At 32.7% G+C, this 288,358-nt stretch overlaps 1 protein-coding gene across 1 annotated transcript; it reads left to right on the forward strand.

Annotated features, from left to right (window-relative positions):
* Positions 1-4,403: 4,403 nt before the first annotated feature.
* On the forward strand, positions 4,404-221,778 carry LOC142332633 (autophagy-related protein 16-1-like). Its single transcript, XM_075379236.1, has 6 exons — positions 4,404-4,484; positions 183,385-183,505; positions 185,158-185,337; positions 189,269-189,353; positions 207,079-207,228; positions 217,268-221,778. Exons 2-6 carry the CDS (start codon positions 183,415-183,417, stop codon positions 217,359-217,361), a joined length of 600 nt encoding a protein of 199 aa, XP_075235351.1. The 5' UTR covers positions 4,404-4,484; positions 183,385-183,414; the 3' UTR covers positions 217,362-221,778.
* Positions 221,779-288,358: the final 66,580 nt, after the last annotated feature.

Genomic DNA, 288,358 nt, shown 5'->3' on the forward strand with positions numbered 1-288,358 from the left:
TAAATAAAAAATTGAAGTTTTTTACTCTGTTATGTAAGTGACCATCATTTTCGTTAATCCGATCAGTGTAATCCAAAAAGTAAAGAACTTAAATAAAAAGAAACTGTATTCAAATGTTAAGGATAACATTTCTTAATTCATGAAACACTGAATTACTGTTAAGAATCATGCGATTATAGTCGTACTGAAAGTTTTCTGTAGATTCTCAAGAACAAGCTTCGTCATAAGTGACACCTTTATTTTGTTCTTCGTAGGATATAGCGGGCGGCATATTGTTGTGCACATTAGTTGACGGCTGGATTACCGCGCTTGTTAACTATCCTGAAAATATCTTATCTCCAGAAAATGTCTACTGCTTACTATGTAAGTATACGGACGGAGCTATACGAGATGTTTTCCTAAAGGAATGACTATCTAACTGTTCCACCCGTCCTATCAATCTATATCTCTCGCACGCAATGTGCACAGCTATACGCCGTCTGGTATAGCTTTTGGTGAAAACTATTCCTATCACTGGAGGGGGAGAATAGTTCTGTCTATTGTCTCTTATTATGGAATTACTTTTCATATGTTTCACTTACAAAAAACTGCTGTAGACACTAACTTACTTGCGTTTTTCGTCCACAAAAAAAAAAAACTACATTTACTGTAGCTGCAGAATATCCCTTTCTGTGTGCAAAATAAGCGTAAATTTCTTACGTAATAATAATGGGAATGAGTAATGTGTGAATAATAATAAACCGAATGAATTTTAAATTATAGGCATGTTTCAGTAACAGATTTCTAATGTTCTATTTGCATTTCCACCAATATGTTTATTAAATTTCTCAGTACTGCTATTCATATATTAGTTATTAATCGTACTTCGCCAACGGTTTACCAAAACAAACAATTCGTGTTATTTTAATTTATACATTATCTTCTCTTATTAAAAAAAATGTTAAAAAATTTTATGCAGATATTTTTTCAAATAAAAATCGCTTTATAGTATCCATTTTTAACAGTTACTAATTTATTCAGAATATAAACATCAACGATTTGTTACTTGTCACCCGTTTTGTTATTACAGTTTACACTAGCAAAACTTAGTTGTTTTATTTAAGAGGGTATTTTATTATAAATTACGGTTAATGTTTCCTGACCTTGTAGTAACAACAGTGCAGAGTGCAGACTTGTGTGTGCACGTGCTTCATCAAACCGTCGTTATCAACGGACCAAATGATATTCTATTATTTGTAGTTCTGTGTAAGGTCTCGGTTACATTCTGTTGTGTTGATGCTTACGTTTTCAGCCTGATCGTCGGAAGATTAGTTCATTGTTTAGTTATTAAGTATATCCCGTTAATGTTTTGAATAGCTCGCTACTTTAAACTCACGTAGCATTCTAACATCAGTGTTTCTTGACGTTACTGAGTAGTTCTGTATTTTTTAGCTTTACTTGTATAAAAAAAGTAAAATCAACAATGAATCCATTCGTATAACTGTATGTTAATTAACTGTTTTGTTTTGTATGATTACGAATTATTATTGTTCTGGAAAGTTCTATTTATTAATCCTTTGTATTGTTCATAGAAAACAACTTATAAAATTTATTCACTCCTTTTTTCTTGGGAGGGGGAATGCCAGCGTCTACACGGTTCGGCTTTTCGTAGGAGTAATTTTAAAAATTAAGCATGCTTTCAGAGTAAGAAAAACAGATATATTTGAACTGAATGCTTTCAAATTGTATAAATATGTAGTGATAGTGATATACATACGTAGTGAATGGTGATATATAGGAGTTTAAATATTTCTTGCTGAAATAAATAACTATATTAAAAGTTGTTCATCACATGAGCTCAACAAATGTTTTAATTGTTTTAATATGGTAATTTTAGTTACGATCGTATTTGATTGTTCTAGTTGTTTTTTGTTTCTTTTTTTGAAGGCAAAGTTCCGTTATATTGAAAATGCTGTTCTTGTTAGTATCTCAGTTATTCCAAAACATTTTGCGTAGGTGTTATAGAATTGTCTTAAAACTTACAGAAAAATAATTGTTAAAAGTTATTAGTTCAGTCCTTATACACGGGTTAGGGGGAGATAGTTGAACGACGCTCATTTACAGGTTTTTAAAATTTTTTTCTCCTAGAATCGTAAATAAAATACTCGGATGGAAAAAGTTGAAAAAATAAGTTGTTACACTGGAATTGTCGGTTACGAGCTGGGAATCCTTACGATTGAGTTATGTACTTTTTCTTGAAGATAATGCGTTTCAGTGTTTCATAACAATAGCTGTTGGTTACGTCGTATTTTTTACTAATAAAGATTTAAGTTAATTTCATGTAACGACTTGCAACTTATGTACCCAATACCTTTAATGAAATAGTTCAAGAGGTTACTGGCTTTTCCTTTAGCCGCACGTGTGGGTCACACGTGTTTGTTGTTTGGTGATTTGGCAGATCGCTGGATTATACAATAATTGAAGTAGTTTTGATTTCAAGATGTTCATTTTATTGTTGATGTTTTCTTTTACGCGTGGAATGCCTCTGAGCAGCTATCTAACAGTACGCCGGTCGGACACGTTCTTCTTAGACGGTCGATTTCGATTCTCTTGTTACACCTGTCATGCTCCTCACTTAACCCGGAAAACGGTAATCCGTTGTGTTTTTACTTCTATTTTTTATTTAGACTGAATACGGTAGTTACCGCAATTAATGGCTTAATAAAATTACGGTCTCACTAACCGATTAAATATTTCAGCGGCTCTTAAAAAAACTTACTGCACCTTATGCGGTTAAGTTGATCAACAAGAAAAGTAATTTTACTGATGGATTAGAAAATCGACTTATTCTCAAATTTAATCATTCTATAATATATATTTAACTTATGTCGGAGATATATTTCGTGAAGTTGAAGTTCTGAATCGAGTTTCTCCCATTCTGAGTTATGAAACTGGAGGTTGCAGGATGTCATTCCATAACCCTTGTGGTAATTTTTTTTTGTTAGAGTAGATATTATTATTACTTTAGAGATGGTTACTCAGCTCTTGTTGTTTCTCCGTAATAATAATAATAATAATAATAATAATAATAATAAACGCTTGTGAATAAAAAAGAACGGTTATAATTTAACGTAGTTAATATGATCTGTAAGTTATACATGTTATAAAGAACAGCAATCTAAAACAGTTTTTTGTGAAAAGAAGTATTATTTAAAATTTAAAACGAACCCGGTTCATCAAAATAGATTTTCACACCTTTTTTATTTGACGGAAAAATCAACTTTTTCGTTCATTTGACTGAAATTGATCATTAGCAAAGTGAAATTCTATTTAATATCTCGATTTCAGGTTATCTTAATCTATCTTTAACAGTTTTATTAACTCGTAATTTTCTGTTTTGGATTAATATCTCTATTAAGAGACCAGAATTTGAGATACGTCTCGAACAGTATAGGGAACGGAAATGTATTTTTTTTTTGTACTCCTGAACGTTTTTTGTAGAAAGCTAGGACTCTCTTGAGATGCTACAAATGTATTCAAAAATGTATCCTCCGAAGAGAAATTTTTTATATTAAAAATTACATCTGGTACACAATCTTGAAAACGATTTTTTTGAAAAAATTGATAAGAAAATTAAAAAATAGATTACAAGTTTTTTTTTGTATTAATACTCAGCTATTTAACATTTTCAAATAACTTTTTATAAATTTTTTATTGCTTTATAAAAAAATCAGGTATTAAAACAAACAAGTTTCAATTTTTACGATTACAATTTAAGTGTTTAAAACACAAGCTCTGCTTTCGTTGTGGAAAGTATAGACTTTTAATTTAGATGACGTAGATAAATTACTTAAGTGTCCTCCTCAAAGCTTCTTCTGTATAATAACACAATATTCATTAGTTATTATATTTATAAATATAGCTTTTACTAAAGAATTAGGATACTTGTTAAACGTTTTTCGTGGTTTCAAATTAAATTCTCATTTCGGAATAAGTCTTTTTTACTTCGATCGTCTAACAAAAAATATTTCATTAGTTTTCATTAGAGAGGGTGATCTAATCAAAAGTTTTACGATGATCAATTAAAACGTAAATAAAATTCTTATAATTTGCGTAATATTATTTTACAATTTCATCATATTTTACAAGAAAAATAAAGAGTCAATGAACATTGTACTACTTTCCGATTAAAAGGAAAATATTCAGGAGTTATTTGCGTATGAACCAGGTTATTTTAATCATATTTTACTGTGAATTTTAAAATTGTTATAGTTTTAATCGCAGTCAGTGACCCTTAAGATAATACAGAACTGTGGTTAATATGTCTATGTAATACCATATTTTAAGAGTTTATGCGTGGACATTGTACCAAAATTAATCTCATGTGGAACTGTAATCTAAAAATGTTTGAACAATGACCTCCCATTAATTCCTCCTGAATTATTGTGTGCGTATTATGTAAGCGATTTACTCGTATTTGTGCCGGTCTGTTGCGACTGTGTAAGGTAAATTATTTTAGTAGATTATTTACTTTATCTGATACAATTTAAATACGTTTTCGTTATAATTAGGTAAACTGCAGTATGCTCGGTTATTACGTGAAATTAATATCGTTCGCTGTTGTTTATAAACACTGTAATTGTATACATCTGTTGTAGTCGTTGATTTTACGATAGTTTTGGGTGACTCAACGTCAGTTCGTGTGGGACAGGTTGACCCTTGGACCTAGAGCTCGGCAGAACTCATCATCGAGTGACGGAGCGCGAGATAAGAGAAACCAGTCGACGATCACCCGCCTCCACGAACTTCCAAAGTTCAATATAGTGTTAGTATAGCTTTACAGATTGCACCGACTAGAACGAAGACTAACCGTTATTGGACCTTCTCATCAAACTTATGTTAAAATTGTCCACCGATGACCTACCTTTATATTTAATTTTGTTTAAGTCGGTCGTGGTTCCTAAACACAGTCCCCTTCCTTTTGGTAAATATGCAAAAATTATTCGGTTAACTATACGATAAACGTTTTTTAAACCTTGAGCCCTCTATAATTATCTAATTGTGTATTATTACGCCCATTATTACTGAGTAAATGAATACTGTACGTAAAATTGACACGCATTAAAGTAGTCCTGCACGTTTTATTTCATTAGAAGATTAATCTGACAGAAATGAATAACGTAAAATATTGAAGTAATTGTCTTTTACATCTATTCACTAATTTCAAAAGATTTTTAATTATTATATTATTTTTAAAAATTGTGTATTCTAGTAGTATTTCTATTAATTTCTTAAAATATTTAACGTTAAAGTAAGAGTAAATAAAAATTTACAAAAAAAATATATGTATTTATTAATATAGTTAATATATTAATTGTATATTTTAATTTACATACTTATTTACTTGATTAAACTTACAAATTTCTGCAGCAGAAATTTGTACGTTTCATTCCGTACTGAAGAATGGAATTAACTAAACCGGAATAAAATAGTTTTAAAACGGAGATGGATACTAAAAACGCAAATAATAAAATAATTTTACATTTTTAAAGTATGAATTTTTTTGTTTTAAATATAACCGATATAGGTTAGTTTCTGATCTATTTGTGTACAGATAAACATAAGTATTTAGTAGTTCAAATTTGTTCTATGTTTATACAAATATTTAAAAACCTGATTTTTTCAGAATACAATTACGGCAGCTGTAATATAAAGGTTTTATTTGCTTTCTTCGATTAAATGTAATAAATTCGTCTTGCTACTTAAAATCACACAATTTGTAATAAATCAGAATTTAAATTTATCTACTCTTTTTCCGTTTGTCATTAGGTAATTAACCGAGCGGCTTCATATCATAATGCGATTTTGTCTCCAAGTGTCATTAGGATGTCTTAAAATTTCCCTGCCCCAAATCATTAACATAAGTTGAAAATTATCGCTTTCTATACCAACCCCTGTGAGTTACGGACCCCACAAGCCACAGGCATAAACCGACTGACACTTAGCGAACTTTCACCCTCTTGAGTCCTTTCATACAGATAATTACCACCCATGAGCAATTCCTCTTATTCCTGCATCAAATAGATATTGAAGTACGTTATAATGTTCGACTGTATCAAACCCCTCATTATATTAACGAACATTTCTCCAACAATTTTGTATCAATCTTATAAATAAACGTTGAAAATTCTAAAAAGAGCATCCTCGATAGATCTCCAGACTCAAACCTGTACTTCTGACCAGTAAAAAAAGGTTGGTATTAAGAAAGAATAATAATTTTAATTTTATGCATTTCTCAATGACAAAAAAACTGGGAGATTTATGTTACTGATATCTCGATTTTTTTTTTTGTAAGCATAACACAAATTTAATTGTATCTGGGAAATATTTATTTTCTGTACTAAAATTTATTATACATATAGTGATATAATTTATTTCCAGATAGTTTAAATATTTTTCGCAAAAATTCTTTCATAACCTGTAGCTTTATTTATTTTTAATTCACTTATGTCACGGGCAATCTCAATTTCCGTTACGGCTGCAGTAGTCACGGAATCAGCCCGAAAGGTTCTCGGGGAAAAAAGGACTATAATTATCAAAACTGCTCTCAGAATCCACATCAGAATGTTCTCTATCTATGATTCTGAAAAAAAGAGTAAATTTCATTAAGATCAGCCGACGCTTATTTTGATGCCGCAGGCATCGTGTGTTAATACAAAGACAATCCAATCTATGGAAAGTTATTTTAATTTTTCATCGACCAGCAGCGCTATTATCATACTCATGGAGAAGATTTAAATAATTTGATTCCTTAGTTTACATAAGCTGTTAATAGCTAGATGAATTTTTTAACGATCTTTACATTACGGGTTGTTTTTTTAACTTTTTTAAAACTCACTTTTTTCACAATACTTTAAAAAAGAGTTACGGAGATCCATGGTTTCTTGGGCAGTAATTCTTTAGTCTGTTTACTGCAGTATTATTTATTCAGTAACTATATAAGAATCTAACGTATTTCTTGTAAATGCAATATATATGTCAGCGGTACATCTGCTTGCTTATATTATCCCCTTTCTCGACCTTCATGACTACAATATTCATATGCTTTGCTTAAATCAGTTTTATTTCTATATGTATACACTTTATTTATGCGACTGATTTACCAAAATTTTGGATATAATTAAATTATGTTCAGTAATATCTCTATCAAAAATTTCTATCGTGCATAATAAACCATTCCTACTTCTAAAAAATGCACGAGTAGGAATTATTGTAAATATCATATGTAGTAGGTTTATCAATTAGTTTTCAAGACTATTATAAGATAAAATTTCTGAATAAGAATCCGTGCCGGCCTCCATAGCGCGAGTGGTAGCGTTTCGGCCTTTCATCCGGATGTCCTGGGTCTGAATCCCGGTCAGGCATAGCATTTTACACGCTTCAAAAATTGTCATTCATCTCATCCTCTGAAGTAATATTTAACGGTATTCCCGGCAGGTGGAGGTAAATTTCACTGGTGCTAAGTAGGGGATAAAAAAGATTTCCACCTTAAAGTTAAGAAAAACTTCAAATTTACTCAATCCGACAATGGTTGCAAAAACGTTTCACATGTTTAGCATACGACAAGCCCCGTCTTACAACTCTAGCAAAATTTTGGTCATACCTTGCCGTAAGGGTTGGTCATATAATGAAAAATTGTTCTAGACGAAAGTTTTAGGTAATGTTTAGAGGACTAACGACCACTTTAAACCGATTCGATACTGTGTCTGTTAAGAAAGGTATGATTTTTTGTCTTCAAAACCCAATTTTTTCCATCCCCTGAGCCAGTGGTTGGTGATATCAAAAACCTTTCCTTACGTATGTTTTAGGCCCTTATCCAAAGAATAGTAAGAACTTTAAACAAATTCGTTATGTTATTTAATAAGAAAGTTATAGCGATATTTTGATTTTCGAAAAAGCCCCCCCATTTCCATCCCCCATGATGATCCGATTTTGGCCGTTAACGAATTCGACCGAGATTTTGGGACGAGTTATTTTTAAGGAACAATTTGAAAGTAATGGCGCAAAATTACGGCAGTTATCGTGTCCACAAGAAAGTGAAATATATATATATATATATATATATATATATATATATATATATATATGTATAAATGTATATATAAACCTTTCAGCTGGTTTTGGGGTCTGGGGGATGTGAAACGGAAAGATATGTCGAAATTTTCCGGAAGTCCAATCATGGTACCCATTACAACAGGTAGCTTTCTTATGAAATCTACCTAAAAGGAAACCGTAGTACTGGATTATTTTAATAAATATATTTTTTTCTTCTCAATTAAAAGCTAAATTTTTATGTCTACAGTACCAGTTTATGATAAAATTTACAGAAATCCTTTGATTTTCGAAAGCGGTTAAATTCTACAGAAATTAACAAAGAATAAAATAAGAAAGGGATAAAATGCTCGTTACAACGGCTAGTATTATTACATATAACGACGTTGGATGTCGGCTGTGTCGTGTTTTGCTAGTCACTTGAAAGATTTTTACGATACAGGAATTCTATAGACTACATATGGGCACTGTACATCGGAGCTAATATTTCAGTGTCATACAGAGAATAAGTTTCTCATCCGAACCGGAGTGATGTATTGTCATGTTGAAATTATTAGTTCTGATTTTTGCAGTTAAGTGGCCTACTGATTCGTATAAAGCGCTTTGTTTTGTCGACTTTTTTTAATGTAATTAGACTTGTACTTTGCCAAGTAGGCTGTTCGATTATATGCACTGAAGTAGTTTAAAGCGATTAGGTTTGATATGAATTCAAAATATTTTAACATTATGTTATTTTATTGTAATATAAATATCTTATTAACTGCAACCTGCATTATGAAGTAGAATTGGGTTTTTTCATTTCGTATTTAAAAATACGTTCATATATTTTCGTTAATGTTAGCGATATGTATGAATAAAATAATGGTAATAATAACGTAATAACGGACCCTTGTGACCGTTAGCGTCGTTATTACTAGTTCTGTACGGCTCGTGAGTTCAAAATCGAGATTATTAAATTCGGTTGATGGTCATTCTTTTTAAATAACCTTCAGTAATGCCGGTCAAATTATTTACCATCAGATATTGTGCATTATTATTTATTTTTCTTGAAAACATTCATTAAATAATATAGGGTGGTATGTTATCGACTGAAATTTTTGTGTTATTACAGCTTTGTATCAGAAAATTTACTGTCCTTATAAATTAGACGCATACCCATTTTGTTATCCGCTACTGGATTAGAACCGTTAAAAATAAGATTCTCCTTGTTCTAATAACAACATCGTTCCCTATTTCGGTTTAATAACACGGAGGATCGGCTAGTTTAAGCTTCGGTATTTACATGAAGCAGACGTAACCCATAAAATACCGATAAAAATTTTCACTTCATTCAAGCAAAATGAAGTAACTTTATCGTTCATTAACTCCAATATCATAGGTTCTTCAATGTTATCGTAATCGTTACCAAAAAATCAGAACACTGAAAATCCAGTCCACTGTTCTCCTACAACATGCCTATCAATATTATTCAAATTAGTGCGGCCATAGTAGATAAAAAAGTTTTTATTCTATATTAAACATATTTGTATTTATCATTATTGATATAAAACTGATAAAACACACTGTAAATTTATCATACAACATTATTTATATGTAAATCAATCTTAAAGTAACGCTATAAGAGAAGAATAAATGGATGTGAGAAAAACTGTAAAAAATGAAAAAAAAAACAGCTAATCATAAAGCTATTTTAATTAAAAACGCTAAATAAGAACTTGCGACTTATTATTACAAGAAACGGTTTCGATTTGGTACCACTAAGCTCTCGGCACACTTAAAGATCTGCAAAATTCGGTCATCGAACTTGCTTTTTTAAAAAAAAACCATTATTTCTTTGAAAAAAAAATTAATTACATTACCGATTCACTAATAGAAAAATTAGATGAAATAAAAAGGGACGTATTCCAAAGATTCCTTCAGTGATGTTGATTGCGTTTCCATTTCGACCTTCTGTCAAGTACCTTAAATGACAACAAATTCGCATTCCTGCTTGAAGAGACCAAAACTATATTTCGCGCAGTAAACTACATCTTCTATGTGGATGATTTATAGTTGTGTGGATCGACCGAATGCTGAATTCACCGGCTTGTAAACTTCAACGTATCAACCGATAGTGACAATCACGCGATCTTCGGTTGAGATAAACGTAAAACGTTACAAATAGAGAAGGGAATACGGTCTGATAATGGAAACATCAAACCATATAGCGAGAACATAGTATAAGTTCTCGCTATATGGTTTGATGAAAGGTTTGATGGTTCAGACGATGAAAGTTAAAAGACATCTGAAAGAAACGTTTACAAACAAATTTGTTGAAATTTTCCAAAAAAAACTCGGCTCCAAGATCTCAGCTACATCAATAACAGACGCAGTTACAGTATTTTCTTTCTTATTTTTTATTGTATGCTGGACTGACACAAACCTAGATAACTTTAATCTTATTATATAGGCACTTAAGATTAAATACTGTAAACCGTTTGAAAGGTATTTGCTGGAATGACGCTATCAGGACAGTTATGAGGAAGAGTTTTGTTGATATCAGTGATCTCTATAATTCCAGAACAACAATACTTCTGTAATAAACACGGTAGTCCTGTACGTAACGAAGTACATGCAATTGACCAAGAGTATACTGCATTCAAAAACACTAAGAGCCCGCGGTAGAGCCAAATAATGATGAAAAAAGGTAGTGAGAGAGAAGTAAATTATTGCACGGAAGACTTTCCAACACAGGTCTTCACTTACAAATATACTAGAACACGTAACACGTTTTTACGGTTGCAGCCGAAAATTGGACTCCAAAATTTTATTTGACTGCTGTCATTGCCGTCGAGGATCAGATATTGCAAGCCGAGATCAACGAGTATTATGTATCCTAAAGGAAATAGTTTAAGAATTTGATGAATATCAAATTATTATTATTTTTTTTTTATTCTCATTGACGGCTGAGGACGTCATATCTAGATGCCTTGCTGATAAAGATTACATTGACAGGTGCAGCAGCATCGCAGCTATCATCATCTACTTGTAACTGGTTAAATTACACAAACAGGCAAAAAAAATACCGATTCCTTTAAACTCCAGAAAAACCATTTAAAAAAAACTATTATTATATGTTTAAAAAAAATAAACCGATTATTAATAAAATAATTATATTGATTAATTTAATTAAAAATTAATCAAGAGTTAAATTTTAAAACTATTAATTATCCAACCTTCCAAAGCTAATCATAGAATTGGCGCTGTACAAAACATTTATGGACACATCATGACTAACTACGATGATAATAAACAGACTAGACAGCATTAACACTCGAATGCGGTGGTGAGATAAAACATTTTCCATTACATTGAAAAAAATATTTAAAGAAAAAGTTGAAATTATCTGCCGATAGCAGATGAAATCAGACGAATTTGGATTTTCAAGAAAATTTATAATTAATCCACTCATCATAGAGGTCGTAGGAACTTATAAAACCCTCGAATATACTCGCACCTTACCTCTAACCGAATATTCCCTCGGTAGTACTGAAAAAGAGACAAACCTGAAAACATGTGATAGTCCGAAAATTCCTCAGCTCAGAATATTTCTGTAGCTTTCTCATCCTAAAGATTGTTTGAGTTTCGAAACACCCGTGTACCGGAATTAACTAAACTGTATTAAAGCCGTTTGAGTTTCTTTGAGATTAAATGAACTCGCTTATTGTCTATTCAAAATCTAAAAAAGACTGATTAGAATATCGTGGTTGGCAAACGCTTACTGATCTTGATGTTTACCAACTTACTTAATGTGTACTAACTAACCAGAAGTCAGAAGTCATAACGAAATCAAAAGGCAATTCAGAAAAGGAATTCCTTCTTCGAATTTAATTAAACGACATGAACACTTAAGTGAGCACTTCAACATGTAAACAGTTCTGTGTGCCACTTAGGTTTTCAAAAAATTTCTTTAAAGCGTACTAAATTTTTGCGGCTTGTTAACATTCAGTTTAGCTAAATGTAGCTGTGTTTTTTTTTTTAAAAGTACGACATAAAAATCAATTGCTACTTAAGGCGCAATATTAAAGTGAAATAATTTTAGTTGTCTGCATGACATCATGTGTGTATCGGCTACTTTTTTGTGGGTATTTGTAGATTTGAGGGATCGCATGGATTTAAAAGAGAGAAGAGTAGTAGAAGGAAAAGAAAATAACAAAGAGAGCAAAGAGCAAAGTAAGGTCACCGCCGATAAGCGGCTCGTTTGTTTAATTGTTTGTCTCGCGCGCGTCTTGTCTCTTCGTGAGATAGCCAGGGCAAGCACGGCATTGTTTCGGCTCACAAGACAGTTCACGTAACTCCATACATAACGCTAATCTCATGCCACGTGACCCGGCCATCCAATAATTTACACTGATGAGACTGCAATTACAAAACAAATATTACCATAACTGCTGTTGTGACCTGCTCAAGATCACGAGGCCCAGACCGACTTACTTCATGTTCATGTGGCTTACGGTACGTTTTCTCATTAGAACACAATGCGCGTGCAAAAATGTTGCTAATTCCATTCGACCGATAAAATCGATGCCGCACTCATTTCGTTGCACGACGCGACCAGAAAGTCGTTTATGAGAATTCCAATTTTTTTAAATGTACTAAAAACGACTTCCAGTAATATACTTGATTTACTCATTCTTTACTTTAACTATTCACGAATAACAAATTTTTGTTATTCGTCAATAAACAACGACGAATATTTCGTAAGGATTTGAACAGAAGCAGTGAGAAAATGCATTAATTGACTACAGTTAGGAAAGCCTCATCATTTTCCGTAGTTCTACTATACTTCAAAGAAGATAAGATCTTAGGGAATTTGCAAGGTGTGACTTTTTGCTTTGTAAACCTAATAAATTTAAATGTTGGATGAACTATATTTTCCGTTGTGACAAGTACTATAAATTTAAAAGATGTACCTAGTTTTTGTATTTTTTATTTTTATTTTATTTTTGTAGATTTTATCGTAAATTAAAATCCTGTTTTACTTGTTCTTTAAAAAACATATTTCAATGTAATAAAAGTTTTATTTACAGTACGTATAAGTACTTTTCATATATGCCTATGCGCGCGCGAATTTGTGATTCTTTTTAAACATTTTAATTTAGGATCTCTTAGCCTTTTCTGCAGTTTTAAGTTTAATAATTCATTTCATAGTAGTGTTAAAAATGAGCTGAGTTGTATTCTAAATTATTTTTATAATTTTCTTATTATGAAGAATTTCATTAAATTGTTTGCATTGTAAAAAAACACATGAAAATTTGCTTTTTAAACTTCTAACAGTTTTACTTCCTTGTACGAAGTAAAGAAAGTATTGTGATCGCGGAAAATTTCGGTTTTCAGATTTCAACGGAAATATCCATTTTGACCATCCCTGAATCCATTTTAACTAGTTTCGGCGTGACGTCTGTATGTACGTACGTATGTATCTCGCATAACTTAAATACGATTAGCCGTAGGATGTTGAAATTTTGTATTTAGGACTCTTGTAACATCTAGTTATGCACCTTCCCTTTTCATTGTAATCGACTTGACCAAAAATGTCCAAAAAAGCTCAAAATTAAAAAAAGTTGGATTTTGGACTTTTTCTTAACTGAATTAATAAGGCTTCATTGAGAGCTTTTCAACAATATATCATAAGTGGTAGGTACTTCATTAGTTCCAGAGTTATAGGCAAATAAAATTTTAATTAATAAAATAATTTGATTTTACAAGTGGAAGGCACATCGGTTCGAATTCGACTATGTAAATTAATAGGCGTACAAGGAAGTCATGTGGTGTCCACATCAGATTTTTTAGGTTCATGGAAAATTGTGCTACCCGTTTAATAATAACTTTTTTATTGTCCTTGCTCGATTTTGTACGTTTTTTTGCTAGCTCACTCAGTATTTTATTTTGTTTTGTATTTTATATAACTAATATTCTGGATTTTTTTTTAGAAATATTTAAGGTAAGTTAGAATTATTTGCCTTAAAATAATAAATAGCATAGTCAAAGCACAGTGATAATACTATTCGAAGTACTTTTTTGTGCTACAAATGCTCTTTATCAATTGTGATTTCAGTTGGGTAAATGGTCTAAAAATTGATTCACAGAGACCCAGGTCAAAAAATTGAGTACACTTTTATCACAGCTGTCACTGTGGTTGTAAATCGTTACGATAAAAATTAAACGGTTGTTTAAACGTGTGTAATTACATCCTTCGGATAAAAAAATAATAATAAACCATTCTTTTAAGTTATTTTAAGATTATTTACAAGTAATTAAGCATGATGGGCCTTATTTCACAATTTGGTGCTACATCTTCAATATGCACTAGCCCTTTGATAAAAATTTTTAATATAACATAAAATCGTTCGATATCTGTAAATCAGTATCAGAATATTAACTACTTCGTCGCGCAGTTCTTCAGAGTTTGCTATATTTATCTACGAATTGAAAACTACATTTATTTAGCTCTGCAGCAATTAAATTCATAATGATGATAAAATTTAAGAGTGTAGTTTCATAAAATTTTACAATACGTTTTTTGTAGTAGGTTTATCCAATAAATATGAGCGTTTACGTAGTCAGTATGAAACTGATTAAGGTGAAATGGATGTATGCTACCAGAAGTATTTTCGCGTAACTAGTGATTTTATTTTAAACACGTAGAATATCTGCTCTGCACAGAGCATCGGTCACGAAGAACACGGTGGCCTGAGTGTACCTTCTCTACTTCCTAGTAACTAGTATCAAAATTGCACGGCATATTTTGGTTTATTTTATTGTATATTACAGTTATTTCAATATTTTACTGTTGCGACTGAAATAGGCAAAATGTTGAAATAGGTTTGTTATTGACCGATCGTTATTAGGATCCCGCTGATTATTGTTAGCGAACGAGCGAATCCGAGTTAGCTATTGTTTTATTTGATGCTTGTCATTCATTTATTTACCTTACACGTGAAGTAGCAACGCGGTTACTATTTGCTCAGTGATGCTCATCTTAACAAGATTTACAGCTTTACCATCACTCTCCGAGCACACCATTACGAAAAAAAAGACAAAAAAAAAACATCCTGTCCGGCTATTAGACATTTACGTATCGGTAAGTAAATGTATAAATTACAATGGATTACGTCCCTAATATGATGTTATTTTCATTAATTTTACTCGTCAAATTATAGCTTTTGCTTTTTCATCACAAACCTGTTTTTGTTATTAATAGCTCGGACTGCTGTTTCATGTCTGTTCTCCATTAAAACAGATCTCACGTGGCCTTATAGTGTGACGTATATAATTTGTTGGTTTTGTACACTGAGGAGGTAATAGTATATCGTAATGATTATCTCGATTTAAAAAAAATAATAGGTATGAAATTAATAGAATATCGAGACGAGTGGTACTAGGTATAGCCGTTTTAAAAATAGCCGAAAGGGCTGATACTTGATGGCAATTTTTTCCTAGCCGATAAAACAAAATGGTTTGCGAACTTACCGTTACGGTTATCAAATAAAACTACTTGAAAATGTGGATTTAATAAATTTCTAAGTGAATTATAGAATATATCGTAACGTTACGACTACAGAAAATTTATTAAAAAAAAACAAAAATGGAAACAAAAAACTTGTAAACATTATATTAATTAAACTTCGCGTAAATTTTAAGATCATTTAAATAATTTTAATGTGAATATTAATTTGAAGATGTGATTTTAATAATTTAAGATTGATAATTGTTTCAAATAAAATTAAACATTTTTAATGAAAAAAAGAAAACTAAACGTAATTAAAAACTTTTTTTCTATATTTTATACTTTAGACATATGACACAAATCAGGTGTTTTAACGAGGGATGAGCTGGATAAAGTGATGGAAACAGTCGAGTCCTTTATTCGAACCGTAATAAAATATTTATGTAATAATTGAAATTAACAGTAATTAGTAATTTTTGTGAATCGGGTGTCAAATTTCACTCTTGCGACAAAATTTTCTACTTGCCGATTGCAAAACATAATAGTATGGGATACAATAATAATACAGTATTACGGGAATTAGCCGTAGCAGGTTTATTTTTTTAAATTTTTTGCGTTCTATTTGTTTGATTCATTTACTTCATTGTTCATTTCAAATAATATTGTTTGAATGTACTCAAATACATATTGCAAAGAAAAGTAAATAAGTAGGATATTTTTTAATACTTATATCTGTGCTTTATCTTTCTTTGACAGCTGTAATTTAAAAACCTTATGCAATACATCGATAAAATACCTAAAAGATTTTTGTTTTCAGATTGTTTATAATCTCTTAAAAAGAAAATAATAAAAATGTAATATTAGAACGTAAATTTTTTTTTTTCTACTTTTTTTATATCAAACTCAGTAAAGTTGCAAATAGAAAAGAAATCTAACAAACTGAACATTTACATTTAAAAAAAGGCAGAGAGTAATTTGCGTCAGTTGTGGAAGTAAATTTGATACACCCACAATTCATCCAGTTTGTGTAGGATATGAACAAGGGCCTTTGTTTGACCCTGCTTCGTGTCCGGCGAGTGACCCTATAATTTATCTTACTGTTCGTAGACTATCAACCCCTTTAAACTCTTATATACAGGCTTGCACTTATGAATGTGTGTGTGTGCGTGCGTGAGTGCGAGCGTGCGCCTGTTTGCTTGCCACTCTTCCGGAACTGGACTTGTAATGTAATGTTTACCGCCCAGTCATGACAATCTTTTACCTCATATTATACTTCTGCTTTGAGACATAAGTCACATTATTCTTGCAGGATATTGCACAGTTAATTCATTTCAGACATTTCTTACAGAGTTCACTTTACTTAGGGTCTTTGTTGAACGTTATAAAACTGTAAATCTTTATAAAGTCTGCTTATTTCTTGCCGGTTTTTATTGGAGTTTTTGATTATTTTATATTATCGACAGGAGTTTATATTGTTTCTTGCATTTTATACGTATCGCTACGTGTGTATGAGTGTGTGAGCGTACGGATATGCTCACTCAAACGTGAGTGTGCAAACATATGGGTTTGCATATACCAATAGAAAATGATCTAATTATGAGCAGATACTATAAATCACTATCCCGACGCAGTTCCATAAACTATGTTGTTAAAAATATACGGTTGAAAAAAGAAAATAATGTTCAAGCGATAAAATGATTTATTACGCCTATGAAGTATTCTTAATTTAAACAGAACAACAAATTGCAATTCGTATTGGAAGTACGAACTAGTAAACCTTTCAAGAAACAATATTCAACTTTTTTTACAGAGATATTTTAGCGCAGTTACTTTAAAAAAAAATAAAGTTTTATTTTGTTAAAACTTTTATGTGTTACTCAAATTCACAGAATTTGATAAGTAATATTTTGGAGTCACGGATCGTGAAAATTTTCAATTAATAAATGAAATCCGTACTAAATAGTAAAATTATTATTAGTTAGTGTAATTAAAAAAAAAAATCTTTTCATTTGGGACTTTTGACAGAAAAGTTAAATTGATGTAAAGTTATACTGGACTTTTTACTTACTAAATTGTATGATTTATTTATTTCATATTGCAAATGTAAGAAACAAATAGATTGAATTGATCGTGTACATTTTAAAAATAATAAAAAAAATACAGTTTTACTTACTGCAGTAAAGTTGTTGTACTGTTGGTAAAATCCTTCGTAATTCAAAATAAAACGTTTTAAAGTAATACGCTGCAATCACTTCTTAACAGTTTTACAAACTGGTTTGATATTCTAGCTTTATGAGAGGTTATACAGGTAAACTTAATAGTCTAGAAATCAGCGACAAATGAAATTATTATTTGATATTGTGTTAAAGTTTGAAAAAGTAATTCATTTTTTTAAAAAGCTACTTTAATAAACTGAATCGCTGAATCTTCAATATTTTTGTTTGTACATTAAAATTATATTTTAAAAACCTTATAGATAAAAAGTAGAAATATTTATTAGTAATCGGCTTTAGGTGTGTTTATTGTTTTTTTTTTTTAAATTAAAGAGTTCAATCTTTTAATGCAGAATTTGAAAAGTTTAACAAAAGGGTAAGGGACGATATTCAAACACCATATTAACATCACATTCATTGCTTAACAAAATCATTACAAAACAAGTGCATTACATAACCAAATATCAAAATACATGTTACGTTTAAAATACCTTAAATCATAAATCTGAGTATAATATAATCTAAGATAGGTAGTATACATTAAATGTTTACAAATTTATTTGTTTATAGTTTGCCTAATCTTATAAGTGTTCTTTAAGAAAGTATCCTTATCTAACTTAAAGAAAGTGAATATTATGAGAGAAATTAATCAAATAACCAGTCTTGATATTGATAAATTATCGATTATATTTGTTTTGTAGCTAGGTATGGGTAAAAAGGGACATACTGTATTTCTGAACATCCTATTATGAACATAGAAGCCAGTATCGATCAGTAGTGAAGGAGCATCAACTTTTCCATTTAGTATCTTATACAAAAATAATACGTAAAAGCACAGTTTTTTATCTCCAAAGTGTTTTAGACAAAATTAGGGCTAAACTATAATCATTATAAGTCATCGGTTAACTCTTGGAATAGATGTGTTGTTTTAAGAAACGGCGCTGAATTCTTTCAATTAGTATAATATTTCATAAATATAATCATTATTATAATATGGCTCATCATTATGGAATAATGATGAGCCATATTCTAAGGTAGGTCTATCTAGGGGGGTATAAGAGTATTTGATGATATTAGGATTATTAAAATTGCTAGAACATCTCATAACAAAGCCAATTGTACGACTAGCTAGCTTTTGGTGATAGATAGATAATATTCTTTAAAACTTAATTTACAATCCAGTATAACACTTAAATGACGAAAAATATCTTCAGAAACTAATATCGCATCGTTTATACTATAATTGCATCGAAGAGGAAACCTCTTTATTGACAAAGTAATGGAGTAACATTTATTTACATTAAGTTATAAGAGACTACATCATCGATACGTTCTTTTTATATCTTGTAACGCGCAGGAACTCAAAAGAATTAATTTACATAAACAATTTCATGTAATCTACGTATACAGTATTCGAGAAAAAATTACTACTTCACATTTATCATTAATAAAGATATCAGACAGCAGTGGCCCGATGTAAGATCTGCCGGACACCTGATATAAGTAAGAATAAAGGACTTAGAATAAAAACCTTTGACTTTCACGTATTGGGGCATATTACATAAATAACTACTACCTGCTCCTAATTTACATGATTTTGATAAAAGAATATCGTAATTGACTTTGTCAAAGGCTTTACTGAAGACAGTTTATATGGCGCCTACTGGCCACCATTATCTAGATAGCATTATAGATATTGAATTTGCGTACTAAGATTAGTAACCGTAGGTTTCTTCTGAACGAAACCACGCTGAAATTGAGTGATATTATTTTTAATCGCATCGTATAGTTTGGTTGTTATGAGATCATCCTGAATCTTAGACAGAGGGTTCTGAATTGATATCGGTCTGCAGTTACATTGGCTTTATTGCTCGTTTACATTGTGGGGTGATAGAAGAAGCCTTCTGTTAGGAAAAGCTCCTTGTTTCAACGATAGATTAAATATGAAGATTAATGTAGCGGAAAGAATAAAGGAGCAATTCTTTATTGTAAATGGGGGTATTTGATCCGGGCCAGATACTATATTCGATTTTAATTCATGAGATTTTGAAAATACTTCGTATTGTGTAAAACATATATATCACTTGTGATACAGTTTGAGTTCCCGTCGACGAGTATTTTGGAATTGGTTACATTGTTAGCGTGTACCTAAGAAAAATATTCAGTCATTTGATACGCATCAGATGAAGATCTTCCATTGTAGTGGAAAACAGATGGAATGCCATTATTTTTCCTTATAGAATTCACATATTCTTGAAGGTTTTGATATCTATTAGTATACCCGATTCGATATTTTACATAAAGCTGTTTTAGCATTGACATGTTAAGATTAATTGTAAAATCTTAAAATTATTTTCTAATAAATACAATTTATTAGACAATAAATTGCATTTATCTTTAAAGAAAATGGATTTATATATTGCATGAGCCTTTTTCTTTTCTTTAATAAGATTAATAAGCTCCATAGAAAACGATGTAGGATAAGAACTCTTTACCGCACGCTTGATTGGCACATACAAATTGATGGCCACATATGATTTATTGTATAAAAAATGTATAGCTTCATTATTGTGCGTGTGTATGATATAAGTTTATTTTTTCACTCGTCTTATTTACAGTCTCACAAACTTGGATATGTATAATTATTTTTTGTTAACTTAACGTTCACTGTCTTTTTCTATGGAACTCAATATTACCGCCGATATACTTAATTATAATTATAAAATTAAAGCCTATATCGATTCTGTATAGTAAAAATTTATAGCTTACATTTTTCTTCTCTGTTTTTCCTCTATCCGTATACTCCCGGAGTTTAAAAAAAAATTATTCTAGGTTTTAGTAAACTTGTTTCAAAGAAAAAATTTAATTAAATATTGAACGTTCTGAAATATTTCTTACGTTTTATCTAATATTTCTACTTATTATAAACGAATAAATAAAGTGATAGATAAAGTGATAGTAATTACCAATTAGGTAAAAATATTATTGCTTGTTAAAAGTAGGACACGAGGCGACCGGGTCCCGAGCCACCTCCGATGCTTCCGCAGGATCTAGTTTGTTTAGGGTTAACGGAGTTAGTTATACGATGGATCTGCAGACTCGGCTAGAGTATCCGGGAAACACTTTATTCCCTAGTTAAATTATTATATAAGTGTGTACTATATATACGAATAGTGTGTTTGTTTTGACTGTTTGGAATCTAAAGTTATGGAATAACGGTCGTTCTAGTAGCAAGAATGAAAAATGACCGTTTGCTATTGCCTGTAAATGGTAAATAACAGACCAGTTTTAATATAATTTGGAACAGATCTATAAATTATTGAATTTAATTAGTTATTCGATTTATGTAAAACATACAACTAATATGATATGCTTTCCTATTTTGTCATGATATTAAGTATCGGTATAACTATCTTTTAATTATACAGAATTATTTTAAAAATGATGCCTGATCGTTAGGAAGGGAAAGATTTGTTATTATATTTTTCTATTACTATTTATGGAAATTGCACGTTAATTTTGTATTTGTTGAACATATAAACGCCCGCGTGCATAATTATACACAATCTATAGCTTTGTAAAAATAAAAATGTATATGTGTGAAAAATTCTCAAGCTCTAATAAAAAATTCGTTAAGAAATAAATAAAGAAGTTCGTTTAAGAAAGATGTGAAATAAATGATTATGAGCGAACTGTAACATTTTTTACAATCTGTAGATCAGTCAATATTACTATAAATATGCGGACTACATAGCTTGACCTTATGTTTAAAGTTATTTTATTTTATTTTAATTAACTGTTAATAATTACATCACTGTTTAACAAGATATTGTTATAAGTTCTTTTATTTTAACGTTTCTGTCAATTTTCTTTGCAAAGAAAACAAATTTAACGATGACAATTTCACGGGATCAGATTTTTTCTTTCCCGTCTAGTGCTATAGCTGTAGAAGGGAAAGTATTGTAATCGGTCCAATTTGGGCACATGCGGTTTTCACCGGATCTTGACATTTTGACACTTAAGGAATCCAAAAAAACCGGATGAAAATTCTCCGGATGTTCGTATGTACCACGCGCGCGTATGTTCGTTTTCGATGGCTCACTCCTTATATCTGCAAAACTACCAGTCCGATTTTGACCAAACTTTGTTAGATTACTTCTGTATATGGTGCATTGGTGCCATTAAGTTTTCAACTTAAAAGGGTGAAGTTGTAGAGCAAGGTTACCCTCAATATTTCGAGATTTCGCTTAATTATTTATATTATTTTTCTTAGGCACATTTTTTAAGAATTAAAAAGTAATAATATCTGCAAAAAAACTTTTTCAAAATCGTACGTCCACCCAAAAAATTCTCTAAACTAGTGGCTAAGTGGGTATACTGCGTCAGTAGTACCCCCTGTCACCACAATGAGCGCTAGTGTAGCACTAACGTACAGCTGTTGTAGAAAAATGTTATATTAAATAAAATTATAAATATTTTAAATTAAGTTTTGTGTGTATGTGTTTTTGTGTGTGTGTGTGTCTCTCTCTCTCTCTCTCTCTCTCTCTCTGTGTGTGTGTGTGTGTGTGTGTGTGTGTGTGTGTGTGTGTGTGTGTGTGTGTGTGTGTGTGTGTGTTAGCCGTGCATCAGAAATAGCCCGCGTGACGGGAAAATCCTACAACTCTGTTAGCTTTCTTTCTGTATTGTTCATCTGATCCTTTAAAGTTAGGTTTGCAATTTAAATAAATTACTTGTAGAAAAATAATCAGATTCTATTTTAGGTTATTTTTGGTTATGTATCTACGGTTTCAATTTCCACAGAGAGGATTGTTGTCAACAATTTATTTAGTAATAATATATATAATTGTAGATTGTGATTTTTTATTTTACTCATCAACATTTTCTATTACTCATCGGCAGGCCTATCAAAAGTGACGTATCATTCGAGGTTCCTTCGAATGTCCGAGCGGGCATCCTTTTATTAATTTAAGGAAGACTTAAAAAATTATGCGATTAGTGTCAACATAACTTCAGTTTGAAATTTTTTATAATCTGTTATTTCACGACACAACACTTACGATAATAAACATAAAACGAATTAATCGACTGATTTTTTTATTCAAATTTTAGCTTAAGATAAATATATAAAAAATTGAGTATTCACAGCAATGTACTGACAAAATTGGACATATCAAAATATACATAAACACGTCTTGTTAGGCCAAATATAGTTATTTTTATAATTATTATTCATACTGCAGTAATTAAAATAGAACATAGTAAGCACATGTTATATTAATAATATTCATAATCATATTAATTATACGAAAAAGTTAATTTTAACCGTCGATAAAAAAATCTAGTTTTAATTAAATTTATTTCTGTACGTATATTATTCGTATAAAATTGTTGTTAAATGAAAATTATTCATAACGTTAAATACAGAATTTATTATATTGTTGTACACAGATATGTAAATAATATAAATGGATGTTGATAACCGGAAATGCTATAAGCGTGAAAAACAGACCTCTCTTGGTAAGCATCGGATGGGCCCTTCACCGTGGCCCACGACAACGGTGATTATGTTTTTTTTGGATTGCATTCTTATAAGCAAACTACTAACTCCTTCCTCACTTCTCCGATCGACCGCTGTGCAAACCAAGAGCGGTCGACTGGTGTAGTTTTAGAATTTCATATTGAATTTTTGGTTTGTAATCTGCAAAGCATTATTTATTATTGATTAATTTTGTGCAATGATGTTTCTTCCGACCTCATGATTTTTGTGTAGTTATTTTAAAGTAGTTCCAAATCAATCTTTTATCTATTTATTCCCTTCGTAATTACAAACAATTTTAATACAGTCTATTGTTTTGCGAGAGTACTTATTAGTAATATTTTGTTGTTTTTTAAGTACACTTTCGTGACCGACACACCTGACGCTGTACAATCTCATAAAAATAATTAATACAAATTTTTTTAATCTATTTTTTTGACCGTGTTGTTATAAAAGAGAAAAGATTTTACTGTTCTTTGTACGTATTAAAACGTCAAGGATTATTCATATATAATCTGACGCGCTTTAGGCAAGGGCTTTCGTCTGTTTTCAATTATATAAACTTTACCTTTTTTATTTTAAGGAATCATTCAGCGGATGCACAGTTCCGAACGGGATCATTTTAATAATAATAATTATCAAAGAAAGAAAAGATATAATCCCAAATAAAATTTACGATTACTTTTTTTTTAAATTTATTTTATTCAAACAAAAACTTCCGTATATACATGTAGATAAAATCATACAAATGTTAACTTATTGATTTAGTAACTGTCCAAGATCTGCATTTTGTGTTATTAGTTCCATCGACTGGAATAGTTTTGTTAAACAACTGAATAATCGGCTTATATCATATGTGTATTTTGATTATAGACTCTAATTTAGATACTTACTCCTTTAACTATTTATGTTAAAAGTAGTATTACATATGTAAAATGTAGTATTACAATTCTGCTGCGATATAATGCTCTTAAAATTTTAGGGATATGCATCATTGTGGTGCATCATTAGTTAGTGTATACGGTTAATGCTGTACTAATCTGTTAATTTTTCTAACGGATCGTTATAATTATATCTATGTATTATATTATATATGTATTATTTTGCGCATTTATTGGAAATATATTTTTATTTTTGATATTGTTTTTTACTCCTCCTATTCCTACAAACACGTTTTTATCCCTTCATCATAAAGATTGCGATTGATAATCATTCTTCCACTAATCGAAGATATTTTTATAATGCTTTTTATTTTATTGAATCAGTCTGATTGTTAAATAATATTTTTTTAAAAACATTATTTTCTAATTTTATAAAATACCTATTTCTGAATGAATTCGTTGAAAATCAGCTTACATCGTAAAATTGTTGGTCGTAAAAGGCTCACGTTAGGCAAGGAAATTGATGAAAAAAAGCCAATAACGTGTATTTTTAAAAATAAATTTTAGCGATTCACAATCTTGTAAAACTGAGTAAAAATAGACAAGTAGAAAAAAGACGCTTTTCTTTTTGATTTTTTTAAGAAAGCTGTCAGTAATGTGATCAGATTGCATCGGTCTGAATAAAAATAAAAATTCACGTGATTGGTTAGAAATTAGATATCTTTACATGTACTGTTATTATAAAGTTAGTTAAAGTTTAAAGTAATCGATAAAGATGAGGTTCGATTATTGTGTTTATTTCTTAGAGATTCCAGAATCAGCTTGTTTTAAAATATGTAGTTGTTTTTTTTTTTAAGTTTTTATTAAACAAGCAGTTCTTTTTATAAAATTGCCCCCAAAAAATATATAATTACACAATAGTGTAATGTATTTAGGTCGTATGTATGTACGAGTACGAATGTTCCACCGTAGCAGCTCAATTTCTGAACCGATTTATATGTATGATCCCGCGTTGGAATCCTTACGTTACCGGGAGTGTCATAGGCTACATAAATATGTATATGCAGGTGATTCAAAAGGAAAAAAATGCGGAAACTGATTCTACAGCTTGAAATAAGGAAAACGTTCATACAAACGTATGTCCGAAAACGCTTTGTTTTCGAGTTACGGCTGGCGAAAAATTTCGTGCGGATTTCAGTTCCTCCGGTAAAATGAAGGTCATACTGAAATTTTTAAGGCGTTATATATGAGTACAAGCTTGATGGTTTCTTATGTGTTTTAACCTGAAAAAATCGAATAAAACAGTCGGTAGTTATTTCCCGTAGTTTTCATGATATCCAACGTAAAACAGTAAAATTCAGTGACGAAAAACACGTTTTATTAGGTTTTAAGTACAACAATTTTATTAATGACTAATGAATGCGTAAATATTTTATCAGAACATGTAGATAATTTAATTCTGAGAAATTAAAAAATTCAGCGAAATTTCCTCTTAGCCGTAACGTGACACAAAGCGTTTTTGAATATATGTTTGTGTGAACTTTTTCCTTTATTTCCAGTTCTAAAATCAGTGCCGAAATCATTTTCTTTTTCCCTGAATCAGTCTGTATGTATATATATATATATATATATATATATATATGTATGCATGCAGTTTACTTTTAAATAACTGGAATTTTAAATAAAACAAAAATGTATCAGTACGGGGTTTTCATTTCTTGCACTACATGCTCAGTAATAAAGTAAAATCGTCATTTAGTTTTCCCTTAATAGACTATTAATTTCTTTTTTTTTAATAGAGTAATGAACCAAAGAAATTTTTATTTATTATTAATTTGTGTTGGTGATCTTTCACATAACTTATTATTTAAGTAAAAAATATAGTGGTATCCGATTCTGTTGAAATTAATTCACCGGTTAGTAATAAAGTAGTGACCAGTGTGAAGGGTGATATTACCTACCGCTTATAAGTTTGATACTGTATTTACCTTTCTCGACGATGAAATTACTATAAATTACAGGATAAGAGAATCACGATTTGAACTGCAGGACAATTTAAATAAAATGATTTGGCGTCAGCCGGTGTACCGTTATATGAGCCCTTTATCAACCCTCAGATGAACATTCCCATAATTAAACATTGTGTGCAATTTAAATATTTGACATGAGATTGTTTTATCTTTATCCTAAACACCAACGAGTTGATGGTAAAGACACACGTATTCAGTCTGTAAATATGAATCATTCCTGTTTAGCAATAATTACGTTGTTAGATAATAGCGTAAAAGAATTCTCAAGAAGCATACGAGTAGGTAGATAAGCAATTTATTCGTTACTTTATTACCTTTCTATAAAATGAGCTGTTTGAAAAAACCAAATGCAATTATATTTTTTCTGTTATTTTAATCGAACAGTTTCATGTAGATTAAACAAGCTGATTACTGTTAAAAAAAAATCCTGTACTGTTGTATTTAAATAAGACTTAGAAAAAATTCTATTAAGAAAATTAGAAAAAATATATATGTAGACCTAAGATATTAGTTTTAAGCCTTTGGCAATGACTTGCAAATATTAAAAATATAGTCGAATTTACCTTCTTAAAGGTTTGTTGAACTGACTATCATTGCTTTCATGACCTATTATACAAAGCGTATGCAGCTGAAGAGCACTCTGTTCGATGTTTTACTACTTTAACCGCATGCAGATTGTTACTAAGAAATAATAATCCATACGACTTACAACGATTGATAGTTATTATTCATAATGATTATAGAAGATCAAATTTTTAATGAAAAAAACATATTCTGATTTATTAAAAAAACAATCATTGCATAAATAATTTTGCCTTCGAGCGTTTCAGAACCGTTAATCGATATAAAAAATTTTGCTCGGGTTTATACGCCTGTCTTGCAAATTTTATGGACTGTAATTGATTTTTTCCCGTAATTTTATCTTTAAGAAGCATTTTTATTGGGGAAACCTATTAACCAGTATTTCTATATTTTAGTATCCTCTCTTAGCGATAAGATAAAGTTAAGGTTTACAGTTTAGCTAAGATCGAGAAAAAGAAATTATATTTTCATCGGAAATTTTTGGCGTATTTTTAATTTTCCTGGCATTATAGCTGTAGAGCTATTAACCAGGAACCCCAGAAATCAAGACAGGGGGTAATATTTGTACGTAAGTACGTACGTATATTGGCGTGTTTGATGCTTAATAACCAATTAACTGAATAAACCGATTTTGATGAAATTTTTAGAACTCGTGTATGTGGGGATAGAGAGGTTTTGGAATTAGTATTTCCAGACGGCAAGGTTTTTTTAAGGTTCAGTTTTCTCAAAATTTTGCAAACATAACCCCAATTTATAAATGTGTGCATGCTTATCTTACCATTTTTTAAAAATCTACTTCCTCCTTCTCTAAAATCCTTCTTCCTACTTCCTCCTTCCTCTAAAATAGAAAAGAGCTATCTTTTTATTTATTACCTATTTTTCAACCGACTTTTTTAAATGTCTTTCTAGTCATAGTACAAGCGACCCCAAAAAAAAGAAGCATTTGAGGGCATTGCGTAAGTGGGAGAGCTGATTAGGGTTTAAAAACATTGATATTTTTTAAATTTTCAGAACTTAATTTTAAACTTTTAATAATATTAAAAGTTTAAATATTTTAAATTTATTTCATTTAACATAGTAAACGTAGAAGAATCAAAAATCTTTCTTGGAAGGTGATTTTGTTGTTGGGGAGGCAGAAAAAAATAACGATTTTTTGAAATTTTAATATTTTTTTTATATATTTAAATATATAATGATAATTTTACAATAAAACTTCATCATAAATTATCCCTAAGTCAAGAAAGAAATTTTAGGTAACTTTTTTCATTTATAATTATTTCTCCACTATATAAGAATAGATTACCAGTGCCAGAAAAGTATAACAAGTTTTGTTGTCAGATTTTTTATGTTTCATTTTCGCTTAATCAAAACCAAAAGAGATAAAACAATTTCAAAACGATTTTTTGTTTGTTTTCAAAAAGAGCCGATAAAATGTCAAAAAAACTGAAAATACAGTTGTAGGATTTTTCCCGTCACGCGGCTTACATGCGCATACACACACAACTTAATTTAGCACGTCAGTGCTATACTAGCGCCCATTGTGGTGACAGGGGACACTATTGACGCAGAATAACCACTTAACCACTAGTTTAGAGCATTTTTGGGAGTTCGGGTTCAATTTTGCAAAAAAGCTGTTTTTGCAAATATTATTATTTTTAACCGTTAACAAATGTGCCTAAGAAAAATAAAACCTTAATTAGGTGAAATCTCGAGGTACTGTGGGTGAACTTGCTCTACAGCCTCACCCCCTTGAACTTTTAAATAGAAAATTTAGTGGCATCGATGCCCTATGCATAGAAGTTTTGACCAAGTTTGGTCAAAATCGGATAAGTAGTTCTGGAGATATAATGTTATTTAGAGTGCGACACCGAACACATACACATATATACGAACATCGGGAAAATTCCCATCCGGTTTTTTGGTTTTTGGGTTCCTTAGGTGTCAAAACGGCAAGATCCGGTGAAAACCGCACGTGTCCAAATTGGACTGATAACAATACTTTCCCTCTACAGCTGTAGCACTAGACGGAAAAGTAAAAATGACATCTTAAAACTGATGTTCGTAGTAAGTGTATATCCCTAACAGGGATGACCGAGTTCGTATAGAAAATATAGTTTCAATATTACAAAAAATTGTTCGATACAGGCGAACAATTTAAAATCTTATTTTACATGTTACTTGCAATATATATGACGCATATTACATTTTATTGTAATTAGTGTAGTGCTGATATATACGAAGTTTCAACCGGTGACATTCAACCACTACTGCGTAAAAAACATTTTGAACTTGACGATTGTCAAAAGTGATATTTTTGGAGTAGCGTTTGAATCATTAAGAATTTATAGCGCGGAATATAAAAGTTTTTTGTTACTTTTTTATAATTACGGAAGAAAAAAAATTCTACGGATATTTAAATATGTACATATATACATTACACCACTAACAGAAGCCAAGGTAATCGTTAAAATCTTATGTAGTTAAATTATGAACTAAATTAATTAATTAATTAACTAATTATTTCATTGTATTGTTAGAATATTATTCTTAGGAAATTAATAATTTCAAATAAAGATTTTTTTTATTATGAAAAATTATACTTGTCATAGAGAATAAGGAAATGTTAAATTTTGTGTGCTATTTATTTTCTGTTTGACATAAATGTAAAGGTCGCTATACTATACATAATTATATAGGTGAAGTTATACGTATGTTGGATGTATTATTTATTTTAGTTTACATCCCATAAAACAACGCACCTGAATAATATTTGTCAATAATAGCAAATACGTTAATTTCTTTTTCGGAATAAACAAGTTTAAATTCTGCATTTTAATTGCGGATTATCTTTAGTAATATAAATTATGCTGGTGTTGTCATATTTTTTAACATAATTGTAGTTCAGTATTTATTAAAACATCTGATGTGGACACTACGTGACTTCCTTGTACGCCTCTTAAATTACATATACACAATTTACAACTTTATTTAAACTAAAAATCTGAAAGTTTTGTTAATCAGCAACTCACGAAGATACAAATAATACTGATCTAGATTAGTATATTATGCAAGAGTTGTAAGAAGCATATTACGCACAAGTAAGAAATGTTACGTATTCTCACTAGTGCGTAATATGTGTTAACAAATTGAGTTCTGTACTATACTTTTTCTACGACCAGAATCACTTCCCCATTTTTTTTTTTGTCTTCAGTCATTTGACTGGTTTGATGCAGCTCTCCAAGATTCCCTATCTAGTGCTAGTCGTTTCATTTCAGTATACCCTCTACATCCTACATCCCCAACAATTTGTTTTATATACTCCAAACGTGGCCTGCCTACACAATTTTTCCCTTCTACCTGTCCTTCCAATATTAAAGCGACTATTCCAGGATGCCTTAGTATGTGGCCTATAAGTCTGTCTCTTCTTTTAACTATATTTTTCCAAATGCTTCTTTCTTCATCTATTTGCCGCAATACCTATTCATTTGTCACTTTATCCACCCATTGATTTTTAACATTCTCCTATAGCACTACATTTCAAAAGCTTCTAATATTTTCTTCTCAGATACTCCGATTGTCCAAGTTTCACTTCCATATAAAGCGACACTCCAAACATACACTTTCAAATATCTTTTCCTGACATTTAAATTAATTTTTGCAGTAAACAAATTATATTTCTTACTGAAGGCTCGTTTAGCTTGTGCTATTCGGCATTTTATATCGCTCCTGCTTCGTCCATCTTTAGTAATTTTACTTCCCAAATAACAAAATTCTTCTACCTCCATAATCTTTTCTCCTCCTATTTTCACATTCAGCGGTCCATCTTTGTTATTTCTACTACATTTCATTACTTTTGTTTTGTTCTTTATTTTCATGCGATAGTTCTTGCGTAGGACTTCATCTATGCCGTTCATTGTTTCTTCTAAATCCTTTTTACTCTCAGCTAGAATTACTATATCATCAGCAAATCGTAGCATCTTTATCTTTTCACCTTGTACTGTTACTCCGAATCTAAATTGTTCTTTAACATCATTAACTGCTAGTTCCATGTAAAGATTAAAAAGTAACGGAGATAGGGAACATCCTTGTCGGACTCCCTTTCTTATTAGGGCTTCTTTCTTATGTTCTTCAATTGTTATTGTTGCTGTTTGGTTTCTGTACATGTTAGCAATTGTTCTTCTATCTCTGTATTTGAACCCTAATTTTTTTAAAATGCTGAACATTTTATTCCAATCTACGTTATCGAAAGTCTTTTCTAGGTCTATAAACGCCAAGTATGTTGGTTTGTTTTTCTTTAATCTTCCTTCTACTATTAATCTGAGGCCTAAAATTGCTTCCCTTGTCCCTATACTTTTCCTGAAACCAAATTGGTCTTCTCCTAACACTTCTTCCACTCTCCTCTCAATTCTTCTGTATAAAATTCTAGTTAAGATTTTTGATGCATGACTAGTTAAACTAATTGTTCTGTATTCTTCACATTTTTCTGCCCCTGCTTTCTTTGGTATCATAACTATAACACTTTTTTTGAAGTCTGATGGAAATTCCCCATTTTCATAAATATTACACACCAGTTTGTATAATCTATCAATCGCTTCCTCACCTGCACTGCGCAGTAATTCTACAGGTATTCCGTCTATTCCAGGAGCCTTTCTGCCATTTAAATCTTTTAATGCTCTCTTAAATTCAGATCTCAGTATTGTTTCTCCCATTTCATCCTCCTCAACTTCCTCTTCTTCCTCTATAACACCATTTTCTAATTCATTTCCTCCGTATAACTCTTCAATATATTCCACCCATCTATCGACTTTACCTTTCGTATTATATATTGGTGTACCATCTTTGTTTAACACATTATTAGATTTTAATTTATGTACCCCAAAATTTTCCTTAACTTTCCTGTATGCTCCGTCTATTTTACCAATGTTCATTTCTCTTTCCACTTCTGAACACTTTTCTTTAATCCACTCTTCTTTCGCCAGTTTGCACTTCCTGTTTATAGCATTTCTTAATTTCCGATAGTTCCTTTTACTTTCTTCATCACTAGCATTCTTATATTTTCTACGTTCATCCATCAGCTGCAATATATCGTCTGAAACCCAAGGTTTTCTACCGGTTCTCTTTATTCCGCCTAAGTTTGCTTCTGCTGATTTAAGAATTTCCTTTTTAACATTCTCCCATTCTTCTTCTACATTTTCTACCTTATCTTTTTTACTCAGACCTCTTGCGATGTCCTCCTCAAAAATCTTCTTTACCTCCTCTTTCTCAAGCTTCTCTAAATTCCACCGATTCATCTGACACCTTTTCTTCAGGTTTTTAAACCCCAATCTACATTTCATTATCACCAAATTATGATCGCTATCAATGTCTGCTCCAGGGTAAGTTTTGCAGTCAACGAGTTGATTTCTAAATCTTTGCTTAACCATGATATAATCTATCTGATACCTTCCAGTATCGCCTGGCTTTTTCCAAGTGTATATTCTTCTATTATGATTTTTAAATTGGGTGTTGGCAATTACTAAATTATACTTCGTGCAAAATTCTATAAGTCGGTCCCCTCTTTCATTCCTTTTGCCCAGCCCGTATTCACCCACTATATTTCCTTCCTTGCCTTTTCCAATGCTTGCATTCCAATCTCCAACTATTATTAAATTTTCATCTCCTTTTACGTGTTTAATTGCTTCATCAATCTCTTCGTATACACACTCTACCTCATCATCATCATGGGCGCTTGTAGGCATATAGACGTTACAATCGTTGTCGGTTTAGGTTTTGATCTTATCCTTATTACAATGATTCTATCGCTATGCGTTTTGAAATACTCCACTCTCCTCCCTATCTTCTTGTTCATCACGAAACCTACTCCTGCCTGCCCATTATTTGACGCTGAGTTAATTACTCTAAAATCACCTGACCAAAAGTCGCCTTCCTCTTCCCACCGAACCTCACTAATTCCTACTATATCCACATTTGTCCTACCCATTTCCCTTTTTAAATTTTCTAGCCTACCAACCTTTTTCAAGCTTCTAACATTCCACGCTCCGACTCGTAGAATGTTATTTTTTAATTTTCTGGTGACCCCTTCCTTAGTAGTCCCCACCCGGAGATCCGAACGGGGGACTATTTTACCTCCGGAATATTTTACCAAGGAAGGCGCCTCCATTATTGCTATGTGAAAATGCAGAGAGCCACATTTTCTTGGAAAAAAAGCAGCTGTAGTTTTCCATTGCTTTCAGCTGCGCAGTACTCAGAGGACTGAGTGATGTTGATACGGCCGTTTAAGTCGTCCTGACTCACGCCCCTAACAACTACTGAAAGAGCTGCTGCCCTCTTTCAGGAATCATTCCTTAGTCTGGCTCTCAACAGATACCTCTCCGATATGGTTGCACCTTCGGTTCAGCTACTCTGTATCCCTGAGCACTCAAGCCCCCTCACCAACGGCAAGGTCTCATGATTCATAGAGGAGGACTTCCCCATAACAAAAAGAAAAAGATTTCATTTGAAAGATACTTACATTTTTATTAAATAGAAATATAAATTTGAAGGATAGAGTAAGTATTTTAAAATTAATAATTTACAAATCATTCTTATTATAAATGAAAATAAATTTTCTAGTAAATACAAATATTTAAAAAAAAAATTGAATTTAAATGTCAACTGTAATTATTAAAATAACTTTCAACAATCATTTTAAATTGAATACAATTAAAAATGTACAATTAGTACCAACTTAAGATTGCATTTTATTGTTGTCAAATAATTAAATAAAATGTTTTTTTTTAAAAAAGTACACAATTTTTAGAAGATTTTGATAAGAAAATCCAAAATATACGAGTCTAAATTATAATTTTCAATTAATATTAAATAATCAGATATAATATACATGGTTATTGTCAACATAACATTCAATTATTCTAAATGTCGATTGCTATCAGAAAGGAAGTTGCACAAATAGATTTTACAACAGTCCTAAATACAAAATTTCAATATTCTACGGCTAATCGTTTTTTGAGAATGTGTAAAAGATAAAACAAGATAGGCTTTGGAAATAAAATTATTCTAACATACTAAGATCATGCTTAATGTTAAAAAAAAATTGTTTTTCATAAGCAGATCAATTCTAATTCTAAAAAAAAGAAAATAACTATTGTGACTTTTTTCTATAAAAAATTAAATCAGTATAAAACCCTAAGATCCGTATTACTGTAGCTAACCAGGGGAAATCACGGGTTTCGGGACACCGATTTGAACCACATTGCGTAGTGTGAATAGTACACTGTTTACGTGTATTCATCACAAAGTACTAGTACGCAATATTCAATTATACTCAAGAAAAATTGCCCAAATATTTCCTTAGAATTTTATATTAGTTTTTACTCGTATATTAATTTTGTTTGACATCGCTCAAGTAGATATGTGATGTAAGTGAGAACGTATCGGATCCGTAACCATGCACACATCGGTTCGAATCCGACTTCATATACATGTATATATATTATATTCTTTAAATATATTGATTTTACAAATGTTCTTTGTGATGTTTGTTTGTGTATTGTACCTAAAAGTTATTTGTGTTATTTTTCGTTTTGTTTTATATCTGCGGTTGCGTTTTGGAAGTTAATTCTCATTAGTTATTAAGTTTTATTATTTTTTCTTTCCAATTATAATCTTGGAGGATCTTTTCGTTCCACCGCTACGTTGTTAAGGAGTGTTCTTTGTTTGTGTAATTTTTTGCTTTCTTTGTTTACTTTTTATCGTTTCTAGTTTCGTTTATGTTTATGTACGCTTAGTTGCACGATATAGTACATTGTCTTCGGCAGATAAGGTATATGAGGGGCCATCTGATATTGGAGGTTGTCATGTACCGTCCAGGAAACGTGGTCCGCTGCCGTCGCTGAATAGGGACCCGAGGAGGGCTGCGCGCAGGAAGTTTATTAGAGACGATTTGACGAACAATTTGTCAGTTACTTCGAGTCATAAGGAAACTATAACCATGCAGTCCCAGCCTACTACTAGTCAGTGGAGGACGATTCCTATGCCGAGGAGACTAGCAGTGAATCGTAGTCCTAGCAATGGCGACTTACCAGTATCGAATAGGCTTAGTGGCCTTCCACTAGAGGATACGGAAGTTGTGAACAACTTGAGCCAGTCAAGCCTCCTCCGATTGTGCTTTACGGAATAAATGACGTGCTGAAGCTGTACGAACAGCTGGAAGCGGTCGTGTGTAAGATTGATTATAGTATTCGACCGGTTAGAGGTAAGGAGCTGAGAATTATTTCTAGGAACATCGAGGCGTAGAAGAAAATTATACATGTTGTTCAGGAGCATGATCTGATAGGTCATACTTTCACACAGAAGGATCAACGAGCCTTTCGTGTTGTAATCAGAAACCTGAACCACTCGATTCCACTGGGGATGATAAAGAACGAAATCGAAAGCCACGGGCATCGGGTGAAGGACTTGATAAATGTATGCACAAGGTAACTAAGGAGCTCACATCGACTTTGTTCGTGAACCTGGAGCCATAGGAGAACAATAAGACAATCATTGAATTGGAGTACCTTGCCAAATGCAAAGTGTCATTCGAGACGCCACGGAAGCTTATAGGCAGTGCATGAGGTGTCAGCAATAAGGGCACACTATGAACAATTGTATGAGACCTTTCCGCTGAGTGAAATGTGGAGAGGGACATCGGACAACTGACTGTCCCAGAAAGGACGGGATCACTCATGCAACCTGCGCGTTGTGTCAGTCCGACCATCCGACAAACTACGAGGTTGCAGAGTATGTCAAAAGATATTGGAGAGGAAGCGTAGGTGGAAGGCGAATTGGAACTCACAGCTTGCTCCGAGAGTCGAACCCGCTAGCCGCAGGGTGGCCGGCCTCACGTTTGATGATAAAAACATCCCTTTGTTGGATTGTGCAGTGTCGAGGACAGTTGACGCGAAGCCTGAATTTTTTCATAAAACGTATGCTGCGGCAACTGGGCGTGTTAGTGAGGACAGTAGAGACAAGTTAGACAGGCTTTCATCAGATATAAACTTCCTGGTTCAATACATTGGGAGTCTGATAGCCTTGCTCACCGAGGTACTTTCCAAAATCGTTTAATGTCCAGATATCTACGAATCGCTTTATGGAACATTAACGGCCTACTTTATGAGCGTGAGAAACTAGAGGTTATGTGAGTTCCCAATCCCTGGATGTAATATAGATATGGAAACGCACTTTACCGATCAGAACTACCTCAGGCTGTAAGGTTATTTTGGGTATGTGAATCACCCAGATGGGATGATGAGGGCCCATGGAGGAACCGCGATTCTGGTCCGGAGTTTTCTGCGGCATCACCAACTTCCGGGCTTTTGCATTGACCAGATTCAGATAACCACGGTTGAAATTACATACCGGTTGGGGGCCTATAAGGCTGTCCGCGGGGTACTGCCCTCCGCGACATACTGTAAATGACGATTGTTTTTCGATTACTTTTCAATTCCGGGTTCTAGATTTATTGCCGGAGGAGACTGAAACGCGAAGACCCATTCTGGTGTTCCAGGTTGACAACCAGCAGGGTTAGTTTGCTGAGGAGGTGTGTCCAGAATCTGCGCCTGGACATAGTATTGGAATTCCAGCCGACATACTGGCCTACGGACCTGAAGAAGATCTCGGATTTGCTTGACTTCTTGTCACTTCGAGTATATCATCTCCATATACTGTGGTGGAAAACAACAATGATTCATCGTTGGACCACTCGCCCATTCTACTTACATTGAGTACGATAATGCTGAGGGGGAAAGGGGACCTATTCTTTATATGAGACGAACTGATCTAGATAGGACTGGATCTAGAAGAAACTGATTGACCCGTTTCCACTCGACACCCGTGGGATACTGATTACGGGACGTACCTTTTGACGTCTGTCATGCAGGAGGGAGTATGGCGGTCTACACCTCATGATTTGCACTCAGTCAAAGACAATACCTATCCGAGGGAAGTGACAGAATTAATTGTCTCGAAGCGACGTCTTCGGCGAAATTAGCATGTTTCAGAAGGCCAGAAGACAGGATTCTTCTTAATAGGACGCCGTGGATGCTGAGGAGGTTGTTGAGGACTATCAGGGATGAGATATTCAAGGAGTAGATAGGAAATCTCACCTGAATGGGGAGGATGCTCCTTTTGGAAGGCTACGAAGGGACCGCAACGATCCCCAGGAATACTCCCCGCCCTACAGTGGCGTACTGGCTCCTGGGCAAGGATTGACAAAAAAAAGGCCGATCTGTTTGCTTTACACCTAGAGATAAAGTTCCGACCTCGCGATGAGGAGAGCCCCGGTGATGTGGATGTTAATGATTTCCTTGAGACCCGATGCCAATCAGCTTCCCAATTAAACCGATCTCTGCAAGAGAGATACTGAAATTAGTCAACCAAGGAAGGCGACTAAGGAAGGCTCCGGGCTTTGACTTAGTGACGCACATAATGCTTGTCATGCTACCCTTTAAAGATATCGAGTACATTAGGAATCTGTTTAACGCTGTTCTGCGGACGTTTTACTTCCCAGCGGAATGGAAGATGTGGCAGGTGGTGATGATCTTGAAACCAGGGAATCTTGCACAGGAAGTTTCTTCTTACAGACCAGTTAGCCTATTACCAGTCTTATCTAAATTGTTTGAGAAGCTACTACTGCACAGGCTTCGGCCAGTGTTGGAGTGGAAGGAGATAATTCCGTACCACCAGTTTAGGTTCAGGTGTGGCCATTCCACAATTGAACAATCCCATAGTCACCATTGTTTTTTGGAGGAGAGGATTCTGCTCGGCGGCGTTCTTAGACATCGAACAAGCCGTTGATAAGGTATGGATGCTTGGCTTGCTCTACAAGTTAAAGCTACAACTTCCTCAACCCTATTTCCTAGTCTTTCAGAATTATCTTGAGGGACGTTTCGCTCAGGTGAAATGTAATGACGAGTTTTCAAGATATTTTGAGATTGGGTTGGGTGTTCCTCAGGGCTCTGTGCTGGACCCTGTGTTCTATTCCATATTCGCTGCGGGCATTCCGACCCTGTATGATTGCATCGTCGTCACGTTTGCCGATGACACTGCTATCCTGGCCGTTAATGAAGACCCTGGCCTAGCCTCGCAGGACCTACAAATTGCAGGTCCGACCGTGTCTGCGCCTGATAGAAAAAATGGAGCATTAAAGTTAATCAAAGTAAGTCGAGGCTCGTCACATTTGCCATGCGGCGGAGTGACTGTCCCGTTGTGTACTTCGATGGTGTTTTGACCAGTCCCGCAAACGGAGACTGTGCGATACTTGGGACTTCGCCTGGATCGGCGTTTGACCTGGAAGAAGAGGAAACAGCTGAACGCAACGTATAAGGAACTTCATTGGCTGCTACGGAGGAACTCAGGCCTCACGTTATACAACGAGATCTTAATTTATAAGGCTATTCTGCGCCCAATCTGGACGTACAGTGTATAATTTGGGGAACGGCTTGTACTAATAATGTGGAGATTATATAACGATTCCAGAACAAAGTAGCGAGGGCGATTACCGAAGCGCCATGGTTCACGCGAAATGATGAGATTCACGATTATCTGGAGCTCCCGTCGGTTCGTGAGATTGCACAGCAGCGCAGTGTCAAATACCTGCAGAAGCTTGAGAATCATGTAAAACACTTTGCAATTAATCTACTCGATAACAGCAGGGACGTCCGATGGTTGAGACGCGATCATGTACTCAACTTAGTATCTGCGTAACAGTTTGAAATCTAACACCGTCAAGTTTAGTGGTGTCGTATCTAATTTCTTTTTTACTTCACTTTATTTTTATTCTTTTTTCTTTTTCTTTTATTTTTTGTTATCAATGTTTGTTCTTGTGGACTATGTGGTGCTGAAATTAATGATTGTGATTTATCACTGAGCTTGAAATTTGATATTGTACTTTAAGTTTACTTTCAACTATTTATTATGCATTTCTTATTTTGGGGGTTCCTTAAGGAACCCCTTCTCTCGTGCTTTTAGCAGGAAACTTACTTATGGCTCCGCAGGAGAGCTGATTGTAATTATATTTGTTATTGAGCAAAAAAAAAAATACATTATATATATATATATATATATATATATATATAAATGTATTTATTTATTTATATATATTGATTTATTAATAAATTATTAACCTCTGATTGTAACAATTTTTGAATTAAAATGAAACTTATTACAATGTTATATCTTGCTATTAATATTAATCATAAAGAAATTTATGTTAATAATTAATTTGTTCGCCTTTTGTTTCGAATTCAACGGCATTATAAACATTTACGTAAATGTTTTGCTTTTTTTACTTACTGTACCTGTACCTGTACTGTGCCTTATTGTAAATATTTTTATAATCATAAAAATTTATGTGATAATGATTCAGTTCAGTTTCTTCTGCTGTAAATGGATGTATTTTTATTATACATTAAAACTGTTTCATTGTGGGAAACGATTATTCTCTTTATACAAATTTTACGTTTACCTTTTAATAGTAGGCTAATTGCTTATATTTTTTAACGTATAAACCGGATTTATTAACGTTATATAGTAAAAATCGACATGCTTTACATTTAATTAGCGTTTGTATTGAAGAGGTTTATTTTATATTTGATTTTGATCATATACGGAATTAATTATTTATGAATGAGGAGTTAACTGTAAGTTTTTTCGTTTTCCTGGGAAGTTATTCTATTAAAATTGTCATCTATCGGGAGTTTAGTTAATTATTTTTTCTTCAGTATTGTTTTTTACATTTAAACGGTTATGGTTTTGTGAACTTATAACACCTTTATAGCAGCGATTGAATCTCGAACTCTGTGAATTTCATCGATTCTTCCCAATCATTTTTTAAAGCTGTTTTTGTTAAACTATTATTTTTGTTAAACTATCCGTTACCCGGTGTGATCTGTTTTTTTAATCTACATATTTTATTAATTTTTATTTTATTTAAAATAATTTACATATTTTATTAAGAAAAGAAATTAATAAATAAAAATTAGAAATTTACTCTCGATCGATCTAATGAATATAATAATTTTTCTTATTTTAAAATCTTCGTGTGAAATATTAGCCTGTATTTAATTTTCTGTATTTAAAAAAAAAATATTAATGGACGTTGTCTTTTTTTGTTCGGTAACACCACACAATTTTTTAGTTTATGCTTGGTAATAGTATAAATTACGTAGCCTCTGAGAAATTCAAAGCCTTACCGGGATTCAAAGTCAAAATTTTACAAAATAAATATTGCCTATTGCTCAACTACGGGTATCAATAGATATTCATTTTCTTCCCATCTCCAGAAGAAATAAAGAAGAAGATTGAAAAAAGCGAATTTCTCACCTTCCATTTTATTGAAATATCCTATTTTACTGTGGAATTAACAAAACTTATTTTCTTAGCGTAGATTACTAAACATATTCGTAAACGGAATGGCATTTAGTTAATGTATGTGTTTTCCCTAAGAAGATTAAGTATTTTCATCTCAAAATAATAATAATTATCACAAATAAAAAATAATGTAGTGTCGTCAGATTTAATAAAGTAAAATCATGAATCGGATTTTATTTTATTCTAGGTTAAAATCTTACGTAATACTAATAAAGTTAATACACGACAAAAACAATACACGCGCGTGTCTGTGCATGTTTATAAAGCATATTTTTTCTATATTTGGATTCGTAGCAAAAATTTGTTTTTACGGTGAAATCAAGATTGTTGTGAAGGAGCGAAAGGATGACAGTAATTCATACGAAAAAGAAAAATTGTGGTTATTAATTGAATTTTTAATTCCCAAACATTTTTCTATTTGTTTTGTAGGCATTGTAACTTGTAACTACATATTTTACTTTCTCGATACTGTCGCCCGACCTAATTATAGAGTTCTAATAAAACAACACCTACTGGTAAAACACGGATGTAAATTTCACAGATACGCAACTGTCTACAGTATCCTGATCAAAAAAGCTTCTCTAAATATCTTTCTTTTTTTTGTCGTAGAAGGAGGAAAAAACTCTCCTAGCCACCGTCCGCCTGCAGCAGATGGTAGTGTCGGGCTCTCATTGACTAAAAAAGGTCTCACTTCTTCACATAAGAACTGGACCTGGCCGCGAGACATGAACACGGCTCCCATACTGTTATTACGGGCACCTAGGATTTATCCGGCCTCCGAGCAGAAGGATCCGGTGTTCTCCGTGAGTCATTGGCAGAAAGCGACCGAAGGGAGCACCTGCTCCCCACCCGCGAGGACTGACCATCCCCCACTACTCATCCACCAGCCTCCCATTGATGATGCCCTCTATCAAGGCCAGTTAAAGGTCTATGATGACCGTTTGATGACGTCACCGTGCCCTCTATCAAGGCAAAGTTCCTTCTGGACTCAAGCATCCGGCCGATATTGTCACAGCATACAACAATCTTACATACCGATAACAATCAACTCGTTCACGCTCCCGTTTCAGACATTGAAAAGCTGCGTGTTCCGCATCATCAAACTGATTACAACACATGAAGCGATCCGACTCTGCTCGCGTAAATCTTTTCAGATATTCTCAGAAACAGCCATACCGGGTCAGGAACTGGGTCAGTTCATACCGAACTTCCCCAAGTTCTTTCTCGATCTACGGCCGTATTTGGAGATTAACCTTCTTGTCCAAGCTCCTCCTCTAGGGGACTCCATCCATCTCTGTTGCCATCCCTCTTATCAGTTTGGTACAGGCCTCTTCCCTTTCCAGCCTCTCTCTCATCTCTATACGTTGTCTCGCAATAAGATCTATCGGCGGAATAGTCGCGACCACCAGCACTGCGTCCGTAGATATTGTAACCACAACAGATTCGCAGTACCAGCCTCCTTTGGACACTGGCCAGCTTAGCCCGCGCACGCTTTACCGTCAAACCACGCGACCAGACTAATACGAACCGACTGTAAGGACGACCGAATGTAAAACGAACGCATAAAGTTTTTTTTTGAGATAACGTGGGCCAATGGTGTTAGCAAAAATGACGACAGTATCTTGACCACCCGCTCCGCCTTAGAGACCGTTTCTTGTATATGGGATTGGAAAGACTTTGGCCGGTCGAGCCCAAATATTTAACCGTTTAGGAGGAGAAAATTTCCTTTCCATCAAGGACAATGGAAATTTCCCTGATTCTCATCCTACCCGCCATTATCAGGGCTTTGGTCTTTTCCACCGCTATCTCAAGACCTTCATCCGCCATCCACATCCTGACCTTAGCGAGAGGCTCATTAGTAGCCGCCATGACCTCATCCTCCGTCTTCTTGAAGACCACAAACACCAAGTCGTCAGCGAAGGCAATTGGTGTTACGCTCACAGGATAATCCAGCCCCCATCATACAAAATCATTATCCCCCATCATTATCCAGGACAGACCCCTGGATATCTTTTCCAGGTATCTCGTTGCTTCAGAAGTATCATAGGATTTAATCAATCATTTTCGTAAAACTATTTAATTCCATAAATACCCGTATCTTGTTTAATGTGTCACTTAAAAATAATAGGTTATTTAGCATTAGGTATTAGGGAATATAGTAGGCAGCAACAATTTTTAAGAGATACTAAAGACGCGCATTCTTTATTGTCATTTATTTATACTACATATAAGTTAAATAAATAAAATTTGTTTTATTGTATTTTATTATCGTATTTGTACCTAGTACAAAGTTTGGTGTTACAGTATTCTGGTAAATAATCGGGAGATAGAATTAAAAAAAGTATATTTTATTTTAACAGAATGTGTAATTGTGATTCATGCTTTTAATTTAAGCTGCAGTTTGAGCTCCCGCCTTATAGAGGAAGGCTTGATAATAGCCTTGTTGGATATTCTTGTCTCAGATTCTCAACATGTACTATTTGTAATATGCTAATTCATGACATGCACATATATTATTATCTTTACACGCACGAATGCGTTCAGCAGTGTTTACCAAATATGCTATGAAGCCTTGTTTAACGAAAAGTCGACTAATTACAGCGGATTTGTTTGTAGTCATACGATGTCGCATAAATTTTAATCAGAATTATGCATGACTCGTGCATTCCAATCTTGCATTTTAGTACGCGATGGAAATAGGTTCTTTTCAATTGAAAAATTGTTTGTTTTGTCAGAGTTGCAAGTCACGAAGCGAAAAAAATGTTTTTGATATTTATAAGAGCGTTTTGTTTTATAATTATAATTGTATACTTATGGAAAAAAACAAGTGAACTTTCAGAAACTTGTATAAACGGTTAGTGTTTTTTCAGTAGATGACGTTTTGTTTAATTCTTGAAATTGAGCACTACTAACAGATTTATCTCTTAGAGAATGTGAAGATTTACTAGTTAGTCATACAATTTTTAATTTTACTTTATTATGAATTAATGTATTCCTGATACGTCTTTTTGGTAATTATAGCCGTAACACACCGTTCATACCTCTGAATTAATATACATGGAAAAAACTTAACTTCTTGGATAAAGCAGATGTGTGTATTTGATAAAAAACCTTTAATATGTAGTTAACTGGTTTGTAATTAATTCCTAATGTTTAATGTAATAACTTTCAAATAAACTTACGTTTTTTTCTCCGGCTGATTTTATTTTTTTAGGTTTAATTTAAATGTAAAGAAATTACAATACAAATAAATTAATTTAAAATACATGATTAAAAAACACAAAACACATGAATTTAGTAGATACATATTAAACAACACAGTAGTGTTGTATTCGAAACCGATTCGATATGTTATATTAAAGTGTGATAAGCTATAAAACTGTTGTCAGATGTTTTTTGTGTTGTTTATCATTTTTAATTAATAAAGAAAGTTTTCCTTACGTTTACACATTTTTCTTTTATTTCGGCTGCAATATTTTCTTGCTTATTATTCCGATTTTAACTAGTGTAATATTAATATTTATATTACATTAAATGTTACTTGGAATTAAGCGGGATTGTTAACTAGTCACGATGGCAAAACAAAAATGTTTCTGATATTTATAAGTCCGTTTTTTTTAGTTTTTTTTTGTTTGTAATTTCAATTATATATTTATGGGGAAAAGCAAGTAAATGGTCTGAAACTTGTATAGTCATTATTATTCAGTCGTGTTACTAACGCATTAAGTTCAAAAAAAGGCTGTAGTGAAATAATATTCGCATTGGTTCTTGCTTGAAGGTACACTTTTCATCAGCGTTAAAATCTACGGCAATGGTTATGGTTTTGTGAAATAATTTTATTAATACTTGAGTAATTTCGGTATCGCTTAACTGTTAATAGTGATGAAACGTAATCGCTGTCATATTATGAAACTGGAGTTACTATTTTACTTCAACCAAAATGTAAACGTATGTCTGTCATCCATTTTTTCCATCTGCAATGGTGAATTAGTTTCTGTGATAAGAAACTTATGTTTCGGAGTATTTGACACTTCTTCCATTTACTTTCGTATAGAAAAGAGTCGGCCGATTCTTGATCCTAGTAACGTAACCTGAGGAACGTCAAAAAAGATTCTGATCTGTAGCCTTTTACTCGTCAACAAGACATCTTCAGATCTTGTGGTCCGGTTAAAGGAGGCGTCTGTGAAAACCTCATTTTTTTTAAACAAGCCTCCTCGAGGAAAATCATCTCGAGTCCTTATTTGATAAAGTGGATGAAAATAAAGTTACTGTTTTAAAATCTGTTTCAGGAACTTTATTATTTAATATTATTCCTAATCTGTGCGTTGGAATCTGTTCAACTAGTGAACAATAAACAATCCCCTTCCCGTGACCCAGTGAGATGAGGATGATATATATATCACATGTAAATGATGTGTAGTTTTATACAGACTCAGGCTGACCATGACAAGTAGCCTTGAGACGTGTGGTTAATTGAATCCCAACCACCAAAGTACACCGGTATTTATTCAAATACGTATAAAAGTAAATCATTTTTACTGGAATTTGAACATCAGAACCTTCGACTTCGAGAATCAATTGTTAAGTGATTTTCGACGGCGAGCTTACCGCTACATCAGCCCGGTGGCTTGAGACGTGTGGTTAATTGAATCCCAACCACCAAAGTACACCGGTATTTATTCAAATACGTATAAAAGTAAATCATTTTTACTGGAATTTGAACATCAGAACCTTCGACTTCGAGAATCAATTGTTAAGTGATTTTCGACGGCGAGCTTACCGCTACATCAGCCCGGTGGCTAGTTTCAGTGGGCTTGTTTCAGAAATTGAACAGAATTTTTTTCATTTTAATAATAAAAAATACGTTTTTTCAAGTGTAGTAAAATCAGCGAGATATAGTTACTAATAGTAGATCGGTTTCTTTGTCGATTTGACTCTAGCCCGCATCCGTGAAGTCCGTGTAGTATTTCTGTAACCTTGGTATTTTTCTATTTTTCAAAGTTTTTTTTTATATTTCAATTTTTAACTTATAGTCGTTTGTTTTCGATCTTAGTCAACGAATAAAGTGTTTAACTCTCTTTTTCCTTTACTCATATTCAAAGGAAAGAATTGATTTTTTTTACATTTTTTTTTAACCTCCGGGACCACCGTTAGGTATTGCTTCAGAGGATGAGATAAATGATAAATAGCGTGTGAAAATGCCATGCCTGACCGGGATTCGAACCCGGGACCTCCGGATGGAAGGAAAGATTTAGGATAGCTATAACACACGCTCGTTGCATATACTTTACTTTTATTGTTTATAATGAAGGAAGAGTATAAAAAAAAAATTTTTATTTTCAAATGGTGTCGAGGTACCTATTAAAGAATAAAGAGTTACATATAAAGAATTAACGGATTTTTGAAAAACGTTTTGAATCGTTATTTGGACTTATTCCGTAAGAAAGTAATTTCGTTTTAGGGTTCGTAGTAGCGGTTTCATACCGTATCGAAAATCAACACCAAATTACTGAAGGCCAAATGTTAACCGATTCCTTCAAATATTTATTATTTACAAGATTTTTTCGTAACCGTTTGAAAGTCATCATGACAAATTATTTTTCGTACGGTATCATATCAAATTCTGTAGATTCCTAAGAACTAGTCATGATTATTACGTCAGTTTGTAACGTAATCGTTGTTTTATTTTCGTGTAATTATTTTTTCATCATTCTGTTTGTTAGTGTATTAATGCTGTATGAAAATTGTTATTTCTTGTTAAATATTTATATTTGCGTTAAGTAGGATTGACGATATTTTGCGTCGATATTCAAAGTCGTATTAATGGGCTATTGTTTAATAATTTAACGTTTTATACTTTTTTGCATTGTATTGTATATAATATTTATTTTTATTGTTTCTCTTTCATTTGTTTTAATAGTTTTCTATCTGGTAATTGACACTTAGGAACTAAACTTTAGTTTCAATTTTTGCTTTTTTCTGCTCAGAAAGTTTCTTTACGTAAAGGAATCCTTTTGAAGGCTTAAGGTTATTTTTATACTTTGTGGTTGTGGTAATTAGTTTATTGCTCGTGTGTATACTGAAGGAGGATTTTATGTTCGAGTTAACAATTTTTCCCGATTAACGTTATTCCATTTAGCGTTTATTTGTTACGTTCTAATACTTACTGTCCATTTAAGTAGTTTATTTTTAAGGTATTGACCTCATTTTACAAGAAAGATGATACAAGTTACGAATTTCTTAATGGGTGTATGTTGATGTTAAAATCTCATAACTTTGAAATAGAAAAAAAAATTATTTTATTTTTATTTATGAGTGTTAAGTACGCTGCAATAAAGGACAGAAATTAATAATTACTCTTATCTGTTTGTTAATTTAAAATGTGTCGTTTTGTTTCGATGTAATTATTTTGTAAGGATGTTGATCGTACTCCTTCATTATTTCTTGTTTTATGCTCGTTCATTACCGTAGTCAGGAAGATGTTATCACGCTGTGGTGTTTGAGAAAGCAATAGTATAAAGAAACAGTATTTCCGTAAAACAAGTTGATAAGTCTTCTCTCATCTCTGTCTCTTATTAAAAAGTACTACAGGAAGCGCTAACTCCGGTTTCTCAGGTAATAATAAGGTATGCATATCTTATTATTCTCTGCACAAAATTGCAAAAATAACAAAATTGGCCGTATTACAGTACATTGTTTCAAAAGGAAAATAAGTCTTTCTTACAGCGTATCACGGATCTAAGTTGCTACCTAATATAAAGATAATCGATCGTAGCTTAAATTTTCACTACTGATTTGTTTACCGCCCTAAAGCACATACGAGAGTTTATATTCATCAAGTCATGAATAAATTACGGTAAATAGTTAATTTAAATTTTAATGATTAAATATTTATTAGTTTTGTAAACATTAGGCTTATAAGATTACTTGGCTGCTTTAGTATTATTAAATATTTACTAATCTCAAATTTCTTTTGTAATCTACAGCTACCCAGTATTCTTTAAAAAAATATATACACATATATGTATATATATATTTTAAATAAAAATTTATGACTCGTTACCAATTACTAGTTTGTATCTAAATTATTAAACCGAATAACAGTAACAAACCTACAAATGAGATTATTATTTCAATATTTAATTAAAATATTATTAATATTAATTAATTCAATTCACTTAATTACTACTGAAAGTGTAATTAAAATTATTAATAGTAATAATAATATTATTATCCAATAAATAATAATTAAATCCAACAACCAATTTTTTCTCTTTGTAAAATTATGCGCGTCAGTAATTTGGCTCAAATACGAATACACGAGAATCACAAGTTGAAGACGCTGTGATTTTTAAATATTCTTCTTTGTTTGCTTGTTCAACCGATTGTTGCAAAATTTTATAAAGAAGTTTTAACTTGCTCTACAAATCATCACTCTTGGTCCCAATTGAGCTCGTGGATTTTCATTCGCAGTAGTCAATTGTTATTCAATTGATCGAGTCTTCAAACATTTTTTATACAGCGGTCATTGCAAAATTTTCACTTATGTATAGTATCCTGGTTATTTATTTCGTTTTATACCAAAGGAAGGCGTTGATTTATTTTACGTTGGATTATTCTCACGTTATCGTTAATAATAATACGGTTAAACAGCGGATTCAATTTTAAATATGAATTTAAGTAGGATATCTGTAATAAATATGACATTGAGAGATGAAAATCTAATTGTTAAAATGTTAAAAATTACCTAAATATAATTTTACGTTAAATAATGTTCATCTTTTACATGGGAAAGTGGATGTTTTCGGACGTGCAACTACAGTAAAGTGGTGAGTTATTTAGTGTATGAAACAAATGAAAAACATCTACTTCACGGCACACTATTATTGGTTCCTCGCTACGGGCAATCACATTACAGCTACAGAAAACAATAACTAGTTAAAAGTAATGGAACGGGATGAATGTGCGATGATTAAAGTTGTCACAATTTCCATGAGATTAACGCTGAAGATGATGAAAACAGTTACTCTTACTTCAGTTAGGTACTTTATTCCCTCTGAATTAAATCTGATGAGGATACAGTTCCATAGCATTACGATAAAAGTAAAAATTCAGATGCTAACCGAAGTATTAGGTCTTTTATAAGAATAGAGGTATTGTAGCACTGGAAAAGTGATTGTAACATCCAGTTACAGGATTTTATAGAGAATTTCACAAGGCGTGGACTCGGCATAAATGGAGACATAGTTCTAAATTAATTAATAAAATATAGTACTTATGAATTCGCTCGTGAAAATCAACTGTAACAAGTGACTCTACATGATAACTTTTGACTTCACTTTATGCTCTCGGGAGATTTTAAACGTTCATATTCTGACTGTACTATAAATGCTGGTCGTTTAATCATGCACCGTGACAGTAAATCAGCAGGTGCAATTATGTCAGACAAGTTAATATAATTTAATTTATATCTAGTTGAAATTAGAAGAGGATATCATATTAATATCCGGTTGTTATAAAAAGTTGATTGATCGAATGATGGAGGTTTCTTGAGTCACGTAATTTCAGCATTGTCACGAATTAATTAATTAGTAGCATTATGTCGGAAAATAGAGACTTGATAAAAAAAAGACAGTTCTTGTGTACTTGGCTGCAAATATCTGAATACGTTACCTAAAGGCATTCAAACTTACAAGGGAACAAATTCGAAAGACAACTTAACGAGTAGCATTTATAAAGTGATAATTAAGTTTTATCTGAGTGTACTTGTATAGTATAAAAATGTGTATTAAATTAATTTTTTATATTTTGTTAATTATTTGATGGATGGTGTTATAGATTATTTCATTGTTGTTTTTTTTTTGGTAATTGAATTTTTTTTGATTTTACTTTTTATTCAATTCCGTTTTTAATCTTTATTTGAAGTTTAAAACATTAAGACTTATAAGCATTGTAATAACCTTCTTCTGAGTTTAATTGTAGTATGTGTTTGTTTTTTATATTTGCTTTGTAATGCTCAATTTTATTTATTGTAAATGTAGTTTGTGGATGATTTTTGCCTAAATGTTTCATTAATATACCTTTGGAATAAGAAATTTTTTTGTTGTCATTCTTACTATTCTAATTATTATGATTAGTTTAAAAGAAATTAACTGCATTAAACGCTAACGATGTTGGAAGAATGTAAATTCATTCGAGTCTTTAAAATTATGAAATTTGACCAATTTGAATATTATTGAATTTCATAATGTTTGATTTTTTTATTTAAAATTTAAAAAATATTTATTTGGGCATTTTTTTGTATGAAATTAATATTTTTATGTTCTATTTTACTATCCATAATTTTTAATTTTTAACATTTTTCACTTTCAGTGATTTATATTAGAATGCTTTTACAAAATACTTTTCTTTAGGTACTAAAACTTCAATTTGATTTTTTTTTTCTTTTGTCTTCAGTCATTTGACTGGTTTGATGCAGCTCTCCAAGATTCCCTATCTAGTGCTAATCGTTTCATTTCAGTATACCCCCTACATCCTACATCCCTAACAATTTGTTTTACATATTCCAAACGTGGCCTGCCTACACAAATTTTTCCTTCTACCTGTCCTTCCAATATTAAAGCGACTATTCCAGGAGGCCTTAGTATGTGGCCTATAAGTCTGTCTCTTCTTTTAACTATATTTTTCCAAATGCTTCTTTCTTCATCTATTTGCCGCAATACCTATTCATTTGTCACTTTATCCACCCATTGATTTCTAACATTCTCCTATAGCACTACATTTCAAAAACTTCTAATCTTTTCTTCTCAGATACTGCGATTGTCCAAGTTTCACTTCCATATGAAGCGACACTCCAAACATATACTTTCAAAAATTTTTTCCTGACATTTAAATTAATTTTTTATGTTAACAAATTATATTTCTGACTGAAGGCTCGTTTCGCTTGTGCTATTCGGCATTTTATATCGCTCCTGCTTCGTCCATCTTTAGTAATTCTACTTCCCAAATAACAAAATTCTTCTACCTCCATAATCTTTTCTCCTCCTATTTTCACATTCATTGGTCCATCTTTGTTATTTCTAATACATTTCATTACTTTTGTTTTGTATTTGTTTATTTTCATGCGATAGTTCTTGCGTAGGACTTCATCTATGCCATTCATTGTTTCTACTAAATCCTTTTTACTCTCGGATAGAATTACTATATCATCAGCAAATCGTAGCATCTTTATCTTTTCACCTTGTACTGTTACTCCGAATCTAAATTGTTCTTTAACATCATTAACTGCTAGTTCCATGTAAAGATTAAAAAGTAACGGGTATAGGGAACATCCTTGTCGGACTCCCTTTCTTATTACGGCTTCTTTCTTATGTTCTTCGATTATTACTGTTGCTGTTTGGTTCCTGTACATGTTAGCAATTGTTCTTCTATCTCTGTAGTTGAACCCTAATTTTTTTTTAAAATGCTGAACATTTTATTCCAGTCTACGTTATCGAATGCCTTTTCTAGGTCTATAAACACCAAGTATGTTGGTTTGTTTTTCTTTAATCATTCTTCTACTATTAATCTGAGGCCTAAAATTGCTTCCCTTTTCCCTATACTATTCCTGAAACCAAATTGGTCTTCTCCTAACACTTCTTCCATTCTCCTCAATTTTTCTGTATAGAATTCTAGTTAAGATTTTTGATACATGACTAGTTAAACTAATTGTTCTGTATTCTTCACATTTATCTGCCCCTGCTTTCTTTGGTATCATGACTATAACACTTTTTTTGAAGTCTGACGGAACTTCCCCTTTTTCATAAATATTACACACCAGCTTGTATAATCTATCAATCGCTTCCTCATCTACACTGCGCAGTAATTCTACAGATATTCCGTCTATTCCAGGAGCCTATCTGCCATTTAAATCTTTTAATGCTCTCTTAAATTCAGATCTCAGTATTGTTTCTCCCATTTCATCCTCTTCAACTTCCTCTTCTTCCTCTATAACACCATTTTCTAATTCATTTCCTCCGTATAACTCTTCAATATATTCCACCCATCTATCGACGTTACCTTTCGTATTATATATTGGTGTACCATCTTTGTTTAACACATTATTAGATTTTAATTTATGTACCCCAAAATTTTCCTTAACTTTCCTGTATGCTCCTTCTATTTTACCAATGTTCATTTCTCTTTGCACTTCTGAACACTTTTCTTTAATCCACTCTTGTTTCGCCAGTTTGCACTTCCTGTTTATAGCATTTCTTAATTGCCGATAGTTCCTTTTACTTTCTTCATCACTAGCATTATTATATTTTCTACGTCTGAAACCCAAGGTTTTCTACCAGTTCTCTTTGTTCCGCCTAAGTTCGCTTCTGTTGATTTAATAATTTCTTTTTTAACATTCTCCCATTCTTCTTCTACATTTTCTACCTTATCTTTTTTACTCAGACATATTGCGATGTCCTCCTCAAAAATCTTCTTTACCTCCTCTTCCTCAAGCTTCTCTAAATTCCACCGATTCATCTGACACCTTTTCTTCAGGTTTTTAAATCCCAATTTACATTTCATTATCACCAAATTATGGTCGCTATCAATGTCTGCTCCAGGGTAAGTTTTGCAGTCAACGAGTTGATTCCTAAATCTTTGCTTAACCATGATATAATCTATCTGATACCTTGCAGTATCGCCCGGCTTTTTCCAAGTGTATATTCTTCTATTATGATTTTTAAATTGGGTGTTGGCATTTACTAAATTATACTTTGTGCAAAACTCTATAAGTCTGTCCCCTCTTTCATTCCTTTTGCCCAGCCCGTATTCACCAACTATATTTCCTTCCTTGCCCTTTCCAATGCTTGCATTCCAATCTCCAACTATTATTAAATTTTCATCTCCTTTTACGTGTTTAATTGCTTCATTAATCTCTTCGTATACACACTCTACCTCATCATCATCATGGGCGTTTGTAGGCATATAGACGTTAACAATCGTTGTCGGTTTAGGTTTTGATTTTATCCTTATTACAATGATTCTATTGCTATGCGTTTTGAAATATTCTACTCTCTTCCCTATCTTCTTGTTCATTATGAAACCTACTCCTGCCTGCCCATTATTTGAAGCTGAGTTTATTATTTTAAAATCACCTGATCAAAAGTCGCCTTCCTCTTCCCACCGAATCAATTTGATTATTTAACTTAATTACTCGTAGTTTTTACTCATAATTTTCTGATGTGAATATTTGGATACACTAGACATTCAAATTTTTAGGGTCGAACATGTTTTGTTTAGTCCTTTCAATTAGTTACTTACAGTTTTGTTGTCGTGGATGTAAATAATTCTATTATATTATGCTGCTACATTAATACTCTACATATTCATTTACAATAGCTAAAAATTATAATTTTACCATGTACATGTAAAACAACACTGTTAACAGGTAACAATGGGTTATGTATAACTTTTACCTTTGTTTTTTCTAAGCCTAAATATTTTCTTATTTTGTCGTATTCGGCTTTCGTTAGGAGATCTTTTGTAGAAACGATTAAACTTTTGTCACGTGTATTCTGTTTCATTTAATTTCGTTTTGCGGAATGTGCGGACGAGAATTCTCTGCATTTATTTTCCAACTTATCGGTTATTATGAAGTAGTAAATACAATACGATTTAGTGGAAAATTCTCGTTTTTAGTCCGTCATATCAGACGAGTAAGTTTTTACTGGTTTCAGACATATCCAAAGCGACTGTAATATTTATTAGGTTATGATTAAAAAAAACCTGTCATGATTCTTAGCCTGGACAAAAAACAACTAGGTGGTTACCTATACTCCAATAAGGTTTGTTGCTGACAGAAGTGTTCGAAAACCTTTTTTTTTAAATTACTTCTAAAGGATGTAAAATTCATTGAAAATTTATCGATTCGGATTCCTGGAAAAACATTACTAGAACAAATCCACAGACTAGTCAAGAACTTCTGCAGTGCGTTCGATAATAAACTTACTGTTTTGTAGTATACACATATGTTAGATGTTACCCGATCGTTTGGTAAGTGTTGAGATTCAGGTCGATCGACTTTGGAGTTCAGAGAGAAGTGTTGTTCTTAGGCCGTGTTGTACAGTTTATCACCGGTTATTAATCGATTTAAAGAACTGTTGCTAGGTTTGCTAATGATACTCCTATTCTCACTACCATCGAGTTAACGTTGTCGCTACAACAATCTTACAGAATTTTTGTCGCTCTGCAGGTATTATCGACAGGGTCCTTCGGACCTGGTTTAGTAATCCGAGGAAGTGTGTGGGCTGCGAGAAGGATGCCCATGGACTGGAAGCTTGTCCTGATCATTTGTGAGGTTTTGGTTTTATTGAGGTGCTGTGAATTATTCAGATCCAGAAGAGTTTGCAGCAATGTCGGCGGAGAAGATGTGTTCCTGTGATGGACAGTCCCGTCCGGGAGGTTTTGGAGGGTTCCGGCGTCTCACCATCAATGATCGGGCGGGGACTTCATTGCAGGGACACTTGGGGGAAAGTAAGACCATAGTCGCAGTCGGCGGATCCCTTCTGGGGTTCCTCATTTGAGTTGGGGCATCAAGACCGAGACCCGGTAAGGGGATCTCTTTGGGGTCCACTCATTAGAGACAAGCCATCAAAAGACCGAGACCCGGCTGTCTGGGTGATGCCCTGGGCGCGGCTTAGCCGCGGCTAGTGGCGTTTTCGAGGCAGTTTGAGGCTCTGGCACCCTCTGGAGTTGAGTTTATGCTTAATTGTGGGTCCGGCTTCAGGGAGGAGGGAAAAATACAGAGAGAAGAAAATAAAAAAAAAAGGTATAGTCGACAAAGCATAGAGTAGAAATCAACGAAAGAAATCCAACGCATAATATATTCACCTTTTGACAATATTGCTGTCCTGAAGTATTTATGAATGAGAGAACGGTTACATTACGAAAATTATAAGCATACGTTAAGTATCTCGAAATGCATCCAGATTATCAGAAATAGAAATTTCTTGAACAGTTCAATCAAAGATTATTAAATAATCTTCAAAATTCTGATTCTCAGCGATAAATACCTCTCTCCAGATCTCATATTTGGAGAATAAAACAATAAATATGTCACGGTTCAGTAAGATATAGGGAGGTTTCGTCATCATCCGACAAATTTATTGGAATTAAACTTGATATGTAGTAGATGTATAAGGATTAACAGACTTAAGCTTTACAACAGTGGAAGTTAAGACACCCAGATACATAAAAGTGTATGTGTGTCCGCGCGCTACAAATTTTAACTTAACCCGGTATATAACTTTTACTCAACTGTTTTAATTTTTCGGTTTAATTTCAAACCGAGTTAATTTTTTTAAATTAAAATAAAAGTTTCTGATAAAAATATTTTTTAATCGTATTTGATTTTTATTCTGATGACGTTTACGTATTGAAAAAAATTGAAATGTGAGGGCGAAATTTTTTTGAAAATTGGATGAGTTCTATTTTAAAAGTACGGATAGTTTATTCTTTAAATATAATAATAATAACGTTAATAAATTACAAACATTGAAATATTAAGTATACCTCAAAAGTTAATAAGTGAATTCTAGCTCGAATAAGTTATGTTTTAGTTTAATTTGGTGAGTGACTAGCAGATACTATCTATCTTTTTTAGTGAAAGAATATTGAAGTCAAAATTCTGAATATTGAAGTAAGATGAGGCTGACGAAGTGGTGCACAGTTGATATTTCGAACTATTCCCGGGTGTAGGATTCAATAAAAATAATGCAGTAGCTTTTCTTTTACAGAAACATTTTTCTCAAAATAGGCTTGACTTATAAGAGTAATAGTGTACCGTAGCATAAGCTGAAAGGTCAAAGCAGATTCGGACACACAGTTGCTGGATCCAAAAATAAATAAATGAATATCATACTCTTGTTGACAACTTTTTTCTTAGTAGTAATGATAATTATATTAAAATTTTTTTAAAAAATGTACGAGGTCTGTAAATAAAGTAATGAGACTAGATTTTTGGCAGCCAAAGTGGCAACACTGTAAAGTTACTAGTAAACATATGGTTATATGTACAGCGATTTTTATTAAGTATTAATATTTTTAGTCTATTGTTGCCACGTTAGAAGTAAACAAACGTTTCGTAAAACGAGTTTTTGTTGTGCGTTCCAAAAATGAGTGGCTAATTATGAGCAAAGTTGTGCAATTAATTTTTGTGTTAAACTCGGTGAGAATGCTACTGAAACATTTTAAAAATTGAAAAAGGGGTATGGAAATGACGCTCTGTCATGACCCCAAGGTGGTTTAAAGCATTTTCAGATGGTCGGAAATAAGTTGCGGATGATCCACGCTCTGGAAGACCGTTAACATCAAAAGTGACGACAATGTTGAGTGAGCAGACTTCGTACGGTACGACCGGCGATTAACTGTCAGAATGATTGCAAAACAATTAAATTTGAATCATACCATAGTCTATCAAATTTTGAGAAACGAATTGAACATGAAAAAGTTTGTGCAAAATTGGTCCCAAAAAACCTCACTGTTGAATAGAAAAACAACAAGGTGGAAGTGTATCGCGATCTTCTTGGGAGAATTGAAACTGATCCTGATTTTCTAAAAAAATGTTATTACTGGTGATGAATCTTGGGTATTGAGTACGACCCAGAAACAAAACGCCAGAGCAAGGATTGGTACACTTCAAACTCAGCACGTTTTAAAAAAGCAAAAATGAGCAAATCAAAAATTAATCCATGGTAATTTGTTTCTTCGATAGTAATGACATTGCCCATAAGGTGTTTTTGCCTACAGAACAGACTGTAAGTCAACATGTTTACCGAGAAATTCTTGAAAGATTGCGGAAAAGAGTTGCAAAGACAACTGGATGTTACATCATGACAAAGCACCTTGTCACACTGCACTCTCAAATAATGATTTTTTGCAAAGAAAACATTCCTGTAGTTCCTCAACCACCTTATTCACCTGACTTGAATCCCTGCGACTTTTTCCTTATCCCGCCTTTAGAAAAACACCTCAAAGGACAGCATTTTGGAACAATAGAAAACGTATTAAAAAAATGTAACCGACCATCGAAAGGATATTCCGGTTTTTCAGTTCCAACACTGCAATGAAGAGTGGGAAAACCGTTGAAGCGTTGTGTGGCTTCCCAAGGTGATAGAGTCCATGTATAATTGGATTGTAAATAAAAGGCTTTTCTGAAACAGTCTCATTACTTTATATACAGACATTACTTTATAAATATACAACATTTAATTCAACAACAATTAAAAAAAAATTATTCACTTGCTATTACGAACTTTTTATAACACCAGCTCAAACTGAGTGATATATATGTATATGTGTATTATATGCGTATCTATATATATATATATATACACACAAGTGTGTGTATGCGCTAATTATGTCTTTCATCCGGGGGTCCCGCGTTCGAATCCCCGTCATGCATGGCATTTTCACACGCTATAAATCATTCATCTCATCCTCTGGAGCAATACCTGACGGTGGTATCCCGGAGGTAATAAAAAAAATTGTTTACATTATTTTAATTACGACTGCTTGTTTTAATTACGTGTGAAAATAAAATTGCAAAAGTAATTTGAATTAGAATATTCAACAATTAAGCTGTTAATTTGAATCTAAATTCATCTTAAGGCTTTCCAAATTCACAAAACTATCTTCGGTGCTACGCAAATAATAATATTACAGATTAAACTTGTAATAGTTGACTCCACGGCTTTCGACATTGCATTGTTATATAAATACTCTTTTGACAACATGATTGATATATTTATACATTTAAAAAAGTATAATCAGTCGACCAAATTACAGGTTTATTCAGTAAACTCAAACTAAAATTTATTAATGAATCGTTATTAAAAATAAATGTTAAGTATATTAAAAATCGTTGAATCGTATTTGTTATTATGAATAAACTTGCAGTGCAAGTTTAATTTTTAAATGTTGAAAAACGATAATAAATGAATTACATTGTATTAATAGCGTTATAAAATTATATTATTATTTTGGTTTAAGTATCACTTATGATAAGATAGCAAATATATGCAGGAAAAATGCCTGTCCGTTCTCAGTGAAGTAGGAAAGCACCTACTGACCGACAGGTGGAACAATGCGCAACAGTCTATAATAGGTATTTAAATTATTTGTCATTTAACATATTACATATCACTTAACCTCTTCCCGGTTCATCTTTTTTCACACAAAATTTTTCTCAATTTGTCTACTTTAAAAAAAAAGCTACATTCTATATCGTAATTGAATGCAGTCATCTTTCATCATGCTAATAAAACGAAATAAAAGATAAATATTAAATACGACTGCCGAAAAGAACACTGCGGGTAAGCATTGCTCTTTTTGTTCTGTTTTTTTTTTTTATGTTGGTATTGATACTAGTTTGATATTGTTCTGGTTTGATTTTGTATTATACTGGCATATACACCGTTTGAATTTTGAAAATCGGAATATTGATGGCGAAGATGTAACAATATTTCCGAATAACAGTGATCTGTTAGATCGAGAGTGTACCTGATGCATACAAAAGTTAGCCTTCAACCTACTAACAAATATCCCGTTTGAACTTTCAAAATAGAACGATTGTTTGCAGAGATATTATAAGAGAACCCCATTACACCTCCCAAAATATCGCTGCAGGGGCACCCGTTTGTTACCAATTGATGGTGATGATTGGTGTAGCTTCGCACGAGGTGCTCGTATCGCCTCACTGTTCTAGCCTCACACGTAGTTCCCACGTAGTGGAAAGCCTCACACGCGGGTAATTCCCACTACGTGGGAACTACTTGTGAGGCTATGTTGAATAATAATGGAAGCCCATTATTATTCAACAGAAATCTTTATTAAACAAAGATTTTTTTAATTTATTTCATACTATTTTATTTTATTTAACATATATTTATTTAATTCTATTATTTTTGTAATGTTCTTCATTCAATTGATTCGGATCATTCAGTTCAAAATCGCAGTTCACACAATGATAGAGGATTACAGTTCACAGTTCATTAATTCATTTCATTAAAGTTTATTCTTCAACCGGAAAATCTCATATATATACTCACATATTTGTGTAGCCTATGGCACTCCCGCTAACGTAAGGTTTTCAACGCGGGGTCATAAATTGAGAAATTTTAATACAAAATGTAATGAAAAGAAATTAACATATTTATGATGTTTGTATATAATAGCTGTTTTAATAGTTTCAAAAATTATCATTCCATAAAGACTTTTTTCTTTTATTTATTCTAATTATTCATGTTAAGAATTTTTTTTAAATGAATGTGCATTTTTTTATTTTTTGACCAATTTAAAAAAAAAAATATGATAGTTCTTTCGTTATGCAATCCGTTTCATTAAAAAATAATTAAAAATAAATTGTTGTAGATATTAAATTAGCGTTGATACGCCATGAAATGACAAATAATAAAATAAGTTGGATGGTAGGAAGTAATTATTTTCTAGTGCGAGAAAAAAGTTTGATATGTCAACAAAATAAAAGCGGTGGTAGGAGACGAAGATAAGTCTCGTTGTCTACCACAGCCGAAACGGGAGTGTCTTTGTAAAAATTGCTACAACAGATTCTTTGTTCTTGTTTCCTATTGCCGTAACTTATTTTACGAACGTTAAGTTTTCTGTAATTGATAGTGCTTTCATTTTTGTTTTCAAAATAACGAACGGATAAGAAGGGATGGTTTACAAAATGTGTAATAATAGAGATAAATAATATTATTTCTTTATTCTTCTAATGGTGCTGCTAATATTTCAGTATACCACGATTATATACAGAATTATTTTTTTTTTAAGTTCTGTTAAAATTTAAACTACACATATCATAATGTAACTTTCTTAGCGTCACGTTTAACGTGACTTGTCACATTTATATAAGTTTGTAAGTATTCACCTCGTTTGGAATTATTTATCTACGCGTGTAAATGTTGCGTAATTGTAATATATGTTCCTTGTGGTGTTAAGTTTCTTCTTTATAATGAGATCGGTAAAGTTTATGCAGTTTGCAGAGTTGATATGTTATGCTCGTTGCGGATTGACGACTAGCAGGTGTCGTGATTAGCTGTTACGTGATCGTACTTTTTTATGTATTAGCTGGAAGCGTGATTTTATTTTATGTTTGTAATTTAACAGCGTGTACTCCATTAAACCTTTGAAGACATTTTGCCCGATTATCAAATACAGTTAAATATATTTTAAAGCGTTAAATTTATAAAAGTCATTGAGCTAATTAAATTTCTTTAAACGAATAAAACAAAATTATTTTAAGTAAATTTATCTGAGTAAACTATAAATAAAATTATATAATTGTTAAAAACCGGCGCCACTCGTGCGGTGTTTTACTACCAATTTCTTTCAGTTTGCTTACTTTTCCCTACGTGAGTGTTTACAGATTCCCTATAGATTTCCTATACAGATTTCCCTACTCCCATAAATTAGTTTATTGGTGATAAAATTAATCACATCATGTTACTTAAATATTAGTCATTTACGCTTTATTTCTTCAAATATTTTTAAAAACGGTTTCAAGTAAAAAAATAGAATCGACTAATAAACTGATGTACGGCTGAAACAAAAATTAAATACAAATGTTTATTTTAAATCTGATTTACCTAAAGGAAATAAAGATACTAAGTCCATTAAGTCTCAGTATGTTTTAATTAAGCTTAAAAATGACTGATAATGAATTTATTACAAAAAAAAAGATAATGATTTATTATTCAAGAGCAAATTTAAGTGGTTTTTATTTGAAAATAGCTTGTATCTAACTTAAAATATATCATTTCAGCAAAAAAGAAAAACGTATCCTTTTAGCTATATATATATGTATATGTTGATTCTCACACAGAAAAAATACGCACATTCAAAAAAATGGCCGAGTAGTAAATATAATGTTTAAGTTATTTTACTCTGCGATTTCTTTGTTGTTCGTTTTGCTATTTGAATCGCTAGCCACTTCTGACAGAATTTTATTCGATGTTTAGCTCACTTTTTCGCTCGCGCGCGGTAAGTATACGATATTAAAGATTCGCTGTTATTTTCGTTATGAAAATTAGCTAAATGATAATTTAGCTAATTTATCTCAGTAATTATACGTGTGTTTTAATTTATTATGATAATCTGAAAAAAAGAATCATTCTAAAATTTAAATCATGAAAACAGTTTGTAAGTAAATTTAATTCGATTTCCAAGTATTATTAAAGGCTAGTAGTTTTTGTAATCTTTATCAGCTATCGTCAAAGTCAATAACATCGCAAATTTCAGTAGTATATATGAATAATATATTTATATATATATATAATACACACACACACACACACACGCATATATATATATATATGGGCTAACCAGAATATATATATTCTGGTATATTCTGGTTAGTGGTCATTTCAATATTTAACTTATATTTTACTTTTTTATTTCTTCGTCCCGCTTACAGTTGAGGTGTAGTACCAGAAGTCTGTTTGCTATATGCCTTATGACATATTGCACACATTGTAATTCTGAAGTCGTTCACACAATTTACTTTTCATTTGTAATTTATTGAAGAAGTGGAATAACGTTTGTTTAGTATGTCAAAGCGTGCGGGAGAGGAAGCCTAAGTAAAAGTATGTACTGACACAATTGTTGGGCACAAAATAAATTACGATGTTACATAGTGTTGACAAAAACATTAATAAAAAAAGCTGACTGCGTTGTTGCATTATATACGAGTATGTATGAAATATTATGAATCATTAATATGAAACGATTTATGTATATGTACGTATGTATGTATTATATACACTTATTTTGTTATTTATCAAAAATGGAAAGCTTTACGCTTATGTGATTTGGATGTGAGTTGGTCATTAAAAAAAATTGTAAAGTTCTTTAACGTTCCGATGAAAAACGGTATTGCTCAAAATAATATTAAAAATAATAAAATATTATGAAATATATTTTTTTTAATTTTTATGAATGCAGTGTGGGAGTTTATGTATGTAATATATATATATATATATATAGCGATTCAGAAATTCATTATTATACTTTTATTTTATTTACTTAAATTAATGGTTGAATTTGTGATTAGAGTGTATACTGTTGGAAGTGATTTATTGAAATATTTTAACACTATGAATACAATTAGAAGTCTCTATTAACTTTGAAATTTCATACAAAAAGTGATTGCGGCATAAGATATTTCACATCTCAGTTAAAATGTGGAACTTAGATAATCCCTAAATTGACTAAAGATCTTTGAAATTATGCAAAGATGTTAAATATGATTGAGTTCAGTAAAAATGATCAAACAGCTATTATGTAGCAGTATCAACTGTCAAAAAAACATTTTTTAGGTTTTGATCTCGTCGAACTCGGTTGTCATATGTATATATTTACATAAAAATTCTAAATAATAATTCTCTAAACAGTAGACCTCATTCATTTTGTGTTGAATTTAAAAAATTGAGCTTTAAAACGAAATTGAATTAATAGACTGAAAATTTAAAAATACAAAACGGAATTGTCAATCGTAATTGATTGTCAAAATTTTTCTAATTTCCAAAATAAGCTTAGTGTATTAGTCAGATCGTAAGCACTGTTTCCAGGTACATCGGACATCTCCGTCTTATGCTGTTGAGGATATACGTATTTTCATTAACTATATCTCAGTGTTTATTTTTAATATTTTTTGTAAGGGGAATCCGAAGGGAAAACGATAAAATTTAATTTATCGAAAAACGTTTAAGAATGAAGTAAATAATGCGCAACCGCTAAGAGACTGGCTGTGAATGGTGTGACGTCAGGAGTAGGTCGTGTCACAAATGGACCGTGCGATTGGATGCAGCGGTGGCTTGATGAAGGAAACTTCTCCGGAATCGCAGCTTTCTACTGCAGCCAAAGAAATAAAGCAGCCAACGTTTGAAATGAAAAATTGTTTTATATACTGAAAGGAACAGGCAATCATCGGTGAACTGTCTACAACTTAATTACGGGCTACATGAAAATTTATAATAAATTTAATTATTTTTTAATTCTTTACTCGTTTACTTAAATCTAATAAACTAATAAATCTAATAAAATCTAATAAATCTAATAAACTGTAAAAATGAACGATGCAAAATAAAATTAAAAATTATAATTAAGATAGTGTCGTGAAGGTCCCAGGGAATCGGGAAACTTTAAAACGAATTGGTATTGTATAGCATCAAATGAAAGATATAAAACCCAAAAATTTAGTTTGTAGAAGTTACTTAATAGTCATTCAAATTAATTGTTAATTATTAAGCTTTGTTTTAAATATAAATTTTAGGAAGAAGATTAAGTTTCCAAATTATAGGTATTGGTTTTGTATTAATGTACAAGCATATTTTAACGATTAATTCTAAGGCCAGTTTTTGAAAAATCAGCAGTGTAGTTATACATAAAGTGATTGGATTTAGGGGTAAAAAGAAAAATGTAAGAGCTACATGAACTATGACAGATTCTACATTTCCAGCATACAGTTTATTATACTGGTAATAGTTTATTTTTTAATCTTCGTATTACGACTTACTTTTTTCTGTGCAAGTATTAATTTTAAAATAATATATTTTTTAACAACAAACCTTGCAAATGTATTAAAACGATTTTAATATCTTACTTCAAAACCTTCAGTGACTAATGCTAATGTTCTCTCTCCAGTTTCAGCCGAAATTAACTGCTGGTGGCTTTTTTGAATCGGCAGAAGTGTATTAAGAATGCAGTTGAAATCGTAGCTCACAACACTACCATTTTTGTGGGTTTTGTGTGTTTTTATATGTGTCGGTTGACGGCAGGTTGAAAGTAGCAAGGCGACCGAAAACGTATCCTCATATAGCATTAAAAGCGTTTTAGTGTAAAAATTTAATTCGGTTTGTCCTTACAAAAGACTATTTTTTTAAAATTATTACAATCGTCGACCGTCATGGAGGAAAACATAGCAGTTATAGGTGTTTGGATAGAATAGCTTACGTAAACGAATTGTGTAGATTTCATTGAACATTTTAGAGAAAAACAAGAGGTTTTCCTAGCCTAATAAAACTTTGAAACAGTCCGTTCAGTGGCTGTGTAAAATTAATTGGACATTGATCATCGCTAAACTTTATAGACGTCTGTTAATTATTGTAACTTATTTTTTAAAGCGATTATGATAAACGTCTATGTTCTATGATTTCTATTATTCATGTGACATTAAATATGAAATTTATAAAATTTAATCATTTTAGCTACTTTGTAAAATATACTTGTCTACATTATTGTTTTTTAATCAACGGGTGAAATTTACGCCACTACAAAATGTGCGGTGGGATATCTTTGTGTTAAGTAACCACCTATGTTTTTTCGGTTACAAAAGAGCACGATTTTAAATACCACCAATCAGCACCCCTAAAGGTTTGAAAGTATTTAGTCTTCAGTGCGTAGATTTCACGGTAAGAATACGCACAGAATTGTTTTGTATATTAAGAATGCTCATTCTTAGTGGAATTTGTTTTTTTCTTTTAATAGTAGACTAGTTTGGTGGACTTCTTCCATTTTCTATTCTGTATTAAAGTTTTGATTTCAAAGCATTTGTTATTTGTTACAACGTAAATCATTTGCTTCATATATTTTAATTTTTTTTTTCAAACAGTTTTTACTATCATCTACCCTTCGTTTCAATACTAAATTAAGTTATCTTGGAAGCCTTAAACCGAAATAAAAACCGGTTATGGTTAACCGGTTAACGGTTATGTTAAACCGAAATAATTATAATAAGAAATTGTTACCGCAGACGTTTTCTTAAAAACACTGTTGTAACTTTTTCACTTCAAAACTTATTAAACCGCTTAATTTTAAACGTTATTTTACACTATATTTCAAAAGATCTCTTCTTTGTTTTCATATTATCCTTTTCAGCATTGTAAAGCACTAGTTATAAACAAATATTTAAAAAAAATTCTTTGCAATAATAATCCAGAGAAGAATTTAATACCAGTAATTTTTTTTTAATGTAAAGTGTTCTTGCCTGTGCTAGGTACCTTTAATACCATTCTTATAGCAGCCACGTATGTATTTTTACTGCCTAAATAAAAAAATTCTGTCACTTCTCGTCATACATAATGTTCGTTCGATATCTTTGTTGTACTCTTTATTTTTTTTAAATTAATTTTCTCTCCTGTCACAAATCTGTACTATTTCGTATTGCTTTATAATTTTAGTCTAGAACTATAAACAACTAGAACATATTAACTAGAACAATAAAATTCGCAAATCCTGACATCTTTTTTTCCTTTGCCTTGCTTGTTATTTGTATTTCAAATTTGTTCATTTTCTTTCAAATCGGTTATTACCTTTTTACTTCCTTGTACGAAGTAAAGGAAGTATTGTAATCGCGAAAAATCTCGGTTTTCAGATTTCAACGGAAATATCCATTTTGACCATCCCTAAATCCATTTTGTCTAGTTTCGGCGTGACGTCTGAACGTACGTATGTATCTCGCATAACTGAAAAACGGTTAGCCGTTGGATGTTGAACTTTTGGTTTTAGGACTGTTGTAACATCTAGTTTTGCACCTCCCCTTTTGATTGCAATCGAGTGGACCAAAAGTGTTCAAAAAAGTCCAAAATCCAAATGTTTTGGATTTTGGACTTTTTCTTAACTGCAGTAATAAGCCGTCATTGATTGCTCTTCAACGATATATGATAAGTGGTACTTATTTTCATTGGTTCCAGAGTTATACAGGTTAAAATTTTAATTAATGAAGTATTTGGAACTTACAAGGGGAAAGCACATCGGTTCGAATCCGATTTCATTTCCTTTTTTTTCTTTTTTTAATTTAAATATATTAATCCATTAATAATTATTAAGTTCTGACAGTAAAAAAAAAATTATAATAAATAATTCAATAATAACAATAAAAAAAATATCAGAAGTTATTAATGAAATAAAATTTTATGTACTTTTCATTTTAAAAAAAAAAGTTAAATATAATTTAGTAGGCGTGCAAGGAAGTCATGTGTTGGTCAGCATCAGATTTTTATATTCAACATACTGCTGTCTCACTTATTTCCTCACAGCGGCTTGACTTACTCGATCTTTTATTCTATCACGCAATCTGATTTTCATACAAGTTTAGGCAAACCAATTTATATTTTTCACAGTAGGCTGTAATTTATATTTGTAACACTGGTAAGTTTGTTAAAAATCATCAAATTTTCAATATTGTAATAGTAGGTTATTATTATGGTTATTAATAAATGGACGTAAATCTGTTGCTATTATCGGATCTAAATTAATGTGAACAAGAAATCGTTTATTTTCTTGAATTATTTTCAACTCATCTGGTAGTTATATACAGTAAAAAAAACTACATAAAATTTAGAGTCTAATCTATGTCTTACGTTTTAACAACGCATTGAAGGAAAAACGATCAAAAAAAATTCTTATCGAGATCGTTTAAATAATGTCAGGATTCTTCGGCAAATAATTTGAAGATGTTTTGCTTTTGATGATGATGATGGCTGGAAATAATGGATTGAATTATTTAAAATCACAACTAATTTAAATTAATTATTATAACGTAGTCTAATACTAATTTTGCGATATATATGTATATACCGTCGTAGGTCTGCATGAATAATGCCTGTTAATGAGGTAAAAACAAATTCGAGGCGTGAGTTACTAATCTCATGAGTTTAAGTCCTGCTGTCACATTGTGATTGATAATCCATTAATTTAAGTTGTGGATCTTTTGTCTGTAGATATGGTCTATAAAAAACATTTTATTGTATCGATACGACAGCTTTATATACTTTTATCAAACATTAAACATTTGTTTGATATATATTTGAGAAAAAATGTTATCGAGCTGATGAGTTCACTCGGCTGAAACGAATACGTAATTCATTGCATCGCCACGGGGTGGCCTAACGGTACTGCGTACCCAATTAAAATCTTTATTTGTCAACTTATACGGAATGAAGTGGTTATATTTTTATCTGCTGTAGGCAAATAACGAAGAAGAACAAAACAATTCACTTCGCCTCATTCACTTCATTTATGATTAATTATTATAAACTACTTTGTCGGTGTATTTTCTTGATCGATTGCGGCAGATGACCCGTGCTTCCCAATAGTTAAGCTTTGCGCTTTTTAAGTTGTTATATGCACATATTTATTTCATGTATTTATTTTCTTTTGTAATTGTCTGAAATACACATTTTGTAATTGTTTTTAACGAATGTCTTTATTTTACTGTAAATGTATAAATTTTCATTACGCATAAGGTATATCACCACAGTCATAGTCTTTGAATACCTTAACGTGGATAATATAATTTCTAAATCAGGGACTGAATTGTATGAATAAATAAGCGGTTATAAACAAAAGCTGATATAATTTAGTTATCGAGGAGAAAATTTCTGATTATGGTGAAATGATTTTCTACTCCGGAATTTAGAATTGCACTACTTTGAATAGAACAATTTTTTTGCAGTTCGCTGAATTTAAGGGGTGTCCGTTTGTGCATTTATTGGAATACACAAACCTTACTGCATTGAATTTTTAAATCTTAGTATTTTCGAAAGGTCGGTCATAGGCTATATATTAATAACGAAATTATTTGAATACCCGGAAATCTCGGCTCTTGGTAGCCGAGATTTTCTTGGGTAAGAAGATCATTATGCGTAAAATAAGAAATAAAATTGATAGAATAACTGTTTATTACCACATTCACCTGACTTAGGAATCTGATTCTGCGGAACCAGAAGCATGCCATAACTAAGATCAATAACATTTTAAAAGCCCTTTCCACGGATTTATTCCTGTAAAAAATTGATGTGTTACGATACAGTCTTCCCCCTTCAAAGTGCCTACGTATCCGTATTATCCCTTAATTTAAAAATAAAAAAACTTGAAATATTTCCATATTTAGATCGCTACTTTTAAAAATATGTTCCATCTTCTAAGAAAATTAAAAAACAAAATGTTCTAAAGTTCAGTCCTTGCCCCCAATGTGGCTAAATTCCCACTCCCTATAAATTAACGAAAAATCAGTATTACGATATTTGAATCTTCAATTTCGAGATGTGCTGTGCTTTAAGAAATCATGTTTTTTTAAAATAGAAGAAAATGTGCAGGTCTTCTTTCCTTCCGATGGTTTTATGCCCTCTATCCCTCTAACCCCTTCAATTGATAAAAATTTAAATCGGTTGTATTTGAACTTATCTACGTTCAGAAAAAAAAAATCAAACAAAAGAATAGGACGGGGTTCAAACTTTCTCACCCTGTAAAGCGCTTATTTCCTTAGTTTTCTCAGTTCTTAAATTTTTTCTTTCAAAATGAGTTTTACCTTTTCCAAAAAAAGATTTAAATAATCATGTCGGAGACGTTCTGATCCCATTCCCACCTAAAAGCCTAGACTCTCCAGGCCCCCCTTAAATAATGAAATTGAATTATTGATCGGTTTGAACCGTTAATTTTCAAATTGTGTTTTACCATTAGAAAAAAAAATTGAAAGTGTATAATGATGTCAAAGGGGTCTGAACGTTTTACTTCCTTATGGATCTCAGCTCACCAACCCTCCTAAATTAACAAACATTAAAGTATTGTAACAATTTATCCATTATTTTTAAACTTATTTTCTAGTTTGAGAAATAAATTTAAAATAAAGTAGGAAGAAGTTCATGGCTTCTTGCTCCCTCAAGAGACAGAAATTTAAATATTATGTAATTAGAAACGTCTATTTTTTAATAATTTTTTATAATACAAATAATGATACGTGTTGAAATCTACACGAATAAAATAAAAATTCATGTGCATATTTTCATGAAAGTTTTTCATACCCTAACTTCCGTGCAATCAAATCTATTATTAAACTATCCTTGAGTGTTTCTATCATTTAATATTTTTCTTAACACGTATCAGGATACCAATTTTAATAACATTTCCAAGGGAAGTTTGTAAAAAACTATCATTGAAATATATTCTATCTTTTAACATGAAATATTTATAGCGCGTATTTCCTTATCTACAAATGTTCATATGATTTCTCCTGCTTAATAAAAATTAAAAAAAAGTTGTATTTTGTATCTGGTCTTATAAATCTTTCTGAGAACAATATTTATCGGTTTTAAGAGCGGTGGAAAAATTAACTAATAAGTCTTAACTAATTAGGCTTTGTTTGAATATTTCAAAAACTTAATATAATATTGTCTTATAAAGATATTATGTTCGGATTACATCACGAATGACATTTTAAATGTTCCTTTAACTTTTGCGTTGAGGCAGTTTTGGAATTTCAGTACGACGATGTATTTTTCAGTTTCGATGTTAATGGATTTTTTTTTACACTTCCATCAATCTGTAGGTAATACGAAAAAATAAGAAATAAAAAAATTGGACATATTTCTTTCGTGATATGTTTGTAAATTCTGTACGGGAACTTTGAAGTTTTTATAAGCGATTGTTCTTTAAAAAAATTAATTTAAAAACCACCCACCTATCGTTTTTTTTCCATTCACCCAATCTTTCCTTTCGTAATCAAACTTGGATTGCTAAGGTGTTGCGGTAAGTTTGTTCTCACCTACCTACTTTTGTTGCCCGCCGTTCAAATAGTGTAACAGTATAGTGGCGTAGATATTTTGTTGTTATAAGGGTTGGGAGCCAATTTAGATCCTCTTTCCTAGATATGTGACTGTCGTAAATTTTACTAAGAGCATTGATAAAATATAATAAAAGCAGCAAATAATCAATTAATGGATTTTGATTTTTTTCATTTTTTTTTATAATTTTTTATTTTAATTGTTATAAGATGTTATATATCCCTAGGATTGTCTAAATCAAACGAAATATTTCTTTTTGAAAAATAAAAGAAAAATGTTTTCCTTAAAAAAAACAGAACTGACTGAAGTTGAAAGAGCATTTAAGTGTTTTTAATTGAACTATTTAACATTTAAGTTAATGGAAAAATGATTGGGAATAAGAACACTGTTGTTTACGGTCCATATCATTGTATAGCTCACAACTAGGCGTTTTTTCTACTGTCTTTTTACTCGTGTTATTTTAAAATAATTTTCTTGAATATCAATCTTATATGGATGCCTTCGTGTGGGAAATTCATCAGTCGTTCTTTTCTTGAAATGGAATTTGTGAAGATGCAATTTACCTTAAATTTTTTGTACGAATTGTTTTATTGTCGATTAATCACTAATTCATTATATAAGATTGATCCTTGTGCGTGGGAATATGAAATTGAAATTTTGTACCGCATGAAAAATGCCCCGCACTTAAGTTTTATACAAAGGCGACTCACCTTTAATCCGGTCGTTTCTCATGCCTCATTTTATGATTATTCATTTACTTGATCAAGATTGAAATCCCAGGTCTTTCGGAATGGATAGTTGATTATGCAGTAATTTAATTAATATAATAAATAATAATATATTAAATAAATAATATAATAATTAATTAATATAGTAAATTAATATAATTAATTCAGTGAGGGGAAAATCGTGAAGCGTAATATTTTTAGAACTCTAATTGAATATGCATGTTTTATGGTATGAATTGAATTTTATGTCGATGTATGTGTATAACAAAGGCAGAGAATAATAGTTGATCTATATTAATTTTAAATGGATTTACTTACTTTGTTTTAACCTAAACAGTTATTGTTTGTACGAAATGAATTTGAAAACGCTTAACGTTGTGATTTCAGTGATGAAAGTTTTTCTTACTTCAGGAGCAAATATTTTACATTTTCTAATAGTCGTTACATTAGTTATCGCAAGTAAAATTATAGGTACTGAGATGAAAAATTGTAATATCTGTCAGTAACGTAAGAATGAATCGGTCATAGACGGCTGATCATCGTTTGTAGGAGCTCTGTGCGATTCGAGGAGAGAATCCTGTCGATGTAACAGACCGAGTAGGTTGTAAGAAGGTCTGTAGGCCAACGGTGCCCGCGCTGCTTCGAACCGTGTGTCTCACCTTTGACCTGATCGTTTCTCACGCCTCATTTTATGACCGTTCAAGTCTCTTGCCGTTATCGTTAACCGTCCTAAATATTTCCATATATCTTTTCTTAGTACTCTTAACGTTTACAGTTTACTATTCTTACCGATGTATAGTTACTGAATTTTTAAGGTAAATTCTTTAATTGCACTTCTCTTTTACTATCTTCTTTGGTCATTGATTTCCAGTTTTTTAAATATTGAATCGTTAATTTATTTTTAAACGTATAGTTTTGCTAATCATTTGTTTATGTGCTGTTAAGAAATGATATAGACGAGGGTAAAGTCTTCAAGGGTACTATCATTCAGGCATACTACTATTTCACATGTAATTGATTTCATAGACAAAATTATTAATGCAAGGGCTGAACAGAAAGTAGCAGATGTTCAATTTTCAGATGTAATTGCAGTTGCCCTACTTACAAAAAAAAAATTATAACATTTTTTTACACGCGCATATTAGCGTGTAATATTTTACTTCTCTTCACTTCACTTCTTAAAAAACGGACTAATTTTATTCAGTAACCGCAATGTCACATACAGTGTTGTCGCATACATGGTTTGTAGAAAATTGCGGTGAGGTTATTGAGAAAAGCCCCTACCACCAATTTGTTAGGTCTACCTAAGTAAACAAGGGAAAAATAACGAAATTGGCAACTTTCTCAGAATAATGTATAAAGCAATGTGTAAAAAATCTTTTTTTTATTTGCAGTAAATTTGAAAAGTGCTCCCATCCGTACCCATTTCGTCAAACTTTTTTTCTTTCCTATTAAAAAGGTGTCATGTAATGAATTTCTGATTGATTTTTAAATGACTACGGCATACTTCACCAAATTTCAAATTTATTTTATAAATTTTCCAGCATCCGCAAACATTTGATTTATCTGAAGGAAAAAAATAATAATAGGAGAATCAGATAATCTGTTTGATGTATGAGACACTGCTACAGCAGATTGAGTTTGCAGTACCGTTTTAAAATATCCTTTCTGGATAACACATTTTAACATTTTATGATCACCATCTGGGTTCTGTCTTTAGCAGGTCCTTTATGCCACAGCTGCTACCATCCATTTCTCTCAAGGCTTCTCCTTCGTCCCATTGGTTTCCAAGGTTCACCTCATCTGTTAACTTCATCCTTCTTCCTCACTTCTTTTTTTCTTCTACTCATCCTACCGATCCAGCTGTCAAAATTCCACTTCTTCTTACCTGACAACCTAACCGATTTCTTTCTGTGTATTTCCCGCATAATTATTCTTTTTTCTTTAATCCTGTTCATCATTCCTCATGTTATTCGTTCAACTTTCTTTCTCCACGCCTACGCCCATTCCAATTCCTTTTCTTCTTCCTCATCGTCGTTGCTTTACTTCCATACAACCGGACATCGCGGACGTAATATTTTGCTAACATCTTCCTTAATTGTAAGTCCACAGTTGTACAACATAATCATTTTCTCTTCTTACTGAAGGCTTCCTTTGCCATCAATATCCTTCCTTTTATTTCTATTGTGCTCTTTGAGCCTTATGTCATCGTAATCTCCAAATAACTGTATTCTTTTTTTTACTTTTTCTATTCGTAAAAGTAAAGAGTTGTTCTGTACAGTTGAAAATTTCATACCGAAGAAAATATTTTTATGCCCATATTATACAAATTTAATATTTTGTTTTAATGTGTTTATAATCTGTATATACTTTTTTATAATAATTACAACAGCCCGTTTTGAACAGATCTCTTTACCGTTTTACGTTTTCACTTTTTACTTATTTGCTTTGTTTAAAAAACACTTGTTTCAAGACTCACTTGTCCTTTCCTGTAAATCCCCTTCTTAGTTTTATCATGTGTAACTATAATTATTTGTTGTAATTAATATAAAAATATTAATAATAATTTAAAAAATCATCCCTTAAAATATAAACCGTAGGTTCATTAAAACAATTAAGAATTAGTCAAAATATAAAATCATAGGAAACGTTTAGATGTGTTTTTATCGGAATACTTAAAAATCCCTTCTTTTGAGTCTATGTTTTTGTTAAATTTTTTCAAAGTATTTTTATGCAAATCAACAGAGAAATTATTTATAGAATATGACTACACAATGTAATCTCTCTTTCTTAAAGTTGTGAAAAGCTTTTTTGCATTTTTACATTTCATGAACGCCAGCAGTACTCAGTTTCCAGATCTCTTTGAGCGTTTGGGAAAAGGCAATCGCTGAAGAAAAAATAACTGTTATACTGTGAATTTCTAAAAGTTCCTTTATAATTAAAGAATAAGTCTTAAAAGAAAGCTTTCTATCGAGTTTGAAATCGTTTTATTTCACGGGTTATCGATATAAGGTCGTCAGTGTGTGATTTACAAGTATTCTATTTATGTACATACAATACGTGCTTATAATTACGTAATTATCGTTATTGTTATTCGTGATTATTTAATTATTTAATGAACAAAAATATGATTAAGACTAGATATCTTGTTTCATTATTAATTGTTCTTGTAAAATTACTAGACCAGTTTGAATATTTATAAATATAATCAGAGTGATAGTAATAATAAATTTCATTATTAACTTCGTTTCAAATATTTTTTTTAAACGTTACTGACAAATAGCGTCAAATGTATCTTGGTACATTTACATCCAGTTTTGTGTATTATGAAATAAGAATACCATCCGCGAACGCGCGGTCTGGAGATTGCTTTTGTTTTAGAGTAGATAATATTACAAAAAATTGAAGTGCGCCCTTATAAAATAAAGTGTAATAAAAGGTAACCCGGTACCAGAAGATATATCGTGATACTGTTTCTAAAACATTTCAGTTTACGTACGGAGTCGCCTAAAGTCCATTTGAAAATTACAAAATTCACTGTGCTGGTTGAATTTACATTTTTTTTTAAATTTATATACCCTAAATTTATTTTCGACTAAATAACTGAGAAATAGGTGAGTTTGTTTATTCATAAACAAACTCACCTATGTTTATCCATAAACAAAATAATGTGTTCTTATCAAATATTATAAAAATTTAAATTAGAAAAACATTTTATTTAAACCGTTTCGTTTTGTTTCTTTATTCTTACTGTTATAAACGTAAATGATCGTTATTTTCTAGTCTTTTTCTTTTAGTAACCGATTCATACAACGCCTAAATGCCCTAATAACCGCGTTTCTAACAAACTAAATGACATAAAGAATAAAATAATGTTTTTTTTTTGTGTTTTTCATGATCATTTACTTAAAGAATTACTTTTCTTTCACTTTTTTTTGTAGATATTCAGTTAAATTGTATTTAAGATCGTGTGTATTCCAGCATCGGCATGCTTGTGTTTTATGATCGTATTTTTTTAGAGCTGTTCTGTACACTTGAGAATTTCAAACCGAAGAAAATATTTTTATGCCCGTATTATAAAAATTTAATATTTTGTTTTAATGCGTTTATAATCTGTGTGTACTTTTTTATAATAATTTCAACAGCCCGTTTTGAACAGATCTTTACCGTTTTACGTTTTCACTTTTTACTTATTTGCTTTGTTTAGAAAACACTTGTTCCAAGAATAAAAGTTACACAAAATAGGCGTTGGCTTTCTTTGTTTGTCTATCGAATAAATTTACATCAATACTAGACTTGCTCGGTTATTATTAAACTTGAACGGTTATTTATTCGCAAAAGCTTACTCATTTAGGTGTGTGTATAAAATACTTGTGTCGGTATTATCGTAACGGGTAGGACAGTACGGTGGAGTGGCCAGATTAACAGTTTCTGAAAGCGGGTAGCATCTCTTTCGGTATTTGGTATTGCTCCAATTAACAAATTATTGACACGAACAGTAGCAAAATAACGTTTTGTGTGGTTACCTACGTTTCGAATAATGTGAGCTGTGGGGAAGTATCACCATTGTTGTAGAAAACAGTAACAGCAACAGCCTTTAATAATAGTTATGATTTATGAGAAAGTGTTTTCTTCATTCCTTTCTTCTTATAAAAATAAACGGCGTCCCCATGATTAAAATATTCAAGAGGTAAATATTCCAGAGCCGAGGACTGCCCTAGAGGAAATAAAAAAAAACACAAAAATATTAGAACTGCGACATTCATGAGTCGGTACAATTGATGTCAGGATTTTAAACAAAAATATAAGATCGGATCATTTAAAAAGTGTTGGATGTTTGCTCAGGAAATCGAAGGATCTAAACTTAAAATTAAATAACAGAAACACGAGGAACAACGGTGTAATATTAAATATTCTATGACGATAATATAATATATATATTATATGTAATATATATAATATTAAATATTCTATGTGCTGATGTTCAGCACAATTTAGAGACCAGGGTTAATAAATGAAATATACAAGATATCCAAGAATAGACATCAATAGTGTTTATAATTTAGAGATTTAAGAAGTAATAACACTTTGGAAAAAGAGATAAATACCCGGCAGATCAGAAATTATTGTGTAAAGGCGAAGTCTGAAAAATTGTAGGAATAAGTTTAGAAATTAATTTTAAAAAAAGAAGTTGTTATAGAAAATGAATGAATCAATGAAAAATAAAATGATCGAGCTAATTAAAGAGTCTTTGGGTAGAAAGACGGCAAATAGTACATAACATCGGATAACATAATAATAGAAAATTATTTGCTGATGGTTTGAATAGAAGCTACGAAAGTTCAAAAATGGGGCGACGGCAACAAAACTTATCGGATTTTATAAGCCGACTGTATTTTAACAGACATCGTAAATTTGGAAAAGAAGATAAGTTGTGATGTATAAAAAGATTCTAAATTGAGAAATGTTGAATGAATATTAAGAGAATAGAGAGAGTACGTTGGAGAAAGGAAATCAAAAGTATTCTTGTCAGAAATACGAGTAGAAAACCATCGTTAGGTAATAATACATATAGTTATTCGAAAGGTGGCAAGATCTCTTAGGACTAAACAGAGCGGAAAAATTAGATGGTTTTTTGGAGAAAGGAAAGGGTTGTAGCAGGAATACTTGAGGGATTAAACGAAAGAGAAAATATAAAGCAAATAACTAAAGACGTAGTGTGTAACGAACGTGCTGAAATTAAATGATTTACGCAAAATGGAATGGATTAAAGAATTATATGAAATGTATCTAGTGACGTGATGACGGAATCATCTGACAATATGTAGTCTTATTCTTTGTTTATTAATATAAGTGATTTTTTTTAGAGATAATAGATGTAGTATTTATTAATACCAGTGCCTCTTTGACAGAAAAGATAAATTTAAACAACGAAAACAGCATAATTTCTGATTTTCGGATCTTTCGAAAGCGTTTGACTACATAGAATTTTATTTTATTTACTATACATGTAATAATAATTTTTTTTTTTTTTAACTGTTGTTACAAATTTTTAACTTAGTAATTGGAAAACTGACTTGGCTCACTCGGTGCAATCTGTTAAGTTTTAAAATCTTACTCATAAAAAAAAAAGGAAATTCGTCTAATATGACTAGTAAAAGTCTCTCAATAAACTAGTAAAACTCTCTCTAAAAATAATTATATAAAGTTATTTTGAAATATTTCTGAACACGAGTGATATATTCGTAAAAAAACTTCAAGTAGATTAAAATATTGTTGGGATGAAAAACCATTTAAAAGATCATTAATTTTTTTCATTTTTGTGATAATGTGTTATATTAACAGTCCTTTTTCCCTAAAACTGTATTTACTCTGTTACATTATTTATATTTCATTATTTTACGCATCTGTATTGTAATCGGTATGTGATAATTAAAAGCACGATTATTATTATGAATAAAACGAAGTAATTTTATCACTGTGTTGCTCGGTTGGGATTTCCGCTGATCGCTCCCAGGCGATGGCATTTGTTAATAATACGCTTTACTTTCTGCTTATTCCGATTGTTCCGGAAAGAGATGTCGGAAAAGATTGTGGTATTCTATTATCTTGGTAGAGTTCAGTTAAATTTAAGACTATAAAGTTATAAATTACGTTTTATTGAGTTTGTCTGCGCTGTACATTAAATATCAACCGGTAACCGAATGGCAATCGTTATTATGCTGTTATTCATGTACCGTGTGATGGCTTTTGTCTTTAGTTGTTTTGCATTAAATGCAGCTACTTACTGTAAAATCTTTCGTACTGCTTGAAACAAAAAATGTAAAAAGGTGTAATTCTTTTTAGATATCGAGAATTATATCATTGCAATCGTAAAGTTTCTCTTCGATTACTTTTATGGAGAATTTATTTTAATTACTCGAATTTTTTACATTTAAATTAGAGAGTATTCATTATATTTTACACAATTATCGTATATTTTATGATAAAGTTTTGAATAATCTTATTCATTATCGAAGGATTATTTCGTACAAAATGATACAAAAAATGATCAATAATATGTTGAAAATATTGTAAAGGTATTGTGCTGTTGTTCTAATAACGTTGGACTACAGTGAATATCCATCCTGTAATGTAAACCCTATTTTCAGCTGTTCAATCGCTGCAATATTTCTCAGCGTTTAACTTCCTCCTATATATATATATATATATATATATATATATATAAAATAGGTTTTTTTTTGTTTTAGCTAAAAGTTTAATTCTAGGATAAATTTTACGAGATCTTCCCCATTTTATCGAACTTCTTTTTCATAATATAAAATTATGGAGTATTCATAATACATAATTATAAAGCATTCATTATACTTTTTTAAGTGCTATCGATCTACATCTGCTATCAGACGATTCCGCCATTTTCGTACTGATTTAACAGTTTGGCTATCAGTATCACAAATATTGAGACAAATACCGTCGGATACAAATGAGATCGATCTGAAGAGTTCATCCTGCGAAGAATCGCTACATAAAACCACTTTCGCCCATAAATTAGTCGCATATTATTGTGGTGTGGAGAACTCGGTTTCGAATATAAAATTTGCCGTTCAATGAATTTACTTAAAGAAGAATAAAGTATATAATAAATTTGTTTTATAGCGCTATCGTAAATTATACACGATAAAAAAAGTTGTTGAGTAGCTTATGAGCTGGTATTTTTAAATCGCTTGTCAGAATGTGTCATACGATTATAAGCTTTTACAGTTTGATTTTGCTGTCTATTTTACACAGAAATCCCTCCCGAGTTGATCGTATTATTTTTCCTTTAAATTAAGTATTACACGCGAGTTACAAAGTTTAAGGAACAAAAAGAAAACTAGTGCATTATGCCTGTATTTTTAAATTGTTAATTTTAGAAAAATGGAAACTACCGTATTATTTAAAATTAACACAGTTTATAATGTTTTTTCATTCAATTTAAATTTAATTATAAGGGGAATTAAAAATATTTGTAGAATTAAAATAGTAAAAATTGTTATTTCTGTTCCGTCTGGAACGGTCGATTTCACATTATTTTAGTTACGAAAGATATTTAAATATATTTATCTAAGTATTTCCTTCTACTCGAGAAAATAATAAGTAATATAGAGAAATATACAGCAATCGGTCGGAATCGTATAGTAAAGTTTTCTTAAAAATAGAAATCATTTGTTTTCAGTGAATACTACTTTATCAGCCACTGATGTCGTCATGTAATGGAATCCTTTTAAAGTCAGGTTTGTTTGTACTGAAAAAACTATCCGTTTTATATATTTTTTTTTTATAGAATAATTAATTTTTTTAATAAAATCTTTTTATTTAAAGTTTTTTTAATAATTATAAAATAATATATATATATAAATGTGTGTGTGTGTGTGTGTGTGTGTGTGTGTGTGTGTGTGTGTGTGTGTGTGTGTGTGTGTGTGTGTGTGTGTGTGTGTGTGTGTGTGTGTGTGTGTGTAAATTTAAGACAGCAAAAGTTAACACTCTGACGTCGCTAATTTTCAGTTCGATGAATAATCAAAAATATGAATACAGGTGACCTAAATTCATCGATACTAGTTTAAGAAATTTTGAATTAATGAAGACAGGTAAGATCTCAATAACCTCTGCCTGTAAACAATCTCTGAGTAAGTCATGACGGTGTTTGCCGGGGACGTTGGTCATAACCGAGTTCACACGGGTCGTGTTATCAGAAATTTTACTGTTAGAATTAACGAGTTTGATGAAATACTGTACGGCGGAGAAGCCGAATGATTCTTGCTGTTATCAGATCGCAGAGATTATCAAGAGCAGGACACATTGCGACAAGTGTCATGCAAATGCGGCAGTACACGATTCCGCATCACGCTCCTGGACTCCCGCCGATCCTTCGTCACGAGGAAGAAGAGACCGAAAGATACTCGCTGTTCGATTCGCACGCCATGATAGTCCGCTTTATACGGTATCCTCGCACATTAGTAAATAAGAATACTGCAACAAAGTAACCGAACTCTTTTTACATCCGACCACAGAGGAATAAATAAACGAGTGGAGAGCTTTATTATTATTTTATCGTGTAGCTTGCATTCGTTTAAATAATTATTATTATATACCAAAGAAATGAACGTGTTATCCCTTTTTTAGTGTTATAAATTATTTGTGTGATTTCCCACAGTTTTATGTGTTTTTTTTTAAGATTATACGATTTACAATTTAAAATGAAGAGTTGGGGTACTTGTCCTTTAGTATCACTTGTTTAACTTCAGATCTAAGATTCAGTTTATTTAGTGTGATACAATTATACACTATCCCGGTTTCTTAAGCGCACTTGTAAATCATCACTCTGCCCTTCTACCTCGTGTTAGCCAGATCGATAGAACAGCTATTTTTTATAACTTCCGTTGCCTTCAATTTTTATTACTAAGGTAAAATAATTAGAAAAACTCATTTGAAAGGAAAAAATATTTTTCTTACGTTATTTTTAGCTTTGTTTTAATTTTTTAATTTTAGTATCCTCTAAGTACAGGGGACCCCCCTGGAACCCGTGACTCAAAATCTTATCAAAACAAAATTTATATCTGAAAACAAAAGCTCTTCTTTTTCAGATTCAAAAATTACGCTCGTAGTTCTACGGTGCACATATTACACGATTAGAGAAAGACCAAAGCATTGACAACAGCAGAGTTTAGCTGTTATCAACTGGTAACGTATTATTCTTACAAATCTCTACGACAGATTTGAGGTAATTGTTAAATTAACATCTACACTACTGATAAATTCATTTCAAGAAATAATTTGTTAATTAAAATTACATTAAAATTCCCAGTAAGTTTTATAATTACGTAAGTTACATAATCTTTTATTTATTAAGTTTTAATACTTGATACATTAAATTATATCGATGTTGTATTGTAACAAGACCGGTATAGCGTACCTGAGTAACGGATTTCTATCAATTAAGAAGAAAGTAGTAGAAAATATAATAATGGGAGAATCCAGAAAGTGGCTAAAAGAAACTATTTTAGTAATTTTAACAGGTCCGTTTAATAATCGTCTTTTGTAATACTGCCCGCTGACACTCCTAAACAGATGTTCTTCCTTGAGAAGAGTTAACGGACAGGTTAGAAATGCATGGGAACGAAAGGGCTCGGTCGATCGTTCTTACGCTCAACTGGGGGTCTGGTCCGGCAGGCAAAGAAGATAGCAGTATAAATACTCCGGGGAAGACCAGTTGAAATGAATTCTGCGAAATCAGTCTTAAGACGTTATGATGTCAGTCTGCGAGATGTGAGTTCTGCGAAATGTCAGTCAGCGAGAGTATTCTGCAAGGAGGTCAGTGAAGAAGCGAATTTCTAGGCGTACGCGTTCGAAGCGATTAGGTTGACGTTACAAGTAATTCCAGCACATGAAAACAAGAATAGGTGAGTTACTGTTAAACTATAAGTGAAAGAGGTAATGTACTAAATTTCATTCATAAATTGTTAGGGTAGTTTTATTTGTGAATAGCAAAGGTATTAGTTGTCAAAGAACTTTATACTTGTCATATATTTTACTATTGTTGATAATGCAAGACTAGTGGTTAAAGGTGTTAAGACTAACGGTTATGCTAATGTCTTGTCAATGGGACTGATTTGGTTTTCATTGTTTATCTATGTGTGAATAAATCCTGACAGTTACTGTAAATCTGTTTTGTATGTAATCACTGTTAGTTGACATTTATTATTATTGTTGTGGTTATTATTACTATGATTAATATTTGTTTATTACGTTCATTTATTATTATTATTTGCTGTTGTCATCTTTATTCTGATTATTATTGTGGTTGTGATTACTATTTTTATTGTTTGTTTTATTATTGTCACTATTTTTTGTTTTATTGTTACTATTGTCATTATTATTATTGATTTGTCTTGTTTTACTTATCTTTTTAAACCGATAAATTGTAATTATATAATTATTTTCATTTGTCAATCTTTCAATATCCTGATCGAGCCGCGAACACGCGAAAATATTTTGTATTAACACGTATAAACAATAAATGTTTCCATTTATTTGTAATGATGATTTCGAACCACTTTTTTGTGGTTTTCTACTTTTACGTATTTTTGTTTACTTTCTTCGAAAAAATATGCTTACTAGTTAGTATAGTTTTTCACAAAATTAAAAAAAAATACGTAAAGCCAAGTAAAAAATAGAAATGGAAAATTATAACCGCATTCTATAACCGTCCTCTTGCACGCTTCTCTCCTCTTTTTTTTCCTTCTGTGTGCAATGAATGCAGCATAAAAACGATTTTATTTATCTGAAGTTTGTATTATCTTCTGAGTGAAGCAATTTTTTGACGCTTACGGTCAAAGTATTTTTTGTTCTTTATGAAATTTTGCGATAAAAATTCTTTGCTGTTAGATGGAACAACTCGTTATGAAATTTTCGTTTAAAAAAAATTGGCTAGCTCTATCTTTTTTTTTAAAGCCAGGGTTGAAAGGTAAGAGCGGCGTGAAGAGAAATTTCTGTCTCCAAATCACTTTTGCTGAGAGCAGAATACCTTTTCTCACATGAAGCGAAGTCGGCTACTACACAGCTTCCTTGAGCATTATGTGCGGCATTCAGCGCTGTTTCGCAACTAAACATAAATCTCTTGGTGGCTGAGCGGTTACCGGCTCTAACCGCTAAGCCAACAAGCTTCTAAAAAAATAAAAACCTGCCAGATGAATAGTAAGACCCAGCAGCAATGGACTATTGTCCAAGCTCTGTAATGAATAGGGGATAAAACATCTACCGACATCCATGCGTTGCGCTCCGTTCCAAAGTATATAACATTGTTCCTACTTTGAGGTATAGAGAGCGCTAGGTATCTAGCGCCAGTTTAAGACTAAACTTTCGGTAATTAATTACATTCGACGATTCGTTTGGTACTTATATTCACTTTATTATTAATTTAGTGTTATTTTAGCGCTAGATTTCTTATATTCAGTACAAAGTAAAGCGAGGTTTACAGTTAACAGAATTACTAGTAATTTTGTGTGCGATATCCGTTCTTTCAAAACGACGGACGGTATCCTACACGTCTGAAAAAAGGATAAGTTACTCTGATGTTAGACTTTAATATTATACATACAAAATTACTGTAATTTAATAATTATAATAATAATAATATTGTACAATTAAGCGAATTTCTAATGTTAATTGTCTTCTTTTGTTTATTTGTTATGTATAAAAAGTCGTATTATAACGTTTTGGAACTAAGATTAAACCTTATTAAATTCTTTTAATTTTAAATAGAAAATATGAAGTATAAACAAAAACCTCTTTATCTTTAAATTAAAAAACATTTTCGCGACCAAATATGGTTTATAATGAATCAGAACTCATGTGGGCCGATAGACTGACATCGTGTTCATTTTTTGTTGTAGCTCCCGATCATTTACGTAAATTATTATTAACCCGGTGTAACTACAGGCTACAGTCGAATCTTTTTCCTCTATTAAGAGTTCGACGTTCTTGTAATGCTGGTAACGACTGGAAATATATAATTTATTTGAATTGTAATACTGATAACATGTATTCTGAATGAGGATTTATTGCATCACGTTTCATTCCCGTATTTACTAACTCGGATTAATTTGATGCAGTTCGATGTGGAATTTTTGTTTGATAGTAATATAAAAATATGTGTCGGATAACAGTTCTTAGATTTCATCATTTCGTTTTATCTGTCATATTTAACATGTTTTTGTCAATGGTCGCTATATCATTTTTTTTTTATGACCGTTCTTTTATTACTACAGCATTTATTTTAATAAACACTATGATTATTGACTGCCGGTTTATGAATTAGGAGACATCATTTCCAGGACAATTTTTATTCGAAGATTATCTTTTTTCTTATTATATTTATGTAGTTTTTTTAACTTTCCTTTATTAACGTCTTTATTTCATTATTATAGATGTTATTTTATTTCATGTTTGACTTATTTCTGCGTAATTTCCATGTCTGTTATATCATTTGAATTTTTATCGGTCTATGATTTTGAGCAATTGTTTGTAACTTTTTTTTAAATATAAATCTTTTTTCCTTCTTTTTTTTCTAAATTGTTTGTTACTTTAAAAATTGTGCCTGTGTTTTATAAATCTTGGATGTGGTAAATGCTGAATTTATGTGAAACTGGTTTCCAACAGAGATTATTACTTTTATCTTAATTTTATTTTAATAGATAATTATCTATTGCAACATAAAAAAGGGAATTCGTCATTTAAAAAGATATTAATGGTTGCGTAGAGATTAAATATTTAAGATGGTATTAAATTATGGAATTTTGTTTTAATTATTAAAGTTTTCTTTTTATACATGTTAAACTGTAAATGCCTAACGGTACTTTAGTACTTCGTATTTTATGTTGATATATTTACCGTTGTTCATTAAAAGTAGAAGTTATTCGAAAAATATTGCATTTTTACGTAATTTTAAGTGTATCGTTAAACTTTCAAGTATAACACAGTCAATAATAAGGGAGGATAAATGTTTTTATACAGTCATTACAATGTGAAGCGGAAAGAATTTTACGTTATATAGTCTACTGTATAAATCGTGCTTATCGGCTTTTTGTGGATTCATTAATGTTTATTAATTAAAATAAATTGAGATTTTGCTTCTTTTTTTTAGTTTAGTATTTGATTGATTTTTTAGTTTAGTATTTATTGACCATATTTTTTTGCGTTAACGTTCAGAAGCATTAATTAATCGTTTCTTTTATCCTTTTATTTCCTTAAACTTAATTTACTCTCACAAGTGTTCCTTTTTTATGATGTAAAACATAATATTCATAAAATTAGCTGTTTATGGTTATCTGTGTAAAATTCAATGTTCAGAAAATCATGAGTACAGTGTTTTACCTTTTAAAACAGTAATTACGTTTAATAGTTGTGATGACTACTGATCCCGATAATTGTTACTTACTGACAGTAATTTTAGTTAGAAGCCGTTATTACTTGAATAAACATTTCATTTATATTCAAAGAACGTTTTAAGAAAGACTGCACGTATTAATAAAGTGATTTTTAATTTTAGCCTTTTATAAATATTAATTATTTCTAGTTAAAATGTAATTTATATATTCGACAAGTAAATTTTCTTTTTGGCGACTCTTATTTCTTTTATGCTTTTGTATTGCAATACTTTTGTTAATAAATTCTAGTTGAATAAGAGAACTGAATTACTCTAAATTTTAGATTTATGTCACTATCTCCACCCTTGCGGGAATAGGCGTTAAATTGATTTTTTAAATTTAATATTAACGGTGTAGTAGAGTACCTCGCTAAAGGCAACAGATTTAAATCGGACTCAATTATGCTGTTGCGTTTTATTATTGGCATTTCCGATTAAATCGGAATCCAATACCCAGTGGTTATTGTAAAAAAAAAAAAAAAAAAAAAAAAAACATTAAGAAATGTCTAGATGCTATAAATTACCCCAGAAAAACTTAAACCTGAAGGTAATGAATTCTTGAATCCGTTATTAGTTGATGCGTAGTACTTACAGATACAGAGATTGAAATAAGATTTCACCCGCGCTCGTAAATTTAATTTTTAATGTTGAATGTTTTTCAACGGAAAAAAATTAATGCAATAAAAAAATTACTCTATTAGCTCTGGCGAGATTGTTATCTCGCCAAAGGTTAATTTTAAAGTCTTTCCATTGTATCGTGCATTGTAACTTTTTACGACAAACTGCCAAGTTAATGCCTACATTTTATTATACTTATTTATAGTAAAAACTGTGCTATTGAAGTAAAAATAGCTAGATATTCTTGACGAGTAACATTTGAGTGATTTCGTTGCTGAATTAATAAAGTGAATAAATTTCTGCGATTCACTTCGTATCTTTTTGTTCGGTCGATTTTTCAGGACTGTACTCCAGCTATTTCTTAGCGATGGAAGGACAGGCTCCGGCGCCGATCACATGAAAAGATATTGTCACCAGACTTTTTTTGTCAGCATCAGTTCTTATAACAGATACTAAAAATAAAAAAATCACTGCTTATGAGCAAGGTACAGCCGATGTGTACAACGGCCTAAGAAGAAATCGTATACGGTTTAAAAGGTCGACCGAAGAAATTGAAAAACTTTAATGAAAATTCCCGTTTTAGATATAAAAGAACCTCATGAAAATTGTGTTTTCCTTCTTTATTTTAATTATTATTTATAATTTCGTTTTGTAACAAAATTTATTCTTTCCCAACGTCTAGGTTATATCAGTTTTTGTTTGATAGTACATGCGTGTCCGATGGATATAATTTTATTTTTTTTTTAAAAAGGATAATAAATAATAGTTTGATAACATACATATTGCTCGCATTGTTTATTACTACTTAATATAGAAAGTACTTAATACTAATTTCTACACGTATATAGGTGTGGGGGAACGACAAAGTTTGGTATTTTTTTGTATTGTATGAGAGAGAAAAATTTGTTAATCTACTTTTGGTAAACATCCTATTTCTGCAATATTACATCGGTGTCGTTTGTTTAAATTAGCTTTTTCGAATTAAGCTAATACCAATTGACATATTCAGAAGAGACTGTTCGCTGGATCAGCAGAAAATAATGATAACGTCTGATTATTGATAAAGATATAGATAAAAAGATAAAAGATAATGGTATAGATAAACGTAAAAAATTATTGATAACGTCCATTATTATTCTTAGTAAGACCAAGCAGAAGGACGAAAAGGTAATTTATAAACTGTGTAATGAATGGCTGAAACCTGAACTGTGGAATAAAGACTAAAGAAGTAGGATGTTAAAAATTAACAGAAAGTCCGTATTCGAAAAATGTCTTTTTAAATTCGATCTTCACTAAATGTTTCAGGAGATTATTGGATAAATTATTTTTATTAAGAAATCTGTATGATTAATGATGATATTTTGTAATTCATACACAATTATCTGAGCTTTACTTGTTCTAATTTATACATGAGTAAATATGTGTACATATATAAATATATTTTTGTCCACATATCAAAAATTAATCAAAGTATGACATCAGCAAATAAAGGAGAGTTCAGATTTATTTATATTTGAAAAGACTTACTGTATTGGTATTTTTAAGTTAATATTCAAACCGTACTGTCAGTTTAATTCATAAAACGTAATTAGTTTTCTTTTGATTTTTTCCGGTATGAATTCATCTGTTTTTTCAAAAGATTTTAGTTATATAGACGAATCTGGTGATTATTTGATCACGAATCTTGAAGTATTTCTTGAAAATTGGTACAGCTGTTCTGAGTGTAGGGTCAAAAACCGGGAAATAGGACACAAACACTTTACCCTTTTCCTTTGTAGTCGTATAGAAATTCTGTTTAGCCGTTATCAGTTGAAGAATATTTTTTTTTTAATTTTCTTCTCTTTGTCAGAATGGCCGAGAAGAATTAATCTGTTCAGTAGAACAAAATTACCTTTTAAGGCGAAGTTTAGAATCAGCTTGTCGCTTTCGTAGTGCTAAGTAATAATTCTTTATTAATTTTTTTTTTAGAAATGGTACGGTATATTATCAGAATAAAAGTTTAGCCGGTAGTCTCATTTTTCTGCGACCTCATATTTGTTATTTGTGACATAGTTTTGTCCCCATTTTTCATTAATATTTTTTTAATCAATAAAATATTATTATTATCGCCCTAGATGAACTTCTAGAAGTTTCCTTAGTGGCACTGGCACCTCTTTTTTAGTTATCATAATACTACTTGAGAGAAACTTCTCTACTTATTACTTAAACTTATGGCAAATCAAAAATTGTAAAATTTCTTTACAGCCGTCAGCGATCTTTAGTTTAGTTTTTATTGCCTCGTAACAAGTTCTCGATCCGATTGTACTTGTTGATTTTGTTCCGTCTCTAGCCAACGAATGTCCATCAGTCGAACGTCAGCGTCCTAAGTAAATGGAAAATCGAATCCAGTTTAAGATATTTATTAATTAATATAATAACCGATTAATTCAACGTCACGGAACTACTAAAGGCGATCGACAGCAAAGCTTACCTTTTACACGGCTGACGCTTCCTTAGTGTGACAGGGTATAAATTATAATATTTTCATGTTTGAAAAATAAGATTTATGCATTATTTACAACATGAGACTGAATATATGTTTGGTGCTACACCAAACTGTTGTAGCTGACTGAACACGAGAAATCGATCACTTCCTAATTGCCGTTCGTAGGACCTTACCGTGACCCCAACTTAGACTATTTTTGGGAGCTGTTAGAGAATAAAAATGGCAGAATATTTGCAGATTATATATTTGTAACTTATGTAAAGGATTGACTAATGAAATTTTATTCAAAGTTTAACTAATTGATCGCGTTCCATTAATTTTAAATCGTTACAAACGTTCACTAGTACATTATAATAAACATGAGGAGGGATTAGAATATTACTAATAGATCAAAACTTTATACAGTTGTGATGTAGGTATTTACGCGTAATTACAGTGTTCTATATTCGTGTACAAGTTCTCTGGAAGTAAAATATTCTCTTCTATTTGCTAAGTTAAAATCGAAACACTTTCTAAATGAACGCATCTATCACGCTCGTTTTTGGCGTACTACTATTATATAAATGCTTCAGAATGTTTTAAAATGCTTTTTCATTTTCGTCTTTTAGTTTGGTAGTTTTTATTAATGCCTATGTTATTATATTTTTTTGTGATTTAATTTATTTGCAAAATTGTATATTTTTTGGCACTTTACTTAAGAAAAGAATTTGTATGAAAATAAAGAATCGAGTATTTCATTACTCGTTATCTAAATCTACATGCTGTGTTATGCAATAGTTCTTATGAACCTCCCTCGAGCACGTCTGAGAATCTTCCGTCGATGTATATGTGTGTGTGTGTGTTGATGATAAGTTGCAGTGTACCGCATTGTTTATGAGGGCACCGATGCCGCGCAATTACAAAGCTAGCTTGAGACGGTTGAGGTGGTGAGGTGACCCGGTTGTGATTTATGTCAGACCGAGCTCACCTTTACTTTCATTTGTCTATCCACTGGTCAAACACGCGTCATCTCCATCCTCGGGCGTATTTTATCAGCCAATGAACTGTGCAGATCAACGAGATGCTCTTGATCTGCTATTTCTCTCCATATTCCTTATATTAATGTTAGCTAGCTGAATGTTTTCACGTAGGGTACAATTGAAAACATAATTGTGTGGTATTATTTGTTAGTAATTTACTCGTCTGATAAAAAATATATACATTTTCGGGTAAAATATTTTTTGCTTTATTTTTTTGTTGATGGAGAGATTTTCCATTTATATAGCATTTGAAATTAAATCGTTTAGTTAACCCTGTCAATATTATTTAGCCCTGTTAAATTATTTTCGTTTAGTTAACCCTGTTAATATTTTGTGCGTGCTTATTTGTGTTCATTTGTATCCTTGCTTTCAATTGAAGTTTATGCATGATAGTGCAATTTTATGTAAAATTTTCTGTTCTTCCTAAAGTTTGTAGATAGTACTCTTAAGAAGCTCTTCTAAGAGGAAAGAAAGTCTTTTGTTCCTCCATAAGTGATGGTTATTTTTAATTTATATGGTATGCACTTAAATGTCAACTCGACTCCTACTTCTGCGTTAGAGCTTGCGTGGTCCCTACTCCAGTGGCCATGGATTATCTTTATATATATATTTCTTGTGTGCGTGTGTGGGTCACTGAATTCCTCCTAAACGGCTGGACTGATTTTGATGAAAGTTTTTGTGTGTGTTCAAGGGGATTCGAGAAGTAATACCTTGTTACTTAGATTCACAATTTAGTCCACTGGAAAATGTTTTTTTAATTATTTTTTTATTTATAAGTAGTTGTTGATTTTGGAATGTTTTACATTGGATCCGGTAGACTGCGCTACCATCGCAGTATCGAATATTCAATAATATTCTATTTTAACTTTAGTTTGTCCCGACAGTTGGTGCTACGATCAAATTGAGAAAAATATTTTGTAATTTTGTGTTATTACTGTGTTACAAAAAATCGCGAGAAAACAATTTTTTTATAAATAAGAGGCTAATAAATCAGATGGAAATGTAAACAAAGGAAAACCAATCAGATCAATGCAGATGGCCGCTGTCAAACACAACGACCAATCACAAAGAGCCCGTATGGCCGTTGCCAATGTAAAGAAAATCACAACTGATTAAGTAACAAGTAGGCAGCACTGCGATCGCGTTTAGAATTGTGCTCGATTGAGAAATATTATATTATATTATTATTTATTGAAATAACGTTTTAAAGTGTAATTAAAAAATATATATTGTGCAAATTTGTAAGGTACAGTATTGCAGTGAAAATATTTTATTAATTTATTTATGTGTTGTTGATCTTGGGATGGTTAAGGTTCACAATTGGGTCCAGTAGGCAGCGTGTGGGTCCAGTAGGCAGAGCTGCGATCGCGTTTTAGAAGTGTTTTTTTTAATTTTTGGTTTATCAGTCAAACCCGGTAGTTGGTGCTGCAATCAGATTCTAGGAATTTTTTTTATTTTGTTGCTTTTTCCCATATCAGTTACTTGAGTCGTAGCTTAGTGTTGTTCTTACATTAAAATTCGTATTTTTAACGGATTACTGTGTTTAGAGAATAGTTTGAATTAAATCCGTTTGGTAGTGCTGTTCCGACAATTGGATTTATTTACATTCTGAATTTTATAAAGTTAAAGGTGAAATTTTATAAGGTTCCGTAATGTTTTGTAAGTTTCTTAATGTTCAGTATTAATTGTAATGATTTTGCAGCCACAACACTTTTCGTTAAAAAATTATTTTCCACTGAATACTGTGATTAGAGAGTGGTGTGAATTAAATCCGATAGGTAGTGCTGTTGTTTTGCCATTTGGATTTATTTACGTTCTGACTTTTATAAAGTGAAAGGTTAAATTTTGTTAAATTGCTAATGTTCAGTTTTTAAGGTTTTATGAAACTTTCAATTGTTGTCATTTAATCTGTATGTATATTCAGATCTAGCAATAGCGAAGCATTGCCGAGTCTGCTAGAATTGCGCGCTTGTTGAGAATATTATATTATATTATTATTTATTGAAATAGCGTTTTAAAGTTTAATTAAAAAATGTACATTGTGCAAATTTGTAAGGTGCAGTATTGAAGTGAGTATTTTACATGATTTATCATGAATTTTAGTGATGTATACACGTGCATTCAATAACAATCAACTTAACCTACAAATTTAAATTGTCAGTTCTCATTTGATTCTATGCAACTTATGAAGTATTGAACGGCTCTTTGAAAATAAAAATTTAAGTTTGTAAAATAAATTGTAAAACATTTATAAAATTAAAATATAAGTTACTTATAATATAGTTTAAAGTATATTTAAAAAATTGAATTTATAATGTTTTATTATTTTTAATTTACAATTATCTAAAATTTGGTAAAATAGATGTTCAAATAAAGAATGAGAAAAATGATACAAATTTCTACTAAAATTTTAACTACGTTGCTTTTTTACAGTGCTTTAATTTTTTTATTAATTGATTAATTAAGCTGTTACATGATTATCAAACATCAAAATTATAAAATAAAAAAAAAATATGTAGGAGGTACTTTTTTAGAATGATGTTAAGTGAAAATTAGTAGTAACGTGGATGAAAATTTATTAATTACACTAATTATTAATTTTACGACGTTTCGATTTTTTAATTTAATTTTCATCGCACATCTCAATATTTAGTGAAAATAAATATTAACCATACTACACATAATTAATCAATAAACCCATTACAATAATACAAAAATCACAAACTGATAATATCATACTAATAGTCATTTTAATGAAATTTAGAACACATTCCTGATAATTTTAACTTAATTAGGTTACTTATAGTTATGTGTGTGCATTTATTACAGAATAATGCCGCGTCAGGACAACGTCTGTCGGGTCCGCTAGTCTGTTTATATTTTTTATCGGTCTGCATTAACCCTGTCCAGTGTATTGTCTCAAAATGTTAAATTAGAGCGCGCACTTTTGTCTATACATATTCATTACTCCATTATTTATATATATATATATATAGTGGAAGATTGATAGGCGTTGAATGCGAATGAAGTATTGAGTTATATTCATATATAACTCTTAGGAAGCACTGAAAAATATAACTATGTAAAATTACATTTATGAAATATTGTTTTGAGTGTTTGAATGTTTGTAAAATTAATAATTAGGCGTAAATATATAACATTTTGCATATATAACATATAGTATAACATTTTTTGTATATTCTTAAAAAACATATTTTTTTCATTAACATTAAGAAAAAACTGCTGAAAAATTTTGTTTACGTATAAATATTTTTTCTTTCATTCAAAAGAATTAATAAACCGTTACGCTCAAATCATGTTTGTAGTCTAACTTAAAATGACTTTTTACAGTTGTGTTGCGTAGGTTAGGTATGTATTTTTGTATAGGCGGTTTTGGAAAAGAACGGACGCATTAGTTTAATTTTACTTCGTTGTCTGAGGATACAAGAAGGGTAAGCAGAGCAGTAATTTGTAGGCACATTATATCAAAACAGCAACAGCAAAGAGATTGTTCCTTTTTTGTGTGGGAACAGTAACGGCATCTCGTGGCGCCTCGAAACACTGCAAGTTGTCGTTTACCTAATCACCTTATCGAAAGTAATTTACTCTATTCAGCATTATGGGAGGTCTTCGTATTTGTATCATGAGAACTTCGGCTATACCCTGTCAAATCTTTTCTAGTAGTTTTTTCAGCTATCTTTAATTGCGACAAATGCCAGTTATCACAAGTTAGGATGAATTTTGTTTAGGAACCTCATACATTTTTTCTTTTAACTCATATATATATATATATATATATATATATATATATATATATATATATATAGAGAGAGAGAGAGAGAGAGAGAGAGAGAGTGAGAGAGGTTGAGAGAGAGAAAATGTATTTGTGTATCTGTGTGTGAGGAGAAATTAAACTGAATTGATTTTGTTATTCTGAAGTACAGTTTATTCAGAGTGCAAACATTGTTTATCTACAGTAATAGATTAACAATACAAAACCACCGTATTACGCATGAAGAGTAGTATTAAAACGTTACTGGAATTGTATAAAATTAATAAATGTGTAATAATTTTAGAAGATTCTTGACACGTATTTGTACGATGAAGTCTCTGTTATTTTTTGTTTAGATACTATTTATTATTAGTGTAATGACGTCTAGCCTCCGTTTTTACGAGGCCCATTGATAAAGTCGTTTTTTCGTCAACCCGTAAGTTATGTTTATAAACAATTAATGAAATCTTTTTTGTTATAGAATCTAACAGGGTACTTCCTCGGATAAATGAACATTTGTTCGAGTGTTTATTGCACAATTATTTACATTTACCAGTAACACTAACATTAATCTGGGCTTTACGTTGCATTATACTGATATATCTATACTATATATATATATACTATTTACACAGTGAATTTACTGTGTAAAAGAATAAAAGTAACTGACCTACTCACAATATCTCTTCAATCTGTTTCATGGACGATCTATGATCTATGTGTAACGTCTCTGTACTTAAATCTCCGGCTAATTTTCATAATTTTGAATTAACAGTATATGTGTAAAGCCTGTACCCGGTTTATGTTAACTTCACATTGAATTTCATTAACATAGTTTGCATTCACCGGCGTTTCTTTTCATTGTTTTTTTATAATCTCTGACGTTTAGAATAGAAAGATGTTTTCAGATTTGTATCGGTTATTGCCGGTGTATTTTTTATTACACAGCTACACCTAGGAAATCAGTAAATTACCGCGGAATGATATAAGATCTGTGGTGTAATTATATGGTTTTGTTTAATCTGTAACTTATTTCGTAGAATTAATCTTACGGATACGTCATTCCATCAGTCTTTTTACATTTTATTATCATTACGTAATTTTTAGTTATCTCTAATCGAAAATAAAACCAACACAAAGTTATTTGCGTGAAGGATAACATAACGTCGTGTTCGCTTTGTTTAAGACCGTTACATTTATGCTTAGAATATTTTCATCGCGGTGCCAACAAACTCATTCAATTGTCGGCAGTATCCCACCGTTTGTAATGCCGCGTTGTTATACAATGAAAGACAGCCAATTAGAGTGACGTCAATGTCTTCTGAGATGTCTATTTTCTTATCCTTGCGTTATCATTCTGATATATTTTAAGCATTTATTATTATTTTTATTGTAAGAAACGATACAAAAAAATTTTATCAAAAATTTCCTACACTTAGATGTACATTTTTTTTCCATGTTTTAAGTACTTTTCTTTTATTGCATTGCTACAAAATGAAATTCAGTAAAGTAATTTATTTAATTTTATTATGATGGGTTGAAAGATGACAAATGCCCAGCTGAGGTGAGAATGTGCGGCCAACAAGTGAGAAGCCGGCATAATCTCTTCGCCGACTGAGAGATCATATTTATTTTAGTTAATACGTACTGTTTTCGTCTATTACATAGTTCTATGTTTTCCTTACTCTTTTTAGTAAGCCTACAAAGTAACTATGTTTTTTACATATATTGTATTTTATAAAAACTTTGTTTATTTGTTTTAGGTAAGTATCCTGAAATTTCAAGAATTTTGTAAGTAAATAGTTTTTTATAATTTGTTTTTATGTTTTTAATTTGTTCAGTACTATATATTTTTTATAAAAATATTGTAGTTAATTTATTTTCTCAAAATATATTTAATTTTTTAGGAATTAAGCTGGTCTTGGTTGTTGTTGAAACTCGTGTTTTATATCGAGGTTCCGGCTGTTCGGCATCTTTCGTGTACTTCCAACACCATGCGTTTTGTCTGTTCGATAGTATTTCCTCTAATTAAACACCCTTTTTATTAATCGATTTTTCTATATATTGCTTACAATTTTACTCGATGCTCCAGTGCATACTCTTTATTCGATCTTTCCAGATAATCACTTACCAGTAATTCAGTGCTGATGTAGCATCATTAATAACACAAAATTTGTAATATTTGTATCATTACTTCCACAAACAACTCGGTGTTCAAACGTAAAAATATCTTTGTTTTATTTCGTTGGTGTTGTTTTTCTACGTAGTTTCTTGGAATGAAAATATTCGAATTTTTTTGCCTAAAAAGCGGGAGTTGATCAATTACTTTAAATACGAGGTTTTCTGTATTTAAATTATAATTTACTTTTATGTGAAAAGACTAAGCAAATACTTAATTATTTCACTTTTGGCTGTGTATATTAGAAAATGCGTGAATTGCAGGAATTGATGATGCTTATTTGCATCAAATTTTCGAAAAAATTGACGTTAGAGTTATACAAATGTTACTAAAGCTATTATAAGTATTGTAATAACAAGTAATTTACTTCGCTTTCAAAACTACTCAATAACTTTATTTTATCGTTGTTCAAAGCAACGACGAACAACAATTAAACCGTAAAACTACTTCCTTGTTGTTCCTATAGAATGAAATTGGATAATAAAACCACTTGTATTGGCAGATTTTATTGCCATATTTTAGTTAAATCGTGTGGGACTCATAATCCAGAGTCCAGTGGCATAATCTAATTGTTGCGGGCGACTTGGCATGACACACACTTTTGAAAATATTACACTGATCTGTAAGAGTAACAAAATTACCTTGTTGTATTCAGGAAGGTGAAAATGAATTTAGACAATGTTTCTCAACTAGGGGGGCGTGATAACACTAAATGGGGGGCGAGAGCATACCGAAAAGAAAATATTATTAAAAAAAATTATTAATTTATTGAAAGGAAAACAAAATATATTCTGACATAATAAATAATAAAATACACATTTACACTGATACGATACAATTATAAATAAAATTGTATCAGTACTGCACAATGCATTTAATAATTAACTTATCGATACTAAATTACAAACTAATTTAATAATTATTAGTGACTCCCTTGGGCCTGTCTTGCAGACGAAAGTTTTTGAAGGGAGGTTTAATATTAGAAATAAGACACTGAGTTCTTTTTCTATATTTAGCTGAGTTCTATATTTTTTACTGTAAACAGCCACCGCAGAAAATCCGGTTTTGCAAAAGTAGAATGTTGAAAATGGTAATAGTGTACGAAATGCTCTTGTTTTCAGTGCAGAAACTCATCATCCACCCTTGCCCAAAGTTCAAAGAGTGATTTATTACTAAATTCGCTACTTGCCTTGAAGTCTATGAAGATTTCTTCTTTAGCAGTTCAGAACCCTTCCTCAGTATTTTGAAATAGATCCCTAACCCACTCGTAATTTGCTACCAAGTTGTCGTTGACAAGAAAGTTTTTTTAAATTCTTTGCCAGCATGGCTAAATGATTTTCAAGGTTACATAAACAACTTTCATATGTTTCACTTGTTCTTCAGCCTTGTAAGTTTTAACACATTCATCCACATTTGCAAACATTTCTAGTTTTAAATTTCTGTTCCACAATTCTAATTTTCTACAGTAAGCATTAACTTTATCACTCGTATTCAACACATGTTTATTTTCTCCTTAAAGTTGAAGATTCAAGAAATTTAATTTCTCGAATATATCTACCAAGTAGCTCAATTCCATCACAAATAAACCATCTCAAAACTTCTAGGCTTCCGGTCGGTTATTCTCTTCTAGAAAAATGGCGATTTCATCTCTTATTTCATAAACACGTTGCAAAAATTTCAACGTGATAACCATCTTGCTCGCAATAAAATAGTAACACTGAATGTACTGCCCCCATGTATTTACAAAGTGAAGAAAAGATTCTTGATTTTAGGGGTGTCATTTCTAACGCAGTGATATCCAAAAAAAAAAATACAGTGAAATTGTAAAACGTACGGTAAGTCTCTCAGATATCATTTCTTCCGCTGAAAAAACAAAAATTTCTGTAATATAAATAAAACTCTTTTTAACAAAATGATACTGTTATCAAAAAGATAAGACACTACATTTCTATTATCAAAATGTGTTATTAATTTAGAATTTTGTTTAAAAAACTGCATGTTAAATATACGTAATCGACAATACATAATAAACAATGTTAAAGCGTTCCATATAATAAGCAAAATATAGAAACATTTATTACAAAACTCTTACCGGCTCGATTTCGTTGTTTAATAATGAATTCAGTTACCTATTATTTTTTTATATTAACAATGAGCTTTATAAAGCTTAAAAGCTTAAAGCTTTATAGCTTTATAAAGTTAACATATTTTATGTCCGATTATCGTCTTAGTAACTCTTTTGTAGGAATATTTAATTTAAATATTTCGCGCTGTGCTATAACACAATACTTTAGCCATTTTTTACAATATCTTCAATGCCTGAAGATAACGTTTTAAAAAAGTTAATTTTAATTTTCTAAGTAGAGCAGTAATTTATTTAAGCTAAATGCATTAATAGTTCGTTCACTGGAGTACGGTTTGTGATTTTTTTTTCATTGCAGGTTGAACGTAAACCAAAAAGCAGTGGAAGTACGGATTGTAGTTGAAAATTGTTGTATTGCTTTAAACCTTTAAGGGACTTAAACCTTTATCAGTGTTTTATCCGATAAGTTTAGTTCTATATTACTGAGTTTTCATACCGTTAATAATAATAATTATTATATTTTTACTATTTGCGTGGTCTAATGATAAATTAAGCGATGTTATTGAACTCTAATGCGATTTTATAAGTTAAGGAATTATGTGATTTTTGTTGTAAAGTTGTATGAAGTTAGTCTTTTTATTCGAAATCCGGTTGTTAGATATATCATGTCGGATTGTAGTAATACTGTATTTATTTTATGCATTAATAAAAGACAAATTTTTCTAGGGATTATGTTACTTTGCTGAAGTTTAATAAATTCGTAAATTGTGAAATTAAGTTTTACATTTGGCAAATTTTATAGCTGAGTGACATTCATTACGGCCGTTAAGAACTTCTTATAAATTAGAATAAATTAAAAGCGTACATCATTAATACGGCTTTCGTTAGGATGTTCTGTATTAAAACAGTTAATCCGTACATTCAGTAATTTTTTCCGTAATGTAATCAATTCATTCGTATAAGTCTGTTGAGTTATTACCTAATACTGATTGAAAAACATTTCTGTAATGGCTTTATCTTTGTTTTAACTGAAATATCAGACAAATTCTTTCTCAGACAACATTCTTAGACTAGTACTAGTTTTTATTTTAAAGTTCAAAACCGTTTCTGCTTTTCATTCTTCGTTTTTGTTTTTACCCGTCTCTTATTTTTATAAAAAAAGAAAATTGGGTTCGCTCAACAATATCTATTTCTATCTAATTCTAATCTTTTGACTGGAATGAACAACTTGTTTACGAGTACCTGCCTGTTCGTAATTAGTTATTCCGTTTACATAAATAGTATATACAATAAATTTTCTCTCAGGAAAACGTAATTATACCCAAAAGTTACGTTTAAAAAACAGAAAATGAAGTCATGAAATGTATAAAAAATCAATAGAATTTTATAGTCTCTTTTTTACCGTGGTTTTTAGCCCTGTTTGTGTTCTAAACGTATATATTTTACTTATGATTACCCGTGTAGATATAACAAGTTAGGATTTAAAATTAGTGGAGTTCCGCAGGGCTCTGTTTTGGGGCCGTTGTTGTGGCTGGTGATTATAGATGAACTCCTTCAGAAGGAGTTTCCTGTCGGCGTTCAGGTGCTGGCTTATGCAGATGACCTTGCAGTCCTCGTAGAGGGAAGGACGGTCTTGGAGGTGCGGGAGAGGGTGTATGCGGCCATCGACGCTATACAGGAGTGGTTGAGGTCCAGGGGTCTGCAACTGTCTACGGAAAAATGCCGGTGTATTGCCTTTACGGGTAGAAGAGTGCTAGAACCGTTCAATATTTCCATCAACGGTCATGCTATAGAAGAAGCGAATAACATCAAGTACTTAGGAGTTATCCTCCAGAAAAACGGTAGATACACCGAGCACATAGTCAATGTATGCAACAAGGCAGAAAGGATGATAAAAAGTCTAAACATCATTATGTCATCGCAGAATGCCCCTCGGGCCTCAAAGCGCCGTTTACTGGCGACCACCGTCGTGTCTTCGCTTATGTATGCCGTTCCGGCCTGGTGGCGCTCTATCGCCATCAGGCGCAACAAAGAGAGACTGGCGAGGACGCACAGGTGTGTGCTCCTAGGTGTTGTGTCCGCATACAGGACAGTGTCCTATGCCGCCCTGTGCGTGTTATCGGGTACACCTCCTATTGACCTAATCGCAAAAAAGAGGGTGGAGAGGGCACAAGGCAAGCCAGAACAAGAGGTCAGGGATGCCGTTTATAATATCTGGCAGGAAAGATGGTCGCAGGAAGCTGTGGGTCGATGGACGAGAACCCTCATCCCCAACATCAAGCCATGGTTGTCGAGAAGATTTGGTGAGGTTGATCATCACCTATCGCAGTTTTTTACAGGACATGGTTCCTTCAATAACTACCTGCACAAAATAGGCAAGAGAGAAGAACCAATTTGCAACTACTGCAACGAGATAGATGATGCTGAGCACACCTTTGTTGAGTGCAATAGGTGGGACACACTTAGACATAGTAAGGCACTCACAGGTATAACTCCAGAGACAACAATAGACTACATGCTAAGAAGCGAGTCAAACTGGAATAATTTTGTTAGACAAGTTGTTCTACAGAAATACTCCGATGAGAGAAGACAAGGTGTTGGCTAGAATAGGACTGGGTGGACAGCCTTGCTGGTGAGGTCCAGCATGCTGCGGTGTGTTGGCACTGATGAGCCACCAAGGACTCCACGGGTAACAGTCAGGCAAGAGCACACTGAATACTGAAGGGACCCGGTACCGCGTGGCGGCGAACTGGGTCTGGCGTGGTGTATTAGTATTGCCCTTTTGGGTCCCCAAGGGGCCAATATTGATAAAGAACTCTCAAAAAGAGCTAACCGGTAGGCCGACCTGCCTTGCCGGTATATAGCCGGTAGGTGGGGAGGCCTATTTGAGTTTAAAGACACTCCCCTGGGCGGCGTAATACCAACAAGTCGGTCCGGCCCAGGGGAGCTGAGAGAAAAAAAAAAAAAAAAGGGATTTAAAATTACTGCAAAATAACTGTTTGTCAGCACAAAACTTTATAGAATTAGTTTACTCTGTTGAATCCAATTATAATATTGAAAAACCAGTCGATTAGTTACTATTAATAGTATAAAATTCACCCATCGTATGCAAAAATGTGCACGTTGTTAGAAACCAAGTTATACTGGATATATCAAAGGTGATCAAAGCTGATAGAAATAAATAATTGATTCTAATTGAAAATCATCCTATGGTATGCCTTCAAGAAAATGTTCAGTTATTCGATTAGTAGACCGACGATCTATTAATTAATACAATTTGTTCGGTATGTATAACAAACAACTCGTCTACTTTTCGATATAATCGCTTGCTAATAATTATACACATTTCCATCTTTCTACTAATTTTTTATACGGTCAGTGAAAATTCCAAGGTAAAATTCCAATTTACCTTTTCCAAAATTCCAATTTTTTATTTAAGTCTAAGTGGTTTTGTATTTATACGAGGGTAAGTCAATTATTATCCGCAATTTAGTTATATTTTTATTTATGTTGGTAGTACTGTTGTGTTGCGTAGATGACGCATGCGTAGTTTAATTGTTATGTCTGTGCAGGTTTGATGCTGCTAGGTTAGTTCCATTATCGCTGACCTGCCGTTAACCATGGCTGCTCCGCTTTTTGTTTGCATCAAAGAAGAGCAACGCTCAGTGATCCGTTTTTTGTGGTCGGAAGGTGAATCAGGAGCCGAAATTCATCGAAAACTTTCGGTACAGTATGGGAACAGTGTGTTGTAACGGAGTGTCTACGAATGGATTGAAAAATTAAAAAATGGTCGCACAAGTGTTACGCACGACGAAGGAGCCGGACGACCGTTTACCGCCACAAATGAGGAAAACATTGAGCGTGCACGTGACATGCTTGTCTCTCTGCTCGTCTGTCTAAGAATAGACAGACGAGTAACTATTGATGAAGTGGCACATCGTCTGCAAATTAGTCATGGTTCTGCCTACGAAATCACCTACAGCAGACTTGGGTTTCATAAAGTCTATGCAAGATGGGTTCCAAAACAACTCACACAGTTGCATAAACAAACGCGTTTGGACATCTGCCAAAAACATTTGGATCGCTATGGTAACGAACGGGACATCTTCTTAGACAGAATCATCACTGGTGACGAAACATGGATCCATCATTACGAGCCGGAGAGTAAACGGCAGAGTATGGAATGGAAACATCCAAACTGCGTTTTGCGAAAGCAATTTGAATTTTGGAATATTTCTATTACTCCTATTCAATCAAAGAGCTATCATCAAGGAGGTGAAGTTTGAGAAAACAGCTGAGACGATGTAGTTACCGTTTTGCTCCTGTCACTCTGAGACAAGTTATTATGCTTTTAAATAGCATAAGAATTTTTAAAACCGGTTTAGCGTTCCTTAGAGAACCCCACCGCTGGTCTAGTGGTTAACTCGTCATCGCAAATCAGCTGTTTTGGAAGTCGAGAGTTCTAAGGTTCAAATCCTAATAAAGGCAGTTACTTAAATATACGGATTTGAATACTAGATCGTGGTTACCGGTGTTCCCTGGTGGTTGGATTTCAATTATCCACTCTTATCAGGAGTGGTCGACCTGAGACTGTACAAGACTACACTTCATTTACATTCATAAATATAATCCTCATTCATCCTCTGAAGTAATACCTAATGGTGGTTCCGGAGACTAAACAAAAAAAGAGAGTTTCTTAGATATTAATCTCGGACAAACACGGTATCAAACGGTATACAAACATAACGTTTTTTTTATATTGCTGTGCACGTAGGTGTTCAGAAAAGATTATTTTATTAATAAATGAGGGATTATTTTTCCCTTTCCGATGATTCTTGGAAGGAACTTTAAAAATCTTATTGACCCAATTGGTCTACATTGAAACGATTATTTAAACGTCGTATTGTAACATTAATTTTTTTCGAAATACTAATGCTTAACTTTTTGTCCAGATGAAATAAGTATTTTGATTTAATTTATTAAAGTTTTATTCTGATTCCTTTAATAAAATCACTGAAATTAAAAGAATACCTGATTATTATTATTATTATTGGTGTTGTATTTTGAGTAAGTGCTATTTATTGGGAAAGATGTTTTGGAGTTGGTAAATATCAGTGTAGGCGTTATACTGAATAGGATTGTTAATCGGACTGCTGACGTGTTGTATCGATATAAGATTTAGGAATCTAATTTATCCCTTTTGTATAAATAATTTACGTTTTTTTATAATTATATTAGTCGAATTTCATATAATATTTTTTGCGAATGAACAGTAATATATTGATATTTACGCTAGAGTGATAAAAACAAATATCAGAAAAATATTTACAATCCCAGCTTTTTGTATCCCATACAGTAGTTGCAAAATTTTGTGGAAAGGTGTAGTATTTACTTAACGTAAAAATAGCACTAAGTAAACTATTATTCAGCTATAATTAAGACAAAATTGTTCATCGTTTTGGTATCAGAATATTAAAACTGAAGCACTGTAACAGTTACCTAATTTCATTCGATGCAAGGTTTGACTAATGGAGTTGTTTTATAATAATCTAGAATATGGTATAGGCGACCTTAGATGATACATCTTGTGAAAATAAATGGGTTAAGCTTTCTTCACTTAACAAATTGAACGCTTGACGTGCTTTATATTTTACTTTTGAGTAAAATATTAAAGGTGTTTTTAAAATCCTTAAAACGAAGTATATTTAAGCGAGTTAAAGCATCTGATTAAAACCAAAAAAAAGAAAAAAAGGAAAATGTGTAGTATCCGTTGTTTTCTTCATCAAGCGCCATGTATTCTTATTTTTTTCTGAGATATGCACTTGGAACGCGGAACCGCACGTCATTCGGGTAGATTACTTGTACTCACAAACGGCGCCTCTGAATGTAGATTGTATGTTCATCAATCATATCTTAAGTTGTGTGCGTCGCATTTTACTTGTTTATTGTTCTTATCATTAGATCTCATTTACAAAAATTCGTAAATATTTATTATTTAATACTTTCAGCGATATTTATTTAAGGTCGTTGACACTTTATATATGGGTAATTTATAAAACACTTTATAAAATAAAAACCTACAATAAAAATTAAAATAATAATTTTTAATTTTGATTTTTAGAATTCTGTGCTAAATTAATGTAAATACCGACTTACAGACTCGAAATTTATTGCCGACTTCAAAAGTCGGAATTAAAATATCTTTGAAAAAGCATGATTTTAATGGAGTTTTCTGTTTTAAAGTTTATGGTTGATTTTATATTTTATTTAATTTTTTTTTTAAATTTGGATAGATCTACAAAAACACTGTCAATGTGAAACGTAAAGGCGAGAAATATGAAATTTAAAAAAAAAAATAAATAAAGAAAATGCAGAAAACTGCCTAAATAGACATTCACAGAACGTGAATTAAAGATATTTGGGATGTATTATTTCTTAACTGCATTTGACATAAACAAAAAAGGAAATGCTACTGAGTGTGAGCTATGGATCTCTGGAATGCAAAAAAATTGAATTATGTCTTTACTTTAAGTTTTCCAATTAATTTTCATGAAAAGAGTCAGAATTATATGAAGCTATCTATCAATACGCTAAAATATTACAATACATGTATGTTATATGCGCGTGCATGCATCTGCGGACGTGTATATTTTATATATGATGTGATTGGGTCAAATCGGGAACTTCCTTTTTTTAAATTATTTAAATTTTTTAACCTGCTAAGGCATCAATACTTTCGTTTAATCCGTTTAATCTGCTTTCAGGTTTGAGTCAAGATATAAAAAAGGAACTTGTCCTAATTTAATGTTCTATCATTTTTTCTTGTCCGTAATGTAATTATATATCACTAAAGTTTTGCCAGATGGCGACATCGGTCTTCATATTGACAAGTGAAGTGTTCCGACGATTGCATCTTGGGAAAGGAACTCTTACTATAACAGCTCAGATTAATTTCAGAAATATTATAATAACAGTTTTCTTTTTATTGTGTCTTGTAAATCAGTTTAATGTTTTTTTGAATTTTATTTTATGTAGTTTGAGGAAATGCATTTTATGAGTTTAACTAAATGATGGTAGTTACTTATTCATAACCTGAAGATGATAGTGATCTCTGTTAGTTGTAAAACGATCTATACTAAATAAAATATTAGTGGGTTTTGGTTGTTAAAATATTAGTGTATGTCGGTTGGTTTTGAATTCTAATCGATTGTATTGCAAATGGTTTAACGAGGAAGTAATGACTGACTATCTGGTATGCCAGTTTGCAGTTGGAAGATGAAATTTGTTTATTACAGCAACGTATTCAAACAAACAGTTTAAGAATGTAGGGGGTAGTTGCTTAGTGTTATGTTATGAAACCTCTTTCGAAACGCATTCAAACCTGGCAGACTTACAGCTATGAGGTAAATACATTTTCAGTGAAATGTTACGGAAGTGAATGGTATTATTATTACCAGTTGTCTGTAAAGAGAATCCTGTTCAGCGTAATCCTGTTAGAGCAAAATATTGATTTAAACTGTAAAAATTATTTGTCAGAAAAGTAAGCACGATCATAAACTATAGAGATGGGACTAATTCATTCGTTTTCTAATAACATGTTTGGCGGAAAAATTCGCTGTGGAAGGAAGTGATTTGTATGAAGAAACTTGAAGAAGATGGAAAAATACAATAAAAATCACATTAGAAACTGCTTACGAAGCCTCAGGCCACGGAGCCGAGATACAATTATCGGGATATCTTATCATTTAGTATAGCGGTTAAGGCGCTAAGAAGATTATTGGTTTACGTGTGCGTGATGTAGACCATTAGTTAATAGTAGTGGGTACTGGAGCGGCTCCAGACGCGAGCCTCTTCATTATTTACTGACGATATCCGTTTCAAATTATTAAAGTTGGCTTTTGTTTGTACAAATATTTTCATGGGCATTAGGAATAGAACATTTACCTGAATATATTACTCTTCTTTTTTACCGTGCAAACTTGTATATAAAAAGTTTGCTGTTCAATCGAGCAGAGATGAAATATTACACATCTGCTTGGTAATTATTTTTTATGTTAGTTATAATTTACTGGGATCTGTTGAGTTGATTTAATAAAATAGTTCTTGAAATTTTTGTGAGGTCTCTGTTATTAAAAAAAAATCCACGAGGACGTTCGCGTGTGTTTGGTATGGACGTGTTGCATAGCAGGCACTGTGCATTCTGAAAACAAGCCGTTCCACGCGTCAGGTAGTTGCAGATATACAATAATTGTTGTTGTCAGGTGGTCTTAATAAATCAAATAGCGGGTATGTGGGCGCTCGCGTGCGTTTTTCCCGTGCACGAACCGCTTTATATATATTCCTTTTTTAATGCCATGAATAAAGTACATTTTAACACTCATTCTAATACAAAATTCTGAATATTAATTTGCATATATTTTTCTTAAATGACTACATTATACGAAACTGTACTTGTACATTCTAATGTCGTTATAACTAAAAAGGTGATTTTTGTATTAGAATTTCAAGATTTATTTTAATCGTGTTTCCTTGCCGATATAACAGTCTTAATGTAACATTTTTAACAAGTACAGTACTTGAAAGTAAATTGAAATATACTATTTTGTGCTAAGGTTTGATTCTCTGCTATTTCTACAAACCATAACTTCTTGATATCGTTTCTTGTATTTTATTTTAAAATCGTGCCCTCAGATTTTTTGCGGTAAGTACCATATTCTTGTTTACTATATTTATCTTTATCGTGATATGAGGTACCACATTTTAAACATTTTTATTACGTTATTTTTTAGTTATACATTCTTTTCAACATTTTATGTAGCGTACTATGCGATAATTTGGGTTAATATGTGTTTAAACAAGCAGCTTTTCCTATCACGCTTCGGTGTTAAAACCAGTAAATTAATTAAAGCCATGTTTATTCACTTTGGGCAGGGAATCCTGACTAATTACTTTATTAAAAATTGAGTAAATTTTAATCGTGAGTTATTTTTTTAAATTATCTCACCTACAGTATTGTCGTGTGTTCGCGGCTCGACCAGGATGTTGAGAGACTAACAAACCAAAACTTTCTTATAAATACAGTTTATTACTTTAAAAATATAGAAAATAATAATAACAGTAGTAATAACAACAACAACAATAATAATAGTGAATATGCCCTGAGGTAGGTAATCCCCACGTCCAGAACACAACATCTATGTTCCACGTCCAGGGCGGTAACAGCTGTACTTATGTACAATACTTATAGCTGGCTAACGGGGCTCCGAGTAAATTCCTCGGATTTAGTAATCTTTTTGACCTGTTTCCACCTTCAGGTCCTCACATGAATTGGATTTTTCGGTTACCTGCAGGATATGAACAATTTAATGATTAGGAAGCGGACACATGCCAAACTTAGAGCTGGCGATGTGGCGGCCAGGGTCAATGTTATTGCAGGTGTAACGGAGACCCTTCCGTTGTCCACATACGCCCTGCGATGGCAAGCATGTAGCAATGGTGCCCATGTATGTCGGTGCATGGGAGCTCTGAAAGCTTCGGTGAGTAGGAGCCTGGAGTCAGTGCAGAGACTGCGCATCCGCTCTCTGCCAGGACATATGCCGGTTCCACCGGAGTACCGGATCGGACCTTCAAGGTTAGTAGCCCTGGAGTGGGGGTGCACCCCGGCGGCTAGCCTTGCTACAGAAGGGATAAACGTTCATGAATATTGAACAAACAAATGTGGCAGAAGGTGCACGTAAACACCCTCGTTTAAAAACCTCCGATTCGCCACAAGCGAATAGGAAAAAGAGTAAGGAGTCAGACAAAATTAAGAGAGATGCTGACAAAATCAGCAAGGAATTGAGAAAGTCTTTGTTTGGAAACATTGCTCCCAAACCAAGATTTTTAATTATTACCAAGGAGAATGGCAACTTTCAAAAAGTTAGTCCATTCTTGATCGCAAGAGAGATAACTAACTGTGCTGGTGGTCCTGTTAAGGAAATTCGTAAAACCTTTAACGGATTACACGTTGAAACTATCAACGATATTCAAACTCAAAAAGTCCAGGCATTGAAGAAGATCGGTGAATTTGCGGTATCAGTACAACCGCATAGAACCCTTAATACATCTAGAGGAGTTGTTGTTTGCCGTGATCTTCTAAACTGTACAGAAGAGGAAATAGTACAGGAAATGTCGAGTCAAGGAGTGATTCAGTGTTGCAGACTAACAATGAGAAGAAATGGCGAAGTTCTTCCTTCAGCCTCTCATGTATTAACATTTAACAGGCCTACCCTTCCTGAAAAGGTGCGTGCTGGTATACATCGGCTTGATGTACGTGCGTTTATTCCGCAGCCTATGCGATGTTTCAAGTGTCAACGTTTCGGGCACACTGCAGCTAGATGTGAACCGCAGGAAATCTGCATATGTGGAATGAAGATACATGAGGGTGAACCATGCAAAGACCCTCCAATCTGTATTAATTGTAAAGGGCACCATAACTGCCGATCCAGGAATTGAATCTGAAACGGCCATTCAGGAAGTTAAAACGCTGCAGAAGGTTAGTTATCCTGAAGCGAAGAAAATTGTTAGTCAACGAACATCTCGACAATCGACCACTTATGCTGAAGCAGCTGCTGCCCCTTCTTCATCCAAAATTAATGTGGAGAAGTTGCTTAATACAATGGCACCAAGCCTCGCAACAATGATAGAAAAAATCATTGACGCTAAGATAGAGTCGACTCACCGCACAGAACCATCTAAACATGAGAAGGCTCAATCCCGCATTGACATCGTTGATAAAAGAAACGTACCAGCGCAGCATAAAAAACTAGCTAAACCTGCGATCATAACACCATCACTTGAAGTAGTAAATAAAAATCTTGATTTGTCTAGAAAAGAGGAAAAGATCACTCCGTCGTGTAGTTACAAAACTAAGGAAATAGTCACTAGAAAATCCGAGTCTACCGAAATGGAGGTGCAAGTCGTTATTGAGAAAGCACCAGAGGTAGACGATATACAAACTGTAACAATGGGGCCTCCAAAAGCTCAAAGAACAGCTTCAGCGAGACCATCTATTTCAGATGGACCCAGCACTGCTGTAGAGATAGAATCCAGTTCATCAGCCGCGGAAAGTACATCGCTTGCTAGTCTAGATTCAATAGCAACGATGTTAACAGCACCAATGAAGCTTTCATCACCTGATGTAAGCCGGCGAACGTCATTGGCATCAGAAAGAGAAGACGATGCCATGTCCGAGGCCTCAGACACACTGTCATCGGAAGTTGAGGCCGTTCGCAGAATGGAAAAACGGTGCAAGAAAGGATGGCCGAAAGGAAAGCCTAGGAAGTAATTTGTTGGATCAGAAGTTATAGGAAAATGTAAAATTTTGATCATTTTTTGACACATGAAAATGTGAAATATTGAACCATTTTTTATTTTTTTTTTGAAGTGGGATGGGGCTAATGACCAAAGTAGTCGATGCCCCTAAAAACCTAAAAAATAGTGAATATGATATACAAATCAGTAATTAAAATAAGGACAATATTTTTTTAAAGACTGTTAAATTATAAAAACCAGAATACATTCTAATTTATTAAAAACATTATAATGCCGCTAATACTAATATAATATTGATATATAATATAATACTTTATATTTAATATATAATACTTATTGCAATATTAGTATTACTAATACTAATATTGCAATAACAATTCAATTCTCTGCAGATATTATTACTACTTTTACTGTTTAAAATGGATCTATCCTAGAATGAATATGATACTGTCACTTCCACTATGTTTAGCAGTAATTCCCCGAACAACTTTCTGCATTCAATTATTACCCACACTGGAATGCTTGTGACGTACTCTACACGGCCTCGCAGAATTATTCGCTTAACTACTGAACGTTCCCGCTGGTCCTATTAGTATTTATATCCTCCCTGACATCCAGAACCAGTACCCGTCTCATTCCTGAGGTGTCCAAGCTTAATAATTTCATCGTCTGCGTTCTTACATTTTCCCATAAATTCCTAATCCGGTCCGATAACCGTGAATCAATAGCTATTAGAAGTGCCATAGCACCTCCAACAGCTATATTTAGTTTAGCAATATTACTTGGAGGTCTGTATTACAAAGAACAAATTGTAAAAACGGACCTACCTGTTAACCTGAGAAAAGGATCCCTTTTAGTTTCTTCTGGATTCTTATTCACTGTTATTTTATCATTCTTTCTTGTTAATAAGAAGGAATCCGTAACCCTGGTCCGTTATACTGGTTGCAACATTTTCAGCGTTATTCAGTTTTACATTTTATTTAATTTCCAATTTTGAATCATTTATTTTTTTTAGCCTATGACTTTTATTTATAGGGAGGTTCAGGAAGACAGGTTTTTTCAATTTGAACATTCACACCCTGCCGGAAATCGAATCCAAGAGTTACGGGTCAGCAGGGTAGACGTTTGTGTATATAAAATCTTTGGAGAACGCAATGTATCCACTTTTAAATATTTAAGGCCACGAAAACAGGAACGTGGTCATCATTTTCACAGTTCTACAACTAAGTGAAAACAGTTACAATATGTACACTTCAAAGCACTGATTTTTTTTTTTTTTACTAATTCTAGGTTAACCGTTTTACTGAAAAGTCATCCATAATTAAATCTCTAACTCATTAAATATGTAAACTTTCATCTGGCTCTACACCAGATTCTCCTTAAGCGTTCTATCACCGTGTGTATGTAACACAAATTTACTGTACAATTATGTCTAGGCAGTGTGTTAAATGGTTATTTTTTTTATTATTATTAATTTAATGCTATAAAACTGACGTTTTATTTAATTTTTCATTACATTTCGTTTGTTTTGAATAATTAATCTTGGTTTACAATTTCCTCAATGCTAAAAAGATTTCTGTTTGTTTCAAAATTATTAAATTTTTTGTTTCGTTTAGATCTACTTTATTTTAAATAAAAGTGAAATCTCTTTGTCTGGCAAAGAGGTATGCGAAGATGTGTCTATACAATATTTATAAACGTCGCTTAAATACATTTTTGCTTGTTGATGATCATCAAATAATACTAAGAACGTTTTGTAATATTTTTCAGAATCTTTTTGTTTGTGTTAAAAGTAATGTTTTATTACTTTAATGATTTGTTGTTCTATCCTGCACTTTCATATCATTTTAACCTTTAATTATAAAAATTCCTTTTAAAATAATATAATTTGATGTTTGGCTAATAGAATATGAATTTAGTGACTTTCGTAACAGCGAATTGGAGTTTGAATAAAGCCTCTTTTTAAAAAAAATTCATTTATATTTCTTTCTTCGCCGGTAGAAGCTTACATATTTCGTGTTTATTTAGTTAGCTTAATGTTGGTTAATCATAGGTTTTTTGGCTCGAGCTGTTTCGTTTTAAGTTTATGCTGATTTTTTTTTATAATCTCTGCGTCCAACAGAGGAAATAATTCTAAGCTACTCGTATGTAGTTTAGATGTGTATGTTTTATTTTTCTTGAGCTGCAATGCTGTAGTTAAAACGTTAAACTATTACTCGCCATTATTTCTCTGTACTAATGTGCTTCTGTTACTGATTCCGGTTGACTTATTTAATAGCATTCTTTGATTGAAATCTGTTCGTATTCTCTATTGTAAAAACTGCATTTTTTACTGACTTGGCAGTTTGATCTTATGTTGTAATAAACGATAAAAATGTTTGATGTGTGTGTGTGCGTGTGTGAGTATGTATGTGTATGTGGGTCTGAGTTATTAAGTTATTATATCCATGACTTTATAAAAAAACATACTCTGTGAGTTACTAATTTGATTTAAAAAAATATAAAATTTTTTTCAAGAACCTTTTTGTACTGTTAATGTTAATTAATTTTATTCTTTATTTTGTTTTTATTAATGAACTTTACGAAGTATCATTCTACTGAATATATGTAAAAGCCGCATTGCTGTAGGATTATATTCCTGCTTTTCAACAGACGATGTTGAAATAAAATAAGATATATGAAGAGATAAATGACTAAATCGAGTGATAGCTAGAAAAATATATGTAGAAGTTAAAACAAAAACGTATATTTCTAGAACGAGAAAGGAATGTTAAAAAACGGAATTAATGCAAGAAATAAATTCAAGAAAAAATGCAGATGATAAAAATGACAGTTTCTTCAAGCTTATAAAGTTTAAATTTTTTAATTAAACAAAATTAAACTTTTACCAGTAGTTAATATCGCTCACTAGTGAAATAAATAATCTCTGTAATAATTTTTTAAATGCCGTTATGAATTTGATTTATGAAAAACTTTCTTAATTATTTTATGCAACATTAACGTTAAATAATACTATTAAATGATTTTTATTTATTTTTCCATTCTTTTTCATTTCTTTTAAATAATTAATTTGTTTTGTTTCTTCGATTTGCACTATGTCAAAAATATTTTTTGTTGGGTTTAAAATTATAAGATTTTCTGCATTTTTTATTTGAAATAAAAGTGAAATTTTTATGTGTTTTTTTAATTTTTTATTTCTGTTAACGTACACAACTTTTCTCATAATTAAATTTCTATAGAGATTATGTTAAAGTTTTAATTTTTTGTTCGTAATTAACACAATAAATTTACGCAAAATTATTGTTTTTTTCTTACTCCCAATTTGTTGTCCTTAAACGATTTTCTCAGAAACTACTGAAAATACAGTTCTGAAATCTGTTTTCTTTTAATTCTTAACTTCTAAAGGAATATAAAATCATCTATTTTATCATATGGTTGATACCACTGAAAAATTTCATTGTAGTCTCATTTTACCGTTGGAGCGTAAATCAAGGCTAAAGTTTTCGCTAGTCGTTATTAAAAATAAGTGATTCCGGATCTAATATATATGTTTTTTATTTTCACAAATAGAACTTATTTTGAGAGTATTTTTGTTTCTTCATAAAAAAAAATTGTGTTAGAATTTTAAAAATTAGCTACGTAAATAAACTTCCAAAATGAAGTGGTTTAGAGGGAAGTTACAGGTGAAGTGGGAAGTTAGTTCCCTTTTCCAGAATCCTATCCATCATTTGAAAACTCTTCCTTCCATTCACCAAGCCTTCCATCGCATCCACTAATAAATACTTTCTTCTCTTACAGTGTCCTAGCCAGTTCCTTTTCACTTTCATAAAAGTGCATAAATCTATTTATGTCAATGAAAGAGTCATATTCATCGGTCAAATATTAAGGTACTCAAAGTTGGATAGTATAAATAGAGAAAGATGTACACGAGATAAAAGCCGAATATGTAAGTTATAAAACAACAATTAATCAAAATTAATTCGTACTCCTTTTTTCCGTTTTTGTATTTATTGCCATTTGCTTACGTATATATTATCTTTTAACTGTTTTTGCACTAATTTCAATCTCTTGTCGAACACACATTTAAATTTTTTTTATTAACTTTCTGCGTCACATAGAATTGGCTTAGTTTTTATTTTGAAACTATTTTTAGTACTGTTTATGAATTTTATTCTTTGTATTACTGTTTTGAATTGTTATTCGTTACTGGAGAACTACTCCTAATTACTGTAAATCTATGTGAAATAAAGTATTATTTTTATTAAACAAGTAAATGAAGCTGAATGGTGCAATGAACAAATAGAGATTTTATGATTAGCACATAATGGGGGAAAAATTGAAAAAATCATTAAAAAATTACAGAATAAAAATAAAAATATAATACGATCATTATCTCGTATGTGATGCAGATTTTGTATAAATTTCAGTTGGAAGCTAATGGTTATTTAAATTAAAATAATTAAATACTTTAAACATTAGCATACCTAACTTTCACTAAAAATTAAAGCTTCAGTGAATTGATTTATTGAGTATTCTGTAAACCAAGACTATTAGTAAGGAAATAAAACAGGATGGAATATTATAAAGAAAACAGTTTCATATCGTAAAGATCGATTTTCACTTTCAAGACTGGTCGATCAGTAAATCTTATATTTTTATAGTTTTTTTATAAACTCTGTCATATACGTAGCAATAAGTAGTTTGATGTTGGTTTCGATTGCCCTGGGTACAGCTACGTCAATCTTATAGCGACTTGTAAAGCATTCTTGTTTTAGAATTGGTCTGAACGGTGTATTCTCATTATTATTATTATTATTTTTTTAGATATCGATTGTTAGAGTTCCATTTGTAATGAAGTGGATTTAAATTAGGAATCACACTGAGAATTCAAAGGTAGTACATTTCAAATGATGCAATTAGATTGAATGTCATTTAATGAAGTTAATAACGTTTGGATATTCGATGCTAACAAACAGGCGCACGTACAAGTTTGGTAGTTAGGGGTGTGAGGGAGGAGGGGGAGTAATCATGAAGTAAATTAAAGCATGACTTTGTGAAAATATTGTTATCTAGTAGAAAGATTCAATGAGGACGATACAAACCAACCCAACAGATCCCGTTACACCGCTCTCTAGAATCTACTTGTTAATATATTACAAAACATATATTATATCGTCCATTTAAAACATATGAAAATATTATGAATGAAGCTGGAGTTGACGGATAATGAAGTTTAACTATCGATAAAATTAATGAAACGAATAGAGCCTATTAATAACCTTTAAGTATAAACCTAACGTACATATTTAAACCTCTGTAACTTATTGTTATCGAGTTTAGACTGTTGAAGAAATATTCCGTTATTACACAATTACATAGGTATTTTTTAAAAAAATGACCGTTAGTTTGTAATAAAAATTAATATTGACTGCGTGGAATAAAATAAATATCTTACCGCATGACAATGTATCCTGCCTGATTACTTATGTTTCATTAATAATGGTTTCTTTTAATAATAATATCTGTAATTGCGTTGCTGGTTTTCCGCTTTCTCTGGCTAAAATAACATTTTTTAAACATTATTTAATTTTGGTCGTCTCATATACGTTAGATATGTTTCATCACTTCATATTATGTCCATCTATTACAAAGATTTTGGTTGCTAATATAATTGTGAAGAGTAAAGTTAGTATTATTTCAGCTATGTTAAATATTCTGAAGAGAATTTAGTGTAAATAAGTAAATTGGTTGTAGAAGTTGCTACATTTTGAGGCAAACATATTTTATGTTTTCTGACTAGAAGTAGTAATAATAATTTTTTTTATAGCCTCTACATCTAACCTTATGTCCATACAATGAAAATTGAATTCTGAGAAGCTGGAGTTATCAAAACAGAAAGAAAAAAATACATACACCTTAATACGTTGTACAAAAAATAAAAAAAATAATTATAGATATATAAAAATACTCAGAAAAACTATTTGTAAAATGGAAAATAATGAAGGCCAGAAATACGGTTGTTGAAATAACCTATATTATGTATAAAATACATATTACATATAATATTATATTGTAGTAATTTAATATTTTATATCATATATATTATATTATAAAATATTATATTGTGTAATATAATTTATTTCTATGTTCGATGATTTTATTTGTAACTGAAATGTCATCAAAATATACAGAATCAGCAAGATAGACTAAAACGTTTTCCAAGCACTTTGCCAAATTAACCAAAGAAACAGGCCGTTGCATCCACTGAAAGACTTTGTGAAAATATTGTTATCTAGTAGAAAGATTCAATGAGGACGATACAAACCAACCCAACAGATCCCCTTACACCGCTCTCTAGAATCTACTTGTTAATATATTACAAAACATATATTATATCGTCCATTAAAAACGTATAAAAATATTATGAATGAAGCTGGGTTGACGGTTATTTTTTCTGGATCAACAGAACATAAAGCACTCAAAATCCGATATTAGTCACATCTCTAAGAAAATTTCCTTTGCGTACGTTAGAAACAAATATAATATTCTAAAACAACTGCCGATCACACAGGGAACTAAGACCCAGAAACTACACTGGGCCTTATATCAGAAGATTTTATCAAAATTTCTAAATGAAAAAATGGAAAAATTCGTCTCTGAACAGTTTCAATTAAATTACAAGTATAGTCTCTATTATAATTCTATACTTAAACTCAGTATCGACGCACAAGCCTAAACATTATCTTGCAGACAAGGATTGAAGTTTCCCTATCAGATAAAGGATCGATCAAGAATCTTGAAACAAGTGACAAAAGCAGTTCACGGCTTCTCCTTGCATTAGACGCTGTTTGAAAAGCATGTTCGTTAAACAGTAGTTTCCAAACAAAATAACCAAGTCCAAAACTATTTCTTCTTTACGTATTCGCTGCTGATTACCATTACAGAAACACGTAACGTTTTAGAATATTTAAAGACAACGGTTTTCTTAGATTGATGAGAATTCTTTTAACAATAGACGATTCATATAGTTTGTTAGTGTCTGTCTGCAAAATCAGCCGATCATCTTTACACTTCATGGTAGTGAAAATTTTGACAACATCCGCAAAGAAAAGAGTCTTAGAAGAAGTAAAAGCGGCAACATTTAAAGTACATTTAAAGTATGAAAAGCTGAGGCCCCATTTTTAACATCTGAGGAACAGCAGATGGAACAGTATAAGTGTTAGAAATCCCACCCAACGCCTTTATTTTAAATGCTTGCTCAAAAAGGTAGGACTTTAAACTGCTTAACAAACTACTTTTAATTACAAAACAGCAAGTTTTAGCAAAAGTAAAGCATGAGCTACTTAGTCTAAGGTCTTCTGAAAGTCGAAATGTACAATCAACGTGTTTGTTGCCTTCTTGTTTCCTAACGTGTTTATACCTAGTATACAGAAAACCATACTGATTAGGCAAGGTGCTATGCAGCAGATCAGAGTATAAATGCACTTGGATATTTTTTTCAGGCTGTAGAAACCATATTCAACATCGATATAGACTTAAGAGTTCGAAATTAAATGGAATTTCCCTTTTAAGAAACAGGGGAAACCAGCGCTTCCTTTAACAACCGGAAAATATTCAAATTGATAAATTAAAATTAAAAAACCTTTGCGTATTGCAGCAATACACTACCCAGACATTTCATTGTAAAGGGTGGATTACCATCAATACCAGCTGCAGCTCTAGGTCTTAGAAACTTTATGGCCTTTAATATGGTCTCACATCACAGTTTTCCTTTAGAAAGGACTTTACGTATTTGAACAAGTTTAATCGTTCCTGTGCAAAGATGGATTAGCCAAACCATTCTACCTTGGCCAACAGACTTCTATATTATCGTCTTCTTCCAATTAAACCAGGGAGAAGAAAATAAAGATAACCCATTTATAAACAAGTAATTTAATGATGTATGTTTAATTATATGTATAATTAAATTAATTAAATTGACTTAGATGGCGCAGAACATTTTCACTTAGCTCAGGACGCAGCTAGCCGATATCCGATTAGAATGGTGTTTTTATGCGAGTTTTCAAACGTAAGACCTGGTATAGAGGAGGACAGGATAAATGTGGTGTGAGTGTGTTATCAAACTCTGTTTAAATAGCTCTTTTTTTCTGTTTAGCCTCTGGAACCACCGTAGGTATTACTTCAGAGGATGAATGAGGATGATATGTATGAATGTAAAGGAGATGTAGTCTTGTACACTCTCAGGTCGACCATTCCTAACCCACCGGGTTGGTCTAGTGGTAAACGCGTCTTCGCAAATCAGTTGATTTCGAAGTGAGAGTTCCAACGTTCAAATCCTAGTAAAGGCAGTTATTTTGGTACGGCTTTGAATACTAGATCGTGGATACCGGTGTTCTTTGGTGGCTGGGTTTCAATTAACACACATCTCAGAAATGATCGACCAGAGACTGTACAAGACTATAGTTCACTTACACTCATACATATCATCCTCTGAAGTAATACTTGACGGTGATTTCCGGAAGCTAAACAAGAAAAAAAAAGGATCGACCGTTCTTGAAATATGTGATTAATTGAAACCCAACCACCAAAGAACACCAGTTTAAATAGGTGATGTAAATGTACATATTTGTTTAGGTTCCTAGTAAATTCTCAATGTGTGTTGATTAATACTGAAACCAGTAACTTATTTTTTAAACAAATGCTATTTCAGGTAAAGTAGTTAACTTTCAATTATAATTATTATATTGTAACGCAATACTAATTTTCGTTAATATCCCATTTTTAAAACAAGCATATGCATTGCAGAAGTGAGAAAAAGTTATAAAAAAGTGTGATTATATAGATACACATCGTATACACCCGAGTACCACGCACACCATCTTTCTGGAATAACAGTTGCAAAAATAGCCTGCGCATCGTACGTGGATGTGATTTCAAATTGATGATGATGTGATCATTAAATCTGTGTATTAATCAGTCCATATAGAATTGCGATAAAAAACTGTTTTTTTTTTTTTACTACGAACTACATCCAGTGAAATAAAATGCTTTGATGAAACAAATAACTTGGCTATGAGTAATTACCGCCATTAAAAAATTAAACTTATCTACGACATGAAGCCAGAGTTATCGAAAGATTAATTGGATTTTTTTTTTTACCGATCATTTTGTAGTCGGTTTTCAGTTTATGATCGGCTTTCAATGACCGTTCCTTACGTAAATGTTTCGTGTACCGTAGAACTACAAAATGAGAAACAGCGTTCATTCATTGTTGCAGAGGTTACGTATTATTGCTTACACAAAGAAGCATGGAAATCATACTACGGACAGAAAATTTGATTTGACACTCTTGGTTCGTGAATGGCGAAAGAAAACGAATTTCCCTTAGTAAAAAAAAAAAGAAGTAAGAAATATCCGGAAATAGAAGAAGAACTTGCAGTGCGTATATGGAAATGTAGTCAGTTTGGATTTCTACAGAAACCTGTCAGATGAAAGCCCTGGAAATTGTCGGTAAATTAAATACGATTGGGATGAATTTAAAGCTAGTCTTAAGACGATGTGCCGATTTTTATTTCCGACAGTTTTTCTATTAGAAGTAGGACGACAATAGTACAACGGCTGTCAGAAGCATACGGAGATAAAGTGACAAAGTTTCAATGATATGACATAAATTTACGTAAAAGGAACAATTATTCCCTCAATCAAATTAGGAATGGCAATCGATCAAAAGATCAACAAGCATTCCCGCATTATTAAGCAAAATTTGCCAGTAGATCAAAAACTGGGAATGGACACCGGTGACTTTCCAAATGGCATCAACAACTATTGAAAGTGTGTTCAGATACGAACTGCCGGTTACGAAAAATGTTACTCGTGTGATGGTGACAATACTTCCCCGGTATGTTAATTAAAAAAAAAAAAATCTATCGAGTGGTGAAAAATTTCCATTCGATATTGTCGTATGAGCACAAGAAAAGGAATGGATGAATAATGAATTGGAAGTACTGGACTGGATTAAATCCGTGTGGGAGGTCGACCAGGAAGTGTGATCGGGTTATTATTCCTAGTGGAAATGGTGTCTATTCCTTATTCTCTAGTTATCAGCGTAAAAATAGACAATTGAAAACCTGACGCTACACAAAGTGGATAGCCAGTACCACACACTAGACTACATCATCTGGTAATATTAAGATACCGACTTTGATAGAGATTTGAGTGGATTATTGCGGCTTGGTCAGAAATATCGGATGATTTGATTAAAAACTTGTTCAAAAATGTATTTTGAAAGCTCTAAATAGAAGAGAGGACAGTTATTTGTAGTTAAATGGTTAAGAAGATAATTACAATTCACGACCATTGAAATGTACTATTAAGTACATAAAATCTACTTAGTAGTACATGAGAATAACATTGAACTGTTATAAAAGGATAACATTGAACTGTTATAAGTTCAATCTTCTATTGTAATTTTGTTATTAAAGTGAAAAAAAGGTTCCAACTTTTTTTACTTTTTTCAATTTTCCAAACCTGGGTGCGCGTGGTGCATGAATCTATACGGTATACTAAATCAAACTAACAGGAATGTCACAGTAGTAGAAAACTTGCTTTTTTTAGGATATAAAGTAAAAAATCCTTTTTTTATCATGGGAAGCAACTTATAATCACGAGGTATTAATACGACCATATTTAAGTAATTTGATGAAGTTAGGATATAAAAAAAAGTTTAAATCATGTGTCTTATGTAATAGGGCTTGGTTAATTAGCTTTTAATTTATATGATGATGTCTTCCATATTTAAAATTACTTGTTGTAAATTATAACACTGTTGACGCTAATGACACCTTTTCTCCAATATAAATTTTTTTTTGGCCGCGTGTAAAAAACTGTAATGCTACATCGCGTAATTATTATTATTTTTATATATTGCACCTCACATATTTAATATTAAACCATCTGTTATTACGTCTATTTTTGTGTAATTATAATTTGTTATTACAAAAAAAAGAACAAATTTATTTTTCTTAATGACTACTTACCATAGTGTATGCTCATAAAATTACTAATAAATGTAATTGATAAATTTAATGATACTTTTAACGTGATAATAAAATCTTATTTGTCGATCCATTTGCTTCGTAGTTCTTTACATTCAAAAAAGGTAAGTAAATTAAGCTTTTAGAATATGAATCGTGTAAATAAATTAAATGGTTAATTTATGGGTAATAAATGTTTACTAACCGTAGCCGTTTCTACTTCGGGAGTGGCGTCTTGACTTTCAGATCGTCTATACTACCCTAGCTCTAACCGACTTACATGTTTGATATTTATGCTTCATTGCGGTTGGCGATCGCTATGGTAGTTGCCTATGATGATATTATTAGAAGTTCATTTTTAAATTAGAATCGTTTGCATAATTTATGAAACAGATTAAATGCAACCCGATTAAACATTTCTATGCCCAAGACAAAGTGCATGCTTCTCAAGGGTGCAGACAAATTATCGTACAGTCGGAACCCCCACATTAAGTATAAAGGCTGTGTTATCAGCCGAGTTAGAGTACATAAGTACTATGGTGTTTCGTTTTATGAAGAGTTGCTGTTTAGCAACCACATTAAGCAAGTAGCGGCGGTAAGAGACGGCAAGTAGCCGTCTCAGTGATGTTCAAATTTAGAAGGAGTGCTCGGAAAGACTATGAGTTGTCGGGCCGCCAAATGTACATGGTGAACCGAGGTGTCTTTGAAAGCATGACCTCTTACGCAGCGCCGTTTGGGCGCATAGGTTGGATATGAATGAAGCACTTCTTCAAAATTTAAGGAGTACTTAGCGCAGACCCTTAATTGTATGCACTGGTGTTTTTAAAACAACCTCCTACGAGGTTACCATCTTTTTGGGAAAGGCTTACCCATTCGATTTATTAGTGAAAGTTCGGACAGCCATGTGGAAATTGCGAAGAGGTCCAGAGGACGAGGTATTTGGGATGCGGATTCGAGCCGTGCCAGTACCGGAGCGGAACGGTGATCACAATGCACCGGATCTAAATTTCGTTCAGTTGCCCATCTCTTGCCTACGGAAGAGGCTGAAGAGCCTCGCGATGGATACATGGCAGCTGGAATGGCACACCATGACTAAGGGAAGATCCTTGTATAAATTTATACAGGATTTAGGGGGATGGTATGACTCGAGCTCGTTTTTAAGGGCAACAGGTGCTCAGGTGCTCAACCAACCATGTTAATTTAAACCAGTATCTGTTTCGGTTCCGCCTGGCAGCTGATGAGCTGTGCATCTGCGGGAAGGTCCGGTCAAATGAGCACCTGATGTTTGACTGCCCTGCTCTTCGGGGTGCCAGAGACCGGGCCACCCTGGAACTTAGAGGTCAAGGTGAAAATTGGCCATTCACAAGCGGCGAGTCAATGTGGCGAGAGCCGCATTGTTGGACTATGTGGGAAATCCTTGATGCGGTTGCTTTGTTCAACAGACATCAACAGTTTACCTAAGGGAAAAGACTCCTACCGCTCAACCTAGCCTAGAGATATATATGGCTGACCACCAGCCAATTAAGGCTCAAAGCACTTTATTATGGTGGACAGGTACTTGCTGGCATTCAGCGACCTAGGCGTGGCAGCGAATTGCTGTCTCGACGAAATAAATTTTAATTTGTGGATGTCATATATACTTTTAGCAGTTGACAGGATGCGCCTACCCATTTTAGCAAATACATGACAAGTGAGCAGTTGGGACACGTAAGCCGGTGGTGAATGGCACCGCGCTTAGTCCGCTCACGCTGTTTTGTAAGCTCTAGGAGCTATTTAGGATACTGATCGCTGATCGGGAACGTTCTTAACTTGTATGAAACGTTGTCGATTAGATATAAGCTCTTGAGTGCACAGACTCTATTTTTCCTTAGAATTTTGTTAACTATCACGGCCGTTAATCCTGCCGATTGCAAGCGGGATTGATGACCCGTTTTTTACCTCTTCAGATGAAGATGAACTCTTAGATCGCCTAGCGGTGGGACATCGGTGTTTATTGTTGACCTGAAGTAAACGGCAGCCTCTTGAACGCCCCCATTACATTCTCCGATCGAGCTCAAAAAGAAAGGTTCAAAGGACTAGCTTTAACAGTGAAACAAAAGACGATGGTCTTTTGGGACCGGATAGGCATTGCTCCGATTGATTGTCTGTTCTCGAGGAGAAAACATACGCAGAAAGGCACTCAAAAATTAAAAAAAAAAATGTTGCAGCGCTCCATTCACCGTTTACGGACTGGTTCGAGGAACAGGCAGCGGAGTTCTTCAGTCAGAGTAGTCTTGTGGTCTCAAAAATGTTTGACTGTGAACGGGAATTATATTAAAACTAGTTTGAGATAATCTTTGGTAAAAACAAGAATTTCGAGTTACAATACATTATTATCTGTTTATAATAAAAACCAATTTTTATTAAGAAATGACTCATTTAAAATTGCGCCCAGTCTTTTGAGAAATTTCTTTTCATTTAGGCTTTGTTACTTCATATTTGTGATTTGCAATTCCATATCGATGAAGTTTATTATATCACTGAAAAGGGCTTTATGAAACCATGTAAAAATTCATTGTAATGCAATTGAATTCATTTTTGGTGCAATCGTCTGTGAACGCTTGATATTCCAGTACTTCTTGAAACAAGAGCTAATTCTTAGTACTTCTTTTAACCTCTTTGTACTTGGAGCTGGTAAGTTATACTCTTGATAAGTCTTAGAAAAATGAGTGAAAATATTATGAAAGTGAGGAAGATCGCAGTATTTTTAAAATTTCAAAATAATTCGAGTTGCAAAAAAATTTAATTTTTTGTTTTACATTTATGTTTCTTATTGTAATTAAAGTGAAGGAAAACTGATTTTTTAAAATTTTGATGGTTATTGTGAAAAAATATACAGAGGTACACTTATGATATTTTTAAAAATCTATTTTCAATTCTGATAACAAAAGAACAAAAAATGACCGCGGTAAGAGAGTATACTTTTGCTTCTTTATTTTTTTAGAAATAAAATAAATAATTAAAATTGCGATATAGAAAGGAATAATATTTTCAAACAAATTATATGTAGCATACAGAAAAATAAAGGATTTCGGATAAGTTGAGCCTGAATGTATTATTTATTAATTTTAAAAACGCGAATGAAAAGCTAATGTTAGGTTAACAGTCATAAATGATAAGGGTTTTTGCGCTATAAAATGAAATGTTAATTGATTTTATTTTAAAGGAAGGGAATTATAAATAATCAGTCCAAAGGTAACTGTGTACGATACTTATGTCAGTATTTTATAGAAATAAAAAAAGTTAAAAATAATTTTTTTTAACGTTTTGCTTAAAGTTTAATGTTTTTAGCGAAAGCAGTTTGTTATCTGTTGTTCGATCGGTATTAACGCAAAAAAAAAATTGTAAAATGAAATCTATTGACTCGGTTTTCACTTAGTAAATTGTAACTTGCCAGGTTAAAGGCCTTACTAAAAAAAAAATAAAAATAAGTAGATTTCCACATTCTAAAAAGATATACTCGATAATGCTTACTAAACTATTCAAGTATGTAATGAATAAGGCGTACAAAAGTATTGAAGTACACTCCATAAAATTTATTTGTGTTGATTGTAAGTTAATTCACCCCTGTTTAATTTGGCGTACAGGCCATCCAGTTTAACTTACCGCCTTTACTAGAAAAATGAATAACGATAGAGAATATGTGCGATTTAAAAGGAAGACAGTAAAGAACAGAAGATGTTACAAAAGAAGGAACATTAATGTTCACGATCCAATTACAAGCGATCGGAGCGTCATTTTATTCCTGCGGTAACTGGTATTTGTATTTACAATCGGATCATTACTTGCTCTGTACGGTATTTGTATCTGAAGTACTGCGTTGAATTAGCCATTCTTCTAATTGATGCCTATAGCGATTTCCACTGCAAGTGCTAAGACGAACAAATATTTAACAAACGCCTAATGAATGCGGGGATTATATATTTAAAGTAATTACATATTCATTTATTATTATTATTAATTAAAGATTTATATTATTTACGAATAATATATATATTTAAACGTGTTATTATATTAAAAAGCCGTAATAAAATATGAAGCGTATGATTTTACCAATTTTATCGTGGTTATGTAGTGTTTAATGTTAAACACATGTACGAATATATGTACGAAACTGAATCGTGAATTGTAATTTGTTTAACAGTATGTAACAAAAAAAAAACGCGTAATTTTTCATTAGTTTTTACTTTATAATTTCTTCATTATTACTATAGGCTGTTATTTTTGTTAGTGGCAATATACTGAATTTTTTATGGTAACTACATCTAATTAAAATGTAAACGTTAAAAACATTCTGTTTACGAAAGAAACGTTAGAAATCAACGGCTAGAGCAACTAGCGTTTATTAACGCTAGGAATAGGATTAACTATTAATCATGGGTTTTAAAATAAAAACATTTGAACAGCATATATCTTTGCTGGCGGGGGTTTGTTAATTTCTGCTTCACGGGTAATTTACTAATGCCCTAATGGAGACTTTCTTTCAGTTTAGACGTTACGCCTTATACGCATTTAATTTTTCATAGACACACCAAATCGTTCAATTTTTAAATTTTGTATACGCATGTTTTTTGTTTTATTTTAAAAGCGAGCTTTTAAAAACTACAGTGTACTTATAAATTTGTAGCATGTAACACAGTACGTTACGTTAAATTATGCATGCGGCATTTATGTTGCTCTTTGATACAGGCCTATGGGTATTAGGTTAATAAAATCAAGATCTTGTGTTTCTTCCGTTCTACTGTAGAGTTCAATGTGCGTGCACGATAAAAATAACGTTTTATTTATACATTTATTTTACTGTGCCGTCTGTCTGTTGCAAAGCAGGTATTGTTACTTACCGTTTTTCTTCTATAAACCGGACAAAGTCGGCTGTAATTTACAGTTGTTCTTACATTCCGTTCCCTCTAAAATTATAGACGTATTCATATCTGCCCATTTACTTAATGGAATTCCAGGTTACATTTATTCATTCGTAACGCGACTGCTAAATTTATTAATGTTTTATTGTCATTTTGAATTGTTTTTTCTTGAGATGTATCTCATTCGATCGCTTACTGTAATAGTATTCAACGAAATCACATTGCATTTTTTATTGCGACAATATTTTTATTTTAGTTTTACGTTCGTAATTGTATTTATGCCTGTGGGAATTCGACTTCCGTAAAAAAATTAATTATGTAATTCTTAGACCGGATTAAAAAATTCGTAATACGTACTATAACTTAAAATAATTATATTTTTGAAAAATTAAAAATTTGTCACCTTCAAACAATTAAATATAACCGACAGAGTTTCGTAGCAGTTTTATCATTTTAATTTATTTTATTTGAAACAAAGAGAATGGAAAATCTAAGTTTTTCGTATTTTATTAAAGATGTAGGCAGTATTTTTGTGCGTTAAGTTCTGCACAGTTAGTAGCATCCACTTATATTTTATACTTTAAGGTGTGAGAAACTCGAATTTCTGTGGCTTTTGAAAATATTAAAAACTTTTTTTAAGTTCTCAATTTGAAATCTGAGAAAAGAATGTATATAATTTCTTCTGTACAGATTTCGAGAAATAAGTCTGAAAATGAAACTTTCTGAAATTCATGCCGTAATAAATCTTGTTCAGCATTGACGTACATGAAACCATTTTTATTAAGCAATTTCTTGAATGATCTTTGATAAATATCAGTTATTTTTTTGCATGAAATACATTAATTTATCGCGTAGGAAATGAACCCGTTTTTGATTTTACATACACAAATATTTTAGTGATAATATGTTTTGTCGATTCTTGCAATAGATATAAAAGTAAATGTTTAGATTTCTGAATACAATTTTAATTTGTTCTTCCTGCGACCATATATATATATATATATATTTTTAAAAAAAATGTTTGATGTTTAAATTACATAGGGCTAATTACAAAGAAGCTTGTAATTTTATATGGAATGTGGAATTTTGTAGCGTATGAAAAATGTCATGCCTAATCGGAATTCGAACCCAGGACCTCCGGATAAAAGGCCGAGACGTTACTATTCCGCCACGGAGATCGGCAGTAAATATTTTAATACAGCCTAAAATATTTAATTTGTATGTCATTTGTCCATTATTACAACTGTTGTAATCGACCAGACACAAGTTACGAATCAGCTTGTGATATATCACTGTAATATAGTCAAGTTAATGAAAAATAAGTTCTGTTGTAGTTACTCTATGAAACTGGGGAATGTGTTTTTTTATTGTCTTGTGTATGTAGTGTGAGATGAGAGAAAACCATCCTTACAGTTTTTTGTTTTTTTTATTAGAAAAACGAGGAATGACGAATAAAGGGAAAGAACAAGTTTTTCTTATACTTTTGGTGCTTTACATGCATTGGAGCTATAAGACTAGTATTAAGTTATAACAGCTGTTACGAAATTCTACTATATTGTTCTCACATTCTGTATTAATTAAAAAAAAAAAAAACATTTCTAATTTAATATGGATTTGAAGGAACATTTTTAATTTAAAAATAATGTAATTTTCTGTATTACTCAAACCTATTCTCTCGTGAAGTTAAATTAACATATTAAATTTTAGCTACACAGTGAATTCCCATTTCATAAATCTCTGACGGGCAGACTCAGTCAAAAGGCAACATTGTTTTCACATTTTTACCGATATCTCTATTAAAATTGAAAACGATCATAATTATATCTCAAATAAAACGATAGTAACATACTTTATTGCTTTGTGGGTAATTTTTACCAGGTTATCATTCTGAAAATAGCTGTTAAAATATACCTGGACGTCGCACCTCAAGCATTACCAAAATTCTCGCGGCGTTTTGGGTAGTGATCGAAATAATATATGACCTTTCATTTAGTTGTTTTTTCGTCCGATTTTCAACTCTCGGAATCCTGAGACATTCGAGTACACATGTAACAGTAGGAAATGCAGTGGTTTTGTCTGTTCAAGACTCCTTTTCTTTACAAAAGCTTGGTAGTGTTTTGATTTTACAAATCTTCTTCTTAAATTATAGTTTTGCGTTGAAATATTTGTACCGCGAAGGGATTTTTTTAAATTATGAGTATGAATTAATAAATTTATATTTTTTAGTACTTGTTATGATTCTTAGTTCTTAATTCTTATTACTTTTATGATATTGTGGGTATATTAGTGAAATAACGGTTGTGCTAAGTAATTATTTTTTGGCTAACTTTCATTTCAAGAATGAATTTTATTTGTACATAAGTTCATATTGAAGATATTTAGTCTTCCAAATAACGAATTTAATAGAGATATACCGATTGAAAACTAAACGCTGTTAGTCGATTGAAGTCTTTGCGCAGATTTAAAAATATGAAGTTAATAAAATTTTTTGTTTTATTCACATAAGATAAAACTATACTACGTGTTTGTCGTTTTCATTTCGTGGATCTTAAAAATAAATCTTTCTTTCTTGAAAATTTTACGGCTATTGTAACGGAATTCCGTTATTAATTTAAATAATTTTTTATATGAATTGAAGTGGTGAAAATCTTTTTTTTTATGTCTGCTAGTTCTGTTTTGTTTTGCGGTTGATTTAGATGTATGAACTTTCAGTTAGATAATTTTTAGATTTGACAGTAAGTAATTCTTTGTACAAGTCTGTAATACCGGTTTGCATACGTTAAAGTTAACCTTATGCCAGTGTGTGGTCTTCATCCTCGATTTGCAATTAGTCCTTTGTAAATTGAAGTCATTGTAATCCTAAAAGTCTTAATAGGTTTTAGTACTTTTATGTTTACACTCGAAGTAATGTAGTGCAGTGGGGCGTTAGGGTGTTAACAAGAGGATTTGGAAGAACCGTTTGTTAATCTCGACGCACGACAAAGTGCCTGGTTGGCTGTGCACGCGCCGACCTGAACCGCGAAAACTCCATCTGCACGATTTTATTCGACAATAACGCGTTATTGCTTTTATTGTTGCTATTTTTACATATCATGAGTAGTTTTATTATGAAATGAATTTCTTTTCTTAAAAACAAAAATTGAAATATAAATATATTTCAGTTAATACAAATGTTATTACATTTAAACATTTTTCTTTCTTTCTTTTTTTTTTATAAATAAAAACTACATAAAATTTTATTCCATTAAAAACTTATGATATTTTTTCTTCTTTTTTTATTATTGAATTATTATTCATCCTAAATTTTGTTTACAATGAGAGGTTAATAATTATTAATAAATCAATATATTTAAATTAAAAAAAAAGTTAAAAATAAAGAAAACAGATTAAGTCTGATTCTAACCGATCTGTCTTCCGCAAAATCCAAATATTTCATTAATTAAAATTTTATTTGGCTATAATTCTAGAGCTAATGAAAATAAGTTTTTTTTGGGGGGGGGGGCGAAAAACGCCTGTGCGTTATCATCGCCGGGAATTTTCTTTAATAAAAAGGTAAAATAACTCTAAAATAATAAAACTTATAAGCTTTAAAATTAACATAACATGTAATAAAAATTAATTAAAACAAAAGTCAAAAAAGTGAAATAAAATTCAAAACTAATATCGCAGACGGAGGTTTTAAAATATAAAAGTTAAAATAATAGAAAAGGAAACTATATAAAACTTACCTAATTCCGATAGCTTGTGCAAATGGCTTCCTTCTTGGATGATAAAATTAAAGACAGAACCAAAAAAATCAAAATTGAAAGTAAAGGAAAAAATTATCAAAAACTCTTCTAGCGTAAAAATATATATGATAATATTAAATTTTTTGCAGTAACCTGGTACTACGCAAAAACCGAAACATCCGGTTCAAAATTTCGTTATTATTGTAAAAGATACCACGGGTGTTTCTGGGTAGATTAAATTTACGACGCAACGCCGCATAACATATGCAGTTTACGAGAATGTGGTCCACAGTCATGCGGCAGTTGCATCGTGTGCATAGGGGTGCGTGTCCTCCTGACATTAGGTACTCGTGTGTGATCCTCGTATGTCCAATCCGACGAGTTTTTCTGCAAGAGGAGTCCCATGGTAACACTGATTCTTTAATCCGTCGTAGTTTATTATCGACGGTATTTGTCCAGTCACTTTGACACCTTGCTCTCAGTGATTGTTTTACACGATTAATAAAATTAAAGGTAGTAACTCGGGTGGTGAAAGGAGGTTGAATGCACGCTTCTTTGGCAGCATAATCTGTTTGTTCATTACCTGGAATCCCTACGTGGCTAGGGACCCAGCAAAAACTTACTTCTGTGTTGCGATTATCAACTCAGCGATTGCATTGTAAATTTAAATGACGACAGGACGTTTGGATTAAAAGTTTTCTAACGGCTGGAGAGTACTACACGAATCACTGCAAATAAGGTTTCTATACTTAGGGTTGATGATATTTAGAGCCTTACTTATAGCGAGTAGTTCAGCGGTGAACACACTGGTATTACCGGGTAGGCCAAACATATAAGTTCTTTTATTGACAACAAAACCACAACCAACGGTATCGTCTTGTTTCGATCCATCAGTGTATATCACCGCGTCTGGGTTCGTCTTGGTGAGAATACACTGAAACGTTTGCCGGAAAACAGTAGGTGGTGTTGATTGTTTATCTATGTTGTAAGGTCAAATGTAAAATTTACAAGGTTTATTCTCCACGGAGGATATGAGCACGGACATGGAAAGAACGACGGAGTGTCAACATTTATATGCTGCAGCAGACGTCGGGTACGGAAACCTACAGGTGCAGTACAGCGTAGACGATCCTCATACTTTCTTAAATTTGGATTTCTAAGAACTGGGTCAAAAGCCGGGTGATTTGGCTGTCCTTTGAGACGGGCAAAATAAAATAAAAAAAGCTGGTCTCGTCTATTCCAAAGTGATGGCTCGCCACAGTCTACAAGTAAGCTTGCGATAAGGCTTGATCTAAACGCACCTGTGGCAAGCCGAAGAAAAGCATGATGCACACCGTCCAGCATTTTAAGCACGGTTTGATGAGCTGAAGAGTAGGCGACACATCCATAATCTAAACGGGAACGAACAAGGGAATAGTAAAAACGTAACATACATGACCGATCGGCTCCCCAATTGGTGTTACTAAGGACCCGCATCATATCTAAACGTTTGGAACATTTTGTCCTTAATTCCTTTACATGTTTGACCCAAGTAAGACGGCTATCAAAATGCAAACCTAGAAACTTGACGTAAGGAGATATAACAATAAGCTCTCTATTCAGAAAGACTTGCGGAATAGCAGGGTTTCGTAGCCGAGAAAAACAACTTTTAATTTATTTCGTGATAATTAATTTACGTTTGTTTTTTTTTTGTTTTTGTTATAGATGAGTCTGAGAAATGCCATTACGTACCCCCAATAGGTTGGGAAGTGTCGGACTCGCATGGGTTCGGCTAGTTGTTATTAAGAGCCTATGTGTATCCGCACCCTACCGGCGAAAACTCATATCTCACCGTTCCTCCTCCTCCGGGGTCGGTCCTGCAGTTTATTTATTAGTAGATAGTTATTATTTTCTGTAGGAAATGTTAGTAATTCTTACTTTAAGATGCTTTTCCTGTAAGAAGAAGTAATAAATATATAAGAAGATATTTATTTATAAATCTATATAAAGAAAAATGTAAATGTTCGTTAATTCAAAATCTTAAATCTTCGAAAGTTCTTCACCGATTGCTTTGAAATTTTGACACGTATTGCACTCAAATACGCGCGTATTTTTCTGTATCTACTATTATATAGATATCACAACTGTGACGGGTAAAAACATGCTTTTTTTGAAAAACAGCGCTATCTGTTGAACGTAAAAGCCACACACAGTATACTAAATATTTTACTATTCCATTTCAATGTTTCCGATATGTGTGTCCGCTATAGACTAAAAAACTATTGGACCGATTTACGCGCGAGGAAAAAGAGAGAAAGGGAAAAATCGAAAAACGTAAAAGGGAAGAAGGCAAAAAGGGAAGAAGCGGAAAATGGGAAAAGAAAAAAGGGAAAACGGGGAAAAGAAAAAGGAAAGGGGAAAGGAGAAAAAGAAAAAGGAAAGGGGAAAGGAGAAAAAGAAAAAGGAAAGGGGAAAGGAGAAAAAGAAAAAAAGGAAAGGGGGAAGGAATGGGAAAGGTGGATGAAAAGGGGAAATGGAAAATGGTGGAAAGGGAATATGGTAAAAATGAAAATGGGGAAAGAGGAAAAGGGTAAAAAGGAAAGGTTAAATTTTGTGAACTTCCGTAATGTGTATTTTGATAATATTTTATCAAACTTTAAATTGTGTTCATTTAATCTATATATGTACTCAAATCTAGTAGTAATAGCGATACATTGCCGGGTCTGCTATAATGAAATATTTATTGTGATCTCAAGTGTTAATTTTATTAAAGTACTTGTAAAAAAAGCTTTTTAGAGTATATAATGAAATACAAACTTTTGTCCTTTGTTTAAAAAAAAAAAGAAGTTAAACCTTTTCTTGTATTTTATAAGATAAGTTTTACTTTTTTCATTGAATAATTGTCATGAAAACCAAAATAATGAAGTTCCTAAAATACAACACTAATCAATTAAATTGGGAATTCTTAAATATCACAAATATTTTTTATAAATAAATATGCGATTAGTTTAAATTTAATGATTTAAATATAGTAATTTTTTTTCAGTGATTTTCAAGGGACCTTAGTCAAACCCGAACACGTTTCCACATCTTTTTTTTTCTTTTAAATCAAAGGAGATTATTTTTAAGCAAATTTATCGCTGTTTTGTTTTAGTTACATGTTTAGTTACAATTTTATTTTAAAGTTAGAAATTTATGTAAAATTGTTTAAAAGCTTTTTTTTATTTTGATGAAAGTTTTCCCAACAAACGAGGTTAATATTCAATTTCACAGTGATCTTACGTAAAAACACTTCAGAATCCTATACGTAGAATAAAGTCAAATTTTGTAAATCTTGTTTAAGAACTGCTGTTATTTATTATTATTATTAAGAAAATACAAACAAATAAACAATTCGGAATAATTAGCTTTGAGTTCCCGATTAAAATAAAATTATGGAACTGCAGAGGTTGTACAGAAAATATTTGAGTAATGTTGATAATTATATTACATCTCATTTCAATGTTATCTATGACAAAATACAATGCACGTCATAATAAAACGCAGTACGATGTACATTACATATTTTCCGCCGTATTACCTTTTCATAAATTAATACTTATTGACGGGCTTTCGTGATAGGAGGCTTGTAGTATTTTTTTCACACAATGTTGCCATATTTTAATTTTGAAATGTAAAGTAGTGCATAAAGCATTCGTGTAATGTACATGACATTAAGTCGTGAACAAAAGTCTGGGAACGTGCAACACCGTATAAGTAATATAATTAGCATTTTTTGATTTATATCAAACTAAATGCAGAAGAGAGCATGCAGTTAGTCGGCCTTCATCTAATGCACTACAATACCTATATTTAATTGCTGTGTCACGACAGTACTCTGTAGCCTATATAAGTTGTCTATCCTGCGCACAACACAGGACTACCTCCAGCACAATTTGCTCAAAATGGATAAAGAAATACTTTTGAATACGGGTCTTTTAATCCACAAAGCCGCAGTCGGCCGGAACACTCTAACATGTTAAATGTAGCACAAATAGGACGCATGTAATGTAGCACTATTTGAATTTTACATACGCTAGTTTGGATTCCTAATAGAATAAAAGTATTTATATATGATAAAGACTAGGAGTGCTGTTGAAGAATCGCACAGTAGCTGTGAAACTATGTTCAGGAAGCAAATTTCCTTGCATTTAGAAAATAACTTTTTTTAAATTTGGTTTAAAAAAGCTAAATTATTTTTACGTTGATGAGCTAATTTATACAGTTTTAACACACCCTTTCAGGTTCCTAGTATGATGATGATATCACTTCTCCGTATGCCGTTTCGCATACGGATGATTGACAAGTGGTATGTGATATTTATCTCTATTAATCCGTAGGAATTTATTTAATACACGCTACTGGTACTTACAACATAGAAATCACTGCCTATCTTCAAGCAAGCACTTTCCTTCGTAGTTCCAACTTGATTCTTATAGGAAAGTTACAATTGTATTGTCTGATTTGCTAGATGTGGTCTCGCTTGAGCGATAGTCATTTCCGAAATATCGGTGCCGTGAAGGCATAACGGTGAGTAGTATAAAAAATAATATTCTGCATACATCGATAATATTGTTGGCTTCTTTGAAAAGACCCGCATTTTCGTCTTGGTTATTAATAAAGTAATGCTTGCCGCCCATCATTAATTTTAATTCGTTTACATTGTTATCTGGTACGTGCAGAACGGTAAAAAGGCCATTTGTGCAACCTGTTACCGTGGTACTTATACACATTTAAATAGGTGAATAGGGAATAAAAGCGATGTGTAATTGTATAAATACAACAAATTATCTACTGCTTTTCACCGGGCCAAGTATCGACCAAATAAGCAAGCATTATTTTTAATTTTACTTAATACTTAAGTGGAGTTTCTTAAAATTCACTGCCAGTGTATTACCAAAAATCCTATCGCAGATTCGTATTGCTGTTTAGAAACGTATGACCTGAAAGGAAGACGAATATAATATCAGCTGGAAGTGTTTTGGTTATCATTTCACGTACGAAAACATAATAATATGAGTGAGTTGGGCTTATAACGATTTTTAAATTGAAAGGATGTGTTTACTGTTAAATATTACTTAAATTAATTCAAAAGTAATATTACTGACGTTTTAAGTGCTTATATAGAACTTTTAAATATAATCTCATTCTCTGCTTCAGAGAATGAGATGAATGATTTTCACACACGCTACAAATCATTCATGTCATCCTCTAAAGCAATACCTAACGGTGGACCCGGAGTTACAAAAAATAAAAAATAAATAAATAAAAAATTTACAATGAATAAGTAATCCAAAAAAATCCGTTGCCAACAGATGGACAATTTTAATACTACGAAGAATTCTGCACAAAGTATAGATTTTTACAAAGGTTTTTTTATCTTCAAAGCATTTATTATGCTTTTATTTATTACCTTTAACGTATCAGAAGTCGATAGCGAGCTGACAATTATTTTGACGTAATATTTCCTTACTCATTTAGTTACGATTCAGTCCGATCTATGATAAAAAATTGAAAATCTTAATTACTTAATCAATTTGTGTGAAATAAATTTAACGACTTCTTTGAGTTTCATTAAAACACAGTATCTTCTACAAAATAAAACATTAAACTTTTGAAATTCATATAACATTTTTCTAATACACGACCGTTGTTGGTCATTAACGGTTTGTGTAACCGTTATATTCAAAATCATTCGACATCCGAGGCGGAATGGTAGCGTTTCAGATATTCATCCGGAATTCTTTGGTTTCAATTTCCCGGTTAGGGATGAAATTTTCCATACGTTGCAAAATCTCATTCCGTATTCCGACGCACAGACTTCTAGCTTATGTAGTGAATTAGTCATCGACCAAAAAAATACGATTTACTAATGAGTTTGTAATGCAGTAAAACCACACTAATGTTATTCATTACTGCTTGATTTCTTCTTTCATTATTACCTATTGACATTTATTAAATCGGTCATTAGATCGTTTTAAAAGTGATCTTATTTGAAATACGGAAGAAATAGCTATATGATTTTTAAACCGTACTCGTTTATAAAATGAAAAGAGAACATATAGCCTATTTGAGTTTAATATTTACAGTTAGTTAACTCATATATTTTAGTCTTTCACTTATAACAGCTACCGTTGACAGGTAATTCTGGCTATAATATTTTCTTTGTTTAATGTGTGGATTGTTTGGTGCGGTCAGGTTATAGATGTTCAGAATTCTTGTAAAACAATAAATAACATTAACGTTATGAATTTTATTTTTAAGAGAATAAAATTCAAGACAACCAAAAATTGAAGATATATGTTAAGAAAAGAAATATAATAACATCGTTTATGTCCGTCTTAATATAGCGATGCTCATCTAGTATTTACAGTAACTAACTCAAGGCTTTCCGCAAAAGGGTTCAACTCTAATTTAGGTAGATCTAGAATTCAAAGATAACATTTTTAAAGCTATTCGAAGCTGGCCGGAACAACTACTGTTTGTCGCGGAATTCATCAGTTTGACTTCTACAGCGAAGAATTAAACAACAAAGAAATAGTTGATTTTTTTTTAAAGTAAAGATACGTCTACCGAAAAACGAAGAGAATCGGTTTTTCCTGGTTATCAAACAACCGGGAAATAAATAAAATGATTCAAAATCCATCAAATGGCTTAGAGACAAAGAAGCCGAATAGAAGACATTTATGATTAATTCAGCTGCTTGCCGTTCAAATGGAAAGAACTGTTTATTGTTGAAGAAAATAGAAAATGTTGACTTTCTCAAAGAATAAAAACCTATAACTTACTGAAGTATACAAGTAAAGCTTAAAATTACTAGAGTTATGTAGATGGTTGTTTGTTATCACGTTAGTGTTCTTATATTTTTGGTTTGATATGTTTTTTGAACGTGTTTAATTTTTTAAAGTTAAATTTTGTTATTAACGACGATTACGAAATACAAGACAGATGTAATATATTGAAACAGACATTATTTTACAATTACAATCAATTTTTTATTTAATTTTTTCATGTCGTGAAGATATATTGTTTGAAAAATATTTACTATTGTTACGTATTGCCGGTATGTGTCACATGTATGTAAAATACGAGGGTTATTTTTTTTTTCAAGGTTCGCTCGGTCACAAAAATGAAAACCATAGTGAAAGTAAACAATATTTTATTTGTAACAAGTACTTACATAGTTATGGTATTTCTCTACATAGTCGCCACTCCAATTTAGACATTTGTCGTATCGTGGTACCAACTTTCCAATACCCTCGTCATAGAACGGAGTCGCCTGTGTTCCCAAGCATCTTGGGAAACCATCTCGCACACAGTTTGCGGTACTGAAGACTCACTCCCAATAGAGAGCTGACCTTGAAATTTCAGGAAACTAATCACTCAATACAGAAATTGTGAACCGACGATTTTCTCGAATTGCCTCATCCACTCGCTCAACGAGATCATCGGTTGACACTCGCTTCCTTCCCTGACCGCCTGCATTATGAACATCTGTGCGTCCTGCTTTAAAGTTCCTGTACCATTGTCGCACTTTGCTGTCACTCATTGAAATTTCACCGTACGCATTACTTATTCGTCGATGAATTTCAGTTGCATTACACCCCTCAGCCTGAAGAAATCGAATTACCGCATGCACTTTACACTTGGCGGGAGATGCTATTATTGTAGACATGTTTACGTGCTAGCTGCGTGTTCAGAACTAAACGTAGTGACGTGGCGTGATTAAAGGCCATACTAGAGACGCTGCGCAACACATATGCGCAAAGGTTCATCCGATTTTTGCGCGGGTTTTTATTTCGCGACCGATCGGACCTTGAAAAAAAATAGCCCTCGTATTAAACTACGCGTTTGAGAAGAAAAATGTATTTCCCCCCCAAAAAAAAAAAAATGGTTGGACGTAGATAATCTTCGATTTTTCTTCATTATGTCAATTGTGATAGAATTTCTTCATTTATTCATTGTGACAATCATTTCTTCATTGTGATAGAACTATGTTAAATTAACAAATTAAATACGGAAAGTCTTAGCAAAACATCAGATTTTGCCATTAAAACTGTATTAATCGGAAAATTTATAAATAAGACTATCATTCAATGGTGTTATAGGCGTTTATCTAGCATATCTAAAAATGACAATTTTCTAGCTTATTTTAATATCGCCTACAAATTTAGCATGATCGAACATAAAAGATTGTTTAAAATATAAGCTTAATTTTGACTCAAGCCTTTCAAAAAATATCGCGCAAGTTAGTAAATTACTTCTTTCGAAATGCAGTTTTTCTTTCATTATCTTAAGAATATCAGTAATCGTATAAAGGTTGAGAGCGATCGATAAGTTAATCGTGGTTTTAATCATTTTAAAAAAAATAATAGTTTTTTTAAATTTATCATCAGGCAAAGTAGGAGATCGTTATTAAAAAAAACTTACCTCACATTTTCTGTTACTAAACTTTGTTGTAGATAATTGTAATCACGGAGATTGTTTTAAATTTTTTTATTTCTACGCGCCGTTCTGACTTTACCGAATACAGGACGTTACCGAGTATGGGATACATGACAGTGTAAAAACATTTACAGCTCTTGCTTTTTCAGGAGACTCCTTAGATACAATTATCAAGTATGAATCGGTTGTATTTTACTATTTTTATGTAGATTTTCAGAATGAAATGCATTTCTTTTCTTTGAAAACTTTCTTTTGAAGTGGAGCATATTGTTTGGTGATCGAACTGTTCCTTGCCTTTACATGCTGATCTTAACCCCACGGTTTAAGAGTCTGCGTACGTTAATATATATCTTTTTACTCAAATATTTTGTTTGAATTTTTCATAGAACCTAAGCGATAGATTTTAATTAAAAATCAAGTACACGATGTTTTATTAAATATTTCTCCCTGTGCATAAGATTCTTGCGGCTATAATTTTGATGCAACTGCATTTTTAAATAATTTATAATCGTTTAATTTTATATTCCATTTTCGTTTTTAAGGTATTTCTCAAATATTTGATTTGTTTAATCAGAGTTGGATATCATTAATGCTTATGATTATTATTGATATATTTTTTTAATAAATATTATTACAGTAATCTTTTCAGTCATTTTAATAGCTGTGATTATGATCTTTGTGAGATTATAGCTGACTACTGCGCTTAGTTTTCGAAACAAAACAAAAAATTTAGAGTTGTTATAATTTGTAATCTTAGTGAAAATCATATTATTTGCCATTAAATTAAAAACTGTTCCTTTTTATATTAATAATTCGTTTCATTACCGAGAAACATGTTTGCATTTTTTAAAAAGGGAACGCGATTTTTGCCGTACTTTTTGTCCATATAACACCGTTCCAAAAAAATACAGTTAACGAATTTTGTCGTAGAATGTAGTACTAGTTATTGCTTTACTTTTGACATATTTGTGGTTGTATCAACCATTATAAATATATATTATTTATTTATTATTTTCATACAAAATTACAAGTAGTATGGAAATGTTTTTTCTGGGAAGACATTGGACTTCGTACCCCCACCCGTGATCGATGAAGTTACACGTGTGATGACTATCAATCACATGATCAGCGATGCGATTAAACAGCTAACTTATCAAACAGTGTTGACGCAACAAATAATTAAAAAATAAATAAAATAAAAAATTGCCATCACCTGGAAATACGTCTTTACGCGTAATCGGAAAGTTGTAGGAACGTGTGCTGCTTGCTCATATTACAATAACCTTGTTTAACTGATATATTTCAAAGTTATCTAGTGAAGCCTGTGAATTCACGTGTGATACAATAATTTCCATTGTGTTGCATCACACTTGTTTACATATTTCTTAGAAAGTTATCGAATGATGATGAATTTGGTCAATGATAAAGCCTAACGGATTTATATAAATACCCGCCAAATTCTCATTGTGTTCATATCACACGTCCTATGTTTCCAGTGTATACTGTACTGATTCTACTTTTTGATATTATCTATGCCATCTTTGCTCAGCACTATTCTTAATATCAATCAGGTGAGTGAAACGACTTTCAAATAATTATGGTCTTAGAATATTAAATAATTATAGACTTTAAATGTAGTTAAATAATAATACACTTTAAATAATATTTATAAAATAAGATATTAATTATAAAATTACGCACTTTATATATTTTACTTTCCAGTTTAATTACACACATTAAATATTATTTAAAACCAAATGTACTTGCTAACTTTTATAAAATAAGATATTAATTGTAAAATTGCATACATTATATGCATTTTACGTTCATTTTACACTCTATAAATAATATTTACAAACAAATGCTCTAGTTTAGTTCCTATAAAATATTAATTGTGAACCAGAAATAAAATTAATATTTGTGGTTGCTGTTAGACTTAAAATTGACCGATTTAAATAATACCTACTTAATAATAAAATTAATAGCGATTTGTTTGTCTGGTTTGAATTTATGTATCATATTTTCCAAATAATAATTATACTCTTTAAATATTATTTATATGTTTGTACTAGTTTAGTTTTTATAAAATAATATATTAATTGTATAACCATGCACGTTATACATTTTACTTTCTAAATAATAATTACGCACTTTATGTATTATACGGTCCTCGCTTCTAGATGTATAATCATGCGCTAGAAATAAAATTAATGTTAGGTTGTTTTAAAGTTAAAATTAGTTCGTTTAAATACTAATAACGAAAAATGAATTTGTTTTGTTACAGTGCTTTAACTACAATTACTACTTGAACAACAATAAACACTAACAATATCAACAGGAATAGCAACAACATGTGAAAGTTATAGGGAACACTATTAATTATGTACTTAAAATAAATTAAGATGGGAAGTTCTTAGATTTAAATAATATTTGTATGTTTATAAATTAATGCAGACTTTAATATTAACTTTTGTTCTTTAATAATTTACTTTGTCTCAATGCCTATATGTTTGTAAGATTGCAAATGTGAATAAACATCATCAGTGTTCAGTTTTGCCGTCTATCAGTTGGTGTTAGAGAACAGCTTCTAGCGTGTAGCTTGCCTAAGAAGAGCACGTATTTACTGAAGCTGGAACTCGTTTGAAACCGAAGAGGTAGAAGGTCTTTAATTCAGAGACCATTATAAAAAAAATTAAAGGTTGAGTTCGTGTTTAATGAACAATTCGAAATATTCAACGTATCATTTCAGCAGCATATACAAAAATGTCTTAAAGAAAGTAGCATCAAAAACGTCAGACAGATAGCGCAGATTCACCCTCAATATTGTCTAGGTTGTATGTTTGCTATTTATTCGATTTACGAATGTTCAATTTTTTATTTAAAATTAATTTGGCAGAAACATAACGTCGGGAGAATACCGTTACAAAAGAACAAGACTTGCACCGGTCGAGAAAGTTGGGCGATTAATCCTTATCGAAAACGCATTTGGCTGTAATCTAAGAACATACTTCTATAAAAATGATAAAAAATTGTGTAAGAAAATTTGGGTGCTCCTAGCAACTGTGAGGAGGAAAATCGGATTGTTGCTGTTGGAATCGATTGGGCGTTAGGTTCTATAAAATATAATATTTTAATGAAGCTTTCATATGAAAAGTCTTTCATGAGAGAGTGTCGGGAATTAAGTTTTAAAATTTTCAATGAATGCGATATCAAAAATTCAATATATGATTAAAATATTGCTTCACGTAGAGGCTTTTGAGCATCGGTAGTATTTTAGTACGCATAAACGTTATCGATCTCGTAAAGAATTGTGTTTCATTTCTCTCCAAATCCGTCCAAGACAAACATGCCGTCATAAATGTAAAGAATAAGGATAATTATTGATTTAAATGGACGATCCTACGGAAATATGTGCAAGGCTCTCATTGTAAGTGTATAGATAAACGATACGAAGTCCTTCTACCTAAATTCAGTTTCTTCTCCATTTTCCGACGCCTGAAAGCAGTATTTAGAAATTCGAAAGGAATAATAACACTTCGAAAAGAAAAAACCATACCTATCTAGGAATATCCGGAGGAAAAGAAGAACATTTCAATCTCTTCTTAATCGACGGTGACTTTCATTTTTTTTGTTTTATTTCGAGTTTTGAAAGACTCATTCCTTCCCAGTCGACCAAAATTTCGAGAAGAATAAAAATTTGTAAAAAGATTTCTCACTTTTTCTAAAACGACAGAGAAAAAGTGACTCTGTTGCACCTTTCCTGCAACAGTGCAAGAAAGATGATGGAGTATCTAAAAAAGGTGCAGCAGTAATCCTCCCGCAAAAGCTATACATTCCATCTGCAGAAAGATGGATCTCAGCCTGTAATAGAATTTAATATTTCTGTAATTTGTCTTCACTTCCTATAATATGTTATGCAGTTATTGGATGCATTTCAAAACCGTTCCCAACATTTTTTTTCCAATCCCAAAATTTCATACTCCGTTTCTACAAAGCAGCACATATCCTTGAATTTTTGTATTTTTCGTGATTCATTTTTCTATGGCGGAGATCATTCGAAATGTTATTCCCTCAAACCCTATTATTTATAGAGGAATGGATGCATCTCAGTCGTTCATCGAACTTCTACACGATCTTTCCTTCCTAGTGGGTGAAGTTTTAAACTATAAAAGTTATGAAATAAACCCATGAAGACAAACTCACCTACTAATTATCTGTAAAATGTCAGATTTGCGATTGATCTTACAGGTTCAACCAGTCAGAGACCATTGTCATATCATGGGTGAGTATCGAGCAACACTATGTAAAAGTGCAACCTAAAATGGGCGAGTTGAACATTCATGCTCATCTTCATATGTAACAGTTCGAACTTCGATTCACATTTCACATCGTTAGAAAGTGAGTTATGACGCAGAAAGAATTTACTGTAATTTTAAACTCGTCCATAAAGTATATTCCGTTTTATAATAATATTAACGAATGAATTTCTTTACGTTTTACCGATACGTTCCGGTTTATGGGGCTTTCATATTGACTAGTAAAAACCTTCCCGATCGAAAAATTTAACCACACCAGAAAGCATTTTATTGAAGCGGATTTATCCTTGGTGACTTAAGGAGTAGTCTTCAATACGAGTACACTGCTACATGGAAAACGCTAGACGAGACCAGTTTTCCGCTGAAGTGAAAGTTTTATAGCAGTCTTATGTGGGCGGTTATATCTGATAAAAATTACGAACACGCGAAAAAAAATGTAGGATCATTTTAAAATAAATACATTTGTTGAATATAGCGATTTATATGCAATGTGCTGCTTCTATCCGATGCACTTCTATCAGACTGCGCGCATTACTACACCCTTCCGGGATTTCATTCGACGTGATATTATATAAGACACAAATTCTGATTATAAGAACTCGAGCTGATTACAGACTATGATTTCTACATGCTTTTAGAAAAAGGATTCACAACGGTATTTCGGTTTGCGTTAAAAATATGCGAAAGCTAACAATGCTATATCAATGACGGTTCGATCCCAATCAACCGTCTAAATAGATAATATTTCTAGCTGCAAATAACTTATAAGGATGAGCCTTGAACCATGTTTTAACATATAAAAAAATAAAGTTGGTAGACAACGGAATACGAAATTATATTTTGAACAACATCATGTCTATAAGAGACAATAGAATGCTCAGACACATATTCGAAGACGATGTCAAGCATTCCCCTCACTTGCTCAAAGCACTAGCGACTTTCAGTTATTGCCTGTGAACAAAGTCCCTCCGATATCTAAATATCCGAAACTTATATCAGCATTATGGAACAATCGAAATAAATGTAATTTCGTGGTTTAAAACAGGCGATTAGAAACGAACATCAATTGAAAGTCCATGAAATATTACAGCTTGTGTAGTTTATATAGTTGAAGGGATATATTAAACTCAACATGGCTAATCGTCAATTGGTTCAAACGATTTCTTTTTAAAGTTAAGAACAACGCCGTGTTCGGAAAGTGTTAGAAAGGGGGTGAATATCGAACTGGTACCCTTTGATAAAAGGCTGTTGAAACTCATCAGAAGCCCTCGTTCAAGACAGGATTGTTTACAATGAAACGTTATGCGCCATTCAATGCGCGAACGAAACGCTTTTTTCGATAAACCGATATACTTCACCCTTTCCTTGCTAGAATTTAGTAAAAGTGATGTGCAATTTTCACTTTGATGTGATGAAAAGAAAGTACGGATCGAAAATCAAATTACTGTACGTGAATACAGATAGCTTTTTTACGAATTGAATGATTTTTGTAGATTTGCAATGAAAAAGGTGTATGGATTACTAATATACGTCAGACCACGGTGCGGCCTACCCACGTCTTTCATTAAGAAATATATAAAAAAGTAAGTTTAAAGAAATGCAGCCGTGTTCCTATTCGCAAATTCATCAGGTTGTGAACTAAATTGTATACTTTTAGAACAGGTTCGAATAAAATAATCAAAAAAGCAAAGGAATTATTAAAAGGAACGTAATTAAAAACGAAATTATGTTTGAAGATTATAAATTGTTTACTTCGTAGTACTGCTGTTATTTATAAAACCATGAACATTTTTAGATTAAAAATAAAATTATTGAAATTATCAAAATGAATAAATTAGCTTTTTGTAATTTTCATGATAAACGCGTGGCTGTAAGAAAAATTTACACCCAACCATGGAGCATCTTAATATTCCGTTAGTTGATGCTGTTTTTGGAATAATTTAAAGAAGATGCTCATTTTCGATAAAATATAAAAATATATTAACGTTGTTTAGAATCCCGGTTTAACGATACTCCTAAGGTATTGAGCGAATGTTTGTATGAATGTATATAAGTTGAAATATATTGTAATAAAAATTAATTGTAGTATAAAAATGTATTCATTTAATAAAAAGTAAATTTGAAATTACAATTCTTTAGGTAATGTAATTATAATTGTTTATGTATCTAATACTATTCGGCCAGTTAAAAGTTCAGGAAAGAAGAAGTATCTTTTTTGCAAAAATTTACGTGGCATAGGGTGCTTAGTGCCTTTGGAATGGATATTATATAGTCTAAGCCTAACGGTTATATTATAATATAAACAATTTGTGTGGTATTATGCTCGAGTAACCGACTCCTCGTTTCAATTCGAGTACTGGGTACCTCAAAACTACTCATCCGGACAAAGATGCGTATGTAGTGTTATAGAAATACTTAAAGGAATTCTTTCAAACTGGTTTATAGCGAATACGGCACTGCAAGTATACTACCAACAATTATATTCACCTTGTCGATCTTTAATAATTTTCTCATTTGTGAAATTATATCGTGTTGATGTCGCAAGTGCGTTTTGTTTTGAGGGGTAAACTTTCGGGATAATCGAACGCTCTGCAGCATGAGATATAAAATCTTTTTTCAATAGAGTCTGAACGAAGTTTTGTTTGAGTGTGAAAGAAGACTCATTCTGCTTCATCGTCGACCGAGTTGAAAGAATGAATATATCAACATTGTGATCCATTGGTTATATTGAAGGTCGTGGAGGAAAAGTATTGACTGTTCTCTCTCATCTAATTCTATTCTTGGGATCTATTACGTGGAAACTAAGTCGTTGAACTCTAAGGATGACGTTGCAGAAGAACAGCAACCCGAAGAGCCGTGATCTGTCCTGATGTCCCTCTTCACCTTGAAAAATTCGCTGTATTCATAGTAGTTTCTGTTTTTGAAGAAATAGAACAACCCGTTTTTGAAATGGACCATCCCGTCATCTCCGCTGGTATTCCAGAAAACATATTGATGATGAGATCCGTCTCGGCCGTCGTGAAGATGCATTGGTCTATCTCCAACACGTTGTCCTTGTTCTGGGGGAGTTACGTTTTCCTATTACATGTGCTTACGTCCTCGCTAATCTTACAGGTTGTGATATGGTGTGAAAACACGCGTTCTTCGGTTAGCCTCCAATCAGCTGTTGCATATGGAGGTTAAACACGTAGTCGTTTTTCCGCGAACATCACGGTGTCACCGTTCGGTCGCTGGTACAAGACTTTCGCTTTTTGGGACGTGCTTTGGAGAAACTTTAACCGGTCGGTGATCACCAGCGGTCTGTTGAAGTTTTTGGTGTTGTCTTTTCGTCGTTGTAAATGTTCACACTATGTTTCCACACAAGTTTCTTGTAGACGACGTAGTTTTCCGGTGATCATCAGTTAGTCGACTTTACCGCTATTGTTCTTTTTGTCTACCGCGCACACAACGGTAACGTTCACTCAGGTCCGTCATTGCTGTAAACGTACATGAATGATAACAAGGCGTGTCCGATCTCCTGCATCAACGTGTTTTCCAAGTTGGTCTCACCTTCACACGCTTGACCGTAACGAGAATGTGATAATTGTAGTAATCGTGGGTGCCCGTCAACGGTGTGTGCTTCGCCTACTTCCCGAACGCTTTTATCGCCATTTCCATTTATTTGGGTGTGAGCGGATGATAATGCCATTTCAGATTGCGTCTTCTTTACACGATTTGAGGGACGGCGTATGGCGCCAGGTCCGGTACGCCACACCTAGATGCGCGCATTAGGTTCTCGGTGTCGTTCAGTGTGACGTCTACAGGTAACCGGTGAATTTCTTTTAATAGCCTCACGGCGTCTTCTGTCGCTTTACCATCCGCCAGACTCACGTTCTTACCTTTAAGGAACCCATAGTCCGTAAGCAACTCACCAAGTTTGAGCTAATCAGCTGCGACTGTAAGTGATACAAATAAGATGTGCAAGAAAGATGTCCGGTTCTCAATCTAAGAGTGCTCGTTTCGAACTCTTTTAATTATTAAATACTACAGACTATCACGTCGCATTTTATCATACAGAGGAGAAAGGATACTTAAATTTAGAAATGAGAACAGTTTACCTTCTTTTTAGGAATCGTTTTATTGATCTATCAAAAACTAAAAGTAGGTACACTCGGGTCGGCATTACAGTTTAATTACATTCTTTTTTTTTAATGAAAATAGTATGTGTGTTTCGTATATAATAAAAATGGCGTTAAATGTAAAATACATATAGAAAAACGAAAGACGAAAAGCGTTTAATCTTTACTCCAGTCTGCGCCGTCTTTGGGAAACGGTTGCTGCTTCTCGATTTCATGATCTTTTTTTCAGTTTGCGGGAGAATTTTCGTATACCTTTGTGGGGATGTACTGTTCGTAATGAACGGTACCGACGTTCTCTTAGGGTACTCTCCATACGATTTTTGTGATTATCAATGTGAAACTTTTTCTGGCTTGAACGGCCACCGCGTTATTATCGTCGAAGCCCGAATTTGGATGAGTTCTTGTTTCATATTCAGCAGTATTTTTTTGTAGTCTTCGAAGAACATTAAGAGCATCCACAGTGGAAGAATAACTTTAAACTTTCCGGTATAATCGTCGATATATCCCTCTCCGGTAGAAACGAAGTAGGTTACACCCGTTTTTATCTAATCCGCCCTGTAGATTTCTTCTTTTTTTGAAATCTCTATCGAGGTTTCATTTTTCATTGTAGAAGTTACGCCCGGGTTTCTCACCTTTTTGACTTCCTGATTCGTTATCTCGTACCGGTTTTCATCAAAACCAAAAGTGCCAAAGTTATTGCACTTCTTTTAACTTGTTCCGGCTTTTCCCTTGTCGTTATCGTAGTTACCGTGGATATAAAGATATCTTTCGCACGACAGCATGTAAGTGCTGTGTTGTTAAATGGGAATTCTTATCTCAACGCTGTTGAAAGTTGAAACTACTTAAGGGTAGTGAGTATGGTACTCTTTTTACCCATGTTGGTTTCATCGAATATTGCGTTCACCGAGTCTATAAATACCTGTCCGTTCATTGTTGTAAGACCGTGAAGCCTAAAGGTTCGAGAAAGCGCACGTTTTCTTGTGTTAATCGTTTAAGCTTCGCGCGCTGACTGTCCGGTTGGAATTTCTGTGAGAAAAATTTTATATTCTCCATCATCGACAAAAAAGTCCTTCCACCATTTCACCGTCTCAAATGCAATTACTGTCTCCGCTTTGCCTCCGAAGTTAATCCGCCCGATTTTTGAATGCTAGGGTTAGGTTGTATAGGTTGTATATAGGATTATAATGTTACAATAGGGTTATAATGTATATAGGTTGTTTCTGTGGACTTGGTGCTGACGAGTAGGTAAGACACTATTAGGCACTTTAGTTATCTTATATCCTTATTTTACCTTTTTTCCTGCCCATGTACGAACAGCAAACGATTTTGCAGGTCACGGATCGCATTTACGGAAGAATTGCAGATTGATCGCGTCGCCACGTGCCACATGTTAGGAGATAAGATTTCCTCATTGTGTCCCAAGGGTGTGCAAATCGAGTAGCGTCTTATAAATCTACTTTTTCCTAACATGAAAGTTGCAATGTCATCTGTATGGATTCAGTTAAGATTTTCAATTTGCATTTTGGTTTTTTCTTGCGCTGTCGTTACTTCTGTGTAACATATCGGTCAGTTTTTGTCGACGCAGTCGCCCATTGCATGTTTCAATTTCAGACACAGATTTTCGATTTAATACTTTGAGAACGTTATCGCTTGTCTGTTATAATAAATCATGTTTTCCCCTTTTTATATTTGGGATATTGTAAGACAAGAAATAGACACATCAATCGGCGGGAAAAATTCCTCTGTCAGCACGGTCATCTTACCTATCAGAAAATTCAAATCCAAATGTCACAGACTACTGAATTGAATCGCTATCTGTGATCTAAATTACACGTGACGATGATCTTTCCATCCGTTCTAAAGTAATGGACCAACTATCTATTAAAGCTATAATCTATTAAAACTATACTATTAAAGCTCAAATTTCCGTAATTATCGAAATAAACTATGTTTGCACCTCGTTTTCTGTAATATAACCAGGGGTTACCGGGATCTCTAACGCTGTTAGAGATCTCTATCTTCTCTGTCTTCGATTCGAATTCATTTATTTGTGCGATAAAGTATCCTACATGAACACTTCGTTGAAGTAAAATATTTTAACTTTATGCGCAAACTTTATTAGTTCTACATCCGTCTACATCCGTTCAGGGAGACTGCAATAATTCTGTCGACTTTTTCATGCCGACACTTTATGGCCTGAATGTCGGTATTTTATTCCGCAACCGACCTTTCAGTGGTACTGCTCGAGGTAAACGCACCTCCTCTTCTTTCATATGGCTTTCCTCCATGTACCTCTTACTGATGCTCTCTTCAGTTCCGTAGAACTTGCTTTTCGCTTTCATAGCGTTTGTTACGACCCATGCGGCAACCTTTTCCTTGACACTAGAATCCGAAGCAGTCACCCTCTGCCAAGCTCTTTCCGCTAATTTTTTATCAACCTGCGCTTTTCGTTGAGAGTCGCTGTAGATCCTGTACGGCAGTCGTATGCCTTATAGGCTGTATTTACTGGGTTTATCCCGGGATCGTCTCCTGGCAATCTTTTTTCAAGTTTGGTTTCCGGTTCACAGTGTTTTTAGCCCGGTAAGTGAGCTTCGAAAGGATGTACGTCTATTGCTTTTCTGAGTACGTTCCTGTAACAGTGCTTACAAAGCTAAGAGTTTTACCTGGAAGAATCGTGAACGAAATTATCACCCCACGTCCTGTTTTCTCCATTGACTGATCTTTTTTTGTTCGCCCGCTCATTTTATACAGAAACAAAGATTCTTAGGTCGGATTGTCCGTAATTATATCTCGGTCTTTTTCGGACGGGATTTCTACATCTGTGAATCGGGTGACGGTTTATTTTAATCTATGGCAGGGTCTTCCGTATTTTTAAGACGGATGGAGATTCTATATTTTTCTTATCATACTTTAATGAGATATGACTTTGTCGAATTTCTGTTGAATAATAAACACACGTATCTTAACGTTATCAGATCGTCTTCGTCATCCAGATAAGCTGCATTTATAGAGCGAGCACATTTGAAATCGAAGACTAAATTTGTTTCGCTCTTCGCATACCAAATAGCCATGCTACTTTTCGCACACGGAAGATTTCAAATTCGTTTTTTACGAATGTTGATGTCGCCCTCCTCTGTAATTCTCAACGGGATCCTCGCATTGAATTCGAACTGAATCTGTTGATCGGCATCGTTTTGAATGAAGGACTTACAATAGTGCTCTTTCTTCTTTTATCAGTCCTCACTCTTTCAACTCTTCGATAATCGAAACGATCTTTTTATCTTGAGTCGTATTGTCGGCCTTCTTGTATGCGATCAATATTTATAACCTCTCATAGATTTCATTGAGGTCATCGAAATAAGTTTATTTGACATCACAATCATTTTTTAAAGTTATCGCTGTAGGGAGTAGATCTTTTCGTCGTTTTTATATATGCGCCTGGCGAAAAGCATCTTATAGTATCTACGTATATAAATTTCGGGTTGATCTTCATCCGTTTCAATGTAGAGTTGTTTATTCTGTGCGAGTTTGTAGCCATCAAATTTTCTTTTTACTCTTCTGCGTTAAACTTCGGTTTTTTCATGAAAAGCAATTTACACAGTTCTTGGCCTGATGTTCAACTTCTCCAACGGAAAGTTGCTGCCTCGGTCAAGTCGACGATAGCGTTGCTGATCTTTAGATCGTTCCCGTCGAAAAGAACGTTGTACTCTTTGTCCTTGTTTTCGACGTCTCTGATGTCGTCAATATGTACTCTGGTGCCAGATTTTCCCGGAGGCTCGTTTGATACTCATGTTTGTTCTCATCTTCTTTCGGATGTGCTCAGCAACTGCTTGATGCGTTTCCTTGGTTTCGTGTGACTCTTTGGGTTTGACTCTCGGTTTTGGTTGAGGGTTTTCGACCTGTTTGACCCGGCTACGGTCCACGTAAAGAATAAACTCTTAACCGTTTGCCTTTGCCTCATTCCTGTCATTTCATCATAGGTTGTATTGAGCGGCGGTGCAGGTAGAAGCGGGCTAGGCATGTCCATCTTTCGGTGCCTCCTTGAACTTCCTCAACTGTCGTTTACCCTTCGCCCAGACTTCTCTGAAAAAATATTCGCTCACTGATCCACCAACGTACTAGCGTTTACCGTACAATTCATTAGTTACTTTACATGCACATTGAAGATTTTATGATGAATTCCATAACGTAATAAATTAGTTTCAGAAGTTATAGTTCAATCAGATTCCTTAATGATACGATTCCAACGTCATTAAACCTCATTCATTAAGAATTTTGATCGGAAGTGCGTTTAATCTTTTGCTTAGCACCGCAAACGCAACAAACATTTCTTAGATTAATACTTCCGAGACGTCTACTTACAGCATAAAGTCCTAAGTCAAACTAAAAGTCCAATTCATTCAATTCCAGTTCGATTATAATTCATTCTGAAATGTATACAGTCTTTTGTGCAATTCTTATATAGCGGTTTTTCCTGTTTAACCTCAATCTTGAAGTGAAACAAAAAAAGATCAATTTGAATTAAATAAATATGTATGAGTGATTACTGTTGAATGTTCTAACCATTTGAGTATTTAACTCGTTTTCTTTTCAACCCATTTTTACTTTCACAGGACCGCTATAAATATCAAAACCGTATGGAAAAATGATGAAAAACAGAAAAACTTCTTATTACAATCTATTTTAAATTAAACATCGTTTTAAGTAATATACTGTAATGCTTGATTAAAGTTTTTTCTAATTAATTGAATTGTAATGGTTAAGAGAACAACCTTCCTACTAAAAACGGGTGCCGATTTTCTGGTTTATTCTACCTACATACAATTTTACAGCCACATTACCGACATGACGTGTGACTACATGGCATAATATACAATGCTGATGTCTTTTATTAGATCTTCATAATACCTTTCCCTTGACGTCTTCTTAAGACGTATTTTCGTCTTCGATAAGACTCGTCTTCTTTATCGATGTCATTTCTATCCTTCTTTCCGATGAAGACAATCTGTTATTAATTCTTTATGCAAAATTGAACGTGTTACAGTCAGATATTCTGCTATCATGTTGATAAAGAAGCAAAATATAAATCATAAAATAAAATATTCTTCCTAGAAAAAAGTTTAATTGAAATATAAACTTCCCGGCATCCTTAACATCCGATTTGTGAAACGTTTTTTTTTTACTTGGAGTTATAAATTTGATATCCGCAGGTGTTTGTAATATTAATTTATTTAGTTTACAAAAAGTAAACGTCAAATTTTTCCCTTCAAAGTATCGATCCGTTATTTATGTCGATTTTATAACCTTCATCACTAAACTGTAAAAATAAGGCTTGTTTGATTCCAAAAGGAAAACTTTCGATGATGGACGGTGGTATTCTTTTAAATTAGCTATAAATATTTCCTGTTTTCTTTTAATACGTTACGGGTCAGTTACATCGTCACATCTTCAACAAAGTGCACGTTGGTATTTTATCCGCATGCAACAACAGTGATAAAGGTAGTATTATAATTGTTTCCCTTCTGAAAAAATAAAAACAACTTAATCATTTTTATCAATTTTATTCATAAATAAATGTTGAAACTTTATTGATAATAATAGTTACCGAAGGACTGACGACTCAGCTCTAAATTGAACTGCGATGGAACTCTGTGAGAATGAAGATAATTCTTCCTTCTCAAGGAGCGGTAAGGCTTCATCTCGAACAGATTCTTTTGCCAGGTCAGTCGGAGCATTTATTTATGCTTGTTCCGTTTTTACCTGCTCAGCTGCTCCATCTAGCATTCGATTCGAACAGCCCAGTGACTGCTGTCCAGCAGTGATACTGCTGTCCGATTCCAAATTCATATCCAGTCTTCTCCTGAATGTTCTCATCCGAAGAGCTTCTAACCTTAGCTGCCGTAGCGTTTGATAATGCTTGTTCTCCTTCGTTACGGTCAGATTCAAAATCCACTCTTTTCCTCACTTGACGAGAAGTTGGTTTGTATTGAAGGCGACCGCGGCTGATAAGTCGTTGGTCACCGCTCTCCCAATTGCGGTCTCATTCAAAATTGATGAAGGAGGCTCCCAATCAGAAGGGGGAATCGGAAATTGAGGAATCGGCATTTAACATTTTCTCAATAGCAGCTTTCAAAAGTTCATCATCTGAACGGAATATTTCTTCGACATTTTTAAAACAATAAAATAGAATACCAAACAGTAAATTGAAATTTAAGTTAAAATTTCTTTTATAATGAATATAAGCTTACCGTTGTAATAAGGTATTTAAGATATAAATACACTACCAATCAGCAAGCCATTTTTACTAGAGGTATTTTCGGTTGTATTATTTTATTCTGTAAGAAAAAAAAATACTGAATTACTATTTAATGCAATCTTCCACCACTTCTTATAATTGTATTTATTTGTAGTAAATGACTTACAATTACAATTATGTAGTAAAAGTTTTTTTCCATTACATATTTATGAAATCTTATTTTATTCAATTATACTGTTTCCTGTAATAATTATTAATACTTTTTTTCTTAATTAATAAGAATGCTAGTACTTCATGCAGATATTTAACATAAAACAAATAAATCAATCCACTTTAAAATTATACATTTTAGAAACAATTCTTATCTTATTTGATGTTAATGTCCTTATGTATATTATTATTATTGCTGTTTTAATCAATATGGAAGTAGTTATTTTATCAGTTTGGATAACAACGAAAAACGAATCTTTACTGCCAACCTGCAGCATGATAAAAGATGGTTATTTTAACAAATTATGTTACTTATGCTATTATCTTACTTTAATTACGTTTTTTTTGTTAATACAAATTATGTATTATGAAATTAAAATTACTGTTAGATTCATTCCACACGGACAAAGAATCTGGTGCTGTTAAAATATATTTTTAATCTACGGGATTATTACTTTAAACGAAAGCATCGAACCAAAAATGGAGTATATTTTTCTTTTAAAAACATATCGTTTTTTATTGAAAGGGATTTATTCCATTTCGTCAACGCTGAAAATAAACACTTAATTGTTAACATCATAAACAGATTGATGATATCCATCAGATACACCATCTACATCGTAATCGTGATCTTCCCCACGATCCTAGACATTACAGACATTACTAGACATTACATTAGAGTCGTTCTCTAATATCCAGCATTAGTTTGTGGATTTCTGGACAATAACGATGAGGACGACTGAGTCGCCAAGTTACCAGTTCCAATCCCAGTGCTTTTCTGCTGGAACATCAACATGTTTCGGTACGCTTGTTAGCAAACCGTGACGTGCGTTACCTGCACAAGACACGTTCGCTCATGCTGCTCTGGCTAGATCCTAGTCACTACTTGAGTGACATTACAGCATCGTAGTTCTATATCGGATAATCGGTGGTTTTTTGAACATTTCTTCAGGTGAGACGTGTATCTTATGTTCCGTATGATGAGACTGATCAAAAAGGGACAAACTAAAATGTTTTTTATTCTTGAATTCATCTGTTGACAATTGTTCGCACTTACAATCCTGCAAACAATTCTCAAGCATTTAAACCATTAAATAACGAATATTAATTTTATCTTTAGTATACAATTATTAATATCTTATTTTATAAATGTTAGTTAATACATCGTTTCCTTATAAATATTATTTAATATGTGAAATTAAACTGGTAGGAAGAAATGTATAAAGAACGTAATTTTATAATAAATATCTTATCTTATAAATGCAGTATCATTCATCAACTTTGTAATTAACAAATAAACAAGTTTATCCAACACAATGGAATTTATTGTATAACACGTGAATTAGCAGCTTTTATCATCAGATAACTTTGAAATAAATAAGTTAATTAGTAAACAAGGTTGTTGCAATGTTAGCAAGCACGTGTATTGTGCATACGTCCCTAAAACTTTCCGATCATGCGTTATGACGTATTTCAAGCACGTGGCAATTTTTTAAATAATTTTGTATGATTCAGCATTTTTTGATGAGTCAGCATTGTTTGATGACGGCATCGATCACGTTATCATCACGTCGGGTAAGTTGTCCAAGGTCTTTCCAGAAAAGTCATTTTTATACTACTATTATAGGCCTTAAATTAGTATCAAAATGGCGAACGGTAAAAATCATTTTCCCCAAACCTAAAAATTGAAATGATTTAAACTGATCATGTTGCTAATTTCTTGAAAACAGAATTACAAAAAATCTAATTTCCTTTATATATATATATATATATATATAAAGAGGGAGAGAGAGAAATTCGTTTTATTTATTAAAAAAACATTTAATACTTCTTTATGTTGCTTTGTATAATATTCTTTTCGAAAACTTTTTTGAAGTATATCATGAACTTATTAATTAAAAAAAAGACTTCACCAGAAGAATAGCGCTTCTGAGTTATTATAAACAATAGGCAGAAGGATGTTGAAAAATTTTGTTTGCTTAAATTTTATTCCATGATATTTGTTAGCTTCCTCAGTTTGTAGGAATACTACACAACAGGTAGGTCATTACACAATAGATAGGTTATTTTACACAATAATTTGTTTTGGTAAAGTATCAGTAAATTTACTTCAAGAACTGAAAACCTTTTTCTTCAAAATAAATAAAATTTAAAGAAAAGAAATAGCCCAGCCCGTCTATTAACTATTCACAAATAATTTATTAGTACTTGGTGACTTTTTTGATTCATTTTTCTTATAATTAACCTGGTGATTAAGTTATCCGGAATTATTTTATTATTAATGTATATAATGTCATTCAAACTGTGTGTGACTGAATAAATATTTTGATTTCATTTGCTGCAATGAAAAAAGTGATAGAATAGTCGAATATTCTCTCTCGTTCATGTTCATAAATTATTTTTCATTCCTAGTTTACTGAACGGATAGATTGTTAAGTTGTGTGATTTCTTACCTTGTAATCTCTACGTTGTTGTTTCTTCAGTATGATTTATACATTCGTATTACAGCTGATGAATGTTTCGAACCATATTTGTGTGTTGGTAAGTTTTGTTATATTTTTTAGTATATCTCGCTTGTTGTTTGCTATAATGCTAGCCAGATACCGGTGCTGTATGGCTATCATAAAGTTGACTTTAAATAACAAGTTTTCATTGTTTTCGTAGTACCAAGTAGTAATGTCAGCGTAGGAATCGTGGGCTGTATATACTGTACAGTACAACACTACGGTGCTGTGACCGAGTCGTGGCCAGCTTGCTTGTTCACGTTTCCACGTTCCCTTGTGTTCTATCTCCATCATGCCATTTCCTATTTCTCTGACGTCACGCTGGCAACCCTTATATCTTTTTTTAAAGGTTGATATCGACAACCTTACAATAACGCGTGCGCTGAAGTAGTTATTGTGTGTATTTATATGTGCGCACGCGCGCGTTTGTAGATGTACTTACAATATTCTTGTTAGTACATTAAAAACTTCATATTTTATTCCTCGATGTCACATTTAACTTTACTTGGGGTATATTGTTTGTGATACACCGATAAGGCGATTTAGTGCTGCGTTATTCTTGAAATCCTTTGCTTTTTCGTTACATGAATAAAATTAGTTTTATGACATTAACAAAGGTAGTACCCATTTTTACTATTCTTTAAGTTCAGTGAAGTCGATTATCTCTGAGGGAATTTATTTAGCTTTTACTGTGCTCCGCTGAAGGGTAAAAATCTGGTCACGTACTGTATTAATATCTGGCTTAATACGAATAACCTATTCAAAGTTATGTAAATCGAGGTGTTAAAGTCGTTTTTCAGATACAAATGAACCTTATTCAAATAAATATAAACTCTCATTCATGTTCATGTGCGAATATACAATGTTACTATACAAGATGCACATCTTTATTTTTATTAGGCATATATATATAACTTTCTTATATATATATATATATAACTTTCTTATATATATATATATAAGAAAGTTAGGAAATAGTAAAAAATTGCTTAATAAATTTTAAAGAAAGAAGTTTGAATTATTATTTATTGCAGATCAGTTTGCAAGAATTTGGTGCAGTGATTTTTGTAAGAACTGTTTAAATTAATAAATAACCGCCTTACTGCTTTGTTATTTATTAATCAAGAACCTCAGGTATAAATTTGGCTTCAGGTTTGATTCCGGTGTAGGCTTTGCATTCTGTGTTCTTCTGTCATTATATCATTTTATTTTTATGATTATAATAAGTTCATCTGCGGACCTATTGTATCTATCCGTTGGAGACAAATATCGTTGGATGGATCTCCAACAGATAGATATCTGTTGGAGATTACATACTATTAATTATTATGAATGACTAAAATAAAATTATTATCTCCGCAGTTCTCAGAAAAATATGTTTCCCAATAACTTATCGTAAAAATTAATTTAAATTTTATTCTGCCGTTTTTTAGTTCAAAAAAATAAATATATATATATATATATATATTCCTACGCTACAATTGTAATGCTAACAACTACAAAATAATCAGTCACCCGAAATTATAACTCTGTAACAGTAATCATGATATTACTTAACAAGTAATTTCTTTTATTTCAACAAGTGTTTCTCAAATTTCCATTGATTCAGATCCAAAAATTACTAACAAAAAATATATATATTGCACTAAAACAGATATACAGAAGATGAAATGGAAAATATGACAGCGCCAAGGGTGAAGCATAAAAGGTAAAAAAAAAAGTGTAACTTCATTCATGTATTTCAATATTTGTTATTTCAAATATTTCATATAATTATTTTATAATTATATTATATTATATTATATTTAATTATTTCATATAATTGTTTTTTATCGAATTATTTGGTTATAGTGCTGAAGATATAAAAGACAATCAGTTATCGTTAATTTTTATACAAATTTTATTATGCTGTACTTAAAAAATCTTGTAAATAGAAATTTTATGTCAATTTTTGTATTTTTTTTTTTACTATTCGACTTCAAAACAACTTCGATTTATTTAAATCCTTATTAGTAATGGTACGGGCCGATCAGAGGCGCTGGATTTAAGAAACTTTTCTTACAGTGAGAATATCGAATTACGGATGTAACAAAAAAATGTGCAGAAAGTGTATTGTGAAGATAAATAAAATGATTAGGATGATGATAATAAAAAAAGTTTCAGTTATTTTTAAATCCTCAACTAGACAATACGGTAACGGAAACGAAAATGTATACGACTAGGTAGCTAGAAGTAAGCCGCGTTTTACATGTGTTCCTTCTGGAATTTCATAACAAAAGTAAAAGCTTATCTTTCGTCCAGCTGTCATTATCTACACAATAATAGAAGTCGCAATGTAGAATCAATTGCAAAACTATTAATTGAATTCTTGTTGAAGACTTGTAATTTTTATAACTGAAAATACAAGTACAATAATGTCTAGTTATTGTATATTGTACACTTAGTGGACATTACTGTTTCTACATTTAAAAATACAAAACATATGATACCAGCGATAAGGATGAAATTAAGGGTGTTTACATAGTTAAGAGAAAGTAAACAAATTCTCTTATTCAATTTTTGTAGCGTCCAAACCAGAGGGGTTTACATTGGACATTTCTAATGAGAGGAATTTACCAGTGATAGGAATCTTGTGAGATGTAATAAATTCTAATCAAGTAAGCAAAAGAAAAAAAGTAAACATGAGCTGTATTTTTTAGCTTTTAACGTACAGGATACTACTCTTCTATACAGAGGTAGGTACTAAAACTTTCTCTGTGCTATTGATTTTCCAAATTCATTTAACTTCTAAACAGTTCATTTTAGCCAGAAGATTATAACATTTTAATTTCTGTTATTATTTTTTCTTTTACTTTCCCATCTAGCGCTATAGCAGATCTATAACTGTAGAAGGCAAAGTACTGTAATCGTTCCAATTTTGTCATAGGCGGTTTTCATTCGATTTTATCGTTTTGACACCTAAGGAACCCAAAAACGGGATGAAAATATTCCGGATGTTCGTATGTACGTGTGTGTGTTCTGTGTCTCACACCTTATATCTCCAGAACTACTGGACCGATTTTGACCAAACTTGTTCAGATTACTTCTGTACATGAGGCATTGGTGCGATTTAATTTTCAGCTTAAAAGATCAAGGGGTGAGGCTGTAGAGCAAGGTCACCCTCAGTATCTTGAGATTTTGCCTAATTAATTTTGAGAATTCTTATTTCTTTTAGGCACATTTTTTAACAATTAAAAAATAATATTTGCAAAAATATTTTTTCAAAATCGCATTTCCACCAAAAAATGCTCTAAACTATTGGCTAAGTGGGTATACTGCGTCAATAGTACTTTCTGTTACCACAAGAAGTGCTAGTGTAGCACTGACGTACAGCTGTATAAAAAATATTTAAATAAAATTATAAATATTTTAAATTAAGTTGTGGATGTATGTGTATAAGCCGTGCATCAGAAAAAAAGCTCCGCGTGAGGGGGAAGTCCTACAACTGTGTTGACAGCTTTTTTTTGTAAAGATGGATTTGTCGTCTTTAATTGTTGTTATGATCTTTTTTGCAAAATATTTTACAGAAGAGACAAAAATTTAATGACATCATTGACATCTTCCCTACGGCTGAATCTGTGAACTGTATCTAACACCTTATTGATTTATTTGAACCAAATAAATAAAAACAAATTCATGTCAAAAGAAAGTTGAGTTAATCTAAATAGAAAACCTTTTAAAAAAATTGAGTCGCTTAAGATGCAGTTACGACGAAAAGTAGAGAAAAAAGTGAAACAAACTACTTTAATTACAAAATGGCATAAAGTTCAATAAGCCTATTCGGTTCGTGTTTAAGCATCGATCGAGCATAAGGTTGAAATTTAATACCATCCTTGAATGGCACGTTTTTACAAAGACGATCTCAGGGATAAATTAAGGAAAGGTTCAATGTTTCCCGTTCATTAATTTAAGCATTTTCCCCATCCTGGGACTTTATCCCTTGTACATTATTAATTTAAAAATTACAGTCTATATAAAAGTCCTAAAACTTTTATGAACCGAATCGAGTACTCTAATGGAACATTTTCATGTTATCAGTAGCAAATAAAATTTAAACTTAGAAATCATAAAAATAATTATCATAAAAGATAAACCGGATTTTTTTATGGTATATTAACTAACAAGACTTATGGCTTGGACATACAAAGATATTAAATAAGACCCAATATTAGTTTAATGTAATATTTAAATAATATTAGATACTAATAATTATAAAAATACTATGTTTATTCTCAAAAGATTAATAATAATCATAGTAATCTCATATTTAATTCTTATTTGTGAGTAATTCACCAGAAATGTTTACACGGAATTAGTTGGTTATGATACAAAAACTTTATTTTGACTATTAAGTCAAGATATTTTTACTTGCAAAGATCTTATAATTATTACAAAAGATAATTTGTGTAATATTATAATTAAACATCAACAGTAGCGCTCTGTTATAAAACCAATAAATAGGTAACGATTAAGTTGGATTCCAAAGATTCTTGTGCAACTGTTTATTTTAACAGCGCATCGCATCAAATCGTGACGTGGAATTGACCATCAGTTTGAGTACCCTCCTCCGATGCACAATAGCAGTCGGTAAAATGTGTATTGTTTGCCGCTCGCTGTTATTAGTTACTAGTAAATTGTTACAGAACATGAACTGTAGTTTACTTGTTTTATTTACGCATCCGGATAAAAGAACCGTTAGCGGGTTTAGTTTGTTTGTTTTAGTTCTGAACATTGTTCAGTATTGTTTCGCTTTTGTGTTTTATCCGTTGATTTTCAGTCATACACTGTAAGACATAATTTACTGTATCGATCTTATCTGTAGCAGTATATAATAGAAATAATGAAAGCAGCAGCAATAAGAAAAAAAGAGAAAAAAAACCATCAGTATGGTGAGGGTGTTGTATTAAAAAAAAAAGTTTTTCTAAGAAGTGTAGGTATGAGTATAAAAATAACACTGATAGACCAAAAAAATAACAGATCTATAATTTTTCTATCACCCTTACTTTTAAATAAACTACGGTCCAAAAAAAATTAAGGGAAAATATAGTTAAAATCTGTCAAATTTGTAATTTTGCATGGCCATACCTGTGTTACATTGATTTCGCTGATGCTTTTCTTTTATAAATAGCCTCAGGCACATCCCGAATTAATGTCCAACAGTAATCGACTAGAATGTTAGTATTCAAATTCCCTTTTTATAGCGGCTTTTCATCACCGAAATGTCTTGGTGGAAACGATCACCGTGTTCGTCACTTACGTCTCCGAGGTAGTCCAAGAAAAAATCCAGATGTGAGTGGAAGAAATGTATTTTCAAAGACATATTACATCCCACAACTCTGTATGAAGTAAGAAGTTGATTAACAATATAGTGGTAATTGTCAGATTTTTGTTTGCAGAGAAAACTTTTGCAAACTTCGTTAAATGAAGCCCAAGCTGCACTTCCTATATTATTTAACATTCAGTTAAATACATCATCTTTGACTCTCCAACTGTCTTAAATTTGAGAACCAACAAATAGTCCTTCTTTAATTTTTCCTTTACTTACATTCGGAAATTTCTGCCTGATGTACAAAAATGCGGGACTATCCTTCTTCATTGTTTTACAAAATTTTTCATTAGTCCTAGCTTGATATGGAGAGGGGGTAAAAATATTTTTTGAGTTCAACTAAGAGATCATGAATAATATTTTTCCCATTTGGAGTTAAGTTGTGTCGTTTCTTCCGCTCTTTGGTACATAATGTTTATAAATAACTCGGCTGTTCGATTCGCAAAGAAAACACGTGTACTTAGTGCTACACTAACTTAGGCTACCTAACTGCTTGCTTAACATACCTATAAGTTTCAAATCACCACATGTGTTTGTTCTAGCTATGTTTTTTATAATTAATTTTTTCAGAAACATCTTTCATCACATCATATGTCTCATTCAAATTAATACCATAAGCGATTGGTATCAAAGGATATTTGTTACCGTTGTGTAGCAGAACAACTTTTAAACTATACTTGGACGAATCTATGAAAAGGCGCCAGCCCTCAGGCTTATAATAAAGGTGTCCTAAGTGCAACATAAGCTCGTCAATGTTTGTGCAATATACCAAATTATTTTCATCAATAAAGTACTGAGAAAGTTCTTTTTGTCGGCTTCGAAAGTCCGAAATTTTTGTATTTTTTTAAAGTAAATTCCGACCTTGCAGTCTTGATCCTAACAGTTTAGCTTAATTTTTTAATAAATTAAAATCCCTAACCAAGTCACTTAATTCACCTTGTGATATAAGATGTGACTTATTGAAAGATTTGATTATTATTGTCTTCTTCAGTACTGCCTGATTTTCATCGCTGCTTTCGAAACATACATTCACAGATGGCTCAGGAACTGGAATAATTTCATTGTGAGGTACAAGCCTGATTGCAGATTGCAATGAAGGATATTTTACAGTATGTTCAGATATTTTTAGAAATTCCAGACACATTTTTTAAACAAAGTAACAATCGGTTACATGAACCTTTGGTTCACGCCAACCCATAGGTACAACTAATGGAAAAGCCTTCCGTGTACCTTTCAGACATTCTCTTAAATATACAGAACATTTAGTTCATACCATTTGGGGAGCCCAGATGTTATCCTGATCACCAATTTTACATTGAAAGTACAAATGATATGCTTTTTTAATTAAAGGTGCAATGTTTTTTCCATTTGATTTTACTGTGAACTCACCACGTACACAACTAAACGCATCTACATCATTTACACAATTTTGAGGCATTATGACACTGAACTGTTATAATCTTAATACAATAAGACTGAACAAAATGAATTCATTCCTAAATCCAGAGCTTAATACAAACAACAGCTGTATTTTCAGCTTCATGTTTTGACCTGCACAGACATGATTAATCTTTTCCATGAAGGCTCACTCTTCAGTATTAGATATGATGTCATAATATGTGACTATGATATGATTTAATTTTTTTTCTTGTATTGTTTATATATAGCTTACAAATTACGTTAACAAAGTTAAACAATAAAAAATGAGCTAAGAAAATACAATAAAGAGCTTAAAATGCTAATTATACGTTGAAAAATGCATAAAATTCTTTAATTAAATTTATAACTTTTTTAAAAAATGATTCTGAGTTCATATTCGTTTTCAGCATAAAAAAACAGATGAAAATAATGTATCGCATGTTAGGAAACAAAAATTATGTTTATCAGTGTAATCAGTCTGATCGAATTATGATTGTACTAAACATCTTAATATGAAATATTTATATCACTTCCAACGATGGAGGGATCAGCTCTTTGGTATACTACTGTATTATGGTCTCATGAGTATCTTGCCGTATGTAGGATTTAGAGTTAGCTAATTACGAATCTGTATTGGGAATTAAAAAACTCAAAATAAGGAATACGCTGACAGCTGGGGACTGCAGAACAAAACGGGTTGTGATACCGATACGAAAAAAGAAATGTTGAACGTCTATCGTTGTGTACTTATTATGATCGTAATAAAAACATATTTATTCGAAGAAATCTTAACATATAAAATAATAAAATTTGTAACGTCAGGTACATTCGAGTTAGTTTTTGTGTCCTATTTTTTCCCTATATGTTTTTTATAAGTTGTCAAACTGACGTTGATTATTTTTGAAAGAATGAGATGGGTTTCTGTACTTATTTCAATAAGATTCATCATTTAATTTTCCTGCATTTTTTTAAAAAAGGTTTTATATCGTTTTGAATAACGAAGAATATCATCTTTTGCAATATATATAATTGTTTTGTATTACACGTTTTAATAAAGGTATGTTACCAGTTTGTAATATTGTTAGTTAGATGGCTAAATATTAAGTATCATTGTAGGCAATCGAATTATTTAAAAGTTATTCCAGTTATATACTTTTTTAGACGTGTCAAGTCTTTCATTGTTAAAACTTATGAAGTTTTATTACGAGAAGTCGGTAATGGTTATTGTTATGCGGTGGAGTTAAACGTTTTATAAGTTAAGAGTGGCCGACTATATTGCTTTTACTACTTCCTTGTATATACATCTAGCCTGGGTATTGCAGAGTTGTTTTTATTAAAGCAATCTGATGTGGTCTGAAGGTGGCTCAGTCGACTGCAGTGACCGCTCTGGTGTTAGCTGAACAGCCGCTCCCTTGTAATTTGTACTGAGCATCTCATTTCAGTTTTTTAATGAAATCACGCTGCGTGATTATCTCTACTATTAACGCCCGTTCAAGTGGCAACTTTCAATTTGAAATATGTTATCTGATATGATTGATTGATCCGATTCGTTCGTTTAAAAGAAGCTGTCGGTTAATAAGTATTAATAATTGAACTCCGGTATTTGCCGGTGTTTAAAAGATGACGTCTTAAAAAAACCCTTCATAAATTTCTTCTGATGAAGATCGTATTAATTTTTCTATTCATTGTTATTCGAACCGCACACATCACGCAACGTAAACTGTTTAGCCGATGATCTTTAATTTTGTAACAGCTAATAAATTTATTTGTGTGTTTCATTAGAAAAACAGAAAAGTTAATTATTTGCTTAGAAACTACATACGTTATACGCTTCGGAAAAAAATAAAGATACCTTAATTATGAGCTTTTTCATACGAATTTATTTAGATTGGAATTCAAAACTTGCGGTTTTGAGAGAAATACTTCGGTACTTATTTTATTAGAATCGCTGGTACCGTATTAGAATTTTAGGTGAACAAGCTATAACCATATAAAAACTCACTACCATCCTGTTGGCGTAGTCGGATAATAATTTTAAATTATTTGGAATGTTTAAAAGTTGAAATTTACGGTATAAATACAATAGAATCATAAATTATTGTCGGTGAATGAGATTTCAAACTCAAATTGTAGTTTATCAGATTTCATCCACAAAATATATACTTGTACAACCGAATGATCTATACTCATTGTAAACCGAATGAGTAATTAATTTAATTAACTGCTCGTACTTTTAATGTAATTATAATGAATCCCAATATTTCAGTAATTCTCTGATGCGTTTGCATAATTACGTAAAAATAATGAACTTATACTTTTGTATTAAATAAAATGTTGAGTTTAAAATGTTTTAATTACATTGTTGTTCTTAATTGTGAGTCTGCTATCAGTTTTGATTTGTTGTGCATTGTTTTCGAAAGAAATTGATGGAAACGTTTCTGCTGGAGTTGTTATTGAACGTAAATTGTTGTTATGATCATCGGCTTCGGTGTTGTACGGAATTATTTTTTGATAAAATCTTGCAATTATTCTGTCTATTCACTACCTTTTTGTTAAAGAAAGGCTGTAGACTATTCCTAGTGCTTTAAATCCTACAAAATTCTTCATGCTTTAAATCCTTCATGTTCATCATTGAAATCTGATAAAGTACACTACCGTTATTATAATATAACGGTTTATTGTTAAAAAAATAGATTGAAGTTGTATATTTACTTTAAAAATGTAATTGTAGATTCATCAGTAGAACTGTATTTGTTTTTTCAGTAGATGGTGAAACCATTCTACAGCACGAAGATTATTAATTATTAAAATAAAATTTTTTGACTTTATAACATTTATCGAACTTTTTATGATGTGTTATTCCTGCACTCCGCCGCTACACCCATATCTCATCCGTGAAAAAATTAATATTATTAAAATATAAAAACAAAAATAAAATTTGTGGGATTAAATCCAAATTCAAAATTTCATGACGTTACAGATGTATGAATCTTTCAAATTTAATTTCGAGTAACTTTAAGTACAAGTGACAAGAAAATGGGAACTTTTGAACTCCCGCTGTGCACCTTCCAAACTATCGCTGGTTTTGTAAAACATTTTTATGTCGAAAACACACTGTTGACGTTCAACTGCTCCATGATGACTGATTGGTAAGCTTTATTATGCCTTTGCATAAATCAATGCTGCTAACTGTACATGGCAGTCACTACGCATTTCAAAATTTTCCGTTTTTTGTGACACCTTGTGTAAATATCGATCTTCTAAAATTAAAAACGTATATATTTATTCTTCTCGTCATGAATTAAGCTAAACTGGTCTGTTGCAACGTCCACGTTTCCTCGGTTTCTTCTTCTCGGTGCATAGCATAAGTTTATAGTAGCAAACTATTCGGAGACGCTCGAAAAAGGTGTTTTGTTCATAGGTTTTTGTATAGTTTGATGATATAATTGACAGAGCAGATACTTGGGCTGTTCCCGGACATTTGTTATATCATCTTTCCTAGAACATTCCTTCTTAGCTTTTAAAATCTCTGCCGCTTATATTCAACTCATCCTTTCTATTTTTTATCAGAATTTCGCATCCATATTTTATAAAAGGTACGGCCATAATTTTATAAAATCTTAATCTCATCCTTTTTTTTTGTTCTACTATCTAAATTTCTATGGGTTAACCCACACAACAAACTACATTTATTTTTTAAGCCCTAGTATCGGTCAAGCGATAAAGTCACAATTCAAATATTTAAATGGCGTATCTCTGCTACAGGTTCTATATTTTAAAAACGTTTTCAACGTTCTGGCCATTTGCTTTTAAACGTCATGATTTGGGATTTCTGAGACGATATCTTCATCTCGAAGTTTTGAGTGTTTAAATGCAATAACGAACTGCTCTCTAGAATGTATATTCACTGTCTTGTAGGAACAATCATCTGCTTACAAAAGTCGGTTAGTATTTATGTCTGGGCTCAGTTGTACGCCATAGCCTATATTTCATCTCCACTATGACACAAGCTCGTCAGTTTAAATGTTAAATAGCATAGTGACATTGGCCGTTAGACAAAACGAATTCAGAAGTTGTTTTCCTGTACTTTCCCCATTTCTTACCTCAGTTGCAATGCTTTTTTATTGTACATTCAAATTATCTTTTCTACCAAATGTTGTGGGAAGCCATTTTTTAAGGTATATTTATTTAAATACTTGTTTTAAATAAAGAATAAATTAAATGCTTCTCAACAAGGAAGGACGGCTGTAACAAATTTGTGGAATTTACCTGGTAGTTTGCTCTAATAGGTGTCTAGCTCGAACATCTGTGGGGGATGTTTCCCGATAAAAAAAGCATAGCCGGCACGGCGGCCTAAGTATACTACAAAAATGAGAAATGAAACTTTGTCTTCGTTGAGCCGAATATACTGCTGAACATTAACGTCCAAAGCAGCCATTTAGTAGAAAAAAGTAAGAAATTATTATATTTAATAAAATTATTATATTTTTTATATTATAAAAAATCGATTCCACATTATGATTCATTTATAATTAACTCCAAGAAACTAACTGCAGACGAAAAGGTAAATGTATAATTAAAAATTATTGTTGCGAAACTCCGATCCGCTTAGAAAGACGTCGTGTACTGACGCGCTGTATTACATAGATAATAATTTTATCAATAACAGCGTCGTGTTAGACAGATCGTTCGTAGATGGTACACCGGTTGGTCTAGTAGTGAACTCGTCATCGCAAATCAGCTTATTTCAAAGTAGAGAGTTTTAAGGTTCAAATCCTAGTAAAGGCAGGTACGCCTTATTATACGGATTTGAATACTAAATCGTGAATACCGGTGTTCTTTGGTGGTTGAGTTTCAATTAACCACACATCTCAGGAATGGTCGTTCTGAGACTGTACAACACTAGATTTCATTTAAATACATACATAGCATCCTCATTTGTCCTCTGAAGTTATACCTTAGGGTGGTCCCGGAGGCTAAACAGAAAAAAAGATTGTGAATTGTTTCCCGAAGACTGCGAAAAGTCGAGCTAATTGTTTTGGGGTCTGGAATCCTGCGATTCGGAAACCTATTTCATATTCTACTGCAGCAGCTGTAGTTTTATTATTACGCACACCCAAAATGAATACCATATCAGCGTATTCCATTGTTGTAAATAAGTACGGCATTACTTCAATGGCAAACTGATCACGTTTAAACTAAAATTGGCAGAAATCCTTCGCTAATGACAACACAGTTCACAGTGCCTGATGTATCTTACAGAATGATTTTAACACTAATACAATATTGCTCATTACACTAATAGACAAAAAAAAACTTTTTTTAATCTTTTTCTAAGTGTGATACCCTTTCTTAAATTGCTTTTTCCGTACATTACAGATCTGTAAATATTATTTTTCTATCACCCTTAGTTTTAAATAAATTACGCTTCAAAAAATATTTAGGGAAAATATAGTTAAAATCTGTAAAATTTATAAATTTACATGGGCATACCTGTGTTACAATGATTTTGCTAATGCTTTTATTTTATAAATACTCTCAGGCACAAACTGAATTATGTCCAACAGTAATCGGCTAGGATGTTAGTATTCCATTTCCCTTTATAGCGGCTTTCCATCACCGAAATGTCTTGGTGGAAACGTTCACCGTCTTTGTCACTTACGTCTCCCAGGTTGTCCGGGAAAAAAACCAGATGTGAGTGTAGCAAATGTATTTTCAAAAACATATTACATCCCATAACTCTGTACGAAGTAAGAAGTTGATTAACAACATCGTGGTAATTGTCCGATTTTTGTTTGCCGAGAAAACGTGTACAAACTTCTTTAAATGAAGCTTAAGCTACACTTTGTACATTATTTGACATTCAGTTAAATACATCATTTTTGACCAACTCTCTTATTTGAGGACCAACAAATATTCCTTCTTTAATTTTTCCTTCACTTATATTCAGAAATTTCTGCCTGATGTACAGAAATCCGGGACTACCCTTCTTCATTGCTTTTACAAATTTTTCATTAGTCCTAGCTTGATATGAAGAGGGGGTGAAAATATTTTTTGGGTTCAACTAAGAAATCATGAATAATATTTTTCCTATTTGGAATTAAATTGTCTCATTTCTTCCACTCTTTGGTAACATAATGTTTATATATAACTCGGCTGTTCGATTCGCAAAGAAAACACGTGTACTTAGTGTAGCCTAACTGCATGCTTAACAACATAGCTATAACTTTCAAATCACCAGATATGTTCTAGCTATATTTTTTATAATTTATCTATTCAGAAACGTCTTTCATCACAACGTATGTCTCATTCAAATTAATAAGAGATTGGTATAGAAGGATATCATTGTGTAGTAGAACCACTTTTAAACTATACTTAGACGAATCTATGAAAAGGCGTTTTTCCTCATATTTATATATTTATGAGGAATTTACATATTTATATGAGGAATCCTCATATTTATATATTTATGAACTTGTCCTGTGTGCAACATAAGCTTATCAATATTTGTGCAATAAACCAAAATGTTTTCATCAATAAATTACTGAGAAAGTTCTTTTTGTCGGCTTCGAAACCCGAAATTTTTGTATTTTTTAAAGTAAATTCAAACCTTGTAGTCTTGATCCTGACCGTTCAGCTTCATTTTTTGGTAAATTTAAATCCCTAACCAAGTCACTTAATTCACCTTGTGATATAAGGTGTAACTTATTGAAAGATAACTCAAAATCAAAATCATTGTTGTCTTCTTCAGTACTGCCTGATTCTTCATCGCTGATTTCGAAACATACATTCACCGGTGGCTCAGGAACTGGATTAATTTCAATGTGAGGTACAGGCCTGATTGCAGATTGCAATGAGGGATATTTTACAGTAAATTAAATTTTTTTAGATATTCCAAACACATTTGTTAAACAAAAGTAGCAATCGGTTACATGATCCTTTGGTTCACGCCAAACCACTGGTACACCAAATGGCAAAGCTTTCCGTGTATCTTTCCGCCGTCCTCTTAAATATACAGAACAATTAGTGCATACTATATGAGGAACCACGACTTATCCTGATCACCAGTTTTACACTGAAAGTACAAATGATATGCTTTTTTAATTAAAGGTGTAATGTTTTTCTATTTGATTTTACGGTAGACTCACCACTTACATAACAAAAAGCATCCACATCATTTACACAATTTTGAGGCATTATGACACTGTACTGTTAACAAACCTAAGACAGCAATAGGACTGGAAAAAATTAATTCATTCTTAAATCCAGTGCTTAATACAAACAACACAGCTGTGTTTTCAGCTACATGTTTTGACCTGCACAGACATGATTAACGTTGTCAATGAAGCCTCACTCTTCAGTATTAGATATGATCTGATAATATGTGACTATGATATGATTTAATTCTTTGTCTAGTATTGTTTATTTATAGCGTACAGATTATGTTAGCAAAGTTAAACAATAAAAAATTAACTAAGAAAATACAATACAGGAGCTTAAAATGCTAACTATACGTTGAAAAATGAAAGAAAATCCTTTAAGTAAAATTTAAAATTTTTTCAAAAATGGTGGGTGATCGAAAGATTTTGAGTTCATACTCGTTTTCAGCAAAAAACAGATTAAAATCATGTTATTGCATGTTAGGAAACAAAAATCATTCATTGTTATTGACCAGCTGTTGTTATTTTTTTGTCACCTTTGAAACAATAATGTTTCAAATAATATATTGTATTTCTGTCATTAATAAAGGTATTATCTAAGTAATTTTTATTTATCTTACAATTGTGTAATTTACAGTTTTCCCAATTTATTGGGGTTATATATTTAGTACATTATATATTTAAAGATTAAGTTCTACATGTTTATAGATTTCTTTCTTCTGACATTGCTGCTTAAGAACTAAAAGGTTGTACAGAAAACATGTTGAACGGTCATTTTTCTGAAAATGTTGTTATAAAATGAAATAATTTTTTCTTATTGTTTGAATGAGATTATAAAAAATTTTTTTATGTAGAGATTAAACATAAACAGGCTTCAATTTATTTACATTTTTAAAAATTATTACTTGGAAATTCATTTTTTTTAATCCTTCAGATATTACTTTATGATAAGGAAAAGTATTGTAATGGATAAAAATTCTTTGTATCTTTTTTTGCAATTATTGTAGTTTAAAGTATTGATATAAGTGTTATGTTGCGTCAGTTTTTTAAAAAAAACTCATAAATGGGTGAACGTTTAATATTATAACTCGGTGTGGTGACTCGTGTGAATGGGCATTGAAATATGAATGGGCTATTACATTTTTATGAAAATCGTTCCGAGGAGGTGAGTTAGTTCCTCTTTAACCCATCACTTTTATCTCGAGATAGGTACTGTTTGATAAAAACTTATCAAGGAAGTTTTAAAAACTATTAACACTATTAGCTTTATTTTAAAAACTATTAACATATAAAAACAGACTGAAAAACTTTCATTATCCTTTTTCTCCTTAAAAATATAATAAATTAACCGAAATGGCAAAATTTCAAAATTGGTTGACATTTTAAATTAGAAACGCTACATATAAAGAGTTGTGAAAGAGCCGGTGAGGCACACTCCACTTGACTTAGTTGTGGAGAGGGGAGTGATTTTAAAATATTTTCTTATAGGTAGTCAGTGTTTAATGGTTTTTTCTTCTTTAAGCTGAACAAGAGAATAAATTAGCCCTCTTAGAATTCATGACTATTACCTCGACTCGGTGCAATTTGCTGAAAATTTCTCTCGATCGTTTTTTTTAAACAATTTTAGAATAAAATAAATTTGAAAAAACTTTATGGATCCCTAGCCACCAAAAATAAAATATTAACCTTAATATCTGAGGTTTTAATTCTTGCCTTATTAAAAATTTAAACACGTAAGATTGTTGTGGCACTTAGAAGGGACACAGCTTCCTCTTCGGTCCGTGGGAGGGACTAATTGAATCATGATATCAGTTTTCATTTCATGGTCAATACTAATCAATTTTTTTAGAGATATAAGACATGTTTTTCCCTTTTCCTTTTCTAAACGATCATCTTTGTTTGTGTTAAATATAATTTTGTACTTCTGTAAACGTTGGAAACGTAGGGTGAAATACAGCCGAAAAACTTTGTCACATTTTTTTTAAAATCACTTGTAACAAAATAATAACGGCTCAAACTCAAACATCTATAGTTATTTATTCGACAAATGAAAAAAATTAATTTTTAAGTCTCTTGAATCTAATCGACATAAAAAACACAGGGTTGTAACTACTTTACAGTATTCGTAGCATTATAATTATTTAGTTATTTCACATATGTGTTCGTTACTTTTGATTTGCCGTTTACTAATGAATAGAATTTGAATTTGCCAGTGACTGTATATAATAATTTAAAAACGAAACGTATGATATAAAATACTTTACGTGCTGCTGTAAATTAGCTAACAGTTACCCGTTTTATTATTTGAAATAGAGAATTTACTTCTGTTTTATCGGGTATTAATTTTGCATAATTTATTCTTAAAGGTTGTAAAAGAATCTTTTATAGAGTATTGTAAAGTTCTGGTTACGTTTGTTCTGTATTTGGGTAAATGCGTGCTTTTGTCGGTAAGCCGATGAAAATTGAAGGCTAGCGATAGAACTGTTTGAACTGGAAAGTAGTCCGCATTCGATAACCTATATCGGAACACTTATTTTCCGTATTAGGCTGTAGTAATGGTCTCGATATAACGGTGTTCCTAGTGCTCACGGTCTGTGCTGATGTACTCAACTCTGTTTACCTAGGCTACTATCGTGCTGCTATTGGATTATTTTTCTACGGCACTTACTTCATGTGGGTTGATTGTTTACAGGTGTAGTTAACTTCAGGGGCGGCAAATCAAAGAACTTATTTTTTTCTTCATTAATTTCTAAAATTGATATCGTTATTATATAATTCCTGAAAAAAAGGAAAATTCAGCGTTTAAGTTTACTACAACTATTTTCATTGTCTTAGAGTTTAAAATAGTTTATTACTTGCCGATCGTAAGCTAACTTGGACGGTGAGCGATTTGGATTTCAAATAATTAAAAAGAGTCAGTATGGGATAAACATAAATTTTATTTTGCGCGTGATAATAAGTTATGCTCACGATTTTGTAAAAGTTGGGAAACTTTTGAAAAGGAGATTGAAAGCATTTTTTTATATGTCTGTCGGTTTTAGAAATTTATATATTATAAATAAGAGTTTATTTTTTCCTAAATCGCGGTTCTTTTCTGATGCCAATCTTCATCCTTCAATTAACGTTCCTTTTGTGAAGCATTTTTTATTCACAAAGTATTTTTAATAGCAAATTGGTATTTTTCCCATTCTATTTTCCTTTATAACCTTAGTTAATTTCTTCTACGAGGCAATTATTAAATAAAATTATAGTATGCGGAAGTAAAAATTTGTTACGCTATTTATTTATTTTTTTATAACCATAATAATAATTAGACATACTTTACAAATTTTATTTAAAAGGTTAAAATTCCTATACCCATCTCGCCAAGGCTCAAAGAGGGAACAGAAAATTCTTACATTTTCTAATCATAATCTTTGTAATGTAGGTTTTTCTTAATAATTTTTTTTGTAAACTGTAATTTTTTTCTTGTCAGATTGCGTTTTATAAATTTATAATTCCCACTCAATTTTTTTTTCTTTTTGAATGATTAGTTCACCATATAAGGTTTGTGTTTGGAAATATGAAATGGAAATTTTGTAGGGTATGAAAAACTCTATGTCTGACCAGGATTCAAACCGGGGACCTCCCTCATTACGTGTGTTAGTGCGTACACACACACACACACGCGCACACAAACACACACACACACACACACACAGAGAGAGAGAGAGAGAGAGAGAGAGAGACGTGCATGAGCATACACAAGCTACTTTTACAACTCTGTTAAATCAAATTATATGCCCACAGATTTATAAAAGTTCGGATTTGTAGTGGAATATTAAGCTCAGTGGTCTAGTTTTGGGAGTATTGGGGCCCTTTATTCGCTTTATTTTATACTATGAATAATTGGAATAGTCTCTTCAGTTTCTCAAGGGAAAAAGTATCTCTTTTTTTCAGTTCGACCGTTTATGAATATCATGTTGAACGACTATGTATGCGTGTCAGATATGCATCATTAAACTTTATGAAGATTGCGGTTAAAAGTTTTGAATATTGGACTATCTGAAAGTGTTTTCAATTAGTCATAATTTACGTAATACATCTGCTACCAAAAATTTATTTTGAAATAATTTATTCCTTTCCCCTTTTTTTGAATAATTTATTCTTTTCCGTAAATAAAATACGAAAATAAAGTTAGAACCTTTTAAAGCCAAATAGAAGCCTTTAAAGTATCGTGTTGCAAGAGGTTGTGGAAAATTAGATAAAATAATAAAATACAAAATTAAAAAATCTTAAAACAAATAGATAAGGGGAGACTAAATAAATTAGTCTAGAATTAGGCTAAAATTTGTTAAGTTAATTTTAAAACCTTGTTGAGTTAATTTTGCAGTAGAGAAACGCAAACTTAAGTAAACTTTCAATGTTCCGGCAAGTACTTATCCCCTCTCTCTTTCACAATTTTACACACGCCTCGATCTAATGACTAAACATACTATACCGTAATTGTTTGCGGAACAGCCTGCATTATTATACAACTTAACTGAAAACTGTATTTAATGCATAAAATTTTATGTTGCGGTCGTATTTTGTGAAAAATAAACGTGTATCGGTATCACGTGATGCATGCTTTTGATTTGTTTTCTTTTAATATTAAGTTAATATTAAATATGTTTTCTTTTAAGTTAATATTTATTCCCCTTTTGAATTAAGATCAGTTATGTTCATTTATCTAAATAGTAAATAGGCGACTAAGAAATTAAAGCTAGGAAAATATCTTAAACATAATAAACGTGTTGTTACGTAAAAGTAAATTGTGTATAGTGTTTTGAAGAACGCGTGATTCATGTAGAATCACGTTTAAGTTTTCTTCTTTTAGTAAAATTTTAAATAATACGTTCATTATTATGAAATTGTTTTTCATGTACTTTTTTGTGTTTTAAAATGATTATCTAAACATTTACTAGCATGTTTTATTTGTAAGTATTTAAGAAAAGAATACTATACATATAGTCAGATACAAAATGTACGCTTCAGTTTATTTCTGATTTGTTTCCATTTGCTGAAATTCTAAGTGAAAAAAATCAATGAATGATTAATGAACATTTTAAAAATTTCTTGAATTGGAAAAATAAATGTTCAGTTGGTAACCCCGGTACTAATACCAGATCATTGGGTAATGGGAGTTATTACTTTAGCATAATAATAGTTTTTAAATCAATACAAATCCGTATTAAACAAATAATTACGTACTTATCTTAGCTAAATTTAAATTACTATATAAATATGATGCACATACGACTATTTACAATAAATTATTGAAAATATGTTTACAACAATTTAATCTCTTACGTTTAATGATTGCACATTTTTTTTTAGAATTCCAATCTGTGTTAATAATTAGAAATAGAAGTCGAATAAGGATTGTTATAGGGCAGTAGTTATTAATTGATATTTATGTTATTTTTTATTTAATAACGTATACGTAATTAAATAATATTATTCTACCTCGGTACAAAGGATTTTATTTGTTGATTTATTGGTATATAGACAGAACAAAATCATATTTGATCACTTAGCCAAACTTAAATAAAATAATGGTAACAGGTTTCCTTCAAGTTTTCCTTATTTTGTGGTACTATTTTGTTAATTAAACAAAAATAAGTGTAAAATAATCTGGATTGTATGTTAAAAATAGTGTGTAATTAAAAGTCTTCAAAATATATTGGAGACTAGTTATTATTTGCAAAATATATTTGTGGATTAAAAAATAGTAAAGATTTCACGTTCAAATGAATTATAATTACTTAAAATCTATGTCAAACAGTTTTGTAGGTGTAGTTAAGACTCTAATTTATTTTTATTTAAGGACACTAATTTGTGATTTGTCTGGTTTGAAACTATTCTTTATTTCTTTCTCTTTTGTGTTGGTATGTATTCTCTTTCTTTCTACGTTTATTAAATTCCAGTCCTTGTCTTTCTCTACAGTTTTTAACTTTTATAGGTTTCTCTACCGCAAAATTAACTTAACAATCACATTAAACTAATTAACTAAACGAGAAATACGATTTTTCCGTTTTAAATATGTAAGGGAATGTATTTCGGTCCATAAATGACCTACCGACCTAGTTTGCTTCTTTACAAGAATGTAGCAAACGTCTCCCCTAACCTATTTGTTTTAATATTTTTTAATTGTGTATTTCATTATTTTATCTAATTTTCAAAAACCTCTTGCAACACGATATTTTAAAGGCTTTTATTTGGCTTTAAAAGGTTCTAACTTTATTTTCGTATTTTATTTATTGTCCACGTTTCCTGTGATATAAAATCGCCAGTAAACCCCACAAACGGCGATACCAAACATTTGGCTATTTGTTTGTATCTAAACTCTAAAAAAATATAACTTCAAAAAGTTATATTCTTATTCACTACGTAATAGCAGACTTCTTTTTTACGTAATTCTTTCCTTGCGTATACCAGTCCGCTTTGATTGTGATCTTACGTCTCCCCTTTGCTAATTTATTTATATAATAACAAAATTCTGTAATTAAACAGTTGCAAAACCGTTTAATTCATTATATTCCTTTCTAATACAAAATTTGCTAAGTATGATTGTTTTCTTTTCTATATTTTAAAAATCATAGTATAAAACCGAAGCTAAATTTTAAAAGCTAAAGTATCAAAAAAATATTAGTTTAATAATTTTAACTGTTGCTGTTAATTATTTACTTCCTTTTCTTTTAGTTAGGTATAAATTTAATTTTTTTTTTATCTTACATGATCCAAACAAATTGAAGTTTAATATTTACATTATTTCAGAAAGTAGTACTTCAGACGTGATTTATTTTTATCGTTGTCAAGATGCACGAATAAAAGAGTGCAATAATGTATCTATGGTATGAATGTTAATCATTAGAATTTCAAGTTATCAAATATTCTAAAATTCGTTATTTGTAAACACGTATCCAAAATAAATTTATTGGTTTGGTGTGTAAGTAACACCGATAATAATTATTTTACCAGAGTCTTTTTGGTGAACTTGTTTTTATTTATGGGTAAGTTGATTCATTTTGTGGTTTATGCAGTCAGATATTGAATATTTTGTAGCACCGCTGTAAGATTGAGTTATGTATTGGTTTGCAACTAACATGCATTTTTTGCCGACATTTCTCCGTATAAAAAGCGATTAAAAAAACAGGATATGTTTAAATCGAAGCCGTAACTTTTCCTTATATGTTACTTTTCAATTGAATATTGCATTATCTACATTCGGCTAGAATGACTTCAGTCACGGTCCAGTACTCTCTAAATCGAAATTGAAATCGGTCGGTTGATTCACTAGAAGTCACTTTTATTACTCCTTTTTCCAAGCAGTTAAATTGGAACACGTTCCTCTGATGTATCTTATAATTAAAATTGTGGAAATGTATTGCACTCCGTTCTATATAGTGATATCGATAACTAATAATCAATCCCATTTTATTAGGCTGTATTTTATTTAAGATATTATTGGTTTAGGGTATGAAAACATGTCGAAGTAGTTTTAAGGAATTATGAGAAATGTAAATGGTTTCAATTCAGTTAGTAATAAGTACCAAGGTGTTTCTTTATTTTCTTAATATTTTTATTTCTTACGTCGGATTAGATGCTCTTGAATTTTATAGATAATTATTTAATTAACAATTATTTTTCTGAGTAACTAAAAGAAAACGTGTGCACGCGTTATGTATTTAGGTATGTAATTTCGCACTGCAAACTGTTGCTAACCAATAAAAGAAAAACGTGAGAGTCATTGAAATTTTCATTCGTAATGCAATTCAACAACACTGTAAACTACAGAAATTATTTGTTACACTTTTAATTTTCATTTAAGAGCTGTTTCAAAAAGGAAACTATTGTTAGAATGAGGTTATAAAAGCCTACGCTTTGCAGGTATATGAATAGGTATTTATACTTATAGGTAAATTTTACGTTACTTCATTTGTAAGATGGAAGATTGTACTTATGGTTACAACATGTTAATACATGTTAAGTTACAACATTTAAAATACATTATCATGCATTAAAGTCATTTCTATACTACTTCCGTTGTTTGATATTATTAATTTATTGTAAATTAAATTGTTTTCCAAGAATGAGCATATGTTTCTTGTAGAAACTTAATTTGCGTACAGATCTTAATAAAGTGTATTAACAACGAGTTTTAGTTGGAATTCCTTCAGTCCTCAGTTCACAATATCACGTTTAATGCATATATTTCGTGATCCTGGGAATACAGAGAATCATAAGAATCCAGATCGACCGTCAATGTTAATCGCAAAAGTTTTTTAGTGCGTGAAGAAGGTTTAACGTCTAGAAGAACTTAATACCTAGAAGAAGGTATCCTCGGAAATTAGACTGGTTGTACCTACTGTTTTCATAAATGTGAAAGTTACAAGCCTACAGCGTCGGTGTTGTTAATTAATTCAAAGGACTAGTCAGTCTGCTATGACTAATAATAAATGTATAAATAAAAAAGGTTTACAGTATTGTCATTCGTTCCGGAGTTTTGCCGGTGAAATTGGAGTTGAACAGCTGGATCGCCTTTATTTTAGTGGCGATATTTGGTTTCATCTGGTGTACTACGTGAACAGTCAGAATAGCCGATTATGGAGCGGTTAAAATCCTCATTACACGGAAAATTATTGCACATACATAATGTAGTTAAGTTGTGTGCGATTTTCCACTGTTGTCTAATAAACGTTTTGGTAAAACTGTGATCTTGAAGGTTACAGGTGTCATAATCAAATATGTTATTGCACTTGTATAGGAATATGAACGAAAATGTTAGTTTCGTAGAGACGGCTAATGTTTGGCGGGAAGCTGAAACACTGCGAACTGGTCACTTGTTCGGATCTTCCCCGAAAGGAGAAAGAGCCAGCCTCGCATATGGCGGAACCTCCCATACAATTGGATTGAAGTCGGTTCAGTACCGTAGCTGTAGATACAATTATAACATAATTTAACGAGGCTGTGAGGTGCGAGGCTCGATCTTTTCCCTTTCAGCGAAGATCCGAACAAGGGACCAGTTCGCGGTGTTTTGGTTCCCACTAAATGTTAGCTTCACGTCAAATATTATTGTTCGTGGACGGGTGGGGATTTCAATCAAAACCTTCATCCTACGCATAGGGGAAAAGTGTGTATATAAAGGACGGGAAAGATTTAACGCGCCAGTATGAATTTTCCTGGACACCCGATTGACAATGGACCGCCTGTCGAGATCGGTGATCATCAGATCACACTTGAGCATGACCACACGGGACAGCCATAGAACATCATCACGTACGTGCGTGCAGCGGATCGACAGGCAATCGGCGCTATTGTTGGGAGACTTCTATTGGACTGGGAATTGGCATAGCCTCGTTGGTGCTGCTGGTTTATCAGTAAAGTACGCAGTTAAATCAGTTACTGGAGTATTATATCCAAGAATGTTCGGAAGTCGTATAGCGAACATAGAGATGGCTGATGAACCACCAGCTAAGGTAGGTCAAAAGTAAAAACTTCGGCATATAATTCAGCCTCAGAGACGTTAGATTTCATACACCGACCCATTCCAACTTCAAGAGCGGTAAACTTACCTTTAATCATCGTCCTTTTATGTGGACTTGCCGCTACCAATTTAATTATCTCACCGAAAAGGTCCAGTGGACAGAAGCCTTTCTAGTAAGTAGCTGGAAGCGCAGGCGTTCCAGCTGCTTACAAGAATATCGGCTTGAACCGATATATCAATATGTGTATGACATACAGTATATGTATCGGTATGCATATCAGGCTCTGACAACCTCCAGCACTTGGCGTTTAACTTGCCGATCATTTAAACCCTTTGCTCCAGAACCTCCGATATGCACATATGCCGGCTCGTCTGCTCGGTGCGAGACTGGACCTTTTCCCTTTCAGAGATCCGAACAGGTGATCAGTTCGCGATTTTTTAGTATCCCGCCAAATATTATTGTTGGCAGGAGAAAAGTGCTGCGTCGCGGCTTCTTTTTTATAAAACATTTGTAGTCTCCTGACAATATTTTATTTTATCTCTGTTCTCTCTCGACCATCCTTTTATCTCTTCGCGTATATAAAGCCGTTTCCAGCCATCAGTTATCATCGGATATGAAGCAGCTGTATTTACATATACTTCCGTCTGACCGCCGATTGATTTTAACACGTAATACAGATTTTAACATGCATTGTACCGAAGACATGTTAGAGGATCAAACTTGCAGGAGGAACGAAAGGCGAATATCATCCATTATTTACATTCAAAAGACCGGTCAGATTTACTCCTGGTCCTCGGAAGCGACCAGTGGCACGCACCTCCTCAAGTTAAATCTGTACCTTTTAGAGAAGATCAGGTGGGCACCGTTGCGGGGGTGTTGGGCGAACTGCTACTGTTCGTGCGAAAGTGGTTCTGCACGAGCCCAGCCAGGCGATGACAACATTAATGAATCTTTTATTTCAGGGAATTCAAAAAATAGAAAAAGACAAACAGATCAAAAAAGAAATTAAATTACAGGATATTGTTAATTTCTTTGTTAAATATTCTCCGGAACACCTATTGATCAATTCCTATTGAATTTATAGTCAATTAACAGAGAACTAGACGATTACGATTGTATTGCACGATTGGCTTTAAGAAGATTAAGCGTATGTGCAATTCATTTTCAGTACTCGATTTTAAGTAAATGTACTACAATAACTTTCCATTATTCAATGCCTCATCTAAAGATGAGTTCGGCAGGATGTATTACGACGCTGTAGACAGCGTCTATATCTTAGTCGGACTGTTTATGTCCGAATTAATTACAACATAAATAGGATACGCTGTTTTCTGTCCACTTTATATAAAATTTGTAATTGTGACTATCAAAAATATAGTACACATATATATATATATATATATATATATATATATGTGTGTGTGTGTGTGTGTGTGTGTGTGTGTGTGTGTGTGTGTGTGTGTGTGTGTGTGTGTGTGTGTGTGTGTGTGTGTGTGTGTGTGTACACAGTCCGTGTATATATCGTATATATACACGGACTGCCAAATTCGGGTAAAAAGGTTTTTTCTATTCGTTGGCATCAATTTTTGTAAATGCTGGCTATATAATCAGTCCTAGCCGTAACGAATGGTTTCCTTTCATGAGCTGTTTGTTCCGTTTCATTAATCTATGAATGAAGCCAGGCTGGATCCTTACTATAATGAAGACGTAAACCAAATTATGGCCGGCGATCAGTTAGAGGTGCAGATCAAAAATCATCCTCCAAAAATTGTTATAACGGACGCCTTTAGTAATAAGTATTTCCTAATGTAGATGTGTTCAATGTGCGAATATAGAAATTCATGTAGCAGTCCTGTCAATTTTTAGCAAGGGCCAAAAAAAAAGCCTAACCCAGTAACGATTGGGTACTTTGATGTTTTGGTGTAATGATGTAACTACGCTTAAAGATACTATGACGTTAATAAACTATAAAATATTGAATAATACTTTTGATTATTTTATTAATATAAAGAGGTTGTAAATTGTTAAACTGTAAAGCTTTATTTTTTTATTAATATTTAACATCATAATCAATGTCTGTATTAGTAGGAATATGTTATTTATATTCTTGTTAAATTATGTAACTTTTACGATATTAAATATTTTAGGATGATAAAAGAATTAATAAAAAAACAAAAAAAACTTTAAGTTTTTATTAATACAATTTAACAATCTTATTCTAAATACAATTTATATACAGATAAGTAACCAACTCTGACTTCATACATTTTACATTTTTTCGATTTCGTTTACCTTTCGATTTCATTATTGTATCACCTTATCATTTTTGATGATTGTTCAAATTTGGCCATTATGTCAGATCGTGTGTATTAATCATACCGTTGTAGATCTGCTTCATTTCTATGGTTTTAAACAGTAATAATTCCTCATCGGTAATTGTAATTGTGAATATCAAAACTGATACATATATAATTCGTATATATATCACGGACTGTCAAATTCAAAGGCATTAACGTATCTATTGAGAAGAAATACATAAAATCGTTCTTTGATGTCTCCTATAGTGGTTACCAGAGAATGTTCGTTTCCAGTGTATATTGCTCTATTTTTAAGATTAAGTACAGCTTAGCAACAATCATTTCGTTAAGTTTTTTCGTTGGTAAATGTGTGGCTACCTTGCTTACCTTAGCGATACGATCAAAACGATTACAGAAATCTCGCTTTACATCGGTTATTGTTCCCTCCATTAATGTGTAGATCTACAATGTGTAGTACGTATCAGTAATACATATACAGCATACAATTTACTTACATTGGGTATAGCTTAGGAGACCATATCAGCGCGATATCTGAACATATTTCATAGGCTTCCCTCACCAGTCAAAGGCTCTTACTTCACAACAGTTTTGTAGATCAGTACGCAGTACAATGCATTTGCAAGTAGCGCCGTCGGTTTCAAAGGTGATCTTTAAATCGATAGGACCCGATTTCTGCGATTCGTTCTGGTGAAAGCAATCGACCACATATAGAAGAACGACACACATTTCATCGCTTGTAGATTTCTAAGTATCGCTTAATGCAACACCCGATCACAGGTTCCATGGCAGAACCTGTGATTTCGTGTGTATCCCAAGTGTGGAAACCGATCATCAGTTTCTTGTTCGACTTAAGTAGCTTGTACAAGCTCTCAGTTTGGACTCAGCCTCTCTTAGCCCTGGTCTCAAGTAAGGAATCTCCCGCATGACTTTTGTGATCGATAATGTGGCTCCATGGTTCGCTTCGTACAAACGACCGCATTAGCATAGTTTTTGGCTCTTATCAGTATCAATTCCTGTTTCATTCTAGTTATGACTTGCTTGAAATCTTTAGCGAAACCCATGAGTACCCACAGCGATACATAGAGACTTCCGTTTTTCGTTTTGATATATGTCATCATTAGCGAATACCCAGCTGGCGTTTTCGACTACATTTCTGTGACTGTCTCAACGACACCGCCGTATTAGCAGCGCCATATCGATCGATACCTTTATTTTCTTCCAAGACTGTATTTTTAGAATAATCGGAAAGCCAAAATGGTGTTGTACCTATGTTGTAACTGAAAACTAAGAGCTCTTAATCTAGTACACCGTCCGTTATAGTTCTATTTGTCTGTAAACTAACCTAGTATATGAATATCTTCTGTTGTTGAAATATTGGAATTAGTGGGGGCTTGCGTGTAGGCACTGTGGAACTGCAGCACCCCCTATTTACACTTCATATTATCGATAAAATTTAATTTAACGAGTCCTTTTTTCTTTAATTCTTTGTAAAATATAATCAAATACTTAAGCTTAATGCCAATAGCCATCCCCCAGTTTATGAAAAAGATACAAAAATCTTTGTATGGTACTGTGTACTTCACAGTTTCAGCGGCGGGTGTTTGGCTGTTGTGCGTGTGCGCACATAGGAAGCTGTACGGGAGGCTGCGACAGAGAGAGGGAGAGAGTGAGTGAGAGAGAGCGAGTGAGAGAGAGCACTGTCATTTCCGCAGAGCCAAGCCTGGCGTCCGGGTAGAAGGTAGTTTTTTTTTACTCTGCGTAAACGACTCCTTGTTTCCTTTTCTAGTAGTAGAATATGAAAGTGGTTTAGTTGTTTTTTCAGTAGTGATCAGATGACAGAAAGCAAGGGCCCTTTGATGGCCAATCTGTCCAAGAACATGCTGTAAGGCCGAAAGAGAAGGTAATTAGTAGTAAAAACTAATTATGTATTTGTTTCTGTGTACATAGAAATTTAAATTAAGCACCATTGGATTATAGTGTTTTTAAGCGGAGATTTTATTAAGTTATTATCTAATAACACTAAAAAATATCATCTGTATTGGTATTTTATTATTTATTTGGTTAAACCGAATATGATTTTCAAGCATAATGTGCTTTTAAAAACCATGTAACATTTTCTTGAATGTGATAAAGTCTAGAATTAGATTATTATCTTGCTTCCAGCTATTCTATTTGAATAATTTTTTTTTTCCGTTCTATTTTAAACAAAACTTTAGCCATGGCCTTGAAAATGCCCAGAAAAACTTTTCTGGAGCAGCATCCCCCAAAATTTTAGCTACGAGCCACCACTGATTGGAAAGAAATTGTGATGATTCTCTTATTTGTCTCTTCCTACTTTCTGTGGTACTGTCGCAATTACAATTTTTTTCCTCTTGAGTTTATCACAATAACTTGGTCCTTTCCAAAACCTTATCCAATAATTTTCCTTTCTGTTCAATCCTGTTTTAAATTCCTACCTCTCTGCTACTCGATTTTCTCAACAGTAATATTTTTCCATCTTTTTTTTTACTCGAACCTTAATATTTTATAGGAAATAATTACAGGATTTTGTAATATGTTAATTTTTTTTGAAGTAGTGCTGGAACATTTTAATACTTTAGTTATGTTTATTTTTAGTCACATTACATTGCAGACAAACATTTTACATTCAACGTGTCAATCTATGATGCGAATTGACATGTGATTTCAAATAATAATGTAATTTTCACTGTTACAGTTTTCTATAAAAAAGGAGAAAAAATACTAGTACTGAGATAATATAATATCTGCTAGCATAATTAATATCTGATAAGTAGCTAGCAGTGGTGACCGTAATACCTCATGTAATGACTCTTTCTTCATTATCTTATAAAATTTCAAATAATTTGCAATTGTGTTTATTTTCTGACCAGAGTGTAAAATAGGACTTGAGATAGGAATGTGTGTATGTAGATGCAGAGCAGGGATGTCATTATACAAAACCTATTTAACAAGCAGTTAAATGTAATAGCATTACACCAGAATATAAAACTAACTAATTAATTGTTCTGTCGATTAGATCTGTATAAATTATTAACCAACTATGTTTAAAGTGTATTGGTTAAATAAATTATATTTATTGGCTGAAATAATTCAGCATGAAAAACATATTTGTAGGTCCAAAAATAATCCTATTCTATGTAGTACATAAAATCTTAGGAATTTCTGCAGCATTCTTTAATAGTTTTAATGATTACATGAGTTAATAAGAAATTTACATGTTGATAGTTTAGTCGGTAAAGCAAATTATAGATGCGCTGAAGTTCTTAGCTTTGGAATGCCAATTTTTCAACAATCATCATACACATTACACATAAGCAACATACATATACAACATAAAATTATGTTGAGATCATAAAAACAATGGTAAGAAATCTTTGATGCTAAAATTAAAATATATAGCATTAAAATATTTGATTCTTGCTGTGAAATTTTTTTGAGGTTTATATTCATTTTTCAGAATACTAAAGAAGTCTTTTTTTGGGTGAATTTTTATGGTAGCACTATCTAAACTTGTGATAAGCCTAAATTAATTTTCTAAATAAGCCATAAGCTATTTCCTTTGAGACTTGAAATGAAAATTAAACATTTCTATTTGATTTATAATGTATAAACTTATGATGAAGAAAACTTATAAATTTCAATGAACATTTATGCGCTAAATATAAAGATAAATTTTTACATTTATTCTATCATTCGTCTTGAGAGATTATCTTCTTAAATTCAATGAAAGCCAGTTAAGCCGTAAAAACACTCTGCTGAAAAACAATTTTTTTGAAAAACCTATTTCTGGCCTTAAATCTGGTATTGGGATGCTGTCTTTTGAAAGGAAATACAATGGTGGAATTTTTTGGAAATTGATAACCATCACAAATTATTGGAATATTACATCTGGCAGTTTTTAAATAATGTTCATGTTCCTTTCGACTGTTAGTTTACTGTGTACTTTTACATTAGATTTTGCACCATCATGTTGTGTTTTGAGTTACTTTGACATTATTAGAATGAATACTTCATCTAAGAGATTACATTGTACTTTATTATAACTTAAATATTCTGTTGCTCACAATTTGTGAAATTGATGAATGAGAGAGTTTAAATTATTTATAAAAAATAAGGATACAAACTCCATACTAGCAGTAGAATAAAATTATTTATAAATTGAATTCTTTGCATGTTTTGGTATTTTTTAAATCTCATAAAAACATTTTCTGATGAAGCAAAGATCACTGCGAAAGTCCTCCACGTCTAGTGGAGGAAAAATAAAAGTAGTAAATATAAAATTATTTTTATAAATAATTAAATTATTTGTTGTCTTTCTAATTTTCCCATATTTTTAAATTATATTTTTGTTTGAATTGTTCTTATGAGGCTATTATTATTTTGATTTGCTGGTTTTCAAAAAAAACTTACAGTTATATATAAAACACTAATTTAGCTTGGAAAACTAATAGCAGTGTGTTAGAGTAAATGCAGCTTATTATAAATTTTAAAAAACATAACAAAACATAAATAGATAAGAAAAAAGAAAAAAGATGGAAAAATTTATAAAAAAAAAATTATAATACTGGTATAATAATGTTGTATTATGTAATAATATTATTATAGAATAATATATAATATTACATTATTATAATATAATATTTTTACTACAATATATTAAATTAATTATTTAATTATATTAAATTTACTTTTTTACTATATTAATTAGTTTATTATATTTTTACTACATTTTTTAAACTATATTTAATACATAACAGATAAACAACATAATAGAATTATTTTGCTTTGTTGCTTATCCATCTTACAGATGAATTTCCATTTCATTGTTTATTAAGTTATACCATTTCAGAATTTGAATAAATGCTCTTCCCAGTCTGTTATCCTTAATGTAGTTTTAAAATGATTTTTTTATGTGCTTTAATCATTAGGTTTTTATTAATTTTAAATTTTTACTTAGATTGTATGTGCTTTAGATCATTATTTTTGGTTTATCATTGATTTTTATGTTATAAATATCTGCAATGTCAAAAGCTTACTGTTATTATTTTTTTCTTATAGCATACACTGACTGGCCACTGTGGGAAAGTGATGGCGGCTAAATTTCTGGGTGAACCAAGCAAAGTAGTGACAGGTAGCCATGACCGTACTCTTAAAGTATGGGATCTACGAGGAAGAGCTTGTTAGTAATCTTTACTTTTTTGTAATTATTTATTGAATTAAATAATTTTTTAATTGGCTATAATTTTCTAACTCTCAGTAAAAAATGTTTTCAATTTTTTTTAAATTATAAATTAGAGTTGCATAAACTTTTCTCAGTACTCTTTTTAATGTATGATTTGGAGTTCATTTCAACAACACACAATCTGATTATGTGTTTTTCACAATAGCATAAAGGTCATGCTGACATCTTTTTTGATTATCAAGGCATGATTCATCATGAATTTCTCAAAGACTGTCAATAAAGTGTATTACATAACTGTTCTTCATCAGGTAAAAGATGCTGTTTGATGTAAGAGACCCCCAAGTTTGGAAAAATGGCAGGCAGAAAATTCATCATGACAACATGATGAATTTTATATTATAAATTGAGCTCATGTATCAAAACTTATCCAGAGATTTTTGACAAAACACAGGGTCAAATAACTTCACTAGGTTCATTACTCACCACCAGACATGGCCACCTGTGATTTTTAACAGTTTACTAAACTTAAAATTCGTAAAGGAAAGAGATTTGAGGAGAGAATTGAGATCAAAAGATATACAGTAAGTGAACTTATAATGGTCACTAAAAATGACTTTGAAAGATGCTTCCAACAATGGAAATATTACTGGGATAAGAGTGTTACATCAGAAGGGGCTTACTCAGAGGGAGACAAGTCATTGAATTAAATAGGTTGTATTTTTGTTTGTATGAGCCAAGGTCAGATACTTTTTGATTATGCCTCATTTATTTGAATCCTCAGGTGTCAAACACTTAAAGTAAACTGCAGGATGTCTTCATACTTGGTGTTGGGTAATTTTTAATTGTCGTTTTCTTACATTTTTCAACCATAGGTTTGGGGTTGGATTTTAAAGGATTCAAGACCTCTTTTTGACTGGAACAGAAAGTCAGTATATTTATAAAATTCTTGCATTAGCTTAAGACTCAGTTCTACTCAATCTTGTTTTATCTTTGTTGAAATGTATGTATACTATTTTCATCACAATGAAATGAGCACAATGAGCTTAACACTCAGTTCTACTCAATCTTGTTTTATCTTTGTTGAAATGTATGTATACTATTTTCATCACAATTTCTTTATTCTGTCCTTTGTTCTTTCCTTTGATACAATTATTGCATTTAACATATTTTGGTTAGAGTAAGTGCTGATTTAGAGTGTTATCAGCTATTTGTCTGATCATCTGATTTAAATTAGTTGTTAGTCTTAATGGATGCGCTGGCTCTTCAGGTAGTGAGATTCTTATAAAAGAGAACCTAGCAGGATTACACTTAATTACACTCATTGATTAAATAATGAGGAAAAGTAATTAAAGATGAGGAAAAGGGGTGGTGGTTAGAAAAAGATTATCTATTCTGATTGGAAGATGTGGTAGTTTACTGCCTTTCCCAGGACCTAGGTCATTATCTATTCTACTCTCTTTAGTGAATTTCATTTATAAAATAAAAGCTGTTTAAAGTATTCTCTTGCTGCACTTCAATTCCAGTGTCACCAACTTTGGATTTCTCTAAATTTATGATAATTGGTTTTATTAAAATGATTTCTACAAATAATATTGTTCCTTACTACTTAACTGTTTTGGTTGTAAAAGTTTTTTAATTTTGTTTTTTAGGCCAACAAACGAAGTTTGCAGGATCTAGTTGTAACGATTTGGTAACATCAGATGGTGCAGGTACTACAATTATTAGTGGCCATTTTGATAAAAAAATTCGATTTTGGGATACTCGATCAGATATGGCTGAACATGATATTCAAGTACAAGGAAAAGTAACATCTTTAGATTTGTCTAGAGGTAAGTTGTCTTTTTATTTTATTGCATATGTTTTTTTTATCTGTTTATTTTTATTTTTAAATTGTAATGAGGTTTTTATATAAATACTTTATTACCTGTATCCTTGCATGAGAACATAGTTCTGTGGTAAAGGAGTATAGAGCTCCATTGTCTACCATTAGCATTAAACAGTGTGCTGGAATTGAATCATGATGATCAGGACAGCATAAAATTTTGCTCTCATCCATAAAAATTGTACTTCATAAAAACTTGGCAATTTTTTTTTATAGAATACACAGTGGCTTCTCTATTAACTTAAAAACTGATTAGTGAATTTATAATTTTAAATGTGGAGATAACAGTGTTAAAAGTCCTTAAAACATAAATTGAAAGGTTATTCTAAATTTTTCAGTGAAGTCCAACCAGAAATGTCTAATCCTTAAAAAAATAATTTGGTAGAAGTTGTGTTGTGATGATGTTTATCCCATTTGTTTATGTGAACATTGGCTTAAAAATTATGAAATAAGAGATAATTAAATATTAGTAGGTATAGATAGTTGTAGTTTCTTGCAGTTTTAATAATATTACACAATATTAATATTTGTAGTAATATTAACAATGGATGGAAGGACATGTATCGATGTTAAGGATAATTTGCTTAATTCCTAGGTAATTAATTTAATTGAATTTTATGTTGAAAATTGTTTTGAAATTTATGTTATATCAGTAATGTTAGGTTAAGACTTATGTAACCCATCGGGTTGGTCTAGTGGTTAATGCGTCTTCCCGAATCAGCTGATTTGGAAGTCGAGAGTTACAGTGTTCAAGCCCTAGTAAAGCCAGTTATTTTTACACGGATTTGAATACTAGATCGTGGATATCTGTGTTCTTTGGTGGTTGGGTTTCAATTAACCACACATCTCAGGAATGGTCGAACTGAGAATGTACAAGACTACACTTCATTTACACTCATACACATCATCCTCATTCATCCTCTGAAGAATTATTTAAACGGTAGTTACCGGAGGCTAAACAGGAAAAAGAAAGAAAAGGTTAAGACTTTAACCTTGTGTATGTACAATACTACTGACTGATATTAACATTTTCTCTTGGACGATTTGATTTGTTAGAGTGTATATTTAAGTTTATATTTATGAAAATTTTATTATGTGAAGATAGTATTAATTTTGCTAAAGTAACTGAGAAAGTAGATCAGCTTCTAAATTTATTTTATAAGTATAATTTATCTATGACTAATTTTTACATTCCTGTTGGGGAACAGGAGCTAAATCATCAACCATTCTTAATAATATAGCATTAAAATTAAATCATCTGGGTAATTATAATAACCCACCAGGTTGGTCTAGTGGTGAACTCATTGCAAATCAGCTGATTTCAAAGTCGAGAGTTGTAAGGTTCAAATCCTAGTAAGTAGTTTTACTTTTTACGGATTTGAATACTAGATTGTGGATGTTCTTTGGTGGTTGGGTTTCAATTAACCACACATCTCAGGAATGGTTGATCTGAGACTGTACAAGACTGCACTTTAGTTACATTCATACATATCATCCTCATTCATCCTCTGAAGTAATAACTTACGGTGGTTATGGACTAATTTCTGTAATCGTGATGAATGATTGTTTAATATGATAATTTTTCTGGCCTACAAAAATCATTTATGAGTCTGAAACTTATGGATATGAAAAGTTCAGTCACTGAAAAGTTTTATTGTTAAGGACAGTCAGGTTGATATTTATGGGTAGTAAATGTAGATATTGGTTTTTCAAAATTTATTGATAGATTCAGTTATTACATGGGTATATTGCATGTCCTATCATACAAAAAAAAGAAGTAATTAAAACTGACAAACGATGATTTTCTTATTGGATTAGTAGGCTTAAATATTTGACTACCTACAGTATATGCTAAAATCAATAATCTGTGAAAAATAAATTTATGAGTTGTTGCAATTAGTATTGTAGGAAATGCATTGCTTAATAATGGAAGAAAAATAATTTCTGAAAAAATTCATCTGATAAAAATATTCGTAAAACTCCTTGGCAGATTGTTAATTCTGAGATAGGTAAATTAATACAGAATAATGGAAATTTGAAGATCACTGTTGACAATATAGTAGTGTGTAAGATAGCAATGCCTAAGGACTTTGCAACATACTTACTTTAATAATTATTTTGTAAAAGATATAAAGGAAATATATAATGAGCACAGTTGTACTAATATAGACAATTTTTTTTTGTGAATATAGTTACAGAAGAGGAATTGGGTAGACTTATTGACAAATAACAAAACATCCATAGATATTGATGAAATGTTTGTTATATGGCTAAATGTTTAAAAACACCAGAACTTAATAATTCATATTTCTTAGTTAAACATTTCTTAGTTAAACATATTTCTTAGTTATCTTTTATAATTTAAAAATGATTTTTTGTTTGTTTTGCTATATTTCATTTAAATTCTAGGCTATACTGACTAATGGGTTTTCATCAAGACCTCAGGAAACACCTACTATGTCTTAACATATTAACTTTTTTCTACCTTATTTATTTTATAGATTGTCATTTATCCTTCCAGGTACTTATTGACTTAAAGTAAACTTATTAAACAATTTTAAGTTCAGTTAAATAAAGACAAGTACTGTCAGGATCCATTTTAAAATCTGTATTTTTGGAAATATATTATGAAAATTAGTTGGTATTAGAGCTCCATATAGTGTTTCAATTTAATTATTTTATTCCTCTATAATTGAGAAACTCACATTTTTTCTTATGGGAGGTTTGGTAGGCACACACCACAGAGAACTCACAAAAAAACCCTCTTTAAAAATGAGGGATTCAAACACCTTATTTAAATTATGAGAATCGTTAAATGCATATAGAATGGGAATGAAGTTGGTTAAGATAAGGAGATAGATATACGACAGGAATATGTCTATTGATGTGAAAATTCAAGTGTTAAAGGCTACAGTATTAACCTTCGCTAATTTAGATATCCTAGCTGTCAGCTAGTATTTATGCACAATACACAATTTTTGTTTCTATAAATTCTTCTTTTTTTTTTGTTTCTATATAATTTTTCTTATTTATTAAATAATTTTTAATTTTATACAATATTTGAATTTTTGTGTTCCAAAAAAAAAGATAAAATGAAGTTGAAAAGAGAAGTAAGAATATGTGAAAATATACATATTCATATTATATGCATATACTACAATATGTTGAAGCAGGTTAAAAGAAATGTATTCACAACTGTTTAATTTTTTTTAAGGGTTTACATAAATATTTACATTTCAATTTTCCATGCCATTTCATATTTTTTGTCTCTTGCTTCTTATGTTGCAATTTTTTCATGAAAGAAAAAATTATTTTAACTGATTTTATCTAACAAAAAAAGAACAATATTTTTCATTAGAGCCTCTTGTTCTGATTTTTTACCAAATTGTGATATTTTATCTGCTTAATTAAGGATTTGTATTGAACAAATGTGATTGCTTGAACCCCTTACTTACATTCTTTTGGAGGCCATTTCTTTTGTACCTCAGGGAGCTACCATCCAATGGTCATTTTGACTAACTATCCTGATTTATGTATTTAACATAGTCATTGTTTGTTTTAATATATGTTATATACCTTGCTATATTGACATGTAACTCTCAGTATCTTAATTTGTGCTTCCGTACCTTCAATAACGATACACTATTATTCCTTTTAAAATTAATTTTGATTGTTAATAACATATACCTTTTGGTTGTATCCATGCTTTAGATTTCCAGATTTAATACTTAAAATGGTATTGATTTAATTAAAATATTATGAATTTTTCTCTTTATTCAACTAAGTGCTTAACTCAACTTTTTTTTTATTATTTTGATTTTCAGATTGTAAATGTCTGATATAATTATGAAATAAAAAAAAAAATTATCTGATTTCAGATGCTAAAAATTTGTTATGCTGTGTTCGTGATGACACTTTACGACTTATTGACCTGCGTATGAATCAAATAATTTCAACGTTTAAGTAAGTGTACTTATTCATTTGATTAATTATAATTCATATAAAGAATATTTTAGGTATTGGTATAAGTTTTCTGTGTACCATTTCTTTAAGATACCAATAGTATTTGTCATAAAAAATTCTATTTCAAGCTATTATGTTATAAATTCTAGCCTTTCGAGCTATTACAATTTACGACTTGCTCAGAAAAAATTGAGTTTTATACCCTATTACATCTTACGCTTTTCTTTGTTATTCTTGAAAGTGTCAATTTATTTGAAAAAATAAGTAGTATAAGTAGTAAAAAAAATAGTGATGTGGTATTCTATACATTCTTATAAAATGTTGTGGGCAATATGCTTTTGTTTATTAGGAATCTCTTAAATGATTGAACTTTCCGTGTTCGTGTTGGAAATTCTGTGTCGAATAGCATCACCGTAGAGAATGAAGTGCTTCAAGGAAGTGTATTAAGTGCCACCTTGCTCACTGTAGCCATCAAAAGTATTAATAAATGTGTTCAACCACCTGTTTCATGTCCTCTATTTGTTGATGATTTTGCTATATATATCATGACCATTCAACAGCCATAGCTGAGAGACTACTACAGAATACTATATCTCGCCTTCAAACTTGGTCAAGATTACCAGCTTCACATTCTCACCTGAGAAAACAAAATGGTGTTGTCTTTTATTGCCTATGAGACTCTTATTCCACAAGTCCTTCTCAATGGAGAGCCAATTGTTATCTCTCCTGACATTAAATTTTTAGGTTTGCTTTTTGATAGTCATCTTACGTGGGTCAAATATATAAAACAGTTAAAAACGAGATGTTTAAAAATCCTTGATATGCTATGAGTCCTTAGCAACAAATGGGAAGCTGACCAATCGTGTATGTTGCGTTTTTATTTCTGTTTATTTCAGTCTCATTTGGATTATGGTCACATTGCCCACTTTTCAGTACATCATACTGTGCTTAAGATGCTCAGTGCTGTACATCATGTTTTTCTTCATCTTGCTACAGGTGTCTTTAGATCAAGCCCTGTTGCAAGTAAACTTGTTGATTGCAGTGAGTATAGATGCTCTAGAGAGCATGCTAGAGACTAGCTGCTAGCATCTTACTTTTGCCTATCTTAAAGGACAACCAGATCATCTGGTTTATAAAGAAGTCCTCACAGACTTCCATTTACATTGGTATTAAAACCATCCATGTTATATAGCACCAATGGGTGTTTATACCGAACATTTACTGCACCTTTTAAATTTTGACACACCTTCTATTTTACCAACCTATCTGTTCATATCCTCCATGGAGACTCATCCCTCACAAATTTTAATTATGACTTCACCATTTATAATAAAAAAGGAACAATTCCTATCATCTTTCAGCAAATGTTTTACCAATTTCTATCCAAGACAAACCCAGATGCACTAGTATACACAGATGGATTGTAACAGAATGATACTGTTGGATGTGCTTCTTTGTAAATGACAGAACCTTTATGTTTGATCTAACTAGTATTACAAGTATCCACACTGTTGAACTGTACACCATCAATAATGCTTTGAATATCATTAATCCAAAATACTGTCACATCCTTATTTGCAGCGATTCATGTAGTGCACTCCAAGCTTTAGAATATTTGTATTCTAGACATCCTATTGTCACTGAAATTCATAATGCAATTGCTGAGTTAAACTGTCGAAACTCATAAGCGAGTTTCTCCTGGATCTCTAGCCATGTGGGAATCCTGGGTAATGAGCATGCGAATTCCGCATGGTAAAGACGCTAGTAGCCAACTGTCTTTTACTACTCATGTTACTATTACTGATTTTATTAATTCTGTTAAACACACTCTTTGAGGAAAGTGGCAAGTGACTGGACTGCTACAGTAAATAATAAACTCTAGACACATCAAGAATACTGTGCTTCCATGGAACTTTTCATGCAGGAATAATCGTTGAGAGGAGGTTGTCAACTGTGTGTGTTATGCAACATTGCATCATAAATTTAAATTAGGAGATAACATCCAAGGTATTCTAAGAAACAATATGACGATGCTATCAAATATCTTATAATATCTTAAGGCCGTGTATCTGTATTCGACTATTTAATAATTATTGTAATATTGCATTATTTTGTTTCAGGCAATTATAATGCAAAAGTGTTTTTTACCCCCCCCCAAAAAAAATCATCTGGAAATTAGCATTTTTTCAAAGAAAATTTTTTTGTTAATTTTCATATGTAGAATCCAAAAATGAATAGATTGGTACATTTTTTTTGGTGAAACTATATATGTTTAAATATAGATTTATATCTTTACCCACACCAAATGTAAGTACATTTCAAACATGTTTTTGATAGTGAGCATTTTAGTAAAATGTTGAAAATTTTTTTAACAACATTAAACTGAAATTAAAAAGTGTGATTGCCTATGAAATCAAAATAAAATTTAGTAAGAAAATCAAACCTGAGTTACTTTTTATATAGTTATTGAAGATTATTTGTATAAGAGACAAAATCAAGTACCCTTTATTATGTAAACTGTAGCCAGCTATTAAAAACATTAATAATATTAGGTACTTATTATGTAGATATTTTAATTACAATTTCTCTGAAATATTGACATATGATTTATTTGGAAATTAATTCTTCACTGAGAGAGAAGGAAAAATTTAATTAGGGGGGCTTTCAAATTAGCACAAATAATTTTCAGATTATGGTGGTGACATTCATTTTTTTTTAAATCTTTCAAGTAACAATTTTTCATTAGTTTATGACAAATCATCATGAAATACTACACACCTCAACAACACTCACAAATCATAAAAATTTATTATCAAAATATGAAATTGGTTAGAGCTGTATATCATACGCTTTGCAATATGTATGGTATGCATATTTGACCAAAAAAGCATAGTTTATCATTTGATTAAACATTTTAAGAAAATTTTCCTCTATTTAATGTTGACTCACTCACCATTTCACAAAAGAAATGCAAGGAGTCAAGAGAATATTGCTGCTGTAAGTGCAAGTGTTCATGAAAATTGAAATTTATCAATTTCACATTATTCACAAGAATTGGACCTTTCTTCAATGTCAACATGGCAAATTTTGTGTAAAGCTTGGTCTACACGCACAAAAAATTAAACTAACTCAAGAATTAAAGCCACAGAACTATTCTTAGCATTGACAGTTTGCTGATTGGACTTAGAGCAGCTCGAAGAAGATCCAAATTTTCATAAAAAAACATTTCATATTAACATTTTTAACTGCATGATTGTTAGCGGTTTACCAAATGCATTTGAGTATAAATCGATGATTTCCCCACACTTGTTTCTTTGACTATATCATTTCTGGCATCTTACACTTTCCAAATTACTATTTTATTTTCTGATAATAATTTTACAAACAAATCCCTAACTGCCTTTTGCATACTACCTTTTTGTCTGATGAAAATGTCATTTTCAAATATTTGTAAAATATTGGCTCACAATGGTTCTTTACTGAAAGATGACCAATGCACATGGTATGAAATTAAAATTATTTCAAGTAGCAACCAGAAAGTTTTGTAACATGTCAGAATGTGGTAGTGTGATCTCAGGTGTGTGATTCATTGAAAATATAATAATTAGATTAAAGCAATAAGTATTAAGCAACTATGTATAGTTACTTAATCTTTTCTGAGTGATATTAAATTGGTATTAGTATGTAGTTTTAGCATCTTTTTATTTACCTCATTTTAGCAAATTGCTAAAACTACTTAGTAGCAACTAACACTGGTTACTACCTATTTATTCACTTTACTGAATAACTCTTTAGAACAGTTAGCTGCTTTTTTTCCTCTATTCTCCTTTTCTCCTCCTTCCTTTTTTTGACATTATAAGTCTCTTTTAACAATATTTTCTTTACCATGATTTTTGCAGTATTACTGACAGAGCTTGTTGAGTAGTCTTCAACAACACAGTTTATATATTTGTTACTGGTACTTCTTGTCAACTTTTGTTAACAAGTTTTTCCTGAAGTCAACTTTTGACTTCATGTAATTTTAACATATATTTACCGCATAGTCATTGAAAACATCATCTACCACCATTTCAAATGTTATATTCTTCTTCTCTTGGAAATTGATCCTGTACTGACCTGCAGATGATCATTTTCTTTTATGATAGTAACTGTACTTACAGAAGGACTGCATCACACAAACTCCATTATATATTATACTTATATTCTTTTAAATTTTATCTAAGTTTATTTACTCAAGAAATTAAACAAATGGTTATAAAAATTAACTTCAAAAGTACTGTATTTTTGTATCATGTGTAATTTTATCTTTACCTTTACATTAAATACAGTTAGTTTGTATGTTTGGTTTGTTGGTTTACACTGGCTAATCTCAAGAACTAATAAACTAATGTGAAAAATTCCTACACTATCTTAAAGTTTATTCCTTTCCTATTTTCATAGGATGTATAGTAATTATGTTTTATCATCTAATCTTGCCTCCTTTTTTAACCATTATCATTATAAGATAATTATGTATTAATAAAAATGAAGACATCCATCAAACTTTACATTGTGATTTCAATGAGGCAGAAGCGTATGATCACTTTGACTGAAAAATTTAAGAATCCTGTAAATCCTCTTGATTTATACCAGCAAAAAATTTAAGAAACCAAATTGAAAAACTGAAAATTGATATTCAAGACTCCTCGTTGGTAAATAAAGGAGGGAACTTGGGGTCACGGACGTCCTCTGTCGCATCCTCCATGGGCACCTCATTCCCGCGGGGAAAAACCCCACTCACGATATCATCAGCAGTTTCATGTGCAGTTGTTGTGTGTGGTGCCCTAGTTCTGATGGCACTCTTCACCAATATGGCGTAAGGTCTCCCGCACGGGTCAGCTTCCACATCCTGTATTAGTTGAGACCAGCATCTCTTCTTTGACTGGACAATTAGTTTGCTTAGTTCCTTCATGCACACCTTGTATTGTTCTGCATATACAGAACATATAGCTTGCAGGTACATCCTAGTTATGCGCCTCCTGAGCCTATGGTACTCGTTCCTCTTGAGCACTATTTCTTCCATCCATCAATACATAGGGCGATGCCTTCGTCTTATGTACTTACGCGGGAGGACGGAATAGACCTCTTCTAATGTGCTTGCAAGATGGGAAGCCTTCTCCTCTGCAGTGATGTCTCGATGGACCCCTCGCAGATCAAGTCCCTCCATGAGTATTGTAGAATCAAGGTCTCTGGTACTCCAGCCCACAAATGTGGGCAAGTCTTCCTCACCTATTTCATCAGGACAGCCTGGTGATCACTAGTCAAATAGCCATCCCAGACTCTCCAGTCATTAACCTCTGCAGCAACCCTGAGAGGCAAAGGTCACATCAACAATGGAACTTGTCACGTCTCTCCTAAAGTTGTACTCTCCTCTGAGATTGAGTACAACCATATCAAGTGCTGTGACTATATCCATCATAGCGGTGTCTCTCTCAGTTGTCCTGATTGATTCCCAAACTGTTGACCAGGCATTGAAGTCCCCGCTCAACAAGACCCGCCGACGGACCGAAATGTTCCTCTGTATGATGGTTAATATCTCCTTGTAATTCTCTGTGAAGATATTGAAGGAGAGATAACACGAGTAGTAATATACTCCTGCGATTCTTGCCCTGACAGAACCAAGCCCACATTTTATGTCATGCATTGAGCGTGACCCACAGGTCCACAGCGCTGCCCTGCCATCCTCCAAGATAATCCAGCCTGGGCAGGGTCGTGATGCATACAGCTCAGAGAAGAGTAATGTCTGTATCCGTCTCTGTCACGTGTCTGGCAAGCAAGTCCTGCGGCAGCATGGCATAATTCGTGTTTAGTTGTAATATTTTCATTGCCGCTCTTGTCATTGCCCAGTCCTCCTCTGGTTCTCCTTGCTTGCTGCGATATTTATCGCTTTGGGGCATTTAACACTACCTGAACTGTGCCCTTCTGTGTTACAGGAAACACATTTTCGAGCACTGCTACAATCTGCAGCATGATGTCTAGTTGTGCCACGCCTAAAAACGCGGCCATTGTCTGCGCCCTTACAGTTTCTTGATATGTGCCCTGATTCGTGTTACCTGTAACATCTCTGTGGTGGTTCTACAGTGTCCACCTTACAATGTATCAGGCTGATCTTGATCCTGCCCTTCTGTGAGATTGTTGTGACCATTAAAGCCATTTAGCCATTTATTATCATCAGGGATCTCTTGTCCAGCCACTGTGGACAGGCCTTGTCGAACCTCATTTGGCTGTATGTCATTTTCTAGGTCCCTCATTCTGAGGAAGGCAGTCGTTGTTCTGGTAATGGCACTTCCCTTTTTTTGCTGCAATTTTGTTTTTGAGTGTATCAGCAGCATTCTTATTTTCTTTGACCCTGATCATCATATTGTTGTTATTGATTTTCATTATAGACAGTATCTCTGATACTTGGGGATCATAATTTCTTTCTGGAGCTTCATGAAAAAATTAACATAGGAAATAACCAGCCTGACCACAATAGTTTCGGTTTTATATTTTGTCTCTTCTGTGGTGTCGCTTACCGGTGATGGTGTGTTTTCTAGCAAGACAATGTGGTATTGATTACCAGTCCAGTTTTTCTTCCTTCATGTTCCAGAATTTTTCTTACATATACATAAACAGTGGAGTCCTGTCCATATACTCCTGTCTGGGCGAGACCCATATTGCCACCATTGTCGTTCTTTATTTTATTAAATGCCTCTACTAATGTCTGCGAGTATCAGCACCGTTGTTTGCACCTTGTGCTGCCAGTTATGCGTGCTTCTATTGTAGTTATTGTAACTTTGCCAGCTCCAATGTCAGTTTTGCTAAGGGGCCAGGCCACTTGTGGGTGCCTGGTTGCAAATATCTTAATCGACTTGCCTGCAACAGGTGTGTGTATATCCACAACCACAACAGTTTCCAGCGTTCCCTTCCTTCTGCCTGGTTTTCCCAATGTCGGTGTTCTTAAAAACTTGTTTGGGATAGTTCTTTTTTATAAGCTGTGGTAGCTCTGTCGCTGATGTCCCATTCTCTAATGCATCCTGAGTGGGACAACATTTGTCTATTTGAGTCTGCGTAGCCACTGCATAACTAGCTGCAGTGTTATTTTTATTTTCATCAGCCAGTTTCCTCACATCCTGTACCGCAATGCTTAGTTCAGTCATGTTTGGCAAGTCATTCAAATCTCTGAGAAATTATTCCAAAGCACCAGACCCTTCTTCTTCCATTGCGGTAGAAGATCGCCTCGCCTTGGGTCTTATGTTACCTTTACCTTTTGTATGGCAGGGTTACAACCCCCCCCACCGGTTTGTGATCAGGTGCTGCTTCTTCCACATGGGTCTTAGCAGGTGAGGTCGCGATGTCTGTGTTTTGTTTCTTTCTTTTCCTTTCATTTTTTTTATTAAATCAGTGTTCATCCAATGTCAAAAGTTGTTTTACAATAACCAGCGTGTTCGTGAACGCCTCAGACTTGTTGCAAAAAAGTGCAGAAATTGAGTGTGGAAAAGTGTTCCTAGTGAAAAAGTAAAAGTTTCGGGAGTGGAGGTCCTCCATGAAAAGTGGTGGTTGTACGTGGCGGTTCCGGTCTCATATCTAACGGGTTATGGGCCTGGAGGGCCTGGTGCAGAGTTATATGGAAGAAAAGCTATTCTTATGCATTTGCCTTTAGGACTTAGTAAAAGTTTTCTATAAAATTCAAATTGACCACTCACTCCTCAAAGAGAATTACAGAGATATTTTTTTTAAATTCAAATTGACTGCTACTGCCCAAAGAGAATTATATAAGTGAGAAGTTCATATAAATTTAACAGTCACCAATTAAATATTATAAGATAGTTTAAAATGAACTAGTTTGGTAGTTTCGTTTCAACTATAAATTATACTAGGACCGATTACGTTACTAATGCGATCGACTATATTACTTTTGTGACAGCTACTTTACTTTTGTAAAATCAGTTATTTAATATTAGATATCTAACAGTTATTAATTCTATAAATGAATTGAAATTTAGTGTGTTTGTATTCACTTATAAAGTTTTAAATATATGTAATTGTAACTAAGACTGACTGTGTTACTATGACCGACTATGTTACTAATTTCGATCTACTAAGTTACTCTTTAAAGTTGATTGTTAAGTTAATTTTAGAAATTTTAATATTTAACACTATTGAATTCACCTACTTAAACCCTAAAAGATTAGTTTATTTCTTTAATCATTCACTTATAAATGTAAAATTTACGTAATTGTAATTAAGACCGACTATGTTACTAGCTATGACTGACTATGTTACTAATATCGACCTACCAAGTTACTCTGTAAAGCTTTTTATTAAATTAATTTTAAAACTTCTAATATTTAATACTATTGAATTCACTTATTTAAACTCTAAGAGATAAGTTTATTTCACCTATTTAAATTAATACACGCTCTAAATGTTTGTCAAAGTGGACCGAGCTACTATATTATTTTTCAACAGCGCGCCAGAAATGTCAGTGCTAGTATGCTACTTAACCTAACGCTTTGTTTTTTTCCACTTAATTAATTTTAAGACTATCTCTATAAATATTTTCACTTGTTTAAATACTTCCTAAGTGTATTTTATACTAAAAAACAATCACTTTAATAACTGATATTCTAAAAATACTAGTTTAAAGCACTATACGTGATCACTGCTAACGCTATACCACTAGTCCGTCCACCTTGTTTACTAAAATTTTAATAACTTTAAAACTACAAAACATTTCGAACTCTGTACTTGTATGATAAATTCAATATAGCACCTTGTAGAGCTAAATATCACGAGAAGTGGCAAATGGCCGCCATCCGTTACTAAAATTCAACCTAACCTCAGGGCTTATTCCCGTAACCCCTATTAATTAAAAGAATTGAAACTGATAATGTTTGAACATTTGTGTTAAAAATGTGTTATATCTTCAAAAAATATCATCAAACAAAAATGATAGGGGTATTCTTTTTCAAGTAACAAAAATAAAACTGTTGCGATATTAAAATTGTTTTTTACCTTCAGAGAGAAATTGAAAAAAAAAGGTGGTGTAAAAGTGGTTTTGATTTCCTTGCAACCTTAGCATTTTTGGTTATAAGGAAAAGTTACTCTTGCCTTTAGCCTCCTACACCCCTCTAGATTAAGTTTTGCGATATTTAAACTATTATTTTTTAGAATTAGTCTACCTTTTGAAAAAAAAAAACAATTTTGTTCCTCACTAAAGGTTTAGTTCTTATTGTCTTGCAAGGACCTTCCCGATAATTCAAAATTGAAGGTTTGGAATATTCATCCCTTCTTTTACAAACTGTCATGTTACATGGGGACTGATTAAAACTTTATAATTTAAAGCATAAAGCTTTTAAGAGCTGTTAAAGTTTTAACAGCTCTTAGAACAACTTTTTAGAAGTTTTCTGATATTCAATCTATTTTTAATTTACATATTTTTTCAGTTATGCATAAAATCTTAATGATAATCAAAGGGATTAGGGACTTCTTCCCAACATAAGCCTTCATTTAATCAAAATTAAGATTAATTATTTCTTGCCTTGAAATTATCAAAGTAAAAAATATTTTGAATTTATTTTTCAAAAATTAACCTTTTTAAGAGCAAGCAGAAAACTCAGTCGTTTGGATTATGATTAAAGGCTCAGAATGTTCATACAAGTCTAGGCTTCCTTTTAGCCCCTTCTCCCCTGCCTTTTTTAATAGTTAAAAGAAAAGAGTCTGATGTAAAGAAGGCCATCAGAATTCCATTTTGCACTACAGGTTGTTCAAAAAGTGAGGCAACCTTATGGGAAAATAAGCAAGTTACAATAGTTGTATAAAGTGGCCTCCATTATGTGATTCACATAATTGAATACAATGTTGCATGCTCTTAAACAAATTTTGTAATGTTTGTTGAGGAATTGCAGTGACACTGTTCAATTTTGCTCTGCAATTTGGTAATGGTGTGAAGATGAGTTTTGTAAGCAGCATCTGTAAGGTATCCCCACAAGAAAAGGTCAGGAGGGGATTAATCAGGAGACTGAGGGGGCCACAACCCCTTCGAAATTGTTTATCCATGAAAACATTGATCCAAGAAAGTCATAGTGTTGTTGGCTGTATGAGCCATAGTGTTGTCCTACTGAAATCATTTGTACTCTAGCCGGTCTGCAGGTTAGTGTTTTCAAATTGTTGCATGATCTGTATGAAGCGCTCACTGTACCATGAAAGAATGTTATGAAGATTCACTTAGGTGACATTGCACACCAAACATCCACTTTTTGTCTATGCAAAGGAGACTCGTGCAGCTGATGTGGATTTTCCATACCCCAAATGCGTGAATTCTTTGCATTCATGTATCCATCAAGGTAGAACCATGCCTAATCAAACCAAAACCAATCATTAAGTTCTTCATAATCTGGTGTTACAGATGACATGAACCACTGTTAGAAAGCTACATTTTTTCTAGTGTCTGCTGGTAACAACTCATGAACAATACAAATTCTGTATGGATGCATCTTTAAACACTTGCAGAATACTGTGTAGGCACTGCTAATGGAGAGACCAGACTGGCTAGATAGGTGTTGCACAGACTTCTTGGGACTAACAGAATACGCAGCTTGCATGTCAGTCAAATTTTCTGGTGTTAGCACTTTTGGTCGACCACTTTCGGCTGCATCTGCCACATTCCTTGTCTCTTGGAACTTGTACAACTGCTTGATAGAATACTTGTTTGGTGCATCCAACACCATGCTTTTCTGTGAAGGCATTCTGGGTCTGAGCATATCTGGCACATCTAATGTATTGGGAGACAATGAATATTTTCTGATGCATTCTGTAACCCATTTTTCCTCAGTTTTCGATAATTAAACCAGCAATAAAAGAAGGAAACATTCTTCCATAAGGTTGCATCATTTTTTTAACACTGTGTATTTTTCTTCCTACTGTCATATAACAGCAGTAGAAGTATCTTCCTTCTATTTATCTTCAAATGATTCTTCTTGCATAAAATAAAAGTTATCAAATTGTTTTTGTATATATTTGATTCTTTAAATCTTTACTGGGAAAGATATTTATAATTTTTATGAACATGATAGTACAATACCACCAACCATTTGAATAAGCTATTCCTTCTAATTTTACATATTTATAAACAGTGGTTCATGTAAGGCTGCCACAAGCATCTAAAAAACTATAAAAGTTGTGGGATGTTTAAATGGAGATAATTCCCAATTTTTTGGAGTTATAAAAAAATATTTCTCCAACTCTGATATCCCATCCATTTTCCTAATATGACATCAAACTTCATTTTTTATTTACAGGCAAGCCCTATTTTTCATTATATTTTTGGGCAGAAAATATCATTTTTATTTGACAATTCTTTTTCTGTCTAATTTTTAAGGTGCTACAACCACTTTAAAAAGTAATGTTACCTGTCATTTTGAAACATCTTTTATATAACTTATTTCTTCTTTTTTTGGAGACTAAACACATGATTTTAGGAATGCTATAATTTGACAACCAGCAGTAAGTGAATGATATGAAACAGAAAAATTCATTTATCTTTACTGGCTTAACCACATATTTTACTGCTTACATAAAACAGCAATAAAACTACTGTTTTATGCAGTAAACAAAAACTTCTGCATTTGCTCAAATTATTTTAAAATATGTATATTAATTTAAAGTTAAATAGCCATTAATTGAATTTAGGATTATTTTAATGTAATATCACTTACTGCTTTTTACCAACATATAAATATTTTAAGCTAGGGATCTTTCTTGCAGTATATTTTATGAAATGGGGAGTGTAGGTGTAAGGAGGTCAAAATACTCAAAAATTACTTGTTATAATATTGAAAATAATAATATTCTCATAATATTGTACAAAAAACTAAAACATTTTTCAAAATTATAATTATTTAGAAATTACAATTATTTTTTCAAAATTATAACTTTGTCAAGTAGTTTCTTAAAATTGTAATATTTTAATTTTGGAGGTTGGCAAAATCTTTTTATTCTGTTGAATAAAATCGCACATTGATACTCATGTCTGAAAAGAACTTTTCTGATAATGATAATGCAAACAATGCGGAGCTCCTGCAGAGGCAAAGACAGTAGACCTTGTATTTCTTATATAAAAAAGACATGCATGAAGGATAGTTTACAAAAGAGAAACAGGTTTTGTACATGAACAATCTTACTTGATATCAGGACCTGGTGCACCAATATTGGAATGCTAAATTATAATGGTTAAGAAGGAAAACAGGACAAGGTAAATTTGGTTTAAGGCATATAACATTGCAGAATATATAGGAGATAAAAATCCACATCAAATGATGGTGGTTGTATAGCCTAAGATTAGAAGTGTATTTGGGAATTACATAAGGGTGTCTGTTCAGCTTCAAAAGAAAGAACACCTGTATAATTACTGCTACTGAAATTGCATTTGAGTTTGGGTATTTTTTACAGTAAAAAGTATTATGTACTTTACTACTCTCTTCCATCACACAGCCTCATAAAGTCAAATATTGCTATTGGATAAAAGGATTATTTACATTATTGCTTTCTTCCATCACACATCCATATTAATATGCTACTTACTGCTCTTTACTAATAAATTTTACAGCTTTAAAAGTGTGATTTCTTCATCTTGCCCAAATTAATATGATCAGCACATACTTTTTTCATGAAACCTATTATAAACACAATTTAAAAAAAAAAGACACTTGCTGCTCTTTATGATAACAAGGCAGAGAATGTTTTTACTGTTATGTATATCTTTCAAAGGCTGACCATACAGACACAACAATTTATCATAAAGTTGCAAAAAATTCATTATTTAGTAGATATGGGGGAGAAGAGTTTTCTTATTGTGGCTTTACATCACAGTGAAAACTTATTATGGAATATTGTATTTTTTTAAGTACCGTTTTATCATAATAAGACCTCTTATAACTAGAGTATTTTGTATTTACCAGTAGACATTGTTTTTCCTGCTAAAGATTCTATTGTTTTAAAATTTGGTGTCATCTCCCCAGTAAATATTTGACAGAAAATCTGAGCCATTTGCAGCTTCTTTAGCTATGATGCTGGAGTATGTGGTGACATTTGTTTTTTGGATCATTTTGGCAGCTATGTTGATTGATGCATCTTGAGTGATTATTCTTTTGAGAAACTCAGGAACAGCTTGAAAATATGCTAGAATATCTGTTTTAATTTTTTCTGTCAGAACTTCACTATTACAAAGTCATTTTTTATCATAAGCACTCAGGTTATCAATTATTTCGTTTAAAACCATGAAATTTATAAAATATTCCTTTAAAAAAATCCTGTACATATGAAGCAGCATCCTTTCTTTGTGCATACATGCTACTGAAATTCAGTTTTTTTTACTGAGGAAATATGCTTCTAACATATCCAGCTTTTTATTATTTGTAAAACACATTAAAAAAAAACATTAAGTTGCAAATTCTGGGTAACCATATACTTTTCAAACTAGGGTAAAGTATAAATAGTTGACATCAAATTATATTTTTTAGTAAATTACTTCAAGATTGGTTTTCAATAAAAACTAATCATTTTTAAATAAAGTAATATTAGTTATTTAGGTAATTACAAAAGTAGAGATTTATTTTTATAATAATAAAATTAGAATATCAACAATACCAAACTATTTCAAGTAATTTCTAAATAGCACCTTCTATAGGTTATTGACTATTTAACTCATGTTAATGACTGCAGGCCTACTTTAGATAAACCAGTTGATTATTGTTGTTTAACCTATGTTGCTTGTTGACTACAGATCTGTTGTAGATTAGTATCTGAGTTGTATAAAAATACCATTTCTAACATTATCAGTAAAATTTTGTATTCTTTCTGGTTGTTGAGTCTTTACTTTGTCCACTTTTTTCCAAAGTGGACAACATTAACTTTTAAATGCTCTATGCATTAAGGATTAAATTTAAGAAAAAACATTAAATGTAACCTAAAATGATATTTTTGCCCAAAAGTCATAGAAATAGGAATTGCCATTTAAAAAAAGATGTTTACTGCTCATTGCAAAAAATGGAGAGGATAACAAATGAAGATATAATAGTTTTTGTACTCTCAAAACGTAGGGAAGATTACCGATTAAATTTTTCATAGCTCTTGAAATTTTCAGAGATGCTGATGTGGTGGTGGCTCATCTGTATATTTGTGTATATACATACATACATATATATATATATATATATATATATATATATATATATATATATATATGTATATATATATATACATACAGTGTGTATATACATATATTATATTATGTTATATATATATATATGGGAAAAATTTCACCTTACACTAGTTTTCCTGTTTACCTTGTAGTTAGAAAGCTGATGCTTTGCGTACTTATTCTCAAAGAATAACTAATATTATGGAAATATTATTTTGATTATTAACCCTAAGAATTTAAACTGAATAGGGGGTTGAGAATTGAATCAAAGACTGCTAGACTTGAAAGCTTAAAACCTGGAAGAAATGTTTATCTTAAACAAAAGCTGTCAGCATTCTCCATCCAATGAAAGGATTATTTTTTCACTCACGTGTGGGCAAATGTGAAAAAATAGTTACTGGACTACCTCATCAGTAGTTCTTCATTTTCTTGATTAGATAAATAAAAAATAAAAAAATAAATTTTTTTTGGTAATTTTCAAGAAGATGCTCGCAGCCAATCTGTAGCTTATCAGTTAGTCGCTGTAGTTAGTTGTTAGATCGTGTCACTGAAAGGGGAAAATCTTCTAGAAAAGTATCTTTTTTTAAAAAAAAACATGCTTTTTATAAAAATTGAAAACCTAAAAAAATATATATTTAAACACCATACTAAAAAATAAAAAATAATATTTTCAAAAGTAAAGGACTACTGAAAAATTAAGTTTAGCATACTAAATAATTCAATTCAATTTGAGGAAAAAATAATCCAAAGAATGGATTACCCAGTAAACACATAAATAGAAAATAATTTTGTTTTCAACAAAATAATTTATATAAAGTTGTCTATTTTCATAAGACCACAATGAAAAGCATGGGGCGCGCGTTCATATTCAATATCTACATAAATAGACAAAAGTTTTGATGCAAAATGGAAGTTATAGCTTCAGTGTACAATATTTAGAAAGTTCTTTGGATGAACTAAAGTTAAGGTGCAAAATAGAACTTAGGTGGAATTATTTCATATGCTAAACTTAATTTTTCAGTAGTCCTTTACTTTTGAAAATATTATTTTTTCTTTTTAATATGATGTTTAAATATTTATTTTTTTAGATTTTCAGTTTTTATAGAAAATCATGTTTTTAAAAAAATTTAATTTTTTTAATTTTATACTTTTTAGTCGCAATAAATTAAATTTTTATGAAACACCACTAGAAAGTAAATGTTATATAAATGTTACATATTATATAATTACTTTGGTTTTAGTATAATTTCATTTTTTTAGGATTATAAAATAAAAAATCAAACAACTATTTTCAAATTTTGAGAAATTAATTTTTATTATATACTTAAATACTTACTAATTAATCACATTTCATTTTATAGTCAAACTAAATGAATCCCAATACGTAGACTAATCAAATTATATTTAAATTTATAAAGTATTCACATTATATTTCTCTCGATCTTCTGGTGTTTCATTAGCTTTGCTATTTAACCCTTTGAGGACCAGACATTTTTTGGTTAAAAAAAATCGCATTCTTATATTATTGTTGGTAAAATAACTGTACCAGTTCCTTATGGTGACTATTTGTAGGCTTGTGCTAAAATTTTATATTACTAATTTTATTAATTAATAAAATTTTTATTGCCAATATCTTTTTTTATAAAAAAAAAAAAACAAGAAAGTGGGTAGGAAGTCACTTAACTCAAAATCAAGAAACAATTTTATTATGGGAATCATGATTTTTAGAATTGTTCTGTTTTGTGTTAAACCTGATGAAAATTTCAGGATATTTGGCACGAAATTGATAAATTTTAGTCAAATTTGTACAAAATAAAGTTATTACAACTCTCAGTACACAAATCAGGTTGAATGCTCCCGATCAATTATCAATTCCCGAAACTACATGTTCGAAATACGTCGCACATTTTTCGTATTAATGCAACGCTAATAAATATTGCCGGAAAAAAAACAAAATCCAAAGATGAAATTTAATATTACGATCCGAACGTCACAAACAACTAAAAACGATGATAAACGCACAATGTTTTCGGGTCATCTACCTACTGCGCATTACGCCAATACAGTGTTGTAAAGAAACTAAATAAACAAAATGAAGCATTCATTTTCAGTCTGAACGAATTATGATTTCACGACCAAACTCAAAACAATAGCAAACGAACGATATTTACGTAATACGCGACGAACACGATTAAATGTTCTCTGACAATAAAAACATAAAGTCAATAATTACTTTTTTTACCATCAGAATATTAATTGCAGTGTCCCGTGCGACTTTAAACAATAAACGTAACTTATAGCAAACGGACTGCCATGTCTGCCATGACAAGTAAACGTGTGATCAACACAAACGTCATTTCGACACTGACGAAATTTCGCCAAATGGTCTTTATAACATAAAATTGAACCTGACGGAAAATCGTCAAGCGGTCTTCAAAGGGTTAAATAGCGCTGGCGTTCACTTTCAAATCGAGTCTCGCGTTCTTCAGTTGACTCCGCTGCACGAATTTGCGAATAACGCTGGCATGTAAGCGTCAATCGAATCTCTTCCTCTTCTGGTGTTTCGTTAGAATTACGCTTTAAGCAGCGCTGGCGTTCTCTTTCTGAATTAAGATTGCATTGTTGACTTATTTTTACTGAACACTGGTCTTGTGAATTACCTACCCGCCTCTTGCGTGTTGATTATGACTGTATATTCATTCTACTGTATTTTCCAGCTTTTCTATTGCACAAACACACTAACACAAAATATCATTAACTGTAATAGAATATGAAAAAAAAAGTTAATATTAGTATATTAAAATATACTGAATCATATGCAAGTATGTAAAAATATATCGAAGCATATAAAAAAAAAATATCAGAACTTATTGAAATATATCTAAAAATATCAACCTCTCATACTGCTCACATGTACAACCCATACCAACGTAATCTGTACTACCTACATCTAGCTACTGCGCATATGTACTACTCTTCCCTACCTTCTGCGCATGTGTACTACTCATACACTACCTATTGCACATGTGTACTATTCCTCCCCACCTACTGTGCACATCAGAAAATGTGTGTGTGCACACGTGCGTTTGTAGTACACATACTAATGCTGTACAAATATTTTTTATACAAATATAAATACAGTTCAGCAAGTGGTAACTGTGGCATGAAAGTAGTTAAAGGAAAGCATGTAAAAAATTAAATTTTCCTTTGAACTATTTTAAAATAGTAGAGGTAATTAATGGTAAATGTAACATTTGCTGTATATTTTGTAATCCAATTGTGATAAAAGCTAGACTTTAGCTCTAAAAGAAAGCCTAGTAATTTCTGTAAAAAATTGTTGGTTTCTCTTCTAAATATCCCTAGAAGGGTTCTTTGTTAATCCGTACCTAACAGATTACCACATGCATATTGTAGAAATTAATAAGTTTATAAAATTTTCTTTGGAGGATTATTCAGTTTGTTAAGGGATTAAGTCTTTGAAAATAAATTCTAAAATTTTTTCAGCCATGACTCTTTCAAGGTGAGCTGTGATTGGGCCAGAGCAGTTTTTAGTTCTGATGGTAATCATGTAGCTGTTGGCTCGAATGATGGATCTGTCTTCATATGGGATGTTAGTACCAATAAGTTAGAAGCAATATTAAAAGATGAACATACGTAAGTATTAAATCAGTCTAATTTTTAATGGCCTCTGGATATATTTATCGGTGTTTAGCAATAATAGTGTAAAATAAAATAAGCTTTAAAATCTGATTTAAATAAAATTGACATTAAACAAATTCAAAGTAAAATTTCATCAATGGTAAAAATCTATGTATTAATATAATTGTGTTTACAGCCTTTTATGTCTCTATTTGGAGTAAGTACTCTTATACTGTTACTTAGTAAACCTAATTTAATGTACTCTAAAGTCTTGCTAAATACTAAGCTAGCTTCTGTGTTTTATTGGGTGATTTGATCTGGATTTTAGGAGTTCTAATAATTTTAAACAGTGCTTAATAGAGCAGTTATGTCAATATATCCTGCAGAATTGCAGTTGTAGTGAAAGAAGTTAGGGAATCTAAATATTATATTATCTAAGTAATATATACTTTGTAATCTTGTTAAAGAATTTCCTTTGAATTATATCAGTATCACTGTCACCCAGAAAGAGATGAGAATAAACAACGCTAAGATTTTGAGAAAATCATTAATAAGTATTCACTTATAGTAAGGAACTAATGAAACTGTGGCATCTCCATTGATCTTAAATGGTAACCTACATTTTTTGAGAATACACTTCTTAAAAAATTAAATCTTGACTATCTGTTTAGTCAGTATATACTGAAACCGAGACTGTAATACTGCTACTGTTTCTCATCATAATAATTTTTTTTACATTTGTAAGTAGTGGCTAACTAAATCAGATGTAAAAAATAGAGGTGTGCTAGTAATATTTTTCTCTGAATTGTAATGTGTTACATTAATATGCAGCATCTAATACGTTTGTGACATGTAATACCTCTGCGGCAAAGTGGTAGCATTTTTGGTTTTCATCGAGAAGTTTCTGGGTTCAAATCCTACTCAAGTTTGGATTTTTAATCATTACAGAAGTCATTTCATGCCATAAAATAAATAGAAACAGGATATCTTGATTCGGTGGAAACTTGTAGTTGCCTGAAAAAAAAATTAATTAAAACCATAACATGGTGATCCCTGATTCCATAAATCACTAGAGTTAAAAAAATTGTATCTATTTTATTAATGCTAAAACTTATATGTATTTATGTTAATTTTATCTTGTATTGTTACTGCTAGTAAACTCCTTTATTAGTCTAATTGTAATTATATGCAGCTGTTTTGAGAATGGAACAAATTATCTTCATATTTTGTTTTTAATTAGCCTACTTATTATATGTTTTATGATGCATTTCCTCTCTAAAAGAACTAGAGAATCCAGGAGAAATGCTTTTAAAGTCCGAGATTCAGTAAAGGGAAGATCCTGATATTCACCTCCTCATTGTAGGAAGAGGGCAGCGATTGTATATATTAGCTACTGAAACTGCTAGTATATACAAGCAACTGATGAATCAAGGGACTGAGTTATTCCTAGTATAAGGAGTTCTTCCCATTACAAGTGCAAACAGCCTCTTCAGAGAGTGGATGAGCAGCAGCGGTGAGTTCAGGTACGACACTCTGTTGCCTTGGGGAAGGGAAACTGTTCCAAAAAACCAAAGGAATTTCTTAAGAAAGTTAACAATATTAGAATACAGAAGGCAATAGAAAATTACTGTATTAAAAATTCTAGCGATAATTTCTTGTATTATGCTATGATGCTGGCTTTTTTTCTTAAATGTTTCAGTGCTAAAGTAGCGTCTCATTCTGATGTTCAGGAGAAGTAAGAAAAGAAGTTAAAAGAATCAATTGCATAAATTAACTTGGACTGTCAAGATTTTGTTATAGAGTGAAAAGTTAGAGAATCTTAGAGGGAAATGATGATAAAGTGGATATATTAAGACTGAGTGTAGTAAGGTGGAAAGGAAAGGGTGAAATGAAGTGTTTGATTATTATACTCAAGTCTGGAAGAAAGAAAGAAAGAAAGAAAGAAAGAAAGAAAAAAACAGACGGGCAATAATTATGAGGATTGAGGTAGCAAAACAAGTGCAAAAAGTATGTTATTCAAAGAGTACTAGGAAAGTTTTGCAGTACCACTATATTTAAAAAATTTTTCAAAATAATTTTCACATACATTAAACAATTCTCCATCAATTCGTCTTCAAAGAAACTCTGTCATGTTTCGTTGGAGATTTGGGCACACTCATTGTCACAAGCCCGTAGGTAGTCATCATCGCTCGTAAAATACCTCCCTTTCAGTTTGTTCTTCACCTGGGGGAACAGCATAAAGTCACATCAAACAAGGTCAGGACTTTAGGAAGGATGCTCTAACAGTTTTATTCCAGTGTTGGCCAAATACTTTAAGCAAATTCTGGGTTGGTGTGCTAATAAGTTGGAACTTTGGGTGGTATTATTGGTGAAAAAACCTTGTGTACATCCTTGAATTTGGGTATAGCTTCTTGAGAGCTTTGACAAGTTTAGGCAGATATTACTTTGTATACTACTTCTCTGTAACTGTCTTCTGTGTTTCTAATATAAATAGTTCTAAAACAACTCTCATAATAAAAAATACATTGCCATTCTCTTCTTCACCGATCTGGATTTTTGAATAGCCATGGGAGTCTCTTCATCTTTGAACATCCACAGTTTCTTTTGAGCCTTGGTCAGGATGTCATACTAGTACAGCCTAGTTTCATTTCCTGTCTCAATCTGTTAATATAGATTTCCCTTTTTCAAACTTTTCCAGTATTTCATAGCACCATGAGACACAACATGCCATCTGATCGACAGTCAAGTTACATCTGATCGTCAGTTTGCAGCACTCAAAAGATACAAAGCTTTCAAAGAATACAAAGTTATACTCAAAATAGCATGAACTGCTAGTGCACTAATGCCAAAGAACACCTCTGTTTGGTGGTAGGTCTCATACTTGCCTGTCTGTCTCAAGCATTTTTCATATTGCCATAATGGTTCCCTTGGTCACAGATAAGATGATCAACCTGATTGGAGTGTCCTCAAGGTCAGAGTTTCTTCTTTTAAACTGTTGGTACTACCTAAATATGAGGACGGTCCTCTCCAAGTACAGGAGTCATTTCTTCTAAACATGTAACTCACGTGCAAAATTGCCAAGATTCAATTTTTGACTATAACGATATTACTACCTTTCTTTACTAACACAACTAAAAAGTAAGTAATGCTGTGACAGTGACCATTGAGGCTACAGTGCTAGTTGAAACCTTTTAAACATATGCTAACTTGTAATCGCCTGTGATGATCCATTCCATCATATTCCAAAACCTTTCTAGTGCCTATTGTATAAATGATAGATTAATATCATTAAGAATTGTGATGTTGCCAAAATATCTAGTTATAGCACAAGTTTAACACTAACATTGATTTATAAAGAAGATATTGAAGAGGTGTATGAAAGCATTGAACACGTAATAAAATCAGAAAAGGACTGCTTTAAGATACTGATGTGAGATTACACAGTTATTGTGATTTAATGAAGTGTGATAAGAAAATTTGGCTTAGGAGTAAGGAATGAACCCACTGAGTTGGTCTAGTGGTGAATGTGTCTTCCCAAATCAGCTGATTTGGAAATTAAGAGTTCTAGCGTTCAAGTCCTAGTAAAGTCAGTTATTTTTACACGGATTTGAATACTAGATTGTGGATACCAGTGTTTTTTGGTGGTTGGATTTCAATTAATCATACATCTCAGGAATGGTCAAAAACTGAGACTGTACAAGACTACACTTCATTTACACTAGTATAAATCATCCTCTGAAGTACTATCTGAATGGTAATTACTGGAGGCTAAACAGGAAAAAAAAAGAAAAGACACAAGGAATGGAAGGAGAAACAGATTAGTAGAAATAAAACAGCTAGAGAAAAAAATATTTATAACCAATACTTGGTTCAAAAATTGTGAAAGAAGGTATCTTCTGGTGGATTAAGCATGCTATCAGATAGACCATATCTAAGTAGATATATACATCATAAGGCCTTTACAAGTACATGAACGTATCCAGAATCAGATGGAAATGTCCAAATTTGACAAACAGTCCAGAGTGCTCGGAGTCACTTGATGTAGAGTACCCAGATTATCGTCAAACGCTCGAAGTGGGTACTCTGTAACAATATGTTCTATTGTCTGGTCCTCTGCTCTGCAGTCGCAGTCAGCAGGTGGGTGGAATATTTGGTCGCGATAGTTGCCAGAACAGGCAACCACTGAATGGGAGTAGATCTAACAGTACCAGTGATAACCCTCATGGCTTCATTGAGCTGCACATCAATCTTTGTTGTGTGGGCGCTATTTTCCCACACAGGGGCACAATATTCACCAGCCAAATACACAAGAGCGACTGCAGCGTAGAGCATAAACTATTGGTGTGCACAGCCCAACTGCTTCTGGCAATCTTGCGAAGTAGATTCACTCTTGAGCCAAGTTTCTTAGATAACTTGATGTACTCTTGTTTGAATATCAAGGACCAATCAAGAATCCTAACTATATTGGATTGTAATTATGGGGCCCTTCGATTCCGTCAAAAGTCACAATAGCTTCCATAGGGCTTCTTTATGAATTAGATGGAATGCAATAACCTTAGTCTTATTTGGGTTAGGCTGAAGTCTCCATTTATGGAAGTAATCACTCAGTTTCGTCAGATCATTTCTCAACACACAGCCACAGTGCATAAGATCCTTACTCTGGAAGACCAATGTTAGATTGTCTGCATACTGGATTTTCATGAGTCCTTGTCTGGCATGTCATGGATATTAAGGTTAAACAGAATGGGGCTCAGAACTGATCCCTGAGGTAGGCCATTATTCAGAGTCCTCTGTCTGCTAGCCTACCCATTCAGAAACACCTTACAGTGCCTGTCAGACAGCATGTTACTCACTAGAAATGCCAGCCCCTGATATGGGATGACCTCAATGAACTTCGACATCAATCCTTCTCTCCACACAGTGTAATAAACTGCTGTAAGATCTACAAAAACTGTAGCCTATTTGAGACCCCCACTAAAATCCAGCCTCCACTAGAATTGTCAATATTAGGACCTGGTCACAGCAGCTCTGATGCTTCCTAAAGCCACCTTGCTCGGTGGGGATAATTTGATCAGTGGTCTCTTGAATGTAATTTGGAATAAGCTTTTCTAGTAGTTTATAGGTCATGCTGAGTAGTGATACTAGTCGGTAGTGAGAAGTATCTATTCCGTCTTTACCTGCTTTCAGAATGGCAATTACCTTAGCCTGTTTGAAAAGCTTTGGCAATTTTCCATTTCTCAGAATCTCATTGAAAACTCAATGAGCCACAATCTAATCTTAGGTCCGATGGCCTTAAGAAACTATGGATATTTGCCATCAAAGCCAACAACTTTATTTAGTTTCAGAATATTCGAGGCTATATCAAGCTCCTCAAAGCAGAAGTCACGTGAGTAGTCTGGATGTGGTTTCAGATGAGATCTCTTTATGTACAATTCATTTTTCACTGCTTGTATGTGCGCCTTGTCCAGTTTTCAAAATCTTCATTAGTTTGGATACAACATCATTGGCATTCACACGTGTGACTGTACTTGTCAGCCTTGGATCTGTACCAAGCTTCCTTATATGGTCCCAGTCCTTCTGACAAGAATGCATAAAGTTGGGTCCTGCCATTGTTTTATGCCATTTTTCTCTCCTATTCTTATTGAGAGCTCTCAAGAAGTCATCAGCTGTTGTGTCATTGTGAGATTCCTGATACTCAGCATATAACTCATCACACTCTTGAGACCATCTGGGGACGTACTCCTTCTGAAAACCACGTGGAATACATCTCCTGCCATTAATTTTTATTGCACCTACAAATCGCTAATAATTGGGGGAATCCACTGAACGGTATTATGAAGACCCCTCCAAAACAGTTCCCAGTTCTCAAGCAGAAAATTCTACTGAATTGAGGGATGGAGGTGACTAATGGAATTTCAGTGCCATAATGAAACTCTGGCACTGACCTTTTGACTGGCCTATGCTGGCTGCGTGGGAAAGACCCGATGACCTTTTGTTGCGTCGTATCATTATGTCCACTTATTATATGATGCGCAAATCAGGAGAATAATTCTTCAGCCATCTACCAGATTGAGCATTCCTGAATCTGTAGCGTTGTACACAAGCTGGAGATTGTACATATCCATCCATTCATTTAGAATAGCTCCATTGATGTCCTCTTCCTGATGTCCCCAGGTATGACTATGGCTGTTGAAATCCCCAACATACACAACCGGGTGACTGAAGGATCTTACAGATGGATTTGGCCAACTGACTTGCAGAGATTTGTAAATATTTACAACAGTGGTGCTGGCAATTTCCACAGCCAAAACAAAGACATCCGATGTCTTGATAAGTTACTTTGTAATCGGTAAGATGTGACCTGATATATGTTGCAGTGCCATATTGTTAATCATTTATGGCCCGAACCAGAACATATCCATATAATCTTCCCCTTCTGTAAAGATCTGTCACCCATGGTGTGAGTCTCCTGTATTGCCACAATATCCACAGCATTCTGCAGCATCAAGCATGAGAGATATTAACTCTTAGCAGATGAAATCGATTCAATGTTCAAGAGACAGGAATAGTTTAGCTTCAGGTAAGGGAAAGGAACTAGAGATGCCATCAGGTTACTGAGGTTGGTTGAAAGAGATATTTAGAGAGAGGAAGAGGAATGGATCATTGTTTTTATAGGTTTAGAGAAGCATTTGATAAAGTCAAATGAGAGAAGATGGTAGAGATTCTTAAAGATAAAAGAGTCGAGTGAAAAAAAAGACAGAAAGTTGATTAAATAATGTTATATGAGACGAACAGCAGCAATGAAAGTAAATAAAAGTATGAGTGTGTGAATGAGTCTAGGTCAAGGTGTTAGGTAAGAATGTTGTCTCTTATGGACACTACTTAACATTTACATTGAAGATATGATAAGGAATATATCAGAAGAAACAGAAGAAGGAAAAGTATAGGTTGACAAAAAATATAATGTATATGATTTACTGTTATGGTAATTCTAGCTGGTGACTCACACGTGCTTGTTTTTTTTTAACAATAGTGGAGGAAGGAACGAAAGAATATGGAATAAAAATAAATGTAGCAAAAACTAAAATAATGGATGTAAATAACAAAGAGGATTTAATGGTAAGGACAATTGAACAAAAAATGGAAAAATTACAGATATTTGGTACTACAGTGACAGAGGACTGTAAGAGCGCAGTGGAAGTGAAAGAAAGGATAGCAAAGGCAAAGGAAGCCACAGTAGGAAGAGGGATTTTTATTACTATGTAGTAAAAGTCTGGATTTAGAATTAAGGAACAGGTTAGCCAAATACTAAGTATTTAGTGTCTTGTTTTTTGTTATGTGGATTATAAGGAAGAGGGAAAGTGAATGGATTGGGCATCTTTTAGATGTGGATTTGGAGAAGGATAGAAAAAATAAGATGGGCAGACGATAAAGTGAGGAATGAGAAAGTAATGAGCAGGATTAATGAAGAAAGAGCTCTTAAGTGGGAAGTACACAAAAGAAAAGGAGACTGGTTAGGGCATGTGATTTAGGAAGTGGAATATTTTGACTACTGCATTGGAAAAACTAATAGAAGGAGAAATAAAGTGAGGAAGGAGAAGATGAAGTTAATTGATGAGGTGCAGATTGAAAACTGCAAGGGAATGAAGGAGAAGGCTTGGGACAGAAATGGATGGAGGCAGAAATGGGGTATGGGACTTACTGGCAGCCAGAACAACATTTGATGATATTGGTGATGTAATTCTGTTTTTGGATTTATTTTAATTTTTTTTGTGAAGTGTTTTGTACATTACTATAATGCTCTCTGATACAAAGATTTTATTATTTATAAAAACACATGGGGAAAAAAATACAGAATTAAATGGTGTTGTTATAGATTGTATTTACTACTGGTTTAAAACTAGTTTAAACTAATGGACTGATAATCAGAATATTTGGAAATTGATACTTGTATTGCTAGTTTAAAATTAATTATGTAGGTTTAAGTCCTTAAAATTATTAGAAAATTGCATAAGTGTTAAATGTTGGTATTGATGACTAAAACGTGTTGCTGGTATAGCTTTTTTTTAAAAGCTTATAAAAGTATAAGTAAATTTTTATAGCTTTAAAAAGTATATATTTTTTTTATCCAAGCATTTGTAGAGTATACAGTTACTCTTTCTTTGTGTACATTTCTGTTAGGTCACTGAAGTTTCGTTTTATTATACTTTGCCAATTTCACCTACAGCATTAAATATTAAATAAATAATAACTCAACAATGGTGTGTTAAATGAATTGAATTAAATTTAAATCTGCTGTCCAAACAAAATGTGGTGTCAAACATTGGTTAATTACTACCCTTATAATTTTTTTAATAATCTATTTGTGACTCAGGCATATTCATTCAGTTTTGATTGTTCTTTTATCGTTATTATGCACTGTAGATCTCCTTTGACTCATTAACAGTTTCAGCCTCTTTTTACATTTAAAAAGAAAAATATTTTTGTAATGTAGTTTATTTTTGGACCAGTTTATCTTTACAAGGGGTTAAAAAAAAACAAAATCTGTACCTGGTGTACAATATATGAGGGTTATTTTTTTCAAGGTCTGATCGGTCGCGAAATAAAAACCTGCACAAAAATCAGATGAACCTTTGCTCATATTTGTTGCGTAGTGTCTCTAGTATGGCCTTCAATTGTCACTTCGTTTAGTTCTGAACACGCAGCTAGCACGTAAACATGTCTACAACAATAGCATCTCCCACCAAGTGTGAAGTGCGTGCAGTAATTCGATTTTTTCAGGATGAGGGGTGTAATGCAGCTGAAATTCATAGACGAATAAGTAATGTATACGGTGAAACTTCAATGAGTGACAGCAAAGTGCGACAATGGTGCAGGAACTTTAAAGGAGGACGTACAGATGTTCATGATGCAGGCGGTCAGGGAAGGAAACGAGTGTCAACCGATGATCTCGTTGAACGAGTGGATGAGGCAATTCGAGAAAATCATCGGTTCACAATTTCTGTATCGAGCGTTTCGTTTCCTGAAATTTCAAGGTCAGTTCTTTACACCATTGTGAGTGAGAGACTTGAGTACCGCAAACTGTGTGCAAAATGGGTTCCCAAGATGCTGTCTGACCATCACAAAACAATGAGAATGGACGCCTCCCTAACGTTTCTCCAGCGCTACCACAATGAAGGAGAAGATTTTTTGAACAAAATTGTCACAGGGGACAAGACATGGGTCCATTTCGAAACTGAAGAAACAAAAGAACAATCCAAACAGTGGATGCATTCTCATTCTCCCAGTAAACCAAAGAAGTTCAAGCGAACCTTCTCCAACAGAAACTGTATGGCTACTGTGTTCTGGGACCGGAATGGAGTTCTCTTGCTGGAATTCATGGAACGTGGCACGACCATCACTGCAGCCTCATACTGCATGACTCTTCAACATCTACGAAGGGTAATTCAGAATAAGCAGAGAGGAATGTTGTCATCAGGCATTGTCTTTCTCCATGACAGTGCTCGGCCGCACACTGCAGCTGTAACAAAGAAGCTCCTGCAGCGTTTTCGTTGGGAAGTGTTTCATCACCCACCATACAGCCTGGACTTGGCTCCATCCGATTTTCACCTCTTTGCTCGTATGAAACGCTGGCTAGGAGAACAACATTTTGGCACAGATATCGAGCTGCAGACCAGCATAGAAACATGGATGAAAACACAGGCGGCTCCATTCTATGACAAGGGTATTGGAAAGTTGGTACCACACTACAAAAAATGTCTAAATCAGAGTGGTGACTGTAGAGAAATAGCGTAACTATTTAAGTACTTGTTACAAATAAAAATTTTTTTATTTTCACTGTGGTTTTAATTTTGTGACCGATTGGACCTTGAAAAAAAATAACCCTCGTAGATATAGTTGCAGTTCCCTTTCGCACCATATTCATCGTTTTCTATAGCTCTTTATGGCAAAGAAATTTATGCACATCGGCTTGGATTCTTGGTGGTTTAAAAAAATTTGTATTCATAGATGTTTGTTATAAATAAAACATTTTGTTATGAATTTTTATTTTTAGAGCTGCTGTTACTGCTGTTGCATGGCATCCATTTGGAAACTACCTCGCTAGTGTTGATCGTAATAAAAAAGTCGTAGTTTGGGCTGATTTGTGATCCATAATGTGTACTTTTTATGGTTACTGCATTCACCATGTGTTCAGACTGTGTTAAACACATTTATTGTTGCACATCACTCATCTACAATTAGTTGATACTTCTAACAAATCTGCTATTATATTATTGTGAGGTGATAAACTTTTTTATATATTTTTTTATATTAAATTTTTTGCTCGCATTTTTTTGAGTTTACTTGGTGCCAAAATTAACTAATGATGAGCAGGCTGATGTAATTTTTACTTCCAGTAAATTTATGCAGATGTTTATTTAAATTATCATGTATACATATTTTATTATAAAAAATGTGAATAAAATTCAAAGTGATAACCATTACAAAATAAGAACATTAAATTACTTTATGTAATGCAGTTGTTTGAAATGTAATATGAATATCTGAAAGGCAAGTCAGGGTAAAGAGAAGATTTATTTGTAATTACTTATGAATTATCATATTTTTTTTATATATATAGTTTTTTATTTTTTATTTACCCAATTATTAATATATCTAACTGTGTAATCTATTACTTCTTTAATAGAAATAATTTTAAAATATTGTCAACTATACTTGTTACTTTTAAGGTGTTTTATTGTTAAATTAATCAGTGGTATAGCAAAATTAATTGTCATAGCAGTAAATACCTATTTTTTTAAATGAATAATGGAGTTCAACATTTTTCCTTTTTCTTTCAAAAAATAGATAACATATGCTTGTAAAAAATGGAAATTCTTTTTGATATGTATGTATTGCATATTGTTAAGTTGGATTTACAGCATTGTTGCATTTTAAAGTTTATTTAAAAATATTAAATTCTGATCATTACGAAACATATATTTTAATTTTATTTTTAGAGTGATGATTTTCCTGAAGTAAATTATTCAATTATATTATCTTCAAGTAAGTTTTATTATATTATTTGTACTTAATAATAAATAATTTTTTTTGAAAAATTATTCTACTGGTAATAAAATTGTGAAATTTTCTGTAGTGCCATTTTATTTTGTTATAATAATCCAGATGCTGAATTTATTATTAATATTTGTTGTATATACAGAACCGTTCTTGTTTTTTATGTATATAAAAATGTAATTAACCGAAAGTTAAAACTTTAATTTTTGTATAGTTTCACAAGTGATAAGTGTTTGGTTTGAAGCTCAATGCCATTCTAATTATTATCTTATTATGAATATCTTATTATTATTATTAGTATGAATATTACACCTCTGTTTTAAACATTGAAACACAACGTTGAAACACAACGCTTGTTTTATGCTACAAAATATTGAAAATAATATTACATACCATTATGAAAATTAGGTAAACAGGGCCAAGAGTAAAGAATACTGTGATCTGAGTTTCAGAATTGTAATTTCTTATTAAAAATTTTAAAATAAAAGTATTGAAGTTATACTAATTGGAATTATAAATTGGAGTATTATTTTAAAGCATGCAGTTTTCTCTTTTAAATTTTGCTTTAAAAGTTAATGTATGACAACAAAAAAACTTCACAATTGTGATGAAAAATATGTATTGCAAGTACCTAGTTTAAAAGTGGTTGAGGAAAATATCAGTACGATAAGGTCTAGTAGCATCTCTGCTGATTCTTTTCAAATGAATTATAATTGTTTTTCTATTTGGAGTTTTACTGGGTTCACAATATATTTATATTGTACTCTTAATTTAATAGAAAATTATTATTGCTAAAGGAAACATATGTGTCATTCATGCATTTAATGTTTAATACAAAAATAAAAATAAAACTGTTTAAAATTTTGAACTTTACAAAAACCTGGAAAAATCTATTGGCAAAAGAAAAATCTTGCAAAATTAGCTAGTAGACCAGATTATACTATTATTTAATTATTCAATAAAGAGTGAAGTAAATCCTTCTTATATTTCTGTATGTCTAGTGAGATTTATGGGTAACAAAAAATTGATTATTGAGCTTCATACATTAACTCTGTAACATTTCCATTTTCTCATGCTTTTGGTCATGCAGAAAAAAAACAGTAGTTACTATTTAACTTCTAATGTTTTATTTTAAGTTGTAATAAAAAGTAAAACAAAAAATGCAGTGATAGTTTTTATTGTGAAAAATAGAAATTGATTTCATTATAATAGTTCTTTAGTTTACTCAAGCTAAGCAAAATACTCAGTTTTACTCATCCTGGGTAATAAATTATTATGTCTAGTGTAGAAAAAAGTGTATAGTAAATATTTTTTATGAATCAATGAATCATTATTAGAGAAATATGTAAAAATTATTTTCGTCATGTTTTCAAGTGTTGCTCTCTGAAAGAACTCATGCTCCAATCATTTAAAATACCATTACGAATCATCCATCACTTTTCATTATAATAATGTTTACTGTAAGTCATTATTGTAGTCTCTGATCCTAAATCATTTTTTTCCTAATACTGTTTTTTAATATTGTTGGAAAACTGATGGAACATTTTAGGAAATCAGTTATACTTTCATTTTGATTCATTATTTAATAAGTTGACTGTGAGATGTAATTCATAAAATAATTTATATTTTAGAATTAAAATAAACCTGATATCAAACATTTAATGTAAAAAAATGGTACACACATGGTATGGGCCATCTCATTTATTGACACAGCTGGGGAAATTCTGATATCCTAGATTTTTCTCATCATTCATCTATCAGTAGAAAAAAGTTGCTAAATTAGTTACTAGAATTCAGCAACTGAATGAGTTCCTAAAAAAAATGTGTACTTGTGCAACTTAATACATTCATCATGTGGTTGTTGTCATCAATATGATGCATTTTACATGCAATAAATTCATTTCATCAGCATAAAAAACCACACACAAAAAAAGATTTTAATTGGGTCTAAATCTGTTACCATTAAAGATATCTGTTTTGTATGAAACTGATAATGTTAAATATAAAAAGAACAGTGGTTCTGTGTCCGAGTTGTAAATTTTAAAATAGCCATCATCATGCTTGGATCTACAGTTGTAAATGCCTGCAGTGTCTAGGGACTGGTGTCCTTTTGGGTTCATGAGACAAATAGCTTGAAATCTTCTTAGTGATAAAACAAAGTTATGCTTGTAGATCTTTTAGAATTATTGTGATAGTTTGTAACAAATGGATAAGTAAATGTTGACTGCCTGTCAGTTAGCAGCAAGATTTTATATAGCTTCCCATAGCCATGTGATAGTAGAGCTTATGATATGACCACGTGTTTTCTAACTGTATTATCAGAAAACATAGCATGTATCATTACTTTGGTCTTATTTTTTAGCACCTTCTTGTTATTGCAACTAAATCAGAAACAACATTTTTAATTTCTTATCAATATAGTTATTACATACAAAGTATATTAAATTCAGTATTTCACTTTTGGATTTTTTTCATCATGATAATCTCTTTTATAAATAAATGGGCCTACTGATACAGTTACTTTTCCAGTTGTCATTCATTTTAAAACATTCTAAACTATAATAAGATAAGATAGTGAACTAAAATAAAAATGTATTAACACTTCCTTTTAGATTAACAGATTTCCTTTTAGCTATCTTTACAGGGAGCAAATCCTAATACCTGTTTTCTTTGAAGAAGCTGAAATCTGGGTTGGTTGTCAAATAATTTCTTAAGGAAATTCTTTAGAGAATACAAAAACATAAGCCAATAATATATTTTTTTTAAAATTAAAAATCTATCCAGCTTATACAAAAATAATAAAAAACATTGCATATCACTGGGAATGGAGTGGTGTAAGGTATTCAAGCAACATTGTATAGTATTACTTATGCACATTATGTAGTATTTATCTCAATTCTCGTTAGCCAGGACTTATTTGCTGGCTATACCACTGATATAAACTAAATGTAATTTATTTTAATTGTGAAATGGCAGTGTCTTTTTAAGAATATATTCTTTAATTTATTTTGTTTAAGATCAGGGGTATTCTAATCAGTTGGTTTAATTTTTATAACTTACCTTATTTTATTAATTCGATTGGATCCCTAATACCTTGTAATAATGACAAAGATGTTAATTCTGCTATATTATAAGTTATTACAAAGCGTATAGATTTTCTAAAGATGTACTATTATTCCCTTTAATTTACTATCAAACTAATTTACTGTTATTTCATGTGTGTGAATCAACTATTGTAATGAGTAAACAAATTGCTAAGAACAGTTTTTGTGAGTTTTCAGTTTATCTGAAAATTAGTACGCTAATAATTCATAGACTTTGACTTTTATAACGTACTGCTTATTATTGTAATTCTTTTAGAGTGTAAAAATCTCTTTTTTATGATGTCATATATATAGAAACACAAACTAAGATATATGTTGTAACCTTATGTAATTTCATCTTGTATTATAAAAATACTCACATAAGCCAATTTAATAAAGCTGTTATTTGATTTTGGTAAAATAATTTTTCTTGCATTATTTACCTTTTAGGAAATAAGCGAAAGTGTTGGTACCTTGTTTCATTATTGAATTTGTTTGTTAGATATTGTTTCTCTATATTGTATAAATTGTTGCAAGAATAAGTGTCATTTATATATATACATATATGTGTCATACATATATATGTTTACATGCAGTAGCAATTCATCATTGTTGTAATAGACATATTGTTTACATCATAAGTACAGATTTTCAAGTATCTGTAGCCTAGCTAGTAAATTATTATTAGTAACTATGAAGAAAAATATTTTTTCCATAATAAAAATTCTTGTTTGGCAAATGAGCTAGATTTTTGCTTTTCACAGTCTCACTTAAAAAATGAAAGAAATTTTCAGTACACTGAAAGCAAAAAAAAAGTAAATCAGTACAATGAATATTTATTTTTCTGTCTTTGGTCATTTGACTGGTTTGATGTAGCTCTCCAAGATCCCCTATCTAGTGTCAGACGTTTAATTTTGGTATACCCCCTACATCCTACTCCCTAACAATTTGTTTTACATATTCCAAATGTTGCCTGCCTGCACAATTTTTCCCATCTACCTGTCTCTCCAATATCAAAGTGACTATTCCAGGATGCCTTAATATGTGGCATATAAATCTGTCTCTTCTTTTAACTACATTTTTCCAACTGCTTCTTTCTTCATCAATTTGCCCCAACACCTCTTCATTTATCACTTTATCTACCCATCTGATTTTTAACATCCTCCTACAGCACCACATTTCAAAAACTTCTGATCTTTTTTCTCAGGTACTACAATTATCCAAGTTTCACTTCCATATAAAGCTATGCTCCAAACATATACTTTCAAAAATGTTTTCCTGACGTTTAAAGTCATTTTTGATGTAAGCAAATATATTTCTGACTGAGAGCTTGTTTTGCTTGTGCTATTCAGCATTTAATATCGCTCCTGTTTTGCTGGTATTTAGTAATTCTATTTCCCAAATAACAGAATTCTTCTACCTTCATAATCTTTTCTTTTCCTATTTTTATATTCAGTGGTCCATCTACATTATTTGTACTAAATTTCATTACTTTCATTATGTTCTTGTTTATTTTATGCGGTAGCTTTTTCATATGGCTTCATCCACGCCATTCATTGTTTTTACTCTGGCTAGAATTACTATTTCATCAGCAAATCATGGCATCTCTATCTTTTCATCTTGCACTGTTAGTCTGAATCTAAATTGTTCTTTAATATCATTAACTTTCAAATCCTAGTCAGGCTTGGCATATTTCATACACTCCAATTTTTTTTGTCATATATAAAAAAAAAAAATTCCTTTCGGCATGCCAAAAGGCAGAGATAGATTTCACCAGTGCTAAGTAGGGGATAAAAAAGATTTCCACCTTAAAGTTAAGATAAACTTCAAATTTACTCAATACAGTTGTTATGAACAACCTTGCCTGAAGACCGTTAACATGTTATGATTTTAGAGCGAGGTTGGACTGCATGTTCATAGGTAATGAATGAAGACAACGCCTTGCTGCTTGCTGAATAATGGTTTAATGAATTGTTGTCTTGACAGTTAATGAAATGAATTGTAACATAATGTATAACATGACATATAAAAATATAAAATTAAATACAACATTAAAGCTAATGTTCATCCGAACAATGAATGGAGTCCATCCAGACTAAGAGTATGATGTGACCGCCTTGGATCAGATTCGAGCACCGGATTAAGTCGCTACCTCATAATGATCACTCCCTGCGGCATTATGACATAGAAAATGATGTGATCAGATCACCTGACCAAGCTTGCCATGAGGACTCTAGCCCTCTGCTAGGTAGCAGCACCTGACGGCAAAGTGGAACATAACAACAACAATGGTTGCATGTGAAAAAAAATTTTACATGTTTAGCATATGACAAACCCTATCTTCTTACAATTCCAGCAACATTTTGGTCATCACTTGCTGTAAGGGTTGGTCATATCAAAAATTGTTTCAGACAAAGGTTTTAGGTAATATTTAGAGGACTAACAGTTTAAACAAATACTGTGCATATTAAGGAAGGTATGACTCTCTTTTGTTTTCAAAAACCCCATTTTTTCTACCCAAATATCTAAGGAAAAAAATTTTCTTAGATACGTTTTAGGCCTTTATTCAAAGAATAGTAGGAACTTTAAATGAATTTGATATTTTACTTAATAAGAAAGTTATAGCGATATTTTTTTTTTTTTCAAAAAAAGCCCCCCCCCCATTTCCACCTACATGGTCTGATTTTGACCATTAATGAACTTGACCAAGATTTCTCGACGAGTTATTTTTAAGAAACAATTTGAAACTTATTGGTGCAAAATTACAGCAGTTATCATGTTCACAATAAAGTGAAATATATATATATAAACTTTTGGGGTGATGGTGGTTTTGGGGTCTGGGATATGTGAAACGCGAAGATATGTCGAAATTTTCCAGAAGTGGAATCATGGTACCCATTACAATAGGTAGTTTTCTTATGAAATCTACCTAAAAGGAAAGGTAGTTGTAAGGGTATGTCAACCTATAGCTCCCAATATCAATAAATAAATAATATGTTACAGTAAAATAAAACGTTTGTAAACTATTTCACTGACATAATACTTATTTTATAAACCATTTCAACTCAATTATAATCTATGAGAGTCATAAAATTTTTTTATTAAGAAATACCAAATGCTTGTTGCATGAAATGTGTTCAAATTAAATATAAAAACATTTTTTCCTGGTATGACTACTGCTGACTTATTATTAATGCTACTAATTAGTGCCATTGTATAAGAGGACTTTGCGAAATTTTGATTTTAAGGGGTTCAAATGAATAATCGATAGTATTTTCAGTATTGATGCATTTGTGTCAAAACATTGGTGTTTTAAGATCAATCAATATTGAATGAATGAATTACGGTAGTAAAATTTATTAATAATTTAATTTTTTAATTTAATTGAAATGTATTATTAATGTTGTTATTTATTGTTTATTTCTTCTGGCTCTTACTTGTTGGTGTTGTTTCTTCCTACCGATCGTTTATAAACATTTAAGAAAAAAGAAGTCATATGATTTTTTATGAGTCAACAGGTTAGTGTAGTGTTTCAAAAAGTGAATAAACATTTCAGTTGAAAAGATAACTGTCAACAACATGTTAATAACCCAAACAGTTAAACCTATCAAAGGAAATGATGCATGCCTGTTCCAAGCACTTGATTTTCACTTATTCAGTGATAAAGAATGATGCCAGGAGGTACAAAACACAGTCGTTTCATACGTGGCTGATCAATGAATTGACTTTACTCATATGCCTTACAAATCTTCAAATGGTGACAACTTTCCAACTTGTGAGGAATACGTACGCAAAATGTCCATTCAGTCTATGGTGGTTATTGCGAATTAGTTGCAGATAGTAAGATTTTTCCATTTTTATTTATTTGAAGTTTATTACAACTGCAATCTTTATTGCAAATTTGGTACTGACACATTGCCCGTAAAAATATTCTTACTGGGAATATTAATAGTGGTCATTTCAATGTATATTTGCCTGATTTAGAAGACAACATTTCACAAAATTCTTCTTCAACTATTTCTGTTAGAAATAATAAAAAACATTGTGCGAGGTTCACGGACAGAACAAGAAATAATCAAGTCAAAAAAGTAGCAAAAAAGTATGTAAAAATCAACCCAGAAGGTAATAGAATAGCTGTGAAAAAGTATCAACAAAATCATTCAGAGGTCCATAGAGCTGCAGTAGTAGCCTATCAAAATAGGCATCCAGAAGTACATAGAGCTGCTGCAGCTACATATCAAAGCAATCATGCTGAAGTTCATAGAGCATCCCAAAATCAATATGAGTGCAAGATTCCAGGAATTCGTACAGAAAATCGTTTACGCCCATGGAAAAATAAAAGACTGTCTGGTTTGGTTTACAATCCTAATATAGATTATAAAAATTACATTGGAATTATGTTTGAAAAATGTCAATTTTATTATGCTCTTAAATGGAAAGATGAAACACTTGGCATGTGCTGCAGTTCTGGAAAAGTACATCTAGAAACTTTGAAACCACCACCTAAACCATTATGTACCTTATTAAATGGCGATCACCCTGACCGTGGCCACTTTATTGACCGTAGTAGAAAATATAATGGTTGTTTTCAGATGATAACTTTTGGTGCTAAGCAGATTGTTGAAGAAGGTTTTATGCCAACTTTTAAAGTGCAAGGCCAAGTTTACCATTTATGGCAGTTTGATACACATTCTCAGGAAGAGGCTAAATTTTTGCAAATATATATTGTTGGTGAAGATGAAAAAAAATTAAACTTAGATGCTCTAACTATCCAGAAGTCAAACAAGGATTGGTGAAACAGTTGCACGATATGCTCCATAAAGAAAATAAGTACATAAGAGACTTGAACTACCATGGATAAAGTACCACAGAATTGTGAAAAATTTCAAGTGGTGATTCGCTCAGACAGAAAACCTGCAAATGCTCACAGAGGTTGTTATAATGCTGCGACATCTAACGAAGTAGCTTTAGTAATAGTTAGACAGCAGTTTGAAAAACTAGATATTGTTATTCAAGGTCACAATAATCGACTGGAATGTATCAGTGAACTTCATTGATCTTACAACGCACTATAATATCCACTTTTGTTTTGTTATGGAGAAGACAGTTATTCTATAGATAATTTTCAATGTGACCCAACAACAAAAGTTCCTTTGAGTAAGTCAGTATCTGCTGCCTTTTTTTATGCATACAGAATCATGATAAGAGAAGGAGAAAATATTCATTTGCTACGTTATGGTGTTTTATTTAATCAGTATTTAGTCGATATGTATGCCAAAATAGAAACTGAAAGATTAAATTTCATAAGACGCAATCAAAAAAAGCTTAGGGCAAAAACTATATCCATTTAAAAGATGCAATAGACGTTCAAGCAAATCAACTAGGTAAAGTCGTGATTTTGCCATCATCTTTCACAGGAGGTCCAAGATATATGTACGAACAAGCTCACGATGGACTGACGTATGTTTAACATTATGGCAGTTTGGATTTATTCATAACTTTTACATGAAATCCCAAATGGAGAGAAATTAAAGAAGCATTATTACATGGGCAAAAGCATTATCATTGTCCAGATATCATTGCAAGAGTTTTTAATTGTAGAGTTAAAGAGTTAATGGAGTTAATTGTAGAGTTATTAGTAAAATGAGAACTTTTTGGAAGTGTGAAATGCTTTATGCGTTCAATTGAATGGCAGAATCGAGGCCTACCACATGCTCATATTTACTCTGGTTACAAAATAGAATTAGAACAAATATGATAGATAAGTTCGTGTGTGCTGAAATTCCAAGTCCAGATATGGATCCACTATTACATGAGATAGTGAGAGCCAACATGATGCATGGACCGTGTGGGCTTTTGAATAAAAATTCGCCTTGCATGAAAGGCTGTGTCTGTACCAAGCGTTATCCAGCAAAGCTACTTCACAAAACTCAAAAAGGCAAGGATTGTTATCCAAAATATAGCAAACAAACAACAGTTTTAAAGTAAATGTTAATTCAATGGATTTAGACAACAGATGGGTTGTCCCATACAACCCCGTATTATTATGAACTTTTAATGTACACATCACTGTTGAAATGAACTAGTTCAGTTAAATGTATAAAGTACATATGTAAGTACATCAATAAGGGCAGTGATCAAGCAGCTTTTGGTTTGGAGAAAAATTCTGACATTGATGAAATAAAAATATATGAATGTGGTCGATATATCAGTAGTTCAGAAGCAGTCTGGAAAATTTTAGGATTTCCAATTCATGATAGATATCCAACCATAACTACCTAGACATTCACCGGGAAAACAGACAACGTGTGTACTTTACAACAGATAACATGATGCAGAGGCTATCTAATCTACCTAAAACAGATGATTTTGTGAAAAACCTTCTTTATTCTCAAGTACCTTCTTACTATACTTGGCAGAACAATAAATTTATTCGCTGTAAGTGGTGAGAGGGTGTAGAAGGTTGGCAAGGAATCAAAAAGGACCCAGCTTTGGGAAGAGTATATACTACTTACCCTAATAATGTAGAATGTTATCATCTTCGTCTTCTCCTACATCAAGTTAGAGGACCAACAGCATACAAACACTTAAAAATTGTAAATAATATTGAGGATCCAACATTTAAAGCTGCATGCAAGGCACATGGATTATTATAAGATGACCAACAATGGTACTTTACCTTAGCAGAAGCTGCACTATGCCGTTCACCTTACAAAATTTGAGAATTTTTTTGTGTAATGTTGATATTTTGTCATTTGTCAGATGCATTAATTATTTGGAATAAGTACAAAGATAATATTTCAGAGGAAATTAAGCACCAGTACTTTAGACAACATATGGAAAATAATGTAACAGAAGATGTTTAATATTACTTGAAGATTTTGTTTTAAATTTAGGTGGTCAAAATTTAAAAGAATATGGCTTACCAGTACTATTAAGACTTGGTGGAATTTTGACAAACAGAGAATATTTGAGGGAAACCAATTATAATGTTATGGCTTTGAATGAGTTTGTGTCTGGTAATGAACCAACTTTGACAGATGAACAACGTTCTGTCTACAATCAAGTTATACACAGCATTGAATCAAATTCAGGAGGTGTATTCTTTTTAGGTGCTTCTGATAGAACAGGGAAAACTTTCTTGACTAATGTTCTTTTTGTTAAAGTAAGAAGCACTCACGGCATTGCTTTGGCTGTTGCATCATCTGGCATTGCTGCTATGCTATTAAGTGGAGGAAAGACTGCTCATTCGGCTTTCAAACTACCACTTAATTTCGAAACTCCTACATGCAACATCAGTAAACAGTCTAATATGGCAAAGGTTTTACAAGAATGTAAATTAATTATTTGGGATGAGTGTCCACACAAGAAAGGGATTGAAGTTCTAAATAACTGTCTCAAAGATCTCAGAAACTCAAATACACTCATGGGAGGAGTTACTGTCCTTTTAACTGGAGATTTTCGTCAAACTCTACCAGTAGTGCCTAGAGGAACTTGAGCCAACGATGTAGAGGCATGTATCAAGACTTCATATCTGTAGCCTTATATAGTAAAACTCTCTCTTACTAAAAATATGAGAGTGCACCTAAAAGGAGACAATACTGCTGGACAGTTTTCTGAGCTTCTTTTAAAAATAGGAGATGGCAAATTTCCTGAATCTGAAGGAAAAATTACTTTACTTGCATCATTAGGTACAGTAGTAAGTACTTTAAAAGAGCTCATAGATAGAATATATCTGGATATTTGAAACCTCAGAAAAAAATCTATGGACTAACTATGTGAGAGAGCCATTTTCACTTCAAAAAGGGTTTAGTTGTGTTCCACCGCTTATTGGAGTGTTATTTTTACAAAATGTTAAAAACTAGCGAATGGGTGGGAGGATTTTGAAAATTCAAAGTGCTACGTTTTCATGGCGGCGGGGCAGATCGATCTTATGTTTGTTTTTTATTTTTATCGTGCTTGCCCGTGCCACGGAGATATATGTATAAATATTGTTTTTTTTAATAATTTTATATCAGTCAATACGATGTGTTTGGATGGTGAAGACGACGATTTCATGTGCCTGAACAAATTAGATTATAGGGAAGATTTGGATTTTGGAAAAGATACATTTCCTCATCCAGAATTAAAATAAACAGTGTCACTTTGGATTTGGTGTTTGGAGAGTGAAGTTAATACCTGGTAAGGTTCGGTTCAAAGGAGCATGCTGTGTTCCAAATGTAGGTGAACATAGAAATACAAACTACGAAGCTCTTTGTGGCTATAATGTAATTTGGATACCACGTTCCCATGGTTCAGTACCAGATGATGCCTTGCCTGCAGGAATCTCATGAATTAATTATGTATGTTGGAAGAGTGAAGTATAATGGAGTTTCTGGCAATTTGGAAGATATAAAGATCTAATGATGTATGTTACATTTCATTTGAGGGACAAGAGATACTGTACACTTCGATTATGAAGTGTTATAGTAAAATTATTTACCACTGTTTTATTGTAAAATTAATAGTGTTCAAAAATTCTATTTTAATGTAATATTTTACAAATTTTATTTTGCTCTCGACTCAAGAGAAAATTGTAAATTAATAGCATGATTATACTTCCAAATAATAAACTTTAATAAATTTAATAATATCCTTAACTTATTAAACTACTTAACATACTTAACTATACTTAACTTTAATAATATACTTAAAACTTTAATAATATAACTTTGTGTCATAATATTATTACAAATTACTTGCCTTTTGGAGCTAATTATTCACTGAGGTTTTTGGTAGCAGTGGTGTTAGCAGCACCTTTATTAAAGATTAATAAACTCTAAGTACATAATTAAATAAGATATTCAACCATTTTATGCTCAATGTGAAGAATATCTCAACTTTTATGATATGTGCTGAAGTTATAATTTTATATGTGTTTAGTATGCCAATGCAATGGTTCTGCCAGTATGTTTAGCAAGTTTGTCTGGAGTCTGTCTATATACACACAAACTTGCTAGACATATTCCATTATCTAATTTGTGTCTGGTTTGGGTATTTTGAAATGTGATTTCAGTTTAAATGGTAAGTAGTAGTTTAGGAAATAAATTTTAATGTACAATTTCAGCCTAAAAAAGATAACTCAAATATGCGTATTACAGTACAATACACATATATGTTATTAGATAACAAGTATACAGAAAAACTCAGTCTACCCCCCAATACTTCAAAAATATGAAGTATTTAATAACAAAATACACAATGATTTGTTGTATATTTTTTTGTGTTGCAGTTTCTTGTTCTGACTTTCAAAAGATCTAAGAGGTGTGTGTATGTGCGTGCGCATGTGCACGTGATTAAAAAATTACAATTGAGTCCCCCTGTCGTTTAGTCATTTATTGTGAATTTTGTGTGTGGATTATCTGAACATTATAAATTTGCCAAAATTCTACTTTGATCTTTTTTAAACTTAAGCCAAGTTTAATAAGAAAAAAATTATTTATATGCACCCCTCATTTGGGGTGCATATAAATAAATTTTAACACACTACATGTTATTTTATACTGGTCATTTTAAACATTCTCCATATTAACATATTTTACAAAATATAGGCATTATTGCTTATAATTATGCACGTATAATGTAACCAAACTTTAACTATGCTCACTTCGCTCGCTAACCTTGACTAATTAATAGTAATGCTTTAATTATTGAAATAATAAATAATTACAATAATAATTGGTGAATTTATTATTTAAATAATCAAAACATTACTGTTAATTAGTCAAGGTTAGCAAGCGTTGATTAAGTTTGATTAAATTATTTATAATTTCTCTGTAAATACTCACCAATATGGAAGAATTCTGCCTCTATTGTAATTTCTTTTTGAAAATAAGAACTCTTTGTATTTCTACCATCATTCCTGGACCACCAATCTTTTTTGGGTATTTTAATTAATGATTAGTACACACACCTCTCTCAGGTACATTTTCCAATCCATTCACTTGATATTACCTATGCTCACTTAGCCTCCGCAGCTTTTCTTCCCACTATACAATGAGCTGCGGAACACTTTACATTTTACACACATACTACACCAAGAACACTACATAAATTACAACATACACACACACAATTACACAACAACAACCTCCCCGACGGGGAGTCTTATTCTTTAAGACTTTGGGCGTTGGCGTCCCCACGGGCCTAGCCTCCGCAGCTTTCCTTCTCACTATACAATGAGCTGCGGAACACATTACATTTTACACATATACTACACCAAGAACACTACATAAATTACAACATACACACCTACACAATTACACAACAACAACCTACACTGATATTTCTTACATTTACACTCGGTGGTGTTGCGACATCTTACGAAACGCAACCGTAACCCAAGGTGGGAACAAATCGTGCCGATGGGTGAATGGCTCTACGTAGTGAGTCTCTAACGATGTCCTCTGGGCACCAGGGCGAACCCAGTTGTATTTAGCTCTAGCTCCAGTACGCGTGCGCTCTGCTGGAGTGGTCCATTTTTCGCCGGTACTCGTGGGACCAAAATTTCAGTTCCAATAACAAATACAATGATGGTTGGTGGTCCATCTGAAAAAACCACCAATTTAAGTCTTGCGAAGAGACCTCGATCAGCTTCGTCTGACGAGGATAAAAGTCCTATGGAAGAGAACTCCAAATCTTTAAACTTGAACACTAAAAATATCCGATTCATTGTTCTCCGAAATAGTCAGGAAGGTGGCTCCCTCCAAAAGGTTTCACCTTTCCTTATAAATAAAACTCTAACAGGTGCAACTGGCTCCCCAAAGAACATCAGGAAATTACACGACGGATCGATTCTGGTTGAAACATTCAACGACGAACAGAGTCGATCAATCTTACGTCTCCGTAATATGGGTGGTATAAATATAAGTGCTGAAAGCCACAAAACTTTAAATACGAGCAGGGGTGTAATTTTTTGTCGAGACCTCTTAGATATACATATCAATGAAATAGTTGACGAGCTTTGCCACCAAGATGTTGTAGAAGTGAAACGTATAATGAGACGGCAGAACGGAACAGAAGAACCGACACCGTCTCTTATATTAACATTCAATCTCCCTGTTCCACCAGAGAAGATTAAAGTGGGTTACCTCTCGGTTCGGGTACGACCATTCATACCCAACCCACGGCGATGTTTCAGATGCCAAGGTTTTGGTCACACTACAACATCTTGTACAAAAACCGAGATCTGTGCTCGATGTGCTAAAGAAGGTCACAATGACACTAACTGCGAAGAAAGTGAAAAATGCGCAAACTGCAGTGGTCCACATACAGCTCGCTCCCGAGATTGCCCAACTTTTAAAGAAGAAAAGGCAATTCTCAAAATCTGTACGGAGCAAAAACTATCTTTTCCGGCTGCACGTAGAGAATATAAAAAGATAAACAATTCACGGAATCTGGTTAAACCAGACGTATCTTTTGCCACCGCTACATCTAAACAAATTCCTACAAATGCTAATAATCAGCAGTGCGGATCCTGCAATGAACTTAAAAAACTTGTTCAGATGCTATCTGATCAAGTAGCTTCACTTACAGCCACTATCTCAGAGCTGACAAAAATGAATAAAAAGTCCTCCGTCGTAGCTAGTGAATCAAAGAGTGTGATACATACGAAAGTTCCTATTCCCAAAGTCGTACCGGCACGAATAGCGACTATCACAGCTGGCAGTAAGCCACCTAATAAGCTCCCCATAAAGGGAACCAATATAACTATCTCCTCTGGGATGTCAACTACAACATCCCATTCAAATAAATCACCATCACCTCATATACTGGAGGATATGGTTGAAGAACCACCCGACCCTAGGGCATCGGAGTTCTTTAAAATAAAAAATACAAAAAAGAAAAACCGAATCACATACAACTAATTTTTATATAATTTCCGAAATTTATTTTTTTATTTATTTTTTACACTTATGAACATTGTTCAGTGGAATGTTAGAGGTATTCGGTCCCGCATTGAAGATATTAGAGTACTAGCGCACACACATGATCCACTAATCATGTGTTTCCAAGAAACTCACCTTCTACAACATGACCGAATTACATTTAGAGGATACTTCTGCGAGAGATACGACTGCCTAGTAGACAGTAGGGAAAGTGGTGGAGTAGCGATTTTCATGAAGAATGGGGTGTCAGCTACAAGAATTCAACTAACCACTGTCATTCCTGCTATTGCAGTAAAGATCTCTATTCCCTTCAAATTGCATATCTGCAATCTGTATCTCTCACCGAACACTGAGTTCAGTGCTTTAGATGTCTCAAATCTCCTCACACAAATACCATCTCCATCGTTAATAGTAGGAGACTTCAATGCCCATCATATTTCCTGGGGCTCAACCTTCTGCTCCACTCGAGGAAATATGATAAATAGATTGAGACAAGACTTTGACCTTTGCCTACTGAATAATGGATCACATACATTCATGTCCTTATCAACTGGCACTGTATCTAACCTTGATCTTTCCATATGCTCACCGAATGTGCTCCCTCATTTTAATTGGTCGGTTTGTGATGACTTTCACGGCAGTGATCATAGACCAATTATTATTAGTTTCGGTGTAGACTGCGAGATTAAAAGAAGGCCACGGAGATGGATTGTTGAAAAGGCAGATTGGAACGGATACCATAAAGCATTCCAATCTCAGTATGACGATGGAGCGAACATCCTCGACCAATATTCTTCTTTTACGTCCATGATACTTAAGAATGCCAACAGATATATCCCACAAACATCGGGTAATCCTAGACGTCCTTTCGTTCCATGGTGGAACGATGAATGCAAAAATGCTGTTAGGAACCGACGGCAGGCACTACGTAAATTTAATCGTAGGCCTACAACAGAACATCTAAATTTATACCGCAGGGCTAGAGCGGTGTCCGTCGAGTATTCTTGGACGCTAAGAGGAATTCATGGACGAAATACGTGAGCACTATCTCACGCACTACTTCCACGTCTACTGTATGGAAGAAAATTCGTGCAATCTTCGGATCACCGAAACAATCTATTCTTGGTCTTATTGATGAAGGAGAACTCCTTTCATCATCCTCGGAAGTGGCAAATAGTCAAGCAAAATCTTTCCGCTCGGTGTCTCTCACCTCATCATATAATAACGATTTTCAACGGTACAAGATACAAATGGAGGTGTTGTCGTTAAACATTGGTGATTCGGTTGGTGAATTAAACACTCCATTCGTATTTAAAGAATTGTTACATGCACTTAAAAATTCACGGGACACTTCCCCAGGACCGGACAACATTCGCCTTTCCATGCTTTCACACCTTCCTAATTCGGCACTACAAAAACTTTTGAATATTTTCAACGGTTTATTCTCCGAGCAAGTCTTCCCACCCGGCTGGTCAGAAGCATTTATTATACCAGTACTAAAACCTGGTAAAGACCAGAAGAACCCCTCAAGCTATCGCCCTATTTCATTAACAAGCGTTTTGTGTAAAATAATGGAGAGAATGGTAAATCGCAGACTTACATGGTACTTGGAGAAACATGGCTTTCTATCTCCAGAACAGTGTGGTTTTCGACAAGGACGATCTTCCATTGACCATTTAGTGTCACTAGAAACAGCCATACAAAACGCTTTCCTCAATCGGCAACACCTCGTCGCTATCTTCTTTGATATAAAAAAGGCGTATGACACAGCCTGGCGACGTGGTATTCTTAACACTCTCAAAAAATGGGGAATCAAGGGTAATATGCTTGCTTTTATCCGGGGATTCTTAAATCACCGAACGGCTCGTGTTCGTGTGGATGATTCGCTCTCAGATAGTGTCATCTTGGAGAATGGAGTGCCTCAAGGTAGTGTATTAAGTGCCACCTTATTTTCTGTAGCCATAAATGATATTACCAAATGTGTTCAGGCTCCTGTCTCATGCTCTCTATTTGCTGACGACTTTGCTATCTACATTGCAAGCCGTTCGGCACCTACAGCAGAGAGACTACTGCAGAACACTATATATCACCTTGAAGCTTGGTCCAGGATTACTGGTTTCACATTTTCATCCGAAAAAACAAAATGTGTTGTTTTTTCTCGGCTACGAAACCCTTCTATTCCGCAAATTTTTCTTAACGGAGAGACTATTACTATCTCTACTTACGTCAAGTTTTTAGGTTTATTTTTTGATAGTCGTCTTACTTGGGTCAAACATTTAAAAGAATTGAAAACAAAATGTTCCAAAATTTTAGATATAATGCGAGTCCTTACTAACACCAACTGGGGAGCCGATAGATCATGTATGATACGTTTTTACTATTCCTTTGTTCGCTCCCGTTTAGATTATGGTTGTGTCGCCTACTCTTCAGCTCGTCAAATCGTGCTTAAAATGCTGGATAGTGTACATCATGCTTTTCTTCGGCTTGCCACAGGCGCGTTTAGATCAAGTCCTGTCGCAAGCTTACTTGTAGACTGTGGTGAACCATCACTTTGGGATAGACGAGACCAGCTCTTATTATCTTATTTTGCTCGTCTCAGAGGACAGCCAAATCACCCGGTTCTTGAGTCAGTCTTTAAAAATCCTAATCTAGGAAAGTATGAGGATCATCCACGTCGTACTGCACCTGTAGGTGTCCGTACCTGGCGTCTGCTGCAGCATATAAATATTGACACACCGTCATTCTTTCCTATGTACCCTTGCTCATATCCTCCATGGAGAATAAACCTCATAAATTTTAATTTTGACCTGACTACATATAATAAACAATCAACACCATCTATTGTCTTTCAGCAGATGTTTCAGTGTGTTCTCTCCAAGACGAAACCAGACGCGGTTGTATACACTGATGGATCGAAACAAAACGATACACTTGGGTGTGCTTTTGTTGTCAATGAGAGAACTTATATGTTTGGTCTACCCGGTATTACGAGTGTGCTTACCGCTGAACTATACGCTATAAATAAGGCTCTAAACATCATTAACCCTAAATATAGAAAAATTCTTATTTGCAGTGACTCGTGTAGTGCTCTCCAAGCCTTAAAAAACTTTTATTCCAAACATCCTATCGTCATTGAAATTTACAACGCAATCGCCGAGTTGAATAATCGCAACACAGAATTAAGTTTTTGCTGGGTCCCTAGCCACGTAGGGATTCCAGGTAATGAACATGCAGATTCCGCTGCCAAAGAAGCATGTAACCAGCCTCCTTTCACCACCCGAGTTGCTACTTCTGATTTCATTAACTATGTAAAACAATTATTAAGAACAAGGTGGCAAGGTGATTGGACAGCTACCGTTGATAATAAACTCCGTCAGATTAAAGATTCTGTGTTACCATGGAACTCCTCATACAGAAAACCCCGGCGTGAGGAAGTAGTTCTCTGTCGATTGCGGATAGGACACACGAGAGTCACACACGAGTACCTGTTTACAAGAGGACAACCACCTCTATGCGCAAGATGCAACTGCCGCGTGACTGTGCGCCACATACTCGTGGACTGCATATGTTATGCGGCATTGCGTCGTAAATTTAAATTACCTAGTAACATCCGTGGTATCTTGCGTGATGATAAGGAGGTTTTAAACCGGACGTTTATGTTTTTACGTAGTATAGGGTTAACACAAAAAATTTAATACTGTTGCGTATATTTTTTAATACTTTTAGTTTTTTAATAAGTTTATTTTTTTTTTTTTTATTATTTTTTTTTTTTTCTCTGAATGTTTGATATTTTTATCCGATTAGGAGCCTTTTACACTCCTTATCGGAATTTGTTAAATTTTATAAGTTATTTTTTAATATTTTAAAGACTGACTGTGATATTAGTTGTAAGATTTTTGTGATATTAGTTGTAAGTTTTATCTCCTTTTTTAATTTTAATTTTTAATTTAGTTTTAAGTTACATGTTAGTATTTTTGTTATCCGAGAATGGGCCTTTTACACCCATCCCGGATTTGATTTCCTGTGATAGTAGTTTTAAGTTTTAATTACTTTTATTTTTTTATCGATTCTCCGGGCGATGATAACGACCATTCGTTTTTCGCCCAAAAAAAAAAAAAAAAAAAAAAAAAAAAATTATATAGTGTGTTTTCTCTGATGCTTTATTCATCAATTACCATAAAACATACTATTATTACGTATTTTTATGTGTAAAGTAGGAGAGTGCAAAACAAAAAAGTACCCTAGACCAAGTTGGATGACTACAGTATAGTACCAACTCAGCACTTCCTACCACCTACCTTTGCATTGTAGAGATTGTTCAATGTACCTCATCTGTACTGAAGATTTTTTATCATTTATTTGAAAATGATAAAACAATGAAAATAATCTTAAGACATTTGATCAAATGATAAATTTTATTTTACGTTGTCTACCAGAAAACTATAATTTATAATTTCCTTGTGTTGCGTGATTTGAGGTCGAGATTGTTGAAGAAAGTATTGGAGAAAAATAAACTCTTGCATGTTCTTAGTGTTTATTTTCTTTTTTTATGATGTTTTTATTTAGAGGTATTTAATTTTTTTGATTTTTTTTTTACTTCTAGAAACTAAATAAATCAACATTTGTAAACTGCATAATTTTCTTTCTTTATTTATTGTTAAAAACTAACAAAATGTAATTAAAAATATTAACATTAAGTATCTAATGTTTGTTTTTATATTTCCTATTTTGTTTGTATACTTTATTTCCAAAACCTAATGTCAGTCTACATTTTTTTAACAGTTTCTTTAATATGTCAATCCAGTTAGTGTGTATTTTTAAATACACCCATTTAATATCACTCAACAACATAAAAAAAAAATCCTTTTCGGCATTCCAGAAGGTGGAGGTAGATTTCACTGGTGCTAAGTAGGGGGATAAAAAAGATTTCCACCTTAAAGTTAAGAAAAACTTCAAATTTACTCCATCTTATCATCTCCATCAAATTAACCCCCAACTTACAATTCATACAACAACATTTTGGTCATACCTTGCCATAAGGGTTGGTTATATAAAAAATAGTTTCAGACAAAAGTTTTAGGTAATGTTTTAGAGGACTAATGACCACCTTAAACAGATTCGATAGTGTGCGTATTAAGGTAGGAATAGTTTTTTCGAAATCCCATTTTTTCCACCCCCTGGGCCTATGGTTGGTTGTATAAAAAAACTTTACTTAGTTAAGTTTTAGGCCTTTATCTAAAGAATAGTAAGAACTTTAAATGAATTCGATATTTTACTTAATAAAAAAGTTGTAGAAATATTTTGTTTTTTTCGACAAAGGCACCCCACTCTACCCCCTTGGTCTGATTTTGCCCATTTACAAACTCAATTGAGATTTTGGGTAGAGTTATTTTTAGGGAAAAATTTGAAAGTGAAACAACTGGAGCAAAATTAGGGCATTTATCATGTCCACAAGAAAGTGAAATATATAAGCTTTTAAGCTCACAGTGGTTTTGGGGTCTGGGGGATGTGAAATATGAAGATATGTCAAAATTTGTCTTCCGCAAGTCAAATCATGGTACCAATTACAATAGGTAGCTTTCTTATGAAATCTACCTAAAAGACGAAAAGAATTAAGTCCATTTGTTTACAAGTCAAAAAAAGTCAATGTACCAAAAGATTAATCTACCACAGAGGAAAACATGCATCTTACTTGCAGCAACATTTTCACATACACTTTTGCATTCTGAGTCTGATGAGATGAACTATCTCATACATCTGTAATTTAGATATTGATTTAAGAGAAGAAATCAATCTTTGTTGTCCTTAACTATTGGCGTTGAAGATTCCTCAAAATAGTCTATTTCTAATAACCAGTTTAGACTTATGGGTATTGTGTTACTAGTGGAATAATATCTTCAATTGTAACTGTGGGCTTCCTCATGATTAGCACTGTTTTGTGCTGTGGTTCTAGCAAAATAATTAATAGCAATTTTTCTGACTCACAAAATATTTTAAATATGGGTATATTACATTCTGTTACAGGTATAGGAACACATATTATATTGTTAGATTGAAACTTGCAAAAGTAACTTTCCTTAATTATTATATAAAAATTTAATTTATTATATATATTATTGCCAAATGGCTTCGACGGCACGTAACTTTGCTCATAACTTTGCGGGGGGCTCTGAAAAGGGCCGTTTTTTGGCGTTAGCTCTGAGAAGAGCTGTTGGGTCCGAAAGCTGGTCTCCGGCGCGAAGTCTGGGAGTCGGCTGAGCCATTGAAGTACAACCGGGCTTTCCTTTTTGCGGCAGTTGGGTCCCCACTACAGCGTGGCAGTGGTGGCCTCCAGAGCCCCGCAGTGTCGGGTCAGCGTCGGTCGTCCTTCGCCAGTGCGGCCGAGGCGGTTCTCCCTGAGCGTACACGCTTGGCCGGCTCCTGCTGCTGAGTCCGCCGCGACCAGGACGATTGAAGCCCGGCGAGCTGGAGCTGTAGGGAAGGTTACTTCCGCATCGAGCGGCTCCCTCGGCAAGCCGGCCAGGTCTGCTGCTCCGGTGGAGATGTTGGCATCCGCCGGGAGGTCCCATGTTGAGCCGACCAGGGAACTTCTTCTTCTTCAGGTGGACACTTCTTCTTTTTCGTGCACACTCTTATATAGGAGCCTGAGAGTGGTGGGGCTGCAGCGCCGCTATGGTGGGATTAATGCTTATGAGCACATCCGTATACTGTATGCTTACTCACATTGTTGCTACCGTTATCGTCCGCCGATATTAAATTAGACATATATGTGGTAACAATATAAAATTTAATGTCTGCGAGTCTGTTACTCCTTCATGGATCAGGTAAAAACTACCCAACCAATTGGGCTAAAATTTTTCATGAACCTAGTTTTTATACCAGGAAAGAACTTAGGTGTGTTACCTTGTTTCAAAGTGTTTCACCATTTGAAGATAGTTCCCATTGTAATGGCTTGCAGTAACAATCCGGTTATGTGTTCCTTGTCAATATTCATCAACTTTACTATACTTTACTATAATGATTTTAAAATTGATTTTAAAACCAATATAAAAACCACTGGTAAAATCAATTCAGAAACCACTTGCTGCATTTGAAAATTAAATTTTTTACAAAAAGATCTATGTCTTTTGTAATATCTTGTTTGGTTATCAAGAAAAGTAGCTTTAAATATGCAGTGGTGCACTGTGCAGGAGCTCAACCAATCCAGCCATTGCCATGTTACTATGTGTGTGACACACACTCAGTTGTTAAAAAATGAGAAGTACAGTCATCTCCTCTTGGTGTGACATTTTTGTATGGTTTCGTTTTGTAAACGTTTTTGTATGGTTGTACCATCCTGACCTCATAGGGGAAGACACCCACCATGTGACAGTTGAGGTCACCACACCACCTCCCTCCATACCGAGCCCTTTTATTTATTTGGGGTTTACCGGAGATCATCTTCAAAACCTTGGCAAAAGGCATCTCTCAGCCTTGTTCTTGCCTCAGTCTATTATCCTAAAAAACAACAAAACTTAAAACAAAACATATGTTAGTCTCCAGCTGTAACTGCTACTTTTTAGATGGAAGTCATCTACTCTGAAACCCTTACACTTCAGATCACTTAAACATTTAAATTTTGTGCTGACCAGATGGGTTGTAATGAAGAAGTTATAATACAATAATAGTTTTAATTTTAGAAATTGAGTTTTGAAATTGAAATAGTCAGAAATTTTAGAAACAAATTCAAAAGGCTTTAATTGTTCGTTTACAGTATTATTCTTGGAATCCTGAGAATATGAACATTCTGTTTATTTTCATTTATATTATGTTGTTCAAACATTGATGAAAATTTTTCTGTATAAAATCTTATCACTTTTCCGATCCAGTTTGTGTTTTGTTTCAAATTTAAATTTAACTTATCAAATTTGTGTTTAATTTTAATAGATGTTATTTAGATAAATTTTTTCAGAATTAAATTTTCTACACAGTGAACTAGAAATTTTTGCTTGCTTATTGCTAAATCAACAAAGTTATTTTATTACAAACTTAAAAAAGTGTGTTTTCTGACTAAACTTTTTCTGTTTTACTCCAACTTTGTTTTAAACCTAAGTGTGATAAAGAGGTTTGTGACCACTTTTATTCAGTTTCTTAGATCAATACCCATAGGGAAGAACCAAATTTACCCTTCAATTTGTCCCCCAAAAATTTTAGTACGGTTTAATTTCACAGAAGGAGCAGAAAGCAGGGCTACATGTTTCGCGAGCCAAAAATCTCACTAATGTGGTTTTCTGACCTATGTTTATATGAACTTGTTTTTTATCTTTGGCTATAAAATCATCTCCAGAGAGATTGCCGTCCAGTTTGGAATCACCTGTATGTAATATGAACCTGCATATTTCTTAGCTAAAATAATAAAGTATATAGAATAAAAATGAATCTAACCCATTAACGTAATGTAAAAAGTTGTTACAAAGTAATAAATTAATTATATTATACTGGAGTTAATTATAACACAATAATGGTAAGTTATGAGATTGACAAGGCAATAGAAATAATAAAAAAATATTTTAAATAAAACCCCCCCAGAATACACCACCAATGCATTAATCATTATTATGAGAAATATTTGTTTTCAAAATTGTTTTGATTATGAGAATAATTGTTTTGAGTGAGATTCCTATCGATTTTCGTGCGAATCGGTTGACTGGAACTAATATTATAGGCAAAAAACTGATATTTTTGATGCCTTTTCCAGGTTTTTTCTTTCTAGCGGGCGGAATAATTAACCGATTTAGGTAAATCTTTGTAAGGACGTGTAAACTGAATAGAGTGAGATTCCTATCGATTTTCGAGCGAGTCGGTTGACTGGAACTAGACATATAGGCCAAAAACTGATATTTTTGATGTCTTTTGCAGGTTTTTTCTTTCTAGCGGGCGGAATATTTAACCGATTTTCATAAAACTTTGTAAGGTCGTGTAAACTGATTAGATTGAGATTCCTATCGATTTTAGAGCGAATCGGTTGACTAGAACTAATATTATAGGAAAAAAACTGATATTTTTGATGCCTTTTCCAGTCTTTTCTTTCTAGCGGGCGCAATATTTGACCGATTTTGATAAAACTTTGTAAGGACGTGTAAACCGAATAGAGTGAGATTCCTATCGATTTTCGAGCGAATCGGTTGACTGGAAATAGATATATAGGCCAAAAACTGATATTTTTGATGTCTTTTCCAGGTTTTTTCTTTCTAGCGGGCGGAATATTTAACCGATTTTCATAAAACTTTGTAAGGACGTGTAAACCGAATAGAGTGAGACTCCTATCGATTTTCGAGCGAATCGGTTGACTGGAACTAATATTATAGGGCAAAAAAGTGATATTTTTGATGCTATTTCTAGGTTTTTTCTTTCTAGCGGGCGGAATAATTAACCGATTTTGATAAAACTTTGTAAGGACTTGTAAACCGAATAGAGTGAGGTTCCTATCGATTTTTGAGCCAATCGGTTGACTGGAACTAATATTACATCAAAAAAACTGATATTTTTGACGCCTTTTCCAGGTTTTTCATTCTAGCGGGCGCAATATTTGACCGATTTTGATAAAACTTTGCAAGGACGTGTAAACCGAATAGAGTGAGATTCCTATCGATTTTCGAGCGAATCGGTTGACTGGAACTAGATATATAGGCCAATAACTGATATTTTTGATGTCTTTTCTAGGTTTTTTCTTTCTAGCGGGCGGAATATTAAACCGATTTTGATAAAACTTTGTAAGGACGTGTAAACCGAATAGAGGGAGATTCCTATCGATTTTCGAGTGAATCGGTTGACTGGAACTAGAAATATAGACCAAAAACTGATATTTTTGATGTCTTTTCCAGGTTTTTTTTTCTAGTGGGCGGAATATTAAACCGATTTTCATAAAACTTTGTAAGGTCGTGTAAACCGAATAGAGTGAGATTCCTATCGATTTTCGTGCGAATCGGTTGACTGGAACTAATATTATAGGCAAAAAACTGATATTTTTGATGCCTTTTCCACGTTTTTTCTTTCTAGCGGGCGGAATATTTAACCGATTTTCGTAAAACTTTGTAAGGACGTGTAAACCGAATAGAGTGAGATTCCTATCAATTTTCGAGCGAATCGGTTGACTGGAACTAGAAATATAGGCCAAAAACTGATATTTTTGATGTCTTTTACAGGTTTTTTCTTTCTAGAGGGCGAAATATATGACCGATTTTGATAAAACTTTGTAAGGACGTGTAAACCGAATAGAGTGAGATTCCTATCGATTTTCGAGCGAATTGGTTGACTGGAACTAGAAATATAGGCCAAAAACTGATATTTTTGATGCCATTTCGAGGTTTTTTCTTCTATCAGGCGGAATATTTGACCGATTTTGATAAAACTTTGTAAGGACGTGAAAACCGAATAGAGTGAGATTCCTATCGATTTTCGTGCGAATCGGTTGACTGGAACTAATATTATAGGCAAAAAACTGATATTTTTGATGCCTTTTCCAGGTTTTTCTTTCTAGCGCCGCAATATTTGTCCGATTTTGATAAAACTTTGTGAGGACGTGTGAACCGAATAGACTGAGATTCCTATCGATTTTCGAGCGAATCGGTTGACTGGAAATAGATATATAGGCCAAAACTGATATTTTTGATGTCTTTTTCAGGTTTTTTCTTTCTAGCAGGCAGAATATTTAGCCGATTTTGATAAATCTTTGTAAGGACGTGTAATCCGAATAGAGTGAGATTCCTATCGATTTTCGAGCGAATCGGTTGACTGGAACTAATAATATAGGCAAAAAACTGATATTTTTAATGCCATTTGTAGGTTTTTCTTTCTAGCGGGCGGAATAATTAACCGATTTTGATAAAACTTTGTAAGGACGTGTAAACCGAATAGAGTGTGAGTCTTATCGATTTTTGAGCCAATCGGTTGACTGGAACTAATATTATAGGAAAAAAACTGATATTTTTGATGTCTTTTCCAGGTTTTTTCTTTCTAGCGGGTGGAATATTTAACCGATTTTCATAAAACTTTGTAAGGACGTGTAAACCGAATAGAGTGAGACTCCTATCGATTTTCGAGCGAATCGGTTGACTGGAAGTAATATTATAGGGCAAAAAACTGATATTTTTGATGCCATTTCTAGGTTTTTTCTTTCTAGCGGGCGGAATAATTAACCGATTTTGATAAAACTTTGTAAGGACTTGTAAACCGAATAGAGTGAGGTTCCTATCGATTTTTGAGCAAATCGGTTGACTGGAACTAATATTTTAAGAAGAAAACTGATATTTTTGATGTCTTTTCCAGGTTTTTACTTTCTAGCGGGCGGAATATTAAACCGATTTTGATAAAACTTTGTAAGGACGTGTAAACCGAATAGAGGGAGATTCCTATCGATTTTCGAGCGAATCGGTTGACTGGAACTAGAAATATAGACCAAAAACTGATATTTTTGAAGTCTTTTCCAGGTTTTTTTTTCTAGTGGGCGAAATATTAAACCGATTTTCATAAAACTTTGTAAGGTCGTGTAAACCGAATAGAGTGAGATTCCTATCGATTTTCGTGCAAATCAGTTGACTGGAACTAATATTATAGGCAAAAAACTGATATTTTTGATGCCTTTTCCACGTTTTTTCTTTCTAGCGGGCGGAATATTTAATCGATTTTCGTAAAACTTTGTAAGGACGTGTAAACCGAATAGAGTGAGATTCCTATCAATTTTCGAGCGAATCGGTTGACTGGAACTAGAAATATAGGCCAATAACTGATATTTTTGATGTCTTTTGCAGGTTTTTTCTTTCTAGAGGGCGAAATATATGACCGATTATGTTAAAACTTTGTAAGGACGTGTAAACCGAATAGAGTGAGATTCCTATCGATTTTCGAGCGAATCGGTTGACTGGAAATAGATATATAGGCCAAAAACTGATATTTTTGAAGTCTTTTCCACGTTTTTTCTTTCTAGCGGGCGGAATATTTAATCGATTTTCGTAAAACTTTGTAAGGACGTGTAAACCGAATAGAGTGAGATTCCTATCAATTTTCGAGCGAATCGGTTGACTGGAACTAGAAATATAGGCCAATAACTGATATTTTTGATGTCTTTTGCAGGTTTTTTCTTTCTAGAGGGCGAAATATATGACCGATTATGTTAAAACTTTGTAAGGACGTGTAAACCGAATAGAGTGAGATTCCTATCGATTTTCGAGCGAATCGGTTGACTGGAAATAGATATATAGGCCAAAAACTGATATTTTTGATGTCTTTTCCAGGTTTTTTCTTTCTAGCCGGCGGAATATTAAACGATTTTCATAAAACTTTGTAAGGACGTGTAAACCGAATAGAGTGAGATTCCTATCGATTTTCGAGCGAATTGGTTGACTGGAACTAGAAATATAGGCCAAAAACTGATATTTTTGATGCCATTTCGAGGTTTTTCTTCTATCGGGCGGAATATTTGACCGATTTTGATAAAACTTTGTAAGGATGTGAAAACCGAATAGAGTGAGATTCCTATCGATTTTCGTGCGAATCGGTTGACTGGAACTAAGATTATAGGCAAAAAACTGATATTTTTGATGCCTTTTCCAGGTTTTTCTTTCTAGCGCCGCAATATTTGACCGATTTTGATAAAACTTTGTCAGGACGTGTGAACCGAATAGAGTGAGATTCCTATCGATTTTCGAGCGAATCGGTTGACTGGAAATAGATATATAGGCCAAAACTGATATTTTTGATGTCTTTTTCAGGTTTTTTCTTTCTAGCAGGCGGAATATTTAACCGATTTTGATAAATCTTTGTAAGGACGTGTAATCCGAATAGAGTGAGATGCCTATCGATTTTCGAGCGAATCATAGCAGGCGGAAAAATATTCCGCCTGCTAGAAAGAAAAAACCTGGAAGAGGCATCAAAAATATCAGTTTTTTGCCTATAATATTAGTTCCAGTCCACCGATTGGCTCGAAAATCGATAGGAACCTCACTCTATTCGGTTTACACGTCCTTACAATGTTTTATGAAAATCGGTTTAATATTCCGCCCGCTAGAAAGAAAAAACCTGCAAAAGACATCAAAAATATCAGTTTTTGGCCTATAATATTAGTTCCAGTCAACCGATTCGCACGAAAATCGATAGGAATCTCACTCTATTCGGTTTACACGTCCTTACAAATATTTACCTAAATCGGTTAATTATTCCGCCCGCTAGAAAGAAAAAACCTGGAAAAGGCATCAAAAATATCAGTTTTTTGCCTATAATATTAGTTCCAGTCAACCGATTCGCACGAAAATCGATAGGAATCTCACTCTATTCGGTTTTCACGTCCTTACAAAGTTTTATCAAAATCGGTCAAATTTTCCGCCCGATAGAAGAAAAAACCTCGAAAAGGCATCAAAAATATCAGTTTTTTGCCTATAAAAATTAGTTCCAGTCATCCGATTCTCTCGAAAACTTATAGGAATCTCACTCTATTCGATTTACACGACCTTACAAAGTTTTATGAAAATCGGTTTAATATTCCGCCCACTAGAAAAAAAAACCTGGAAAAGGCATCAAAAATATCAGTTTTTTTCCTATAATATTGGTTCCAGTCAACCGATTCGCTCGAAAACCGATAGGAATCTCACCTTATTCGGTTTACACGTCCTTACAAAGTTTTACGAAAATCGGTTAAATATTCCGCCCGCTAGAAAGAAAAAACCTGGAAAAGGCATCAAAAATATCCGTTTTTTGCCTATATATCTAGTTCCAGTCAACCGATTCGCTCTAAAATCGATAGGAATCGTACTCTATTCGGATTACATGACCTTACAAAGTTTTATGAAAATCGGTTTAATATTACGCCCACTAGAAAAAAAAACCTGGAAAAGACATCAAAAATATCAGTTTTTGGCCTATATTCCTAGTTCCAGTCAACCGATTCGCTCGAAAATCGATAGGAATCTCACTCTATTCGGTTTACACGTCCTTACAAAGTTTTATCAAAATCGGTCAAATATTGCGCCCGCTAGAAAGAAAAACCTGGAAAAGGCATCAAAAATATCAGTTTTTTTCCTATAATATAAGTTCCAGTCAACCGATTGGCTCAAAAATCGATAAGAATCACACTCTAATCGGTTTTCACGTCCTTACAAAGTTTTATCAAAATCGGTCAAATTTTCCGCCCGATAGAAGAAAAAACCTCGAAAAGGCATCAAAAATATCAGTTTTTTGCCTATAAAAATTAGTTCCAGTCAACCGATTCTCTCGAAAACTTATAGGAATCTCACTCTATTCGGTTTACACGACCTTACAAAGTTTTATGAAAATCGGTTTAATATTCCGCCCACTAGAAAAAAAAACCTGGAAAAGGCATCAAAAATATCAGTTTTTTTCCTATAATATTAGTTCCAGTCAACCGATTCGCTCGAAAACCGATAGGAATCTCACCTTATTCGGTTTACACGTCCTTACAAAGTTTTACGAAAATCGGTAAAGCGTATCGGTTGACTGGATTTATTATTATAGGCAAAAAACTGATATTTTTGATGCCTTTTCCAGGTTTTTTCTTTCTAGCCGGCGGAATATTTAACCGATTTTCATAAAACTTTGTAAGGACGTGTAAACCGAATAGAGTGAGATTCCTATCGATTTTCGAGCGAATCGGTTGACTGGAACTAGAAATATAGGCCTAATACTGATATTTTTGATGTCTTTTACAGTTTTTTTCTTTCTAGCGGGCGGAATATTTAACCGATTTTCAAAAAACTTTGTTAGGTCGTGTAAACCGAATAGTGTGATATTCCTATCGATTTTGGAGCGAATCGGATGACTGGAACTACTAATATTATAGGAAAAAAACTGATATTTTGATGCCTTTTCCAGGTTTTTTTTTCTAGCGGGCGCAATATTTGACCGATTTTTATAAAACTTTGTAAGGACGTGTAAACCGAAGAGAGTGAGATTCCTATCGATTTTCGAGCGAATCGGTTAACTGGAACTAGATATATAGGCCAAAAACTGATATTTTTGATGTCTTTTCCAGGTTTTTTCTTTCTAGCGGGCGGAATATTAAACCGATTTTCATAAAACTTTATAAGGTCGTGTAAACCGAATAGAGTGAGATTGCTATCGATTTTCGTGCGAATCGGTTGACTGGAAATAGATATATAGGCCAAAGACTGATATTTTTGATGCCTGTTCCAGGTTTTTTCTTTCTAACGGGCGGAATAATTAACCGATTTTGATAAAACATTGTAAGGACGTAGAAACCGAATAGAGTGAGGTTGCTATCGATTTTCGAGCCAATCGGTGGACTGGACCTAATATTATAGGCAAAAAACTGATATTTTTGATGCCTCTTCCAAGTTTTTTATTTCTAGCAGGCGGAATATTAAACCCATTTTGATAAAACTTTATAAGGACGTGAAAACCGAAGAGAGTGAGATTCCTATCGATTTTCGAGCGTATCGGTTGACTGGATTTAATATTATAGGCAAAAAACTGATATTTTTGATGCCTTTTACAGGTTTTTTTTTTCTAGCGGGCGGAATATTTAACCGATTTTCATAAAACTTTGTAAGGACGTGTAAACCGAATAGAGTGAGATTCCTATCGATTTTCGAGCGAATCGGTTGACTGGAACTAGATATATAGGCCAAAAACTGATATTTTTGATGTCTTTTCCAGGTTTTTTCTTTCTAGCGGGCGGAATATTAAACCGATTTTCAAAAAACTTTGTTAAGTCGTGTAAACCGAATAGTGTGATATTCCTATCGATTTTGGAGCGAATCGGATGACTGGAACTACTAATATTATAGGAAAAAAACTGATATTTTTGATGCCTTTTCCAGGTTTTTTTTTCTAGCGGGCGCAATATTTGACCGATTTTTATAAAACTTTGTAAGGACGTGTAAACCGAAGAGAGTGAGATTCCTATCGATTTTCGAGCGAATCGGTTAACTGGAACTAGATATATAGGCCAAAAACTGATATTTTTGAAGTCTTTTCCAGGTTTTTTCTTTCTAGCGGGCGGAATATTAAACCGATTTTCATAAAACTTTGTAAGGACCTGTAAACCGAAAAGAGTGAGATTCCTATAGATTTTCGAGCGAATCGGTTGACTGGAACTAGAAATATAGGCCAAAAACTGATATTTTTGATGTCTTTTCCATGTTTTTTTTTCTAAGGTGGCGGAATATTAAACCGATTTTCATAAAACTTTGTAAGGTCGTATAAACCGAATAGAGTGAGATTGCTATCGATTTTCGTTCGAATCGGTTGACTGGAACTAATATTATAGGCAAAAAACTGATATTTTTGATGCGTTTTCCAGGTTTTTTCTTTCTAGCGGGCGGAATATTTAACCGATTTTCATAAAACTTTGTAAGGACGTGTATACCGAATAGAGTGAGATTCCTATCGAATTTCGAGCGAATCGGTTGACTGGAAATAGATATATAGGCCAAAAACTGATATTTTTGATGCCTTTTCCAGGTTTTTTCTTTCTAACGGGCGGAATAATTAACCGATTTTGATAAAACATTGTAAGGACGTGTAAACCGAATAGAGTGAGGTTCCTATCGATTTTCGAGCCAATCGGTGGACTGGAACTAATATTATAGGCAAAAAACTGATATTTTTGATGCCTCTTCCAGGTTTTTTCTTTCTAGCAGGCGGAATATTAAACCTATTTTAATAAAACTTTATAAGGACGTGAAAACCGAAGAGAGTGAGATTCCTATCGATTTTCGAGCGTATCGGTTGACTGGTATTATTATTATAGGCAAAAAACTGATATTTTTGATGCCTTTTCCAGGTTTATTCTTTCTAGCGGGCGGAATATTTAACCGATTTTCATAAAACTTTGTAAGGACGTGTAAACCGAATAGAGTGAGATTCCTATCGATTTTCGACGAATCGGTTGACTGGAACTAGAAATATAGGCCTAATACTGATATTTTTGGGGTCTTTTACAGTTTTTTTCTTTCTAGCGGGCGGAATATTTAACCGATTTTCAAAAAACATTGTTAGGTCGTGTAAACCGAATAGTGTGATATTCCTATCGATTTTGGAGCGAATCGGATGACTGGAACTAATATTATAGGAAAAAAACTGATATTTTTGATGCGTTTTCCAGGTTTTTTTTTCTAGCGGGCGCAATATTTGACCGATTTTTATAAAACTTTGTAAGGACGTGTAAACCAAAGAGAGTGAGATTCCTATCGATTTTCGAGCGAATCGGTTAACTGGAACTAGATATATAGGCCAAAAACTGATATTTTTGAAGTCTTTTCCAGGTTTTTCTTTCTAGCGGGCGGAATATTAAACCGATTTTCATAAAACTTTGTAAGGACCTGTAAACCGAAAAGAGTGAGATTCCTATAGATTTTCGAGCGAATCGGTTGACTGGAACTAGAAATATAGGCAAAAAACTGATATTTTTGATGTCTTTTCCAGGTTTTTTTTTCTAAGGGGGCGGAATATTAAACCGATTTTTAAAAACTTTGTAAGGTCGTGTAAACCGAATAGAGTGAGATTGCTATCGATTTTCGAGCGAATCGGTTGACTGGAAATAGATATATAGGCCAAAACTGATATTTTTGATGTCTTTTTCAGGTTTTTTCTTTCTAGCAGGCGGAATATTTAACCGATTTTGATAAATCTTTGTAAGGACGTGTAATCCGAATAGAGTGAGATGCCTATCGATTTTCGAGCGAATCATAGCAGGCGGAAAAATATTCCGCCTGCTAGAAAGAAAAAACCTGGAAGAGGCATCAAAAATATCAGTTTTTTGCCTATAATATTAGTTCCAGTCCACCGATTGGCTCGAAAATCGATAGGAACCTCACTCTATTCGGTTTACACGTCCTTACAATGTTTTATGAAAATCGGTTTAATATTCCGCCCGCTAGAAAGAAAAAACCTGCAAAAGACATCAAAAATATCAGTTTTTGGCCTATAATATTAGTTCCAGTCAACCGATTCGCACGAAAATCGATAGGAATCTCACTCTATTCGGTTTACACGTCCTTACAAATATTTACCTAAATCGGTTAATTATTCCGCCCGCTAGAAAGAAAAAACCTGGAAAAGGCATCAAAAATATCAGTTTTTTGCCTATAATATTAGTTCCAGTCAACCGATTCGCACGAAAATCGATAGGAATCTCACTCTATTCGGTTTTCACGTCCTTACAAAGTTTTATCAAAATCGGTCAAATTTTCCGCCCGATAGAAGAAAAAACCTCGAAAAGGCATCAAAAATATCAGTTTTTTGCCTATAAAAATTAGTTCCAGTCATCCGATTCTCTCGAAAACTTATAGGAATCTCACTCTATTCGATTTACACGACCTTACAAAGTTTTATGAAAATCGGTTTAATATTCCGCCCACTAGAAAAAAAAACCTGGAAAAGGCATCAAAAATATCAGTTTTTTTCCTATAATATTGGTTCCAGTCAACCGATTCGCTCGAAAACCGATAGGAATCTCACCTTATTCGGTTTACACGTCCTTACAAAGTTTTACGAAAATCGGTTAAATATTCCGCCCGCTAGAAAGAAAAAACCTGGAAAAGGCATCAAAAATATCCGTTTTTTGCCTATATATCTAGTTCCAGTCAACCGATTCGCTCTAAAATCGATAGGAATCGTACTCTATTCGGATTACATGACCTTACAAAGTTTTATGAAAATCGGTTTAATATTACGCCCACTAGAAAAAAAAACCTGGAAAAGACATCAAAAATATCAGTTTTTGGCCTATATTTCTAGTTCCAGTCAACCGATTCGCTCGAAAATCGATAGGAATCTCACTCTATTCGGTTTACACGTCCTTACAAAGTTTTATCAAAATCGGTCAAATATTGCGCCCGCTAGAAAGAAAAACCTGGAAAAGGCATCAAAAATATCAGTTTTTTTCCTATAATATAAGTTCCAGTCAACCGATTGGCTCAAAAATCGATAAGAATCACACTCTAATCGGTTTTCACGTCCTTACAAAGTTTTATCAAAATCGGTCAAATTTTCCGCCCGATAGAAGAAAAAACCTCGAAAAGGCATCAAAAATATCAGTTTTTTGCCTATAAAAATTAGTTCCAGTCAACCGATTCTCTCGAAAACTTATAGGAATCTCACTCTATTCGGTTTACACGACCTTACAAAGTTTTATGAAAATCGGTTTAATATTCCGCCCACTAGAAAAAAAAACCTGGAAAAGGCATCAAAAATATCAGTTTTTTTCCTATAATATTAGTTCCAGTCAACCGATTCGCTCGAAAACCGATAGGAATCTCACCTTATTCGGTTTACACGTCCTTACAAAGTTTTACGAAAATCGGTAAAGCGTATCGGTTGACTGGATTTATTATTATAGGCAAAAAACTGATATTTTTGATGCCTTTTCCAGGTTTTTTCTTTCTAGCCGGCGGAATATTTAACCGATTTTCATAAAACTTTGTAAGGACGTGTAAACCGAATAGAGTGAGATTCCTATCGATTTTCGAGCGAATCGGTTGACTGGAACTAGAAATATAGGCCTAATACTGATATTTTTGATGTCTTTTACAGTTTTTTTCTTTCTAGCGGGCGGAATATTTAACCGATTTTCAAAAAACTTTGTTAGGTCGTGTAAACCGAATAGTGTGATATTCCTATCGATTTTGGAGCGAATCGGATGACTGGAACTACTAATATTATAGGAAAAAAACTGATATTTTGATGCCTTTTCCAGGTTTTTTTTTCTAGCGGGCGCAATATTTGACCGATTTTTATAAAACTTTGTAAGGACGTGTAAACCGAAGAGAGTGAGATTCCTATCGATTTTCGAGCGAATCGGTTAACTGGAACTAGATATATAGGCCAAAAACTGATATTTTTGATGTCTTTTCCAGGTTTTTTCTTTCTAGCGGGCGGAATATTAAACCGATTTTCATAAAACTTTATAAGGTCGTGTAAACCGAATAGAGTGAGATTGCTATCGATTTTCGTGCGAATCGGTTGACTGGAAATAGATATATAGGCCAAAGACTGATATTTTTGATGCCTGTTCCAGGTTTTTTCTTTCTAACGGGCGGAATAATTAACCGATTTTGATAAAACATTGTAAGGACGTAGAAACCGAATAGAGTGAGGTTGCTATCGATTTTCGAGCCAATCGGTGGACTGGACCTAATATTATAGGCAAAAAACTGATATTTTTGATGCCTCTTCCAAGTTTTTTATTTCTAGCAGGCGGAATATTAAACCCATTTTGATAAAACTTTATAAGGACGTGAAAACCGAAGAGAGTGAGATTCCTATCGATTTTCGAGCGTATCGGTTGACTGGATTTAATATTATAGGCAAAAAACTGATATTTTTGATGCCTTTTACAGGTTTTTTTTTTCTAGCGGGCGGAATATTTAACCGATTTTCATAAAACTTTGTAAGGACGTGTAAACCGAATAGAGTGAGATTCCTATCGATTTTCGAGCGAATCGGTTGACTGGAACTAGATATATAGGCCAAAAACTGATATTTTTGATGTCTTTTCCAGGTTTTTTCTTTCTAGCGGGCGGAATATTAAACCGATTTTCAAAAAACTTTGTTAAGTCGTGTAAACCGAATAGTGTGATATTCCTATCGATTTTGGAGCGAATCGGATGACTGGAACTACTAATATTATAGGAAAAAAACTGATATTTTTGATGCCTTTTCCAGGTTTTTTTTTCTAGCGGGCGCAATATTTGACCGATTTTTATAAAACTTTGTAAGGACGTGTAAACCGAAGAGAGTGAGATTCCTATCGATTTTCGAGCGAATCGGTTAACTGGAACTAGATATATAGGCCAAAAACTGATATTTTTGAAGTCTTTTCCAGGTTTTTTCTTTCTAGCGGGCGGAATATTAAACCGATTTTCATAAAACTTTGTAAGGACCTGTAAACCGAAAAGAGTGAGATTCCTATAGATTTTCGAGCGAATCGGTTGACTGGAACTAGAAATATAGGCCAAAAACTGATATTTTTGATGTCTTTTCCATGTTTTTTTTTCTAAGGTGGCGGAATATTAAACCGATTTTCATAAAACTTTGTAAGGTCGTATAAACCGAATAGAGTGAGATTGCTATCGATTTTCGTTCGAATCGGTTGACTGGAACTAATATTATAGGCAAAAAACTGATATTTTTGATGCGTTTTCCAGGTTTTTTCTTTCTAGCGGGCGGAATATTTAACCGATTTTCATAAAACTTTGTAAGGACGTGTATACCGAATAGAGTGAGATTCCTATCGAATTTCGAGCGAATCGGTTGACTGGAAATAGATATATAGGCCAAAAACTGATATTTTTGATGCCTTTTCCAGGTTTTTTCTTTCTAACGGGCGGAATAATTAACCGATTTTGATAAAACATTGTAAGGACGTGTAAACCGAATAGAGTAAGATTCCTATCGATTTTCGAGCGAATCGGTTGACTGGAACTAGAAATATAGGCAAAAAACTGATATTTTTGATGTCTTTTCCAGGTTTTTGTTTCTAGTGGGCGGAATATTAAACCGATTTTCATAAAACTTTGTAAGGTCGTGTAAACCGAATAGAGTGAGATTCCTATAAGTTTTCGCGAGAATCGGTTGACTGGAACTAATTTTTATAGGCAAAAACTGATATTTTTGATGCCTTTTCGAGGTTTTTTCTTCTATCGGGCGGAAAATTTGACCGATTTTCATAAAACTTTGTAAGGTCGTGTAAACCGAATAGAGTGAGATTCCTATAAGTTTTCGCGAGAATCGGTTGACTGGAACTAATTTTTATAGGCAAAAAACTGATATTTTTGATGCCTTTTCGTGGTTTTTTCTTCTATCGGGCGGAAAATTTGACCGATTTTGATAAAACTTTGTAAGGACGTGAAAACCGAATAGAGTGAGATTCCTATCGATTTTCGTGCGAATCGGTTGACTGGAACTAATATTATAGGCAAAAAACTGATATTTTTGATGCTTTTTCCAGGTTTTTTCTTTCTAGCGGGCGGAATAATTAACCGATTTTGGTAAATCTTTGTAAGGACGTGTAAACTGAATAGAGTGAGATTCCTATCGATTTTCGAGCGAGTCGGTTGACTGGAACTAGATATATAGGCCAAAAACTGATATTTTTGATGTCTTTTGCAGGTTTTTTCTTTCTAGCGGGCGGAATATTTAACCGATTTTCATAAAACTTTGTAAGGTCGTGTAAACTGATTAGATTGCGATTCCTATCGATTTTAGAGCGAATCGGTTGACTAGAACTAATATTATAGGAAAAAAACTGATATTTTTGATGCCTTTTCCAGTTTTTTCTTTCTAGCGGGCGCAATATTTAACCGATTTTCATAAAACTTTGTAAGGACGTGTAAACCGAATAGAGTGAGGTTCCTATCGATTTTCGAGCCAATCGGTTGACTGGAACTAATATTATAGGCAAAAAACTGATATTTTTGATGTCTTTTCCAGGTTTTTTTTACTAGTGGGCGGAATATTAAACCGATTTTCATAAAACTTTGTAAGGTCGTGTAAACTGAATAGAGTGAGATTCCTATCGATTTTCGTGCGAATCGGTTGACTGGAACTAATATTATAGGCATAAAACTGATATTTTTGATACCTTTTCCAGGTTTTTTCTTTCTAGCGGGCGGAATAATTAACCGATTTTCATAAAACTTTGTAAGGACGTGTAAACCGAATAGAGTGAGATTCCTATCGATTTTCAAGCGAATCGGTTGACTGGAACTAATATTATAGGCCAAAAACTGATATTTTTGATGTCTCTTCCAGGTTTTTTCTTTCTAGCGGTCGGAATATTAAACCGATTTTCATAAAACTTTGTAATGACGTGTAAACCGAATAGAGTAAGATTCCTATCGATTTTCGAGCGAATCGGTTGACTGGAACTAGAAATATAGGCAAAAAACTGATATTTTTGATGTCTTTTCCAGGTTTTTGTTTCTAGCGGGCGGAATATTAAACCGATTTTCATAAAACTTTGTAAGGACCTGTAAACCGAAAAGAGTGAGATTCCTATAGATTTTCGAGCGAATCGGTTGACTGGAACTAGAAATATAGGCCAAAAACTGATATTTTTGATGTCTTTTCCATGTTTTTTTTTCTAAGGTGGCGGAATATTAAACCGATTTTCATAAAACTTTGTAAGGTCGTATAAACCGAATAGAGTGAGATTGCTATCGATTTTCGTTCGAATCGGTTGACTGGAACTAATATTATAGGCAAAAAACTGATATTTTTGATGCGTTTTCCAGGTTTTTTCTTTCTAGCGGGCGGAATATTTAACCGATTTTCATAAAACTTTGTAAGGACGTGTATACCGAATAGAGTGAGATTCCTATCGAATTTCGAGCGAATCGGTTGACTGGAAATAGATATATAGGCCAAAAACTGATATTTTTGATGCCTTTTCCAGGTTTTTTCTTTCTAACGGGCGGAATAATTAACCGATTTTGATAAAACATTGTAAGGACGTGTAAACCGAATAGAGTGAGGTTCCTATCGATTTTCGAGCCAATCGGTGGACTGGAACTAATATTATAGGCAAAAAACTGATATTTTTGATGCCTCTTCCAGGTTTTTTCTTTCTAGCAGGCGGAATATTAAACCTATTTTAATAAAACTTTATAAGGACGTGAAAACCGAAGAGAGTGAGATTCCTATCGATTTTCGAGCGTATCGGTTGACTGGTATTATTATTATAGGCAAAAAACTGATATTTTTGATGCCTTTTCCAGGTTTATTCTTTCTAGCGGGCGGAATATTTAACCGATTTTCATAAAACTTTGTAAGGACGTGTAAACCGAATAGAGTGAGATTCCTATCGATTTTCGACGAATCGGTTGACTGGAACTAGAAATATAGGCCTAATACTGATATTTTTGGGGTCTTTTACAGTTTTTTTCTTTCTAGCGGGCGGAATATTTAACCGATTTTCAAAAAACATTGTTAGGTCGTGTAAACCGAATAGTGTGATATTCCTATCGATTTTGGAGCGAATCGGATGACTGGAACTAATATTATAGGAAAAAAACTGATATTTTTGATGCGTTTTCCAGGTTTTTTTTTCTAGCGGGCGCAATATTTGACCGATTTTTATAAAACTTTGTAAGGACGTGTAAACCAAAGAGAGTGAGATTCCTATCGATTTTCGAGCGAATCGGTTAACTGGAACTAGATATATAGGCCAAAAACTGATATTTTTGAAGTCTTTTCCAGGTTTTTCTTTCTAGCGGGCGGAATATTAAACCGATTTTCATAAAACTTTGTAAGGACCTGTAAACCGAAAAGAGTGAGATTCCTATAGATTTTCGAGCGAATCGGTTGACTGGAACTAGAAATATAGGCAAAAAACTGATATTTTTGATGTCTTTTCCAGGTTTTTTTTTCTAAGGGGGCGGAATATTAAACCGATTTTTAAAAACTTTGTAAGGTCGTGTAAACCGAATAGAGTGAGATTGCTATCGATTTTCGAGCGAATCGGTTGACTGGAAATAGATATATAGGCCAAAACTGATATTTTTGATGTCTTTTTCAGGTTTTTTCTTTCTAGCAGGCGGAATATTTAACCGATTTTGATAAATCTTTGTAAGGACGTGTAATCCGAATAGAGTGAGATGCCTATCGATTTTCGAGCGAATCATAGCAGGCGGAAAAATATTCCGCCTGCTAGAAAGAAAAAACCTGGAAGAGGCATCAAAAATATCAGTTTTTTGCCTATAATATTAGTTCCAGTCCACCGATTGGCTCGAAAATCGATAGGAACCTCACTCTATTCGGTTTACACGTCCTTACAATGTTTTATGAAAATCGGTTTAATATTCCGCCCGCTAGAAAGAAAAAACCTGCAAAAGACATCAAAAATATCAGTTTTTGGCCTATAATATTAGTTCCAGTCAACCGATTCGCACGAAAATCGATAGGAATCTCACTCTATTCGGTTTACACGTCCTTACAAATATTTACCTAAATCGGTTAATTATTCCGCCCGCTAGAAAGAAAAAACCTGGAAAAGGCATCAAAAATATCAGTTTTTTGCCTATAATATTAGTTCCAGTCAACCGATTCGCACGAAAATCGATAGGAATCTCACTCTATTCGGTTTTCACGTCCTTACAAAGTTTTATCAAAATCGGTCAAATTTTCCGCCCGATAGAAGAAAAAACCTCGAAAAGGCATCAAAAATATCAGTTTTTTGCCTATAAAAATTAGTTCCAGTCATCCGATTCTCTCGAAAACTTATAGGAATCTCACTCTATTCGATTTACACGACCTTACAAAGTTTTATGAAAATCGGTTTAATATTCCGCCCACTAGAAAAAAAAACCTGGAAAAGGCATCAAAAATATCAGTTTTTTTCCTATAATATTGGTTCCAGTCAACCGATTCGCTCGAAAACCGATAGGAATCTCACCTTATTCGGTTTACACGTCCTTACAAAGTTTTACGAAAATCGGTTAAATATTCCGCCCGCTAGAAAGAAAAAACCTGGAAAAGGCATCAAAAATATCCGTTTTTTGCCTATATATCTAGTTCCAGTCAACCGATTCGCTCTAAAATCGATAGGAATCGTACTCTATTCGGATTACATGACCTTACAAAGTTTTATGAAAATCGGTTTAATATTACGCCCACTAGAAAAAAAAACCTGGAAAAGACATCAAAAATATCAGTTTTTGGCCTATATTTCTAGTTCCAGTCAACCGATTCGCTCGAAAATCGATAGGAATCTCACTCTATTCGGTTTACACGTCCTTACAAAGTTTTATCAAAATCGGTCAAATATTGCGCCCGCTAGAAAGAAAAACCTGGAAAAGGCATCAAAAATATCAGTTTTTTTCCTATAATATAAGTTCCAGTCAACCGATTGGCTCAAAAATCGATAAGAATCACACTCTAATCGGTTTTCACGTCCTTACAAAGTTTTATCAAAATCGGTCAAATTTTCCGCCCGATAGAAGAAAAAACCTCGAAAAGGCATCAAAAATATCAGTTTTTTGCCTATAAAAATTAGTTCCAGTCAACCGATTCTCTCGAAAACTTATAGGAATCTCACTCTATTCGGTTTACACGACCTTACAAAGTTTTATGAAAATCGGTTTAATATTCCGCCCACTAGAAAAAAAAACCTGGAAAAGGCATCAAAAATATCAGTTTTTTTCCTATAATATTAGTTCCAGTCAACCGATTCGCTCGAAAACCGATAGGAATCTCACCTTATTCGGTTTACACGTCCTTACAAAGTTTTACGAAAATCGGTAAAGCGTATCGGTTGACTGGATTTATTATTATAGGCAAAAAACTGATATTTTTGATGCCTTTTCCAGGTTTTTTCTTTCTAGCCGGCGGAATATTTAACCGATTTTCATAAAACTTTGTAAGGACGTGTAAACCGAATAGAGTGAGATTCCTATCGATTTTCGAGCGAATCGGTTGACTGGAACTAGAAATATAGGCCTAATACTGATATTTTTGATGTCTTTTACAGTTTTTTTCTTTCTAGCGGGCGGAATATTTAACCGATTTTCAAAAAACTTTGTTAGGTCGTGTAAACCGAATAGTGTGATATTCCTATCGATTTTGGAGCGAATCGGATGACTGGAACTACTAATATTATAGGAAAAAAACTGATATTTTGATGCCTTTTCCAGGTTTTTTTTTCTAGCGGGCGCAATATTTGACCGATTTTTATAAAACTTTGTAAGGACGTGTAAACCGAAGAGAGTGAGATTCCTATCGATTTTCGAGCGAATCGGTTAACTGGAACTAGATATATAGGCCAAAAACTGATATTTTTGATGTCTTTTCCAGGTTTTTTCTTTCTAGCGGGCGGAATATTAAACCGATTTTCATAAAACTTTATAAGGTCGTGTAAACCGAATAGAGTGAGATTGCTATCGATTTTCGTGCGAATCGGTTGACTGGAAATAGATATATAGGCCAAAGACTGATATTTTTGATGCCTGTTCCAGGTTTTTTCTTTCTAACGGGCGGAATAATTAACCGATTTTGATAAAACATTGTAAGGACGTAGAAACCGAATAGAGTGAGGTTGCTATCGATTTTCGAGCCAATCGGTGGACTGGACCTAATATTATAGGCAAAAAACTGATATTTTTGATGCCTCTTCCAAGTTTTTTATTTCTAGCAGGCGGAATATTAAACCCATTTTGATAAAACTTTATAAGGACGTGAAAACCGAAGAGAGTGAGATTCCTATCGATTTTCGAGCGTATCGGTTGACTGGATTTAATATTATAGGCAAAAAACTGATATTTTTGATGCCTTTTACAGGTTTTTTTTTTCTAGCGGGCGGAATATTTAACCGATTTTCATAAAACTTTGTAAGGACGTGTAAACCGAATAGAGTGAGATTCCTATCGATTTTCGAGCGAATCGGTTGACTGGAACTAGATATATAGGCCAAAAACTGATATTTTTGATGTCTTTTCCAGGTTTTTTCTTTCTAGCGGGCGGAATATTAAACCGATTTTCAAAAAACTTTGTTAAGTCGTGTAAACCGAATAGTGTGATATTCCTATCGATTTTGGAGCGAATCGGATGACTGGAACTACTAATATTATAGGAAAAAAACTGATATTTTTGATGCCTTTTCCAGGTTTTTTTTTCTAGCGGGCGCAATATTTGACCGATTTTTATAAAACTTTGTAAGGACGTGTAAACCGAAGAGAGTGAGATTCCTATCGATTTTCGAGCGAATCGGTTAACTGGAACTAGATATATAGGCCAAAAACTGATATTTTTGAAGTCTTTTCCAGGTTTTTTCTTTCTAGCGGGCGGAATATTAAACCGATTTTCATAAAACTTTGTAAGGACCTGTAAACCGAAAAGAGTGAGATTCCTATAGATTTTCGAGCGAATCGGTTGACTGGAACTAGAAATATAGGCCAAAAACTGATATTTTTGATGTCTTTTCCATGTTTTTTTTTCTAAGGTGGCGGAATATTAAACCGATTTTCATAAAACTTTGTAAGGTCGTATAAACCGAATAGAGTGAGATTGCTATCGATTTTCGTTCGAATCGGTTGACTGGAACTAATATTATAGGCAAAAAACTGATATTTTTGATGCGTTTTCCAGGTTTTTTCTTTCTAGCGGGCGGAATATTTAACCGATTTTCATAAAACTTTGTAAGGACGTGTATACCGAATAGAGTGAGATTCCTATCGAATTTCGAGCGAATCGGTTGACTGGAAATAGATATATAGGCCAAAAACTGATATTTTTGATGCCTTTTCCAGGTTTTTTCTTTCTAACGGGCGGAATAATTAACCGATTTTGATAAAACATTGTAAGGACGTGTAAACCGAATAGAGTAAGATTCCTATCGATTTTCGAGCGAATCGGTTGACTGGAACTAGAAATATAGGCAAAAAACTGATATTTTTGATGTCTTTTCCAGGTTTTTGTTTCTAGTGGGCGGAATATTAAACCGATTTTCATAAAACTTTGTAAGGTCGTGTAAACCGAATAGAGTGAGATTCCTATAAGTTTTCGCGAGAATCGGTTGACTGGAACTAATTTTTATAGGCAAAAACTGATATTTTTGATGCCTTTTCGAGGTTTTTTCTTCTATCGGGCGGAAAATTTGACCGATTTTCATAAAACTTTGTAAGGTCGTGTAAACCGAATAGAGTGAGATTCCTATAAGTTTTCGCGAGAATCGGTTGACTGGAACTAATTTTTATAGGCAAAAAACTGATATTTTTGATGCCTTTTCGTGGTTTTTTCTTCTATCGGGCGGAAAATTTGACCGATTTTGATAAAACTTTGTAAGGACGTGAAAACCGAATAGAGTGAGATTCCTATCGATTTTCGTGCGAATCGGTTGACTGGAACTAATATTATAGGCAAAAAACTGATATTTTTGATGCTTTTTCCAGGTTTTTTCTTTCTAGCGGGCGGAATAATTAACCGATTTTGGTAAATCTTTGTAAGGACGTGTAAACTGAATAGAGTGAGATTCCTATCGATTTTCGAGCGAGTCGGTTGACTGGAACTAGATATATAGGCCAAAAACTGATATTTTTGATGTCTTTTGCAGGTTTTTTCTTTCTAGCGGGCGGAATATTTAACCGATTTTCATAAAACTTTGTAAGGTCGTGTAAACTGATTAGATTGCGATTCCTATCGATTTTAGAGCGAATCGGTTGACTAGAACTAATATTATAGGAAAAAAACTGATATTTTTGATGCCTTTTCCAGTTTTTTCTTTCTAGCGGGCGCAATATTTAACCGATTTTCATAAAACTTTGTAAGGACGTGTAAACCGAATAGAGTGAGGTTCCTATCGATTTTCGAGCCAATCGGTTGACTGGAACTAATATTATAGGCAAAAAACTGATATTTTTGATGTCTTTTCCAGGTTTTTTTTACTAGTGGGCGGAATATTAAACCGATTTTCATAAAACTTTGTAAGGTCGTGTAAACTGAATAGAGTGAGATTCCTATCGATTTTCGTGCGAATCGGTTGACTGGAACTAATATTATAGGCATAAAACTGATATTTTTGATACCTTTTCCAGGTTTTTTCTTTCTAGCGGGCGGAATAATTAACCGATTTTCATAAAACTTTGTAAGGACGTGTAAACCGAATAGAGTGAGATTCCTATCGATTTTCAAGCGAATCGGTTGACTGGAACTAATATTATAGGCCAAAAACTGATATTTTTGATGTCTCTTCCAGGTTTTTTCTTTCTAGCGGTCGGAATATTAAACCGATTTTCATAAAACTTTGTAATGACGTGTAAACCGAATAGAGTAAGATTCCTATCGATTTTCGAGCGAATCGGTTGACTGGAACTAGAAATATAGGCAAAAAACTGATATTTTTGATGTCTTTTCCAGGTTTTTGTTTCTAGTGGGCGGAATATTAAACCGATTTTCATAAAACTTTGTAAGGACCTGTAAACCGAAAAGAGTGAGATTCCTATAGATTTTCGAGCGAATCGGTTGACTGGAACTAGAAATATAGGCCAAAAACTGATATTTTTGATGTCTTTTCCATGTTTTTTTTTCTAAGGTGGCGGAATATTAAACCGATTTTCATAAAACTTTGTAAGGTCGTATAAACCGAATAGAGTGAGATTGCTATCGATTTTCGTGCGAATCGGTTGACTGGAACTAATATTATAGGCAAAAAACTGATATTTTTGATGCGTTTTCCAGGTTTTTTCTTTCTAGCGGGCGGAATATTTAACCGATTTTCATAAAACTGTGTAAGGACGTGTATACCGAATAGAGTGAGATTCCTATCGAATTTCGAGCGAATCGGTTGACTGGAAATAGATATATAGGCCAAAAACTGATATTTTTGATGCCTTTTCCAGGTTTTTTCTTTCTAACGGGCGGAATAATTAACCGATTTTGATAAAACATTGTAAGGACGTGTAAACCGAATAGAGTGAGGTTCCTATCGATTTTCGAGCCAATCGGTGGACTGGAACTAATATTATAGGCAAAAAACTGATATTTTTGATGCCTCTTCCAGGTTTTTGCTTTCTAGCAGGCGGAATATTAAACCTATTTTAATAAAACTTTATAAGGACGTGAAAACCGAAGAGAGTGAGATTCCTATCGATTTTCGAGCGTATCGGTTGACTGGTATTATTATTATAGGCAAAAAACTGATATTTTTGATGCCTTTTCCAGGTTTATTCTTTCTAGCGGGCGGAATATTTAACCGATTTTCATAAAACTTTGTAAGGACGTGTAAACCGAATAGAGTGAGATTCCTATCGATTTTCGACGAATCGGTTGACTGGAACTAGAAATATAGGCCTAATACTGATATTTTTGGGGTCTTTTACAGTTTTTTTCTTTCTAGCGGGCGGAATATTTAACCGATTTTCAAAAAACATTGTTAGGTCGTGTAAACCGAATAGTGTGATATTCCTATCGATTTTGGAGCGAATCGGATGACTGGAACTAATATTATAGGAAAAAAACTGATATTTTTGATGCGTTTTCCAGGTTTTTTTTTCTAGCGGGCGCAATATTTGACCGATTTTTATAAAACTTTGTAAGGACGTGTAAACCAAAGAGAGTGAGATTCCTATCGATTTTCGAGCGAATCGGTTAACTGGAACTAGATATATAGGCCAAAAACTGATATTTTTGAAGTCTTTTCCAGGTTTTTCTTTCTAGCGGGCGGAATATTAAACCGATTTTCATAAAACTTTGTAAGGACCTGTAAACCGAAAAGAGTGAGATTCCTATAGATTTTCGAGCGAATCGGTTGACTGGAACTAGAAATATAGGCAAAAAACTGATATTTTTGATGTCTTTTCCAGGTTTTTTTTTCTAAGGGGGCGGAATATTAAACCGATTTTTATAAAACTTTGTAAGGTCGTGTAAACCGAATAGAGTGAGATTGCTATCGATTTTCGTGCGAATCGGTTGACTGGAACTAATATTATAGGCAAAAAACTGATATTTTTGATGCGTTTTCCAGGTTTTTTCTTTCTAGCGGGCGGAATATTTAACCGATTTTCATAAAACTTTGTAAGGACGTGTATACCGAATAGAGTGAGATTCCTATCGAATTTCGAGCGAATCGGTTGACTGGAAATAGATATATAGGCCAAAAACTGATATTTTTGATGCCTTTTCCAGGTTTTTTCTTTCTAACGGGCGGAATAATTAACCGATTTTGATAAAACATTGTAAGGACGTGTAAACCGAATAGAGTGAGGTTCCTATCGATTTTCGAGCCAATCGGTGGACTGGAACTAATATTATAGGCAAAAAACTGATATTTTTGATGCCTCTTCCAGGTTTTTTCTTTCTAGCAGGCGGAATATTAAACCTATTTTAATAAAACTTTATAAGGACGTGAAAACCGAAGAGAGTGAGATTCCTATCGATTTTCGAGCGTATCGGTTGACTGGTATTATTATTATAGGCAAAAAACTGATATTTTTGATGCCTTTTCCAGGTTTATTCTTTCTAGCGGGCGGAATATTTAACCGATTTTCATAAAACTTTGTAAGGACGTGTAAACCGAATAGAGTGAGATTCCTATCGATTTTCGACGAATCGGTTGACTGGAACTAGAAATATAGGCCTAATACTGATATTTTTGGGGTCTTTTACAGTTTTTTTCTTTCTAGCGGGCGGAATATTTAACCGATTTTCAAAAAACATTGTTAGGTCGTGTAAACCGAATAGTGTGATATTCCTATCGATTTTGGAGCGAATCGGATGACTGGAACTAATATTATAGGAAAAAAACTGATATTTTTGATGCGTTTTCCAGGTTTTTTTTTCTAGCGGGCGCAATATTTGACCGATTTTTATAAAACTTTGTAAGGACGTGTAAACCAAAGAGAGTGAGATTCCTATCGATTTTCGAGCGAATCGGTTAACTGGAACTAGATATATAGGCCAAAAACTGATATTTTTGAAGTCTTTTCCAGGTTTTTCTTTCTAGCGGGCGGAATATTAAACCGATTTTCATAAAACTTTGTAAGGACCTGTAAACCGAAAAGAGTGAGATTCCTATAGATTTTCGAGCGAATCGGTTGACTGGAACTAGAAATATAGGCAAAAAACTGATATTTTTGATGTCTTTTCCAGGTTTTTTTTTCTAAGGGGGCGGAATATTAAACCGATTTTTAAAAACTTTGTAAGGTCGTGTAAACCGAATAGAGTGAGATTGCTATCGATTTTCGTGCGAATCGGTTGACTGGAACTAATATTATAGGCAAAAAACTGATATTTTTGATGCGTTTTCCAGGTTTTTTCTTTCTAGCGGGCGGAATAGTTAACCGATTTTCATAAAACTTTGTAAGGACGTGTAAACCGAATAGAGTGAGATTCCTATCGATTTTCAAGCGAATCGGTTGACTGGAACTAATATTATAGGCCAAAAACTGATATTTTAATGTCTCTTCCAGGTTTTTTCTTTCTAGCGGTCGGAATATTAAACCGATTTTCATAAAACTTTGTAAGGACGTGTAAACCGAATAGAGTAAGATTCCTATCGATTTTCGAGCGAATCGGTTGACTGGAACTAGAAATATAGGCAAAAAACTGATATTTTTGATGTCTTTTCCAGGTTTTTGTTTCTAGTGGGCGGAATATTAAACCGATTTTCATAAAACTTTGTAAGGTCGTGTAAACCGAATAGAGTGAGATTCCTATAAGTTTTCGCGATAATCGGTTGACTGGAACTAATTTTTATAGGCAAAAACTGATATTTTTGATGCCTTTTCGAGGTTTTTTCTTCTATCGGGCGGAAAATTTGACCGATTTTCATAAAACTTTGTAAGGTCGTGTAAACCGAATAGAGTGAGATTCCTATAAGTTTTCGCGAGAATCGGTTGACTGGAACTAATTTTTATAGGCAAAAAACTGATATTTTTGATGCCTTTTCGTGGTTTTTTCTTCTATCGGGCGGAAAATTTGACCGATTTTGATAAAACTTTGTAAGGACGTGAAAACCGAATAGAGTGAGATTCCTATCGATTTTCGTGCGAATCGGTTGACTGGAACTAATATTATAGGCAAAAAACTGATATTTTTGATGCTTTTTCCAGGTTTTTTCTTTCTAGCGGGCGGAATAATTAACCGATTTTGGTAAATCTTTGTAAGGACGTGTAAACTGAATAGAGTGAGATTCCTATCGATTTTCGAGCGAGTCGGTTGACTGGAACTAGATATATAGGCCAAAAACTGATATTTTTGATGTCTTTTGCAGGTTTTTTCTTTCTAGCGGGCGGAATATTTAACCGATTTTCATAAAACTTTGTAAGGTCGTGTAAACTGATTAGATTGCGATTCCTATCGATTTTAGAGCGAATCGGTTGACTAGAACTAATATTATAGGAAAAAAACTGATATTTTTGATGCCTTTTCCAGTTTTTTCTTTCTAGCGGGCGCAATATTTAACCGATTTTCATAAAACTTTGTAAGGACGTGTAAACCGAATAGAGTGAGGTTCCTATCGATTTTCGAGCCAATCGGTTGACTGGAACTAATATTATAGGCAAAAAACTGATATTTTTGATGTCTTTTCCAGGTTTTTTTTACTAGTGGGCGGAATATTAAACCGATTTTCATAAAACTTTGTAAGGTCGTGTAAACTGAATAGAGTGAGATTCCTATCGATTTTCGTGCGAATCGGTTGACTGGAACTAATATTATAGGCATAAAACTGATATTTTTGATACCTTTTCCAGGTTTTTTCTTTCTAGCGGGCGGAATAATTAACCGATTTTCATAAAACTTTGTAAGGACGTGTAAACCGAATAGAGTGAGATTCCTATCGATTTTCAAGCGAATCGGTTGACTGGAACTAATATTATAGGCCAAAAACTGATATTTTTGATGTCTCTTCCAGGTTTTTTCTTTCTAGCGGTCGGAATATTAAACCGATTTTCATAAAACTTTGTAATGACGTGTAAACCGAATAGAGTAAGATTCCTATCGATTTTCGAGCGAATCGGTTGACTGGAACTAGAAATATAGGCAAAAAACTGATATTTTTGATGTCTTTTCCAGGTTTTTGTTTCTAGTGGGCGGAATATTAAACCGATTTTCATAAAACTTTGTAAGGACCTGTAAACCGAAAAGAGTGAGATTCCTATAGATTTTCGAGCGAATCGGTTGACTGGAACTAGAAATATAGGCCAAAAACTGATATTTTTGATGTCTTTTCCATGTTTTTTTTTCTAAGGTGGCGGAATATTAAACCGATTTTCATAAAACTTTGTAAGGTCGTATAAACCGAATAGAGTGAGATTGCTATCGATTTTCGTGCGAATCGGTTGACTGGAACTAATATTATAGGCAAAAAACTGATATTTTTGATGCGTTTTCCAGGTTTTTTCTTTCTAGCGGGCGGAATATTTAACCGATTTTCATAAAACTTTGTAAGGACGTGTATACCGAATAGAGTGAGATTCCTATCGAATTTCGAGCGAATCGGTTGACTGGAAATAGATATATAGGCCAAAAACTGATATTTTTGATGCCTTTTCCAGGTTTTTTCTTTCTAACGGGCGGAATAATTAACCGATTTTGATAAAACATTGTAAGGACGTGTAAACCGAATAGAGTGAGGTTCCTATCGATTTTCGAGCCAATCGGTGGACTGGAACTAATATTATAGGCAAAAAACTGATATTTTTGATGCCTCTTCCAGGTTTTTTCTTTCTACCAGGCGGAATATTAAACCTATTTTAATAAAACTTTATAAGGACGTGAAAACCGAAGAGAGTGAGATTCCTATCGATTTTCGAGCGTATCGGTTGACTGGTATTATTATTATAGGCAAAAAACTGATATTTTTGATGCCTTTTCCAGGTTTATTCTTTCTAGCGGGCGGAATATTTAACCGATTTTCATAAAACTTTGTAAGGACGTGTAAACCGAATAGAGTGAGATTCCTATCGATTTTCGACGAATCGGTTGACTGGAACTAGAAATATAGGCCTAATACTGATATTTTTGGGGTCTTTTACAGTTTTTTTCTTTCTAGCGGGCGGAATATTTAACCGATTTTCAAAAAACATTGTTAGGTCGTGTAAACCGAATAGTGTGATATTCCTATCGATTTTGGAGCGAATCGGATGACTGGAACTAATATTATAGGAAAAAAACTGATATTTTTGATGCGTTTTCCAGGTTTTTTTTTCTAGCGGGCGCAATATTTGACCGATTTTTATAAAACTTTGTAAGGACGTGTAAACCAAAGAGAGTGAGATTCCTATCGATTTTCGAGCGAATCGGTTAACTGGAACTAGATATATAGGCCAAAAACTGATATTTTTGAAGTCTTTTCCAGGTTTTTCTTTCTAGCGGGCGGAATATTAAACCGATTTTCATAAAACTTTGTAAGGACCTGTAAACCGAAAAGAGTGAGATTCCTATAGATTTTCGAGCGAATCGGTTGACTGGAACTAGAAATATAGGCAAAAAACTGATATTTTTGATGTCTTTTCCAGGTTTTTTTTTCTAAGGGGGCGGAATATTAAACCGATTTTTATAAAACTTTGTAAGGTCGTGTAAACCGAATAGAGTGAGATTGCTATCGATTTTCGTGCGAATCGGTTGACTGGAACTAATATTATAGGCAAAAAACTGATATTTTTGATGCGTTTTCCAGGTTTTTTCTTTCTAGCGGGCGGAATATTTAACCGATTTTCATAAAACTTTGTAAGGACGTGTATACCGAATAGAGTGAGATTCCTATCGAATTTCGAGCGAATCGGTTGACTGGAAATAGATATATAGGCCAAAAACTGATATTTTTGATGCCTTTTCCAGGTTTTTTCTTTCTAACGGGCGGAATAATTAACCGATTTTGATAAAACATTGTAAGGACGTGTAAACCGAATAGAGTGAGGTTCCTATCGATTTTCGAGCCAATCGGTGGACTGGAACTAATATTATAGGCAAAAAACTGATATTTTTGATGCCTCTTCCAGGTTTTTTCTTTCTAGCAGGCGGAATATTAAACCTATTTTAATAAAACTTTATAAGGACGTGAAAACCGAAGAGAGTGAGATTCCTATCGATTTTCGAGCGTATCGGTTGACTGGTATTATTATTATAGGCAAAAAACTGATATTTTTGATGCCTTTTCCAGGTTTATTCTTTCTAGCGGGCGGAATATTTAACCGATTTTCATAAAACTTTGTAAGGACGTGTAAACCGAATAGAGTGAGATTCCTATCGATTTTCGACGAATCGGTTGACTGGAACTAGAAATATAGGCCTAATACTGATATTTTTGGGGTCTTTTACAGTTTTTTTCTTTCTAGCGGGCGGAATATTTAACCGATTTTCAAAAAACATTGTTAGGTCGTGTAAACCGAATAGTGTGATATTCCTATCGATTTTGGAGCGAATCGGATGACTGGAACTAATATTATAGGAAAAAAACTGATATTTTTGATGCGTTTTCCAGGTTTTTTTTTCTAGCGGGCGCAATATTTGACCGATTTTTATAAAACTTTGTAAGGACGTGTAAACCAAAGAGAGTGAGATTCCTATCGATTTTCGAGCGAATCGGTTAACTGGAACTAGATATATAGGCCAAAAACTGATATTTTTGAAGTCTTTTCCAGGTTTTTCTTTCTAGCGGGCGGAATATTAAACCGATTTCCATAAAACTTTGTAAGGACCTGTAAACCGAAAAGAGTGAGATTCCTATAGATTTTCGAGCGAATCGGTTGACTGGAACTAGAAATATAGGCAAAAAACTGATATTTTTGATGTCTTTTCCAGGTTTTTTTTTCTAAGGGGGCGGAATATTAAACCGATTTTTAAAAACTTTGTAAGGTCGTGTAAACCGAATAGAGTGAGATTGCTATCGATTTTCGTGCGAATCGGTTGACTGGAACTAATATTATAGGCAAAAAACTGATATTTTTGATGCGTTTTCCAGGTTTTTTCTTTCTAGCGGGCGGAATAGTTAACCGATTTTCATAAAACTTTGTAAGGACGTATAAACCGAATAGAGTGAGATTCCTATCGATTTTCAAGCGAATCGGTTGACTGGAACTAATATTATAGGCCAAAAACTGATATTTTAATGTCTCTTCCAGGTTTTTTCTTTCTAGCGGTCGGAATATTAAACCGATTTTCATAAAACTTTGTAAGGACGTGTAAACCGAATAGAGTAAGATTCCTATCGATTTTCGAGCGAATCGGTTGACTGGAACTAGAAATATAGGCAAAAAACTGATATTTTTGATGTCTTTTCCAGGTTTTTGTTTCTAGTGGGCGGAATATTAAACCGATTTTCATAAAACTTTGTAAGGTCGTGTAAACCGAATAGAGTGAGATTCCTATAAGTTTTCGCGAGAATCGGTTGACTGGAACTAATTTTTATAGGCAAAAACTGATATTTTTGATGCCTTTTCGAGGTTTTTTCTTCTATCGGGCGGAAAATTTGACCGATTTTCATAAAACTTTGTAAGGTCGTGTAAACCGAATAGAGTGAGATTCCTATAAGTTTTCGCGAGAATCGGTTGACTGGAACTAATTTTTATAGGCAAAAAACTGATATTTTTGATGCCTTTTCGTGGTTTTTTCTTCTATCGGGCGGAAAATTTGACCGATTTTGATAAAACTTTGTAAGGACGTGAAAACCGAATAGAGTGAGATTCCTATCGATTTTCGTGCGAATCGGTTGACTGGAACTAATATTATAGGCAAAAAACTGATATTTTTGATGCTTTTTCCAGGTTTTTTCTTTCTAGCGGGCGGAATAATTAACCGATTTTGGTAAATCTTTGTAAGGACGTGTAAACTGAATAGAGTGAGATTCCTATCGATTTTCGAGCGAGTCGGTTGACTGGAACTAGATATATAGGCCAAAAACTGATATTTTTGATGTCTTTTGCAGGTTTTTTCTTTCTAGCGGGCGGAATATTTAACCGATTTTCATAAAACTTTGTAAGGTCGTGTAAACTGATTAGATTGCGATTCCTATCGATTTTAGAGCGAATCGGTTGACTAGAACTAATATTATAGGAAAAAAACTGATATTTTTGATGCCTTTTCCAGTTTTTTCTTTCTAGCGGGCGCAATATTTAACCGATTTTCATAAAACTTTGTAAGGACGTGTAAACCGAATAGAGTGAGGTTCCTATCGATTTTCGAGCCAATCGGTTGACTGGAACTAATATTATAGGCAAAAAACTGATATTTTTGATGTCTTTTCCAGGTTTTTTTTACTAGTGGGCGGAATATTAAACCGATTTTCATAAAACTTTGTAAGGTCGTGTAAACTGAATAGAGTGAGATTCCTATCGATTTTCGTGCGAATCGGTTGACTGGAACTAATATTATAGGCATAAAACTGATATTTTTGATACCTTTTCCAGGTTTTTTCTTTCTAGCGGGCGGAATAATTAACCGATTTTCATAAAACTTTGTAAGGACGTGTAAACCGAATAGAGTGAGATTCCTATCGATTTTCAAGCGAATCGGTTGACTGGAACTAATATTATAGGCCAAAAACTGATATTTTTGATGTCTCTTCCAGGTTTTTTCTTTCTAGCGGTCGGAATATTAAACCGATTTTCATAAAACTTTGTAATGACGTGTAAACCGAATAGAGTAAGATTCCTATCGATTTTCGAGCGAATCGGTTGACTGGAACTAGAAATATAGGCAAAAAACTGATATTTTTGATGTCTTTTCCAGGTTTTTGTTTCTAGTGGGCGGAATATTAAACCGATTTTCATAAAACTTTGTAAGGACCTGTAAACCGAAAAGAGTGAGATTCCTATAGATTTTCGAGCGAATCGGTTGACTGGAACTAGAAATATAGGCCAAAAACTGATATTTTTGATGTCTTTTCCATGTTTTTTTTTCTAAGGTGGCGGAATATTAAACCGATTTTCATAAAACTTTGTAAGGTCGTATAAACCGAATAGAGTGAGATTGCTATCGATTTTCGTGCGAATCGGTTGACTGGAACTAATATTATAGGCAAAAAACTGATATTTTTGATGCGTTTTCCAGGTTTTTTCTTTCTAGCGGGCGGAATATTTAACCGATTTTCATAAAACTTTGTAAGGACGTGTATACCGAATAGAGTGAGATTCCTATCGAATTTCGAGCGAATCGGTTGACTGGAAATAGATATATAGGCCAAAAACTGATATTTTTGATGCCTTTTCCAGGTTTTTTCTTTCTAACGGGCGGAATAATTAACCGATTTTGATAAAACATTGTAAGGACGTGTAAACCGAATAGAGTGAGGTTCCTATCGATTTTCGAGCCAATCGGTGGACTGGAACTAATATTATAGGCAAAAAACTGATATTTTTGATGCCTCTTCCAGGTTTTTTCTTTCTAGCAGGCGGAATATTAAACCTATTTTAATAAAACTTTATAAGGACGTGAAAACCGAAGAGAGTGAGATTCCTATCGATTTTCGAGCGTATCGGTTGACTGGTATTATTATTATAGGCAAAAAACTGATATTTTTGATGCCTTTTCCAGGTTTATTCTTTCTAGCGGGCGGAATATTTAACCGATTTTCATAAAACTTTGTAAGGACGTGTAAACCGAATAGAGTGAGATTCCTATCGATTTTCGACGAATCGGTTGACTGGAACTAGAAATATAGGCCTAATACTGATATTTTTGGGGTCTTTTACAGTTTTTTTCTTTCTAGCGGGCGGAATATTTAACCGATTTTCAAAAAACATTGTTAGGTCGTGTAAACCGAATAGTGTGATATTCCTATCGATTTTGGAGCGAATCGGATGACTGGAACTAATATTATAGGAAAAAAACTGATATTTTTGATGCGTTTTCCAGGTTTTTTTTTCTAGCGGGCGCAATATTTGACCGATTTTTATAAAACTTTGTAAGGACGTGTAAACCAAAGAGAGTGAGATTCCTATCGATTTTCGAGCGAATCGGTTAACTGGAACTAGATATATAGGCCAAAAACTGATATTTTTGAAGTCTTTTCCAGGTTTTTCTTTCTAGCGGGCGGAATATTAAACCGATTTTCATAAAACTTTGTAAGGACCTGTAAACCGAAAAGAGTGAGATTCCTATAGATTTTCGAGCGAATCGGTTGACTGGAACTAGAAATATAGGCAAAAAACTGATATTTTTGATGTCTTTTCCAGGTTTTTTTTTCTAAGGGGGCGGAATATTAAACCGATTTTTATAAAACTTTGTAAGGTCGTGTAAACCGAATAGAGTGAGATTGCTATCGATTTTCGTGCGAATCGGTTGACTGGAACTAATATTATAGGCAAAAAACTGATATTTTTGATGCGTTTTCCAGGTTTTTTCTTTCTAGCGGGCGGAATATTTAACCGATTTTCATAAAACTTTGTAAGGACGTGTAAACCGAATAGAGTGAGGTTCCTATCGATTTTCGAGCCAATCGGTTGACTGGAACTAATATTATAGGCAAAAAACTGATATTTTTGATGTCTTTTCCAGGTTTTTTTTACTAGTGGGCGGAATATTAAACCGATTTTCATAAAACTTTGTAAGGTCGTGTAAACTGAATAGAGTGAGATTCCTATCGATTTTCGTGCGAATCGGTTGACTGGAACTAATATTATAGGCATAAAACTGATATTTTTGATACCTTTTCCAGGTTTTTTCTTTCTAGCGGGCGGAATAATTAACCGATTTTCATAAAACTTTGTAAGGACGTGTAAACCGAATAGAGTGAGATTCCTATCGATTTTCAAGCGAATCGGTTGACTGGAACTAATATTATAGGCCAAAAACTGATATTTTTGATGTCTCTTCCAGGTTTTTTCTTTCTAGCGGTCGGAATATTAAACCGATTTTCATAAAACTTTGTAAGGACGTGTAAACCGAATAGAGTAAGATTCCTATCGATTTTCGAGCGAATCGGTTGACTAGAACTAGAAATATAGGCAAAAAACGGATATTTTTGATGTCTTTTCCAGGTTTTTGTTTCTAGTGGGCGGAATATTAAACCGATTTTCATAAAACTTTGTAAGGTCGTGTAAACCGAATAGAGTGAGATTCCTATAAGTTTTCGCGAGAATCGGTTGACTGGAACTAATTTTTATAGGCAAAAAACTGATATTTTTGATGCCTTTTCGAGGTTTTTTCTTCTATCGGGCGGAAAATTTGACCGATTTTCATAAAACTTTGTAAGGTCGTGTAAACCGAATAGAGTGAGATTCCTATAAGTTTTCGCGAGAATCGGTTGACTGGAACTAATTTTTATAGGCAAAAAACTGATATTTTTGATGCCTTTTCGAGGTTTTTTCTTCTATCGGGCGGAAAATTTGACCGATTTTGATAAAACTTTGTAAGGACGTGAAAACCGAATAGAGTGAGATTCCTATCGATTTTCGAGCGAATCGGTTGACTGGAACTAGAAATATAGGCCAAAAACTGATATTTTTGATGTCTTTTGCAGGTTTTTTCTTTCTAGAGGGCGAAATATATGACTGATTATGTTAAAACTTTGTAAGGACGTGTAAACCGAATAGGGTAAGATTCATATCGATTTTCGAGCCAATCGGTTGACTGGAACTAATATTATAGGCAAAAAACTGATATTTTTAATGCCATTTCGAGGTTTTTTCTTCTATCGGGCGGAATATTTGACCGATTTTGATAAAACTTTGTAAGGATGTAAAAACCGAATAGAGTGAGATTCCTATCGATTTTCGTGCGAATCGGTTGACTAGAACTAATATTATAGGAAAAAAACTGATATTTTTGATGCTTTTTCCAGGTTTTTGTTTCTAGTGGGCGGAATATTAAACCGATTTTGATAAAACTTTGTAAGGTCGTGTAAACCGAATAGAGTGAGATTCCTATCGATTTTCGAGCGAATCGGTTGACTGGAAATAGATATATAGGCCAAAAACTGATATTTTTGATGTCTTTTCCAGGTTTTTTCTTGCTAGCGGGCGGAATATTTAACCGATTTTCATAAAACTTTGTAAGGACGTGTAAACCGAATAGAGTGAGACTCCTATCGATTTTCGAGCGAATCGGTTGACTGGAACTAATATTATAGGCCAAAAACTGATATTTTTGATGTCTCTTCCAGGTTTTTTCTTTCTAGCGGTCGGAATATTAAACCGATTTTCATAAAACTTTGTAAGGACGTGTAAACCGAATAGAGTAAGATTCCTATCGATTTTCGAGCGAATCGGTTGACTGGAACTAGAAATATAGGCAAAAAACTGATATTTTTGATGTCTTTTCCAGGTTTTTGTTTCTAGTGGGCGGAATATTAAACCGATTTTCATAAAACTTTGTAAGGTCGTGTAAACCGAATAGAGTGAGATTCCTATAAGTTTTCGCGAGAATCGGTTGACTGGAACTAATTTTTATAGGCAAAAAACTGATATTTTTGATGCCTTTTCGAGGTTTTTTCTTCTATCGGGCGGAAAATTTGACCGATTTTCATAAAACTTTGTAAGGTCGTGTAAACCGAATAGAGTGAGATTCCTATAAGTTTTCGCGAGAATCGGTTGACTGGAACTAATTTTTATAGGCAAAAAACTGATATTTTTGATGCCTTTTCGTGGTTTTTTCTTCTATCGGGCGGAAAATTTGACCGATTTTGATAAAACTTTGTAAGGACGTGAAAACCGAATAGAGTGAGATTCCTATCGATTTTCGTGCGAATCGGTTGACTGGAACTAATATTATAGGCAAAAAACTGATATTTTTGATGCTTTTTCCAGGTTTTTTCTTTCTAGCGGGCGGAATAATTAACCGATTTTGGTAAATCTTTGTAAGGACGTGTAAACTGAATAGAGTGAGATTCCTATCGATTTTCGAGCGAGTCGGTTGACTGGAACTAGATATATAGGCCAAAAACTGATATTTTTGATGTCTTTTGCAGGTTTTTTCTTTCTAGCGGGCGGAATATTTAACCGATTTTCATAAAACTTTGTAAGGTCGTGTAAACTGATTAGATTGCGATTCCTATCGATTTTAGAGCGAATCGGTTGACTAGAACTAATATTATAGGAAAAAAACTGATATTTTTGATGCCTTTTCCAGTTTTTTCTTTCTAGCGGGCGCAATATTTAACCGATTTTCATAAAACTTTGTAAGGACGTGTAAACCGAATAGAGTGAGGTTCCTATCGATTTTCGAGCCAATCGGTTGACTGGAACTAATATTATAGGCAAAAAACTGATATTTTTGATGTCTTTTCCAGGTTTTTTTTACTAGTGGGCGGAATATTAAACCGATTTTCATAAAACTTTGTAAGGTCGTGTAAACTGAATAGAGTGAGATTCCTATCGATTTTCGTGCGAATCGGTTGACTGGAACTAATATTATAGGCATAAAACTGATATTTTTGATACCTTTTCCAGGTTTTTTCTTTCTAGCGGGCGGAATAATTAACCGATTTTCATAAAACTTTGTAAGGACGTGTAAACCGAATAGAGTGAGATTCCTATCGATTTTCAAGCGAATCGGTTGACTGGAACTAATATTATAGGCCAAAAACTGATATTTTTGATGTCTCTTCCAGGTTTTTTCTTTCTAGCGGTCGGAATATTAAACCGATTTTCATAAAACTTTGTAATGACGTGTAAACCGAATAGAGTAAGATTCCTATCGATTTTCGAGCGAATCGGTTGACTGGAACTAGAAATATAGGCAAAAAACTGATATTTTTGATGTCTTTTCCAGGTTTTTGTTTCTAGTGGGCGGAATATTAAACCGATTTTCATAAAACTTTGTAAGGACCTGTAAACCGAAAAGAGTGAGATTCCTATAGATTTTCGAGCGAATCGGTTGACTGGAACTAGAAATATAGGCCAAAAACTGATATTTTTGATGTCTTTTCCATGTTTTTTTTTCTAAGGTGGCGGAATATTAAACCGATTTTCATAAAACTTTGTAAGGTCGTATAAACCGAATAGAGTGAGATTGCTATCGATTTTCGTGCGAATCGGTTGACTGGAACTAATATTATAGGCAAAAAACTGATATTTTTGATGCGTTTTCCAGGTTTTTTCTTTCTAGCGGGCGGAATATTTAACCGATTTTCATAAAACTTTGTAAGGACGTGTATACCGAATAGAGTGAGATTCCTATCGAATTTCGAGCGAATCGGTTGACTGGAAATAGATATATAGGCCAAAAACTGATATTTTTGATGCCTTTTCCAGGTTTTTTCTTTCTAACGGGCGGAATAATTAACCGATTTTGATAAAACATTGTAAGGACGTGTAAACCGAATAGAGTGAGGTTCCTATCGATTTTCGAGCCAATCGGTGGACTGGAACTAATATTATAGGCAAAAAACTGATATTTTTGATGCCTCTTCCAGGTTTTTTCTTTCTAGCAGGCGGAATATTAAACCTATTTTAATAAAACTTTATAAGGACGTGAAAACCGAAGAGAGTGAGATTCCTATCGATTTTCGAGCGTATCGGTTGACTGGTATTATTATTATAGGCAAAAAACTGATATTTTTGATGCCTTTTCCAGGTTTATTCTTTCTAGCGGGCGGAATATTTAACCGATTTTCATAAAACTTTGTAAGGACGTGTAAACCGAATAGAGTGAGATTCCTATCGATTTTCGACGAATCGGTTGACTGGAACTAGAAATATAGGCCTAATACTGATATTTTTGGGGTCTTTAACAGTTTTTTTCTTTCTAGCGGGCGGAATATTTAACCGATTTTCAAAAAACATTGTTAGGTCGTGTAAACCGAATAGTGTGATATTCCTATCGATTTTGGAGCGAATCGGATGACTGGAACTAATATTATAGGAAAAAAACTGATATTTTTGATGCGTTTTCCAGGTTTTTTTTTCTAGCGGGCGCAATATTTGACCGATTTTTATAAAACTTTGTAAGGACGTGTAAACCAAAGAGAGTGAGATTCCTATCGATTTTCGAGCGAATCGGTTAACTGGAACTAGATATATAGGCCAAAAACTGATATTTTTGAAGTCTTTTCCAGGTTTTTCTTTCTAGCGGGCGGAATATTAAACCGATTTTCATAAAACTTTGTAAGGACCTGTAAACCGAAAAGAGTGAGATTCCTATAGATTTTCGAGCGAATCGGTTGACTGGAACTAGAAATATAGGCAAAAAACTGATATTTTTGATGTCTTTTCCAGGTTTTTTTTTCTAAGGGGGCGGAATATTAAACCGATTTTTATAAAAGTTTGTAAGGTCGTGTAAACCGAATAGAGTGAGATTGCTATCGATTTTCGTGCGAATCGGTTGACTGGAACTAATATTATAGGCAAAAAACTGATATTTTTGATGCGTTTTCCAGGTTTTTTCTTTCTAGCGGGCGGAATATTTAACCGATTTTCATAAAACTTTGTAAGGACGTGTAAACCGAATAGAGTGAGGTTCCTATCGATTTTCGAGCCAATCGGTTGACTGGAACTAATATTATAGGCAAAAAACTGATATTTTTGATGTCTTTTCCAGGTTTTTTTTACTAGTGGGCGGAATATTAAACCGATTTTCATAAAACTTTGTAAGGTCGTGTAAACTGAATAGAGTGAGATTCCTATCGATTTTCGTGCGAATCGGTTGACTGGAACTAATATTATAGGCATAAAACTGATATTTTTGATACCTTTTCCAGGTTTTTTCTTTCTAGCGGGCGGAATAATTAACCGATTTTCATAAAACTTTGTAAGGACGTGTAAACCGAATAGAGTGAGATTCCTATCGATTTTCAAGCGAATCGGTTGACTGGAACTAATATTATAGGCCAAAAACTGATATATTTGATGTCTCTTCCAGGTTTTTTCTTTCTAGCGGTCGGAATATTAAACCGATTTTCATAAAACTTTGTAAGGACGTGTAAACCGAATAGAGTAAGATTCCTATCGATTTTCGAGCGAATCGGTTGACTAGAACTAGAAATATAGGCAAAAAACGGATATTTTTGATGTCTTTTCCAGGTTTTTGTTTCTAGTGGGCGGAATATTAAACCGATTTTGATAAAACTTTGTAAGGTCGTGTAAACCGAATAGAGTGAGATTCCTATCGATTTTCGAGCGAATCGGTTGACTGGAAATAGATATATAGGCCAAAAACTGATATTTTTGATGTCTTTTCCAGGTTTTTTCTTGCTAGCGGGCGGAATATTTAACCGATTTTCATAAAACTTTGTAAGGACGTGTAAACCGAATAGAGTGAGACTCCTATCGATTTTCGAGCGAATCGGTTGACTGGAACTAATATTATAGGCCAAAAACTGATATTTTTGATGTCTCTTCCAGGTTTTTTCTTTCTAGCGGTCGGAATATTAAACCGATTTTCATAAAACTTTGTAAGGACGTGTAAACCGAATAGAGTAAGATTCCTATCGATTTTCGAGCGAATCGGTTGACTGGAACTAGAAATATAGGCAAAAAACTGATATTTTTGATGTCTTTTCCAGGTTTTTGTTTCTAGTGGGCGGAATATTAAACCGATTTTCATAAAACTTTGTAAGGTCGTGTAAACCGAATAGAGTGAGATTCCTATAAGTTTTCGCGAGAATCGGTTGACTGGAACTAATTTTTATAGGCAAAAAACTGATATTTTTGATGCCTTTTCGAGGTTTTTTCTTCTATCGGGCGGAAAATTTGACCGATTTTCATAAAACTTTGTAAGGTCGTGTAAACCGAATAGAGTGAGATTCCTATAAGTTTTCGCGAGAATCGGTTGACTGGAACTAATTTTTATAGGCAAAAAACTGATATTTTTGATGCCTTTTCGTGGTTTTTTCTTCTATCGGGCGGAAAATTTGACCGATTTTGATAAAACTTTGTAAGGACGTGAAAACCGAATAGAGTGAGATTCCTATCGATTTTCGTGCGAATCGGTTGACTGGAACTAATATTATAGGCAAAAAACTGATATTTTTGATGCTTTTTCCAGGTTTTTTCTTTCTAGCGGGCGGAATAATTAACCGATTTTGGTAAATCTTTGTAAGGACGTGTAAACTGAATAGAGTGAGATTCCTATCGATTTTCGAGCGAGTCGGTTGACTGGAACTAGATATATAGGCCAAAAACTGATATTTTTGATGTCTTTTGCAGGTTTTTTCTTTCTAGCGGGCGGAATATTTAACCGATTTTCATAAAACTTTGTAAGGTCGTGTAAACTGATTAGATTGCGATTCCTATCGATTTTAGAGCGAATCGGTTGACTAGAACTAATATTATAGGAAAAAAACTGATATTTTTGATGCCTTTTCCAGTTTTTTCTTTCTAGCGGGCGCAATATTTAACCGATTTTCATAAAACTTTGTAAGGACGTGTAAACCGAATAGAGTGAGGTTCCTATCGATTTTCGAGCCAATCGGTTGACTGGAACTAATATTATAGGCAAAAAACTGATATTTTTGATGTCTTTTCCAGGTTTTTTTTACTAGTGGGCGGAATATTAAACCGATTTTCATAAAACTTTGTAAGGTCGTGTAAACTGAATAGAGTGAGATTCCTATCGATTTTCGTGCGAATCGGTTGACTGGAACTAATATTATAGGCATAAAACTGATATTTTTGATACCTTTTCCAGGTTTTTTCTTTCTAGCGGGCGGAATAATTAACCGATTTTCATAAAACTTTGTAAGGACGTGTAAACCGAATAGAGTGAGATTCCTATCGATTTTCAAGCGAATCGGTTGACTGGAACTAATATTATAGGCCAAAAACTGATATTTTTGATGTCTCTTCCAGGTTTTTTCTTTCTAGCGGTCGGAATATTAAACCGATTTTCATAAAACTTTGTAATGACGTGTAAACCGAATAGAGTAAGATTCCTATCGATTTTCGAGCGAATCGGTTGACTGGAACTAGAAATATAGGCAAAAAACTGATATTTTTGATGTCTTTTCCAGGTTTTTGTTTCTAGTGGGCGGAATATTAAACCGATTTTCATAAAACTTTGTAAGGACCTGTAAACCGAAAAGAGTGAGATTCCTATAGATTTTCGAGCGAATCGGTTGACTGGAACTAGAAATATAGGCCAAAAACTGATATTTTTGATGTCTTTTCCATGTTTTTTTTTCTAAGGTGGCGGAATATTAAACCGATTTTCATAAAACTTTGTAAGGTCGTATAAACCGAATAGAGTGAGATTGCTATCGATTTTCGTGCGAATCGGTTGACTGGAACTAATATTATAGGCAAAAAACTGATATTTTTGATGCGTTTTCCAGGTTTTTTCTTTCTAGCGGGCGGAATATTTAACCGATTTTCATAAAACTTTGTAAGGACGTGTATACCGAATAGAGTGAGATTCCTATCGAATTTCGAGCGAATCGGTTGACTGGAAATAGATATATAGGCCAAAAACTGATATTTTTGATGCCTTTTCCAGGTTTTTTCTTTCTAACGGGCGGAATAATTAACCGATTTTGATAAAACATTGTAAGGACGTGTAAACCGAATAGAGTGAGGTTCCTATCGATTTTCGAGCCAATCGGTGGACTGGAACTAATATTATAGGCAAAAAACTGATATTTTTGATGCCTCTTCCAGGTTTTTTCTTTCTAGCAGGCGGAATATTAAACCTATTTTAATAAAACTTTATAAGGACGTGAAAACCGAAGAGAGTGAGATTCCTATCGATTTTCGAGCGTATCGGTTGACTGGTATTATTATTATAGGCAAAAAACTGATATTTTTGATGCCTTTTCCAGGTTTATTCTTTCTAGCGGGCGGAATATTTAACCGATTTTCATAAAACTTTGTAAGGACGTGTAAACCGAATAGAGTGAGATTCCTATCGATTTTCGACGAATCGGTTGACTGGAACTAGAAATATAGGCCTAATACTGATATTTTTGGGGTCTTTAACAGTTTTTTTCTTTCTAGCGGGCGGAATATTTAACCGATTTTCAAAAAACATTGTTAGGTCGTGTAAACCGAATAGTGTGATATTCCTATCGATTTTGGAGCGAATCGGATGACTGGAACTAATATTATAGGAAAAAAACTGATATTTTTGATGCGTTTTCCAGGTTTTTTTTTCTAGCGGGCGCAATATTTGACCGATTTTTATAAAACTTTGTAAGGACGTGTAAACCAAAGAGAGTGAGATTCCTATCGATTTTCGAGCGAATCGGTTAACTGGAACTAGATATATAGGCCAAAAACTGATATTTTTGAAGTCTTTTCCAGGTTTTTCTTTCTAGCGGGCGGAATATTAAACCGATTTTCATAAAACTTTGTAAGGACCTGTAAACCGAAAAGAGTGAGATTCCTATAGATTTTCGAGCGAATCGGTTGACTGGAACTAGAAATATAGGCAAAAAACTGATATTTTTGATGTCTTTTCCAGGTTTTTTTTTCTAAGGGGGCGGAATATTAAACCGATTTTTATAAAACTTTGTAAGGTCGTGTAAACCGAATAGAGTGAGATTGCTATCGATTTTCGTGCGAATCGGTTGACTGGAACTAATATTATAGGCAAAAAACTGATATTTTTGATGCGTTTTCCAGGTTTTTTCTTTCTAGCGGGCGGAATATTTAACCGATTTTCATAAAACTTTGTAAGGACGTGTAAACCGAATAGAGTGAGGTTCCTATCGATTTTCGAGCCAATCGGTTGACTGGAACTAATATTATAGGCAAAAAACTGATATTTTTGATGTCTTTTCCAGGTTTTTTTTACTAGTGGGCGGAATATTAAACCGATTTTCATAAAACTTTGTAAGGTCGTGTAAACTGAATAGAGTGAGATTCCTATCGATTTTCGTGCGAATCGGTTGACTGGAACTAATATTATAGGCATAAAACTGATATTTTTGATACCTTTTCCAGGTTTTTTCTTTCTAGCGGGCGGAATAATTAACCGATTTTCATAAAACTTTGTAAGGACGTGTAAACCGAATAGAGTGAGATTCCTATCGATTTTCAAGCGAATCGGTTGACTGGAACTAATATTATAGGCCAAAAACTGATATATTTGATGTCTCTTCCAGGTTTTTTCTTTCTAGCGGTCGGAATATTAAACCGATTTTCATAAAACTTTGTAAGGACGTGTAAACCGAATAGAGTAAGATTCCTATCGATTTTCGAGCGAATCGGTTGACTAGAACTAGAAATATAGGCAAAAAACGGATATTTTTGATGTCTTTTCCAGGTTTTTGTTTCTAGTGGGCGGAATATTAAACCGATTTTCATAAAACTTTGTAAGGTCGTGTAAACCGAATAGAGTGAGATTCCTATAAGTTTTCGCGAGAATCGGTTGACTGGAACTAATTTTTATAGGCAAAAAACTGATATTTTTGATGCCTTTTCGAGGTTTTTTCTTCTATCGGGCGGAAAATTTGACCGATTTTCATAAAACTTTGTAAGGTCGTGTAAACCGAATAGAGTGAGATTCCTATAAGTTTTCGCGAGAATCGGTTGACTGGAACTAATTTTTATAGGCAAAAAACTGATATTTTTGATGCCTTTTCGAGGTTTTTTCTTCTATCGGGCGGAAAATTTGACCGATTTTGATAAAACTTTGTAAGGACGTGAAAACCGAATAGAGTGAGATTCCTATCGATTTTCGAGCGAATCGGTTGACTGGAACTAGAAATATAGGCCAAAAACTGATATTTTTGATGTCTTTTGCAGGTTTTTTCTTTCTAGAGGGCGAAATATATGACTGATTATGTTAAAACTTTGTAAGGACGTGTAAACCGAATAGGGTAAGATTCATATCGATTTTCGAGCCAATCGGTTGACTGGAACTAATATTATAGGCAAAAAACTGATATTTTTAATGCCATTTCGAGGTTTTTTCTTCTATCGGGCGGAATATTTGACCGATTTTGATAAAACTTTGTAAGGATGTAAAAACCGAATAGAGTGAGATTCCTATCGATTTTCGTGCGAATCGGTTGACTAGAACTAATATTATAGGAAAAAAACTGATATTTTTGATGCTTTTTCCAGGTTTTTGTTTCTAGTGGGCGGAATATTAAACCGATTTTGATAAAACTTTGTAAGGTCGTGTAAACCGAATAGAGTGAGATTCCTATCGATTTTCGAGCGAATCGGTTGACTGGAAATAGATATATAGGCCAAAAACTGATATTTTTGATGTCTTTTCCAGGTTTTTTCTTGCTAGCGGGCGGAATATTTAACCGATTTTCATAAAACTTTGTAAGGACGTGTAAACCGAATAGAGTGAGACTCCTATCGATTTTCGAGCGAATCGGTTGACTGGAACTAATATTATAGGGCAAAAAAGTGATATTTTTGATGCTATTTCTAGGTTTTTTCTTTCTAGCGGGCGGAATAATTAACCGATTTTGATAAAACTTTGTAAGGACTTGTAAACCGAATAGAGTGAGGTTCCTATCGATTTTTGAGCCAATCGGTTGGCTGGAACTAATATTATAACAAAAAAACTGATATTTTTGACGCCTTTTCCAGGTTTTTCTTTTTAGCGGGCGCAATATTTGACCGATTTTGATAAAACTTTGCAAGGACGTGTAAACCGAATAGAGTGAGATTCCTATCGATTTTCGAGCGAATCGGTTGACTGGAACTAGATATATAGGCCAATAACTGATATTTTTGATGTCTTTTCCAGGTTTTTTCTTTCTAGCGGGCGGAATATTAAACCGATTTTGATAAAACTTTGTAAGGACGTGTAAACCGAATAGAGGGAGATTCCTATCGATTTTCGAGCGAATCGGTTGACTGGAACTAGAAATATAGACCAAAAACTGATATTTTTGATGTCTTTTCCAGGTTTTTTTTTCTAGTGGGCGGAATATTAAACCGATTTTCATAAAACTTTGTAAGGACGTGTAAACCGAATCGAGTGAGATTCCTATCGATTTTCGAGCGAATTGGTTGACTGGAACTAGAAATATAGGCCAAAAACTGATATTTTTGATGCCATTTCGAAGTTTTTTCTTCTATCGGGCGGAATATTTGACCGATTTTGATAAAACTTTGTAAGGAAGTGAAAACCGAATAGAGTGAGATTCCTATCGATTTTCGTGCGAATCGGTTGACTGGAACTAATATTATAGGCAAAAAACTGATATTTTTGATGCCTTTTCCAGGTTTTTCTTTCTAGCGCCGCAATATTTGTCCGATTTTGATAAAACTTTGTGAGGACGTGTGAACCGAATAGAGTGAGATTCCTATCGATTTTCGAGCGAATCGGTTGACTGGAAATAGATATATAGGCCAAAACTGATATTTTTGTTGTCTTTTTCAGGTTTTTTCTTTCTAGCAGGCAGAATATTTAGCCGATTTTGATAAATCTTTGTAAGGACGTGTAATCCGAATAGAGTGAGATTCCTATCGATTTTCGAGCGAATCGGTTGACTGGAACTAATAATATAGGCAAAAAACTGATATTTTTAATGCCATTTGTAGGTTTTTTCTTTCTAGCGGGCGGAATAATTAACCGATTTTGATAAAACTTTGTAAGGACGTGTAAACCGAATAGAGTGTGAGTCTTATCGATTTTTGAGCCAATCGGTTGACTGGAACTAATATTATAGGAAAAAAACTGATATTTTTGATGTCTTTTCCAGTTTTTTTCTTTCTAGCGGGCGGAATATTAAACCGATAGTGATAAAACTTTGTAAGGACGTGTAAACCGAATAGAGGGAGATTCCTATCGATTTTCGAGCGAATCGGTTGACTGGAACTAGAAATATAGACCAAAAACTGATATTTTTGAAGTCTTTATCAGGTTTTTTTTTCTAGTGGGCGGAATATTAAACCGATTTTCATAGAACTTGGTAAGGTCGTGTAAACCGAATAGAGTGAGATTCCTATCGATTTTCGTGCAAATCGGTTGACTGGAACTAATATTATAAGCAAAAAACTGATATTTTTTATGCCTTTTCCACGTTTTTTCTTTCTAGCGGGCGGAATATTTAACCGATTTTCGTAAAACTTTGTAAGGACGTGTAAACCGAATAGAGTGAGATTCCTATCGATTTTCGAGCGAATCGGTTGACTGGAACTAGAAATATAGGCCTAATACTGTTATTTTTGATGTCTTTTACAGTTTTTTTCTTTCTAGCGGGCGGAATATTTAACCGATTTTCAAAAAACTTTGTTAGGTCGTGTAAACCGAATAGTGTGATATTCCTAATGCTTTTCGAGCGAATCAGTTGACTGGAAATAGATATATAGGCCAAAAACTGATATTTTTGATGCCTTTTCCAGGTTTTTTCTTTCTAACGGGCGGAATAATTAACCGATTTTGATAAAACATTGTAAGGACGTGTAAACCGAATAGAGTGAGGTTCCTATCGATTTTCGAGCCAATCGGTTGACTGGAACTAATATTATAGGCAAAAAACTGATATTTTTGATGCCTCTTCCATGTTTTTTCTTTCTAGCGGGCGGAATATTTAACCGATTTTCATAAAACTTTGTAAGGACGTGTAAACCGAATAGGGTGAGATTCTTATCGATTTTCGAGCCAATCGGTTGACTGGAACTAATATTATAAGCAAAAAACTGATATTTTTGATGCCTTTTCCAGGTTTTTTCTTTCTAGCGGGCGCAATATTTGACCGATTTTTATAAAACTTTGTAAGGACGTGTAAACCGAATAGAGTGAGATTCCTATCGATTTTCGAGCGAATCGGTTGACTGGATCTAGATATATAGGCCAAAAACTGATATTTTTGATGTCTTTTCCAGGTTTTTTCTTTCTTGCGGGCGGAATATTAAACCGATTTTCATAAAATTTTGTAAGGACCTGTAAACCGAATAGAGTGAGATTCCTATCGATTTTCGAGCGTATCGGTTGTCTGGAACTAGAAATATAGGCCAAAAAGTGATATTTTTGATGTCTTTTCCAGGTTTTTTTTACTAGTGGGCGGAATATTAAACTGATTTTCATAAAACTTTGTAAGGTCGTGTAAACTGAATAGAGTGAGATTCCTATCGATTTTCGTGCGAATCGGTTGACTGGAACTAATATTATAGGCATAAAACTGATATTTTTGATACCTTTTCCAGGTTTTTTCTTTCTAGCGGGCGGAATAATTAACCGATTTTCATAAAACTTTGTAAGGACGTGTAAACCGAATAGAGTGAGATTCCTATCGATTTTCAAGCGAATCGGTTGACTGGAACTAATATTATAGGCCAAAAACTGATATTTTTGATGTCTCTTCCAGGTTTTTTCTTTCTAGCGGTCGGAATATTAAACCGATTTTCATAAAACTTTGTAAGGACGTGTAAACCGAATAGAGTAAGATTCCTATCGATTTTCGAGCGAATCGGTTGACTGGAATTAGAAATATAGGCAAAAAACTGATATTTTTGATGTCTTTTCCAGGTTTTTGTTTCTAGTGGGCGGAATATTAAACCGATTTTCATAAAACTTTGTAAGGTCGTGTAAACCGAATAGAGTGAGATTCCTATAAGTTTTCGCGAGAATCGGTTGACTGGAACTAATTTTTATAGGCAAAAAACTGATATTTTTGATGCCTTTTCGAGGTTTTTTCTTCTATCGGGCGGAAAATTTGACCGATTTTCATAAAACTTTGTAAGGTCGTGCAAACCGAATAGAGTGAGATTCCTATAAGTTTTCGCGAGAATCGGTTGACTGGAACTAATTTTTATAGGCAAAAAACTGATATTTTTGATGCCTTTTCGAGGT

This window comes from Lycorma delicatula, chromosome 1 (genome assembly GCF_047948215.1).
Source record: "Lycorma delicatula isolate Av1 chromosome 1, ASM4794821v1, whole genome shotgun sequence".
In the NCBI taxonomy this organism is placed as follows: Eukaryota; Metazoa; Arthropoda; class Insecta; order Hemiptera; family Fulgoridae; genus Lycorma; species Lycorma delicatula.

Coding starts and splice junctions, on each gene's coding strand:
- LOC142332633 (XM_075379236.1), top strand. CDS start 183,415: ATGGCGGCTAAATTTCTGGGTGAACCAAGCAAAGTAGTGACAGGTAGC. Junction 183,506..185,157: donor GGATCTACGAGGAAGAGCTT/GTTAGTAATCTT, acceptor TTTGTTTTTTAG/GCCAACAAACGAAGTTTGCA. Junction 207,229..217,267: donor ATATTAAAAGATGAACATAC/GTAAGTATTAAA, acceptor TTTTATTTTTAG/AGCTGCTGTTACTGCTGTTG.